The sequence below is a fragment of the Carcharhinus amblyrhynchos genome, chromosome 5 (assembly GCF_965287045.1).
Source record: "Carcharhinus amblyrhynchos chromosome 5, sCarAmb.v2.hapA, whole genome shotgun sequence".
Taxonomy (NCBI): domain Eukaryota; kingdom Metazoa; phylum Chordata; class Chondrichthyes; order Carcharhiniformes; family Carcharhinidae; genus Carcharhinus; species Carcharhinus amblyrhynchos.
Window position 1 is genome coordinate 127043656 of NC_137328.1, and position 288358 is coordinate 127332013.

A 288358-nucleotide genomic window follows, 5' to 3' on the forward strand; every position below is an offset into this window, starting at 1 on the left:
AATGGTAGGAAGGATTATTACTTACGTGGCGAAAAACTGCAGCAGGCGACGGTGCAGAGGGACCTCGGGGTCCTTGTGCATGAGTCGCAAAAACCCAGCCTGCAGGTGCAGCAGGTGGTCAGGAAGGCTAATGGGATGCTGGCCTTCATAGCGAGGGGGATTGAATATAAAAGTAGGGAGGTCTTGCTGCAGCTGTATAGGGCATTGGTGAGGCCGCAGCTGGAGTACTGTGTGCAGTTTTGGTTGCCGCACTTACGCAAGGATATTTTGGCCTTGGAGGGAGTGCAGAGGAGGTTTACTAGGCTGATACCGGAGTTGAGGGGGTTAAGCTATGAGGAGCGGCTGAATAAACTAGGCTTGTACTTGATCGAGTTTAGAAGAATGAGGGGAGATCTCATTGAGACATATAAGATGATGAATGGGATGCATAGGATAGAGGTGGAGAGACTCTTCCCGCTCAGAAAGGACAGTAGGACTAGAGGGCACAGCCTCAAGATAAAGGGGTGGCGGTTTAGAATGGAGTTGAGGAGGAACTTCTTCACTCAAAGGGTGGTGAATCTCTGGAATTCTCTGCCCGTTGAAGTGGTGGAGGCTACCTCGCTAAATATTTTTAAGACGCGGGTTGATGGGTTTTTGATAAGCGAGGGGATTAAGGGTTATGGGGAGAGGGTGGGAATGTGGAACTGAGCCATGACAGATCAGCCATGATCTTATTGAATGGCGGGGCAGGCTCGAAGGGCTAGATGGCCTACTCCTGCTCCTATTTCTTGTGTTCTTATGTTCTTATGGATGGCCATAAAACATTAGACAGGGGTCGTGGGTGGAGAGGGGGACTGGTGGTGTTGAGATGGCGGTGCGGGCTCGTTGGGCCGAAGGGCCTGTTTCCCGGGCTGATTTTGTTCTTTGTTCAGAATCCTTCTTTTCAGCTTTAAATGTGGTGTTACGATCCCAGTGTTAAAACTGGATGGCAAGAACGCAGAATGGAACCCTGGCTCAAAGACTGCAACTTTATTTTAGTCAAATGTGGAGAAAACAGAGTCACAAGACCACTAATGAGTTTTCACCAACTAAATAAAACATTTATTAAACATGAAAGAAACGGATTATAATACAACACTCCTTTACTCACCCCTCAGTTTTATAAATACACACAAGGTTTAAGATTAATATGGATGACCAAGTACATTCGAAGCTATAATGGTCTCAGCGCACAAGTTTGTGGTTTGTGGATTCTTCCTCAGAATTTCCATAATTTGCATAGGGGAGTTTTCACCACTTTAATTCCTGTCAGGATTTTGAACCAACCCCTCCCTCTAGGTTTCCTCTCCCTTGACTCCCTTACTGTTTCTCCTCACTGTCAATTGTTTTAACTTTCAAGTCCCAGCTTTGAAGAATCACTTCAAAACTTTCCACTGCCTCTGAAAGTCTCATCCCAACCATAAATCTAGTTAAATAGAATGGCTTCTTTAACTCAAAGCTCTTGTTTTTGTCTTCCTTGATTTCATCTGGAGCAAATCCTATTTTCTATTCAATTAGCTTCAGTATTCTGAAGTCTATTCTTTATCGCTATTCTGTGGGATTGTTGAGTCGGCTTTCTCACAGTTTACTCCATTTTTAGAGCCTTTCTCAGCATTAAGCAGAGCAACTCCTTTCCCCATTTCTCCCTCACAGCCTTCAAAACACAGCTTCCATACTTTTGCTACACATAAGAGCATAGTGTTCTCTGGCCACACACGATTTATTGAACTTGCTGTTGGGGCAGATGTTTTGCATTTCAACAGGAACTGAAGTTAACCCAAAAATAGCCACACATTTTTCAACATGAGATCTATCCACACAACCCCTTCAGGCACAGAAATATTAAATTAAACCAACCTAAAACTATGCCTTACTTCTGCTGATTTGCCCTGCAGGGGTGTCAGATCAGGAAAAGCCGGGTATATTATGAAGCCAGGCTAGACTCCGATGATTTTCCATTCATAGAATCCCTGCAGTACAAAAGAAGGCCATTTGGCCAACCACAATCCCACCCAGGCTCTATTCCCATAACTCCACACATTTACCCTGCTAATCTCCCTGACACTAAGGTCAATTTAACGTGGCCAATCAACCTAACCTGCACATCTTTTGACTGTAGGAGGAAACTGGAGCACCTGGAAGAAACCCACACAGACTCAGGGAGAATGCAAAAACTCCACACAGTCACCCAAGGCTGGAATTGAACTTGGGGTTCTTGGCGCTGCGAGGCAGTAGTGCCACTATGCCGCCCATTCTGGCATTAGTCTGAGGATAAAGTTTTTCACTCCAGGTACTGACATACAAGTAATAGGCTTTTATCAAAACAAACTTTATTTAACAACATATTTTAATGATAACAAATGAATTAGCTTACCATTTAACAATTGAACAACACTTAATACAACAAGATGCTAGTCTTAACTGCTAATCTATCACATTGAGTTCCATTTGACCAAATTCACCTTATGGACTTAAACCTCTCTTTAAAATTAATTAGCAAAACACAGGCATACTTGGTTCCCAGGCTTAGAGCATTCAGAAAACCTCCAGAGAGATAGAGACAGAAGGAAACCTGTTTCTTCTAGCAGATCTAGGCAACAACTACTTGTATTTTAAAACATGAAAATAAAACTCTCAGGGCCGCATGGTGACTTCACAGTGGCAGGGACTTGGGTTTGATTCCAGTCTTGGGTGACTGTTTGTGTGGGGTTTGCTGAGAAGAATCAGTGGATGTGGTTTCTTTAGATTTTCAGAGGTTATCGACAAGGTCTCACATAGCAGACTACTCTCTGTAAAGTTAAAACTCATGGGATTGCAGGTAATGTCATGAGATGGATAGAAGCCTGATTAGCAGATTGGTAGCAAAGAGTTGGCATAAATGGGTCTTTTTCTGTTTGGCAGGCATTGACTAGTGGGATACAGCAGGGATCTGTGCTAGAACCCCAACTGTTCACATTATATATTAATGATTTGGAAGAGGAAACTGAATTATCTCCAAATCTGCAGATGATACAAAGTTGGGAGGGAGGGTGAGCTGTGAGGAGGATGCAGAGATGCTTCAGCATGATTTGGACAGGTTGAGTGTGTAGGCATCTGCATGGCAGATGCAGTATAATGTGGAGAAATGTGAGATTATTCACTTTGGTAGCAGTATTATGAAGACAGATTATTACTTGGATGGATATAAATTGAGAGAGGTGGATACTCAGCGAGACCTTGGTGTCTTCGTGCATCAGTTGCTGAAAGTAAATACGCAGGTACAGCAGGCAGTAAAGAAGGCAAATGGTATGTTGGCCTTCATAGTGAGAGAATTTGAGTATAAGGATGGGATGTTTTGCTACAATTGTAAAAGATGTTGGTGAGGCCATACCTGGAGTATTGTGAACAGTTTTGGTGTCCTTATCCGAGAAGGATGCTCTTTCTATAGAGGGAGTGCTGTGAAGGTTACCAGGATGATTTCTGAGATGGCAGGTCTGTCATATGAGGAGAAAGACTAAGTCAGTTGCGATTATATTCGCTGGAGTTGAGAAGAATGAGATTTCATAGAAACTTATAAAATTCTAACAGGGTTAGGCAGGGTAGATTCAGAAAAAATGTTCCCGATGGTGGGGGAGTCCATAACTAGGGGTCATGGTTTGAGGATAAGGGATAAACCTTTTAGAACTGAGGCGTGGAGAAATTTCTTCACCCAGGGAATGATGAATGTGGTGAATTCACTACCACAATAAGTAGTTGAGGCCAAAACATTGTCTGATTTCAAGAAGATATTAGAACAAAGAGAACAAAGAAAAGTACAGCACTGGAAAAGTCCTTTTGTCCCTCCAAGTCTGTGCTGATCGTGATGCCCTAATTGAAAAACCCTTCTGCCGTTACTCAGTCCGTATCCCTCTATTCCCTCTCTATTCATGCACCCATCCAGATGCCTCTTAAATGTTGCTAATGGACTCGCCAACTTTAAGGGCATTCAAATGGTCAGTGGATAGGCATATGGATAACATTGGAATAGTTTAGGTTAGAGGGTCATTGGATTGGTTCCACTGGTCGGCGCAACATCGTGGGCTGAAGGGCCTGTACTGTGCTGTAATGTTCTATGTTCTATGTTCTAATGTGTCTGCTTCCACCATATCCTCTGGCAGCGCATTCCAGGCATCCACCGCTCTCTGCATGAAAATCTTCCCTGCACATCTCCCTTAAGCTTTCCTCCTCTCACCTTGATCCTGTGCCCGCTTGTAATTAACACTTCCACCCTGGGAAAAAGCCTCTGACTATCCACCCTATCCACTCATAATTTTGTGGAACTCTATCAGGTCTCCCCTCAGCCTCTGTCTTTCTAGTGAAAACCATTCTAGTTTATGCAACCTCTCCCTTGAGACCAGGCAACATCCTGGTGAACCTTCTTAGCACTCTCTCCAAAGCTTCCACGTCCTTTGGTAGTGTGGTGATCAGAACTGCATACAATGCTCCAAATGCAGTCTAACCAATGTTTTATATAGCTGCAAAATGATTTCCCAACTCTTGTATTCAATGCTGCAGCTGATGAAGGCAATAGCATGCAATGTGCCTTCTTAATCATCTTGGCCACCTGTATGGTCAGTTTGAGAGAACTGTGGACCTGCACATCCAGCTCCCTCTGTATGTTAATGCCATTTACAGTATAATTCACACCTAAATTTGATCCTCCAAAATACATTACCTCACATTTGTCCAGATTAAACTCCATCTACCATTTCTGTGCCCAAGTCTCCAATTTATGTATTTCCTGTTGTATCCTCTGACAATTCCTGGCACTATCAGCAACTCCACCAACCTTTGTGTCATCCACAAACTTACTAATCAAATCCCCCACATTTTCCTCCAGATCATTTATATATCTACAAACAACAAAGGTCCCAGCATTGATCTCTGCAGAGCACCACTCGCTAAAATTTTCCAGTCGGAAAAAAAACCTTCTACTGCTACTCTGTTTTCTATAACCAAGTCAGATCTGTATCTATCTAGACAGCCCACCCACAAATCTCATGTGATTTTAGTTTTTTGCCAGCCTTCCATGTGGGAGCTTGTCAAATGTCATACTAAAGTCCATTCCTGCATCAATTATCTTTGTCACCTCTTCAAAAAACTCAATCAAGTTTTGAGACTTTCCCTGTACAAAACCATGCTGCACTAGATTTAACATAAGAACATAAGAACATAACATAAGAAAATAAGAAATAGGAGCAGGAGTAGGCCATCTAGCCCTTCGAGCCTGCCCCGCCATTCAATAAGATCATGGCTGATCTGTCGTGGCTCAGTTCCACATTCCTGCCCTCTCCCCATAACCCTTAATCCCCTCTCTTATCAAAAACCCATCAACCCGTGTCTTAAAAATATTTAGCGAGGTAGCCTCCACCACTTCAATGGGCAGAGAATTCCAGAGATTCACCACCCTTTGAGTGAAGAAGTTCCTCCTCAACTCCGTTCTAAACCGCCCCCCCTTTATCTTGAGGCTGTGCCCCCTAGTCCTACTGTCCTTTCTGAGCAGGAAGAGTCTCTCCACCTCTATCCTATCCATCCCATTCATCATCTTATACGTCTCAATGAGATCTCCCCTCATTCTTCTAAACTCTAACGAGTACAAGCCTAGTTTATTCAGCCTCTCCTCATAGCTCAACCCCCTCAACTCCGGCATCAGCCTAGTAAACCTCCTCTGCACTCCCTCCAAGGCCAAAATATCCTTGCGTAAGTACAGCGTTAGCTCTTGGGGCTAAAGGATTCAAGTGGTATGGGGGAAGGAGGGATCAGGATATTGAATTTGATGATCAGCCAAGATCACAATGAATGTCAGAGTAGGCTCAACAGGCCGAATAGCCTCCTCCTGTTTCTAGTTTCCATGTTTCCGTATCTGCATGGGTTTCCTCTTGGTGCTCTGGTTTCCTCCCACAGTGCAAAGATGTTTGGGTTAGGTTACATGGCTATTGGTAAATTTCCCCTTAGTGCCAGATGGATTAAGCAGTGTAACTGTGTGGAATTATGTTGGTGCCTGCTTGATGGGCTGAATGGACTCTTTCTGCACTGTAGTGATTCTACAATTCTCTGACATATCTCTTTTCAGCAATATTGAAATTCTGTTTAACCAAAAAACTGTAAATAGCGTATTCATCATGCATTTCTACCATTCCGTGAATTGTGATTTGTTGGAACTTCAGTAACACATTATTGAGATTTATAAACTAAGCCTCAATTTAACCTACAGTGAACAATGACAACTCCAAATGTCATGAACACTCCCAATAAGTTTCTTAGGGAATGAACTGTTATTGCACCACCCCTTCAACAGCACGAAGTGGTCATACACTGCGCATATGCGGGCTACGTGCCCTGGGAGCATGCGCTGACTGCCGGCCCCCGCCTGTCAATAGGAGCATGCGCAAATCTGCGCGCGCCTTCCACTTGGCTATGACATCAATGCGCATGTGCAGGCTGACTTGGCGCCTTTTTTCCAACGGTCGCCCTGTGCAGCGGCTGGGGGGGAGATAATGGAGGGAAAGGAGCTTCTGTGAGAAACTGCTTTCAGCAACACATTTTCAACAAGCCTTACTCTGTCACATTACATCGTTTTAGAAGATTCACCAATTCCAACATGAAATGGCAACATGTGCCAAAGTGCCCAAATCTGAGCACCAAAAATGGTCAATTCTTCAGACCCTGAAGCAGGTGATGTCCCCATGCTGCAAAATTTATGAAACCTCCTGTCAGTACTTCATTGTTGGCTGTCTCTCTGCTCCAGGATCTCCTCAGGGACACAAACTTCTATTTTGGACCTTCCTGTGACTGAACCTGCAGGTCTGTGAGAACATGGGCAGATGGAATGTGGGACTCCCCTCTTTACTGCTGCAGTTCTGGCTCATTATTAAGTCGTTTGGACACAATGTCAGATGTAACTTAGAAACTAGAAGCAGAAGTGGACCATTCAGCCCTTCAAGCCTGCTCTGTCATTCATGTTGATCATGACTGATCATCAAATTCAATATTCTGATCCCCCCCCTTTCTCTCATATCCCTTGATTCCTTTAGCCTCAAGCGGTATAGAAACTTGATGGATAAGTTGTTATTATTTTGAATGATTGGTAGCAAGCTGCTCCCAGTCATTAATATCAGCAATGCGATGCTTCGGGGAGAGGTTCAGGTGGTCTTTGGAGCGTCTTCCAGTGCTACGTAAGTGCCACACAATAGGCATTGATAACAAAATAGGATCTAACCATTTCCACAAAACAGTCAACAACATAAGAACATATGAAATAGGAGCAGGAGTAGGCCATCTAGCCCTTCGAGCCTGCCCCGCCATTCAATAAGATCATGGCTGATCTGAAGTGGATCAGTTCCACTTTCCTGCTTTCTCCCCATAACCCTTGCTTCCCCTGTCTACCAAAAACATATCTACCTGTGACTTAAACATATTTAGCGAGGCAGCCTCCACCACTTCAACGGGCAGAGATTCACCACCCTTTGAGTGAAGAAGTTCCTCCTCAACTCCGATCTAAACTGCCCCTCCTTATTTTGAGGCTGTGCTCTCTAGTTCTGTTTTCCTTTCTAAACGGAAAGAATCTCTCTACCTCTACCCGATCCATCCCCTTTATTATCTTATACGTCTCTATAAGATCCCCCTTCAGCCTTCTAAACTCCAACGAGTACAGGCCCAGTCTATTCAATCTCTCCTCATAAGCTAACCCCCTCATCTCCGGTATCAGCCTGGTGAACCTTCTCTGTATTCCCTCTCAGGTCAACATATCCTTTCACAAATAAGGGGACCAAAACTGCACACAGTACACCAGTTGCGGTCTCACCAGTGCCCTGTACAGTTGCAGCAAGACCTCCTTGCTTTTATATTCTATCCCCCTCACTATAAAGGCCAGCATCCCATTCGCCTTCTTGTTCCCTGCTGCACCTGCAGACTGGGTTTTTGCAATTTGTGCACAAGGACCCCCAGGTCCCTGTACACTGTAGCATGCTGCAACTTTTCCCCATTTAAATAATATTCCATCCTACTATTATTTCTTCCAAAGTGGATAACCTCACATTTGCTAACGTTATACTCCATCTGCCAGGTCCTTGCCCACTCGCTCAGCCTATCCAGATCTCTCTGCAAACTTTCCACACCTTCCATGCAATTCGCTTTTCCACTCATCTTTGTGTCACCAGCAAATTTTGTTACCCTACATTCAGCCCCGTCCTCCAGGTCGTCTATGCAAATGGTAAACAGTTGAGGCCCCAGCACCAATCCCTGTGGCATGCCACTAGTCACCAACTGCCAACCAGAAAAGCACCCATTTATTCCAAATGATTGGAAAATTATTGGAAAAACGTTACAATTGCAGAATCTTCCACTGCCAACATCGTAGAGTTTACCACTGATCAAAAATTGAACTGGACTGGTCATAAAAATATTGCGCCTAAGAGTAGGTGTTATTTGCATATGACATTTTTCAGCTTTACAAGTCTAGGTTCACATTGGACAACCAAGTTTCAGCAATATGTTTGCTTAATTATCTTGAATCCTGCTGCAACTTGAGGATTCAGGGGACTCAACAACAAGAGAAAAAAACAGCAAGGAGCAAGAAACAGCAAGAAAAGTGATAGGCAGAGACATCATGGGCCAGATTCAGATAAGAACGCAGTAAAAATAGTAGGAATGGGACAAGGAATGTTAAGATGATGAACCTTAAAGTTTTGTCCATGAACACTCAGAGTATTCTAAATGAAATGGATGAATTAATTGTGTAGAATTAATTGTATGTTATAATTGGCATTACAGAGACATGGTTCCAAGTTGGACAAGGATGGCCATTGAATATTGAGGGCCATTCAATGTTTAGGAAGAACAGACAGAAAGGAAGAGGTGGTGGAGTTGCATTGCCCATCAAAGAAGATATTGATACAATATTGAGGAAAGATATTAGCACAGACAATGTGGATTCTGTATGGGTCGAGTAAAGAAACACCAAGGAGCAAAAAACATTTGTGGGGGTTGTATACAGATCACCAAACTGGTAATGTTGGGAATAGCATTAGACAGGAAAATCAGGGATGCACGTGTTAAAGGAACATCAGTGATTATGGGTGACTTTAATCTGCATATAGATTGGGTGAGCCAAATTCGTCACAATATAATAGAAGAGGAGTTTCTGGAGTGCTTCCAGGATAGTTTCCTGGATCAATGTGTTGAGGAACCATCAAGGGAACAGGCCATCTTGGACTGGGTATTGTATAGTGAGAAATGATTAGTTGGCAATAGAGTTGTGAGAGAACCCTTGAGGATGAGTGACCACAATATGATAGAATTCTTTATCAAGGTGGATAGGTAGTTGATGCTGAGACTTGGGTCCTAAATCTCAATAAAGGTATGATAGTATGAGGTATGAGTTGATTATGATGGATTGGGGAACATTACTGGAGGGAAGCACAATGGACACGCAGTGGCAGGCATTCAAGAAATTAATAAATCAACTCCAAAAGTTGTTTATTCCAACTTGGCGCAAGAGTGGAAAGGGAACTGTGGCCAAACCATGGCTTACAAGGGAAATTAGACATAGTATTAGATTCCAAGGAAAAACATACAAATAAGCTAGAAAAAGCAATAGGCCTGAGATTTAGGAGCAGTTTGAAATTTAGCAGAGAGGAAAACAAGGGATTGATTAAGAAGGGGAAAATGGAATATGAAAGTAAGGTAGCGGGGAAAATAAGAACTGACTGTAAAAGTTTCTGTTGGTATGTGGAGAGAAAGAGATGGACAAAATCGAATGTAGCCCCTTAGAGTCAGAAATGGGGGAATTCATAACGGGGAATAAAGAAATGGCTGAGGAATTAAATTTGTACTTCAAACATGTCTTCCTTTGTGAAGACAGATACAATGTACCAGAAATTCTGAGAGAAACAAATGTTAGTGAGGGGCTGAAGGGAATCTGGATTAGAAGAGATTTCGGGGAAATTGAAGGTGGATAAATCTCCAGTGTCTGATAATCTTCATCCCAGAGTACTTCCTTTGTCTTGAAGAATTGCACCAATTCTTCACAATTACTTTAATTACTGATTCCCAGAATTTATTAAGATGGCACCTTTTGATTTAGCTCTGAAAGTTGCTTTCCCATTTTAAATCTGGTTACCGTAGCTGTCTTTTTACTCAGCCTTCTCAGCTGTGCCTGTCTTTTCTGAACAGTTCTCTGTTCTACTACCATTAACCGCAGGCCCCTTGGAAACTTCTTTTCGGTTCAATTCCTTACTTTCCTTATCTAACTGGACTTTAAATCTCTGCACTTGTTTTCTTATCCATTATTCCATGCTGTGTTTTCTTTTAGCAAAGCTGAGCGTGATGTTTCCAATCTAGCTCTCTAAATAACTGCCCTGGCTTCCAGTTAAAATAAAAACAAAGTAAATCTCTTCCCACTAGAAAGTGGTGCCTAGTTCCTAGCACAACTTAATTTCTCCAAGTTTTTCTTTACTTTTCAAGTTGTAACCTCTCTAAGCACAATAGAAGCACAGTTTGAATTCAAACCAATACAAGAAGTCTAACAGGTTAGACATGAAATTAGAGCTTAGATGAGGAACTAAGATGTGGTTGCGATCACAGAGACTTGGTTAAGGGAAACACAGGATTGGTAGCTTAATGTGCCAGGATACAGATGTTTCAGGCAGAAGAGAGGGGGATTTAAAAGGGGTCGGGGAGTTGCACTACTGGTTAAGGAGAATATCACAGCTGCACTGCAGGAGGACACCTTGGAGGGCTCATACAGCGAGGTAGTATGGGTAGAGCTCAGGAACAGGAAGGATGTAGTCACAATATTGGAGGCTTACTATAGGCCACCCAACTGGCAGTGGGAGATAGGGGAACAGATATGTAGGCAAATTTTGGCAAGGTGTAAAAGTAACAGGGTTGTTGTGGTGAGAGATTTTAACTTCCCCAGTATTGACTGGGATTCACTTAATGCTTGGGGCATGGATGGGGCAGACTTTGTAAGAAGCATCCAGGAGGCCTTCTTGAAACAGTACGTAGATAGTCCAACTAGGGAAGGGGCCATATTGGACCTGGTATTAGGGAATGAGCCTAACCATGTGGTTGATGTATGAGTACGGGAGAAGTTTGGGAACAGTGACCACAATTCAGTGAGCTTTAAGGTACTGATGGATAAAGATAAGTGTAGTCCTCAAATTGGGGGAAGGCTAATTACAATAATATTAGGCAGGAACTGAAGAATGTAGATTGAGGGCAGATGTTTGAGGGCAAATCAGTACCTGGCATGTGGAAGGCTTTTAAGTGTAGGTTGATAGGGATTCTGGACTGACATATTCCTGTAAGGATGAAAGATAAGAATGGCAAGTTTTGGGAACCTTGGAAACTGAGAGATATTGTGAGCTGAGTCAGTGAGAAAAAGGAAGCATTTATTTGTCAAAGCTAGGAGGCTGGGAACACACAAAGTAAGTGTGAAATACAAGGAAAGTGAAAAGAAATTTTAAGGACTAAGAAAGGCTAAAAAAGGTCACGGCAAAGCATTAGCCAGCATGATTAAGGAAAATCCCAAGGCTTTTTATACATATATAAAGAGACAGGGGTAGCCAGGGAGAGGGTTGGCCCACTCATGGACAAGGGAGGGAGTCTATGCGTGGAGCCAGAGGAATTATGCGAGGTGTTAAATGAGTAGTTTGTGTCAGTATTCACCAAAGAGAAGGACTTGGTGGATGATGAGTCTGGGAAAGGATGTGTAGACAGTTTGAGACATGTTGAGATCAAAAAGGAGGAGGTATTGGGGTTCTTGAGGAACATTAAGGTAGACAAGTCCCCAGGGCCTGATGGGATATACCCCTTAATACTGAGAGAGGCACGAGAGGAAATTGCTGGGGCCTTGTGAGAAATCCTCACAGGCTACAGGGGAGGTCATGATGTGGAGATGTCAGCGTTGGACTGGGGAAAAGCACAGTAAAAAGTCTCATAACACCAGGTGTTAAAGTCCAACAGGTTTATTTGGTAGCACAAGCCACTAGCTTTCGGAGCACTGCCACTTCATCAGGTGAGTCAGTGGTGGTGGTCCCAGAAGACTGGAGAGTAGCCAATATTGTTCCTTTGTTTAAAAAGGTTAACAAAAATAATCCAGGTAATTACAGGCTGTTGATCCTTACATCAGCGGTAGAGAAATTATTCGAAAGGATTCTTTGAGACAAGATTTACTTCCACTTGGAAATAAGTGGATGTATTAGTGAGAGGCAACATGGTTTTGTGAACGGGAGGTCGTGTCTCACTAAGCTGATTTGAGTTTTTCGAGGAAGTGATGAAGATGATTGATGAGGATAGGGCAGTGGATGTTGTTTACATGGACTTCAGTAAGGCCTTTGACAAGGTCCCTCAAGGCAGAAAGGTGCAGAAGGTGAAGTCGCATGGGATCAAGAGGTGAGCTGGCAAGGTAGATACAAAACTGGCTTGGTTAAAGGAGACAAAGGGTAGCATTGGAAGGGTGTGTTTCTGAATGGAGGGCTGTGCCGAGTGGTGTTCCGCAGGGATTAGTCCTGGGACCTTTGCTGTTTGTAATATATATAAATGATTTGGAGAAGAATATAACTGGATTGGTTAGTAAGTTTGCAGATGACACAAAAGTTGGTGGATTTGTGGATAGCAATGATGACCATCAGAGGATAAAGTAGGATGTAGACCAGTTGGAGATTGGGCGGAGTGATGGCAGATGGACATAAATGTGAGGTAATGCATTTTGGAAGGTCTAATAAGGATAGGAAATATGCAGTAAATGGCCTAACCCTTAGGGTATTGATAGACAAAGGGATCTGGGTGTACAGGTACACCGGTCGCTGAAAGTCACAATGCAGGAGGAGAAGGTAGTCAAGAAGGCATACGGCATGCTTGCCTTCATTGGCTGAGGCATTGAGTTTAAAAATTGGCAAGTCATGTGGCAGCTTTATGGAACCTTAGTGAGGCCGCACTTGGAATATAGTGTTCAATTCTGGTCGCCACACTACCAGAAGGATGTGGAGGCTTTGGGTGTTGCTTGGCATGGATGGCATCAGCTATGAGGAGAGATTGGAGAAACTTGGTTTGTTCTCTCTGGATTGACGGGGATTGAGGGGTGACCTGACTGAAGTCTGCAAGATTATGACAGGCATGGATAAAGTAGATAGTCAGAAGCTTTTTACCAAGGTAGAAGAATCAATTACTCGGAGGCACAAGTTTAAGGTGCGAGGGGCAAGGTTTGAAGGAGATGTATGAGGCAGATTTTTTTTCATAGAGGATGGGGGGGTATCTGGAACTCGTTGTCAGTGAGGTAGAGGAAGCAGATACAATAGTGACTTTTAAGGGGGTGTCTTGACAAGTACATGAATAGGATGGGAATAGAGAGATATGGTCCCCAGAAGAGTAGAGGGTTTTAGCTAAGTTGAGCAGCATGGTTGGTGCAGGTTTGGAGGGCTGAAGGGCCTGTGCCTGTGTTATAATTTTCTTTGTTCTTTGCTCAAAACCCCCGCACATACAAATACCTTTGTCCAACAGGAATACTGCTGGATGACAAAAGACAGAGGATGGTTGTAGAGGGTTATTTTTCAAACTGGAGGCCTGTAACCAGTGGTGTGTCTCAGGGATTGGTGCTGGGTTCACTGTTATTTGTCATTTATATGAATGATTTGGATGAGAATTTAGGAGGCCTGGTTAATAAGTTTTCAGCTGACACCAAGATTGGAGTCATCATGGACAAAGAAGATTATCGAGGATTGCAGCGGGATCTTGGTCAATTGGGCCAGTGGGCTTACGAATGGCAGGTGGAGTTTAATTTAGATAAATGCGAGATGATGTATTTTGGTAGATTGAATCAGGGCAGGACTTACTCAGTTAATGGTAGGACGTTGGAGAAGGTTCTGACTTTGAAATAGATTGCCGTTCCTTTATGGTCAACGGATCAAAATCCTGGAACACACTCCCTAGCAGTACTGTATCCATACTACAGGGACTGCAGCTGTTCAAGAAGGCAGCTCACCACTATCTTCTCAAGGGCATAAGGTGATCTCAGTAATTTCTGGCCTAACCAGTGATGCCTTCATGCCATAAATGATTACAAAAAAGTTTGATTTGATTATTGTCATATGTATTTGGGATACAGTGAAATGTATTGTTCTTATTATTAGAACATAGAACATTACAGCGCAGAACAGGCCCTTCGGCCCACGATGTTGCGCCGACCAGTTAAAAAGCAATGACCCTCTAACCTAAACCAAACCCTTTCCATCCATAAACCTATCCACGGATCTCTTAACCGCCCCCAAACTAGGCGCATTTACAACTGCAGCAGGCAGGGCATTCCAATCCCTCACCACCCTCTGGGTAAAGAACCTACCCCTGACATCCGTCCTGTAACTACCACCCCTTAATTTAAAGCTATGCCCCCTCATGCTAGCTTTCTCCATCCGAGGAAAAAGGCTATCACTGTCCACCCTATCTAAACCTCTAATCATCTTATATGTTTCAATAAGGTCCCCTCGTAGCCGCCTTCTTTCTAACGAAAACAACCTCAAATCCCTCAGTCTCTCCTCATAGGACCTCCCCTCCATACCAGGCAACATCCTGGTAAACCTCCTCTGCACCCTCTCCAAAGCCTCCACATCCTTCCTATAATGTGGGGACCAGAACTGCACACAATACTCCAAGTGTGGCCGCACCAGAGTCTTGTACAGTTGCAACTTGACACTGTGGCTCCTAAATTCAATCCCCCTACCAATAAACGCCAAGACCGTATGCCTTCCTAACAACCCTATCTACTTGATTCCCAACTTTCAGGGATCTATGTATACATACACCTAGATTCCTCTGTTCATCCACACTATTCAGAGTCCTACTGTTAGCCCTGTACTCCACACATCTGTTATTCCTGCCAAAATGAATTACCTCACACTTTTCCACATTAAACTCTATCCGCCACTTCTCGGCCCAGCTCTGCAACTTGTCCAAGTCCCCCTGTAAACTAAGACACCCTTCCTCACTATCTACCACACCTCCGACTTTGGTGTCATCAGCAAATTTACTAATCCACCCAACTATACCCTCATCCAGATCATTTATAAAAATTACAAACAGCAGTGGCCCTAAAACAGATCCCTGAGGCACACCACTCGTAACTGAACTCCATGACGAATACTTACCATCAACCACCACCCTCTGTCTCCTGTCCGCCAGCCAATTCCTGATCCAATTACCTAAATCACCCTCAATCCCATATATCTGCATTTTCTGCAGAAGCCTTCATGGTGAACCTTATCAAACGCCTTACTAAAGTCCATATATACCACGTCAACTGCCTTACCCCCATCCACCTCTTTGGTCACTTTCTCAAAAAACTCAATAAGGTTAGTAAGGCACGACCTACCCTCCACAAAACCATGCTGACTATCTCCAATCAATTCATTACTCTCCAAATAACTATAAATCCTATCCCTAATAATTTTTTCTAAAACCTTACCCACAACAGAAGTAAGACTCACCGGTCTATAATTCCCGGGGAAGTCTCTGTTCCCCCTCTTAAACAATGGGACAACATTCGCCACCCTCCAATCCTCCGGCACTATACCTGTGACCAACGACGACCTGAAGATCAGAGCCAGAGGCTCTGCAATTGCCTCTCTTGCCTCTCAGAGAATCCTAGGGTAAATCCCGTCCGGCCCAGGGGACTTATCTATTTTCAAACCCTCAAGAATATCTAGCACATCCTCCTTATCAACTGCAATACTGTCCAGTTTACAACCCTGTAACCCAGTGTTCTCCACAGCTACATTTATGTCCCCCTGTGTGAACACCGAAGAGAAATATTGGTTCAATGCCTCTCCAATCTCTTCCGGCTCCACACACAAATTCCCACTGCTGTCTCTAACTGGCCCCAATCTTGCCCTAACCAACCTTCTGTTCTTAACATATCTATAGAACACCTTAGGATCCTCCTTAATCCTATCAGCCAAAGTCTTCTCATGTCCTCTTTTAGCCCTTCTTAACTCACTCTTTAACTCCCTCCTAGCCAATCTAAAGCTTTCTAGTGCACTACCTGAGCCCTCAAGTCTCATCCGGACATAAGCCTCCTTTTTCTTTTTAACCAGCGAACCAACTTTCTTAGTGCACCACGGTTCCCTAGCTCTACCAATTCCTCCTTGCCTGACAGGGACATACATATCAAGGACTCGCAGTAGCTGCTCCTTGAAAAAACTCCACATTTCGGACGTTCTGAGACCCTGTAGTCTCCTAGTCCAACCAATGCTTCCTAATTCTCTCCTAATAGCCTCATAATTACCCTTCCCCCAGCTAAAACTACTGACCCGAGGTTCATGCCTATCCCTTTCCATCACTAAGGTGAACGTAACCGAATTGTGGTCACTATCACCAAAATGCACACCAACTTCCAAGTCTAGCACCTGGTCTGGCTCATTTCCCAGCACTAAATCCAATATAGCCTCACCTCTAGTTGGCCTATCAACATACTGAGTCAAAAAACCTTCCTGCACACTTTGCACAAAAACTGACCCCTCTAATGAACTAGAGCTATAGCTATTCCAATCAATATTAGTAAAGTTAAAGTCCCCCATAACAATTACCCTATTACTTTCACTCCTATCCAGGATCGTCTCCACAATCCTTTCCTCAACCTCTCTAGAACTTTTAGGAGGTCTATAAAAGACTCCCAACAGGGTGACCTCCCCTCTCCTATTTCTAATCTCAGCCCATACTACCTCAACAGACAAGTCCTCATCAAACTTCCTCTCTGACACCGTGATACAATCCTTGACTAATAATGCTACCCCTCCCCCCCTTCTACCTCCTTCTCTGCTCCGACTGAAGCAGTTGAACCCTGGAACCTGCAACAACCATTCCTGACCCTGCTCTATCCATGTCTCTGAAATGGCCACAACATCAAAGTCATATGTATTTGGGATACAGTGAAATGTATTGTTTCTTGCATGCTACAGACAAACATACCATTCATAGAATACATCGGGGAGAAGGAAAGGAGAAGGTGCAGAATATAATGCTGCAGTTACAGCTCAGTTGAAGAGAAAGATCAGCATAATATGTGATAGGTCCCATCACTGAGTTGGAGGGGAATTTGGCCACACAGTCATAGGTGTACAAGGAGTTTAGTAAGGGGCTGAGTACACAGACTTGTGGGGCACTGATGTCGAGGAAAATCATAGAAGTTGTGTTGCTACCTATCTTTACTGATTGTGGTTCCTAAAGTCTACTATCCAGTTGCAGAAGGAGGAGCTGAGCCCTAGGCCACGAAGCTTGGAGATGAGTTTTGTTGGGATAATGGTGTTGAAGGCTCAGACTTCCCAGCCTCTGAGCTACTCTTGTAGTCACAGACTAATCCAGCGACCCAGGATGATACTTTGACAATGATAGCAAATTATAGCAGATGCTGGAATATGAAATAAAAACTGAAAATTCTGGAACATCTGAGCAGGTGTGACAGAGAGAGAACAGCACTCACATTTCAAGTCTTCCAGTCAATCATCTGCATCTGTCCATGACAGTATCAGTAGGAGTGACCATCACACAGTTCTTAGGGGGATGAAGTCATGTCTTCACATTGAGGATGCCCTCCATTGTATTGCGTGGCACCATGATCTACTAAATGGGTTAGAGTTTACAGAAGATATACAAAAGGGCCCAGACAGGCAATTTTTTCACACACAGGGTGGTGAGTGTCTGGAACAGTCTGCCAGATGTAGTAGTAGAGGCAGGTATAATTTTGTCTTTTAAAAAGCTTTTAGACAGTTACATGAGTAAGATGGGTATAGAGGGATATGGGCTAAATGCAGGCCATTGGAATTAGCTTAGGGCTTTAAAAAAAGGGCAGCATGGACAAGTTGGGCTGAGGGGCCTGTTTCCATGCTGTAAACCTGTATGACTCTATGAGGTTGAACAGATCTAGCAGATTAATACTGGGCATCCATGATGCCGCAGCAGAATTATATTCAGCCATAATCTGTAATCTCATGGCCAGGCATATTTCCCACTCTATCATTACCATCAAGCCAGGAAGTCAATCCTGGTTCAGTGGAAAGTGCATGCCAAAATAAAGCTTACCTTAAAATGAGGTGTCAACCAGGCTGAAGCTACAGCACAGGACTACTTGTGTATCAAACAGCAAAAGCAGCTATTAATAGACAGAGATAAGCAATTCCACAATTATTGGATCAGATCCAAGCTCTGTGGTCCTGCCAAATCCAGCCATGAAAAGTGGTGGACATTAAACAACTCACTGGAAGAGATTGGTCCACAAATAACTCCATCCTCAAATACGGAGGAGCCCAGCACATCAGTGCAAAAGATAAGGCTGAAGCATTTGCAGCAATCTTCAGCCAGAAGTACTGAATGGATGATCCGAGTGGATGCTGCAAAGGCTATGGACCTTTACAATATTCCAGCAATAGTAATGAAGATGTGCTCCAGAACTTGCCGCATCTGTAGCCTAGCAATTCCAGTACAGCTACAACACTGGCATCTATTCAGTAATGTTGAAAATCAGCCAGGTATGTCCTGTACACAAGAAAAAGGACACATCCAACCGGGTCAATAATGCTCCATCAGTCTGCTCTTGATCATCAGTAAAGTGATGGAATGGGTCGTCAACGGCGCTATCAAATAGCACATACTCAGCAATAACCTGCTGACTGGTGCTGAGTTTGGGTTTCGCCAGGGTCATTTAGCTCCAGACCTCATTACAGCATTGGGTCAAACATGGACAAAATGCTCCAAAGGTGAGGTGAGAGTGACTGCTCTTGACCTCAAGGCCACGTTTGACTCAGCATGGCATCAAGGAGCCCTCCCAAAACTGAAGTTAATGGGAATCGGAGGGGTTGGGTGCGGGGGGGGGGGGGGGGGGGGGCGGCGAGGGTGGGTTGTTGGTGGGGGCGGGGTGGGTGGACAGTGGCTGTGTTCCATGTAGGTACCAATGACATAGACAGGAGAAAGAATAAGGTCCTACATAGTCAGTGAGAGGACCTAGACCCAAAATTAAGAAACAGAACCTCAAAAGTCATCTGGATTATTACCTGAGCCATATGCAAATTGGCATCAGACAAATCAGATTACAGAGATGCATGCATGGCTCAAAGACTTTTTTTTGGATAATTTGGAAGAAACAGCTGGAATATGACAAGATTGAAAGTCTTTAAAATATTAAAGAATGGTCTGCTGGAATATAACCCAGCATTTAATGGTCCAGATGTGATAATTTCACCTTTCTGAAAAAACAATTTAAGGGATGCTTCCCGAATAAGCATAGTGACAGTACATATGTTAAGCACTAACATTGTGCATCAGTTTATCAATATATCTGTGACTCCTGATTTAGTCAATATTTATCATGTTTCATTTCTGAAATGTTGGCTCTTTAAGGGCTATGGCCCCATCTTCTGGCATCTCACTGAAGTGACAATATCCATAAACCATGATGTTGGCAAACCACATTTTCGAGGGAATCATTGCAGCTAAACTTAATTATAGAACTACAGTAACATCAGAAATATTTCCAGATTTGTTTTTTATTTCATATTGAGTTCAAATTCTTAAACAGTCATCATGAGATTTAAATTCATTTCCCTTCATCCTTTATTCTAAAGAAAAGTCAACAGATTTCAAGTACCAAATAAAAAAAAGAATTAAATTCAGAAATGATGAAAATGAAAGAATCAAAAGAGGAGGAAAGTTTTCAAAAAAATCTCCTTTGATTACAAGGCACCTTTTGATATGTACAAGGCTGACTAAAGTGCTGCTTGGAAAAGTTAAAACCTCAGATTAAAAAAGAGGCCTTTTGAATAACTGTAACAATGAGAAATTAAAATTTATAACAATCTGAGATCCCTATCTGCTTCAAGAAGATGACCATCATCCCAGTACCTAAGAAAAACCAAGCAGCGTGCCTTAATGACTATTGGCCAGTGGCTCTGACATCCATCATTATAAAATGTTTTGAAAGGTTAGTCATGGCACAAATCAATTCCAGCCTCCCAGACTACCTGGATCCACTACAGTTTGCCTACCGCCGCAACAGGTCCATAGCAGACACCATCTCCCTGGCCCTGCACTCAACCCTGGATCACCTAGATAACAAGTACACCGATGTCAGACTCCTATTTATTGACTACTCAGCCTTCAACACCATTATTCCCACAAAAATCATCTCCAAGCTCCATGGCCTGGGCCTCGGCACTTCCCTCTGCAACTGGATCTTGAACTTCCTAACTCACAGACCACAATCAGTGATGCTGGCATCAGCAACAACACCTCCTCCATGATCATCCTCAAGACTGGTGCCCTACAAGGCTATGTTCTCAGCCCCCTACTATACTCCTTATGCATCTATGATTGCGTGGCCAATTCCCCTCCAACTTGTTGTTGAAGTTTGCTGACGACACCAACATAGTGGGTTGGATCCCAAACAATGACGAGACAGAGTACAGGAATAAGAGAGAATCTGGTGAACTGGTGCAGCAACAATAATCTCTCCCTCAATGTCAACAAAATGAAGGAGATTGTCACCAACTTCAGGAAGTGTATAGGAAAACCATGCCCTGTCTACATCAATGGGGATGAAGTAGAAAGGGTTGAGAACTTCCAAGTTTTTAGGTGTCCAGATCACCAACAATCTGTCCTGGTCCGCCCAATGCCAACACTATAATTAAGAAACTCACCAACATCTCTACTTTCTCAGAAGACTGAGGAAATTTGGCAGATCAGCTACAACTCTCACCAACTTTTACAATACACCATAGATAGCATTCTTTCTGGTTGTAACACAGCTCTTGCTCTGCCCAAGACTGCAAGGAACTATAAAAAGTCGTGAATGTAGCCCAATCCATCATGCAAACCAGCCTCCCATCTATTGACTCTGTCTACACTTCCTGCTGCCCTTGGCAAAGCAGCCAGCATAATTAAGGACCCCATGCACCCCGCACATTCTCTCTTCCACCTTCTTCCGTCGGGAAAAAGATACAAAAGTCTGAGGCCACGTACCAACTGACTCAAGAACATCTTCTTCCCTGCTGCTGTCAGACTTTTGAATGGACCTACCTTGCACTAAGTTGATCTTTCTCTACACCCTAGCTATGACTGTAACACTACATTCTGCACTCTCTCGTTTCCTTCTGTATGAATGGCATGCTTTGTATAGCACGTAAGAAACAATATTTCTCATTTATTTGTTAATGCATGTGACAATAATAAATCAAATCAAAGTCAAATCAAAATAATTTTTAAAAGAACTTCAGCGTTAAAATAGAGAAGTTGTTACTAAGTTATAGGTAAAGTTGATATATCAGTGAATTTAGATTCAGTGAGTTACAATGATTTGACCACAAGAGTTTAAGAGGTTTCTCAGAATTTATCAAAAGCTTTCTGGCTATTCATGGAATGGTTGGTGGACTGCTGAAATGATTTGTAGACAATAACAATAATCGAGAATCATAAACATAGGATACGAGTCCCTATTATAAAGCAATAAGTAAGTAAATTGAAGGGAAAAGGCAGGGTCCAGTAGTTTTATGAGATCAGAGAAAGAAGATGGTGAATGGAACAGGAAACTGCGATTGATTTTAAGTGGTTTTATCTCTCCTGTACATTCATGCGATCTGTAATGATATAAACAGAGATTTTTGGGCTTCTGTGGTTCTTGCATCTTAGATCTGGAACAAGCAACACCTTCTTAAACCTGCAGCATGTTTCATGACAACCCACAAGTATGGCACACCTCATTACTTTTCTCTTGTGGTAGCTACTGGTCAATGCAGAACAGAGGAAATTGGCAGTGAGTTAAGAGAATTTTTTTCCCCAACTAATTGAACGAAAACAAAACCCAGCACTTCTGATTGAAAAATTGATTGAAGGCAAGGAAGTGGAACTTCTGATGCACTATAAAAAGATCATACAATTCCTACTATACAGGAGGAGGCCATTCAGCCCATCGTGCCTGTACTGATCACATCCAATCCAGGCCCTATTCCCATAACCCCACACATTTATTCTCCTCCTGGACACTAGGATCAATTTAGCATGGCCAATCAACTTAATCTGCACATCCTTAGTGGGAGGAAAGTGGAGCACCTGGAGAAAACCCACACAGACACAGGGAGAACGTGCAGACTGCACACAGACAGTAAGTAACCCGAGGCTGGAATTGAACCTGTGTCCCTGGCGCTGTGAAGCAGTAGTGCTAAGCACTGTGGCACCTTGCCGTCTTTAAGTTTAAAGACAAAAGAAATCATGAGCAAGAAAGAAGCAAAGGTTAAACTTACTTCCCGTTCAGCATCGTGGGAAACTTCCAAGCTGTAGAGATTGTGTGTGTGATGAAGCGAATTGGGCTGCATGCAGGGAGACTCAGAAGTCTGTGCGATCCATAGTGAAGCTATTACTTGCAACAGAGGAAGAGTTCCAAGAAAAGGGAAACTGGATTTATAAGCTAAGGGACTCTGTTGTATTGCACGAAGAAGAAGGGGAAAGCTGAAGAAAGTATAAAAGCCAGGAACCAATAACCAAAAGTGTTGTGTAGAGTCATAGAGATTTATAGCATGGAAACAGGCCCTTTGGCCCAACTTCTCCATGACACCCCTTTTTTAACCATTAAGTTAGTCCCAATTGCATGCATTTAGCCCATATCCCTCTATACCTATCTTACCATGTAATTGTCTAAACGTTTTTTTAAAAAACAAAATTGTGCCTGCCTCTACTACTGCCTCTGGCAGCTTGTTCCAGACACTCACCACCCTCTGTGTGAAAAAATTGCCCTCTGGACCCTGTTGTACCTCTTCCCTCTCACTTTAAACTTACGGACTCTAGTTTTAGACTCCCCTACCTTTGGGAAAAGATGTTGACTATCTAGCTGATCTATGCTCCTCATTATTTTATAGACCTCTATAAAATCACCCCTAAGCCTGCTATGCTCCAGAGAAAAATGTCCCAGTCTATCTAGCCTCTCCTTATAACACAAACCTTCAAGTCCCAGTAGCACCCTAGTAAATTTTTTTTGCACTCTTTCCAGTTGAATAATATCCATTCTATCATAGGGTGATCAGAACTGTACACAGTATTCAAGTGTGACCTTACCAATGTCTTGTATAACTTCAACAAGACATCCCAATTCCTGTATTCAGTGTTCTGACCAATGAACCTAAGCATGCTGAATGCCTTCTTCACCTCTCTGTCCATCTGTGACTCCACTTTCAATGAGCTATGAACCTGTAACCCTAGATCTCTTTGTTCCATAACTCTCCCCAACGCCCTCCCATTAAATGACTAAGCCCTGCTCTAGTTCAATCTACCAAAATGCATCACTTCACTCTTATCTAAATTAAACTCCACCTGTTATTCATCAGCCTACTGGCCCAATTGACCAAGATCCCATTGCAACCTTAGATGATCTTTTTCACTGTCCACTATGCCACTAATCTTGGTATCGTCTGCAAACTTAGTAACCATGTCTCTTAAGTGCTCATCCATCTCATTAACATAAATGACAAATAACAGTGGGCCCAGCACCAATCCCCGAGGCACACTGCTGGTCACAGGCCTCCAGTTTGGAAAACAACCCTCTATGACCATTCTCTGTCTTCTGTCATCAAGCCAATTTTGTAGCTATTTGGCTACCTTATGCAACAAACTACCATGCAGCACCTGTCAAAGGCCTTGCTAAAGTCCATGCAGACAACATCAACTGCACTGCCCTCACCTACCTTCTTGATTACCCATTCAAAACTCAGTTTAATTTGTGAGACATGATTTTCCACTTACAAAGCCATGCTGACTGTCCCTAATCAGTCCTTGTGTCTCCAAATGCCTGTAGATCCTGTCCCTCCAAAAACTTTATCATAACTTATCCACTACAGATGTGAGGCTCACCAGCCTGTAGTTCCCAGGTTTTTCCCTGCAGCCCTTTTTAAACAAAGGCTCAACACTTGCCACTCTCCAATCTTCAGGAACCTCACCCATGACTATCGATGATACAGATATCTTGGCTAGAGGACCCACAACTTCCTCCCTAGCCTCTCACAGTGTCCTGGGATATACCTCATTGGTCCTGTGGATTTATCGAACTTAATGCGCTTTAAAACTTCCAGTACCACCTTCTCTGGAATATGTACCCTCCTCAAGACATCATTATTTATTTCTCCCAAATTCTCTAACATCCATGCTTTTCTCAACAATAAATACCAATGAGCTTCATGGATGTATTTGATGAGGATTGTGAGACTTGAAAATCAAAACGAAGAAAATTCCAGAATTATCTTCAGTTACATATCAGATTACCTAAAGGTTGTAACATTTCAGTTTAATTGGATGCAAAGGTTTTTCATTGTGACAAAGCTTATTCCATCCAGCAAAGTTATGCGTTAAATCCTATGACAAATTGATGAAAAGTCTTAGAGATGCATTTCTCATCAAAATTGTTTAGAAACATAGAAAATAGGTGCAGGAGTAGGCCATTTGGCTCTTCGAGCATACACCACCATTCAAAATGATTGTGACTGATCATGCACTTTCAGTATCCCACTCCCACTTTCCATATTCTTTGAACCCTTTTGCCACAAGGGAAATGTCCAACTCCCCCTTGAACATATTTAACAAACTGGCCCCAACAGCTTTCTGTGGTAGAGAATTCCACAGGTTCACAACTCTGAGTGAAGAAGTTCTTCCTCATCTCAGTCCTGAATGGCTCACTCTTTATTCTTAGACTGTGACCCTTAGTTCCGCACTTCTCCAATATTGGGAACATTTTTTCCGCATCTAGCCTACCCAGATCCATCAGGATTTTATATGTTCTTCTAAATTTCACTGAGTACAAGCCCAGTAGATCCAGTCTCTCGTCATATGTCAGTCCTGCCATTCCAGGAATCAGTCTGATGAACCTTCGCTGGACTCCCTTAAAAGTAAAAATGTCCTTCCTCAGGCTAGGAGACCAAAACTGCATACAATACTCAAGGTGTGGCCTCACCAAGGCTTTGCATAACTGGAGCAAGATTTCCCTACTTCTATACTCAAATCCTCTTGCTATGAAGGCCAGCATGCCATTAGCTTACCTCCCTGCTGCTCATTCTGCATGCCAACCTTCAGCGACTTCTCCATCACGACACCCAAGTCACATTGCACTTCCCTTTTTTCTAAACTGTCACCATTCAGATAATAATCTCCCTTCCTGTTTTTGACACCAAATTGGATAACCTCACATTTATCAATATTGCATTTGCCAAATCACATCTTCAAAAAATTCCAGAAAATTTATCGAGCATGAATTTATCGAGTGAATCCAAGCTGACTTGGACCAATCCTGTCACTGCTTTCCAATGCTCAGCTATTGCATCCTTAATAATTGACCCAGCATTTTCCCCACCACCAGTGTCAGGCCAACCGATCTATAATTCCCGCTTTTCTCTTTCTCCTTTTTTAAAAAGTGGCGTTACATTTGCATTGCAAAAAGATTTAGGTTTCACTGGTGAAGCCAGGAAAGCATTTCACAGGTCACAGCAACCTTAAGAGGGCGAGCTAAATATTACAATTTTTTTTCCCCAGGCCAGGAATTGAACCCAGATCTCTGGTGCTGTGAGGTGGCAGTATTAACCATTTGATGTGACACTTGATGATGCTCTTCACAATAGGTTGATATGTGGACTCTAGAATGAAGTTATTCAGAGAGAGCTGCTTACGAAAAGGACACTGATCTTGAAATCAGCAGTAGGAATTGCAGTCTCAATGGGCTGGCTGGAAAGAAACTTTGCAGATAGGAGTCGGGATGAAGATCCACAAAAAGGAGACCCTAATAAATAAGTGTGCAAAACAACATTTATGTCATCGGTGTGCACAAGTTGGACAGTTGGTAGGGAAATGCTGGAGTAAAAACAAAAGTGCAAGAATTGTGGCAAAAGGGGCTATATTGCCAAAGTATGCTGGACATGGTAAACTTCCTCTATCCCTAAAATGCGGAAGAAAATGAAAACATCCAAGTCTACAGAAAATATAACGATATGCCAGGTGAAGAGGAAGACACCTTAGAAGACGTGTCAATGTGCCTTTTTTTTGTCTCTCGCAATGAAACCGACACTGAATTGCCAGTGCAATCAGCCTCACATCCGGGAAGGGCATGAGGCTGATTATAATATTTATAAGTGAATTAAATGTTGAGTCTGGGATGTAATCACCCCTGGCACTGCCCACCGGACACCAGGCAGTACCAAGGAGTGGGGCCTAAAGGGAGGGGTAGGGCCTGAATGGGAGGCAGCATTTGGGGAACTGTGCATCCTGCAATTGGGGATTGCCGGGATAGCGATCGCCCAGGGAGTGTGAACGGGAACAGCAATTGACCAGAGGAGGGGAGAAATGGACGTGGTGATCAGCTGGGAGAGGGAGATGGGTAGACAGAGGAGGCGATCGGCTGGGTATAGCAGAATTGGGGGGACGACTGGGGGGTTCCGTAATTTTGGAGGCACTTGGGGGGGGAGGGTGGTAAGGAGGCAATGTCTGGATGAGTGACTATCTCCCAATGCACTATGTAATATTGTAGGATTAGGGTTAGATATTGTACATAGTGCATTGAGAGATCAGGCGCATGCGCAAAAGCACCCTCTAGCAGTCAGCAGTCAGCTTCCTGGCAAGAATAGGCCCCATCCACTTGGCAAGAATCAGACTTTACCTCTTTTTTTTCTAAATGTGATTAGATTTGAATTTTTCTCTCACCCAGAAAACGTGCCTGAAACTCTCCTGTTTTCATGCTCATTTGGCACTTAGAATTTTAGTGGTAAGATTGCCCCAAATAGTTTTGTTACTACAATGCAATTCACCAAAATATTTTTGGCATTTCCAAACCTTAATGGTAACCAAATCAAAATGGAAGTGGATACAAAGGTTACGGTATCATTAATATTGAGACAATTTACAAGCTGAAATTAAAGCATTTACTGTTGAAACCATCCAATGTTATCCTAAGAACAGAGGAGATCGTACCATTAAAAGGATACATTAGTGGAAAAATTAAAGTGAATAGATAAACAGCGGGGTTAGCACTGCTGCTTCACAGGGCCAGCGACTAAGTTCAGTTCCTGGCTTGGGTCACTGTCTGTGCGGAGTTTGCACATTCTCCCTGTGTCTGCATGGGTTTCCCCCTTGTGCTCCGGTTTCCTCCCATATTATGAACGATATGCTAGTTAAATGCATTGACCTGAACAGGTGCCGGTCTGTGATGACTAGGGGAATTTCACAGTAACTTCACTGCAGTGTTAATGTAAGCCTTACTTGTGACTAATAAACTAACTTTAACCTACCATATATTCAGCTGATCTTTTTCTACATCCTAGGTATGACTGTAACATTATATTCTGCATCCTCTCCATTTCTTCTCCCCTATACATGAACGTTTTTTTGTTTGTATTCCAAATTTAGCAACACTATTGAAGCCATTGCATCGTTTGATAAGGTTCCCCATGGTAGGCTATTGCAGAAAATGCAGATGCGTGGGATTGAGGGTGATTTAGCAGTTTGGATCAGGAATTGGCTAGCTGATAGAAGACAGAGGGTGGTGGTTGATGGGAAATATTCAACCTGGAGTTCAGTTACAAGTGGTGTACCTCAAGGATCTGTTTTGGGGCCACTGCTGTTGTCATTTTTACAAATGACCTAGATGAGGGTGTAGAAGGATGGATTAGTAAATTTGCTGACGACACCAAAGTTGGAGGAGTTGTAGACAGTGGGATGGATGTTACAGTTTGCAGAGGGACATAGATAAGCTGCAGAGCTGGGCCGAGAGGTGGCAGATGGAGTTTAATACGGAAAAGTGTGAGGTGATTCACTTTGATAAGAATAACAGGAGTACAGAATATAGGGCTAATGGAAGGACTCTTAGTAGTGATGATGAGCAGAGAGATCTCGGGGTACATGTGCATAGATCCCTGAAAGTTGGCACCCAGATTGATAAGGTTGTTAAGAAGGTGTATGGTGTGTTAGCTTTTATTGGTAGAGGGATTGAATTTCGGAGCCGTGAGGTCATGTTACAACTGTACAAAACTCTGGTGCGGCCGCACTTGGAGTATTGCGTACAGTTCTGGTCGCCGCATTATAAGAAAGATGTGGAGGCATTGGAAAGGGTGCAGAGGAGGTTTACCAGGATGTTGCCTGGTATGGTGGGAAGGTCTTATGAGGAAAGGCTGAGGGACTTGAGGTTATTTTCATTGGAGACAAGAAGGTTACAAGGTGACCTAATTGAGGCATACAAGATGATCAAAGGATTGGATAGGGTGGACAGTGAGAGCCTTTTACCTCGGATGGTGATGGCTAACACAAGGGGACATAGCTTTAAATTAAGGGGTGGTAATTATAGGACGGATGTCAGAGGTAGGTTCTTTACTCAGAAGGTAGTAAGGTCGTGGAATGCCCTGCCTGCAGCAGTTGTTGACTCGCCAACTTTAAGGGCGTTCAAATGGTCAGTGAATAGGCACATGGATAACATTGGAATAGTTTAGATTAGAGGGTCATTAAATTGGTTCCACTGGTCGGTGCAACATTGAGGGCCGAAGGGCCTGTATTGCGCTGTAATGTTCTATGTTCTATGTATTTTGCTATGTATCAAACAAGCATGGCACTGTGCAGAAGAATGTGAAAAAGTTAACGAACAGATAAAGGAAGCCTTAAGGAAGTCGGAGTTATAGGTCCATTTCAGTCTCAAGCTGAAGTTAGACTTTGGTTGCGATGCATCGCCCTATCGGGTAGGCGCAGTTGACTTGCACATAATGCCCTCGGGAGAAGAATGACAGATAGCCTTCACTTCACAAACACTTACTCACCCAAAAACAAACTATGTTCTGCTAGAAAAGTAAGCTTTGAGCATTATGTCTGGAGTAAAATGATTTTTGTGTTCTGCCTGCTGTGGGAATTGTCATGAGCAGAAGGGGAAATTTAATTTGGCTGATGATTTTAAAGTATGTTGACCTCGAGTAGAATTTCTGATCTCCGGGGAGAGTATGGAAAAATCCTGAACTTGGAGTATAAGTAGGGAGATGGAGGCTGAAGTGAGAATGAATTCTGCTTGGGACTTAATGGGCTGACCATGTGTGATCTCATGCTGCTCAGCCCATTAAAAACACATTTGCAAGCAGCTCACTGAATATTGCATAAAGGTGTGCAGGATGTCAACGCCCCTTCCTCGGGTTCAGCCAGAGCTTCTGGACAGACATTTGAGCATGCAAACTAAGAGTGGCAGCAGGCCACTCCTAGTGAAATCTCTGTCATTTTTTTGTAGCTCCAATTGGATGCAGTATTTGTGGGCAGGGTGGCTGTTTTGCGGGACATTTTGGGAGATTGGGATGGAGTTATAGCAGTGTTTGGGAAAGGATTAGAGGAAGATTTTGGGTAAGTTAGAGGGTTATTTGTGGGATGCTAGAAGGAAGTTTTGGATGGTGATTGTGTTGATTGGAGGGTAGATGGGATGGGGGTGGTCTTGGGGGCGGGCGTTCAGAAGAAGTGTTAGAATGAGATTTGGAGGAGATTTAGGGGATTTCAGGGGAGAATAGAGGGGAGTTTGGAGGTACATTAGAGGGTGTTTGGGGAAAGTTAGAGAAGGATTTAGAGGGGATTTGGGGAGGTTGGAGTGGGGCTTGGTGTTAAGTTAGAAGGAATGCTTGAGGGAGGGGTTGGGAATTTGAAGCAGGGCTAGTGGATAGTTGAAGGGGAAGTTGGGGTTGCATGGGAGATTGGGGAGGTTGGGGAACCTTAGCGTGGTTTAGAAGGGAGGTTAGAGTGGGTTTGTGGGAGGTTAAAAGGGGATTTGGAGGGCATTGGAGTGGAGGATGGGAGTTGGTTAGAGGGTGGGTTTGGGGGATGGGATGGGGGCTGGTAAAGAGTGGGTTTTGGGGAGAGGATTGCTGTTGGGGGAGGTTAGAGGATGGTTTCAGGGTGGTTGGGGTTTGGGGCAACCTTAAATGGAGGTTGCATGGTGATTGGAGGGAAGAAACCTATAAAATATTGCTGGGACTGGAATGTTCCTGATGCTTGGGAAGTCCAGAACTATGAATCACAGTCTAAGAATAAGAGGTAGAAAAATTAAAACTAGAAGCAAGAGGAGGCTATTTGGCCCTTCAAATTTGCTTTGTCATTTATTTTGATCATGGCTGGACATCATATTCAATATCTAAATCCCATCTTCCTCACATATCCCTTGATCCCTTTAGCCCCAGAGTTATATCTAATTTCTTCTTGAAATCAGGCAATATTTTAACCTCAACTACATTTGGTGGTAATGAATTCCACACATTTATCACCCTCTGGATGAAGAAATTTCTCCTCAACTCAGTTCTCAAAGTTTTATCCCTTATGTTCAAAGTATGACCCCTAGTTCTGGACTCCCCCACCAGTGGAAAAATTCTTTCTGAATAAACCCTGTCTAACTGTTTTGAGATTTATAAGTTTCTATGAGATCCCCACTCAATCTCCGAAATTCCAGTGAACATAACAAAGAACAAAGAAAATTACAGCACAGGAACAGGCCTTTGGCTCTCCAAGCCTGCACTGACCATGTTGCCCGACTTAACTAAATCCAAATCAACTTAGTGTCTCCTCATATGACAGACCTGCCATCCCAGGAATTAGCCTGGTAAACTTCACTGTACTCCCTCTACAGCAAGGACATCCTTCCTCAGATAGGGACACCAAAATTGCACACAATATTCCAGCTGTGGCCTCAACAACACTTTATTCAATTGCAGCAAAATATCCCTATCCCTATACTCAAGTCCTTTTGCTATGAAGGCTAACATACCATTTGCCTTCTTTCTGCCGGCTGTACCTGTGCACTTAATTTCAGCGACTGATGCACAAGGTCTCCAAGGTACCTCAATTTACACCCATTCAAATAACAACCTGTCTTCCTATTATTACAACATTGCCATGTTGATGCTCACACACTCAGCCTGTCCAAATCACTCTGAAGCATCTCTGTATCTTCCTTACAATTCTCCCTCCCACCCAACCTTGTATATTCTGCAAATTTGGAGATAATACATTCAGTTCCCTCTTCCAAATCATGAATACATAATGTGAACAGTTGGAGGTCCTAGCACAGATCCCTGTGGAACCCCACTAGTCACTGATGCCAATCAGAAAAAGACCCATTTATGCCAATTCTTTGCTTCTTATCTGCTAACCAGCTTTCTATTCATCTCAAGACATTGCTTGCAATTCCATGTGCTTTAACTTTCCATAGTAGTCTGTTATGTGAGACCTTGTCAAAAACCTTCTGAAAGCCTAAATAAACCACTGGTTCTCCTTGGTCAGTTACAACCTCAAAAAATTCCAATAGATTTGTCAAGCATGATTTCCCTTTTGTAAATCCATGCTGACTTTGTCTGATTATACCACTGTCTTCCAAGTACTGAGTTATGAAATCCTTGATGAGCAACTTCCCCAATGCCAATGTTAGGCTCACTAGTTCATAGTTCCATGTGTTCTCTCTACATCCCTTTTTGAATAGAGGTTTACATTAGCTACCTTCCAATCTGTAGGAACCAGTCCAGAGTCCAAAGAATTTTGGAAAATAACCACGAATGGATCTACTATTTCCAGAGCCACTTCCTTAAGTACTCTGAGTTGAAGATAATCAGGATCTGGAGATTTATTCACCTTCTTAGAAGACTAAGGAAATTTGGCATATCAGCTATGACTCGCACCAACTTTTACAAATGAACCATAGGAAGCATTCTTTCTGGTTATATCACAGCTTGGTATATCTCCTGCTCTGGCCAAGACCACAGGGAACTGCAAAAGGTTGTGAACATAGCCCAATCCAACAAGCAAACCAGCCTCCCAGCCATTGACTTTGTCTACACTTCCCACTGCCTCGGCAAAGCAGCCAGCATAATTAAGAAGCCCATGCACCCCGGACATCCTTTCTTCCACCTTCTTCCTTCAGGAAAAAGATACAAAAGCCTGAGGTCACATACCAACAGACTCAAGAACAGTTTCTTCCCTGCTGCTGTCAGACTTTGAATGGACTTACCTTGCATTAAATTGATCTTTCTCCACACTGTAACACAACATTCTGCACTTTCTTGTTTCTTCCTCTATGAACGGTATGTTTTGTCCGTGTAGCATGCAAGAAACAATACTTTTCACTGTATGTCAATACATGTGACAATAATAAATCAAATCAAATTGATATCTTTAATCCCATCAATTCCTCCAAAACCATTTCTCTACTAATGCTAATTTTCTTCAGCTCCTCATTAAAACATGTCTCTCGCAACACTTCTGATACATTATTCATGTCTTCCTTTGTGAAGACTGAAGCAAAGTACAAATTTAATTCCTCAGCCATTTCTTTATTCCCCATGAGGAATTTTTGCCTTTCTGACTGTAAGGGACCTACATTAATTTTTGTCAACCTTTTGCTATTTACGTATCTATGGAAACTTTTACAATCCGTTTTTATGTTCCCTGCTAGCTTACTTTCAAACTACATTTTTCCCTTCTTAATGAATCCCTTAATCCTCCTTTGCTGAAATTTAAATTTCTCCCAATCCTTAGGCCTATTGCTTTATCTTAACAATTTGTATGCTACTTTCTTGAAGGCATTGGGGAAGAAGCTAGGAGATGTTGGGGGAGGGGGAATTGAATTGTTTTGTAAATGTAGTGATTTATTTGGAGCCTCTTTCTTAACATCTGTTGATTTCTCTGTGATTGATTATCCTTGGAGATGACTTCCAATTTCACTGTTAAAATCAAAGGGTTGTTTAAGCAGTAGGTCAGTGACCATAGGGTTAAAGCTTTTTATTTTTTTTTCTTAATTTTCCTTTCTATTGTATAGCAATTACACAATTACATCAGAAAAATAGATAATTTGGCTGAACATGTTCATGCTAGTGTTTACTGTCCGCATCAGTGAACTCCCTTTCACAATTCTTTATCTAAATCTATCCACACTATTTCTTTCTGAGTCTAAAGCTTGTTTAAATCCAATTTACCATAGGTCTGTCTCCATCTTTCACAAGGTTTCAATTCTTGGTCACAGATTGAAGCCTTTGAGCACAAGATTAATGAAGACCCTGACAATAGAGATTAGCATTGTTACTCCATTATTGAATCAACATTCCATCAATATGTGCTCAGAAATATACAAGTAAAATGCAAAGAATTTAAGGAGAAAGGGAATAATCAGTTTTACGTCATTAGAGCTGAATAGAGTACATCAGAGGAAAATAGAAACAAGTCAACAGCCTAAATGAGGAATGTGTTCAGTACAAACTGTTCCTAAACTGTTGCAAATACACACTGTACTCTTCCAGTTATACTAAAAATTAACCAGGACACCAGCCTATTTTGTACTATTTGCTTGGGATCCTGTGATCACTAAAGAAAGGAGTCATTTTAATGTTTAATTTCTTACTATTGCATTTTATTTTGCTACAGCCGCAAACTCTACTTAAAGCTGCAAATGCTGAAAATCTAAAATAAAGACAAAAAGTATATGAACTGTCAACATGTCAATACCACAGGCCAGGAATGACTTGTTTGGTAATGATCGATATTATTTGGACATTTATATTAATCACTAATATTGTGGCAGACATCAGCATTGATACTCTAGTGGCATTTGTGTCTCCACAATGTTAATGTCAGAACGCACGATGTGCACGGGAGAAGATCTTGAGGCATATTCTCATCTCAGTCACAGCAGTGTTTACATTATTAAGTGATCAAAAGATTTGATGCTTCCACCCCGTTTCCAGATTGAATACACTCACAGGGCACCGCAGACCAAAGCTGAGATCATGTCCTAATGGAGCCAGATGCATGACAGCGGATGCAGAACTCGTTCTCACTGCGATTGGTTGGAGATTCCCTGATATGACAGAGAATGACATTGACAGCTAGGAAAGACATAGCCACATTCCCTCACTTTAGCTTACTCTTCCTGGATCCAACATCATCCACATCTGACTTCCTCCATGGCATCACCATGTTCATACTGACTCTCAGCAGCCTCTTGAGATTCCTAGGTCTCCGGACCTTCATCCTCCAATGAGCTCTCATCCTCCTCCGATTCATCCTCTGACAAGAGATCACCCTTGTAAAGCCATATCATGAAGGGGCAATGCACTGCAATGTGCAGGAGATCACGTCGATTGTAATGAGCTGCCTAAACAGTCCAAGCATCTGAAGTGTTTCTTTAGAAACCCTATGGTCTGCTGTATAAGAGAACTTGTGGATCTGTGAGCCGCAGTGTACCGCTCCTTGGAATAATTCCGAGGTCAACTGGTGTCATCAGCCAGTGTTCCAGTGTATACTTCTTATCCATTCCTGCCATTCTTGCAGACCCACTGGTCTCTTGAAAGTCTCAGGCACCGGGGCATGACTCAATGGAAGAGTCACGGCAATTCCTTGGCTACTGTGAACAAATGTGCAATATGTGCCTCCGATGATCGCACACCAGTTGAATGAAGGCCTTGCAATATAGAAACATTAGGGTCTGCTACTACAGTCGAAATTGTTGCCTTAGCTCAAGTGCTGCAAAATCATATCATGTGTCTGCTAACTTGACTATGCAAGAAGTCACAAAGAATTTGGCCTCTACCTAAATGAGAGCTGCATTTAACGCCATCCTACACGCACCTATTTTGGTGTTAGAACAAAGAACAAAGAAAAATACAACACAGAAACAGGTCCTTCAGCCCTCCAAGCCTGTGCCGATCATGATTCCCTAACTAAACTAAAAAAAAAATTCGGCCCTTATTTGGACCGTATCTCTCTATTCCCTCCTTATTCAGGTACCCATCCAGATGCCTCTCAAATGTTGCTAATGTACCTGCTTCTACCACCCCTTCTGGCAGTGCATTCCAAGCACCCAAGACTTTGCGTGGAAAGCTTCCCCTGCACATCTCCATTAATCTTTCCCCCTTTCGCATTGATCCTGTGCCCCCTAATAATTGACCCTTCTACCCTGGGAGGAAGCCTCTGACTTTCCACCCTGTCTATGTCTCTCATAATTTTGTAGACCTCTATCAGGTCTCCCCTCAGCCTCCGTCTTTCCAGTGAAAACAATCCTACTTTATTCAACCTCTCAACGTCCTCAAAACCTGGCAACATTCTGGTGAACTTTCATTGCACTCTCTCCATAGCTTCGACATCCATCTGGCAGTGTGGTGACCAGAACTGCACGCAATGCTCCAAATGCAGCCTAACCAAGGTTTCATATAACTGCAACAATTTCTCAACTTCTCAATTACTCTATGCCCTGGCCAATGAAGGCAAGCCTGTGTTGCCACTTTTAGGGCACTGTGGACCTGTACACCCAGATTCCTCTGAATATTATTGTTCCCAAGGGTTGTGCCATTTTCAGTTTAATTCACACCTAAATTTGATCCTGCAAAATGCATCACCTCGTATTTGTCCGGATTAAACTCCATCTGCCATTTCTGTGCCCAATCTCCAATTTATCTATATCCTGTTGTATCCTCTGACAATGCCCGGCCCTATCAGCACTATCAGTGTTGTTTTGAACTGCACAATAACCTTCAAGCCAAACCTCCAGTAAGTCTCTGCTAAACTGGAGACAATAAGAATCTCGTTAGCAAGCTGGCAGAAACCTCTTGGGGAGCCAATACCGGGAGTGGGAGTCTCCCAAAAAAATTCTAAGTGTCGAATTCGCGTGAAAACTGGAGTAAATTCCGTTGTTCTTTTTCTGTGGGACTTTCAAAGTGAATCTCCCACATTCTGTGCTCTGGCATGAATCTCATGAAAAATCAGTGGGTGGGGCCAAGTCTCATTGGAGACCTGCCAGTACAGCGCTGAGCGGACCACTGTGCATGCATTGATCTGTCAGCGTCAAGATCGATGCATGAGCAGTGGCCTTGTACTGCCAGCCTCCTGATTGCTGGCCAGCCCCATGACCCATGGAATGTCGGCCGTGTGACCCCATATCACTGCCCTCAGACCTCTGATTGCTGGCCCTCCCAGTCTGTCCGGGTCAGCCTTGCTCCCCGCCTCTTGTCTCCCCTAGCCCACCTCAATTCCTCCCCAAACTTCCCGCCCGGCAGTCCCGATTGCCCTCCTTGCCCCCCTTAGCCCAATCTCCCTCACTCCACAATCGCAATCTGCCCCCCCACCGTCAGCCCTGAACCCTTCCCCCCAGCCCTGACACCCCCACACCCCCCTCCCCACACCAGCAGGCCACACTGCCGCCCCACAAGTCCAGACTGTACCCACCCCGCCCCCCCCTCCCCACACCAGCAGGCCACACTGCCACCCAACAAGTCCAGACTCTACCCACCTCCCCCACCCCCCCCCTCCCCACACCAGCAGGCCACACTGCCACCCAACAAGTCCAGACGCTACCCCCCCCCGCCCCCGCCACCACCCCCGCCCTCCCCCGCAGGCTCTCCCTCTCCAACCCTGATCATTGACTTCCTCCCTATGTCAACATAAAGTGCAGAATGGCAGTGGGACCGCCTCATCCCCACTGATTGCCCCAGAGACCCAGCCCCTCATGAAGGCTCTTCATCCATTAGGCCTCACCACTTCGTACTGCCCAATACCTGGTGGACAGTGTCAAAGTACCCCTGGCATTGCCACTTTGCCCTTTTTGGCAGTGCTGGGGGCCAGATTGGCACTGCCAGGCTGGCAATACCCAGGGGGCACCCCTCCAGCACCTGACCCCCTAGGACAGCTACCCAGTTCCCCCGCCTTCAATCCAATGTGGTCAAGCTGCCAGCGCCCCGCAAGTGGGGAGCTATTGTAAACCCTGCTGGAGTGAAACACTCCCACTGGGGGGGTGCGGTGGTGGGGGGCGGCGGGGAGACGCTAACATGCCTGATGACTTCAGTCCTGGGCCGCTAATCAAGTGCAAAATGTCATTTAAATAAATGTTTACTGCTATGCTGAATGATGTCCTCCAGGACAGTGTTGCTGGAATCAGCCTCAAGTGCAGAGTGGATGGGAAGCTCTTCAACTTGAGGAGACTTCAAGCTATTACCAAAGTGAAGGAGACTGTTCTGAGAGACTTTGTCTTTGCTGATGACTGCGCCCTGTACACTGGCTCACAGTCAGAGATGCAAGTCAGTATGGACAAATTTTCCACAGCTTGTGACAACTTTGGACTCATTATCAACGTTAAAAAGACTGAAGTCATGCACCAGCCTGCTCCTCATGCACCGTACACAGAGCCCATAATCGCAATCAAAGGGCAGAAACTACAGGCAGTGGACCAGTTCACTTATCTTGGCAACACCCTCTCCCAAGCAGTGATTATTGATACAGAAGTTAACTGCAAAATAGCAAAGGCAAGTTTTGCTTTTGGTAGACTGCTTTCCACTGTATGGGAGTGTCGAGGAATCAGCCCAGCAACAAAACTGCAGGTCTACAGGGCAGCGGTACTCACTACCCTCCTGTATGTCTGTGAAATATGGATTATGTGTCGAAGGCATGCAAGACAGCTCAATCATTTCCACATGACTTGTCTTCGCAGAATATTACGCATCCGATGGCAAGACAAAGTACCAGACACTGAAGTTCTCTCTAGAGCAAGTCTACCATCAGTCCACACACTGCTGATGAGAGCACAGACCCGGTGGGCAGGTCATGTCATCCGTATGTCAGACGAGCGCATACCCAAGCAGCTCCTTTTTGGGGAACTCTCTGCTGGAAGATGCTCACATGGAGGGCAGAAGAAACGTTTCAAAGACACACTCAAGGCCTCCCTGAAGTCGCTAGATATAGATACGACCACCTGGGAAACACTGGCACAAAACCGCCCTACCTGGTGCTGCCTCACCCACAAAGGCTGTCAAGCTCATGAAGCAAGGTGTATTGCTGAAGCACAATTTAAGCATGAGCTGCGCAAGTCCAGAGCCACCAGCGCAACAACTACAGTGTCTACACAAGTCTGTCTGTCCAATATGTGCCAGGACATTCTGTGCCCGAATTGGCCTGATCAGTCATCTTCGGACACACCGCAACCAGCCTCAAAATGACTAATGGTGTCGAGGTCCTCATCGATGACGATGGACGAACAACTTGGTCAGGAAACCCTCTGCACACATTGGACGAAAACTGACCCATTTAAAATACTCGAACAATACTTTTCTAGTCAATATTTGTAAAGTTAAAATCCCCCATAACAACTACCCTGTTACTTTCGCTCTATCCAGAATCATCTTTGCAATCCTTTCTTCTACATCTCTGGAACTTTTCAGAGGCCTATCGAAAACTCCCAACAGTGTGACCTCTCCTTTCCTGTTTCTAACCTCAGGCCATAGTACCTCAGTAGATGAGTCCTCATCAAACATCCTTTCTGCCACCGTAATACTGTCCCTGACTAAAAATGCCACCCCACCCCCCCCTTTTACCACCTTCCCTGACCTAGGTAGACAAGTCCCCGGGACAGGAAGGAATGCAACCCAGGGTTCTGAAAGAAATGGCAGAAGTAATAGCAGATGCATTAGTAGTTATTTATCAAAATTCGCTGGACTCTGGGTAAGTGCCAGCGGATTGGAAAACAGCTATTGTTACGCTGCTGTTTAAAAAAGGCAGTAGACAAAAGGCGGGTAACTACAGACCGATTAGCTTCACGTCCATAGTTGGGGAAATGCTAGAATCCATCATTAAAGAAGAAATAGCAGGACACCTGGAAAGGAACAGTTCAATCAAGCAGACGCAGCATGGATTCATGAAGGGAAAGTCCTGTTTAATGAATTTACTGGATTTTTATGGCGATGTGACTAGTGCGGTAGACAGAGGGGAACCGGTGGATGTGGTGTTTTTAGCTTTCCAGAAGGCGTTCGATAAAGTGCCTCACAAAAGGTTGCGGCAGAAGGTTAGAGTACATGGTGTTGGGGGTAAAGTGTTAGCGTGGATTGAGGATTGGTTATCCAACAGGAAGCAGACAGTTGGAATAAATGGGTGCTTTTCTGGTTAGCAGTTGGTGACTAGTGGCGTGCTGCAGGGATCGGTGTTGGGGCCTCAACTGTTTACCATATACATAGACAGTCTGGAGGAGGGGGCTGAGCATAGGGTAACAAAGTTTGCTGATGACACGAAGCTGAATGGGAAAGCGAATTGTGTGGAGGACGCAGATAGTCTACAGTGAGATTTGGATAGGCTGAGTGAATGGGCGAGGACCTGGCAGATGGAGTATAACATTGGCAAATGTGAGGCTATCCACTTTGGAAGAAATAATAGTAGGATGGAATATTATTTAAATGGTGAAAATTTGCAGCATGCTACTGTGCAGAGGGACCTGGGGGTCCTTGTTCATGAATCGCAAAAAGTCAGTCTGCAGGTGCAGCAGGTGATCAAGAAGGCGAATGGAATGTTGGCCTTTGTCGATAAAATATAAAAGCAGGGAAATCTTGTTGCAACTGTACAGAGCACTGGTGAGACCGCAACTGGAGAACTGTGTGCAGTTTTGGTCCCCTCATTTGCGAAAGGATATATTGGCCTTGGAGGGAGTACAGAGAAGGTTCACCAGGCTGATACTGGAGATGAGGGGGTTAGCTTATGAAGAGAGATCAAATAGACTGGGTCTGTACCCGTTAGAGTTTAGAAGGCTGAGGGGGGATCTTATAGAGACGTATAAGATAGTGAAGGGGCTAGATAGGGTAGAGGTAGAGATTCTTCCCGCTTAGAAAGGATAGCAGAACTAGAGGGCACAGTCTCAAAATAAGGGTGGGTGGGGCAGTTTAGAACGGAGTTGAGGAAGAACTCCTTCACTCAAAAGGTGGTGACCCTCTGGAATTCTCTACCCATTAAAGTGGTGGAGGCTACCTTGTTGAATACATTTAAGTCACGGGTAGATAGATTTCTGATAGACGAGGGAATTAAGGGTTATGGGGAGAAAGTGGGAAAATGGAACTGGTCCACTTCAGATCAGCCATGATCTTATTGAATGGCGGGGCAGGCTCGAAGGGCTAGATGGCCTACTCCTGCTCCTATTTCTTATGTTCTTGTATTCTTAGGTCGTCATTGTCTACAGGAATAATGCCAGAAGACTGGAGGATAGCAAAGACTGGAGGTTAGCGTGGATAGAGGATTGGTTGTCAAATAGGAGGCAGAGAGTGGGGGTCAATGGGTGCTATTCGGATTGGCGGTTGGTGACTAGTGGGGTGCCCCAGGGGTCGGTGCTGGGGCCTCAGCTATTTACCATTTATATAGATGATCTGGAGGAGGGAACCGAGTGCAGGGTGTCGAAATTTGCTGATGACACCAAGATTGGGGGAAAGGCAAATTGTGCGGAGGGTGTGGAGAGTCTGCAGAAGGATCTAGATAGGCTGGGCGAATGGGCCAGGAAATGGCAAATGGAATTTAATGTTGGCAAGTGTGAGGTGGTCCACTTTGGTAGGAAGAATGGTAGGAAGGACTATTACTTACGTGGCGAAAAACTGCAGCAGGCGACGGTGCAGAGGGACCTCGGGGTCCTTGTGCATGAGTCGCAAAAACCCAGCTTGCAGGTGCAGCAGGTGGTCAGGAAGGCGAATGGGATGCTGGCCTTCATAGCGAGGGGGATTGAATATAAAAGTAGGGAGGTCTTGCTGCAGCTGTATAGGGCATTGGTGAGGCCGCAGCTGGAGTACTGTGTGCAGTTTTGGGCGCCGCACCTGCGCAAGGATATTTTGGCCCTGGAGGGAGTGCAGAGGAGGTTTACTAGGCTGATACCGGAGTTGAGGGGATTGAGCTATGAGGAGAGGCTGAATAAACTAGGCTTGTACTCGTTAGAGTTTAGAAGAATGAGGGGAGATCTCATTGAGACGTATAAGATGATGAATGGGATGGATAGGATAGAGGTGGAGAGACTCTTCCCGCTCAAAAAAGACAGTAGGACTAGGGGGCACAGCCTCAAGATAAAGGGGAGGCGGTTTAGAACGGAGTTGAGGAGGAACTTCTTCACTCAAAGGGTGGTGAATCTCTGGAATTCTCTGCCCGTTGAAGTGGTGGAGGCTGCCTCGCTAAATATTTTTAAGAAGCGGGTTGATGGGTTCTTGATAAGAGAGGGGATTAAGGGTTATGGGGAGAGGGCGGGAAAGTGGAACTGAGCCACAACAGATCAGCCATGATCTTATTGAATGGCGGGGCAGGCTCGAAGGGCTAGATGGCCTACTCCTGCTCCTATTTCTTATGTTCTTATGTTCTTATGTTCAAATGTTGTCCCCTTGTTCAAGAAGGGGAGTAGAGACAATCCTGGTAATTATAGACCAGTGAGCCTTACTTCTGTTGTGGGCAAAGTTTTGGAAAGGATTATAAGAGATAGGATTTATAATCATCTAGAAAGGAATAGTTTGATTAGGGATAGTCGGCACAGTTTTGTGAAGGGTAGGTCGTGCCTCACAAACCTTATTGAGGAGATGGATGAGGGTAAAGCAGTTGATGTGGTCTACATGGATTTCTCTGAAGCGTTTGAATGCAGAGTTCCCAACTCCAGACAGGGGAAAACCAAGAGACACAGCTTTCTGTCTCAACTCCAGGCAGCTTCTGAGAAACTGAAACTAAAGACTCCAGCTGCTGAGAGAGGGGAAAGGTACTGTTGCTGCTTTGCATTTGAGGCTATCACTGAAAAGCTAAACTAAAAACTTGGACTTTCCTATGTAAAGAAATAGTCCCTAGGAATCATCTGACCTGTCAGTCATGCTCCACCCAGCAATCCCAAGGGATCATTAAAAACCACATATCCTGCATTAGTCCAGATTAAAATCAACATGATATCAATTATATTGCTTTAGTAACAATTGGAGGACTTTGGTTACTGACATTATGGCACCAATAAAATTCCAGGGCCTGCTTGAAATCCAGGGCCTGCAAAGGAATATGATTAAAATACATTTCTTAAAGTCATAGTATTGTCACAGAATGCAGGGGGCGAATTGCTCAATTGGAGGGCTAATGGAAACACAATGGACTAAATCACCTCTTATAACAATTCTGCAATCCAATAGAAGACAGCCTTTATTATGGAGAGGATATGGGAATGGAAAACCAGTTTGGGAACAACAGAGCATTGCAGTTACATATAGCCTGGGGAAGCAAGAAACAGTGACTGGAAGGGTTATAACTTTTACCACTTTACTTGGTTGGTATATGTCGTATAGTTGCTGTGAGTGCCTATATTGTAAGGAAGGGGAAATATACCAGAATTCCTGCTCTAGATTGTATATCAGTGAATCTGGCTGGAAAATGCACACATTCTTTCTGGCTGTATCACAGCTTGGGATGGCTCCTGCTCTGTACAAGACCACCAAAAAACTACAAAGGGTCGTGAATGAAGCCCAGCCATCATGCAAACCAGCCTTCCATCCATTGACTCTGTCTACACTTCCCACTGCCTCAGGAAAAAAGGCTAGCTTAATCAAGGACCCCATGCATCCCGGACATACTCACTTCCACCTTTTTCCATCGGGAAAAAGATACAAAAGTCTGAGGACACGTACCAACTGACTCAAGAACAGTTCCTTCCCTACTGCCATCAGATTTTTGAATGGACCTACCTTGTATTAAGTTGATTGTCCTCTATGCCCTAGATATGACTGTAACACTAAGTTCTGCACCGTCCCCTTTCCTTCTTTGTGAATGGTATGCTTTGTCTGTATAGTGCACAAGAAGCAATACTTTACACTCTATACTAATACATGAGATAATAATACATCAAATCAAATCATGTGGGTGTATGTGAGGACTTGTTTGGCTTAAGCCATGATACTACAGTTAGAAAGTTTGTTCATCCTCAGTGTCAAAGTTCATTAGGAATGATTTATGCATGAGTTACCAGAGTACATCCAACACCAAGACAACTATATCCATAAAGCAGTTCAAATCTTTAACAAGGGCAGGAAATTGGCAAGAGATAAAATAACTAACACTATGTTGTTTCCTAAGCACAAATAGATCTGTTGTATCAGACAATTAAACACAGTGTGCAGTCATAAATAAGTACCACAGCATAGCAGTTGCAACTAACTGTCAAAATTTTCAGACCTGTTCAGAAATACTGTGATGCCTCTGTCTCTGTGATGCCAGCCATGATTGCTAGAAAATAAGATGTTAATAAGCTTTCAGAATGGGTTTGTCTTTGCCAAATTAATTTTAATATAAGTAAGTGTGTGGCAATACACTTTAGTCGGAGAAATAAGGAGGGCATATAGGGTACAAACTTTTGATAATCTGTGCAGTTGGAGGGTGCTAATGATGCTGAATGCCTTCCTGGGTTTATGGGCTGTGTTACCAATTGCTTCCAATGCAGTCAATGCAGCACATCACCTTGAGAAGGGTATGCATTCATTAGAAGTGCCAGAAGCAATTGAATGTGTCTCATCCTGTTGCCACACAGGGCAACTTGGATTGAAATTCTTCCATGCTCTTTAACAGTGATGGCAGCCTATCTATCGATGCACACAGCAAGTTAGTGTGAATGCCCATCCATACTCTCTATGCTACCCCACTGAAGCCTACTTCTACAGTCCTTTGGAGCAGAACTTACCCTCCAATGAATTGATACACAAACAAGCATTACCCCTATCTGGCTGTAGCTGACAACCCCTGGATAACATCCCATGTGCTGATTATAACTTTTTTCTACGCTTTAAGGTACTCAAAAACACAGAAAATAGAAAATATGAGCAAAAATAGGCCATTGACTCTTTGAGCTTGCTCCACTATTCATTATGATCATGGCTGAACATCCAACTCAGTAACCTGTTCCTGCCTTCACCCCATATCCTTTGATCTCTTTGGCCCTCGGAGCTGTTTCTTGGAAACACACAAAGGGCAGGATTTTATGGCCTCGCTCTTCCCCAACTGTAAAATTTGCTCAAGTCAATGTTCCTTCCCATGGTACGCCCTTCGCCAGCTCCAATTCCCATGCGGCCGGAGTGGTAAAATTCTGGCCAATGTTTTGGTCTCAACTGCTTTCTGTGGTTACAAAATCCACAAACTCACCACTCTCTGGATGAAGAAATTTCACCTTATCGCAATTCTAAATGGTTTACCCCATATCCTTAGACTGTGACCCCTGGTTCTAGACTTGCCCACCATTGGGAACATCCTTCATGCATCCATCCTGTCTAGTCCTGTAAAAGCATTTTATGAAATCTCACTTCATCCTAAATTCCAGTGATTATAACCTTACAAAGAACAAAGAAAATTACAGCACAGGACCAGGCCCTTTGGCACTCCAAGCCTGCCCATCTGAACTAAAACCTCCGAACCCTTCCAGGGACTATATCCCTCTGTTGCCATCTATTCATGTATTTGTCCAGATGCACCTTAAAAGTCACTATTGTATCTCCTTCGACTACCTCCCCCAGCAACAAGATCCAGGCACCCACCCCGTCTGTGTAAAAAACTTACCTTGTACATCTGCCTTAAACCATATTAAACCTATGCCTCCTAATAATTTACTCTTTCACCCTGGGAAAAAGCTTCTGACTATCTGTTCTGTCCGTGCCTCTCATAATCTTGTAGACTTCTATCAGGTCGCCTCTCAACTTCCTTCATTCCACTGAGAACAAATCAAGTTTCTCCAACCTCTACTCAGAGCTACTGCCCTCCATACCAAGCAATGCCCTGGTAAATTTTTCTGTACCATCTCCAAAGCCTCCGCATCCTTCTGATAGTGTGGTGGCTAGAATTGAACATTATAGGCCCTATTTCACCATTTTGATTCTAAGTGCTGAGTGGACCTGAAACTGGGAGTGTTTCAGATCTGACTTTTGACTGTTCTCAGGCGCCTCCATATGCACATTGCCTAAAAAAAAATCAGCGATTCCTAATTGTGCTGTACAAGCCTGTGGGTGGGGCTTAACATGCCCAAAGCCCTGCAGCTCTGATCGGTGCCTCCAACTGTGTATGCGCAAGAAAAAACATTGAAAGCTGCTCTCCTGTCACATCCCTGGGCCTGATAATGCCTCCCCCGGCCCCCACAGACATTGCCCCAAACCCTCCAACATTACTGACCTGCTTATCCCCTCGCCCTTTCCCCCATCCACCATCCAGACTGATCGTGGCTTCCTCCCTCCTCTTTACCCTGCTGATCTCAAGCAGAGTGGCAGTGGACCCCCTTCACCACCGCAGCCCCCCCACCACTGATTTCAGGCAGAGTGATCCACCCTTCCACTCGCCCCCACTGATCTCAAGCAGAGTGGCAGTGGACCCCCACTTTCTCTCCCCTCACTGATCTCAGGCAGAGTGGCAGTGGACTCCCCTCCACCGCCCCCCCCCCACCGATCTCAAGCAGAGTGGCAGCAGACAGCGCCCCCCCCCCGCCCCGCCCCCACCCCCCCCACCCAGACCCCCCATGCCACCGATCTCAAGCAGAGAGCATCTGACGCTTGGCACTTACCACCTCACTAACACTCGGTGGAGCGCCCAAATCGGACTTATATGGAGCATGTCTGTTTCATGCCAATTCCAGATGGGTGAATGTGCTGGTAAAGGGGGAAGTGCTGGTAAAGTTGGGTGTGCAGCCCATTAAGTCAATTTAACTACATGCAAAGGACCGTTCCTGGTGTGGTCCTGATTGCAGCCATTTTCAGACTTCAATAAAGGGGGAACCGGTGTGGATCACGCTAATTGCCTCATATCCGACTTTACCAAGTTTTCGTGCCTGAAAATGGGCATAACGCAATAGTAAAATTGGGCCCTATATTCCAAGTGCAGCCTAAGGTTCGATAAAGCTGCAACATGACTTGCTAATTTTTAAACTCAGTGCCTCGGCTGATAAAGGCAAACATGCCGTATGCCTTCTTATACTTTCTCCACCTGCATTGCCACTTTCAGTGACCTGTGTACCAATACATCCAGATCCCTCTGCCTGTCAATACTCAAGGTTTCTGCCAATTACTGTATATTTCCCATCTGTATCAGACCTTCCAAAATCTATTACCTCACATTTGTCTGGACTAAACTCCAACTGCCATTTCTCTGCCCAAATCTCCAACTGATCTATATCCTGCAGTATCCTCTGAAGGTCCTCATCACTATCCACAAATCCACCAACCTTTGTGCTGCTGGGTTTGTGCAGCATTTTCTGTTTTTACTTCAAATATTTGACATTGAACCAAATGGTTTACGACAATGAGGCCCTTGGTGTGCTTTAAGACTTCCAGCACCTCTTTCTCTGTAATATATAATGATGACCTGCTCTGGAGGGTTTATGTACCTCTTTGAGACATCATCGATCGACTTGTTCCTCTCCTTTGTGAATACCGATGCAAAGTATTCATTAAGGATCTCATTTACTTTGTTTGGATCTTCGCATAATTTTCCTCCTTTGTCGCTTAATAGACCAACTCTTTCTCTAGCTTTCTCTCATTCCAAATATATATATAAAATGCCTTTGGATTCTCCCTTAATCCTCCCTGCCAAGGACATTGCGTGACCTATTTTTGCTCTTCTAACTCCCTGTTTTTCTGCTTTTCCTGTATTCTTCAAGTGTTTCATCTGTTTTAGTTGCCAAGACTTCATGCATGCATCCTTTTTCTTTTTGGCTAGACTCACAATTACCCTGGTCATCCATGGTTCCTGAATCCTTCCTTTCCTGTCCTTCCTTTTCACAGGAACATGCCTGTCCTGCACTCCAATCAACTGCTCCTTAAAAGACTCCCACATGCCAGATGTGGATCTACCCTAAACAGTATCTCCCAAGCAACAGCCTCCAAATCCTGCCTAATCTGGTCGTAGTTAGCCTTCCCCCAATTTAGCAACTCAATCCTAGGACAACACATGGCCTTTTCATGCATATCCAAAAATTTATAGAATTGTGGTCACTGTTTTCCATGTGTTTCTCGCTGCAAATTTAATGACCTGACCGGGCTCATCCTGTACTTCCAGGTCCAGTATAGGCCACCTCTCTTGTCAGACTATCCACATACTGTTCCAAGAAACCTTCCTGGACACACTTAACAAATTCCTCATCATCCAAACCCCTGGACCTAAGGGATTTCCAGTCAATATGAGGAAAACTAAAGTCTTCCTCTTGGGTAGCATGTTGGCACAGTGGTTAGCACTGCTGCCTCACAGTGCCAGGGACCTGGGCTCAATTCCAGCTTTAGGTCACTGTGTGGAGTTTGCACATTCTCCCTGTGTCTGTGTAGGTTTCCTCCAGGTGCTCCAGTTTCCTCCCACAATCCAAAGATGTGCAAGTTAGGTTGCTTGGCCATGCTAAATTAACCCTGGAGTCGGGGATTGATAGGGTAAATATATGGGATTGCAGGAGTGGAGTCTGGGTGGGATTGTAGTTGGTGCAGACTCAATGGGCCAAATAGCCTCCTTCTGTATTGTAGGGATTCTATGAACAGTCCTATTATTTTTACATGTGCCAGAACCTGCTTACATGTCCATTCTTCAACTTCCCATGGCCTGTTGGGGGCCGGTAGTAAACCCCCACCATAGTGACTGCTCCCTTCCTGTTTCTGAGCTCTCCCCACAGTATCCGATTATATGATTCTTCCAAGGCATCCCTAACCAGTATTGCAACTCCTGCATCTTTTTTGCTTTCCCCTCTGTAACACCTACATCCCTTCCATCATAAGACCAGAAGTGGGGATGTTTGCTGCTGATGGCACAATATTCAACACCATTTGCAACTCCTCAGTCTATGTTTTAAGAACATAAGAAATAGGAGCAGGAGTAGGCCATCTAGCCCTTCGAGCCTGCCCCGCCATTCAACACAATCATGGCTGATCTGAAGTGGATCAGTTCCACTTTCCTGCTTTCTCCCCATGAACCTTAATTCCCCTGTCTATCAGAAACCTATCTACCTGTGACTTAAATAGATTCAGCGAGGTAGCCTCCACCACTTCAACAGGCAGAGAATTCCAGAGACTCACCATCCTTTGAGTGAAGAAATTCCTCCTCAACTCCGATCTAAACTGCCCCTCCCCCCCCTTATTTTGAGGTTGTGCCCTCTAGTCCTGCTGTCCTTTCTAAGCGGGAAGAATCTCTCTACCTCTACCCGATCTATCCCCTTCATTATCTTATATGTCTCTATAAGATCCCCCCTCAGCCTTCTAAACTCCAACGAGTACAGACCCAGTCTATTCAATCTCTCCTCATAGGCTAACCCCCTCATCTCCGGTATCAGCCTAGTGAACCTTCTCTGCACTCCCTCCAAGGCCAATATATCCTTCGGCAAATGCGGTGACCAAAACTGCACACAGTACTCCAGTTGCGGCCTCACCAGTACCCTGTACAGTTGCAGCAAGACCTCCCTACTTTTATATTCTATCCCCCTCGCTATAAAGGCCAGCATCCCATTCGCCTTCTTGATCACCTGCTGCACCTGCAGACTGGGTTTTTGCGATTTGTGCACAAGGACCCCCAGGTCCCTCTGCACCGTAGCACGCTGCAGCTTTTCGCCTTTTAAATAATAATCCCTCCGACTATTATTTCCACCAACGTGGATAACCTCACATTTGCTAACATTATACTCCATCTGCCAGGCCCTCGCCCACTTGCTCAGCCAGTTTTGATGTGATTTGATTTATTATTGTCACATATATTGGGGTACAGTGAAAAGTATTGTCATATGCATGTTCTACAGACAAAAAACATTCAGTTCATAGAGTACATAAGGGAGAAGGAAAGGAGAGGGTACAGTCATAGCTAGGGCATAGAGAAAGATCAACTTAATATATGGTGGGTCCATTCAAAAATCTGGTGGCAGCGGGGGAGTAGCTGGTCTTGAGTCAACTGGTACATGACCTCAGACTTTTGTATCTTTTTCTTGACAGAAGAAGTGGAAGAGAGAATGTCCAGGGTATGCGGGGTCCTTGATTATTCTTCTTGCTTTTCCCGAGGCAGTGAGAAGTGTAGACAGAATCGATGGATGGGAAGCTGTTTGCATGATCAACTGGGCTACATTCACGACACTTTGTAGCTTCTTACAGTCTTGGTCATGTCCACGTCCAAATGCGACAAGACCTAGACAATAGCCAGGCTTAGGCTGGCAAGAACATAGAACATAGAACATAGAACATAGAACATTACAGCGCAGAACAGGCCCTTCGGCCCACGATGTTGCGCCGACCAGTTACAAAAACAATGACCCACTAGCCTATACCAATCCCTTTTCGTCCATAAACCTATCCAGAGATCTCTTAAACGCCCCCAAACTAGACGCATCTACAACTGCAGCAGGCAGGGCATTCCAATCCCTCACCACCCGCTGGGTAAAGAACCTACCCCTGACATCCGTCCTGTAGCTACCCCCCCTTAATTTAAAGTCATGCCCCCTCGTGCTAGCTTTCTCCATCCGAGGAAAAAGGCTATCACTATCCACCCTATCTAAACCCCTAATCATCTTATATGTTTCAATAAGATCCCCTCTTAGCCGCCTTCTTCCCAACGAAAACAACCCTAGATCCCTCAGTCTCTCCTCATAGGACCTCCCCACCATACCAGGCAACATCCTAGTAAACCTCCTCTGCACCCTCTCCAACGCCTCCACATCCTTCTTGTAATGCGGGGACCAGAACTGCACACAGTACTCCAAGTGCGGCCGCACTAGAGTAGTGTACAGTTGCAACATTACACTGCGACTCCTAAATTCAATCCCCCTACCAATAAACGCCAAGACACCGTACGCCTTCTTGACAACCTTATCTACTTGATTCCCAACTTTCAGGGATCTATGTACACACACACCTAGATCCCTCTGTTCATCCACACTATTCAAAGTCCTCCCGTTAGCCCTATACTCGACACATCTGTTGCTCCTACCAAAGTGAATTACCTCACACTTCTCCGCATTAAATAGAGACGAGTAAACATTCACACCACGGAAGTGCTAGGCAATGGCTAAGTGAAAATCTAACCTTTGTCCCTTGACTTCAAAGACATTTCCATCACTGAATCAACATCCTATCAAGTGTTTAGGAAGGATAGGGACGGGAGGAAAAAGTCAGGGGGGAGTAGCTCTGCTGATTAAGGATAGCATCAGGGTGGTAGTAAGGGAAGATATAGGCGCCAAAGAGCAGAATGTGGAATCGTTGTGGGTGGAGATTAGGAACAGTAAGGGGAGGAAGACGCTGGTGGGTGTCGTCTATAGGCCCCCAAATAATGACCTGGAGGTGGGGCAGGCTATAAACACGCAAATAAATGTGGCGTGCAGGAATGGAATGGCGATAATTATGGGGGATTTCAATCTACATATTGATTGGTCGACCCGTGTTGGATGCGGTGGGCCTGAGGAAGAGTTCTTGGAATGCTGCCGGGATAGTTTCCTTGAACAGTGTGTGTTGGAGCCGACGAGGGAGCGAGCTATCTTGGATCTGGTGTTATGTAATGAGGCAGGTAGAATTAGGGACCTTGTGGTGAAGGATCCTCTTGGGAAGAGTGATCATTGTATGGTGGAGTTTCTGATGCAGATGGAGGAGGAGAAAGTAGGATCCCGGATCTGTGTCCTTTGTTTGAACAGAGGGAAGTACGATAAGATGAGAGAGGAATTGACGAATGTTGATTGGGGGAGCAGATTGGGAGGTAGGTCTGCTGAGGAACAGTGGAGGATCTTTAAGGAGATCTTTCTTGGTGCTCAGCAGAAATTTATTCCAATGGTAAAAAAGGATCGTAGGAGGAGAGATAATCAGCCGTGGATAACGAAGGAGGTAAAGGAGAGTATTAAATTAAAAGCTGATGCATTTAGAGTGGCTAAGAGTAGTGGGCGAGAAGAGGATTGGGAGAGGTTTAAATATCAACAAAGAATGATGAAGAAGTTGATAAAGAAAGGAAGGATAAACTATGAAGCTGGGCTAGCGCTAAATATAAAAAAGGATAGTAAGAGTTTTTATAAATATATAAAAAGGAGAAGGCTGGCTAGGGTGAATGTTGGACCCTTAGAGGATGAGAGGGGGGATTTAGTGGTGGGGGATGAGGAAATGGCTGAGGCCTTGAATAACTTTTTTGCTTCGGTCTTCACGGAGGAGGACGCGAATAGTTTGCCGGGTGTTAACGATGGAAAGATGGTAGGAGTGGAGGGCCTGAATGAGATCATTGTTACTAGAGAGGCAGTGCGCGGCAGACTAGAGGGACTGATGGTGGACAAGTCCCCAGGACCGGATGGAATGCATCCAAGGGTTCTGAAGGAAATGACAGAGGTGATAGTGGATGCCTTGGTGATTATTTTCCAAACCTTGCTGGATTCCGGGGAAGTGCCGGAAGATTGGAAAACGGCTAATGTTACGCCGCTGTTTAAAAAGGGTAGCAGGCAAAAGGCAGGGAATTATAGGCCGGTTAGTTTAACGTCTGTTGTAGGAAAAATGCTTGAATCCGTAATCAAGGAGAAAATAGTGAGGCATCTTGAGAAGAATGTTTGATAGAGCAGACACAGCACGGTTTTGTTAAGGGGAAGTCGTGTCTGACGAATTTATTGGAATTCTACGAGGATGTGTCTAGTGCGATGGATAGAGGGGAACCGGTGGATGTGGTGTTTCTCGATTTTCAGAAGGCGTTTGACAAGGTGCTGCACAAAAGGTTGTTACAGAAGGTTAGGGGGCATGGAGTTGGGGGTAGAGTGTTAGCGTGGATAGGGGATTGGCTGTCAAATAGGAGGCAGAGAGTGGGTATCAATGGGTGCTATTCGGATTGGCGGTTGGCGGTGGAGTGCCCCAGGGATCGGTGCTGGGGCCTCAGCTATTTACCATTTATATAGATGATCTGGAGGAGGGAGCCGAGTGTAAGGTGTCGAAATTTGCTAATGACACAAAGATAGGTGGAACGGCAAATTGTGTGGAGGGCGTAGAAAGTCTGCAGAGGGATCTAGATAGGCTGAGCGAGTGGGCGAGGACCTGGCAGATGGAATACAATGTTGGCAAGTGTGAGGTTATCCACTTTGGTAGGAATAATGGTAGGAAGGACTACTACTTACAGGGCGAGAAGCTGCAGCATGCTACGGTGCAGAGGGACCTGGGGGTCCTTGTGCATGAGTCGCAAAAACCCAGCCTGCAGGTGCAGCAGGTGGTCAGGAAGGCAAATGGGATGCTGGCCTTCATAGCGAGGGGGATTGAATATAAAAGTAGGGAGGTTTGCTGCAACTGTACAGGGCACTGGTGAGGTCACAGCTGGAGTACTGTGTGCAGTTTTGGTCGCCGCACCTGCGCAAGGATATTTTGGCCTTGGAGGGAGTGCAGAGGAAGTTCACTAGGCTGATACCGGAGTTGAGGGGGTTGAGCTATGAAGAGAGGCTGAATAGACTGGGCTTGTACTCGTTAGAGTTTAGAAGGATGAGGGGAGATCTCATTGAGGCGTATAAGGTGATGAAAGGGATGGATAGGGTAGAGGTGGAAAGGTTCTTCCCGCTCAGAAAGGACAGACTGGAGGGGCTGATTGTGGACAAGTCCCCAGGACCGGATGGAATGCATCCGAGGGTCCTGAAAGAAATGGCGAAGGTGATAGTGGATGCCTTGGTGGTTATTTTCCAGACGTCGCTGGATTCCGGGGAAGTGCCGGAAGATTGGAAAACGGCTAATGTTATGCCGTTGTTTAAGAAGGGTGCCAGGCAAAAGGCGGGGAATTATAGGCCTGTTAGTTTAACGTCTGTTGTAGGTAAAATGTTAGAATCCGTCATCAAGGAGGAAATAGCGAGGCATCTTGAGGGGAACTGCTTGATAGAGCAGACGCAGCATGGTTTCCTTAAAGGGAAGTCGTGTCTGACAAATTTACTGGAGTTCTATGAGGATGTGTCTAGGACGGTGGATAGAGGAGAGCCGGTGGATGTGGTCTTTCTTGATTTTCAGAAGGCGCTTGACAAGGTACCTCACAGGAGGTTATTGCAGAAGGTCAGGGGGCATGGAGTTGGGGGTAGGGTGTTAGCGTGGATAGAGGACTGGTTGTCAAATAGGAGGCAGAGAGTGGGGGTCAATGGGTGCTATTCGGATTGGCGGATGGTAACTAGTGGAGTGCCCCAGGGGTCGGTGCTGGGGCCTCAGCTATTTACCATTTATATAGATGATCTGGAGGAGGGAACCGAGTGTAGGGTGTCGAAATTTGCTGATGACACCAAAATTGGTGGAAAGGCAAATTGTGCGGAGGGTGGGGAGAGTCTACAGAAGGATCTAGATAGGCTGGGCGAATGGGCCAGGAAATGGCAAATGGAATTTAATGTTGGTAAGTGCGAGGTGGTCCACTTTGGTAGGAATAATGGTAGGAAGGATAATTACTTACGTGGAGAAAAACTGCAGCAGGCGACGGTGCAGAGGGACCTCGGGGTCCTTGTGCATGAGTCGCAAAAACCCAGCTTGCAGGTGCAGCAGGTGGTCAGGAAGGCGAATGGGATGCTGGCCTTCATCGCGAGGGGGATTGAATATAAAAGTAGGGAGGTCTTGCTGCAGCTGTATAGGGCATTGGTGAGGCCGCAGCTGGAGTACTGTGTGCAGTTTTGGGTGCCGTACTTACGCAAGGATATTTTAGCCTTGGAGGGAGTGCAGAGGAGGTTTACTAGGCTGATGCCGGAGTTGAGGGGGTTGAGCTATGAGGAGAGGCTGAATAGATTAGGCTTGTACTTGTTAGAGTTTAGAAGAATGAGGGGAGATCTCATTGAGACATATAAGATGATGAATGGGATGGACAGGATAGAGGTGGAGAGACTCTTCCCGCTCAGAAAGGATAGTAGGACTAGGGGGCATAGCCTCAAGATAAAGGGGGGGCGGTTTAGAACGGAGTTGAGGAGGAACTTCTTCACTCAAAGGGTGGTGAATCTCTGGAATTCTCTGCCCGTTGAAGTGGTGGAGGCTGCCTCGCTAAATATTTTTAAGACGCGGGTTGATGGGTTTTTGATGAGAGAGGGGATTAAGGGTTATGGGGAGAGGGCGGGAATGTGGAACTGAGCTACAACAGATCAGCCATGATCTTATTGAATGGCGGGGCAGGCTCGAAGGGCTAGTTGGCCTACTCCTGCTCCTATTTCTTATGTTCTTATGTTCTTATTGACAGCAGGACTAGAGGGCACAGCCTCAAGATAAGTGGGGGGGTGGCAGTTTAGAACAGAGCTGAGGAGGAACTTCTTCACTCAAAGGGTGGTGAATCTCTGGAATTCTCTGCCCGTTGAAGTGGTTGAGGCTCCCTCGCTAAATATATTTAAGACGCGGGTAGATAGGTTTTTGGTAGGCAAGGGGATTAAGGGTTATGGGGAGAAAGTGGGAATGTGGAACTGAGCCACTTCAGATCAGCCATGATCTTATTGAATGGCGGGGCACGCTCGAAGGACTAGATGGCCTACTCCTGCTCTTATTTCTTATGTTCTTATGTTCTTATCCTTGGAGTCACTATTGATCAGACACTGATCTAGACTAGCCATATAAATACTTTGGCTACAAGAGCAAGTCAGTGGTCAGTGGCTAGGAATCCTGCGGAGAGTAACTTAACTCCTGACTCTGCAGTGGCTGGGGGAATGGGGGAGGAGATGTGCGTGGGATTGGGTTGGCTTTAATTGATAGGACTGGTATTGTCAAAAACGGAATGCAGATGGTGATGATAAAGACTGAGAATGGTGCTAAGAGTGTCCCTCCATTATTAAGGCAGTGTGCCAATTTAAGGGGTGATGTCTGCATCGGTCATGTGACTCAGTCAATCAATTTGGTTGGAGTACATGATTCTAAGCTATCATGAAAAAGCAGTCATCAGTCTCCCTGCAGCCAAACTGGCCCGTTTCCTGCTTACTTATAGAACAACACCTCATGCCACCAATACACTGTTATGCTCACCAAATTGCTAGTGGACAGACATATTAGAACAAGGTTAGATCTGATATTTCCAAATTTGACGGGGAGGATGGAGGCAAAATAAAATGAATAGAGAAAACTCAGAACTCAAAAAGAGCTGAGCAAGCATTTGAGGTGGACAACTTGAAAGATCTGTAGAATTTTGGTATTGTTCCCAATTGGATCCCTGAAATGGTCATGGCTAGAACAGGTCCAGTGTCATATGAAGTAGATTCCAGGAGAAAAAAATGTGATGAATCACTTGGACCATTTGGGAGGAAAGAGAATGATCCACAGAACCAGTGGGACAGGCCGTGTCCAGTATGCCTTTTAGTGACGCTACAATGGATGAAATAAATGTTGCAACAAACTTTCCCAGGGAAGGGACAAGTAATGCTTCAGTGGAATCTGGAGAGCTTTCTGTACTGAAGCATCTTGTAAGTTGAGAGTCAACTCATTGAGTGAAGTTACCTGTGCTGATGGGGTGCCCATTCGTGAATTATGACATTCCCAAAGGATCAGGAAGTTCCTGGATCGAATTTCCTTATAAGAAACTGTGTTTGTGTTCTAGTTGTTGTATTATATTGCAAGTGGTTCAATTGTTATTGAAATATGCCAGTCTGGAACTTAAAACAGGAGGGATATGGTAGCCTGCGCTCTGTGCATCATGTGATCCAGCTGGGAAGGTGATGGCCTGGTGGTATTAGAGTATGAAGCCAAACTAACTCTAGAGTATGAAGCCAAACTAGCTCTTAGAATATGAAGCCAAACTAGCTCTAAATATAAAAAAGGATAGTAAAAGTTTTTACAAATATATAAAGAAGAAGAGACTGGCTAGAGTGAATGTTGGACCCCGGGAGGACGAGAGGGGGGATTTAGCGGTGGGTAACGGGGAAGTGGCTGAGGCTTTAAATAAGTTTTTTGTGTCGGTCTTCATGGAGGAGGATGCAAATAGCTTGCCGAATATTAAAGATAGAAGGATATTAGGACACGAGGTCCTGAATGCAATTACTGTCACTAGAGAGGTCGTGCTTAACGGACTAATGGGACTGAACATAGAACATAGAACATAGAACATTACAGCGCGGAACAGGCCCTTCGGCCCACAATGTTGCGCCGACCAGTCTTATTTTTAAAAAAAAACATTGACCCACTAATCTAAACCAATCCCTTTTCGTCCATAAACCTATCCACTTCTTGAGAAGGTGAGAGGGCATGGGATCCAAGGGCCTTTGGCCTTGTGGATCCAGAACTGGCTTGCCTGCAGAAGGCAGAGAGTGGTTGTGGATGGGGCTTTTTCTGAATGGAGGTCAGTCACCAGCGGAGTGCCTCAAGGATCTGTTCTGGGACCCTTGTTGTTTGTCATTTTCATAAATGACCTGGATGAGGAAGTGGAGGGATGGGTAAGTAAGTTCGCTGATGACACGAAGGTCGGTGGTGTTGTGGATGATCTGGAAGGATGGCAAAAGTTGCAGCAGGACATAGATAGGACGCAGGACTGGGCGGAGAAGTGGCAGATGGACTTCAATGCGGATAAATGTGTAGTCGTCCATTTTGGCAGAACCAACGGGATGAACGAGTACACTATCAAGGGCAGAAGTCTGAGTAGTGTTGAGGAGCAGAAGGATCTTGGGGTCCGGGTCCACAGGACTCTTAAATCGGCCTCGCAGGTGGAGGAGGTGGTCAAGAAGGCGTATGGTGTACTGGCCTTCATTAATCGAGGGATTGAGTTTAGGAGTCGGGAGGTGATGCTGGAACTTTATAAGACCCTTGTCAGGCCTCATTTGGAGTATTGTGCGCAGTTCTGGTCGCCTCACTATAGGAAAGATGTAGAAGCTATTGAAAGGGTGCAGAGGAGATTTACAAGGATGTTGCCTGGACTGGGAGGCATGCCTTATGAAGTTAGGTTGAGGGAGCTGGGACTCTTTTCCCTGGAGAGACGAAGGTTGAGAGGCGACCTGATAGAAGTTTACAAAATGTTGAGAGGAATAGATAGGGTGGACTCTCAGAGGCTATTTCCCCGGTTTGAAATGGTCGCTACGAGAGGACACAGATTTAAGGTGCGGGGAGGGAGGTTCAGAAGTGATGTTAGGGGTAAGTTTTTCACTCAGAGGGTGGTGAGTGAATGGAATCGGCTGCCGTCAGTGGTGGTGGAGGCGAACTCGCTGGGGTCTTTTAAAAGACTTCTGGATGAGTATATGGGGTTTAATGAGATTGAGGGTTATAGATAGGTTTGTAGGTTGGTAGGTGATGTGATCGGCGCAACTTGTGGGCCGAAGGGCCTGTTTGTGCTGTAGTGTTCTATGTTCTATGTTCTATGTTCAATCTCTTAAACGCCCCCAAACTAGGCGCATTTACAACTGCAGCAGGCAGGGCATTCCAGTCCCTCACCACCCTCTGGGTAAAGAACCTGCCCCTGACATCCGTCCTATAACTACCCCCCCTATTATAACTGCCCCCTCGTGCTAGCTTTCTCCATCCGAGGAAACAGGCTATCACCATCCACCCTATCTAAACCCCTAATCATCTTATATGTTTCTATAAGATCCCCTCTTAGCCGCCTTCTTTCCAGTGAAAACAACCCCAAATCCCTCAGTCTCTCCTCATAGGACCTCCCCTGCACACCAGGCAACATCCTGGTAAACCTCCTCTGCACCCTCTCCAAAGCCTCCACATCCTTCCTGTAATGTGGGGACCAGAACTGCACACAGTACTCCAAGTGCGGCCGCACCAGAGTTGTGTACAGTTGCAACATGACGCTGCGACTCCTAAATTCAATCCCCCTACCAATAAACGCCAAGACACCGTACGCCTTCTTAACAACCTTATCTACTTGATTCCCAACTTTCAGGGATCTATGTACACATACACCTAGATCCCTCTGCTCCTCCACTCTATTCAAAGTCCTCCCGTTAGCCCTATACTCAACACATCTGTTATTCCTACCGAAATGGATTACCTCACACTTCTCCGCATTAAACTCCATCCGCCACCTCGCGGCCCAGCTCTGCAACCTGTCCAAGTCACCCTGCAAACTTCGACACCCTTCCTCACAATCTACCACACCTCCGACTTTGGTGTCATCAGCAAACTTACTAATCCACCCAACTATACCCTCATTCAGATCATTAATAAAGATTACAAACAGCAGTGGCCCCAAAACAGATCCCTGAGGCACACCACTCATAACCGAACTCCATGATGAATAATTACCATCAACCACCACCCTCTGTCTCCTATCTGCTAACCAATTCCTGATCCAAGTACCTAAATTACCACCAATCCCATACATCTGCATTTTCTGCAGAAGCATACCATGGTGAACCTTATCAAACGCCTTACTAAAATCCATATATACCACGTCTACTGCCTTACCCCTATCCACCTCTTTGGTAGACAAGTTCCCCGGGACTGGATGGAATGCATCTAAGGGTTCTGAAAGAAAGGCAGAGGTGGTAGTAGATGCCTCAGTAATTATTTATCAAAATTTGCTAGACTCTGGGGAAGTGCCGGAAGATTGGAAAACGGCTAATGTTACGCCGCTGTTTAAAAAAGGTAGCAGACAAAAGGAATTATAGGCCGGTTAGCTTAACGTCCGTAGTTGGAAAAATGCTAGAATCCATCATCAAAGAGGAAATAGCAAGACACCTAGAAGAGAATGGTTTGATCAAGCAGACGCAGCACGGATTCATGAAGGGGAAGTCGTGTTTAACGAATTTGTTGGATTTCTATGAGGATGTGACCAGTGCGGTAGACAGAGGGGAACGGTGGATGTGGTGTTTTTAGATTTCCAGAAGGCGTTTGATAAGATGCCTCAGAAAAGGTTGCTGCAAAAGGTTAGGGTGCACGGAGTTGGGGGTAAGGTGTTAGCGTGGATTGAGGATTAGTTATCCAACAGGAAGCAGACAGTTGGAATCAATGGGTGCTTTTCTGGTTGGCAGTTGGTGACTAGTGGAGTGCCGCAGGGATTGGTGCTGGGGCCTCAACTGTTTACCATTTACATAGACGATCTGGAGGAGGGGGCTAAGTGTAGGGTAACAAAAGATGAGTGGAAAAGTAAATTGTGTGGAAGGCGTGGAAAGTCTGCAGAGAGATCTGGATAGGCTGAGTGAATGGGCAAGGACCTGGCAGATGGAGTATAACGTTAGTAAATGTGAGGTTATCCACTTTGGCAGAAATAATAGTAGGAAGGATTATTATTTAAAGAGTGAAAAGCTGCAGCATGCTACAGTGCAGAGGGACCTGGGGGTCCTTGTGCACAAATTGCAAAAACCCAGTCTGCAGGTGCAGCAGGGATCAAGAAGGCGAATGGGATGCTGGCCTTTATAGCGAGGGGGATAGAATATAAAAGCAGGGAGGTCTTGCTGCAACTGTACAGGGCACTGGTGAGGCTGCAACTGGCGTGCAGTTTTGGTCCCCTTATTTGAGAAAGGACCTCGGATGGTGATGGGTAACACAAGGGGACATAGCTTTAAATTAAGGGGTGGTAATTATAGGATGGATGTCAGAGGTAGGTTCTTTACTCAGAGGGTAGTAAAATCGTGGAATGCCCTGCCTGCAGCAGTTGTGGACTCGCCAACTTTAAGGGCGTTCAAAAGGTCAGTGGATAGGCATATGGATAACATTGGAATAGTTTAGGTTGGAGGGTCATTAGATTGGTTCCACTGGTCGGCGCAACATCGAGGGCCAAAGGGCTTGTACTGCGCTGTAATGTTCTATGTTCTATGTTCTATATATTGGCCTTGGAGGGAGTACAGAGAAGGTTCACCAGGCTGATACCAGAGATGAGGGAGTTAGCTTCTGAAGAGAGATTGAATAGACTGGGTCTGTACTTGTTAGAGATTAGAAGGCTGAGAGGGGATCTTATAGAGACTTACAAGATAATGAAGGGGCAAGATAGGGTAGAGGTAGAGAGATTCTTCCTCGCTTAGAAAGGATAGCAGAACTAGAGGGCACAGCCTCAAAATAAGTGGTGGAGGGGGGGCAGTTTAGAATAAGAACATAAGAACATAAAAAATAGGAGCAGGAGTAGGCCATCTAGCCCCTCGAGCCTGCCCCACCATTCAATAAGATCATGGCTGATCTGAAGTGGCTCAGTTCCACTTTCCGGCTTTCTCCCCATAACCCTTAATCCCCCTGCTTACCAAAAACCTATCTACCCGCGTCTTAAATATATTTAGCGAGGGAGCCTCAACCACTTCAACGGGCAGAGAATTCCAGAGATTCACCACCCTTTGAGTAAAGAAGTTCCTCCTCAACTCTGTTCTAAACTGCGCGCCCCCTTATCTTGAGGCTGTGCCCTCTAGTCCTGCTGTCCTTTCTGAGCGGGAAGAACCTCTCAACCTCTACCCTATCCGTCCCCTTCATCATCTTATACATCTCAATAAGATCCCCCCTCATCCTTCTAAACTCCAACAAGTACAATCCCAGTCTATTCAGCCTCTCTTCATAGTTCAACCCCCTCAACTCCAGTATCAGCCTAGTGAACTTCCTCTGCACTCCCTCCAAGGCCAAACTATCCTTGCACAAGTGCGGCGACCAAAACTGCACACAGTACTCCAGCTGTGACCTCACCAGTGCCCTGTACAGTTGCAGCAAGACCTCCCTACTTTTATATTCAATCCCCCTCGCTATGAAGGTCAGCATCCCATTTGCCTTCCTGATCACCTGCTCCACCTGTAGGCTGGGTTTTTGCGACTCATACACAAGGACCCCCAGGTCCCTCTGCACCGTAGCGTGCTGCAGCTTTTTGCCCTTTAAATAGTAGTCCCTCCTACTATTATTCCTGCCAAAGTGGATAACCTCACACTTGCCAACATTGTATTCCATCTGCCAGGTCCTCGCCCACTCGCTCAGCCTATCTAGATCCCTCTGCAGACTTTCTACACCCTCCGCACAATTTGCTTTTCCACTTATCTTTGTGTCATCAGCAAATTTCAACACCCTACACTCAGCTCCCTCCTCCAGATCATCTATATAAATGATAAATAGCTGAAGCCCCAGCACCGATCCCTGGGGCACTCCACTAGTCACCAACCTCCAATCCGAATAGCACCCATTGACACCTACTCTCTGCCTCCTATTTGGCAGCCAACCCTCTATCCATGCTAACACCTTACCCCCAACTCCATGCCCCCTAACCTTCTGTAATAACCTTTTGTGCGGCACCTTATCAAACGCCTTCTGAAAATCGAGAAACACTACATCCACCGGTTCCCCTCCATCCACCGCACTAGACACATCCTCATAGAATTCCAATAAGTTCATCAGACACAACTTCCCCTTAACGAATCCATGCTGCGTCTGCCCTATCAAACAATTCTTCTCAAGGTGCCTCGCTATTTCTTCTTTGATGATGGATTCAAGCAGTTTTCCTACAATAGATGTTAAACTAACCGGCCTATAATTCCCTGCCTTTTGCCTGCTACCTTTTTTAAACAGCGGCGTAACATTAACCATTTTCCAATCTTCCGGCACTTCCCTGGAACCCAGCGAGGTTTGGAAAATAATCACCAAGGCATCCACTATCACCTCTGCCATTTCCTTCAGAACCCTTGGATGCATTTCATCCGGTCCTGGGGACTTGTCCACCATCAGTCCACCATCAGTCCCGAATGGAGTTGAGGAGGAACTTTTTCACTCAAAGGGTGGTGAATCTCTGGAATTCTCTGCCCATTGAAGTGGTGGAGGCTCCCTTGTTGAATATATTTAAGTTATGGGTAGATAGATTTCTGATAGACAAGGGAATTAAGGGTTATGGGGAGAAAGCTGGAAAGTGGAACTGATTCACTTCAAATCAGCCATGACCTTATTGAATGGCGGGGCAGGCTCGAAGGGCTAGATGGCCTACTCCTGCTCCTAGTTCTTACATTCTTATGTTCTTATTATGTTCTTATTGCTAGACTATTAATTGAAAAACTCAGCTAATCATAGAATCCATGGAATAATAGAATTCCTACAGTGTAGAAAGAGGCCATTAGGCCCATCGTGTCTGCGCTGACAACAAACCCTCCCAGGCCTAATGTTCAGGGGACCCGGGTTTGAATCCCACAATGGCAGATGGTGGAATTTGAATTCAATAAAAAATGTCTGGGATTAACAATTTCTGATGATTAGGAAACCATTGTTGATTGTCGGAAAAACCCATCTGGTGCACTAATGTCCTTTAGGGAAGGATATCTTCCATTCTTACCTGGTCTGGCCTACATGTGACTCCAGAGTCACAGCAATGTGGTTGACTCTCAACTGTCTTCCAAGGGCAACTAGGGATGGGCAATTATTTCTGGCCAGCCAATGATGCCCATGTCCCATGGACGAACAAAAAAAAATCAAATCAGAATGCATGGTTCCAGTGACAGAGCACTGGTTGTGATGAGTCTGGATTCATGGAGTACAGTCACCTTTTCATCACTCTCTGTAAATAATTATTTATCACAATAAACCATTAATATAATTGGTGACTGCATCTCCATTGAAGAAATTACAGTTGTATATGACATAGATGCGCTTTATAATTTGCATTTTGTGTTTTCTTGATCAATTATCTGCAACTGATCTGCAATTAAATCTGTTTGATAATACACAAGCATTTCAGTGGAAGCTGAAACTTCTTTGACATTTCAATCTTAATAAAGATGGAATACATAATATAGAGGTTCCAAAGTCACTGAAATGTGCTACCACATTTACAAATTATTGTCAGATTTACTGTTAACCTTATATGTGTAAATTCAGCCAGCTTCATCATAACTGACAAGTGGCTGGGAGATACTTGTTCATGGGGACTAGGTATAGATTTGATTAATTGTTGTGTAGATCAGCACATAAAATATTTTCAGAAAGTAGGCGTTAGTGTTGCCCTATCTACGAGTGCTCTGGTGCAGGAGAATCTACTCAGAGATTAAATATAGAACAAAGTGTGCGTGAAAAGGTGAGGGGTTTCTTTTTATTGCTTAATCATGCTTGTGCAAGCTGTCACGGTACATTAACTTCTAAGTAAACCTATTGTTGTGTGCACTGATATGTTTTATTGAACTCCACCAACAGGAAGTCCATCTGAATCAAATGCTTACAAAGATTTGTAACTCAATGCATCCTAGACTGTCTGGCCTGTTAACTGCTTTATTAGATTAAAGTTAACTTTGCACCAATGATTTGAACTGAAGCTTATGTCTACATATTGATTAATAAATAAAGTATGAATGTTGTAAGTGGAAAGAAGCACAAAACAATCTGATGCTCTCTTCTGATTGTACAGAAAAGATGTTTATTCTAAAAGTGATCAGGTTCCATTCTGTCGTGTCATGGGAGATTTTCACTTCTGAAAATGCACCGTCAATTGTCAGTGTTTTTTCATTTCGTCACAGGATGTGGGTGTCACTGGCTATGCCAACATTTATTGCCCTTGAACTGACCTTAATTGCCCTTGAACTGAGTGGCTTGTTAACCATTTCAGAGGGACAGTTAAGAGTCAACCACATTGCTGTGGCTCTGGAGTCACATTTAAGTCAGATCAGATAAGGACAGCAGATATCCTTCCCTGAAGCGTATCAGTCAACCAAATAGGTCTTTTATAACAATCGACAGTGGTTTCATGGTCATCCTGAGACTTCTCCAGATTTAGAAAAAAAGAGTTTTAATTTTCACCATCAAATCCAGGTCCCCAGATATTACAATGGATCTTTGGATTAGCAGTCCAGTGACAATACCACTATGCCACTACCTCCCCCTTTTTAATGTGGGAAGCAAATGTCTCAGGCTTTTCCCCCAAGATTCCTCATTCAAGTGATTACTGAGCACTTACTGCCCATACTAAGTTCTGTTCTGAAATGATGTAGGCCATGGGTGGATGGATAATGCTCCTTAGCTTTGATGGAATACCTTAATGGGTTTGATATAGTCAAACATTCATGGCAATTCTTTTGATTGTATTTTTCAGGATATCTGTGGAATCTGCAAGGAAAGAGGAAACCTGTCCTTTCTGACAGATGCCTGCTGGCAGTTTTGAGAGAGGTGAACCAAAGGAAGGTTTGGCTCCATGAAGTATGTCATCAAATGTCAGCCTGGACCAAGATAATAAAGCCAATTAATGAAATGTCTGAGTTGATGGGTGGGACTTTCCAACTGCACATATCCAGAGACCAGAAATTACTGCCCAAGGTCAATAGACCTTTAAATGGTCCGCTGGAATCTCTGTCCTGCCTGTTACACCTCTCACAGCGGGCAGGACCAGAAAATCTTGCCTTGTATCTTATCTGAGTTATTAAACTGTAGCTCTGTTAGTTCCATCCTCATCTCCAATTTAGGAAATTAAAGTCCTGATTTTCCTGGCAGGGCTGTCCTGAAATCGGGGCGGACGAGGCTCACAGAATGGCATTCTCCATTGGGCCTGGGTGTAATCTTACAAGTCTTGGGCGACAGTGCTGGTAAAATCAAGGCCTACGAGTTCAAATCTGACTTCAAGACTTGAGCACTGCGATCCAGGCTGATACTTCATTGAAGGACTAAATCAATGTTCTCCTGTGAGAAGTGCCATCAATTTTGATTAGGCTTTAATCAAGAACCCGTCTATCCTCTCAGATAGACTTAAAACATCCCATTTCGCAATAGATTCTGGAAAAGTTCCATCAGTCTAGAAAGTAACAAATATAACTGCTCAGTTCCAGAAAGGAGAAAGGCAGAAAACATAAAACTATAGGTCAACATCTGTCATCAGGAAGGTTATTGCATGGCAATTAGAGAAACTCAAGGTAATTTGGAACAATCAGCAAGGTTTTATGAAAGGAAAATCATATTTAATCAATTAATTTGACTTCTTTGAAGGACCAATATGTTCTGTGGATAAAGGGAAGCCTGTACACTTACTGTACTTGGATTTCCAGAGGCATTTGATAAGGTGCCACGAGGGGTCTTGTGTAAAATAAAAGCTCACATTGTAAGAATAATATATTAGCACCGATTGAAGATTGGCTGGCAGAAGACTCAGATTATGCATAAATGTTTATTTTCCTGATTGGTTGGATGTGACAAGTGGAGTCCTGTTGCCGTCGGTGCTGCGGCCTCAACTATTTACAATTGTATTCAATGACTTAGATGAGAGGAATGACAGCATTTTAAATAAATTTGTGCATAATACAAAGATAGGTAGGAAAGTAGGTTGTGAAGAGTCGCTTCATTACAGGAGGGATGTGGAAACCATTGAAAGGATGCAGAGATTTACAAGGATGTTACGTGGATTGGGTGGCATGCCTTCTGAGGATAAGTTGAGAGAGCTCAGTCTTTTCTCCTTAGAGAGACGAAGGATGAGAGGTGACCTGATAGAGATGTTGAGAGGTATTGATCGAGTGGATTCTCAGAGGCTTTTTCCCAGGCTGAAATGGCTGCCACAAGACGACACAGGTTTCGGATGCTGGGGAGTAGGTACAGAGGAGATATCAGGGGTAAGTTTTTCACTCAGAGGGTGGTGGGTGCGTGGAATCGGCTGCCGGCAACAGTCGTGGAGGCGGATTCGATAGGGTCTTTTATGAGACTTTTAGATAAGTACATGGAACTTAGTAAGATAGAGGGTTATAGGTAAGCCTAGTAGGTAGGGTCATGTTCGGCGCAACTTATGGGCCGAAGGGCCTGTTTGTGCTGTAGTTTTTCTATGTTTCTATGTTCTATGTTCTAAGAGGATATACAATTGCAGGCAGGCTGAGTGAGTGGGAATCCAAAGATTCCCTACTGTGTGGAGGTCATTTGGCACATTGGGCCCGATTTTACCATTGCGTCGTGCCTGAAAACGGGTGCAAAAGCTTGGTAACGTCAGGTGTGAGGTGATCAACGCGATTTGTATGCATTTCAATTGAATTAATGGGCTGCCCACCCAAGTTTACCAGCATTTCCCCCTTTACTATCATGTTCACCTGTCTGGATTCGCTGTGAAACTTATATGCTCGGCAAAGGTCTGTTTCGGGCACTCCAAATTCTGAAGAGGTACGTTTAGAGCTTGCAACGGCTCTTTGACTCAGATCGGCGAGGGGATGGGGGTGGATGTGGGAGGTTGGGACAGGTGCTTGGAAGGTGGGGCTAGATCATTCTCTGGTGAGGGGGAGGAGGGAGGGAGGCTAAATGGTTTTCTGGTTAGTGGGGAAGAGGAGAGAGACCAGATGATTCTCTGGTGGGTCGGGGGAGGGTGAGGCAGAGTGAAGCCTGGTCATTCTCTGGTGGGGGAGGATGGAGACGGGCCAGATGGACCTCTGATGGGGAGGAGGGGGCTATTGGTGGGGAAAAAGGGGGCGGGGCTGTGATCAGTGTGGGTAACAGGGGGTGGGTGGATAATGGGGACAGTTATGTTGTGGGGGGTGGGACAATGTCTGTGGAGGCCATTGCTCCCGGGCCACTTTATCTGCTTTTTGCGGCCTGGGAGCGATGCGATAGGGCGCGTTTTTCAATTTTTTTTTCACTGTGCAAGCGCAGTTCAGATCTCCGATCAGAGGAGCAGCCTTTCAGGCTGATAAACCCTGCCCACAGCACAATTCAGACCCGTGATTCTTTTTTCAGGCAAAGTGCGTATGGGGGCGCCTGAGAACAGGTTTCCAAGTTGGATCTGAATTGTGCCCAGATTCAGCACTTAGAATCAAAATGGTAAAATTGGGCCCATCGTGTCTGCACCAACTCTTTGAAAGGTCATTTTATCCAGGTCTACACCATCCACCCTATCTCCTTAACCTTTTGTTCATTCATTTATGGGACATGGGTGTCGCTGGCTGGCCAGCATTTATTGCCCATTCCTAGTTTCCCTTGTGAATTGCCTTCTTGAATTGCTGCAATCCCATATGCTGTGCGCTGATCCACAATGCCATGATGTGGAGGTGCCAGCGTTGGACTGGGGTAGGCACAATAAGAAATTTCACAACACCAGGTTAAATTTCAACAGGTTTATTTGGTAGCACAAGGTTTCGGAGCACTGCCCCTTCATCAGGTGAGTGGAAAAGACAAACGCTGCAACTGCCTCAGTGATCAATGCCGACAACTGCCAATCTCCAGACACAATTCTACAACTTATCCGCTTCATTCTGGACCACAACATCTTCACCTTCAACAACCAGTTCTTCACCCAGACACATAGAGCAGCCATGGGGACAAAATTTGCAACTCAACATGCCAACATATTCATGCACAGATCTCTTCACCACACAGGACCTTCAACCAACGCTATGCAGTAAATACATCGACGACTTTTTCTTCCTTTGGACGCATGGCGAATAATTGCTGAAACAACTACATAATGACATCAACAAGTTCCATCCCACCATCAGACTCACCATGGAATTGGTTGCATTCTTGGACACACGCATCCCCATAAAACACTTCGCTGTACTGCAAGCCCATGTAAACCTCATGATGCTCCACTTCTCCAACTTCTACCCTAAAGGCTCTAAAGAAGCAATCCCTTATGGACAAGCCCTCCTATACACAGGTTCTGCTCAGATGAGGAGGAATGCAACAGACATCTACAGATGCTGAAAGACCTCCTCGTAAGCACAGGATATGGTGCTCTACTTATCAATTGACACAGTGAAAAGCCGCACCAACCTCCTCATAAGACAAACATGGGACACGGCAGGCAGAGTACGCTTCGTCGCCCAGTACTGCTGTGGAGCGGAGATGCTACAACATCTTCTTCAGAGCCTTCAACATGTCATCGATGAAGACGAACATCTCACTGAGGCCATCTCCACACCTCCATTACTTGTCTTCAAACAACTGCACAACCTCAGACCATTGTTCACAGCAAACTACCCAGCCTTCAGGAGAACAGTGACCATGACACCACACAACCCTGCCACAGCAACCTCTGCAAGACATGCCAGTTCTTTGACACAGATACCATTATCTCACGTGAAAACACCATCCACCAGGTACACAGTACATACTCTAGCGACTCATCCAATGTTGTCTACCTGATATGCTGCAGGAAAGGATGCCCTGAGGCATGGTAGATTGGTGATACTATGCTGCAACAATAATGAATGAACACCACTCAACAATCACCAGGCAGGAGTGTTCTTTTCCTGTTGGCGAACACTTCAGCGGTCACAGGCATTCAGCCTCTGATCTTTGGGTAAGCGTCCTCCAAGGCAGCCTTCACGACACACAACAGCGCAGAGTTGCTGAGCAAAGACTGATAGTCAAGTTCCGCACGCATGAGGACAGCCTAAACTGGGATCTTCGGTTCATGTCACACTACCTGTAACCCCCATGACTTGCCTGGGCATGCAAAATCTTACTAACTTGAGACAATTCACATTTCTTTAACCTGTGCTTAACCCTCTCTCCACTCGCATTGTCTGCATCTATAAAGACTTGATTACTTGTTAAGACTCACATTCTAACCATTGTGGAGGGTAGGTCGTGCCTTACTAAACTTATTGAGTTTTTTGAGAAAGTGACTAAAGAGGTGGATGGGGGTAAGGCAGTTGACGTGGTATATATGGACTTTAGTAAGGCGTTTGATAAGGTTCACCATGGAAGGCTTCTGCAGAAAATGCAGATATATGGGATTGAGGGTGATTTAGGAAATTGGATCAGGAATTGGCTGGCGGATAGGAGACAGAGGGTGGTGGTTGATGGTAAGTATTCGTCATGGAGTTCAGTTACGAGTGGTGTGCCTCAGGGATCTGTTTTGGGGCCACTGCTGTTTGTAATTTTTATAAATGATCTGGATGAGGGTATAGTTGGGTGGATTAGTAAATTTGCTGATGACACCAAAGTTGGAGGTGTGGTAGATAGTGAGGAAGGGTGTCTTAGTTTACAGGGAGACTTGGACAAGTTGCAGAGCTGGGCTGAGAGGTGGCGGATGGAGTTTAATGCGGAAAAGTGTGAGGTAATTCACTTTGGCAGGAATAACAGATGTGTAGAGTATAGGGCTAACGGTAGGACTCTGAATAGTGTGGATGAACAGAGGGATCTAGGTGTATGTGTACATAGATCCCTGAAAGTTGGGAATCAAGTAGATAGGGTTGTTAGGAAGGCATACGGTGTCTTGGCGTTTATTGGTAGGGGAATTGAATTTAGGAGCCGCAGCGTCATGTTGCAACTGTACAAGACTCTGGTGCGGCCGCACTTGGAGTATTGTGTGCAGTTCTGGTCCCCAAATTATAGGAAGGATGTGGAGGCTTTGGAGAGGGTGCAGAGGGGGTTTACCAGGATGTTGCCTGGTATGGAGGGGAGGTCCTATGAGGAGAGACTGAGGGATTTGAGGTTGTTTTCGTTAGAAAGAAGGCGGCTACGAGGGGACCTTACTGAAACGTATAAGATGATTAGAGGTTTAGATAGGGTGGACAGTGATAGCCTTTTTCCTTGGATGGAGAAAGCTAGCACGAGGGGGCATAGCTTTAAATTAAGGGGTGGTAGTTATAGGACGGATGTCAGGGGTAGGTTCTTTACCCAGAGGGTGGTGAGGGATTGGAATGCCCTGCCTGCTGCAGTTGTAAGTGCGCCTAGTTTGGGGGCATTTAAGAGATCTGTGGATAGGTTTATGGATGGAAAGGGTTTGGTTTAGGTTAGAGGGTCATTGCTTTTTAACTGGTTGGCGCAACATCATGGGCCGAAGGGCCTGTTCTGCGCTGTAATGTTCTATGTTTTATGTTCTATTATCTTGTAATTGAGTTTGTGTCTATATATGCCCTGTCTGTGATCCCAATTCTCCACTCACCTGAAGGGCAGCGCTCTGAAAGCATGTGCTACCAAATAAATCTGTTAGTCTTTAATCTGATGTTGCGAGACTTCTTACTGGTTGACCCACAATGCCATTAGGGAGGGAATTCCAGGATTTTGATCCAGTGACTGTGAAGGAACAGCAATATATTTCCATGTCAGATAGTGAGGGGCTTGGAGGGGAACATGCAGGTGGTGGTGTTCCTGTGTATCTACTGCCTTTGTCCTTCTGGATGCAAGCAGTTGTAGTTTTGGAAGGTGCTGTCCAAGGATCTTTGGTGAATTTCTGCAGTGCATCTTGTAGTTGGTACACACAGCTATTACTAAGCGTTGGCGTTGGAAGGAGTGGATGTTTGTGGATGTGGCACCAATTGGCTGCTTTGTCCTGGAAGGTGTATTGTTATACTGTGTGCAAATATGGAGTTGAAGAATGTTCAGTATGTGAGGATGGATTTGGAGAACGTTCAGTGTATGAGAAGCTGCATTTATCCAGGCAATGGGGAGTAGCATTCCATCAGACTCCTGACTTGTGCCTTGTAGTTGGTGGACAGAGGTGAGAGGTATTGATCAGGTGGACTCTCAGAGGCTTTTCCCCAGGGCTGAAATAGCTGCTATGAGAGGACACAGGCTTAAGGTGCTGGGGAGGAGGTACAGAGGAGATGTCGGGGTAAGTTTTTCACTCAGAGGGCAGTGGGTGAGTGGAATCGGCTGTTGTTGGTGGTGGTGGAGGCAAATTCGTTCGGGACTTTTAAGGGACTTCTGGATGAATACATGGGACTTAATAGGATTGAGGGTGATCGGTAAGCCTAGTAGGTAGCGATAAGATCAGCGCAACTTGTGGGCCGAAGGGCCTATTTGTGCTGCAGTTTTTCTATGATTCTATGACTGCATGACAGGCTTCGGGAGTCAGGAGGTGAGTTACTTGCCACAGTATTCCTAACCTTTGATCTAATCTTGTAGCCATTATGTTTATGTGGTGAGTCCAGTTGAGTTTCTGGTCAATGGTAACCCTAAGGATATTGACAGTGGGAGATTCAGTGATGGTAACACTATTGAACATCAAACTGAGCTGGGTGGGAAGTGGTGTGGTTAGATTGTCTCCTATTGGTGATGGTAATTCCCTGGCATTTGTGTGGTGTGAATGTTACTTCCCACTCATCAGTCTAAGCCTGGATATTGTCCAGATCTTGTGCTGAATATTATGCAGCCATCAACAAACATCCTCACTTCTGACCTTATGATGGAGGGAACATGAGAACATAAGAACATAAGAAATAGGAACAGGAGTAGCCCATCTAGCCCTTCGAGCCTGCCCCGCCATTCAATAAGATCATGGCTGATCTGTCGTGTCTCAGTTCCATGTTCCCGCCCTCTCCCCATTACCCTTAATCCCCTTGCCTATCAAAAACCTATCAACGCACGTCTTAAAAATATTTAGCGAGGCAGCCTCCACCACTTCAACGGGCGGAGAATTCCAGAGATTCACCACCCTTTGAGTGAAGAAGTTCCTCCTCAACTCCGTTCTAAACCACCCCCCCTTTATCTTGAGGCTGTGCCCTCTAGTCCTACTGTCCTTTCTGAGCGGGAAGAGACTCTCCACCTCTATCCTATCCATCCCATTCATCATCTTATATGTCTCAATGAGATCTCCCCTCATACTTCTAAACTCTAACGAGCACAAGCCTAGTTTATTCAGCCTTTCCTCACAGTTCAACCCCCTCAACTCCGGTATCAGCCTAGTAAACCTCCTCTGCACTCCCTCCAAGGCCAAAATATCCTTGCGTAAGTGCGGCGACCAAAACTGCACACAGTACTCCAGCTGCGGCCTCACCAGTGCCCTATACAGCTGCAGCAAGACTTCCCTACTTTTATATTCAATCCCCCTCGCTATGAAGGCCAGCATCCCATTCGCCTTCCTGACCACCTGCTGCACCTGCAGGCTGGGTTTTTGCGACTCATGCACAAGGACCCCGAGGTCCCTCTGCACCGTCGCATGCTGCAGTTTTTCGCCATGTAAGTAATAATCCTTCCTACCATTATTCCTACCAAAGTGGACAACCTCACATTTGCCAACATTAAATTCCATTTGCCAGTTCCTGGCCCATCGCCCAGCCTATCTAGATCCCTCTGCAGACTTTCCACACCCTCCGCACAATTTGCCGTTCCACCAATCTTGGTGTCATCAGCAAATTTTGACACCATACACTCGGTTCCCTCCTCCAGATCATCTATATAAATGGTAAATAGCTGAGGCCCCAGCACCGACCCCTGGGGCACTCCACTAGCCACCAACCGCCAATCCGAATAGCACCCATTGACCCCCACTCTTTGCCTCCTATTTGACAGCCAATCCTCCCCTCTGCAGACTTTCCACACCCTCCGCACAATTTGCCGTTCCACCAATCTTGGTGTCATCAGCAAATTTTGACACCATACACTCGGTTCCCTCCTCCAGATCATCTATATAAATGATAAATAGCTGAGGCCCCAGCACCAACCCCTGGGGCACTCCACTAGCCACCAACCGCCAATCCGAATAGCACCCATTGACCCCCACTCTTTGCCTCCTATTTGACAGCCAACCCTCTATCCACGCTAACACCCTACCCCCAACTCCATGCCCCCTGACCATCTGTAATAACCGCTTGTGAGGCACCTTGTCAAATGCCTTCTGAAAATCAAGAAACACCACATCCACCAGCTCTCCTCTATCCACTGCCCTAGACACATCCTCATAGAACTCCAATAAATTCGTCAGACACGACTTCCCCTTAATGAAACCGTGCTGCGTCTGCGCTATCAAACAATTCTCCTCAAGATGCCTCGCTATTTTCTCCTTGATCACGGATTCTAACATTTTACCTGCAACAGACATTAAACTAACCGGCCTATAATTCCCTGCCTTTTGCCTGCCACCCTTCTTAAACAACGGCATAACATTAGCCGTTTTCCAATCTTCCAGCACTTCCCCGGAATCCAGCGACGTTTGGAAAATAATCACCAAGGCATCCACCATCACCTCCACCATTTCTTTCGGAACCCTTGGATGCATTCCATCCGGTCCTGGGGACTTGTCCACAATCAGTCCCTCCAGTCTGTCGAGCACTGCCTCTCTAGTAACAATAATGTCATTCAGGCCCTCCACTCCTACCATCTTTCCATCGCTAACACCCGGCAAATTATTCACATCCTCCTCCATGAAGACCGAAACAAAAAAGTTATTCAAGGCCTCAGCCATTTCCCCATCCCCTACCACTAAGACCCCCCTCTTATCCTCTAAGGGTCCAATGTTTATTGATGAAGCAGCCGAAGATCGTTGGATCTAGGATCTTGAGGGACTCTTGAGAAATGTCTTGGAGCTGAGATGACTAACAACACCACCACCACGCACCCCCACACCCCCTCCCCCCCTCCACACACACACACACACACACACACACACAAAACCATCTTCCTATGTGCCAGGTATGAATCCAACCAGCAGAGAGTTGCCCCCCTCATTCCAGTTTTGCTAAGGCTGTTTGATGCCACACTCAATTGAATGCGGCCTTGATGTCAAGGGCTGTCACTCTCACATCATCTCTTGGAATTCAGCTCTTTTGTCCATTTTTGAACCAAGGCTAGAATGAGGTCAGAAGCTGAATGATCCTGGCAAAACCCAAACTGGGCGTCACCGACCAGATTATTGTTGAGTAAGTGTCACTTGATAGTACTGTTGTTGACCCCGTCCATCACTTCACTGATGATCGGATGGAGCGGTAATTGGCTGGATTGGATTTGTCCTGCTTTTCATACATTATACTAGGACAATTTTCTGCATTGTTGGGTAGATGCCAGTGTTGCAACTCCACTGGAAGAGCTTAGCGAGAAGAGCGGCAAGTTCTGAATCACAAGTCTTCAGTACTATTGCCGGAATGTTGTCAGGGTCCATTGTTTTTGCAGTATCCAGTGCCTCCAACTTTTTCTTGACGTCACATGGAACGAATCGATTTGGCTGGAGATTGGCATCTGTGATGTTGGGGACCACTAGAGGAAGCCGAGATGGATCATCAAGTTGAAGGTTATTGTGGATGCTTCAACCTTATCTTTTGCACTGATGTGCTGGACTTCAGCTGGCCCTCTCCTCTAGTGAGTTGTTTAATTGTCGACCACCATTCATGACTGGATGTGGCAGAACTGCAGATTTGGATCTGAACCATTGGTTGTGGTATCACTTAGCTCTATCACTTGCCATTTTTTCCATTTGGCATGCGAGTAATCCTGTTTGCTTGCTTTACCCAGTTGACATCTCATTTGTAGGTATGCCTGGTGTCACTTCTGGCATGCCCTCCTGCACTCTCCGTTGAACCACAGTTGACCCTCATTCGCTGGACATAAGAACATAAGAACATAAGAAATAGGAGCAGGAGTAGGCCATCTAGCCCTTCGAGCCTGCCCCGCCATTCAATAAGATCATGGCTGATCTGAAGTGGATCAGTTCCACTTTCCCGTCTTCTCCCCATAACCCTTAATCCCCTTGCCTATCAAAAACCTATCTACCCGCGTCTTAAATATATTTAGCGAGGCAGCCTCCGCCACTTCAACGGGCAGAGAATTCCAGAGATTCACCACCCTTTGAGTGAAGAAGTTCCTCCTCAACTCCGTTCTAAACCGCACCCCCCCCCCCTTATCTTGAGGCTGTGCCCTCTAGTCCTACTGTCCTTTCTGAGCGGGAAGAGACTCTCCACCTCTATCTTATCCATCCCATTCATCATCTTATATGTCTCAATGAGATCCCCCCTCATTCTTCTAAACTCTAACGAGTACAAGCCAATTTATTCAGCCTCTCCTCATAGTTCAACCCCCTCAACTCCGGTATCAGCCTAGTAAACCTCCTCTGCACTCCCTCCAAGGCCAAAATATCCTTGCGTAAGTGCGGCGACCAAAACTGCACACAGTACTCCAGCTGCGGCCTCACCAGTGCCCTGTACAGTTGCAGCAAGACCTCCCTACTTTTATATTCAATCCCCCTCGCTATGAAGGCCAGCATCCCATTCGCCTTCCTGACTACCTGCTGCACCTGCAGGCTGGGTTTTTGCGACTCCGGCGTAGCTCCCGCAGATTGGAAAACAGCAAATGTGACGCTACTGTTTAAAAAAGGAAGTAAAATGCTTGAATCTATCATCAAGGAAGAAATAGAGATACATCAGAATATAAATTGTCCCACTGGTAATACGCAGCATGGGTTCATGAAGGGCAGGTCATGTTTGACTAATTTGGTGGAATTCATTGAGAACATTACATGCGCAGTGGACAATGGGGAACCTGTGGATGTGGTGTATTTGGATTCTCAAAAGGCATTTAACAAGGTGCCACACCAAAGACGGCTACGTAAGATAAAGATGCACAGTGTTATGGGTAATGTATTAGCGTGGATAGCGGATTGATCAACTAACAGAAAAGCAAAGAGTTGGAGGTAAATGGGAGTTTTTCTGGTTGTTGATCAGTGACTAGTGGTGTGCCTCAGGGATCAGTGTTGGGACCACAATTGTTTACGATTGGCATAGATGATTTGGAATTGGTGACCAAGTGTATGTATCAAAATTCGCAGATGACACTAAGATAGGTGGAAGAGCAAAGTGTGCAGAGGACGCTGAAAGTTGCAAAGGGATATAGATAGTCTAAGTGAGTGGGCGAGGGTCTGGCAGATGGAGTACAATGTTGGTAAATGTGGGTCATCCATTTTGGTTGGAATAACAGCAAAATGGACAATTACTTAAACGGTAAAAAATTGCAGCATGCTGGTGTGCAGAGGGACCTGGGTGCCCTTGTGCAGGAATCCCAAGGAGTTGGTTTACAGGTACAGCAGGTAATTAAGGCAAATGGAATTTTGTCCTTCATTGCTAGACAGATGGAGTTTAAAAACAGCGAGGTTATGTTGCGGCTGTATAAGGTGCTGGCGAGGCCACACCTGGAGTACTGTATACAGTTTTGGTCTCCTTACTTAAGAAAGGATATACTGGCACTGGAGGGGGTGCAGAGGAGATTCACTAGGTTGATTGTGGAGTTGAGAGGGTTGGCTTATGTGGAGAGACTGAGTAGACTGGGGCTATACTCATTGGAATTCAGAAGAATGAGGAGCGATCTTATAGAATCACATAAGATTATGAAGGGAATAGATAAGATAGAAGCAGGGAAGTTGTTTGCACTGGTGGATGAAATTCAAACTGGGGGCATAGCCTCAAAATAAGGAGAAACAGACTTAGGACTGAGCTGAGGACGAACTTCTTCACACAAAGGGTTGTGAATCTGTGGAATTCCCTGCCCAGTGAAACAGTTGAGGCTACCTCATTGAATGTTTTTAAGGCAAGGATAAATAAATCTTTGAATAGTAAAGGAATTAAGGGTTATGGTGAGCAGGCAGGTAAGTGGAGTTGAGTCCACAAAAAGATCAGCATGGTCTTATTGAATGGTGGAGCAGGCTTGAGGGGCCAGGTGGCCTCCCCCTGAACAAAGAACAAAGAAGAACAAAGAACAAAAACAGCCCGGGAAACAGGCCCTTCGGCCCAACGAGCCCACACCGCCATTTTAATATTACCAGTACCCCCCCTCCACCCATGACCCTTATCTATTGTTTTTATGGCAATCCACATTGAGGGAAACTAATTTAGGGACAATTTATTACTTCCAATCAGCCTAATAGCACATCTTTGGGGTGTGGGAGGAAACCAGAGCACCCGGAGAAAACCCACGCGAGCATGGGGAGAATGCTCAAACTCCCACAGACACTGGCCCAAATCCATGTGTCTGCACAGCAAATAGTGATAGTCATTGAGCTGTCATGTTGCCCAGCATCTGGTCCAGTTTAAGCACACAGTAACAACATGAAGCACGAGGCCAATCTCGAACATTCAAGAGCAGCCCAAGTACGACCCATCGCGTGTATGCCCCTTGTTGGAGAACAAGGCGGACCGACTTAAAACCTGCGAATGAAAAGAGAAAAAACATTATTATCATACCATATCCTTTTATATTACCAGGGACGTCCCACTGCTAATGAACTTTATTTAAAACGATCTCCTATATCCTCCCATCTCCAACCCACTCATATGCCTGTCTAAGTTATTCTTAAACAACTCCAGCGTGCCTGCCTCCACCACCTTACTTGGCAGAGCATTCCATACCCCCGCTACCCTCTGTGTGAAAAACCTCCCTCTAATATCTGTGTTATACCTCTCCCCCCTTACCTTAAGCTTGTGGCCCCTCGTACTATGTGTCTCTAACATAGGAAATAGCTTACCTCTGTTACTCTATCTATTCCCTTCATAATCTTATATACCTCTATTAGATCTCCCCTCGGTCGCCGTCTTTCAAGGGAAAACAGCCCCAATTTGCTCAATCTTTCCTCATAACCCAGTCCTTCCATACCAGGCAACATCCTGGTAAACCTCCTCTGCACTCTCTCCAGAGCCTCCATGTCCTTCCGGTAGTAAGACAACCAGAACTGGACACAGTACTCTAAATGCGGCCTAACCAACGTTTTATCCAACTGCAACATTAGCCTCCAGCTCTTATATTCTATACCCCGTCCTATAAAGGCTAACATACCATAGGCTTGCTTCACAACCTTCTCCACTTGTACTGCCACCTTCAAAGACTTGTGCATTTGCACCCCCAGTTCTTATGCTCTCATGCATTTACCATGGCTTATCCGCCTAACCTATGTATCTTTGGACTCTAAGGGGCAATTTGAGCACAGGCAATCCACCTAACCTGCACATCTTTGGAATGTGGGAGGAAACTGGAGCATCTGGAGGAAACCCATGCAGACACAGGGAGAACTTGCAAACTCCACACTGACAATCACCAAAGGCCAGAATCGAACCTGGGTCCTGGCGTTGAGAAGCAGCAGTGTGAACCAATGTGCCACCATGGTAGATGGGGTAAAAGCTGATAGATGGAGTATAATATGGGAAAATGTGAAGTTGTTGGCAGGAAAAATAAAATTGCAAAATATTACTTCAATGGAGAACAGTTGTTGAATTCTGAAATGCGTAAGGATCAAGGTGTTCTAGTACATGTTACAAAAGTTAGTATGCAGATACAGCAAGTAATTAAGGCAGATAAAAGAATGCAATCCTTTAGTTGAAAGCAATTGAACATAAATGTAAGGATGTTATGCTTCAGTTATAGAGAGCATTGGTGAAAGCATTGGTAAGACCATAGGCGCAATTTCCATTTTTGTTTTCAATGTGTTGTCTCTGGTGGGAAAAGCAGAGAGCAGCCAGCCAGCTGCTTTGATGAATTTTAAACACTTGGGAAAAGAAAGTTTAGAGGTAGGTCCCACGACCTCTGAATATACCGACCCCACCAACAATCCCAGTGTCAGGGAAATTGGGGTGCCTGATTTAAAAATAACTTAAATGTGTCCACTGGCAGTGCCTGGGCATGACCCTCATCCCTGGGGACTGAACTAACATGTGCCTCCCTGGCAAACTCTATTCACCAATTCCCCATTTTTCAAAACCTGTTGTAACCTTGTCACCATGGCGCATGCCGTGGGGGGAGGGGGGTGGGAATTCCCTTCATGGGGGGTTGATACAGCGGGGAGGCTTGCTAAGTAGATGTGAATATATTTAAATTGGGTTCCCCATTACTTTACTTGAGGGGGCGGAGACAAATGAATGGGGAAATTTGGGCCGGTGTCTGTGGGAGTTTGCGCATTCTCCCTGTGCTTGCGTGGGTTTTCTCCGGGTGCTCCGGTTTCCTCCCACACCCCAAAGATGTGCTGTTAGGCTGATTGGCAGGAATAAATTGTCCCTAAATCAGTTCCCCTCAATCTGGATGGCCATAAAACATTCGACAGGGGTCATGGGTAGAGAGGTGGACTGGTGGTGTTGGGGTGGCGACGTGGGCTTGTTGGGCCGAAGGGCCTGTTTCCCGGGCTGATTTTGTTCTTTGTTCTTAAATCCCGCTGACATAATAGCTGTTTTGGGGCTCCCACTCGATTTGCCATTCCGTCCATCATTCCCACAGTGGAAAACTGGGGGCGGGGGTGGGGGTGAAAAATCTAAAGTGTCTAAAGCTTTGAAAAATGAACTCCAGTAATTGTGAAGTATCTCCTCACTGAACAAACTGGAAAAAGGCGTCGATTTCCAGGCTATTAATTCTCGTTGCTGCATTTTCTGTCACCTGTGAATTTCTTTCATGCTCAGTGTTTAATAATCCACTGGTGCTGATTTTGTAATTAAACCAGGATCATACCAATCAGTTCTCTTTAATATTCTGCAGATATGATGTGGAGATACCGCTGTAGATACAGTTCTCTTACCTGTAGATATGATATGGTGTTGGACAGGGATGGGCACTGTAAGAAGTATCACAACACAAGGTTAAAGTTCAACAGGTTTATTTGGAATCACGAGCTTTCGGAGCACTGCTCCTTCCTCTGGTGAATGGAGAGCTGGGTCTTTGTTGGAGCTTGTTGGTGAGGAGAAGTCGAAACAAAGACCCAACTTTCCCCTCATCTGAGGAAGGAACAGCGTTCCAAAAGCTTGTGCTACCAAATAAATCTGTTGGTCTTTAAACTGGTATTCTGAGACTTCTATCAGGTAGACATGCCGAGTTAATGAGAAAGCTCTTGATTTGTTGGGCAGTGCAGTAAATGTTGTCTACATAGACTTTAGCAAGGCCCTTGACAAGATACCACATGGTCGGTTGTTACATAGGTTAAATCTCATGGGATCTAGGGTGAGGTAGCTAAATGGTTACAAAATTGACTTGACAACAGAAGCTAGAGGGTGGTTGTAGAGAGTTGTTTTTCAAATTGGAGACCTGTGACAGCGGTGTGTCTCAGAGATCAGTGCTGGATCACTGTTATTTGTCATTTATATTAATGATTTGGATGAGAATATAGGAGGCATGGTTAGTAAGTTTGTAGATGAACATCAAGATTGGTGGCATAGTGGACAGTGAAGAAGGTTATCTCAGACTGCAACGGGATCTTGACCAATTGGGCCAATGGGCTGACGAGTGGCAGATAGAGTTTAATTTAGATAAATGCGAGGTAATGCATTTTGGTAGACTGAACCAGGGCAGGACTTACTCAGTTAATGGTAGGGCGTTGAAGAGAGTTACAGAGCAAAGAGTTCTATGGTACAGGTTCATAGCTTTGAAAGTGGAGTCACAGGTGGACAGAGTGGTGAAGAAGGCATTCGGCGTGCTTGGTTTCATTGGTCAGAACATTGAATACAGGAGTTGGGGCATCTTGTTGAAGTTGTACAAGACATCTGTAAGGCCACACTTGGAATACTGTGTACAGTTCAGCTCCTCCTATTATAGAAAAGATATTATTAAATTAGAAAGAGTGCAGAAAAGATTTATGAGGATCCTACTGGAATTTGATAGTTTGAGTTGTAAGGAGAACTTGGATAGACTGGGACTTTTTTCTCTGGAGTGTAGGAGGCTGAGGGGCGATCTTATAGAGGGCTATAAAATAATGAGGGGCATAGATCAGCTCGATAGTCAATATTTTTTCCCAAAGTAAGAACATAGAACATTACAGCGCAGAACAGGCCCTTCGGCCCACGATGTTGCGCCGACCAGCTTTTTAAAAAAAAAACAACACTAACCCACTAATCTAAACCAATCCCATTTCGTCCATAAACCTATCCACAGATCTCTTAAACGCCCCCAAACTAGGTGCATTTACAACTGCAGCTGGCAGGGCATTCCAGTCCCTCACCACCCTCTGGGTAAAGAACCTACCCCTGACATCAGTCCTATAACTACCCCCCCTTAATTTAAAGTCGTGCCCCCTCGTGCTAGCTTTCTCCATCCTAGGAAAAAGGCTATCACTATCTACCCTGTCTAAACCTCTAATCATCTTATATGTTTCAATAAGGTCCCCTCTTAGCCGCCTTCTTTCCAGCGAAAACAACCCCAAATCTCTCAGTCTCTCCTCATAGGATCTCCCCTCCATACCAGGCAACATCCTGGTAAACCTCCTCTGCACCCTCTCCAAAGCCTCTACATCCTTCCTGTAATGTGGGGACCAGAACTGCACACAATACTCCAAGTGCGGCCGCACCAGAGTTGTGTACAGTTGCATCATGACGCTGCGACCCCTAAATTCAATCCCTCTACCAATAAACGCCAAGACACCGTATGCCTTCTTAACAACCTTATCTACTTGATTCCCAACTTTCAGGGATCTATGTACACATACACCTAGATCCCTCTGCTCCTCCACACTATTCAAAGTCCTCCCGTTAGCCCTATACTCAACACATCTGTTATTCCTACCGAAATGAATTACCTCACACTTCTCCGCATTAAACTCCATCCGCCACCTCGCGGCCCAGCTCTGCAACCTTTCTAAGTCACCCTGCAAACTATGACACCCTTCCTCACAATCTACCACACCTCCGACTTTGGTGTCATCAGCAAACTTACTAATCCACCCAACTATACCCTCATCCAGATCATTAATAAAAATTACAAACAGCAGTGGCCCCAAAACAGATCCCTGAGGCACACCACTCGTAACCGAACTTCATGATGAATATTTACCATCAACCACCACCCTCTGTCTCCTATCCGCTAGCCAATTCCTGATCCAATTACCTAGATCACCCCCAATCCCATACATCTGCATTTTCTGCAGAAGCCTACCATGGTGAACCTTATCAAACGCCTTACTAAAATCCATATACACCACGTCAACTGCCTTACCCCTATCCACCTCTTTGGTCACTTTCTCAAAGAACTCGATAAGGTTAGTAAGGCACGACCTACCCGCTACAAAACCATGCTGACTGTCTCTAATCAATTCATTACTCTCCAAATAACTATAAATCCTGTCTCTAATCATCCTTTCCAAAACCTTACCCACCACAGAAGTAAGACTCACCGGTCTATAATTCCCAGGGAAGTCTCTTCTCCCCTTCTTAAACAGTGGGACAACATTTGCTGTCCTCCAATCTTCCGGTACTATACCAGAGACCAACGACGACCTGAAGATCAGAGCCAGAGGCTCCGCAATCACTTCTCTTGCCTCCCAGAGAATCCTAGGGTAAATCCCATCCGGACCAGGGGACTTATCTATTTTCAAACCCTCTAAAATATCCAGCACATCCCCCGTATCAACTGCAATACTATCTATTTTACACCCCTGCACCCCAGTGTCCTCCTCAGCTACATTCATGTCCCCTTGCGTGAACACCGAAGAGAAATATTGGTTCAACGCCTCTCCAATCTCCTCCGGTTCCACACACAACTTCCCTCTACTGTCTGTAACTGGCCCTAATCTTGCCCTAACCAACCTTCTGTTCTTGACATACCTGTAAAACGCCTTAGGGTTCTCCTTAATCCTATCAGCCAAAGTCATCTCATGTCCTCTTTTAGCCCTTCTTAACTCCCTCTTCAACTCCCTCCTAGCCAATCTAAAACTTTCTAATGCACTACCTGAGCCCTCAAGCCTCATCCGAACATAAGCCTCCTTTTTCTTCCTAACCAACGAATCAACTTTTTTAGTGCACCACGGTTCCCTGGGCCTACCAAATCCTCCTTGCCTGACAGGGATATACCTATCACAGACCCGCAGTAGCTGCTCCTTGAAAAATCTCCACATCTCGGACGTTCCCAGTCCCTGTAATCTTCTAGTCCAACCAATGCTTCCTAATTCTCTCCTAATAGCCTCATAATTACCCTTCCCCCAGCTGAAACTACTGACCCGAGGTTCATGCCTATCCCTTTCCATCACTAAGGTGAACGTAATCGAATTGTGGTCACTACCCCCAAAATGCACACCAACTTCCAAGTCTAGCACCTGGTCTGGCTCATTACCCAGCACCAAATCCAATATAGCCTCACCTCTAGTCGGCCTATCTACATACTGAGTCAAAAAACCTTCCTGCACACTTTGAACAAAAACTGACCCCTCTAACGAGCTAGAGCTATAGCAATTCCAATCAACATGAGTAAAGTTAAAGTCCCCCATAACAATTACCCTATTACTTTCACTCCTAACAAGGATCGTCTCCGCAATCCTTTCCTCAACCTCTCTAGAACTTTTTGGAGGTCTATAAAAGACTCCCAACAGGGTGACCTCTCCTCTCCTATTTCTAATCTCCGCCCATACTACCTCAACAGACAAGTCCTCATCAAAGTTCCTCTCTGACACTGTGATACAGTCCTTGACCAATAATGCTACCCCACCCCCCCTTCTACCTCCTTCTCTACTCCGACTAAAGCATTTGTACCCCGGGACCTGCAACATCCATTCCTGACCCTGCTCTAGCCAAGTCTCTGAAATGGCCACAACATCAAAGTCCCAGGTACTGGTCCACGCTGCAAGTTCATCCACTTTATTGCGAATACTCCTCGCATTAAAGTATACGCATTTCAAACCCTGCTCCGCCCCACCCCCACAATGCCGTGCATTGCAGTCCCCATCTATGCCCCCCTCACTTTCACCCCCTCTACTCAGGATCCCACCTAAGGGAGTCTAAAACTAGAGGGCGAGAGGGGAGAGATACAAAAGGATCCAGAGGGGCAATTTTTTCACACAGAGGGTGGTGAGTGTCTGGAACAAGCTGCCAGAGGTAGTAGGAAAGTCGGGAACAATTTTGTCTTTTACAAAACACTCTGACAGTAAGATGGGTATAGAGGGATATGGGCCAAATGTAGGCAATAGGGACTAGCTTAGTGGTTTAAAAAAAAGGGCGGCATGGACAAGTTGGGCTGAAGAGCCTGTTTCCATGCTGGAAACCTCTATGACTCTATGACCCACAAAAACCTGTGCACAGCATTAGTGGGAGGGTGATCAGCCAGATGTTATGGTACACATCGGTACCAATGACGTAGAAAGGAAGAGTGTGGAGGCCTTGAAGAGTGAGTACAGAGAGCTTGGTAGGAAGTTAAAAAGCAGGACTCCGAGAGTAGTAATCTTAGGATTGCTACCTGTGCCACGTGCCAGTGAGGGTAAGAGTAGGATGCTCAGGCAGATGAACATGTGGATGAGGAAGTGGTGTAGGGGGCAAGGTTTCCAATTTCTAGATCTTTGGGACCTCTTCTGGGGCAGGTGGGACCTGTACAAGAGAGACGGGTTACATCTGAACTACAAGGGGACCAGTATACTTGCAGGGAGGTTTGCTAGTGTTATAGGTGAGGGTTTAAACTGGATTTGCAGGGGGGTGGGAACCACAGTGCCAGAGCAGATAGTGGAGCGGGAGTGAAAATAAATGATGTTAATAGTTCATGCAAAATCACAAATAGAAGGGTTCTGTGTGGTGGTAATAATCTTCTGAGGTGTGTCTATTTCAATGCCAGGAGTATTGTGGGGAAGGCAGACAAGCTGAGGGCATGAATTGACAATTGGAATTATGACATTATAGCCATTGGTGAAACTTGGCTACAGGAGGGGCAGGACTGGCTGCTCAATGTTCCAGGGTTCCAATGTTTCAGATGTGATAGAGGCAGAGGGATGAAGGGTGGGGTGGTGGCATTGCTGGTCAGGGAATATGTTGCAGCAGTGCTCAGGCAGGACAGATTAGAGGGATTGTCTACTGAGGCCATATGGGTGGAGCTGAGAAACAGGAAAGGTATGGCCACATTAATGGGTTGTATTATAGACCACCCAATAGTCAGCGAGAATTGGAGGAGCAAATCTGCAGAGATAGCAGCAACTGCCAGAAACATAAAGTTGTGATAGTAGGGGATTTTAATTTTCCACAGATAGATTGGGACTCCCATACTGTTAAAGGTCTAGACGGGGTGGAGTTTGTAAAATGTGTTCAGGAAAATGTTGCGAATCAACATATAGAGGTACCAACTAGAGAGGATGCAATATTAGATCTCCTATTAGGAAATGAGTTTGGGCAAGTGATGGAAGTGTGTGTAGGGGAACACTTTGGTTCCAGTGATCATAATGCCATTCATTTCAACTTGATCATGGATAAAGATAGATCTGGTCCTCGGGTTGAGGTTCTGAATTGGAAAGGGGCCAAATTTGAAGAAATGAGTAAGGATCTAAAATGTGTGGATTGGAACAGACTGTTACCTGGCAAGGATGTGATTGGTAAGTGGGAGGCCTTCAAAGGAGAAATTTTGAGAGTGCGGAGTTTGTATGTTCCTGTCAGGATTAAAGGCAAAGTGAATAAGAATAAGGAACCTTGGTCCTCGAGGGATATTGCACATCTGATAAAGAGGAAGAGGGAGATGTATGACATGTATAGGCAACAGGGAACAAATAAGATGCTTGAGGAATATAAAAAGTGCAAGAAACTACTTAAGAAGGAAATCGGGAGGGTGAAAAGAAGACATGAAGTTGCTTCAGCAGTCAAGGTAAAGGATAATCCTAAGAGCTTCTACAGGTATATTAAGAGCAAAAGGATAGTAAGGGATAAAATTGGTCCTATTGAAGATCAGAGTGGTCAGCTTTGTATGGAATCAATGAAATGGGGAAGGTATTAAATGGGTTTTGTGCATCCGTATTTACTAAGGAAACTGGCATGGTATCTACGGAAATAAGGCAAACAAAGCAGGGAGATCATGAAACCTGTACAGATTAAAGGGGAGGAGGTGCTTGCTGTCTTGAGGCAAATCAGAGTAGATAAATCCCCAGGACTGGACCGGGTATTCCCTCGGACCTTGAAGGAGACTAGTGTTGAAATTGCAGGGGCCCTGGCAGATATATTTAAAATGTCGGTGTCCATGGGTGAGGTGCCGGATGACTGGAGGATAGCTCATGTTGTTCCGTTGTTTAAAAAAAGCTCAAAAAGTAATCTGGGAAATTATAGGCCAGTAAGCTTGACGTCGGTAGTAGGTAAATTATTGGAAGGAGTACTAAGAGATAGGGTCTACAAATACTTGGATAGTCAAGGACTTATTAGGGAGAGTCAACATGGCTTTGTGCGTGGTAGGTCATGTTTAACCAATCTATTAAAGTTTTTCAAGGAGGTTACCAGGAAAGTGGATGAAGGGAAGGCGGTGGATGTTGTCTACATTGACTTCAGTAAAGCCTTTGACAAGGTCCTGCATGGGAGGTTACTTAGGAAGGTTCAGTCCCTAGGTATACATGGAGAGGTAGTAAATTGGATTAGACATTGGCTCAATGGAAGAAGCCAGAGAGTGGTGGTGGGGGATTGCTTCACTGAGTGAAGGACTGTGACTAGTGGTGTGCCACAGGGATCAGTGCTGGGCCCATTGTTGTTTGTCATCTATATCAATGATCTGGATGATAATGTGGTAAATTGGATCAGCAAATTTGCTGATAGTACAAAGATTGTAGGTGAAGTGGAGAGTGAGGAAGATTTTCAAAGCTTGCAGAGGGATTTGGACCAGTTAGAAAAATGGGCTGAAAAATGGCAGATGGAGTTTAATGCAGACAAGTATGAGGTATTGCACTTTGGAAGGACAAACCAAGGTAGAACATACATGGTAAATGATAGGATACTGAAGAGTGTAGTAGAACAGAGGGATTTGGGAATATAGACACTTAATTCCCTAAAAGTGGCATCACAGGTATATAGGGTTGTAAAGAGTGCTTTTGGAACATTAGCCTTTATAAATCAAAGTATTGAGTATAAGAGTTGGAATGTTATGGTGAGGTTGTATAACACAGTGAAAAGTCTGACAACACCAGGTTTTAGTCCAACCTATTTATTTGATAATATACTCACAAGCTTTCAGGGTTAGCCCCTTCGTCAGGTGAATGGAGAGTTCTGGCCTCAGACAGAGCATATAAAGCACAGACAGTTTAGAGATTACTGATTAGAATGCGAATCCTTACACCTAACCTGCTGTTCAAGACCTGAAGTGGCTGATAATGTGAGTGGAAGGAGCACTGATCACAGTTTAAAGAGATGTGTATTGTCTCCAGACAGTACAGTAAGTGAGGTTTTGCAAACCCATCTTCTACGACATCTTCTCCGGAGTCTTCAACATATCATTGATGAAGACGAACATCTCGCCAGGGCTATCCCCACACCCCCACTTCTTGCTTTCAGACAACCACACAACCTCAAACAGACCATTGTTCGCAGCAAACTACCCAGCCTTCAGGAGAACAGTGACCACAATACCACACAACCCTGCCACCTCTGCAAGACATGCCGGATCATCGACATGGATACCATCATCACACGTGAGAACACCATCCACCAGGTACATGGTAAATACTCTTGCAACTCGGCCAACATTGTCTACCTGATATGTTGCAAGAAAGGATGTCCCGAAGCATGGTACATTGGGGAGACCATGCAGACGCTACGACAACGGATGAATGAACATCGCTCGACAGTCACCAGGCAAGACTGTTCCCTTCCTGTTGGCGAACACTTCAGTGGTCACCGGCGTTCAGCCTCTGACCATTGGGTAAGCATTCTCCAAGGCGGCCTTCACGACACACGACAGCGCAGTCGCTGAACAGAGACTGATAGCCAAGTTCCGCACACATGAGGACGGTCTCAACAGGGATCTTGGGTTCATGTCGCACTATCTGTAATCCCCGTGACTTGCCTGGGTTTGCAAAACCTCACTTACTGTACTGTCTGGAGACAATACACATCTCTTTAAACTGTGATCAGTGCTCCTTCCACTCACATTATCAGCCACTTCAGGTCTTGAACAGCAGGTTAGGTGTAAGGATTCGCATTCTAATCAGTAATCTGTAAACTGTCTGTGCTTTATATGCTCTGTCTGAGGCCAGAACTCTCCATTCACCTGATGAAGGGGCTAACCCTGAAAGCTTGTGAGTATATTATCAAATAAATAGGTTGGACTAAAACCTGGTGTTGTCAGACTTTTCACTGTGTTTACGCCAGTCCAACGCCGGCATACCCACATCATGAGGTTGTATAAGACATTGGTGAGGCAGAAGTTAGAGTATTGTGTGCAGTTTTGATCATCTAGTTACAGGAAGGATATTAACAAGGTTGAAAGAGCGCAGGGGATGTTTACAAGGATGTTGCTGGGACTTGAGAAACTGACTTACAGAGAGAGATTGAATAGGTTAGGACTTTATTCCCTGGAGCGTAGAAGAATGAGGGGAGATTTGATAGAGGTATATAAAATTATGATGGGTATAGATAGAGTGAATGCAAGCAGGCTTTTTCCACTGAGGCTAGGGAAAAAAAAACTGGAGGACATGGGTTAAGGGTGAAGGGGAAAAGTTTAAAGGGAATATTAGGGGGGGCTTCTTTACACCGAGAGTGGTGGGAGTGTGGAATGAGCTGCCAGATGAAGTGGTGAATGCGGGATCACTTTTAACATTTGAGTAAAACTTGGACAGGTACATGGATGAGAAGGGCGTGGAGGGATATGGTCCAGGTGCAGATCAGTGGGACTAGGCAGAAAAATGGTTCGGCACAGCCATATGGTCCTGTGGTCACCAGGAATCCACCCTGCCCACGAACCTCTCTGTCAGAAGACCCCTCTTCCTGGCACAGTCCCTTGCACTGCTCCTTGCTTCCTGGAAGTGACCAGGCACTGCCAGCTACTGCTTGGGCCTGACCCACTCCCCGCTGCAAGCTGTAGTAAACTGTGCACCCTGGTGGGTTCTCTGCACCAGATCCTGTTTGTTGAAAGCTGTTCTTTCCCGTGCTTATATTTCCACACTTGGTGTAGAGTTAATCACAATGCCACAAGTAACTTGTTCCTTGGCAGTGAATTTCATACAACATTCCACAAACATCGATGAATCGCAATAAGTCAGTATGCAGGTGGAACTTATAATAAAAAAGGCAAGTGGGATGTCAATATTTATTGCAAAGAGACTGGACTATAAAAGTAGTTGTTGCAATTGTATTGGGTTTGGTGAGACCACATCTGGAGTATTGTGTTCAGTCTTGGTCTCGTTATTTGAGGAAAGATGTGGTGGCATTGGAGGCAGTTCTGAGGAGATTCACTAGATTGATTCCAGAGATGAAGGACTTGGCGTATGAGGAGAGATTAAACAGTTTGAGCTTATATTTGCTGGAATTTAGAAGGACAACAGTGGATCTGATTGAGGTGTATAACATTTTAGAAGGGATTGTTAAAGTAAATGTAGCCCAAATGTTTCCTGTTATGGGCAATCTAGAACAAGAGGTTACAGGTATAGGTTGAGAAGTGGTAGATTTAAAACTGAAACGAGGAGGAACTATTTTTTGCAGAGGGTGGTGAATTTGTGGAACTGGCTGCACCCATAGCACAGTGGAGTCTGAATCATTGGAATGGTTTCAAGAGGGAGATAGATATATTTCTAATATAAAGGGAAAGAGGAATATAGTGAACAAGTGGGGAGACCACGGAGAGATCAGCCATGATCTGATTCAATGGCGGAGCAGGCTCGGAGGGCTGAGTTTGCAGACTTGTATTCCTAATTCCTATGTCAAAAATGGTGCGCCCCTAGATTTCTTGGGGTGGGGATGTTCCCTGTATCTGTGGGTTGGCAGGAGGAGGGCAGAGCTGGGGGATGGGGAATGTTCATTTTTTTTAAACCTGCCTTTGGTTTGTTTGTGTTCTGTATGCTGGATTATCTGCAGAGAAAACCCAGCCATGTAGCTGGAGATGTGCTTGCGGGTTTTCTCACTTCAGCCTCTCTCTGTCCTAAAACAGTAATCCCTAATTTTGAAGCATTGCCTGGATTCACCAGCAAGAGAAAACATACTTTCCATGTTCACCTTGCCAAGACCATTCAGGACCTTATTTACTTCAATCACATCACTCCTTATTCACTTTGGTAGGAATAACAGATGTGTTGAGTATAGGGCTAACGGGAAGACTTTGAATAGTGTGGAGGAGCAGAGGGATCTAGGGGTATGTGTACATAGATCCCTGAAAGTTGGGAATCAAGTAGATAAGATTGTTAAGAAGGCATACAGTGTCTTGGCGTTTATTGGTAGGGGGATTGAATTTAGGAGTCATAGCGTTATGTTGCAACTGTACACAACTCTGGTGCGGCCGCACTTGGAGTATTGTGTGCAGTTCTGGTCCCCACATTACAGGAAGGATGTGGAGGCTTTGGAGAGGGTGCAGAGGAGGTTTACCAGGATGTTGCCTGGTATGGAGGGGAGATCCTATGAGGAGAGGCTGAGGGATTTGGGGTTGTTTTCGCTGGAAAGAAGGCGGCTAAGAGGGGATCTTATTGAAACATATAAGATGATTAGAGGTTTAGATAGGGTGGATAGTGATAGCCTTTTTCCTCTGATGGAAAAATCTAGCACGAGGGGGCATGGCTTTAAACTAAGGGGGGGTAGTTATAGGACAGATGTCAGGGGTAGGTTCTTTACCCAGAGGGTGGCGAGGGATTGGAATGCCCTGCCTGCTGCAGTTGTAAATGCGCCTAGTTTGGGGGCGTTTAAGAGGTCTGTGGACAGGTTTATGGACAAAAAGGGATTGGTTTAGGTTAGTGGGTCATTGTTGTTTTTTTTTTAACTGGTCGGCGCAACATCGTGGGCCGAAGGGCCTGTTCTGCGCTGTAATGTTCTATGTTCTATGTTCTATGTTCTATTCTTCTAAACTCCACTGGAATAAGTCCAGCCTGTCCATCCTTCCCCCATAAAACAACTCATTCATTCCAGGGGTGGAATTTTCTCATTTTTTGACTATGGGCAGAATCTTAGCATGTTTATTCAAAATGTGCGATTTACCTGAATCGGGACCAAGTGTCCATGCCAGAGAAAAAATCAGAATGTTTCCTGGTAGCGCTGGCAGCATCTGATAGGTGGGATTCACCTACATGAATAATGCAAATGAGCTGTCCCGCTTATTCAGAGATAGAATCATAGATGTTTACAGCATGGAAACAGGCACTTCGGCCCTTGTCCATGCCACCCATTTTTTAACCACCAAGCTAGTCCTCATTGCCCATGTTTAGCCCATATCCCTCTATATCAGTCTTACACATGTAACTGTCTAAACGCTTTTCAAAAAACAAAATTGTACCCAACTCTGCTACTACCTCTGGTAGCTTGTTCCAGACACTCACCACCCTCTGTGTGAAAAAATTGCCCCTCTGGATCCTTTTATATCTCTTCCCTCTCACCTTAAGCCTATGCTCTCTAGTTTTAGACTCCCCTCCCTTTGGGAAAGATGTTGACTGCCTAGCCAATCTATGCCCCTCATTATTTTATAGACCCCTAAGCCTCCTACGTTCCAGGGCAACCCCCACCCCCAACAAACAGAAACAGTGACCCACCTGCTAACCAAGGGAGCACCAGTAACCCCTCAAAAAAGGAGGGTCAACCTCCTCTGTACCACTCAAATAATAACCCCTCCTCCCCCAGCCTCACGCAGACGTGAGGGTGACCCAACCAGGCTCCTACTCAGCACCCCCTCTTCCCACTTCAGGCTCCTCACCCAGTTCCTTTCCACCTCAAACCCTTCCACCTCAGCCCCTTTCCCCTCTCAGACCTCATAAAAGCATGCCTTTAGGCAGATCATTCCTGGCATGTTGATTCCAGGCAGCCCTGTGAACAACATCTTCATTCCTGTTTGTCAGCTGTGGATATTTTGAAGTGGCCGGATCACCTTAATCTCCATGCCCCCTGATCATCTGGCAGGCTTTTAAATCACTTTGGCACTCCAAAGTACAGCTACTTGCAGGAAAATCCACATCAGAGCAATGAGTGTTGTTCTAAAAGGAAATAGAGAGAGTACAAAGGTTTCTGTAAAGGTCAAGGATGGGACCAAAAAGTCAAGAGAACCCTGGATATCAAGGGATATGCATAATGGATAAGGTGAAAAAAAAGGCAGACTTATACCAGATACAGGGGGCTCAAAACAGAGAATGCCCTAGAGAAGTATAGAAAATACAGGAGGGTAATTAAAAATGAAATTAGGACACCAAAGAGGGGGCATAAAAAAAATTGGCGAGCAAAATAAAGGAAAATATCAAGGTGCTTTATAAGTATATTAAAAGCAAGAGGGTAACCAGGGAATGAATGGAGCCCATTTGGCAGTCTGTGTGTGGAGCTGAAAGATGTAGGTGAGGTATTATATGATTCTTTTGCATCTGTGTTCATTGTGGAGAAGGATGGTGTGGGTATAAAAATCAGGGAGTGGGAGTTACACCATGGGCCCCAGCTTCCGGTCACTAAAACAGCCTTCTACCACCGCCCTTTAGGCCATCTGAATAATTAGGCAATCAGGCACTTAACACATCAACAGCAGACCTTCCAATGGAACAGGCTATTATTCGTGGGTCGCCCTACCTGCAAAAAGCTTTAAGTTACCAGGATGGAGGTGACTGCTGCAGGAAATACATCCATCAGATGCCCAAGATCATGTAATGGTCAGACCAGAGGTAAATTATGGTGGAAATCATTTTGTGGAGTTTGGGTGGTGAGGGAGGGATTGTCAGCAGCAAGGGCAATGTTGGGGGGAAGTGGTGGGACAGCGGTAGAGATGGTGGAGTCTGGCTTTCAGCTCTCAATGTCAGGTTCATCAATCAGGCGCTGCGTTCCTTTGAACAATGGACTCCCCACCCATCCCCACATCCACCTCCCCTTGTATGCAAACAGGCTCCTCTGCTGTGGTTTTAGTATTAATGGTACCCCCTGAGGCTCTTAAATAGGCCTCAATTGATGGTGAAGGAGAAGCTGTCCATTGGCCTTCTTGCAGTGGAGTTAATTAGGATCAAGGCAGGAAGGTAACAGGCACCCATCAGCCACCATCTCTAAATGCCCACCGTGCCCCAAACCTCATCAAAGGGCAGGGCATATAATACTGCCGCATGTTTTTGTTGCAAATCACATGAAGTCAAACATTTAGTTTGACTATGTTTTATGACTTTCCTCAACATTTCCACAAATCATGTTAGTCTGTGTATGTAAGCAATGACAGTGTTATGATTGCGGTAATAGAGAATGAATAGAAAAAGACATGAAGAGTAGAACAAAGTTAAGGTTTTATTTTTATATTTTTAAGTTTTATTAAATGCGTTATCTTCTCCTTTTTCTCCATGTGTCTGTTATTGAGGTCAATTGTTTCAGCTCAACTGTGCTCCAACAGACATCAAGCAACTGAGGACCTTACATGGAAATTGATCCTTTCACCCTGAATGGTGGAGTGCTACGTCAGCCAGTAACTCAGTTAAAATTTACACAGGAATACACTTCTACAAAGAGTTTATGTTAATGTAAAATCTAAACTTTGCTTCAAGTCTATAATATGCATTTTACCAAGTTAGGCATTTACTTTTTGATATCCAAAACACGCCCCATCTATCCTGCTGAATTACACAGATATAAAGTTCACATAAGAGATAGAAGAGCTGGATGAGGGAGGGATAGAATGGAATCTTACAAAATTATCCCTCACTTGATTGGACTGAGAATTTCTTCTGGAATCCCTATGATTATTTTATTCATCTCTACTCTCTCCATTCTACCACAGCAACCTCGTGCAGCAGGTAATTGAGTTGTGTTTAATAATAGATACTTTTAAAACTTTTTTCAAAATTTCCAACATGTTCTTGCCAAAAAATCTGTGTTATGTCTGAAGAATTGAACATTGCTTATTTTGTCACTGGGATGCTTTTATTTATGTCCATAGGGCTTTATTTTAGTTTGTTTGCTTTTTTCCTTATTCTTGAAATGGTGATTCTTGTGCATATGTGCAGCAACCTCCAATACTTCACCCTATGGGAATTCTTCATGCATGAACAGGTATTAGCAGGATAATTAACAATATGAAGAAATCATTGCTGAACCATGTGTTTGTAGCTGAAATGTGCAGCTTTGTAGTAGATGAAACCTTGCTGATTTTTCCCATCAATTGCCCAGAGTTATAGCACTTATAATAATTATAGCATCCCTACTGGCAACCTGACTGAAATTAGCTAACACAGCACATTTCAGAAATGGAACCGAGGATCTTACTGATGTGTGGAAATATGTATTACCTTAGAAACACTACAGTGCAGAAAGAGGCCATTCAGCCCATTGAGCCTGCACTGACCACAATCCCACAATCCTACCGCCATATCCCTACATATTTTACCCGCTAATCCCTCTAATCTACGCACCTCAGGACAGTAAGGGGCAATTTTTAGCACGGCCAAACAATCTAACCCGCATGTCTTTGGACTGTGGGAGGAAACCGGAGCACGAGGAGAATGTGCAAACTCCCAAGCCGGGATTCAAACCCAGGTCCCTGGAGCTTGAAGTCGCAGTGCTGACCACTGTGCTACGGTGCTGCCCAATGTATTATGTAGAACAGGGAATTGATTATCCAATTTGCTATCATTATATCCCTGCCTATATATCTGACGGTCGTTTGGACAAGTAGAATAAAAGTTAAAAGGGTTCGAGTAAGATAAAAGCAAAATATTGCAAATGCTAGAGATCTGATATTAAAACAGAAAGTGCCGGAAATACTCACATCTGTCAGAATCTTTGGAGAGAGAAATCGTTGTGAGTCCAATGACTCTTCACTTGGTGTCCCAAAATTTGTAACAAAATAATTAGGAATATCAGACAGAAGAACACTATTTAGCCTATCTAGCCAGCTCTGTAATTCATAGAATCATAGAATCACACAGTGCAGAAGAGGCTCTTCAACCCATCTACTGTGCATAGACGCACAAGAAACACCTGAACTTCCACCTAATTCCATCTACCACACTTGGCCCTTAGCCTTGAATATTATGACATGCCAAATGCTCGTCCAGGTACTTTTAAAGGATGTGAGGCAACCCACCTCTACTGCTCTCCAGACTGCACATTCCAGACCATCACCACCTTCCAGGTAAAAAAGATTTTCCTCACATGCCCCCCAAAACCTCCTGCCCCTCACCGTGAACCTACACTTTATCATAAAATCCGAGAATCCTACCGTGCAAAAGGAGGCCATTTGACCCATTGAATCTACACCAACCATAATCCCACCCAAGCCCTATCCCCATAACCCCAGGCATTTACCTTAGCTAGTCCCCCGACACTAAGCGGCAATTTAGCATGGTCAACCCGTCTAACCTGCACATCTTTGGACTGTGGGAGGAAACTGGAACATCCAGAGGAAACCCACAGGGACATGGGTAGAATATGCAAATTCCACACAGATAGTGACCCAAGGCTGGGAATTGAACCCAGGTGCCTAGTGCTGTGAGGCAGCAGTGCTGACCACTGTGCCACCATCCTGCCCCAACTCCATGGCTGATCTGTGTTCTAATTCCATATACATGCCTTGTCTCATATTCTTAGGGTGGAATTCTCCAATCACCCCAATGATGGGTTTCATGTTGGTAAAAACAGCTCAGCATTGGTAACCAGCAGGACTGTCTGGTCCTGCCAAAGTCAATGGCAATTTACATTTCTCACTCGTGCTGCTAAGAGGAAATCCGCAATGGGGGTCTACTTCAACAGATGCTGTTGGAAGAGCTGAAGAATTCAACCCCTAATTTTGTAAGCTTGCCAACAGAATATTAACAATATTGGGTGGAATTTTCTCAAAAAAATTCCAAGGGACAATCTTACCAAAAAAATTTGAATTCTTTTTAGGGTGGCACAGTGGCACAGTGGTTAGCATTGCTGCCTCACAACTCTAAAGACCTGGGTTCAATTCCCAGCCTCAGATCACTGTGTGAAGCTTGCACGTTCTCCCCGTATCTGTGCAGGTTTCCTCCAGGTGCTCCAAGTTTCCTCTCTCAATTGGCAAGTCATGTTGCAGCTTTATAGAACATTAGTTAGGCCGCACTTGGAATATAGTGTTCAATTCTGGTTGTCACACTACCAGAAGGATGTAGAGGCTTTGGAGAGAGTACAGAAAAGATATACCAGAATGTTGCCTGATATGGAGGACATTAGCTATGAGGAGAGGTTGAAGAAATTTGGTTTGTTCTCACTGGAACGACAGAGGTTGAGGGGAGACCTGATAGAAGTCTTCAAGATTATAAGAGGCATGGACAGAGTGGATAGTCAGAAGCTTTTTCCCAGGGTGGAAGAGCCAATTACGGAGAAGTGAGGGTGTTGTGGGGGTTGGGGGGGGGGGAGGCGGAGGGGGTGGGGGATGGGGGGGCACAGGTTTAAGGTGCAAGGGGCAATGTTTAAAGGAGATGTATGAGGCAGATGTTTTACACAAAGGGTGGTGGGTGCCTGGGACTCATTGCCAGGGAAGGTGGTGGAAGCGGATACGGTAGTGGCTTTTAAGGGGTGTCTTGACAAATACATGAATAGGATGGGAATAGAAGGATATGGTCCCCAGAAGAGTAAGGGTTTTAGTTAAGTTGGGCAGCATGGCTGGTGCAGGCTTGGAGGCTGAAGGGCCTGTTCCTGTGCTGTAATTTTCTTTGTTCTTTAATCTTTGTTATCAGTCCAAAGATGTGCTCATTAGGTTCACTGATCATGCTAAATTGCCCCTTAGTGTCCTAGGATGCGTAAGTTAGAGGGATTAGCAAGATAAATATGTGTGGTTAGGGCCCAGGTGGGATAGTTGTTGGTGCAGACTCTGTTGGTGCTGAATGGCCTCCTTCTTCACTGTAGGGTTTCTATGAAGCTCCAAATGAGCATGAAAATGGGAGAAAATTGCACCCATTTTGATGCACGATCACTGGCCAGACCCGCCATACCTGCAATGCCGGCCCACCACCCCCTCCCCACCCCCACAATCTGATTGCCAGCCGCCTGATCATTCCTGACCCAGCATTGGTACATGCTACCATCCCAACCCGATCTCTCCAGCCCCCTACTCCGACCAGCTCTGACAGTTAACCCACACCCTGCCCCTGCAGTTCCGACCCCCCCCAGCAGGCTGACTCTCTCGCTTCTGCCCACCGGCTGAGCTCCCATCCCCCTCCCAAACTGCCCCGATCCCTGGCCTCCCTTCTTTCCTGACCCATCCCTAGACAGATTAGCAATGAGACCATCTCCCTCACTGATTGCCTGTAGGCCTTGCCCCTTGGCAGTGGGCAGTGCCAAGGTGCCCCGGGTATTGGCACTTTGTCCCTTGGATAGTGCCAGGGGGCACAGTCTGGCTCAGCCGGGGTATCCATTCCCAGGGATCCCCCTCTCACCGCCTGATGCCTGGGGGGCCTGATTGCACGCCCTTCACTTCAGTGGGGTCAGGCCACTAGTTTCCTGAAAGTGGAGAGCTATAGTAATCCCCACTGGAGTGAAACACTGTGGCAGGGTGGTAGAGGTTAGCGGGCCTGGGTCCACTTATTTCATTTAAATTGGAAGAGAATGAACATTTAAATCATGAACATCTGGAAAGAATGGTTTGATCAAGCAGACGCAGCATGGATTCATGAAGGGAAAGTCGTGTTTGACGAACTTACTGGATTTTTATGAAGATGTGACTAGTGCGGTTGACAGAGGGGAACCGGTGGATGTGGTATTTTTAGATTTTCAGGAGGCTTTCGATAAAGTGCCTCACAAAACGTTGCTGCAGAAGATTAGGGTACACAGAGTTGGGGGTAAAGTGTTAACATGGATTGAGGATTGGCTATCTAACAGGAAGCAGAGAGTTGGAATAAATGGGTGCTTTTCTGGTTGGCAGTTGGTGACTAGTGGCGTGCCATAGGGTTCAGTGCTGGGGCCAGAACTGTTTACCATTTACATAGACGATCTAGAGTGCAGGGTAACAAAGTTTGATTAAGTAGATGAGTGGGAAAGCGAATTGCGCCGAGGAAGCGGAAAGTCTGCAGAGAGATTTGGATAGGCTGAGTGAGTGGGCGAGGATCTGGCAGATGGAGTATAACGTTGGCAAATGTGAGGTTATCCACTTTGGAAGAAATAATAGTAAAATGGAACATTATTTAAATGGTGAAAAATTACAACATGCTACTGTGCAGAGGGACCTGGGGGTCCTTGTGCATGAATTGCAAAAGCTCAGTCTGCAAGTTCAGCAGGTGATCAAGAAGGGGAATGGAATGTTGGCCTTTATAGCTAGGGGGATAGAATATAAAAGCAGGGAGGTCTTGCTGCAACTGTACAAAGCGCTGGTGAGGCCGCAACTGGAGTACTGAGTGCAATTTTGGTCCCCTTACTTGCAAAAGGATATATCGGCATTGGAGGGAATACAGAGAAGGTTCACCAGATTGATACTGGAGATGAGGGGGTTAGCTTATGAGGAGAGATTGAGTAGATTGGGCCTGTACTCGTTGGAGTTTAGAAGGCTGAAGGGTGATCTTATAGAGACATATAAGATAATGAAGGGGCTAGATAGGACAGAGGTAGGGAGATTCTTCCACTTAGAAAGGAAACCAGAACTAAAGGGCACAGCCTCAAAATAAGGGGGGGAGGGATGGTCAGTTTAGTGTAGAGTTGAGGAGGAACTTCTTCTTTCAGAGGGTAATGAATCTCTGGAATTCTCTGCCCACTGAAGCAGTGGAGGCTACCTCGTTGAATATGTTTAAGTCACGGGTAGATAGATTTCTGATCAATAAGGGAATCAAGGGTTATGGGGAGCAGGTGGGTCAGTGGAACTGATCCACTTCAGATCAGCCATGATCTTATTGAATGGCAGGGCAGGCTCGAGGGGCTAGATGACCTACTCCTGCTCCTATTTCTTATGTTCTTAACATGTTGGTAGTGTGACACGATGTGACATGAAGTTGTAAAAAGTTTCCCAAATGGAAAAGGTGATAGCATTTTAGAGGACTACTGACTGCAATGATATGAAAAACGCAGAAAAATACAAGAAAGGATGTGATGCCATGGTTGAAAACTAAAAGATGACAAAAATAGATCTGTATCAGTATCTTATAATAAACAATGAAAACTGTGCAAAGTGTAAGATTATCTGTAATACCTCATATTGGGTATTTGAAAACTTTAAAGTTTATTTATTAGTATCACAAGTAGACTTACATTAACATTGCAGTGAAGTTACTGTGAAAATCCCCTAGTTGCCACACTTCAGTGCCTGTTTGGGTACACTGAGGGAGAATTTAGCATGGCCAATGCACCTTAACCAGCATGTCTTTGAATTCTGAGAGGAAACCAGAGTGTCCAGAGGAGACCCACATATATCGACTCCGCGCAAACAGTGACCCAAGCCAGGAATCGAACCCGGGTCCTTAACATTGTGAGGAAGCATTGCTAACCACTGGGCCACCATGAGGCTGGCAGCATGGTGCAGAAGGGAGTGTTTTAGCTTTTTTGGGCATTAGGACCAGTTTAAGAACATAAGAACATAAGAAATAGGAGCAGGAGTAGGCCAACTAGCCCTTCGAGCCTGCCCCGCCATTCAATAAGATCATGGCTGATCTGTCGTGGCTCAGTTCCACATTCCCGCCCTCTCCCCATAACCCTTAATCCCCTCTCTTATCAAAAACCCATCAACCCGCGTCTTAAAAATATTTAGCGAGGCAGCCTCCACCACTTCAACGGGCAGAGAATTCCAGAGATTCACCACCCTTTGAGTGAAGAAATTCCTAAGGTTGCCCCTCAGCTGATTGGGGCTAATGTTCTTGTAGGGAGGTTCACTATTGTGGTTGAGGAAGGTTTAACTTAAATTTGAGGGGTATGGGGACGAGTAATTGAAAGGAGAAAAGAGCAATAAGGTGCATAAAGAAGTGAGATTAGTGTGTAGAATTCAAGAAGACTGTGGTACAATATTAAATTGGAGCAGCCTAGAAAGAACTACAGGGAATGCAAAGACTGGTAAAGAATGTATGTAAACACACAAAATGCGTGAATAATATTGGTGACCAACAAGTATAAATAGCCATGTGGAACTATGATACACTGACAATTATGGAAATATGGCTTAAAAATGTTTAGGACAGGGTGCTTAATATTCAAGGATGAAAAGTGAAGAATTAAAGGGATTGGGGGTGTTAGGGCAATAGCGATTAGGGAAGACATTGTAGTGATGGAAAGAGGCATGTCCTTGTGGGGGCAAGGACAGAATCTGTTTGATTCAAGTTGAAATCCAAAATGTATTTGAAATTGGTTGTATTCAGCGGGCTTCCAGATAATGAGAAATAGAAAGAGAAACAAGTCTGTAAGGAAATCACAGATATATACGAACTATGGAGGGGTAAAATTGGATAAGGTGGGTATGAATTCTTGAATGTGTTTCGGAGAATTTCCTTGAGAAGTGCTTTTAATTCCTTATCTTAGCTGAATTAGGAAGGCGGCAATGCTGGATTTCGTACTGGGGAATAAAGTAGACCAAATGTTTCAGTGACTGTGGAAGATCACTAGCGTTTAGATTAGCAATGGAGAAGAACAAATAATTAGGAAGCAAGTAGTAAGAGATGGAGATGAGGGCTGTTAGGAACAAAAAAGGTGATATATAAATAGAGGCACAAAGCAAGGCTAAAGTATATTTAAAATTTTAAAAATTCATTTGTGAGACATGGGCGCCTCTGGCTGTCCAGCATTATTGCAAATCACTAGTTGCCTGAGGGTTGTTGAGAGTCAATCAAGTTGCTGTGGATTCACATGTAAGGACGGCAGATTTCCTTCTGTAATCAGATGGGTTTTTCCAACAATGGTTTCATGATCATCAGTAGATTCTTAATTCCAGATATTTTTTATTGAATTCAAATTCCACAACCCGTTGTGGCAGGATTCAAACCCAGGTCATAAGAACATAATAAGAACATAAGAACATAAGAAATAGGAGCAGGAGTAGGCCATCTAGCCCTTCGAGCCTGCCCCACCATTCAATAAGATCATGGCTGATCTGAAGTGGCTCAGTTCCACTTTCCCGCTTTCTCCCCATAACCCTTAATCCCCTTGCCTACCAAAAACATATCTACCCGCGTCTTAAATATATTTAGTGAGGAAGCCTCCACCACTTCAATGGGCAGAGAATTCCAGAGATTCACCACCCTTTGAGTGAAGACGTTCCTCCTCAACTCTGTTCTAAACTGCGCCCCCCCTTATCTTGAGGCTGTGCCCTCTAGTCCTGCTGTCCTTTCTGAGCGGGAAGAACCTCTCCACCTCTACCCAATCCATCCCTTTCATCATTTTATACGTCTCAATGAGACCTCCCCTCATCCTTCTAAACTCTAACGAGTACAAGCCCAGTCTATTCAGCCTCTCCTCATAGCTCAACCCCCTCAACTCCGATATCAGCCTAGTGAACCTCCTCTGCACTCCCTCCAAGGCCAATATATCCTTCTGCAAGTGCGGCGACCAAAACTGCACACAGTACTCCAGCTGCGGCCTCACCAGTGCCCTGTACAGTTGCAGCGAGACCTCCCTACTTTTATATTCAATCCCCCTCGCTATGAAGGCCAGCATCCCATTTGCCTTCCTGACCACCTGCTGCACCTGCAAGCTGGGTTTTTGCGACTCATGCACAAGGACCCCGAGGTCCCTCTGCACCGTAGCATGCTGCAGCTTTTCGCCCTGTAAGTAGTAGTCCTTCCTACCATTATTCCTACCAAAGTGGACAACCTCACACTTGCCAACATTGTATTCCATCTGCCAAGTCCTCGCCCACTCGCTCAGCCTATCTAGGTCCCTCTGCAGACTTTCTACACCCTCCGCACAATTTGCTGTTCCACTTATCTTTGTGTCATCAGCAAATTTCGACACCTTACACTCGGCTCCCTCCTCCAGATCATCTACATAAATGGTAAATAGCTGAGGCCCCAGCACCGATCCCTGGGGCACTCCACTAGTCACCAACCGCCAATCCGAATAGCACCCATTGACACCCACTCTCTGCCTCCTATTTGACAGCCAATCCCCTATCCACGCTAACACCCTACCCCCAACACCATGCCCCCTAACCCTCTGTAACAACCTTTTGTGCAGCACCTTATCAAACGCCTTCTGAAAATTGAGAAACACCACATCCACTGGTTCTCCTCTATCCACCGCACTAGACACAACCTCATAGAATTCCAATAAATTCGTCAGACAGTACTTCCCCTTAACGAAACCGTGCTGCGTCTGCTCTATCAAACAATTCTTCTCAAGATGCCTCGCTATTTTCTCTTTGATTACAGATTCAAGCATTTTTCCTACAACAGACGTTAAACTAACCGGCCTATAATTCCCTGCCTTTTGCCTACTAGATATGTACATCTACAATTGAATGTGGCTGCTTCATTAGTCTGTTTAGAAAATGGTGCAGAATGTTTTAAATTTCACATAGAAGTTATCCTCCTTGATTTCTCCCTTGAAATCCCAGCTCTCAATATTCCCTTTTGACCTATTTTCTCCCTTCTTCTCCAAAACACACAAACCTATATGGAGGTACAACTCCACAGGTGCCACCAGAAACCCAGTATTTTACCCAATTGTTTTCTTTTGATATATGACTAATGACTATTGGCAAATGATTCGGCTGATGAATGCTTCAGAGGTGAATTCAATCCTATTTTCTATTATGCTCAAAAGTGTGCTTTCTATCAGCCATCAATAATTGATAAATAAGATCAGAAACCCAACTCATTTCTCCTTCCATCTTAGCCAAAGTGGTACCAAGCTCAAAGTTGCACCCCAACGTGTTGCCCTTGAGGTAAATCAAGGGCACTGACTGAGGACCAAACTAGGGACATCCCTGGCTTGTGCAACTCCACATTTTACAACTAGGTGCTTTTATCCATGAAGGAATCAGAAATGCTCCTTTCTCTATAGCTTCATTTGGAGGTTACAAAGATATTCCTCACAGGTTCAGCATGTTTTAGAAATAAAAAACAAGACACCCACTTTGTTGTTCGATTTACAATTCTCATAATTCTCTCTGGATTTCACGCTAAGATGCTGCCAAGGACTACTGTGTAAAATAATCAAAAATGATATTTGGTAGATTTTCAGAACGAGATTTACTATATTCCAAATACAATACTGGGGCACTATTGTCCAGCCTACAGACCAATTAAAGTTATTTATGATAATTATTGTCTAAGAGTTTTTTAAAAGGTGATTTGATTTAGTAGACAGTTATCTCAAATAGGAATAAAAATTTGATCAATTCATTCTCCTGCAAAGGGTTGTTCCTTTAAAATGTGAAGAACATATGTAACCACTTTATATTTTTAAAAATCCTATTTACAGTTTAAATGCTTAAAATACGCAAGAATCCATTAAGACCAATATTTTCCATTTAACAAGCATATGAAAAAATATGGTACATCAATAAACATATTTTTCAAATAATACATTTAAGATAATTTTCTGCATCCATACATACATTTCATTGACAATTTCACTAAGAATTCAAATATTTCAACAGGTCTTCAAATGGATTAGACAAAAAAAATGCAGCCAAACATACGCAGGAAGTTATTGAGCTGCAATAGTTGGCATTCACTTTGCCAATCCAGTCTTGTGCTACATGCTGAAAGATTTACACACAAGCACCACTTAAGGGGTAGAATACAGGCATTATCCTTCACTTCAACCAATGAAGTGATCTGAGCTGTGTTGATGGGGGCACGAGAGGAAGAAAGAAAGAAAACAAGAAAGAAAGAGAAAAGAAACAATTGAGTTAGCACTTGTTGGACAATGAGAGACACAAGAAGTGGTTAGGTCACCACCTCCAAGTATCAGTCTGACAGTGGCAGCACTCTCAGTCGAGTCAAGTTATTGGTTCTAAGATTTGAGCACATAATTTAAGTGGGCAGTTTCAGAACTGAGTCAATGCTGCTCGAGGAATTGGAGATGATGTCTTCCTGATGAGATGGTAAACTGAGAGATCCTCTGTTCCCTCAGATGGGTCAAAAAGATCATGGCACTACCTGCAAAGCAGCCAGGGAGTTCTCCTGGTATCCAGGCCAAACTGCAAATCTCAATTGACACATCAAAATTGGATTTACTTGTCATTATCTCCATTTGCAAGATCTTGTCAGAGCAGCAGGCGACGGTGCAGAGGGACCTCGGGGTCCTTGTGCATGAGTCGCAAAAACCCAGCTTGCAAGTGCAGCAGGTGGTCAGGAAGGCGAATGGGATGCTGGCCTTCATAGCGAGGAGGATTGAATATAAAAGTAGGGAGGTATTGCTGCAGCTGTATAGGGCATTGGTGAGGCCGCAGCTGGAGTACTGTGTGCAGTTTTGGGCACTGCACCTGCGCAAAGATATTTTGGCCTTGGAGGGAGTGCAGAGGAGGTTTCCTAGGCTGATACCGGAGTTGAGGGGGTTGAGCTATGAGGAGAGGCTGAATAAACTGGGCTTGTACTCGTTAGAGCTTAGAAGAATGAGGGGAGATCTCATTGACACTTATAAGATGATGAATGGGATGGATAGGATAGAGGTGGAGAGACTCTTCCCGCTCAAAAAAGACAGTAGGACTAGGGGGCACAGCCTCAAGATAAAAGGGGGGCGGTTTAGAACGGAGTTGAGGAGGAACTTCTTCACTCAAAGGGTGGTGAATCTCTGGAATTCTCTGCCCATTGAAGTGGTGGAGGCTGCCTCGCTAAATATTTTTAAGACGCGGGTTGATGGGTTTTTGATAAGAGAGGGGATTAAGGGTTATGGGGAGAAAGCGGGAAAGTGGAACTGAGCAGCGACAGATCAGCCATGATCTTATTGAATGGCGGGGCAGGCTCGAAGGGCTGGATGGCCTACTCCTGCTCCTATTACTTATGTTCTTATGTTCTTATGCCTGCTACCCTTTTTAAACAGTGGCGTAACATTAGCCGTTTTCCAATTTTCCGGCACTTCCCCGGAATCCAGCGAGGTTTGGAAAATAATCATCAAGGCATCCACTATCACCTCTGCCATTTCCTTCAAAGCGCTTGAATGCATTCCATCCGGTCCTGGGGACTTGTCCACCATCAGTCCCTCTAGTCTGTCGAGCACCGTCTCTCAAGTAACAATGATCTCATTCAGGCCCTCCACTCCTACCATCTTTCCATCGTTAACACCCGGCAAACTATTTGCATCCTCCTCTGTGAAGACCGAAGCAAAAAAGTTATTCAAGGCCTCAGCCATTTCCTCATCCCCAGAAGATTAGCTGAGTTTCTGGATGAATAATCTAACGATAATAGCACTAGATGATTGCCTGTCCTTAATTGCCATTCTAATTCTCTTACTGTACCCAGTGGTGCACTAAGGCAGACTTTTGTCTGTTTCTGTTGCTGGTAATTCCTTGGACAGGCTGCAAGTTTGTTGCTAGGGTCCGATAACTTGAGGGGTGCAACTCCACAACAAGCATGGCTGACCATGAGTCTCTGCTGCTCTTACCACCAGCTGTTGACATGCTGGTTGATACTCAACCTGTTTGTCTCTGTTATGAACACACCTTCCTTGGCCATCAAGTTCTGGGATTGGCCTCGAACCTGGAACTTCTAGCTTCGAGGCAGGGATGCCTGCTGTTTCACAGTGCTAGGGACAATTCAGGGAACTCAGCACAGAAGCATGTAGACTATCGAATCCCTTCGGTGCAGAAGGAGGCCTTTCGGCCCATTGAGTCTGCACCGACCACAATCCCACCCAGGCCCTATTCCCTTAATCCCACACATTTGTCCTGCTAATCCCCCTGACACAAAGGGTCAATTTAGCATGGCGAATCAACCTTTGCACATCTTTGGACTGTGGGAGGAAACAGGAGCACTTGGGCGAAGCCCATGCAGACAAGGGAAGAATGTGCAAACTTGACACAGGCAGTGACCCAAGCCAGGAATTGAACCCGGGTCTCTGGCACCGTGAGGCAGCAGTGCTAACCACAGTGCTACCATGCTGCCCTATTTTCCAGTTTCACTCCAAGTGCCGGGCAGGAAACAGGTGAGTCTGTGACTCCACCTTGGAAGTAAATCGTATTTTAAACATACCCCCCCCCCCCCCCCCCCGCTCCCCCAACTCCCTACATAGCACAGGCGGAGTTTCTAACTTGTTCTTCCTCAATGTACAATTAATTGAGACTGGACTGGAGATCCACCCCCACTCTCCTCCCCTTCCAGCAACAACCCCAACAAGAATAACAAATGTCATCAGCTTGGAGCATCGGCAGTCTCTTGCTGTTGTATTTTCTTTCCGAAAATAAGGTGTCCTCAGGTTTTAAGAGTGATTGGGGGAGTGTGGGGAGGGAGGAGGAGAAAGGGAAAGAGAGAGGGAGAGAGACATGAAACTAGCTGGATGTTGTTTCTCTCCTAGCTCGAGAAGGCGAATGGAGCAGAGGAGGTCATACGGCAGCCAGGTAGAGAGCCATGTGCAGCACAGCCTATCTGTATCTGTGATAGAAATTTAAATCTTTATTTTATTTCACTATTGTTCACAATTTACATTAATGATATGGAGGAAGGAACAGAATTTGCTGATGATGCAAAGATAGGTGGACAGACATGTTGTGATGAGGATACTGTGATTCTGCAACAGGATATAAATAGATTGGGCAAAAACCTGTGGGGAAGTGTGAGGTCATGCACTTCAGTAGGAGGAATCAAAAGGCAGATTATTATCTAAGTAGAGAGAGACTGCGGGTGAATGGCCATCGCTGGCCAGCATTTATTGCCCATCCCTGGTTGTCCTTGAAGGGCAGTTCAGAGTCAACAACGTTGCTGAGTTTCTGGATTAATATTAGACAACATCAGGTAGAGTAACCACTGCACAGTCCTTGTGGAGGTGAAGTCCAACCTTCATATTGAGAATAAATTCCGTCATGTTATGTGTCACTATCACTGTGCTTAAATGTTTAAACAGTCCTACTACATCCAGTCGTGAATGGTAGTGGAAAATTAAACAACTTACTGGAAGAGGAACTCCATAAACTCCCCATCCTCAATGAAGGAAGAACCCAACAGTGCAAAAGAGAAGTTTGAAGCATTTGCAGCAATCTTCAGCCAGAAGTGCTGAGTGGATTATCCATTTTGGCCTCCTCCAGTGGTACCCAGCAGCTTAGATGCCTGTCTCCAGCCAATTTGATTCACTCCATGTGAATCAGGAAATAGTTGGAGGCACTGAACATTGCAAAGACAATGAGCCCTGACAATATTCTGTCAATGAGGTACTGAAAACTTGTGTTCCAGAACTTGCTGCTCCCCTAGCCAAGCCCTTCCAGTACAATTACAATACTGGCATCTACCTGACAATGTAAAGGGGCGGGGGGATTGATCTCAGCTCCAGGACATCTATGCAGGAGTCCCTCAAGTTTCCTAGGCCCAACTGTCTTCAACTGTTTTATCAATGACCTTCCCTCAATCATAAGGTCAGAAGTGGGGATGGTCACTGATGATGGCACAATGTTCAATGTTCAATCCAATGGACTCCTTGGATACTGAAGCAGTCCATGTTCAAATGCAACAAGAGCTGGAAAATATCCAGGCTTGGGCTGACAAGTGGCAAGTAACATTCATAAAAATTTTTGATTTGATTTGTTATTGTGTTAGAATGCAGTGAAAAGTATTGTTTCTTGCACATTATACACACAAAGCATACTGTTCATAGAGAAGGAAATGAGAGAACGTAAGTACATAAGAGAGTGCAGAATGTTGTGTTACAGCCATAGCTACAGACCCAGACTATTGATAGGACTATCTTTTCATCCCAGGAATTAGCCTGGTGAATCTCCTTTGGACTGCTTCCAATGTTACAATATCCTTTTTTACGTAAGGGGAGCAAAACTATATACAGAATTTCAGGTGAGGCCTCACCAACACCCTGTACAATTGCAACAAAACCTCCCTATTTTTTAACTCCAACTCCTTTGCAATTAAGGCCAAAATGCCATTTGCCTTCTTAACTATTTGTTGGACCTGCCTGCTAGCTTTTAGTGATTCATGGACTAAAACACCTAGACCCCTCTGTACTTCACTCACCTAGTCTCTCTCCATTTAGATAATAATCCCCCCTTCTCCCCAATATCCCTTGATCACTTTAGCCCTAAGAGCTATATGTAATTTCTTCTTGAAATCAGACAACATTTTGGCCTCACAACATTTCATGCCATACAAATGCGAGGCATTGACCATCACCAATAAGAGGCAGTCTAACCACTGCCCTTTGACATTCAATGGTGTTACCATCACTGAAGCCCCCGCTGTCAACATTTTTGGGGTTACCATTGATCAGCAACTCAACTGGACTTGCCACATAAACACAGTGGCTCGAAGATCAAGTCAAAGGCTAGGAATACTGTGGTGAGTAACTCACAAGGCACAAGTCAGAAATGTGATGGAATACTTGTCACTTGCCCGGATGACTGCAACTCCAAGAATATTCAAGAAGCTTGATACCATCCAGGACAAAGCAGCCCACTTGATTGGCACCACATCTACAAAAATTCACTACCTCCACCACCAACGCTCAATAGCAGCAGTATGTATGATCTATAAGATGCCCTGCTGAAATTCACCAAGGATCCTTAAACAGCACCTTCCAAACTCTTGACCACTTCCATCTAGAAGGATAAGGACAGCAGATACATAGGAACACCCCCACCTGCAAGTTCCCCTCTAAGAGACTCACCATCCTGACTTGGAAATATATCACCGTTTCTTCGCAGACGCTGGGTCAAGATCTTGGATTCTCTCCCTGATGGCATTGTGGGTCAACCCACAGAACATGGACTGCAGCAATTCAAGAAGGCAGCTCACTACCGCCTTCTCAAGGGCAACTAGGGATGGGCAATAAATGCCAGCCAGCGATATGCATATTCCACAAATGAATAAAAATAAGTAATATCCCAGAAGCAGCTACAGACGAAGAAATGCAGGGAAAGAAGGAACTCAGAAAAATCAAATCACCAGAGAAATGGTTTTGAGTAAATTGTTGGAACTGTGGGCTGACATGAGCATGTGAAGGGAGATGATGGCCTAGTGGTTTTACCACCAGGCTATTGAACCCTAAAACTGATCTAATGTTTTAGTGATCCAGGTTTGAATCCTACCATAGTAGATGATGGAATTTGAATTCAATAAAAAAATTTGGAATTAAGAATCTACTGATGACCATGAAACTATTATCGATTGTTGTAAAAACCCATGTCCTTGAAGGAAGGAAATCTGCTGTCCTTACCTGGTCTGGCCTACATGTGACTCCAGAGCCACGACAATACGGTTGACTCTCAAATGTCCTTCAATGGCAACTAGGGATGGCCAATAAATGCTGGCCAACTAGTGACACCCATGTTCCATGAATGAATAAAAATAAAAGATCTTCATCATAGGGTCTTTGAAGTATCTATTGAGAATGTTGCTGAATCTGTTTTAATTTTCCAAAACTCCCTAGATTTTGAAAAGTTCCCATTAGATTGGAAGAAAACATATGTAACTCCATTGTTCAAAAAGGAAAAGAGGTAATTCAGACGTAAAGCCCTGAAAATGATATGGAAATCTTGTTCCCAATGTTAAATATTGGGAAATGCATTGCATCACTGGTGGGGGAAGGGCTACAGGGAAAAAGCATGGATATGATGAGCCAAATAGCTGCCTTCTGGGCTGTAACCATTCTATAATTTAATGAAAAATCTTTCCCTTTTCTTACTCTTTATCCCTTTAAGATGCATTAAGATCACTTATTTGATATCTTCAATTTTCATATTGCCTCAGTGAAAATGTTCTGCTTGTTGTTATGTGAAAGAGCAAACATAGTTCATCTGCACAACTCTTTAGGCTTCAATGTTTTCAATAGATATATGAAAAATAAAACTGCTTGTCTCTAAATAAAGCTTATGTTTATTAAGTACAAGCAATTTTTCATTTCATCACAGTAGCATTATGGAAAAAGGATGCAACGGCATATAGTCATAGCAGGCCAAAGCAAGTAACTGACTTATAATGTGGTGGGACCTCCTGTAAATTACATGGATTTTTTTTCATACTATTGTTTCTCTTTTCAAGGGTTCACAAAAGTGAATCATGAAGATCTGAAAACAGACTTGAACATTCGGTAAGGGAATTTTGTTCATCTAACAATAAAGTAGATATTCAGTGCCATTTAATATTGTTAGCAGCATAAATTATGGGGGTGATTCTCCCAGCCTGCTGCGTAGTGGGCAAGGAGACTCAGATGGAGGCTGTTTAATTGGCTTCCAGCTGGATGTCACGGCCTCTGCATGTTTCTGACAGCCAGATTTCTGGCATCATCAGCTCAGTGTCAGAAATCGGCGCAGAGCTGCATAATATATTTAAATAAAAGCAAAGTATTGAGAAAGCTGGAATCTGAAATAAAAAACAGAAAATGTTGGAAAATCTCACCAGGTCTCAAAGCATCTACAGGGAGAGAATAGAGCCAACGTTTCAAATCTAGATGACCTTTTGTCAGAGATAATTTACTTAAATGTTCATTTTAATATATTTTACATATCATTAGCAGGCCTGCGACTGATATCCCCAAGCCCGCTAGTGTATCCCCACCTTCCCTGCCAGAAAGTAACCTGTCAAAGCAGGTGACAAGGAGACTAATGGATTCTATTAAAAACACCATCTTGATCTGGCGAACAGATTTCTGTGTGGGTAAAAACTTTAACAACCGAAATACATCAAAAATCAGTTTGGGTGGGGCAGATGCAAAATCTGCTCCTGTGCAAGGTTGCTTTGCTGATATAATATTCCACTGCTCTGTGAATGGCTGTGTGTTGCCGGAAGGGGACTGAAAAAAGGGAATGTGTGTCTAACACTCCCAGCGTGCTCCCCCAGGAGGGGCAGCCACTGCAGTGCTGAGTGAGGGAGCTGCACACCTGTAGAAAATAAATATCAGTGGAAAAGGTATATCATAGTTTTCTGGGCAGCACAATCATACACACAGCTCATTAGATAACTTTGTAATTCTGCCCTGGACCAAGGCTGCAGCTAAAATTTAAAGACTGTCTTGTCAGTTGGCCTGCTCGCCAACTGTGAAAAAGCAGATAGGTAATGTAAAATCCCAGTCAACCGCTGTTTACTTCATTTAAATTGGCTTCTTGATTGTTGGCGGGCGTGCTTCTAACCTGTGTGCACAACCATTGACCAAACTATCATGCAAGAGCGGGATGACGTTGGGACACATACCTGATGTCTTCTCACATGATTTCATGTACTTATGGGTCAGCATATACCTGAACTTTACATGTAAAATTCTGATCAAAGTCCATTTGGCTCGCCTTTTACCAGCCCAGTAACTGCCTGACATGATAATAGAGTTGTTAACTTATCATGACAAACAATCTTTCTCAATTATTAGATGAGACTCAGATATGAAACAAGGAAAACCACATAGCAAGGAAAGCTTTGGAAACCATAAGACAGGAGTTATTGTCTACCCTTAGTTGCCCTGAGAAAATGTTAGTGGGCTGTATTGTTGAATCACTCATTGTTTGATACAATTGAGCAGCTTTGCTAGTTAAAGATCAACACTATTGTTGGTATAGATAGACATCATTGATAGACTTCCTTCTCTGAAGTATGTTCTTGAACCAGCTGGGCTTTTATGGCACTTCAAAACAGTCTCATGGTCACTTTTACTGACATAAGACTTTTTTAAAAATTAATTCAGCTTTTTAACCTATTGTGGTGGAATTTAGATTCATGCTGGATCACTAGTTCAACCTGATAAATATTACGCTAGCGTAGCAGATGATTCTTTATGTCTTTCAGGGATGAACTCATCTTGAAAAAGCAAGCAGCAGAGGTAAATCCAGAATTCCACAGTTTGCCTGTCAAGTAATTAAATAACCTGGTTTCCATCTTTTCCATTATACTGTAACCATCTTGATTAAAATCACCTTTCTTTGTAACTGTAACAATGATGCGTTGCTTCTCCTTTGTCTTGTTCCCCTCCATACTATTTTTGAAAATGGTTAACCATTCTATCTGCTTCTTCATGGGCATGTTTGTAGCAAGGCACTTCTGATTCTGGGCATTTAATCCAATCATTTCTCTCTATGGCATCTCTCCTTGGGCCTGCATGTTCCAAGGTCCATCCTCAGTAAAACCGTCTTGTAAACATTAGGTGTAATTCTCCAACCTTGCCAGGTGCCGATCGCACCAATCCTGGAGAATAGTGAGTTGGCCAAAAAAATCGGTTTTGCACCTGACGCCAAACATTTTGTAATCCTCTTGGCCCCTTTCTAATGGTGCGAAGCGGATCACACCTAGAAACGACGTGAGGCTGATTAGCATACTTAATGCAGTATTTAAACATGCATAGACCATTCAATGCCTAGCGGACAGGATTCTCGGTCTTTGTGCACGGCACAAGAATGGTGGGAACCATTCCTGGTCTCCACTAGCAGAGACCTAGCACGAGGGCCATGTCAGGCGGTTGGGGACATGTCAGAGCGATGCTCATCAGGCAGTGTCCACCAGGCACACTGGCAGTGCCTGTTGGGCACCACCAGTGTGCCAAGGCAGTGACAAGGTGGTGAAGCCTGAGTGAGGGCTATGGTGGGAGGCAATGATGGGGGGAGGGTACTATGCAGGGCGGCTATGACAGGGAGCGTTAGGCAGGGGTGCATCATGTTGCAGGTCATGTTGGGGGTAGGGGAACATGTCACTGATGGGGCTGGCTCCTGATGCCCGTAGGGGGAGGGAGGGTTTCTCCTAATGCACTGTGAGATTGGGACACTCTTATGAAATGATATCGAAGTGATCTGAGGTCGGGCTCATGGATATGGTTAGGCCTCTTAGTTAAGACTGCCTGGATGGTGGGGACAATATTTCCAGGTGAGGTGAGGCTCGTGATCAGCCATGGGCCCTCACGATAGCTGGGAGGATGGGCCAATGGAGTGGAGCCCCGACCCCTTCTCCTACACGGAGGAACAGTTTCGTCCATTTTTCCGGTGAGTTGACCCATTTTTTAAAAATGACTGCCCCTTGTGACCAGGCAAACAGCAGTACTTCTGCTACAGTACAATCTAAATGGGATTTACTGTACATTTAAAAATATATCTTCTTACCTTTTCCTGTCATAAAGTGCACATGACCCCCATGCGTGGGTCACAAGTCTCACTTTGAAAAACCCTGGTGTAAATGGTGAGAAATTCAAAAGTTCTGAGCTGCAGATGTATCTGAGTACTCTAGTGCATGAATCACAAAAAGCTAGTATACAGGTATAGCAAGTAATTAGGAAAGCTAGTTTATTGTGAGGAGAATTGATTACAAATGTAGGGAGGTTATGCTTCAGTATTCAGACATTGGTGACAGCACATCTGAATTACTATGTACGGTGTTAGTTTCCTTGTTTAAGGAAAGGTGCAAATGCGATGGAAGCAGTTCAGAGAAGGTTTACTAGACTAACACCAGGAATGGGTGAATTGTCTAATGAAGAAAGGTTGGAGAGGTTAAGTTTGTATCCCCTAGACTTTAGAAGAGTAAGAGGACTTGATCAGAACATAAGGAGTATTGACAGAATGGTTGTGGAGTGGACATTTCCTCTTGGTGGAGAACGAAGGGTCACTATTTAAAAATGTGTTCTCTTTTAGGATGAAGATGAGGATAGTTTTTTTTTCTCTCAAAGGTTTATAAATCTTTTGAACACTTTTCTTCAAAAGGCAGTGGAAGCAAAATTTTTGAATATTTGAAAGGTAGAGCTTGATAGATTTTTGATTAAGAAGGGGACAAAAGGATGAAGGGTAGTAGGCAGGAATGTGGAGTTGGTGTTACAATCAGATCAGCCATGATCTTGCTGAATGGCAGCAACAGTGGCACAATGGTTAGCACGGTGTGACAAAATGACACAGTGGTTAGCACTGCTGCCTCACAGCAGCAGGGGCCCGGATTTGATTCCCACCTTGGTTGACTGTCTGTGTAGCGTCTGCGCATTCTCCCCGTGCCTGCGTGGCTTTCCTTAGTCCAAAGATGTGCAGGTTAGGTGGGTTGGTCATGATCACTGCACAGAGTTACGGGGTTAGTGCACACATGGAGTGTCTTTTGGAGGATCAGTGCAGACTTGATGGGCTGCTTGACCTCCTTTTGCACTGTCGGAATGCCATGGTTTTGTGACAGAGCAAGCTTGAGGGGCTTAATGGCATACTCTGCTCCTAATTCATATGTTCATATATTAGGTCATAAATCAATACATTGGTTTTTATTCCCCTGCCTTATCCCAATACTTTTTGAGTTTTTTCTTTCCCACATTTTTATTCACTTCCCTTCAAAAGTTGCTCTAGTACCAAAAGGAATTGACAAAAAAATTTAGGGACTGTTAACTGAATACAGTTAGAGCAAGAAAGAAGAAAGTAGGGATAGTGAGAGAAAGAAGGATGGAGAAAGATGGATGGAAAGTGGATCAGTTAAGTAAGATGGACAGAAGAAAGTGCAAGACTTTGAGGAAAAGGAACAAGCCAGACTGGATAGAGGACTGAGATTTAAGGAGGACCTAAAAGGGGAGAATAGAAATAAGAGAGAGCATTATGAGAAAGCTTGGGATGAACGAGAAAAGCTGGCATGATGGCAGGCAATGAGTAAGAAATTGAATAGGTGGGGATAAGAACAAAATCAGATGGGCTCACATGTGCTCAGTAGAAGCACTTCTTGGAGAGGAGAATAGATAACAGCCTGTGCTCAATGTGGGAAAGCTGTCAGCAGAAGACTTAAAGGCTGGAGGGATAAATTTTCACAACAGAGAAACAAAGGACATAAAGCTAGATTAGGTTCTAAAAAGGGTAGATGCTTTTTTTCTTCAGCAGTTGCTAAGGGTCAAGGATTACTTGCTTCCACTCCAGGGAGGTGGGTTCTGAGGTGGCTGAATAGTCCAACCCGGGAGCTGCAAACTCTGCCACAGGGTTGGCAGGTGGTGTTTGATGAGGTGGGTGAGTGGGACACTTTCTGCTATTTACACTTGGCCTCCGTGTGCTCTACCTGGTGATGCTCGAGATGATTGGCGCCTTCATGGGTGCGGCACAGTGGCACAGTGTTTAGCACTGCTGCCTCACAGCACCAGGCTCAATTCCTGGCTTGGGTCACTGTCTGTGTGGAGTTTGCATGCTCTCCCTGTGTCTGCATGGGTTTCCTCTGGGTACTCCAGTTTCCTTCCACAGTCTCCAAGATGTGCTGGTTAGGTGCAGTGATCCGAACAGGTGCTGGAGTGCAGCTACTATCGGAATTTCACAGTAACTTCATTGCAGTGTTAATGTAAGTCTTACCTGTGACTAACAAATAAAAACATGTCGATGGGGATGCTGTATTTATTTAGGGAGGCTTTCAGAGCATTCTTGTAGTGTTTCTTCTGCCCTCCTAGTGATTACTTGCCATTGCAGAGCTCAGAGTAGAATACTTATGAAAAGGGTAGATGATCTGTTCAGCTGTGTACAGTTCTGGTTACCCTATTATAGAAAGGATGTTATTAAACTAGAAAGAAAAGATTTACTAGGGTGCTACCAGGACTTGATGAGTCTTAAGTGTTAAGTGTTATATAGAGGGGCTGGATTCCCTAGAGCATTGGAGACTTAGGGGTGATCTTATAGAAGTCTAAAAAATAATGAGGGGCATAGATCAGGTAGACAACACCTTTCCCCAAAGGTAGGGGAGTCTAAAACTAAAGGGCATAGGTTTAATGTGTGAGGGAAGAGATATAAAAGGGTTCAGAGTAGCAATTTTTTCACACAGAAGGTGGTGAGTGTCTGGAATGAGCTACCAGAGGCAGTAGTAGAGGTGCATATAATTTTGTCTTCTAAAAAGCATTTAGACAGTTACATGTGTAAGATGTGTATAGTGGGCTAAATGTGGGCAATTGGGACTAGCTTAGTGACTAAAAAAAAGGGGTGGCATGGACAAGTTGGGCCAAAGGACCTGTTCCCATGCTGTAAGCATCTATGACTCTATAACCGATGAACCCGAAAATTACTTCCAATGTGATATAGACAGATACGTTGCTGTTTAATCAAAGACGTAAGAAATTTGAAGAATGGTCGCGTAGATTGAAAATTCCTTTCAATGTAGGTAATTGAGGTAGTGCAGTTTACAAGGAGGAATAAAGAGGCCAAATACTCTTTGGAAAATTAGATACAAGATCAAAGGGGACTAGGATTACCATAAAATGAAGATGATATAGAGACATTGCTGAAGATAGAAAAAAGATTTACAATAATAGTAACAGAACTGAAGTTATAAGAATTAGAAAAGACTGAATAGCCTGGAATTCCTGACAAAAGCAAAGGTTAAAGGTTGATCTAATAGACGTCAATGAATGAGATTAATAGGGTACATGTAGAGAAAATATTATATCGGGGAGTCTAAAACTAGGGACCCGGCGGAGGGGTTTACCGTGAGAAATTTCAGACAGTATAAGACTCATAAAGCCAGTGTCTCTGTTTAAAGGCATAACCTTCATTTTGACCAGCGGTCATGAAGAGAAGTCATCAAAGTCGGGGCAACTCCTGAGATGGAGCAGCTAGACCTCTCTGATGAATTTGAATGTATATAATTCAAAACAGATCCATTATCGATTTTTAAAAATCAATGACGCATGCCTTTTGTTAGCTTTAAAGCAATCATCTTCACTGTATATAAATCAACAATAATACCTGTCATATACCTTAGTTAATCGCATCTTACCCTCTGGCATGATGGCATTTCAATAGTCTTTAAAATCTGGATGCTTCCTCCTCTTTTGGCTAATCTAGCTTCCTTTGTTGCCTTGTAACTTCAGACGCTAACCACGAAGTTCAAAGTGAACATTCCAATAGGTTCCTCTACAGGTCACTGCCAAACCAGATTATCACATGGTTACACATCTGGGCATGTATCCATCTTATCTGGACAGTGAATAAACCCTATTCATGAATTTTGATTACATGTTCGACAGGGTTTAAACTAGTGTGACAGAGGGGTGGGGATCAAAACAGTAGGTCAGTAAGCACTGAGGCTGGGGTTGAGCTGGGGGCCAGGGCAAGGCTAGCTAAGAAGAAGAGCATTCTGGGGGAGGATGACCTCAGCGGGTCTGGAGGTCTGGAGTGCATCTGCTTCAATGCAAGGAGTGTAACAGGTAAGACAGCCAAACTTAGGGCCTTAATGCTTACGCGGAATTTGGATGTGGTTGCAGTGACGGAGACTTGGTTAAAAGAAGGACAGGACTGACAGCTGAATATTCTGGGGTATAAGTGTTTTAGGTGAGACAGAGGAGGGGTGAAAGAGGTGGAGGAGTAGTGATATTAGTTAGGGAGCATATTACAGTGGTGTAGAGGGTGGACAATTTAGAGGGGTCATGTAATGAGTCGCTGTGTGTGGAGCTCAGAAACAGGAAGGGTGCAATCACTATGCTGGGCATGTACTACAGGCAACCCAACAGCCCACAGGAAGTGGAACAACGGATACGTAAGGAGATTCTGGATAGGTGCAAAAAAAATAGGGTTGCTGTAGTGGGATACTTTAATTTCCCTGGTACAGCCTGGAAAGTGCTTAGGACTGGCTGTCTGGATGGGGAGGAATTTGTAAGATGCGCACTGGAAGGATCTTTGGAACAGTATGTAGATAGCCCAACTAGAGAGGGGGCTATACTGGACCTAGTTCTGGGAAATGAGACCAGTCAGGTCGTCAGAGTTTCAGTAGGGGAACATGTGGCAAATAGTGACCACAATTCTGTTAACTTTAGGATAGTAATGGACAAGGATGAGTGTTGTCCTATGGGTAGGGTGCTAAATTGGGGAAGGCTAACTATAGCTGGATTAGGCAGGAGTTGGTGCCGTTGATTGGGAAAGGCTGTTTGAGGGTAAGTCCATGAATGGCATGTGGGAGTCTTTTAAGGAACAGTTGATAAGGCTGCAGGACAGGCATGTGCCTGTAAAAAGGAAGGATAGGAAAGGTAGGATTCGAGAGCCATGGATAACCAGGGAAATTGAGGATCTGATTAAAAAGAAAAGAGAGGCGTATGTTAGGCCCAGGCAACTGAGGACAGATGGAGCTCTGGAGGAATACAGGAAGAGTAGGAAAGAACTCAAATGGGGAGTTAGAAGGGCAAAAAGAGATAACAAAATGTTCTTGGCAGACAGGATTGAGGAGAATCCTAAGGTATTTTATTCGTATGTTAAGAACAAAAGAGTTGTCAGGGAAAAAAATTGGACCTCTCAGGGACAAAGGAGGGGAATTATGCTTAGAACCCAAGGGAATAGGGGAGATCCTAAATAAATACTTTGCATCAGTATTCACAAAGGAGAGGGATGTGTTGACTGGGAGTGCCTCAGAGGGACGTGTTGACCCGTTAGGGAGAATCTCCATTACAATGGAGGAAGTGTTAGGTTTTTTAGGGAACATTAAAACTGACAAATCCCCAGGGCCTGACGGCATCTATCCTGGACTGCTTAGGGAGACAAGAGATGAAATTGCTGGGCCTCTGACGGAAATCTTTGTCTGTTCACTGGACACAGGTGAGGTCCTTGAGGATTGGAGAATAGCAAATGCGGTACCGTTATTTAAGAAGGGTAGTAGGGATAACCCGGGTAATTATAGGCCGGTGAGCTTGACGTCCGTGGTAGGGAAGTTGTTGAAGAGGATTCTTAGAGATAGGATGTGTGCGCATTTAGAGTGGAACAATCTCATTAGTGATAGACAGCATGGCTTTGTAAGAGGGAGGAGTTTTTTAAGGAGGTGACAAAAACGGTTGACAAAGGAAGGGCCGTGGACGTTGTCTACATGGATTTCAGTAAGACGTTTGACAAAGTCCCTCATGGCAGGTTGGTTGAGAAGGTTAAGGCTCATGGGATACAAGGAGAGGTGGCTAGATGGGTAGAGAACTGGCTTGGCCACAGGAGACAGAGGGTAGCAGTCGAAGGGTCTTTTTCCAGCTGGAGGTCTGTGACTAGTGGTGTTCCGCAGGTCTCTGTACTGCGACCTCTGCTATTTGTGATATATATAAATGATCAGGAAGAAGGTGTAACTGGTGTTATCAACAAGTTTGCAGATGGCACGAAGATGGCTGGACTTGCTGATAACGATGAACATTGTCGGACAATACAGCAGGATATAGATAGGCTGCAAAATTGGGTGGAGAAATGGCAGATGGAATTTAATCCAGATAAATGCGAGGTGATGCATTTTGGAAGAACTAATGTAGGGGGGAGCTATACAATAAATGGCAGGGCCATCAAGAGTATAGAAACACAGAGGGACCTGGGTGTGCAAGTCCACAAATCCCTGAAGGTGGCAGCGCAGGTGGAGAAGGTGGTAAAGAAGGCATTTGGTATGCTTGCCTTTATAGGAAGGGGTATAGAGTATAAAAGCTAGCGTCTAATGTTGCAGTTGTATAGAATGTTGGTTAGACCGCATTTGGAGTGCTGTGTCCAGTTTGGTCGCCGCACTACCGGAAGGACATGGAGACCTTGGAGAGGGTGCAGAGGAGGTTTACCAGGATGCTGACTGGTGTGGAAGGTCGTAGCTATGAGGAGAGATTGGGCAAATCCCTGGAAAGACGGAGAATGAAGGGAGACCTAATAGAGGTGTACAAGATTATGAAGGGTATAGATAGAGTGAACAGTGGGAAGCTTTTCCCCTGGTTGGATACGAAAAGCACGAGGGGTCACGGGCTTAGGGTTAGAGGGGCGAGGTATAATTCAGATGTTAGGGGGAGGTTTTTCACACAGAGGGTTGTGGGGGCCTGGAATGCACTGCCAATTAGGGTGGTGGAGGCAAGCATGCTAGAGTTGTTTAAGGCTTACCTAGATAGGCACATGAGCAGAGATGGAGGGATACAAAAGAATGTTCTAGTTAAGGATCAAGAGCCTCAGGACGTTCCTGGGAATCAATAGATTCCTATGGGCCATCCAACATATTTTATGGCTCACCTGTCTCTTACGTTGGAGCTACTGGGGACCTTCCATGCATGTCTGTATAGGCTGTGTATGTTTATTGATGTCTTTTTTTTTACATCCACGGGTGATTCGGTCCGCCTTGTTGGCCAACAAGGGGCATACACACGGTGGGTCGTGCGAGGGCTGCTCTTGGATGTTGCTTCGAGAGTTGCCTAGTGCTTCACGTCGTTAGTGTACGCTTAAACTGGACCAACTGACGGGCAACACGACAGCTCAGTGACTATCACTGTTTGCTGTGCAGATACAGGGACCCGGGTTGGATCTCCGACTTGGGTAGGTGTCTGTGGGAGTTTGCACATTCTCCCCGTGCTTGCGTGGGTTTTCTCCGGGTGCTCTGGTTTCCTCCCACACCCCATAAACATAGGCTGATTGGTGTTAATAAATTGTCCCTAAGTTAAGACCTCCCTTAATCTGGCGCACATTTAATTCTCTAAATTTGCACCCCTTTATTGTGGAGTCCAAGAGGTGTACACAAAAGTCGTAGGTAGAAGGAAGATTGGAATGAGGCACTCACTGAATGTTAAAATGGGTGGCGCGGGTTGTAGGGCTGAAGGGCCTGTTTTCTGTGCTGTGGTGTGTTGTTCTTTGTACTTTGTTGTTCATGGAATCAATGGGTGCTATTCTAGTTGGCAATTGGTGACTAGTGGAGTGCCGCAGGGATCAGTGCTGCGGCCTCAACTGTTTACCATTTACATAGATGATCTGGAGGAGGGGGCTGAGTGTAGGGTAATGAAATTTGCTAGTGACACGAAGATGAGTGGAAAAGCAAATTGCGTGGAGGGTGTGGAAAGTCTGCAGAGAGATCTGGAAAGACTGAGCGAGTGGGCGAGGACCTGGCAGATGAAGTATAATGTTAGCAAGTGTGAGGTTATCCACTTTGGTAGAAATAATAGTAGGAGGGATTATTATTTAAAAGGCGAAAAGCTGCAGCATGCTACGGTGCAGAGGGACCTGGGGGTCCTTGTGCACAAATCGCAAAAACCCAGTCTGCAGGTGCAGCAGGTGATCAAGAAGGTGAATGGGATATTGGCCTTTATAGCGAGGGGGATAGAATATAAAAGTAGGGAGGTCTTGCTGCAACTGTACAGGGCACTGGTGAGGCCGCAGCTGGAGTACTGTGTGCAGTTTTGGTTGCCGCACTTGCGGAAGGATATATTGGCCTTGGAGGGAGTGCAGAGAAGGTTCACCAGGCTGATACCGGAGATGAGGGGGTTAGCCTATGAAGAGAGACTGAATAGACTGGGTCTGTACTCGTTGGAGTTAAGAACATAAGAACATAAGAAATAGGAGCAGGGGTAGGCCATCCATCCCTTCGAGCCTGCCCCGCCATTCAATAAGATCATGGCTGACCTGTCGCTGCTCAGTTCCACTTTCCCGCCCTCTCCCCATAACCCTTAATCCCCTCTCCTATCAAAAACCCATCAACCCGCGTCTTAAAAATATTTAGCGAGGCAGCCTCCACCACTTCAACGGGCAGAGAATTCCAGAGATTCACCACCCTTTGAGTGAAGAAGTTCCTCCTCAACTCCATTCTAAACCGCCCCCCTTTTATCTTGAGGCTGTGCCCCCTAGTCCTACTGTCTTTTTTGAGCGGGAAGAGTCTTTCCACCTCTATCCTATCCATCCCATTCATCATCTTATACGTCTCAATGAGATCTCCCCTCATTCTTCTAAACTCTAACGAGTACAAGCCCAGTTTATTCAGCCTCTCCTCATAGCTCAACCCCCTCAACTCCGGTATCAGCCTAGTAAACCTCCTCTGCACTTCCTCCAAGGCCAAAATATCTTTGCGCAGGTGCGGTGCCCAAAACTGCACACAGTACTCCAGCTGCGGCCTCACCAATGCCCTATACAGCTGCAGCAAGACCTCCCTACTTTTATATTCAATCGTCCTCACTATGAAGGCCAGCATCCCATTCGCCTTCCTGACCACCTGCTGCACCTGCAAGCTGGGTTTTTGCGACTCATGCACAAGGACCCCGAGGTCCCTCTGCACCGTCGCCTGCTGCAGTTTTTCGCCCCGTAAGTAATAGTCCTTCCTACCATTCTTTGAGGGGGGATCTTATAGAGACTTACAAGATAATGAAGGGGATGGATAGGCTAGAGGTAGAGAGACTCTTCCCACTTAGAAAGGATAGCAGGACTAGAGGGCACAGCCTCAAAATAAGGGGAGGGCAGTTTAGATCAGAGTTGAGGGGGAACTTCTTCACTCAAAGCGTGGTGAATCTCTGGAATTCTCTGCCCGTTGAAGTGGTGGAGGCTACCTCGCTAAATATATTTAAGTCACGGGTAGATAGATTTCTGATAGACGAGGGAATTAAGGGTTATGAGGAGAAAGCGGGAAGGTGGAACTGATCCACTTCAGATCAGCCATGATCTTGGTGGGGCAGGCTCGAAGGGCTAGATGGCCTACTCCTGCTCCTATTTCTTATGTTCTTATGTTCTTAGCAGCACATGTAAATCCTGGGAGCCTGTCAGTATTAGCTAGCTCAGCAGGGGTTGGCACATGGTGCAGAGACATCTGAGAAAACAGTGCGGAGAGGGTAAACAAATAAGTATTTCTCTATCCATATGAGGCTTTGACTTGTGTGATTTCTTTTGCAGGACAAAATAAATAAAGCTGATCCAACGAAGAAAGCAAACAAGCAAAATGAAGATGCAAATTGGGGTGAAGGTAAACAACATTTCTTTAACAGAGCACCAAAACACAAATCAAAAGAAGTATATTATGACGAAGGCAAAATACTGCGGATGCTGGAATCTGAAACAAAAACAGAAAATGCTGAAAAATCTCAGCAGGCCTGACAGTGAGAACAGAGTCAATGTTTCGAGTCTGGATGACCCTTCGTCAGAATGTATATTTTAATTCTGGCTTTCTCTCAATATATTTTTTCTGTTCAAACCACAAAGACATTTTCTGCAGCTAGATTAAGAGAATTAGGTAAATGTCCCACTGCATTGCCACATCAAACACTCCCTGGGCAGGTACAGCACGTGTTAAATACATAGGCCATGATGTTGTACCTGCAGGGCACAAACATCAACATCGGTGCAAAATTCTTTGAGGGTCAGAAAATGAGAATCTCATCAGCAAGATCTTATTTTCTGATTTTCTCATCCCCACCAATAATATAACAGCAAGTACAACACCAGGTTAATGTTCAACAGGTTTATTTGGAGTCAAGAGCTTTTGGAACACCTCCCTTTCATCAGGGGATTCATCATTTACCTGCTGGGGAGGGTTTAATGTGGCAAGGGGATGTGAACCGATGCCTGAAGTCAAAGTGAATTAAAGTGGAGACAGGAACAAAAGGTGGTAAGGGGAAAAGTGGAAGGCAGAGAAATCAAAGAAACCAAAGACAAACAAAAAGGAGTGGCACGGCAGCACAGTGAGTCATAGAATCCCTACAGTGCAGAAGAAGGCCATTTGATCCATTGAGTCTTCACCGATAAAATCTCACCCAGGCCCTAACTCGGCAATCCCATGTATTTACCATGCTATTCCCTCCAACCTACGCATTCCGGGACAAAAAGGGGCAAATTAGTATAGACAATGCACCTAACCTGCACACAGAAGAAACCCACGCAAACACGCAGAGAACGAGCAGACTCCGCACAGTCAGTGACCCAAGCCGGGAATTGAGCTCAGGTTCCTGGAGCTGTGAGGCAGCTGTGCTAACCATTGTGCCAGCATGCCACCCAGCACGCCACCTGGTGCCTCACAGCACCAGGGACCCTGTTTGGATTTGCAGCTTGGGTCACTGCCTGTGTAGGGTCTGCACATTCTCCCCGTGTCTGCTTAGGTTTCCTCCGGGTGCTCCAGTTTCCTCCCACAGTCTGAGAGATGTGCTGGTAACATGCATGGACCCAAACAGGTGCTGGATTGTGGCAACGAGGGGAATTTCACAGTAACTTCATTGCAGTGTTAATGTAAGCCTACTTGTGACTAATAATAATAAATAAATGTCTGTGCTCTATTTTCACAGATGAAAAGGTAGTTCACTGTTTAGCAACTGGCTTCGGAAATACATATATTTCCACATTCAGTGAAAGCCAATTTGAGTTTCGTGGACACTGCTTGTATGTTCTGCTCAGGGATGATAGTGATCCTCATGCCTTCAGTGTTGTGGTAAGTGAAGTAAAAGCAAACTTTTTATGCTTTAAGGAGTTGGACTGTGGCAATGGAAATCATTTGTGTGTATCAAATAATAATTGAATAGAATCAGAGAGAGGTTGCAACACCGAAAAAGTCTTTTGACCCGGTGAATCTGCACTTTTAAATCTCTGTTCATGGATCACTGGCTAGGCCACTGGCTGTCTTGGAGCAGAACTCCTTGGTGGTAGTGTTCCCATATATGTTTGTACTTGTCCTTCAAGATTGTAACAGTCATGGGTTTAGAAGTTGCTGTCTAATGAGACTTGTTATGTTTCCACAGTGTTTGTTGTTGATGGTTCACATGGCTGCCATTGTGCATGGTAGAGAATGAGTGGATGGAGGGTCAGAAAGGCATGCTGCTTTGTCCTGGATGGTGTCAACCTTCTTGAGTGGTGTTGAAGCTATACTCATCCATTGGAGAAACTTCTGAAGGAGAGCATTTATCTCCACTTGGAGAGGCAAAGCTTGATCAGGGAGAGTCAGCATGGCTTTGTCAGAGGGAGGTCACTCCTAACAAATTTGATTGAATTTTTTGAGGAGGTAACCAGGTGTGTAGATGAGAGTAATGCAGACAATGTAGTTTATATGGATTTCAGCAAAGTCTTTGACAAGATCCCAAATGGGAGACTTGTAAAGAAAGTTATTTCACACAGATACAGGATAATTCAAAGAACAAAGAACAAAGAACAACCCAGCACGGGAAACAGGCCCTTCGGCCCAACGAGCCCGTGCCGCCGCATCACCCTACACCTATTCTACCCTGCATGTCTACGAATGGGACCCTACTCAGTCAGATTCAGGGAAGAAATAGTGTCAATTTGGTGGAAACCGATTAGCCTAAGAGCACATCTTTGGGGTGTGGGAGGAAACCGGAGCGCCCGGAGGAAACCCACGCAACCACAGGGAGAATGCGCAAACTCCCACAGACACAGGCCCAAATCCATGTATCTGCACAGCTAGCAGTGCTAGTCACTGAGCTGTTGTGGAGCCCATCTATTGGTCCAGGATCAAGCACACACACCGACATGAAGTACTAGGCCACTCCTGGACTTCCAAGAGCAGCCCACGCATGACCCGCCGTGTGCATGCCCCTCGCTTGACACGAGGTGGACCTCCACCTGTGGAATAAAGACAAAAAATATTAATCATACAGCCTGCCCTTCCGGTGTCTCCCGAGGTTAAACCCTATTTAATAGCCCCTACCATATCCCTCCATTCTCGTTTCACTCATGTGCCTATCTAACTGCATCTTAAACGAGTCCAACGTTCCTGCCTCCACCACCCTACTCGGTAGCGCATTCCAGACCCCCACAACTCTCTGCGTAAAGAACCTTCCTCTTACCTCCAAATTATACCTCCCCCCCCTCACCCTTAAGTGATGACCTCTCGTGTTTGTACCCAGTCTAGGGAGCAGTCTCTCACTATTAACTCTATCTATTCCCTTCAGTATCTTATATACCTCTATCATGTCCCCTCTCAATCTCCGTCTTTCCAAGGAGAATAGCCCCAGTCTCTTCAATCTCTCCTCGTAACTCAGTCCCCCCATGCCAGGCAACATCCTGGTAAACCTCCTCTGCACCCTTTCCAGAGACTCCACGTCCTTCCGGTAATAAGGTGACCAGAACTGAACGCAGTACTCCAAATGCGGTCTAACCAACGTTCTGTATAACTGAAGCATTAGACGGCAGCTTTTATACTCTAAGCCCCTTCCTATAAAGGCTAACATCCCATAAGCCTTCCTAACAACGTTCTCCACTTGTGACGCAACCTTCATGGATTTGTGAACCTGCACTCCCAGGTCCCTCTGTACGTCTATACTCCTAATCGGCCTACCTTTTATCACATAGCTCCTCTCTGCATTATTCCTTCCAAAATGCATCACCTCGCATTTGTCAGGATTAAATGCCATCTGCCACCTATCTGCCCACTGCACCAACCTATCTATATCCTGTTGTATCACCTGACAATCCAGTTCTGTACCCGCCAACCCTGCCATCTTGGTGTCATCAGCAAACTTGCTGATCACACCACCTACGCCCTCTTCTAAGTCATTTATGTAGACTACAAAGAGGAGAGGTCCCAGTACCGAGCCCTGCGGCACACCACTGGTCACTGGCCTCCAGCCCGACAAGGTACCCTCCACAACTACCCTCTGTCTCCTATTTCCCAATCAGTTCTCAATCCACCTAGCTACCTGGCCTCGTATCCCATGCGCCTTAACCTTTTCTACCAGCCTACCGTGAGGGACTTTGTCAAACGCCTTACTGAAATCCATATAGATGACATCAACGGCTCTCCCATCGTCAACCGTTTTTGTCACCTCCTCAAAGAATTCCACCAGATTCGTAAGGCAAGACCTCTCTCTAACAAAGCCATGTTGCGTAACCCTAATCAGATCGCAACGCTCCAAATGCTCATACATCCTACCCCTAAGTATTTTTTCCATTAACTTCCCTACCACCGACGTCAAACTCACCGGCCTATAATTCCCAGGGTTATCCCTACTACCTTTTTTGAACAACGGGACCACATTTGCTACCCTCCAGTCTTCTGGGACCTCACCTGTGTCCAAAGAAGAGACAAAGATGTGCGCCAGAGGCCCAGCAATTTCATCTTTCGCCTCCCTAAGCAGCCTGGGATAAATACCATCAGGCCCCGGAGCTTTATCCGTCCTTACGCTATCTAAAAGCCCTAGCACTTCCTCTCTCGTAATAACTATATCCTGCAAATGAACCTCCGCTCCCTCCAAGAGACCGCACGATTCCGAACCCTTCTCCTTCGTGAATACCGACGCAAAGTATTCATTCAGGAGCTCCCCCATTCCCTCCGACTCAATACACAACTCTCCACTCTTGTCCCTAAGAGGACCAATTTTCCCTTTAACTACTCTCTTGCCTCTAATATAGGAATAAAATGCCTTAGGATTTTCCTTAATCCTACCAGCCAAAGCCATCTCATGCCCTCTCTTCGCCCTTCTAATTCCCCTTTTTAGCTCCCTCCTACTCTCTCTATATTCCTCCAGCGCACACTCCGTACCCATTTGTTTTGACCTAACATATGCCTCCCTCTTCTTCCTAACCAAGTCTTCAATATCCCCCGTAATCCACGGCTCTCTAATCCTACCTTTCCCATCCTTTCGCTTAACCGGAACAAACCTCCCCTGCAACCATTTCATTTTGTCCCTAAAAGCCTCCCACTTGCCAACTGTGGATTTGCCAGCTAACAGTCCCTCCCAGTCAGTTTGCTGCAGCTCCCTCCTAATCCTGCCATAGCTCGCCTTTCCCCAGTTCAGCACACTCCCGCTTGGACGGCACTCGTCCCTTTCCATTTTTATCCTAAAGTAGACGGACTTGTGGTCACTGTTCGCCACATGTTCGCCTACCTCTACCTCACCCACCTGCCCTGGCTCGTTTCCCAACACTAAATCCAGTATTCGATAAAGTGGATTCAAAATTGGCTCAGCTGGAGGAGACAGAGGGTGATCACAGAAGGCTGATTTAATGACTGGAAGCCAGTGTCCAGTGGCTTTCCACAGGGAGCTGTGTTAGGTCCCATGTTATTCATCATCTATGTAATTGACATTGTTGACTATGGGATAGGATTGGTAAGTTTGTGGATGACACAAAAACTGGCCGGGTGGTTAAAGAAGCTTTAAGCAGAATGGTCAAATGGGCGGATAAGTGGCAGATGGAATTTAACCCTGAAAAATGCGAAGTGATGCACTTTGGAAGGAGTAATTTGACAAGGAAGTACTCAACGAATAGTAAGATACTAGGAAGTTCTATGGAACTAAGGGACTTTGTGCTTGTCCACAGATTGCTGAAGGCAGAAAGGCAAGTTAGCTGGATGGTGAAAAAGGCACATGGGACACTTACTTGCCTTTATCAATCGAGGTATAGATTACAAAAGCAGGGAAGTCATGTTGGAGTTGCATAGAACTTTGCTGAGGTCACAGCTAGAGTACTGTGTGGAGTTCTGGTCGCCACATTATAGGGGCTGTGAGATGTCAGGGTCAAGGCTTTTTCTGCATATATTAGGAGCAAGATGGTAGCAAAAAAAAGAGGTGAAGGATCCCACCATGTCAAATAGTGGACTTTGAATTCAATTTAAAAAGTCTGGAGTAAAGAGTATACTGATGTCTAGGAAGTCATTGTTGATTGTCAGAAAACCCATTAGTTCACTCGTGTCCTTGGGGAAGGAAATCTGCTATTCTTACCTGATCTGGCCTACATGTGATTCCAGAGCCACACAACAATTATGGCTGACTCTCAACTGCCCTCTGAACCAGCCTAGCAGGCCACTCAGTTGTAAAAGTCTCAACAAAGAAATGAAACTGGACGGACAACCTGGCATTGACCTAGGCACCAGAAAAGACAACGGTAAAACAAACAGCCCTGTCAATGCTGCAAAGTCCTCCTTACTAACATCTGGGATCTAGTGCCAAAATTTGGAGAGCTGTCTCACAGACTGTTCAAGCATCGTCATTCTCACGGAATCATACCTGACAGATAACACCTCAGACACCACTAGTACCGTGGATATATCCTGTCCCACCGGCAGGGCAGACCAGCAGAAGTGGCAGCACAGTAGTATACAGTCAGGACGGACTTGCCGTGGGAGTCCTTAACATAGACTCTGGACCTCATGAAGTTTGGTTAAACATGGGCAAGGAAACCTCTTACGGGGGGTTATTATGTACCGTCCTCCTTCAGCTGATGAATCAATACTCCTCCATGTTGAACAACACTTGGAGGAAGCACTGAGGATGGGAAAGGTGCAAAATGTACTCTGGGATTTCAATATCCACCACCAAGTATGGTTTGGCAGCAGCACTACTGATCGAACTGGCTGGGTCCTAAAGGATATAACTGCTAGACTGGATCTGCAGCAGTTGGTGAAGGAACCAACAAGAGGGAAAAACATACTTGACCTCATCCTTATCAATCTGCTGGCTGCAGATGCATTCGTCCATGATAGTATCGGTAAGAGTGACCACCGCACAGTCTTTGTGGAGATGAAGTCCTGCCTTCGCACTGAGGATAATTTCCATCATGTTGTGTGGCACTGTCACTGTGCTAAATGGAACAGACTTCAAACAGATCTTGCAACTCAAGACTGGGCATCCATGAGGTGCTGTGGGCCACCAACAGCAGCGGAATTGCACTCCAACTCAATCTGCAATTTTACGGCTTGGCACATCCCGTACTCAACCATTACCATCAAGCCAGGAGATCAGCTTTGGTTCAATGGAGAGTGCAGGAGGGCATGTCAGGAGCAGCACCAGGCAGACCTAAACAAGAGGTGTCAACCTGGTGAAGCTTCCAAACAGGGTTACTTGCATGCCAAACAACATAAATAGCAAGTGATAGACAGAGCTAAGCGATCCCACAACCAATGGCCTGCCATATCCGGTCGTGAGCAGTGGTCGGCAATTAAACAACTCACTGGAGGAAGCTCCACAAATATCCCCATCCTCAATGATGGAGGAGCTCAGCACATCAGTGTAAAAGATGAGGCTGAAGCATTCGCAGCAATATTCAGCCAGAAATGCCGAGCGGATGATCCATCTCGGCCTCCTCCTGTGGTCCCCAGCATCTCAGGTGCCAGCCTCCAGCCAATTCGATTCACTCCACGTGATTTCAAGAAAGTGGAGGCACTGGATGCTGCAAAGGCAATGGACCCTGATAACATTCTGGCAATAGTACTGAAGACTTGTGCTTTAGAACTTGCCGCTCCCTAACCAAGCTCTTCCAGTACAGTTACAACACTGGCATCTACCTGACAATGTGGAAAATTGCCCAGGTATATCCTGTACACAAAAAGCAGGACAAATCCAAACCGGCCAATCAGCCTACTCTCAATCATCAGTAAAGTGATGGAAGAGGTCATCAACAGTGCTATCAAGCAGCACCTGCTCAGCAATAACCTGCTCAGTGACACCTAGTTTGGGTTTTGCCAGGGTCACTCAACTCCTGACTTCATTGGTTCAAACGTGGACAAAAGAGTTGAATTCCAGAGGTGATGTGGAAGTGACAGCCTTTGACATCAAGGCTGCATTCAACTGAGTGTGGCATCAAGGAGCTTTAGCAAAGCTGGAATCAATGGATATTAGGGAGCAAACTTTCCACTGGTTGAAGTCATACCTGGTACATAGGAAGATGGTCGTGGTTATGGAGGGTCAGTCATCTCAACTCCAGGACATCTTTGCAGGAGTCCTCAGGGTTTTGTTTTATTCATTCATGGGACATGGGCCTCCCTGGCCAGGATTTAATTGGCAATGGTATGTCAATGAAAGATGTGAACAAAGTACTCATTCCTGATTTGCTGTAATTGACAATAACTGCTGAATTGTTTCTCTGTAACGTCAGAACCACTCCAGCCGTTTCAATAGAGGGTGGGGCGTTCTCCTTGTGCACAAGTAATTAAAGACCTTGCATGGGATGCATGGTGCCAGTGCTGTATGTATTAAGAGTCGACTAAGTGTGTCCAAGGTTGCTGGTACCCAAGGATCTGTGACAGTGGAAGCAGATTCCATAAGAATGTTCAAGAGACATCTGGATAGATACATAAATAGGCAGGGAATAGAGGGATATGGATCACATGAGGCAAGAAAATATTAGAATAGAGAGGCATTTGTGTCGGCACAGACTTGGTGAGCTGAAGGACTGTTCCTGTGTTGTTCTTTGTTCTTTGATTCCCATGGCGGGTGGGATGGAATGGGAAAATTCCATACAAGGTATTCAGCTCCTTCGCACTTTGGACAGTCTTGGGACAGAGATTCCCAACTCTCGTCAGGAAGGTTTCAAAGGCGCTTTGAAGTGTTTCGTCTGCCCTCTAGGAGTTCACTTACTGTGTTGAAGCTCTGAGTAGCACGCTATTGAGAGCCTCAGTTCAGGCTTGTGGTTCGCCAGTGAAGCTGGTTGAGCGTGATCGATGCTTCAATACTGGGTATATTAGGCTGAGTGAGAGCGCTGACATTGGTGTGCCTTCCTTGCCAGTGGATTTGCAGGATCTTGCAGAGGCAGCACTGGTGATACTTCTCCAGGCTTTTAGTGCCTGCTGTGCATTTATCATGTCTCTAAATCATATAGCAGGATGGGGATCACTACTGCTCCATAGGTAATGAGCTTGGTGCCAAGCCTGAGATCCTGGTCTTCAAACAGTCACTTCCTCAGGTGACCAAGGGCTGTGCTGACACATTGAGGCGATGTTGAACCTCATCATCCATTTCTGCCCTTGTTGACAGTAGGCTCTCAAACAATGGAAAGTGGTCCTCATAGTCCAAGGCCTCGGCATGAATTCTGATAACTGGGAATTCTGATAAATAAACTAGGCTGAATAAACTAGGCTTGTACTCGTTATAGTTTAGAAGAATGAGGGGAGATCTCATTGAGACATATAAGATGATGAATGGGATGGATAGGATAGAGGTGGAGAGGCCCTTCCCGCTCAGAAAGGACAGTAGGACTAGAGGGCACAGCCTCAAGATAAAGGGGGGGGCGGTTTAGAATGGAGTTGAGGAGGAACTTCTTCACTCAAAGGGTGGTGAATCTCTGGAATTCTCTGCCCATTGAGGTGGTGGAGGCTGCCTCGCTAAATATATTTAAGACGCGGGTTGATAGGTTTTTGATAGGCAAGGGGATTACGGGTTATGGGGAGAGGGCGGGAGAGTGGAACTGATCCACGACAGGTCAGCCATGATCTTGTTGAATGGCGGAGCAGGCTCGACAGGCTAGATGGCCTACTCCTGCTCCTATTTCTTATGTTATTGCTTCTTCTTCTTATGGGAGTAGTGCAGTGTGGCCTGGACAGATTGGCAGAAGACCTTTGTCTTACGGATGTCTTACTGGATGGCACGGTAGCACAGTGGTTAGCACTGCTGCTTCACAGCTCCAGGGACCTGGGATCGATTCCTGGCTCGGGTCACTATCTGTGTGGAGTTTACACATTCTCCTCGTGTCTGCGTGGGTTTCCTCCGGGTACTCCAGTTTCCCCCCACAGTCCAAAGATGTGCGGGTTAGGTTGATTGGTCATTCTAAAAAATTGTTCCTTAGTGTCCTGAGATGCGTAGGTTAGAGGGATTAGTGGGTAAAGTATGTAGGGAGATGGGGGTAGGACCTGAGTGGGATTGTGCTCGGTGCAGACTTGATGGGCCGAAGGGCCTCTTTCTGCACAGTAGCGTTCTATGATTGCTTCTATGTTTAGTGTGAGGCCCATATTTTCGTGTGTCCGCACCCATAGTATCCCCTGAATTGCTCTGTGATTAAAAAAAGGTCGACATTTCCACCTGTCTGGGTAAGGATGTTTTTCTTCTAAATTCCACATTTGATTTCTTGTTAAATATCTTATATTGATAGCTTCCACTTCTTCACAAAACTGATCTCTGTCTACTTTATGAAAATATCTCAAAATTTTAAAGACCTCTAATAGATTAGCACTCAGCCTGCTCTTTTCAAGAGAAAACAGGCCGAGCTGTTTCTGATAATTTTGCAGTTTGGCATCATCTAACTTAAAATAGTTAATCATAGCCTGCTGAAGAGTTAACCTAATCCTGGATGTGTTTCATGCAACTCATTACCTATTTTCTTTGAATTACAGTTGGACCAAAAAAAGGATTGTCTCAAAGGGAAATGCACCCGTAAGGTCATCATCAGCAAAGGCACAATGCCAGTGCTCGAACTACCTAACATTACGCTCTTCTTCCAACAGCATGGGTGAGGACCAGACACATAATTGGGACGTAGGAACAGGAGGTGGTCATTTAGCCCTTGTTATCTCCGAAGGGTTTTACACAAAAAGAGAAAGAGATGGCTTGCACACCTAGATTCAATCTAACAACACAGGTTTATCCTAGGTTTGGCAAACCTGCTAGAGTTCTTTGAGGATTTAACCAGTAAGGGATCCTGTGGATGTGATCTATCTGGACTTCCAGAAGACTTTTGATAAGTGCCACACAAGAGACTAATCTAGGAGGTTAGATCCAACGAGTTGAGAGTAGAATTGAGGGTAGAGCAATGGCTTGGATTGAGGATTGGCTGACTGATAGAAAGCAGAGGGTTAAGATAAAACAAATTACTGCAGATGCTGGAATCTGGAACCAGAAGAGAAAATGCTGGAAAATCTCAGCAGGTCTGGCAGCATCTGTAAGGAGAGAAAAGAGCTGACGTTTCGAGCCCAGATGACCCTTTGTCAAAGCGGTCATCATAGCCTACAGAAAAATTAACCTAATCCTGGATGTGTTTCATGCAACTCATTACCTATTTTCTTTGGATTACAGTTGGACCAAAAGAAGGATTGTCTCAAAGGGAAATGCATCCCTATTACTATTTTAACCTAGATAATGCCACAACTGCAAAATTATCAGAAAAAACTTTGACAAAGGGTCATCTGGATTTGAAACGTCAGCTCTTTTCTCTCCTTACAGAGGGTTGAGATAAATGGGTCCTTCTTCAGTTGGCGATCTATAACTAGTGGAGTCCCACAAGATTCAGTTCTTGGACCACAACTATTTACAATCTATTTTAATTATCTACAAGCAGGGACAGAATGTAACAAAGCAAAATTTGCTGATGACATGGAAATAGGTGGGAAAACAGGCTCTGATGAGGAGATAAAAAGTTTACAAATGGATATTGCCAGGCGAAGGGAATGGGCAAGAATTTGGCAGATGGAGTTTAATGTGGATAAATGCAGGGGTTATCCATTTTGGCTGGAAAAATAAAAGGGCAAATTACTATTTAAATGGGAAACAGGTTCAAAAAGTGTCTGTGAGGGATTTGGGTGTCCTCATGCATGAACCTCAGAGAGTGGGGATGCGGGTGCATTATGTTATAAGGAAGACCAGTGGAACCTTAGCATTTATTGCAAAGGGTCGAGAATATAAGAATAGAGAAGTGTTGTTACAAGTGTATAAAGCATTGGTGAGACCACACTTAGAGTATTGTGTTCAGTTTTGAGGAAGGGTGCAGTGGCACTGGCGGCAGTTCAGAAAAGGTTCACTAGATTGATTGAAGGGGCTGTCATATGAGGAGCATTGAGTAACTTGGGCTTGTACTTGCTGGAGCACAGAAGAATGAGGGGGGATTTTATTGAGGTGTATAAAATACTCAACGGAGTTGATAAAATAAATGTTAACCAAATGTTCCCCCTTATGGAACTGTCTAAAACAAGAAATCATAGTTGTAGAGTAAGAGGGGGCAGGTTCAAGACAAAGATAAGGAGAGGCTACTTCCCCTTACAGAGGGTTGTGAATCAATGGAACTCACTTCCCCAGAGGCAGAGGATGCAGAATCAATCAATGGATTCAAGAAAGAGATAGACAAGTATTTGATCAAAAGCAGGATAAAGGGCAATGGGGAAAAGGCAGGGAAGTGGAGTTAGGATGAGATGGAGATCAGGCATGAATATATAGAATGGTGGAATGAGCTCGAAGGGCTGAATTACTGACTGTTGCTCCTAATGCTTATGTTCCGAGGAGCTGTAGCCTGTGCAGAGCAGAAAATGAAACAAAACAGGAGCCTACGAAACACCCCAATGATATTACCATCAAACCATGTGTCTTAAAACAATCATGCAGCCACTTAAATATGTAACATCTCTCTCTTTTTACCTCTGTGGTCATGACAAAGAATTACTACAATGTTATACATATAAAACATAGAACATTACAGTGCAGTACAGACCCTTCAGCCCTCGATGTTGCGCCGACCAGTGGAACCAATCTAATGACCCTCTAACCTAAACTATTCCAATATTATCCATATGTCTATCCAATGACCATTTGAATGCCCTTAAAGTTGGCGAGTCCACAACTGCTGCAGGCAAGGCATTCCACGCTTTTAGTACCCTCTGAGTAAAGAACCTACCTCTGACATCCATCCTATAATTACCACCCCTCAATTTAAAGCTATGTCCCCTCGTGTTAGCCACCACCATCTGAGGAAAAAGACTCTCACTGTCCACCCTATCTAACCCTCTGATCATCTTGTATGCCTATCTGGATTGCTACTGTCCCTCCACCATCCTTCTGACCTTCACTCATTGATGTGGAGATGTCACCGTTGGACTGGGGTAAACACAGTAAGGAGTCTCACAACACCAGGTTAAAGTCCTGTTGGAAAGTCCTGCTGGAGTTTAACCTGGTGTTGTGAGACTTCTTACTGCAGTCTTTGGACAGCCTGCAACACTTCCTGGCTTTCCGCTGGCATCTGCCGGAGGGCGGGCGGGGGGGGCGGGTGGTGCTCAGATGGATCTCTGGTTAGGGGAGGGGTGGTGGGGGCTGGGGGGAGGATGAACTTGGGAGAATCTCCACCACCCTCCCCAACCAGAGATCCATCTGAGGACAACCCCCCCACTCCGGCAGATGCCAATGGAAAGCCAGAAAGGTGCTGCAGGCTGTCCAACAACTGCAGTAAAAAGTCTCACAACACCAGGTTAAACTCCAATAGGATTTTCCAACAGGACTTTAACCTGGTGTTGTGAGACTCCTTACTGTGCTCACCCCAGTTCAACGCCGACATCTCCATATCAACGAGTGCAGGTTAGAAGGATGGCGAAGGGACAGCAGCAATCCAGGTAGGTTGGGAGTGTGCTCTGCTGAGGGTGGGCCTGACCCCTGGGGGGTCTGACCGTGGTGGTGGGGGGGGTGCTGCCTGCCGGAGGGGCCTGCCTCTTGGGGGTGTCTGATTGGGGGGGGGAGGTGGCTGCCTCTCAGGAGGGATCTGACCATGGGGGGTGATAGGGGACCTGTCAGAGGGGCTTGCCTCCCATGGGGGTCAGATCACGGCTCAACCTCCCCCCCCCGGCTCTCTCTGTTTTTGTCTTTCGTGCCCGGGCGCGCTGTTTCAGTTTTTCTCAAACTGCGCACGCGCAATTCAGAGCTCCGAACTTTCCGACAGCGCTAAGCTCCACCCACAGCGTGGACTGGAGCGGAGCCGGCAAAAAAGTATGGGCGCGCTGGAACGGGAATTCTGGGCTCGAATCCGTCTTACGTCTGGATCTGGCCCTTAGCCTCCAATTGGTAAGATCTGGCCCTCAGTCTCCTTGTTGAAATGAGCTTCGTTTTGCTCTTGCTTTGTTCCAGCAACTTGAGATTGTTGTTGATGTTCCACTACCTGTGAAGATTCTGGAGGTAACAACAAATAAAATGTAATTCTCAACTTTCTCCTTAAGAGTAGTAATGCAGATGAACATTTGTTCCATTGGTTGATGGATGGTAAGATGCGGATTTTATAATTATTTATTTTATTATTTATTATTATTTATTTTATTATTACACATTGGAACATTTATCAAATGGTTCAATGTTTTATTCGGGTATAATAGATCTTTTTATATTGTGTTAGGCAATGTAAGATAAGAGATAAAGTTCTTAAGGAGGTGCAGGGGCAGAGGGATTTGGATGTTTATGTGCATAGATCATTGAAAGAGGCAGGACCGAAATGGTGATATGTTGGGGAGTGTAGAAGTACAAAAGGATCTGAGTGTCCTTGTATGCAAGCCAATGAAAGTGGAGAGGCAGGTGCAGCAAACAATTAGGAAGGTAAAAGGTAAGGTAACCTTCATTGCAAGAGGATTTGAGTTCAGAAGTAGAGATCTTACTGCAGTTATAAGGGCATTGATGAGTCCACACCTGGAGTATTGTTTGCAGTTTTGGTCTCCTTACCTAAGAAGGATGTACTTGCCATAAAGGGACAGCAGCAGAGGTTCACCAGATTGGCAGGTCTTCCGAAAGGAGAGATTGGCTGAACTGGGCTTGTATTCATTAGAATTAGAAGGATGAAAGGAAATCTGATTGAAATATTTAAATTCTAACAGGGCTGGCCAGGGAGGATGTCTTCTTTTGTTAGGGAACGCATAGAATTCATAGAATTCCTACAGTACGGAAGGAAGCCATTCAGTCCATTGAGCCTATACCAACCACAATCCCACTCAGGCCCTATTCCCATAACCTCACATGCTTGCCCTGCTTATCCACCTTACACTCGAGTCAATTTTGCATGGCCAATCAACCTAACCCACACATCTTTGGACTGTGGGAGGAAATCGGAGAATCTGGAGGAAACCCATGCAGACACGGGGAGAATAAGCAACTTCCACACAGATAGTAATCTGAGGCCAGAATTGAATGGTTTTAAAGTTTAAGGTTCATTTTTTAAATTTAAAATTTATTTATTAGTGCCACAAGTAGGCTTACATTAACATTGCAATGAAGTTACTGTGAAAATCTCCTAGTTGCCATACTCAGGTGCCTGTTTGGCTACACTGAAGGAGAATTTAGCATGGCCAATGCACCTAACCATCCCATCTTTTGAACTGTGGGAGGAAATTGGAGCATCCAGAGGAAACCCCTGCAGACACAGAAAGAATGTGCAGACTCCGCAAAGGCAGTGACCCAAGCTGGAATTGAATCCAGGTTCCTGGAACTGTGAGGCAGTAATGCTAACATAAGAACATAAGAACATAAGAAATAGGAGCAGGAGTAGGCCATCTAGCCCTTCGAGCCTGCCCCGCCATTCAATAAGATCATGGCTGATCTGTTGTGGCTCAGTTCCACTTTCCCGCCCTCTCCCCATAACCCTTAATCCCCTCTCTTATCAAGAACCCATCAACCCGCTTCTTAAAAATATTTAGCGAGGCAGCCTCCACCACTTCAACGGGCAGAGAATTCCAGAGATTCACCACCCTTTGAGTGAAGAAGTTCCTCCTCAACTCCATTCTAAACCGCCTCCCCTTTATCTTGAGGCTGTGCCCCCTAGTCCTACTGTCTTTTTTGAGCGGGAAGAGTCTCTCCACCTCTATCCTATCCATCCCATTCATCATCTTATACGTCTCAATGAGATCTCCCCTCATTCTTCTAAACTCTAACGAGTACAAGCCTAGTTTATTCAGCCTCTCCTCATAGCTCAATCCCCTCAACTCCGGTATCAGCCTAGTAAACCTCCTCTGCACTCCCTCCAGGGCCAAAATATCCTTGCGCAGGTGCGGCGCCCAAAACTGCACACAGTACTCCAGCTGCGGCCTCACCAATGCCCTATACAGCTGCAGCAAGACCTCCCTACTTTTATATTCAATCCCCCTCGCTATGAAGGCCAGCATCCCATTCGCCTTCCTGACCACCTGCTGCACCTGCAAGCTGGGTTTTTGCGACTCATGCACAAGGACCCCGAGGTCCCTCTGCACCGTCGCCTGCTGCAGTTTTTCGCCACGTAAGTAATAGTCCTTCCTACCATTCTTCCTACCAAAGTGGACCACCTCACACTTGCCAACATTAAATTCCATTTGCCATTTCCTGGCCCATTCGCCCAGCCTATCTAGATCCTTCTGCAGACTCTCCACACCCTCCGCACAATTTGCCTTTCCCCCAATCTTGGTGTCATCAGCAAATTTCGACACCCTGCACTCGGTTCCCTCCTCCAGATCATCTATATAAATGGTAAATAGCTGAGGCCCCAGCACCGACCCCTGGGGCACCCCACTAGTCACCAACCGCCAATCCGAATAGCACCCATTGACCCCCACTCTCTGCCTCCTATTTGACAACCAATCCTCTATCCACGCTAACACCCTACCCCCAACTCCATGTCCCCTGACCTTCTGCAATAACCTCTTGTGAGGTACCTTGTCAAACGCCTTCTGAAAATACCATGAATGGTATACTCCTGATCCTAATTTCTATGATAGGTGGAAAGAGCAGTTAATATAAAATTTAGTATTCTTGAATTTTATTAATAGGGGCATAGCGTAACGAGCAAGGAGGTTATGCTGAACTTATACAAGATACTATTTCGACCTTAGCTGGAACATTGTGTACAGTTCTGGGTATCACATTATAGAAAGGATGTGAACACATTGAAGAGAGTGTAGAAGGTGTTCACATGAATAGTTCCAGGAATGAGAAACTTCAGTTATGATAATAGATTCAAGCGATTGGGACTATTCTCCTTCGAGAGAAGAAGGCTAAGAGGAAATTTGATAGGAATGTTCAAAATCATGAGGATTTGGATAGAACTAATAGGGAGAAACTGTTCCTACTCATAAAAAGGATCAAGAATGAGAGAACACAATTTAAAGTGATTTGCAAAAAAAGCAAATGTAATATGAGAACAATTTTTTTCACTCAGCGTGTGGTTGGGTTTGGAATGTATTGTTTAAGAGTGTAGTGGGGGAAGGTTCAATTGAGACATTCAAGAGGGAATTAGATGATTATTTGAATAGAAACAATTTGCTGGGGTATGGGGGAAAGGAAGAAGAATGGCTCTGAGTCATAATGCTCATTTAGAGAACTGGTGCTGATATGGTGGGCCGAATGGCATGCTTCTGAGCTGTAACATTTCTGTCACATGCAATGCCTGTCTTAAATAAGAGAGAATCTAACCTTGTCTGCTTGAATCCATGATTGTTGTATACTTAAATGGTTACATGATAACTTTAAGAGCTGGTAACATAGATTTGATGGTGATGTCATTGGGGTGTTTGGCAAGCTCCCATCTTCGTTTAATTTTCTACTCTGTACAGACAAGAACACCTCCAATAAACGTGTTGTTGCTATCTTGAATCCCTACATGTGCAGATGGTGAAATTTGAAACCAGTAAAAATCTGGAATTAACAGTCTACTGATGACCATGAAACCATTGTAGATTATTGTAAAAACCCATCTGGTTCACTAATGTCCTTTAGGGAAGGGAATTGTTGACCTTACCTGGTCTGGCCTACATGTGATTTCAGACCCACAGCAATGTGGTTGACTCTTTATTGATCTTAGCAATAGGCAATAAATGCTGGCTCAGCCAGTGACGCCCACATCCCATGAATGAATAAAAAAGAAGTCACACACCATCTTGACTTGGAACTATGTCTGTCGCTGGGCCAAAATTGTGTATCTTCCTTCCTAACAGCACTTTGGATGTACTTATACCATAGCAACTGCAGCAGTCTAAGAAGGTCACTTACCACCATCTTCTCAAGGACAATAAATGCTAGCCGAGCCAATAAAGCCCACAACACATGAATGAAGAAAAAATTGTTTTATTTTGGTTAAAAAGATGAGATTCAAAACGGATTTTCACTCCTATTCTTATTGAAAGCATGTTTGAAAGACAATGGGTAATGAGAAAATTAAACTTAGCTCTGATGCCCCATGCTTCAATGCTGTGCATTCATTTACTTTTAATGTGCACTCCTGAATAATGGCTGCTCCAGTGAAACACATCTGGATGACTCATGCATGGTTCATAGTTGAAGGTCAGGGAAAAGAATTGGTAGCAAAGAAAAACATTTTGTTCACTAATAAATGTATTATTTAATCAACAGGGCATCTCTCCCAATCTTCTACAGTGGAATGTATATTTATGGCACTCAGGAGGAATTATTTATCAAAATAAACGAAGGGTTGACCGTCCTCTGGGATGGGAAAGGATCAGTTACTGTTTCTATGAAAAAGCCAATCAATGTCACTGGACTTTGCAGTCATTCTGGCGGTAAGGAATGGTGTATGAGAAAGTTCATATTAGTTACCCGGGTGACACATGGGATTAAGGGACTGATCTGTGAGAAAAGACTGGTTAAATTTGGGTTATAATCTCTAATGATGACAAGGTTAAGAGATGAACTGGCTTTCATAGAACAAAGGGTATTGAAATCCTCGATAGTGTTCAATGAGAGCTAGATGTTTAGAAAAGCTGACAATACATTTTCCACAGTAAATGAAGACTGGGTTGGGGTGGGCAGGCGGTGGGGTGGGATTCTCTCATGAAAAACTAAGCGCCTAATGGGCAGGAAAACGCAAGATTCCCCTGCCTGTTTTTGAGTGTACTTAGTTGAATGAATCTCTTGTACTCTGTGTATGCCGCAGGGAGATTCACGCTGGGAAGGGGGAGAGCGGAGCTGTGCGGGCTACTGCACATGCACTGATCTGTCAGTGGGGAGAGATTGGTGCATGCGCACCTTCCCAGTACCTCCCATTCCTGATCACAGGCTTTCCAAACACTCCCTCCCCTGATTGTCAGCCTCCATAACACCCCCATCTTCCATGTCCAGTTGAATCTTCCCCCCATAGCCAGCCCAATTTCTCCCCCCCTCCCCATGTCCAAGGGGCACTGCTCAAGGGGCTTCCCCCCTGCTCCCAAGCTCCCGGTGTTGGGATCTCAATGGCCTCAGTCCCCACCAGCGGGATGATCACGACAGTCCCTGTTGCTGGGGACCAGCTTTAATCCCTGCTGGTGAGAACATCTCCTGATGGAATGGGAGACTTTAGCAAGCCCACAGAATACCATCCTGAGTTCACTAATCATATTGAAATGTGAATTTCAAAACGATAAGCAGCCTCATGCTGATTTTTAAAAAATGGTCTGGGAGATTGGCTGGATGCCGGTCACGAGTCATACTACAGGCCTCCTGCTGATATCTCCAAACCTGCTGCGTTACTTGAACAATGCAGCAGGCTGGGAGAATCACCCCTCATCTTTGAGAGATTATTGGGGATCACCTTAATATCGTAGAGGTGGTTAGTGCTAATAAAGAAAAACAGTATTTGATTTGATTTGATAAACTATTGTCACATGTATTAGCATACAGTGAAAAGTATTGTTTCTTGTGGACTGCACAGACAAAGCATACTGTTCATAGAGAAGGAAATGATGATGATAAGATGATGAATGGGATGGATAGGATAGAGGTGGAAAGACTCTTCCCGCTCAAAAAAGACAGTAGGACTAGGGGGCACAGCCTCAAGATAAAGGGGGGGCGGTTCAGAACGGAGTTGAGGAGGAACTTCTTCACTCAAAGGGTGGTGAATCTCTGGAATTCTCTGCCCGTTGAAGTGGTGGAGGCTGCCTCGCTAAATATTTTTAAGAAGCGGGTTGATGGGTTTTTGATAAGAGAAGGGATTAAGGGTTATGGGGAGAGGGCGGGAAAGTGGAACTGAGCCACGACAGATCAGCCATGATCTTATTGAATGGCGGGGCAGGCTCGAAGGGCCAGATGGCCTACTTCTGCTCCTATTTCTTATGTTCTTATGTTCTTATGTTCTTATGAAATGAGAGAGTGCAGAATATAGTGTTATAATCAAAGCTAGGGTGTAGAGAAAGATCAACTTAACGCAAGATAAGTCCAGTTAAAATTCTGACAGCAGCAGGGAAGAAGTTGTTCTTGGAACGTGACCTCAGACTTTTGTACCTTTTTCCTGAGGAAGAAGGTGGAAGGGAGAATGTCCGGGGTGCTTGGGATCCTTGATTATGCTGGCTGCTTTGCCGAGGCAGCAGGAAGTGTAGGCAGAATCAATGGTTTGGGATGGATTGGGCTATATTCATTACTTTTTGTAGTTCCTTGCAGTCTTGGGCAGAGCAGGAGTCATACCAAACTGTGATGCAATCAGAAAGAGTGCTTTCTTTGGTGTATCTGTAAAAATTGGTGAGAGTCATAGCTGACATGCAAAATTTCCTTAGTCTTCTGAGAAAGAAGAACTATAGTGTCGGCATGGGTTGTTGGTGATCTGGATACCTAAAAACTTGAAGCTCTCGATGCTTTCGACTTCGTCCCCAATGTTCTCCTTTTTGCTTCCTGAAGTCGATGACAATCTCCTTCATTTTGTTGACATTGAGTTAAAGATTATTGTTGCTGCACCAGTTCACCAGATTCTCTATCTCATTCCTGTACTCTGTCTTGTCATTGTTTGAGATCCGACCCACTCTGGTGGTGTAGTCAGCAAACTTGAAAATCGAATTTGAGGGGAATTTGGCCACACAGTCATAGGTGTATAAGGAGTATAGTAAGGGGTGCGAGCACAGCCTTGTGGGGCACCGGTGTTGAGGATGATCATGGAGGAGGTGTTGTTGCCTATCCTTACTGATTGTGGTCTGTGAGTTAGGAAGTTCAGGATCCAGTCACAGAGGGAGGTGCCGAGGCCCAGACCACGGATTTGAAGATGAGTTTCTTTGGAGCAATGGTGTTGAAGGCTGAGCTGTAGTCAGTGAATAGGAGTCTGATTTGGGTGTCTTTGTTATCTAGGTGTTGCAAGGTTGAGTGCAGGACCAGGGAGATGGCATCTACTGTGGATCTGCTGCAGCAGTAGGCAAACTGTAGTGGATCCAGGTAGTCCGGGAGGCTGGAATTGATTTGTGCCATCACTAGCCTTTTGAAGCACTTCATAATGATGGATGTCAGAGCCACCGGCCGATAGTCATTAAAGCATGTTGCTTGGTTTTCCTGAGGTACCGGGATGATTGTCGCCTTCTTGAAGCAGATAGGGACCTCAGATTGTTGTAAAGAGAGATTGAAGATGTCTGTGAATACCCTCACCAGCAGATCCATGCAGGATCTGAGTGCACGTCTGGGTATCCCATCCGTGCCAGTATTGGTGCAATGGATCATTTGGCTGTGCATAGAAGGAAACTAAATCAGAAAATTACACACTTGTAAAGGATCCTAACTAATTTTAGTAGATGGAAAATTTGGAGTGACTTCTTGCTGCTACATGATTCTAATTATGTAGTTTTTTTCCTATACTCTGTGCCCAAGGGATTCAACATTCCCAGGTATGACCTGGAGAATCCTTTGCATCCTTTTAAACTAACCAGTGCTTGATCTCCTGAGATGATGATCACTGCTGCAATGACCAATTTCCAGATTATCTCCAAGCGTTAGTTAGCAGAGAGAAATCTTGTTCTTTGTTCCCCTTAGAAGCATTTCCACCGTAACATTGATATATTGTTTGATGACGAATTTCACAGTGGCACAGTGGTTAGCGCTGCTGTCTCACAGCACCAGGGACCAGGATTCGATTCCCAGCCTGGGTCAATGTCTGTGTGGAGTTTGAAAGTTCTCTCTGTGTCTGCATGGGTTTCCTCCGGGTGGTCTTGTTTTCTCCCACAGTCAGAAAGACGTGTTGGTTAGGGTGCATTGGTAATTTCTCCTTCGTGTGCCCTAACAGGTGCCGGAATGTGGTGACTCGGGGGTTCTCACAGTAATTTCATTGTTGTGTAAGCCTACTTGTGACACTAATAAATAAACTTTGAACTTTAAGAATTTGGGGCTGAAATGCAGCTGCAGTAAAAAGATTAGGATTTCAGAATATTGCATAGATTGGGAAAAGTAGACCATGTTCTGAAGCTATTCAAAAGATTATGGGATTGATTTTTAAATTCCACTTCTGTTGTGTGGCTCACAGGCAGAGTGAGCCTGCTTTCTGTCCAATGGAAATGGTTCCAATTATTCCATGATTCATCCTGATTTGAATTACGTTGGTGAGCAGCTCATTACTGGAGACTGGATGAAAAATTAGAGGATACTCTGCAAGTCCAAGCCAGTCCACAGTGGTGAGGATGGGACTGTGCTTTCCATCGAATATTTCAGTCATAACGAATGTTTTATATCTTATGGAAGCTCTGGCCCAGTAGAGGGAGAGTAAGGTATTGTGTTCACAGCATAGAGTTGGTATGCTGTTACCAGTAAAAGGTAAGGCCTTACATTTCTCGCTTCATTGTACGCTGAGTTCAAAAGTTCACGAGTAATGTTCTTGACTTCAGTCAATTGGTAGTATAACAGTACATTCAGCCAATGTCAAAACTCACATTTACATCACTTTGAGACCTATTCAGCGCTAAGATAACCCTTACTTTGTGGTTTGCACCTCTAGATTTTAATGCTCTGCAGATGAGAGAAGGCACATTGGAAGTCATTTCTCACCTGCCAACAGGATGTGATAGTTGGCACTGGCTGATAAAAAGTCATTAACCTGAAATGTTAACTCTTTCTTTCCCACACTTGCTGCCAGTTCTGCTGAGTATTTCCAACATTTTCATCTGTATTTTGATGGAATCAACTGCTATACAAATGAGAGAAAAATGTCTATTTCAATAGCTTCTTTTTACATCTTACATAGAACATAAGAACATAAGAAATAGGAGCAGGAGTAGGCCATCTAGCCCTTCAAGCCTGCCCCGCCATTCAATAAGATCATGGCTGATCTGAAGTGGATCAGTTCCACTTTCCTGCTTTTTCCCCATAACCTTTAATTCCCCTGTCTATCAGAAACCTATCTACCCATGACTTAAATATATTTAGTGAGGTAGCCTCCGCCACTTCAACAGGCAGAGAATTCCAGAGATTCACCACCCTTTGAGTGAAGAAGTGCCTCCTCAACTCTGATCTAAACTGCCCCTTCCCTTATCTTGAGGCTGTGTCCTCTAGTCCTGCTATCCTTTCTAAGCGGGAAAAATCTCTCTACCTCTACCCTACCCACCCCCTTCATTATCTTATACGTCTCTATAAGATCCCCCCTCATCGTTCTAAACTCCAACGAGTACAGACCCAGTCTATTTAGACTATTTGGCCTTCATAGGCCAACCCCCTCATCTCCGGTATCAGCCTAGTGAACGTCCTCTGCACTCCCTCCAATGCCAATAAATCCTTCCGCAAGTGCGGAGACCAAAACTACACACAGTACTCCAGCTGTGGCCTCACCAGTACCCTGTACAGTTGCAGCAAGACCTCCCTACTTTTATATTCTATCCCCCTCGCTATAAAGGCCATCATTCCATTCTCCTTCTTGATCACCTGCTGCACCTGCAGACGAGCATCTATGACAAATTATATGGGATTAACAGAAAATCTTAAATAAGGTGCTTGTCTGTTCCTTACTTGCTTGGTGTTGTGCACTAACGCTATATGGATAAGGAAAGTGCTGCGGATGCTGGAATCTGAAATGAGAACAAAGGAAGCTGAAAAAATTCAACCGGTCTGCCAGCATCTATTAGGAGAGAAACAGAGTTAACATTTTGAGTCCTTTGTCATTTTGTCAGAACTGAAGGGAGGAGAATGTGTTAGAACTGTAGAAACTGCAGCAAAAGTAGCAAATTTCAAAACAAAAAACAGGTAGTCTGAGGGGAGGGAAAACTGGTATTGAACATTTTTATTCAATTGAACATTTTTAAACTACTATGTGGGATTTTAATCCAATTTTCTAGATTACTCATCCAATACAATAACCACTATGATACAATATCCTCATCTACAGGATTTAAGACCCAAGAATTGATCATTCATTACCTTGCTGAAAGGTTGTAATGAAATATTAATGTTTCCATTTCAGACGCTGGCAAGTCTTTTGCAAATCTCCAGCATTTTATGTTTTTATTTCAGGATAAGAAATTTCAATGTTTATGCTGTTTCTCTTTCCAGCTTTGATGCTATCTTACACACGCAACTTTAATTTTTTCAATGCCTGCACAGCGAAATATTGGAAATTTTGCAGAAAATCTATTTTCCAACCTTTTGTTATGCCATAGGTATCCTCTTAGTTTATTTGGGTAAATCAAACTGAGTGGTGTTTTCATTGGCAATTGGAACGTATGACGTACCCAGTAACAGCTACATAGATTTATACAGCCGCAAACGTCTGGGTCTTCCTCTCCTAAACACAAATGTTGGGAATACTGGCAACAGTGTAAACGACAGTGAGCCAGAACCCAACACTTCCAGTTTCGAGTTTCAAAGAGAAAGCAGCAAATTGGCACAGAAGGAGGCAAAGTTCTCCCACATGCTTAATTCTAATTAAGAGGTCAATGAGATCCTGGGTAGATCTGATATTTTACCATATTAGTCATGCCATATTAAACAGAAATCATACAGGTGCCGTCCAGTGTTGCAATGGATTAATAATCAGTTGGTGATTAATTCAGGATTGTCCCTTGTCAAAGCAGAAGGATGAAAAGTAACAGAATACGATTATACAGCATTATTGAATCACTGTGCCTACTGTTGTGCGACTCCTTATCATGAAAGCCCAACCCTAAAATGATAATGGCCCTTTCCCAAGAATTGAGATGCTTCATCAAGCATCTTTGAAGATCCACATACGTAGTCAGTACACTTTATCATTTCCTCAAAAAACTCTTTAATTGTTGAACTCGATTTGTCTTTTACAAATTCTTGCTGAATGTCCTTCATCAATGCCATTCATAAAACATAGAACACAGAACCCTACAGTGCAGAAAGAGGCCTTTCGGCCCATCGAGTCTGCACCGAACACAATCCCACCCAGGCCCTACCCCCATATCCCTACATATTATACCCACTAATCCCTCTAACCTATGCATCCCTTGTCACTAAGGGGCAATTTCTTAGCATGGCCTATCAACCTAACCCGCACATCTTTGGACTGTGGGAGGAAACCAGAGTACCCGGAGGAAACCCACACAGACACGAGCAAAATGTGCAAACTCCGTACAGACAGTTACCCAAGCCGGGAATCGAACCCAGGACCCTGGAGCTGTGAAGCTCCAGGAGATCTTAATTTTTTTTGAATTTTAGAACCTCTAGAAGAATATTCATGACTGATGTTAAGCTACTGCTTTGTAGTTTTTCCTTTCACCCTACTGAACAGAGGGGTTAGTTTGCTAACACTTCAGTCCTCTAATACAAATAACTGTCATGTCCAAATGTCAAAGCCTCTGCTATTTCCTCTCAAACTTCTATCTATAACTTAGGATGCATGATATTCAAAATTCTTTTATCCATTTTGAGTTATATTAGTTTTATTTAAGGTCTCACAAGCCTCTTTTACAAGTTTCATTTACTTTTTATTTCTCTACTGATAATAGGAATTCACCAGCAATAGAATTATCGAATCCTACAGTGCAGATAGAGGCCATTTGTCCTGTTGAGCCTGCACCAACAACAATCCATCCAGGCCCGATTCCTGTAGCCCCATATATTAACCCTGCTAATACCCCTGACAGTAAGGGGCAATTTCGCATGGCCAATTAACCTAACTTGGGCATCTTGTGTGAATATGTCTAGTTTGCACTCTAAGTTAGGGCTGGATTTTCCAATCCTGGCAGCAGTCATCTTCCTGCCCAGGTCATATAGGGCACAATTTGATTGAACGAAAAGGTCCTTCCTTTCTGTCCTAACAACTAGTGTGGACCACAGTGATAACTTCTCACTTCCCAAACCTGAAATCTTGTATTTTCTTTGAATGACTTTGTAACTCTGTACTGGTTACTGTCAAATTGGTAACAACAATTGTGTGGGCCTGAACTCAAAAACTAAATGGAGATTATCAAACAAATTTGTAACCAGAAATAGTTTTTCTTCTGTCAGCCCATGCAAAATTCAACTACAGATTCCAAAGGTAAAATGTGTACTAATCCGTTGGATCCGCTAAGTGCTTTATGGCATAGCAGGTTTAGTTTTGATGGCTATGTCACAATTATCCTCACTTTCAAGCTGAATTGTTAATCATTGCTATTTCATAGCTATAATGAAGGCAAATTACCAGAGAGATGATTCCGAGAAAAGCAGCGTGTTTCTCTCCAGCTCTTACCACATTCTGTCAAAAAACAACTGAGTGAGTTTCACGCCGCCATGCAGAGAGGCAGGGCTTAAACAAACTGGCAAAGCTCAGCTGCTTTCTCTCCCCCCATCCACGCTGCACTGATGAGAGTCAGCACTTACCTCCCAACAGAATATGAATGATCTGCCCCCCTCCCCACACTGCTCAGAGGCAGCAACTCTTTTCCCCTATCCCCAGTGCACTGCTCAGAGTCGGCACTTTTCTCCAATACCCCCCACCCACCCCTCCCTGCATTGATCAGAGGTGGCACTCCTCTCCCCTGCCCCTGCTGCACTGATCAGTGTCGGCACTTCCCCAGCCAACAGTCAGTGCTGGCAACCACCTCCCCAACCCCGACCACCACCGAACATCAGACCTCTTCATCCTGACCCTCCACCCCCTCAATCAGTGCCAGCGCCCAAACACACAGAGCACGCAGCCCCACCCCAACTCCACTATTCCAAACAGCCATCACTGGCAGCTTTAGCTCCCATGTCTGCTTCAGGTCACCACCACACAAACAAATCCCCCACCTCATGATGCTCCCACTAGGGTTTGCCCCGGCACTGGCCTGACACAGAGCAGTGCCAACCTGTACTGGGGGCTCTTCCAGAGCATTGCCTGGCTATGTCCTTCTTCCCCAGGGGCTATACTCACTGTTACGCCCGGGGGGGACCTCCCACAACAGGTTCACATCAGGGTGAACGTGTTGTAAATTGCACCGACATGATGTCATGTCGACGGGGTGTGAATGTATGGCAGGAGTTCAATACCTGGTGGAGGGGCAGATTAATCATATTGAAATATATTTAAATGAATTTGAACTTGATTATCTTGCTGATGAGAGGTGGTGAAAATTGGGAAATTATGATCTTGTCGGTGAACTTTGCAACTTCTGGGTTTCACTGCATCTTCAGCCTACGCCAGCAATCTCATGTACCGCGAGAGTGGGCTCAAGATCTTGCCCAGCATTCTCAACTTTAAATTTACATGTCATTTGATACATATACTAATTAGATTATTCTTTTTTCATTTTAAAGATGTAGTTGGCCATACAGTTGCAGCAACATGGGAGTTAAAAGATACTGAGATGTCTTGCAGTACCCACCCTGCTGAGGATTTTCAGAGCTGTCAGGTATGAAGGTATTAATGTCTGTCATTACTCTTTTTAGTAGTTGGCTGGCAGTATGGTAAGTTTAATCTCAAACTTTGAAAATCTCTAGTAATTGTCTCACTAAAAATCAGCTCTTCAAAACCACTGGAAAATTATTCCAGTAACAAAATGGGAAATAAGGTACTCAGACCATCCATTGGAGGAACCCACAACGAGTGATATTTGAATGACCAAGTCCTGGACTCGCAGATAATATAGACTATGGAGGCGTTGTGGTCAGTTTCTGTGTCTGACAGGAGGTATTGCTCAATCTCACAGGAATGACAGAAGATTTGGTGACGTATCCACAAATAGGCTGCAGTTGTGGTGCCTCTAGGTCTGCAAGATGACAGGAATGGAGAACAGATGCTGCAGAGAGGAGTTGCTCTGCTGATGCCCTGTGCCAATTTGAAGCCAAATTCCCCCATTCATCTTTACAGTGATAGGAGGCTATCTCGCAGGCCAACAAATGCACCCAGCAGTTTGGTGTGCATCCTTCTCCATGCTATGTTGTATGCTGCCTCATCAAAATCTCATATAAGTTCCTGGATTGGATGTGGCATTCATCAGTTCAGGGAAATGTTGCGTCATCGGAGCAGATGCAGTAGAACAAAGAAACCGGAAGAATGAAATGGAGTTCTGACAGGAAGTAGGATGTGAAGAAGTCTGGTTGAGGCAGCTGTGAGAGTTGGTGGACTTTTAGTAAATACTAAGACACAGCCTATCTCTGGAAATGGAGACAGAGAAGTAAAGGAAAGGGAGGGAAGTGTCAGAGATGAACCATGTAAAGCTGAGAGAAGGGTGGAATTTAGAAATAAAATCGCTGGATTTTTTCGTGTCTTGAAGAGGACATAAAACTGCACCAATATAGTCTTCGATGTAAGGGAATAAAACTGTGGAAGGAGTCCTGAGTGGGACTCGAAAAGAACTGTTCCACATAGCCCACAAAAAGGCAGGCATAACTTGGGCCCATGTGGCTACCTATTGCCACACTTTTTATTTCAAGGGACTGACTCAAGTTAATGTAGTAATTGTTTAGTGAGAGGACAAATTCAGTCAGGCAGAAGAGAGTGGTGGTGAATGGGGATTGTTTGGACTTCCATTTATGGAAAAAGTTGAGAGCTCAGTTTGTCCTCATGATGGACGGAGATGAAGAGGAACTCAGCATCCATAGTAGGTGTTGGGGCTAGGAAACTAAATTATTGAAATGATGTAAGGTGTCAAAAGAATCATAAAGGTAAATGGAAGAAGCTGAACAAAGGCAGAAAAAATAGTCAAGATAAGAAGAAATAAGTTCTTTATTATTAATAAGATATTATTAATATCAATTATATGTTAAATTATCCCTCTGATTCTCCGAACCTACACACCTTTGAACTGTGGGAGGAAACTGGAGTACCCAGAGAAACCCACGCAGACACGGGAAGAATGTTCAAACTCCACACAGTCTGTCACCCAAGGCCATAATCAAGCCCAGGTCCTTGGTGCTGTGAGGTAGCAGTGATAATCACTGCACCACCATGCCTTCCTTTATTGATCCTATGAATGAGTAATGAAAAGGCTGCAAGGTGGCTGGTCAGGGGAGCATTAGAATAGACATGTCTGGAGGAAATATAGGTACGGATAACAAATATTAAAATCTTAACAGCTCATTCAAGATAATTTAACAGAACCATTGGTGAAGTGCTTGATGGCCAAATTACTCCATAAGTCTTTTTGTCATAGCAATGTGAACTAAGATGGCTAAAATAGAAAAATGAATTCCTTAAAACTGATATCAATGTATTTTTCTTTGACAAACAAATGGATTATTTTCCCCTCAATATTTTATTCATTAATATGAAACTGTTGACACTTTTCAATATTTTAGGAAGTTAAAGTGGAGGGTCTATTCTGCTTAAATCAGGCTTGCTACTTGAAGCACATCTCCTATTTTAGAGTTGTAAAATTACATTGTTTAACTCTGCAAATAGAAGTTTAATATTTAAGAATCCTAACATTTTCATCTCAGCCTGCAAAGGATTGCATAGACAAAGGGAAACATCTTGGTTGTTCTTCGAAAATATTGAACATTCTTCAAAGAGCCTGCAGGAATGATGTTTGCTGGTGAGTTTGGAAATTTCAATCGGGGTGATAAATGAATTGTATATACCTAATATAGCAAACTTTTGAAAAAAACTCACATTTAGAATTCCACCTTTCACAACTTCAGGACATCCCAAAATGCTATACAAAAAAATCACTTTTGAAATGTTGGCACTGTTGGAATGTAAGGAAAGACGTTAGCCAAATTTGCACACAGCAAAGTTCCATAAATAGAACTGAGACAATTAACCAGATAATCTGCTGCAGTGATGGCAGTAAGGAGGGAAAGTTTGCTAAAACACCAGGTAGCGCACCCTACTTTTCTTCAAATAATGCTGTGGGGTCTTTTATATCCAGCTGAGCATGTAAATGGACCTCAATTCAATGGCTTATCTGAAAGGCAGTATGTCCTCATTACTGTTCTGGAATGGGTCAACAACCAATAACCTTCTGACTGAGGGGTAAAAGTGCTACAACTTATCTCAACACAATATGTTGTTAAATCCAACATAATTATATTAGGAGCATCCTGGTACCAATGGCAACGTGTTCATATTAATAACCACTGATAATATTGATTATTTGTTTTGATTTATCATTGTCACATGTATTAGTGCACAGTGAAAAGAGAATAACTAAATTTTGGCCCTTTAGAGGATGATACTGATGAGGTATTAATGGGGAACACAGAGATGCCAAGGCACAAAGCCAATATTTTGTCTCTGTCTTCATAGTAGAGAATAATGATTTTTCAAAATCTGCCATTATTGTAGAGGTACTAGGTGCAATAACTATCACTTGGGAGAAGGCATTGAATAAATTAATGGGATTAAAGACAGATAAGTTTCTGGGAGCTGGCCTGCACCCTAGGGTATTAAAGAAGGTGGAAGCAGAGATAGTGGATGCATTCATTGTGATATTTCAAAATTCTTTGGATCCTAGTAAGGTTCCGATGGATTGGAAACTCGCTGATGTGTTGCCCCTATTTAAACAGAGAGAAAGGCTCAAAGTAGGAAACAATAGGCCGGTTAACTTGACCTCTGTGGCGGGTTAGTTGCTGGAAACAATCATTAAGGAGGAGATGACTGAGTATTTGGAAAGACAAAGCTCAATCCACCATTGTCAGCACAGTTTTAAGGGAATGTCAGGCTTGACAAACTTGCTTCAGTTCTTTGAGGACATAACTAGCAAGGTGGAAAGTGGGGAACCTATGGATGTGGCATATTGGACTTCCAGAAGGCATTTGACAGGTGCCGTATAAAAGACTGATCCAGAACATAAGATTGCAGGGGATTAGGGGTAGAGTACAAGATTGGATTGAAGATTGGCTGACTGAAGAATGTGGAGATTCCGGCGTTGGACTGGGGTAAGCACAGTAAGAAGTCTCACGACACCACTTTAAAAATCAACAGGTTCATTTGGCAGCACAAGCTTTCGGAGCACTGCCCCTTCATCAGGTGAGTGGGAATTGTGAACACTGGGGATGAAGGGATTGACATAAGGGGAAAGATTAAACAGTTTGGACTCATACTCGCTGGAGTATAGAAAGATGAGAGGGGACCCGATCGAGGTATATAAAATTTTAAAAGAGATTGATAAAGTAAATGTAGACCAAATGTTTCCTCTTGTGGGCAAGAGGTCACAAGTATAGGTTGAGAGGCAGTAGATTTAAAACCGAGACGAGGAGGAATTACTTCTCACAGAGAATTTGTGGAATTCTCTTCCCCATAGCGCGGTGGAATCTGAATCATTAAATGGTTTCAAGAAGGAGATAGATATATTTGTAATAAAAAAAGGGATAAGGGGCTATGAGGAACAGCTGGGGAGGTGGATTTGAGACCAGGGAGATCAGGGAGAGATCAGCCATGATCTGCTTAAATGGCAGAGCAGGTTTGAAGTGCTTCTGCTCCTAATTCCTATGTAAAATATCATTTCTTGCATGCTATACAGATTCTATGTTGGTTCCAAATATCATGTGATAGGTCTTTATGATACAGAATTAATTGAAATATATTTATACAAAATTCAGTAGATTTCATTTCATATTAGAACATAGAACACCACAGCACAAACAGACCCTTCGGCCCACAAGTTGCGCCAGTCCTATCCATACCTACCAGGCCTATCTATAACTTTCAATCCCATTAAATCCCATGTACCCATCCAGAAGTCTCCTAAAAGACCCCAGTGAGTTCGCCTCTACCACCACCGACGGCAGCCAATTCCACTCATTCACCACCCTCTGAGTGAAAAACTTACCCCTGACATCTCCTGTGTACCTGCTCCCCAGCACCTTAAACCTGTGTCCTCTCGTAGCGACCATTTCAGCCCTGGGAAATAGCCTCCGAGGATCCGCTCTATCTATACCTCTCAACATCTTATAAACCTCTATCAGGTCACCTCTCCATATTGGTTAATGTGTTCGCCTAATATCAATGGGTTAACAAATAGATCAGATTCCTCAGAGGAATTTTAAATTGCTGTATAAGCAAAATGTGGAGCTAGAATTCTGTGAAGGGGAGATTAAATGCAGTCTGAGTGATCACTTTGCAGAACTACCTTCGCTCCGTCAGCAAGCATAACCCCGACCTTCTTGTTGCTTGCCATTTTAACTGAGCATCTTGCTCTCATTTATTTTATTTGTTAGTCACAAGTAAGACTTACATTAACAGGGCAATGAACATACTGTGAAATTCCCCTAGTTGCCACACTCCAGCGCCTGTTTGGGTCAATGCACCTAACCAGCACGTCTTTCAGATTGTGGGAAGAAATCAGACCAAACCCACGCAGACACAGGGAGAATGTGCAGACTCAAGCCGGGAACTGAACCTGGATCCCTGGCGCTGTGAGGCAGCAGTGCTAACCGTTGTGCTACTCCAATGTTCCAGTGAAGCTCGGCACAAGCTGGAGGAACAACACCTCATCTGCTTGTTGGGCACGTTGCAGCCCTCGGACTCAACACTGAGTTTAACAGCTTGAGATTGAAACCTTTTCCCTCTTATATCCCTTTTTCTAAATGTACCAGATAAACCAAATAAATATAACAAATATATCAATTGCATCATTGCAAAACCCTCCTCCTTTTCCCATACCAGGTCATCTTTTGTTCTTAAAGTTGCTACTTTTTGTTACAATCTCACATATCTGTAACATATTCTACAAATGTATAAAGGGCAAAAGAGTAACTAGGGAGAGAGTAGGGCTTCTTAAGGATCAACACGGTCATCTATGTGCAGATCCACAAGAGATGGGTGAGATCCTAAATTAATATTTCTCCTCAGTATTCACTGTTGAGAAAAGCATGGATGTTATGGAATTTGGGGAAATAAATAGTGGTGTCTTGAGGAGTGCACATATAACAGAGAAGTCTTAAAGCACAACAAGGGGTCTGAGGAAATGTATCCTAGGACACTGTGGGAGGCTAGAGAGAAAATTGCAGGTCTCCTAGCAGAGATATTTGTATGACCAATAGTCATGGATGAGATGCCTGAAGATTGGAGGGTGACAAATGTTGTGCCTTTGTTTCAAAAGAGCTGCAGGGAAAAGCCTGAGAACTACAGGCCAGTGAGCCTCACATCTGTGGTGGGGAAGTTGTAGGAAGGTATTTTGAGAGACAGAATCTACAGGCATTTAGAGACACAAGGGCTGATTATGGACAGTCAGCATGGCTTTGTGAGTGGAAAATCGTGTCTCACAAATTTGATTGAGTTTTTTGAAGGGGTAACCAAGAAGGTAGAAGAGGGCAGTGCAATTGATGTTGTCTACATGGATTTTAGCATGGCCTTTGACAAGCAACCGCATGGTAGGCTACTGAATAAGGTTAAATCTCACATGATCCAGGGTGAAATAGCTAAGTGGATACAAAACTTGCTTGATGGCAGGAGCCAGAGGGTAGTCGTAGAGGGTTATTTTTCAAACTGGAGGCTTGTGATCAGTGGTGTGCCTCAGGGATCAGTACTGGGTCCACTGTTGTTTGTCACTTATATTAATGATTTGGATGAGAATACAGGAGGCATGGTTAATAAGTTTGCAGATGATGCCAAGATTGGTGGCATAGTGGACAGTGAAGTAAGTTATCTCAGATGGCAATGGGATCTTGATCAATTAGACTAGTGGGCTGAAGAATGACAGATGGAGTTTAATTTAGATAAATGCGTGGTGATGCATTTTGGTAGATTGAACCAGGACAGGACCTACTCAGTTAATGTTAGGGCGTTGGGGAGAGTTGCACAACGGAGATCTAGGAAAGTAGAGTCACACGTGACAGAGTGATGAAAAAGACATTCAGTATGCTTTGTTTCATTGGTCAGAACATTGAATAAGGAGTTGGGACGTCTTGTTGAAGTTGTACAAGACATCGGTAAGGATACACTTGGAATACTGCGTACAGTTCTGGTCACCCTATTATAGAAAGGATATTATTAAATAGAAAGAGTGCAGAAAAGATTTACTAGAATGCTACCGGGACTTGATGGTTTGCATTATAATGAGAGGCTGGATAGACTGGGAACTTTTTCCTCTGGAACGCAGGAGGCTAAGGGGTGATCTTACAGAGGTTTATAAATAATGAGGGGCATAAATCAGCTGGATGTTCAATATCGTTTTCCAAAGGGAAGGGAGTTTAAAACTAGAGGGCATCAGTTTAAGGTGAGAAGGGAGAGATACAAAAGGGTCCAGAGGGACAATTTTTTCACACAGAGGGTGGTGAGTGTCTGGAACAAGCTGCCAGAGGTAGCATTAGAGATGGGTACAATTTTGCCATTTAAAAAGCATTTAGACAATTACATGGATAAGATGGCTACAGAGGGATATGAGCCAAATACGGGCAATTGGGACTAGTTTAGTGGTTTAGTAAAAAGGATGGTGTGGACAAGTTGGGCTAAAGGGCCTGTTTCCATGCTGTAAACCTCTATGATGCTATTCTCGCTCTCTCAGTCCTGACAAAGAATTAAAAGACTCAAAACATTAACTCTGCTTTCCCTCCTTACAAATGCTGCCACATCTGCTGTGTTTTTCATAGAAATCATAGTTTCTGTACTTTTTGATTACAGTACAGAAAGAGGCCATTCAGCCCATCGAGTCTGCACCGACCACAATCCCACCCAGGCCCTACCCCCATATCTCTACATATTTTACCTACTAATCCCTCTAACCTACACATCTCAGGACACTAAGAGGCAACATAAGCATAGCCAATCAGCCTAACCCACACATCTTTGGGAGGAAACCAGAGCACCCAGAGGAAACCCATGCAGACACAAGGAAAACATGCAAACTCCACACAGACAGTGGCCCAAGCTGGGAATCGAACCCAGATCCCTGGAACTGTGAAGTAGTAGTGCTAACACGGGGCTACCCTGCCACCGAGCATTTCTTTTAAAGTTTCCCCATCTCATTTTCCAGCACCTTCTCTTGTTTCAGATTTCAGTGCCTGCAGTATTTTATGTTGTTGAATAACAAACCGGTTAACCTCCCATCAATGGGAGGGAAAATGCTGGAATCTATTACAAAGATGTGACTGACAAAATGACACTTGGACTGCCATGATCTGATTGGTATTGTCAGCATGGATTTACAAATAGGAAATCACATTTGATGAACCTGTTGGGAGTTTTTTGGAAATGTTACTAACAAAATTGATAAAGGAGAGTCAATGGAGGCAGAATATTTCGACTTTAGAAGGCTTTTGATAAAGTCCCCCACAAGAAATTAATCAGCACGTGGAGGCAACATACTGTCATGGATTCAGGATTGGCTAACAAAGAAACTGGAAGCAGGAGTAGGCCATTTGGCCCTTTGAGCCTGCTCCACCATTCATTATAATCATAGCTGATCATCAAATTCAAACCTCCTCAAGGGCAACTAGGGATAGGCAATAAATGCTGGCCAGCCAGTGATGCCTATGTCCTACAAATGAATTAAAAAAAACACTTATCTATCCCCCTTACAATTGAATCCCCTGTAACTATTGCTTTCTCACACATTTTATTCCTGCCCTCTGCAGCAGAACCAACCATGATGTAAGAGATTTGGCTGTTCCCCTCAAAGAATAAAGAACAGTACAACACAGGAACCGACCCTTTGGCCCACCATGTCTGTGCCGACACAGATACCTCTCTAATATTTTCTTGCCTCTATGTGGTCCATATTCTCTATTCCCTGCCAATCTATATATCTATCCAGATGGTTCTTGAACGTTGTTGTAGAATTTGCTTCCACCACTTCCTCCAGCAGTGCGTTCTAGGCATTCACCACCTTCTGGGTGAAAAAATTGCTTCTTACATTTCTTTTAAAGTTTCCCCATCTCACTTTCAACCTAAGCCCCTGAGTAATTTACTTTTCAATCCTGAGAGAAAAAATCTGACTATCCATTTTGTCCAAACTTTTCAACCTCTTTCAGGTACCACCACCACCACCACCACCCCCCCCCCCCCCCCAACCCCCGACACTTCAATGAAAACAGCAGTGTCAAGATCATATCAATTTAACTCTATTTGTGTCAACAGTTCATTTACCTTGCTTTTTATTGTATGTGCATCAAGATACACAATTTTTAATAGTGTTTTTCTACCATTTCTCCTTACACAAAGCCCATTTATAGGGACAATGGATCCACTGTTTGATTTTGCCTTTTATACCCATGCCTTTCTCTTTTCCATTCACTTTTCCTGCCTTTGTTTCAAACCCAGGTCCCAGCTCCTCTAATGCCCTCCTCAAGTACCCATCCCCTTGCCATTACCAGTTTAAAGTTTCCCCAACAGCATGAACAAACGCCCCGCAAGGATATTGGTCTCAGTCCTGTTCGTGTACTTCATCCAGTTTGTACAGTTTCTACCTTCTCCACAATCTGTCCCAATGGCTCAGGAATCTGAAACCAATCCTCCTACATCACCTCTCTCGCTAGGCGTTCATCCTACCTATCATCCTATTACTCCTCTCACGCGCATGTGGCATTGGGAGTAATTCTGAGATTACGACCTTGGACGTTTTGGTTCTTTATCATTTAACTTCCTGTATTCAACTTTTAGGACCCCATCCTTCTTTTACCTATGTCATTGGTACCATTGTATACCATGACCACTGGCTCTTTGCCCTCCCCCTCCAAAATATTCTGCAGCCGCTCAGTGACATCCTGGACATTAGCACGAGGGAGTCATTTCACCACCCTGAAATCACTTTTGCAGCCACAGAAACACATTTCTATTCCCTTTACAAATTGAATTCCCTATCACTTATCCTTACCCCTCTTTTTCTTCCCTATCTATGCAGTTGAGTCACCCAATGTGCATGGGCTTGGCTTTCACTCCATTTCCCTGTGTTCCCCAACAGTATCTAAAGCAGAATATCTGAGATGGGTATGATCCTAGAGCATCCCTGTGTGACCTGGCCATCATTAGTCTGCCAGGCAGTCACCCATTCCCTTTCCGCCTTTGCAGACTTCATCTGGGGTCTGACCACCTGTTTAAACATGCTATCCATGATAATTTCAACCTCACGGGTATTCCAGAGTGATCTCTATTACTGCTCCACATCCAATACATGTATTTCCAGGAGCTGCAGCTGCACATCCTGCACACATGTACATCATAGAGTCATAGAGGTTTACAGCATGGGAAGCAGGCCCTTCAGTCCAACTTGTCCATGCCAATCTTCTTTTTAAATTCCTAAGCTAACCCCAATTGCCTGCATTTGGTCCTTATCCCTCGATACCCAACGTACCCATGTAACTATCTAAATGCTTTTTAAAAGACAAAATTGTACCTACCTCGACTACTAACTCTGGCAGCTTGTTCCAGACACTCGCCACCCTCTGTGTGAAAAAATTGCTCCTCTGGACACTTTTGTATCTCTCCCCTCTCTATGCCCGCTAGTTTTAGACTCTCCTAACTTTGGGAAAATATATTGGCTATCTACCTTGTCTATACCCCTCGTTATTTTGTAGGCCTCTTTAAGATCACCCCTCAGCCTCCTACGCTCCAGAGAAAAAAGTCCCAGTCCATCCAGCCTCTCCTTATAAGTCAAACCATCAAGTCCCGGTAGCATCTTAGTCAGTCTCTTCTGCACTCTTTCTAGTTTAATAATTTCTATAACAGGGTGACCAGAACTGCACACAGTACTCCAAGTGTGGCCTTACCAATGTCTTGTACAACTTCAACAAGATGTCCCAACTCCTGTATTCAATGTTCTGACCAATGAAACCAAGCATATCGAATGCCTTCTTCACCACTCTCTCCACCTGTGACTCCACTTTCAAGGAGCTATGAATTATATACCCCTGGGTCTCTTTGTTCTGTAACTCTCCCCGATGCCCTACCACTAACCAAATAAGTCCTGCCCTGGTTCAATCTACCAAAATGCATTTGTCTAAATTAAACTCCATCTGTCATTCGTGAGATCACTGGCCCAATTGACCAAGATCCCATTGCAATCAGAGATAACTTTCTTCACTGTCCACTATGTCACCAATCTTGGTGTCATCTGCAACTTACCATGCCTCCTATATTCTCATCCAAATCAGTAATGTAAATGACAAATAACAGTGGACTCAGCACTGATCCCTGAGGCACACCGCTGGTCACAGGCCTCCTATTTGAAAAACAACCCTCTACAACTACCCTCAAAGCCAATTTTGTATCCATTTAGGTACTTCTCCTGTGAGATTTAACCTTATGCAACAACCTACCATGTGGTACCTTGTCAAAGGCTTTGCTAAAGTCCATGTCAACAACATCAACTGCACTGCCTTTATCTACTTTCTTGGTCACCCCTTCAAAAAACTCAATCAAATTTGTGAGACATGATTTTCCACTCACAAAGGCATGTTGACTGTCCCTAATCAGTCCTTGCATCTTTAAATGCTTGTAGATCCTGTCTCTCAAAATACCTTTCAACAATTTATCCACCATAGATGTGAGGCTCACTGGCCTGTAGCTCCCAGACTTTTCCCTGCAGCCCTTTTTGAACAAAGGCACAACATTTGCCACCCTCCAATCTTCAGGCATCTCACCCATGACTATTGATGATTCAAATATCTTGGCTAGGGGACCTGCAATTTCCTCCCTGGCCTCCCACAATGTCCTGGGATACACTTCATCAAGTCCCAGGGATTTATCTACCTTGATGTGCTTTAAGACTTCCAGCACCTTCTTCTCTGAAATATGTACACTCCTCAAAACATCACTATTTATTTCCCAAGTTCCCTAACATCCATGTTTTTCGCAGCAATAAATACTGATGAGTAATATTCATTTAGGATCTCACCCATCTCTTGCTACTCTTTTGCCTTTATGTACTTGTAGACACTGGAAGTGCCCCTGATTTCCCACGTATCACAAGAAGATCATTCCACATGGCTGGGCTTTGTGGCCAAGTCTGGCTCTTAGATCACTCCCTTTACTACTTCCAAGTTTGCGATTAATAACGCTGAGTACATGAATGAATTTCAGAAAAATTATAAAAGTGATGTTTTAATACTTCTGATTTGTTGTAGGGGTAACGACATTTGTCCAGCACGTTTATTGCTACTGAGACATTGCGCGAGTGATGAAGTTGATGGACATTTATCTCCAATATTGAAGAGTTGTGTGCCAGGTAACTACAAAACATAAGAAAGAACTGAGACAAGACCATTCTCCTATGAAACTCATCCTGTGAATTGCAATCTTGATCATTAAAATAGTATTCTCTCCATAAAGAAGTACTTCACAAGTATCTGGCTGTTGAGACAGAAACTAAAGGACGTAACTTTAAGATTACCTCCAAAAGATCGAAAGATGAGTTTAGGATAACTAATTTTACAAAGATAGGAAATGAAATATCTGAAAATACACTGGTTCAGATTGGTTCAACAATGGAAACAGAATTAATAATAGCTTTTAATAGTGGGATGGTTAATAATTTGAAAAAAGAAAAAATAAACAAGTCTGGGGAAAGGGCAGGAAATTGGGACATAATGGATATCTCTTTCATAGATGGGTCATATAACATAGAACATAGAACATTACAGCGCAGAACAGGCCCTTCGGCCTACGATGTTGCGCCGACCAGTTAAAAAACAATGACCCACTAACCTAAACCAATCCCTTTTCGTCCATAAACCTATCCACGGATCTCTTAAACGCCCCCAAACTAGGCGCATTTACAACCGCAGCAGGCAGGGCATTCCAATCCCTCACCACCCTCTGGGTAAAGAACCTACCCCTGACATCCATCCTATAACTACCCCCCCTTAATTTAAAGCCATGCCCCCTCGTGCTAGCTTTCTCCATCCGAGGAAAAAGGCTATCACTATCCACCCTATCTAAACCTCTAATCATCTTATATGTTTCTATAAGATCCCCTCTTAGCCGCCTTCTTTCCAGCGAAAACAACCCCAAATCCCTCAGTCTCTCCTCATAGGACCTCCCCTCCATACCAGGCAACATCCTGGTAAACCTCCTCTGCACCCTCTCCAAAGCCTCCACATCCTTCCTATAATGTGGGGACCAGAACTGCACACAGTACTCCAAGTGCGGCCGCACCAGAGTTGTGTACAGTTGCAACATGACGCTGCGACTCCTAAATTCAATCCCCCTACCAATAAACGCCAAGACACCGTATGCCTTCTTAACAACCCTATCTACTTGATTCCCAACTTTCGGGATCTATGTACACATACACCTAGATCCCTCTGTTCATCCACACTATTCAAAGTCCTCCCGTTAGCCCTATACTCAACACATCTGTTATTCCTACCAAAGTGAATTACCTCACACTTCTCCACATTAAACTCCATCCGCCACCTCTCGGCTCAGCTCTGCAACCTGTCCAAGTCTTCCTGCAAACTATGACACCCTTCCTCACAATCTACCACACCTCCAACTTTGGTGTCATCAGCAAATTTACTAATCCACCCAACTATACCCTCATCCAGATCATTAATAAAAATTACAAACAGCAGTGGCCCCAAAACAGATCCCTGAGGCACACCACTCGAAACCGAACTCCATGACGAATATTTACCGTCAACCACCACCCTCTGTCTCCTATCTGATAGCCAATTCCTGATCCAATTTCCTAGATTACCCTCAATCCCATACATCTGCATTTTCTGCAGAAGCCTACCATGGTGAACCTTATCAAACGCCTTACTAAGGCGTCAGTCAATGGCCTCCAGACATTGAAATTGGGGAAACAAGGGTACAACAGATTTCAATTTGTGTCCAAGTAGAAGACACAAAAGCCATGATTTTCTGGCTGCGTTGCGCCTGGCTTAGATTGAATTGGAGAGGTGCAAGGTGGTACAATCCCAGCAGGAACCCCCATTCGGATTCTCCCAGCCACTGTGCCTGATGTAATTTGGTTCCTGCCCAGTGAGGGTGGGAATTAGGTTAGAATATTTAAATAAGCATTTTGATATACTTAAAGTCAAGCTGGGGTGAATCGCCTGACATGCGATGGCCAATCACATTGGTTTTCTGGCCCAAAATGACAATATTTTAGGAAAATTCCGCTCAAAATGTACCCCAAAATAGCATAAAATCAGGAGGAAAAATGGAGAAAGGAACTTTAAAGGAACACCAACTCTGGAGAAAATGTATTAGGGAAACTAATGGAACTAAAGATTCCATCTATCTGGTGGCCTAGCTGCATCCTCAAGTCTAAAGGGAAGTGGCTGCAGAGACAGTGGAGGCAATGGTTTTAATCTTCCAACATTCCCTATATTTTGGAAATATCCCAGTAGATTGGACAACTGCAAATGTAACACTACTATTCCAGAAAGGAGGGCATCAGAAAGTAGGAAATTATAAGCCAGTTAGACTATCAGTGGAAAAATACTAGAATCCATTGTTACAGAAATAGTTGCAGGACATTTAGAAAATCATAGTAGTACAGGGCAGAGTCAACATGGTTTTGTGAAAGGGAAAGATGTTTGACAAATGTATTTGAGTTATTTGAATATTTAAAAGGAAACAGTTTATGTAGTACATTTTTACTTTCAATAGGTATTCAATAAAGTGCCACTCAAAATAAAAGCTCATTGTGTTTGGGTGCTACATTAGCATGAGCAGAGGATTGGTAAAGGCTTAAGGTGCTAATAGAAAAGGATAACAGACAAACCAGATTAAAAATAATTAACTGGAGGAGACCCAACTTTAATAGGCTAAGAACAGACTAGGTCAGATAGACTGGGACAAAATGTTGGCAGGGAAAGCTGAGAAACAAAACAGAAATGGTCCTGACACAATCAAGCTATATTCCCCTGAAAAGAAAATGTAGGAAAAACAAAAGAGCTCCCTGATAAAGGAGATAGAAATTTAAGAAAGAAAATTATGGAAGAAAAAGTGTCAGGTAGAAAATACAGCTGAGAACCAAGAGAATACAGAAGGTTCAGAAGGGAGCTTAAAAATATCCATTAGATAAGCAAAGAGGCATTGTGAGAAAAGACTAGCAGCCAACATAAAGGGAATTGCAAGGTCTTTCATAGGCATATAAATAGTAAAAATGTGGTCAACCAGGGCTGATTAGGGACCTTAAAAGGAATTTACACATGGAGGCTGGAGTCAAGGCTGAGGTATTAAATAAATACTTTGCATCTGTCTTTACCAAGGATGTAGATACTATCCAAGACATTATGGCAGACAAGGAAACTGTCGCTAGAAGCATTCAAAATTGATAAAGAGGGAGTGTTGAATAGACTGTCAATACCTAAAGTTGACAAGGCACCAGAATTGGATGCCAATCTCTCCTTAGCTCTGACCTATTACTGACTTTGCATTCTGCCCCACCCCCTCTAAAGTATATAATTCATCACATTTCTCCCTCACTTCAGGTCTGTAGAAGTGTCAATAGACTCGAAATGTAGAAGTATCAGTAGACTGGAAATGTTAAATGTATTTCTCTCTCCACAGATGCTGCCAGAGCTGCTGAGTTTATCTAGCATTTTCTATTTTAATTTCAGATTTACACCATCCTTAATATTTTGCTTTTATTTGTGAAGTTAAGGATTGTATAAGATTAAAAGAGAAGACACATAAAGTTGCCAGAATAATAGTAAACTTGAGGGTTGGGAGGATTTTAGAAGACAACAGAGGATCAAGAAACTGAAATAGAATTGAATATGAATGTGAACTAGTGAAAAACATAAAAACGGAGCTAAAATCTTCTTTGGCATCTAAAAAGTAAACTGTTGACTAAGACAAATGTGGGTCCATTGCAGGCAGAGTCAGGAAAATTTATAAAGGGGAATAGAGAAATGGCAGACAAGCTAAATGATTACTTTATATCTGTCTTCACTGAGGAAGATGCCAGAAATGTCCTAGAATGAGAGATCCAAGGGATTGAGGAGAATGAAAATGGGCAGCATGGTGGCACAGTGGTTAGCACTGCTGCCTCACACTGCCAGAGATCCGGGTTTGATTTTCATGTTCTTCCCGTGTCTGCGTGGGTTTCCTCCGGGTGCCCCAGTTTCCTCTCACAGTCCAAAGATGTGCGGGTTAGGTGCACTGCCACGCTAAATTCTCCCTTAATGTCAGGAAGACAAGCTAGGATAAATACATGGGGTTATGGGGATAGGGCCTGGGTGGGATTGTGGTCAGTGCAGACTTGATGGGTTGAATGGCCTCCTTCTGCACTGTAGGATTCTTTGAAGTAAATTTATATTGGTAAGAAGGTTGTACTAGAGAAATTAATGGGACTGAAATTTGCTAATTTCTTGGGACCTGATGACTGTAAGAACCATGGAGTATGGAGATAATGCATGCATTGATTTTGATTTGATTTATTATTGTCACATGCATTGGTATACAATGAAAAGTATTGTTTCCTGTGTGCTATTCAGACAAGGCATACCATACATAGAGTACATAGGGGAGAAGGAAAGGAGGGGCTGCAGAATATAATGTTATAGTCATAGCTAGGGTGCAAAGAAAGATCAAGGTAGATCCATTCAAAAGTCTGACGGCAGCAGGGAATAAGCTGTTCTTGAATCGATTGGTATGTGATCTCAGCCGTTTGCATCTTTTGCCTGATGGAAGAAGGTGACTGAGAAAGTAGGGCATTATTGGGTTTTCTTAACTATAGCATCAGCATCAAGAGACCAGGGGGGGTTATTGGTGATCTGGACACATAGAAACTTGAAGCTCTTGACCATTTCCACTTCATTCCCATTGATGTAAACAGAGGCATGTCCTCCTCTATACTTCCTGAAGTCAATGACTATCTCCTTTGTTTTACAGACATTCAAGGAGAGATTATTGTCTTCACACCATTTAACCAAATTCTCCATCTCTTTCACGCATTCTGTATCATCATTGTCTGAATCCAGTCCACTATTGTGGCGTCATCAGTAAACCTGAAAATAAAGTTGGAGCAGAATCCGGCCATACAGTGATTAGTATATAAGGAGTATCGTAAGGAGCTGAAGTCACAGCCTTACAAGGCACCGGTCTTGGGGATAATTGTGGAGGAGGTGTTGTTGCCTGTTCTTACTGATTGCGATTTGTGGGTTAGGAAATTCAGGACAGGAAGTTCACAGAGGAAGGAGCCAAACCCTTGGCCATGGAGTTTGGAGATGAGTTCTGTAGAAATAATGGTGTTGAAAGTTGAGCTGTAGTCAATAAATAGGGGTCTGACCTAGGTATCTTTGTTATCAGGTGTTCCAGAGTTGAGTGTAGGGCCAGGGAGATGGTGTCTGCTGTAGACCTGTTATTGTGATAGTGGACTATAGTGGATCCAGGCAATCTGAGAGGCTGGAGTTGATCTGTGCCATGACTAATCTTTTGAAGCACTTCACAATGATGGACATCAACATCACAGGGTGATAGTCATTAAGGCACACTGCCTGGCTTTTCTTTGACACAGGGATGATGGTCATCTTCTTGAAGCAGGTAGAGACTTCATATCAGTGTAAGGAGAGGTTAAAAATGCCTGTGAATACCCCTGGAGCTTCTTCTTGAGGCCATGTATCTGCTCAGACTTAAGCTAAATACAAAGTCTCAAAATGCGGTGTACTGATGTTGAAAATGTGACTTTATTTAACCAAACGATCAAATGGGAGAATGATATGAGGAAACCTTGAACTCAAGGTAAAGAATCCGGGCAGCTGGATATCAGTCTGAAGAACAATGCCCCTGTGAAGGCAATTATATATTCCCAAAATCATATTTCTCACCTTTCCGGTAGGCATTATCTACTAAATATTCATTCAATTGAGTCAGTAACCATCCTGTCGTTAACTCCAGCCAATACACATCCTGGTGTCATGGGATTTCATTTGTCATTGATAACTGATGTTATCTAGCATATGGACACTGGACAGTGAAATGGGAGAATGATTCCCACCAAATTGAACCTATGTGACTCTTCTCTGACCCTGAGAAATTCTTCATGTCTGCTCCCCACCTGTGTTATCTCTGTGAATTGTATGACTCTATTCATAAGCCTAGCATTGGTAGCCACCTTGTTACCGAGCACTGCTGATAGCATTACTGATTTCAGTAGATGTATTGTCTTTTACCTCTCCTACCAAGGCCTGTTGTATTTTGTAACTGACTGAAATTTTACAAAATGTAACCAAAAGCAAAACACATAGAACATAGAACTTAGAACATTACAGCACGGTACAGGCCCTTCGGCCCTCAATGCTGTGCGAAGCTATGTCCAATCCCAAGATCAAGATATCCCACTCCCTATAATTCTGGTGTGCTCCATGTGCCTGTCCAATAACCACTTGAAAGTTCCTAAAGTGTCTGACTCCAACATCACAGCAGGCAGTCTATTCCACACCCCAACCACTCTCTGAGTGAAGAATCTACTTCGGACATCCTCTGATATCTCCCATCATGAACCTTATAGTTATGACCCCTACTAATAGCTACATCCACCTGAGGAGATAGTCTCTGCACGTCCACTCTATCAATCCCCCTCATCACCTCTATTAAGTCGCCTCTCATCCTCCTCCACTCCAAAGAGAAAAGCCCCAGCTCCCTCAACCTTTCCTCATAAGACCTACCCTCCAAACTAGGCAGCATTCTGGTAAATCCCCTCTGCACTCTCTCCAATGCTTCCACATCCTTCTTATAGTGAGGTGACCAGAACTGAACACAATACTTCAAATGTGGTCTCACCAACATCCTGTATAGCTGCAGCATAACCCCACAGCTCTTAAACTCAAACCCCCTGTTAATAAACGCTAACACACTATAAGCCTTCTTCACGGCTCTATCCACTTGAGCAGCAACCTTCAGAGATCTGTGGATATGAACCCCAAGATCTCTCTGTTCCTCCACATTCCTCAGAACCCTGCCGTTGCAAATTCAAATTCTTCAAATTCACATTCTTGCAAATTCAAAATACATGTTTTAAATGAAAAATATGTGTTAATCGTATAGAGCTGTCTTCTATGGCAACATCCCTGGCTGGCTTACATTCCCAAAGTCCAAGATCATTCATTCTAAAGTTAATATTCCTAAATCTATGGCTATAGAACATAGAACATTACAGCGCAGTACAGGCCCTTCAGCCCTCAATGTTGCGCCGACCAGTGGAACCAATCTAATGACCCTCTAACCTAAACTATTCCAATATTATCCATATGCCTATCCAATGACTATTTGAATGCCCTTAAAGTTGGCGAGTTCACTACTGCTGCAGGCTATGTATTTATTAGCCTAGTCATCCCCATTACATCAGTCCCCCATTTTCACTGTTGGCCAAGAACCAACTAAGGTCACTAAATTAATGTACCTAAGTAACTAATCTTAGTCCTTACTAAGTATTTCAACTTTCAGATTCTCTTCTTCCTGACCCTACCTACCATCACTGATGCTATTCCTCCTGTGAACTTAGAAAGTCTTGCACTTTCCATATTTGATCAGGTATACAATTACTATTAACACTAGGATCACAATGAAAATAATATAATCCTTTCCAGGGCTGATGTTCCCAGAGAGCCATATCCAGCCTGAGAGCCAACCACCCAAGGTAAATGGTTCAGGGGCTTTGAGTTTCTCCACCTTCTTCTTGATGTGCAGAACTAAATTAGTTATGCTTACTGAACTGTAAGTGCAGCACACAATTATTGCACATTTCCCTCCCCTGCTGCCAAGATGCAATCCAATGCCACTATAGTCCCTCTATATGCATAGCAACCATCTCATAGTTGATGTTCGCGAGAGCAGCTTCTATTTTGGCAACTTGTTCCCAATGGAGCGCACAATTATCTCTCACATTGTTTTAACCACTCCGTATTGGGTAATATTCTGCCAAAAACTATCCTCCTTCTTCAGTAGCTCACCAGCATCTTGGTAGCTGAGGGAAGTTTATATATGTATGGGAATTTCTTTAGGGTAACAAGATCCCTTCCATCCAACAGGGAGCCAAGCATAGGCTATGTCTTCATAAATTCTCTGTACCATTTTTAAGTTGGATATTATGGTTCACTGAAGCAATACGATGTATTACGTGACTGGTCATGACTGGGTGGGTTCAGGCATAGCATACTCCTTGGCTTACTGTATAATCACTTTCGCTTACCCCTAACTTCCCAACTTTTCTGTCAATAGATTTTTCTCGGTGTAGGTGCTGCTTTAAATCTAGCCTAGGAGCTGATCCGATTAAATTATAAACAAGTGCGTATAGAACATAGAACATAGAAAAACTACAGCACAAACAGGCCCTTCGGCCCACAAGTTGCACCGATCATATCCCTACCTACCAGGCCCATCTATAACTCTCAATCCCATTAAATCCCATGTACTCATCCAGAAGTCTCTTAAAAGACCCCAACAAGTTTGCCTCTACCACGACCAACAGCAGCCGATTCCACTCACTCACCACCCTCTGAGTGAAAAACTTATCCCTGACATCTCCTCTGTACCTGTTTCCCAGCACCTTAAACATGTGTCCTCTCGTAGCGACCATTTCAACCCTGGGAAATAGCCTCCGAGAATCCACCCTATCTATACATACAGTCACATCTCTACGTACTATGTCTACATACAATTAGTCTTCCTGCACAGATCTCACTGTTGTGAAACTACTCCCTTACCTCCTATATTAAAAATCCTAATATGTAAGGTCCTCACATGTGTGCCAAATATAAGAATTAACCTGTGTTTTCTGAGGAAGATGCTGAATGATCTTAGGTGTTGGTCCCATTTAAGCCACTATCTGCATATTCAGTACTGGAAAAAAATGGAAACACATACATTCATTAGAAAAATTGCCATGATTGTCCCTGTACACAAGTTTTGACTGTTAATTAATGTTAAACATGCAAATTTTAATTATATCCCACATTACATCACAGTATACTTATCACCAGGCTGATACCGGAGATGAGGGGGTTAGCTTATGAGGAGAGATTAAATAGACTGGGCCTGTACTCGTTGGAGTTTAGAAGGCTGAGGGGGGATCTTATAGAGACTTACAAGATAATGAAGGGGGTAGATAAGGTAGAGGTAGGGAGATTCTTTCCACTTAGAAAGAAAACCAGAACTAGAGGGCACAGCCTCAAAATAAGGGGGGGACAGTTTAGAACAGAGTTGAGGAGGAATTTCTTCTCTCAGAGGGTGGTGAATCTCTGGAATTCTCTGCCCGTTGAAGTGGTGGAGGCTACCTCATTGAATATGTTTAAGTTCCGGGTAGATAGATTTCTGATCGATAAGGGAATTAAGGGTTATGGGGAGCAGGTGGGAAAGTGGAACAGATCCACTTCAGATCAGCCGTGATCTTATTGAATGGCGGCGCAGGCTCGAAGGGCTAGATGGCCTACTCCTGCTCCTATTTCTTATGTTCTTATGTGGTCTTTTTCTCATCAATGTTGGGTGTAGCCCCGTTGTCCTGCTGCTGGCGGATGTGGACTTGGGTTTGGTTTGTCTTCTTTTTTCAAGAGCTCTCAAAACTCTGTAAAACATAAGTCTAATGCCTTGCAGCATTAAGTTAATCCTTATCAATCCAATCTTTAACCTAATTGCTAATCTACACATTCAAATTATTCCATAAGATGATAAGACGTAGAAGCAGAATTAAGCCACTCATCCTATCGAGTCTGCTCTGCTATTCTATCATGGCTGATATTTTTCTCATCCCCATTCTCATGCCTGATCACCTCATTAATCAAGAACTTATCTATCTCTGTCTTAAAGACATGCAATGACCTGGCCTCCACAGCCTTTTGCAGGAAAGAATTCCACAGATTCACCACTCTCTGGCTGAAGAAATTCCTCCTCATCTCTGTTTTAAAGGATCATCCCTTTAGCCTGACGTTACATAAGAACATAAGAACATAAGAAATAGGAGCAGGAGTAGGCCATCTAGCCCTTCGAGCCTGCCCCACCATTCAATAAGATCATGGCTGATCTGTTGTGGCTCAGTTCCACTTTCCCGCCCTCTCCCCATAACCCTTAATCCCCTCTCTTATCAAGAACCCATCAACCCGCTTCTTAAAAATATTTAGCGAGGCAGCCTCCACCACTTCAACGGGCAGAGAATTCCAGAGATTCACCACCCTTTGAGTGAAGAAGTTCCTCCTCAACTCCGTTCTAAACCGCCTCCCCTTTATCTTGAGGCTGTGCCCCCTAGTCCTACTGTCTTTTTTGAGCGGGAAGAGTCTCTCCACCTCTATCCTATCCATCCCATTCATCATCTTATACGTCTCAATGAGATCTCCCCTCATTCTTCTAAACTCTAACGAGTACAAGCCTAGTTTATTAAGAACATAAGAACATAAAAAATAGGAGCAGGAGTAGGCCATCTAGCCCGTCGAGCCTGCCCCGCCATTCAATAAGATCATGGCTGATCTGTGGTGGCTCAGTTCCACTTTCCCGCCCTCTCCCCATAACCCTTAATCCCCTCTCTTATCAAGAACCCATCAACCCGCTTCTTAAAAATATTTAGCGAGGCAGCCTCCACCACTTCAACGGGCAGAGAATTCCAGAGATTCACCACCCTTTGAGTGAAGAAGTTCCTCCTCAACTCCATTCTAAACCGCCTCCCCTTTATCTTGAGGCTGTGCCCCCTAGTCCTACTGTCTTTTTTGAGCGGGAAGAGTCTCTCCACCTCTATCCTATCCATCCCATTCATCATCTTATACGTCTCAATGAGATCTCCCCTCATTCTTCTAAACTCTAACGAGTACAAGCCTAGTTTATTCAGCCTCTCCTCATAGCTCAATCCCCTCAACTCCGGTATCAGCCTAGTAAACCTCCTCTGCACTCCCTCCAGGGCCAAAATATCCTTGCGCAGGTGCGGCGCCCAAAACTGCACACAGTACTCCAGCTGCGGCCTCACCAATGCCCTATACAGCTGCAGCAAGACCTTTCTACTTTTATATTCAAATGACGTTGTGTCTCTGGTTCTAGTTTTTCCTACTAATGGAAACATCCTCTCCATGTTCACTCGATACAGGCCTTATCTTATTCTGTAAGTTTCAATAAGATACCTCCTCATCTTTCTAAACTCCACCAAGTACAGACCAAAGCCTCAACCGTTCCTCATATGACAAGCTCTTCATTCCAGGGATCATTCTTGTGAACCTCCTGTGGTCCCTTTCCAATGCCAGCACATCCTTCTTTAGTTATGGGGCCCAAAATTGCTCACAATACTCCAAATGGGTCCGGGGAAGTGCCGGAGGATTGGAAAACGGCTAATGTTACGCCGTTGTTTAAGAAGGGTGCCAGGCAAAAGGCGGGGAATTACAGGCCGGTTAGTTTAACGTCTGTGGTAGGTAAAATGTTAGAATCCGTCATTAAGGAGGAAATTGCGAGGCATCTTGAAGGGAATTGCTTGATAGGGCAGACGCAACACGGTTTCATTAAAGGGAAGTCGTGTCTGACAAATTTACTGGAGTTCTATGAGGATGTGTCTAGGGCGGTGGATAGAGGAGAGCCGGTGGATGTGGTCTTTCTGGATTTTCAGAAGGCGTTTGATAAGGTACCTCACAAGAGGTTACTGCAGAAGGTCAGAGGACATGGAGTTGGGGGTAGGGTGTTAGCGTGGATAGAGGATTGGTTGTCAAATAGGAGGCAGAGAGTGGGGGTCAATGGGTGCTATTCGGATTGGCGGTTGGTGACTAGTGGGGTGCCCCAGGGGTCGGTGCTGGGGCCTCAGCTATTTACCATTTATATAGATGATCTGGAGGAGGGAACCGAGTGTAGGGTGTCGAAATTTGCTGATGACACCAAGATTGGGGGAAAGGCAAATTGTGCGGAGGGTGTGGAGAGTCTGCAGAAGGATCTAGATAGGCTGGGCGAATGGGCCAGGAAATGGCAAATGGAATTTAATGTTGGCAAGTGTGAGGTGGTCCACTTTGGTAGGAAGAATGGTAGGAAGGACTATTACTTACGTGGCGAAAAATTGCAGCAGGCGACGGTGCAGAGGGACCTCGGGGTCCTTGTGCATGAGTCGCAAAAACCCAGCCTGCAGGTGCAGCAGGTGGTCAGGAAGGCGAATGGGATGCTGGCCTTCATAGTGAGGGGGATTGAATATAAAAGTAGGGAGGTCTTGCTGCAGCTGTATAGGGCATTGGTGAGGCCGCAGCTGGAGTACTGTGTGCAGTTTTGGGCGCCGCACCTGCGCAAGGATATTTTGGCCTTGGAGGGAGTGCAGAGGAGGTTTACTAGGCTGATACCGGAGTTGAGGGGGTTGAGCTATGAGGAGAGGCTGAATAAACTAGGCTTGTACTCGTTAGAGTTTAGAAGAATGAGGGGAGATCTCATTGAGACGTATAAGATGATGAATGGGATGGATAGGATAGAGGTGGAAAGACTCTTCCCGCTCAAAAAAGACAGTAGGACTAGGGGGCACAGCCTCAAGATAAAGGGGGGGCAGTTCAGAACGGAGTTGAGGAGGAACTTCTTCACTCAAAGGGTGGTGAATCTCTGGAATTCTCTGCCCGTTGAAGTGGTGGAGGCTGCCTCGCTAAATATTTTTAAGAAGCGGGTTGATGGGTTTTTGATAAGAGAGGGGATTAAGGGTTATGGGGAGAGGGCGGGAAAGTGGAACTGAGCCACGACAGATCAGCCATGATCTTATTGAATGGCGGGGCAGGCTCGAAGGGCCAGATGGCCTACTCCTGCTCCTATTTCTTATGTTCTTATGTTCTTATACACCCTCAGAAGTACATCCTTGTTCTTGTATTCCAAATCTCTTGACATGAACGCTAACATTGCATTTATCTTCCTAACTGCTGACTGAACTGCATGTTAACTTGCAGAGAATCTTGAACAAGGACTCCCAAGTCCCTTTGTATTTCTGATTTCCTAAGCATTTTCTCATTTAGAAAATAGTCTATGCCTTTATTCCCCCTCTTCCACATTGCATTCTATCCACCACTTCTTTGCCCACTCTCCTTACCTGTCCAAGTCCTTCTAGGAACCTGAATTGTAGCTCCAATGTACAGGAGGATGAGAATAGGGAGGTCATGGATAAGGTTTCTAGGTCACAGCAGTGTATTGGCAGGCTGAAGGGTGGTTTGAAGTGTGTATACTTTAATGCGAGGAGCATACGCAACAAGGTGGACGAACTTGCAGCCTGGATTGGTGCCTGGGACTTCGATGTTGTGGCCATTTCAGAGACATGGATAGAGCAGGGACAGGAATGGTTGTTGCAGGTTCCGGGGTTCAGATGTTTCAGTCAGAGCAGAGAAGGTGGTAGAAGAGGGGGAGGCGTGGCATTGTTAGTCAAGGACAGTATTACGGTGGCAGAAAGGACGTTTGATGTGGACCTGTTTACTGAGGTAGTATGGGCTGAGATTAGAAACAGGAAAGGAGAGGCCGCCCTGTTGGGCGTTTTTTATAGGCCTCCAAGAAGTTCCAGAGATGTAGAGGAAAGGATTAGAAAGATGATCCTGGATAGGAGCAAAAGTAACAGGGTAGTTGTTATGGGGGACTTTAACTTTACAAATATCGATGGGAAAAGCTATAGTTCAAGCATGTTAGAGGGGTTAGTTTTTGTCCAATGTGTGCAGGAAGGTTTCATGACACAGTATGTAGATAGGCCAACAAGAGGTGAGGCTACATTGGATTTGGTACTGGGTAATGAACCAGACCAGGTGTTAGACTTGGAGGTAGGTGAGCACTTTGGTGATAGTGACCACAATTCAGTTACATTTACCTTAGTGATAGAAAGGGATAGGCATTTACCGAAGGGCAGAAGTTATAGCTGGGGAAAAGGTAATTATGAGGCTATTCGGCGAGATTTAAGACACATAGGTTGGAGTAGGAAACTGCAGGGGCTGGGAACAACTGAAATATGGACCTTATTCAAGGAGCAACTACTGCGAGTCCTTGATAAATATGTACCTGTCAGGCCGGGAGGAAGTGGTCGAGCGAGGGAACCGTGGTGTACTAAGGAAGTTGAATCTCTGGTGAAGAGGAAGAAGGAGGCTTATGTAAAGATGAGATGTGAAGGCTCAGTTAGGGCACTGGAGAGTTACAAATTAGCCAGGAAGGTACAAAAGAGAAAGTTAAGAAGAGCTAGAAGAGGACATGAGAAGACTTTGGCAGATAGGATCAAAGAGAACCCTAAAGCTTTCCATAGGTATGTCAAGAATAAAAGATTGGTTAGGGCAAGATTAGGGCTAGTCAGAGACAGTAGTGGGAAGTTGTGCGTGGAGCCTAAAGAGTTAGGAGAGGCACTGAATGAGTATTTTTTGTCAGTATTCATGCAGGAAAAAGTCAGTGTAGTTGAGGAGAATACTGTGATACAGGGTTGTAGATTAGATGAAATTGAAGTGCATAAGGAGGAGGTGTTAGCAATTCTTGAGAGTATGAAAATAGATAAGTCCCCTGGGCCGGATGGGATTTACCCTAGGATTCTCTGGGAGGCTAGGGAGGAGATTGCAGAGCCTTTGGCTTTGATCTTCATGTCATCATTGGCTACAGGTATAGTGCTGGAAGACTGGAGGATAGCAAATGTTGTCCCCTTGTTCAAGAAGGGGATTAGAGACCATCCTGGGAATTATAGACCAATGAGCCTTACTACTGTTGTGGGCAAAGTATTGGAAAGAATTATAAGGGATAGGATTTATAATCATCTAGAGAGAAATAAATTGATTAGGGATAGTCAACACGGTTTTGTGAAGGGTAGGTCGTGCTTCACAAACCTTATCGAGTTTTTTGAAAAGGTGACCAAAAAGGTGGATAAGGGTAAGGCAGTTGATGTGGTGTATATGGATTTTACTAAAGCGTTTGATAAAGATCCCCATGGTAGGCTACTGCAGAAAATGTAGATGCGTGGGATTGAGGGTGATTTAGCAGTTTGGATCAGGAATTGGCGACCCGACAGAAGACAGAGGGTGGTGGTTGATGGGAAATATTCAACCTGGAGTTCAGTTACAAGTGGTGTACATCAGGGATCTGCTTTGGGGCCACTGCTGTTTGTCATTTTTACAAATGACCAAGATGAGGGTGTAGAAGGATGGGTTAGTAAATTTGCTGACGACACCAAAGTTGGAGGAGCTGTAGACAGTGAGGATGGATGTTACAGTTTGCAGAGGGACATAGGTAAGCTGCAGAGCTGGGCTGAGAGGTGGCAAATGGAGTTTAATACGGAAAAGTATGAGGTGATTCACTTTGGTAAGAGTAACAGGAGTACAGAATATAGGGCTAATAGAAGGATTCTTGGTAGTGTTGACGAGCAGAGAGATCTTGGTGTATATGCGCATAGCTCCCTGAAAGTTGGCACCCAGGTTGATAAGGTTGTTAAGAAGGCGTACGGTGTGTTAGCTTTTATTGGTAGAGGGATTGAATTTCGGAGCTGTGAGGTCATGTTGCAACTTTACAAAACTTTGGTGCGGCCGCACTTGGAGTATTGTGTACAGTTCTGGTCGCCACATTATAAGAAAGATGTGGAGGCGTTGGAAAGGGTGCAGAGGAGGTTTACCAGGATGTTGCCTGGTATGGTGGGAAGGTCTTATGAGGAAAGGCTGAGGGACTTGAGATTATTTTCATTAGAAAGAAGAAGGTTACGAGGTGACCTAATTGAGGCATACAAGATGATCAAAGGATTGGATAGGGTGGACAGTGAGAGCCTTTTTCCTCGGATGGTGATGGCTAACACGAGGGGACATAGCTTTAAATTAAGGGGTGGTAGTTATAGGACAGATGTCAGAGGTAGGTTCTTTACTCAGAGTGTAGTAAAGGCGTGGAATGCTCTGCCTGCAGCAGTTGTGGACTCGCCAACTTTAAAGGTGTTCAAATGGTCAGTGGATAGGCATATGGATAACATTGGAGTAGTTTAGGTTAGAGGGTCATTAGATTGGTTCCACTGGTCGGCGCAACATCGAGGGCTGAAGGGCCTGTACTGTGCTGTAATGTTCTATGTTCTATGTTCTGCAGCCTCCCTTACTTACTACCAGTCCCTCTACATATCTTTGTATCACCTGCAAACTTACATCTAGAAAGTGAAACCTGTGGATGTGATGTATCTAGATTTCCAGGATGCATTTGACAAGATCCAAAGGGTTGTGAATATGTGAAATTCCTTACCCAGTGAAGCAGCTGAGGCTACCTCATTGAATGTTTTTAAGGCAAGGATAGATAGATAGATAGATTGAACAGTAAAGGAATTAATGGTTATGGTGAGCGGGTGGGTAAGTGGAGATAAGTGCACGAAAAGATCAGCCATGATCTTATTGAATGGTGGAGTGGGCTCGAGAGGTCAGATGGCCTACTCCTGCTCCTAGTTCTTATGTTCTTATTCTTATCGTCAAGTATGCAGCTTGGTAGGGTGGGTCCTTTCTTCTTGGCCACTCTGTGCCCATGGAGGGATCTGTCTACAACAAGGGAGACATCCAAGGGGAAATATATCCCTGCCCTTTGCACTGATCCCTCTTCTTTCCCCTCACTGGGGCTGCCCTGATTGGCCCTGGCTATCCCGACGACTCACTTGCAATCCAGAGTTCGAACAATGATCTTCATTTTTTGACTTTTTGTAGTATCAGCAGGAGCCACTGCTCCTGATGGTGTTCCTGGTCTGAGAGTTGCCAGTCTCTGATTGGCCAACAAGTCTTGAAGACAAGACAATGGCCTTTAGGAAAAAATTCAATGGGAAATTTCCCCTGCTGGAGCTGTGAATCCCAAGACACACTATCGCATGTCACACTATCAGTAACCCCCATGACGTACCTGGACTTGCAAAATCTCACTAACTGTCCTGTCTGGTGACAATACATACCTCTTTAACCTGTGCTTAACCCTCTCTCCACTCACAATGTCTGTACCTGTAAAGACCTGATTACCTGTAAAGCCTTGCATTCCAACCGTTATCTTGTAAACTGAGTTTGTGCCTATCTATGCCCTGTTTTTGAGCACAACTCCCACTCACCTGATGAAGGGGCAGTGCTCCAAAAGCTTGTGCTATCAAATAAACTGTTGGACTTTAACCTGCTGTTCTGAGACTTCTTACGGAGCTGGGAAACCCAGCTGCAGCCAATAGGTTGCACATTCAGATTTCATTCCGACAGAGCTCCCAGAATTGGCCACAGTGTTGGTGCCATTGAATCTCCAGCCAACGGACAGGTCTGCTGCCACAGCCACTTTAAGAAATTTAGTCAGACCCAAGCTGGAGTACTGCATTCAACTTTGGGCATTGCACCTGAGGAAAGGTACAGGCCTTTGAATGGTTTTGGCTTCGATTTGCTAAGAGTTATTGTTAAATTGTGAGGAAAGATTTTATATATTTGAATTGTATTGCTAGAACTTAGAAAGTTGAAAGGTGAATTAGTTGAGATCTTTAAACGGATCACATGATTTGAAAGGGTACACACAGAGAAATTATTTCTTTGTGATGGGAGCATCCAGTATAAGGGACTAAGTTATAGAGTGAGAGCTAAGCTGTTTTGGGGTGAAATTTGAAGAATTTTTTCATACTAAGGAGTTGAAAATATAGAACTCTCTCCTCAAAAGGTTATGAATTCTGAGTCAATTAAAATATTCAAGACTGAAATTGACAGATTTTCATTAGCTGTGATCTAATTGAATAAAGGAACAGACTTAATGGCCTTTCTGAAAGACATTATCCTGTTCCCGTGGTTCCAATTAGGAAAGGTTAATTGGGAATACTATTTTCATTGAAGCTTGACTGAATGTTGCATAGGCATATGGTTGTAAAAGGCAACATCCAACTGATGTTAAAAACCATTTCAGTAAAAATAATAAGTCTTTTGGATCGAGGTGAATGCTCTATTGCAGGTTTATCAATGAAGAGGAGGCAGGTTGATGAACTAAATTCCCCCTCACCTTTATTTTCCTTTGTGATCTGAGATTTTTAAAAAAATTATCTTGGGCGTGTATTTGTGGAAAGGACTATTGGAAGTATCTCTTTGCTGTTTAAATCTTTACATCCTTGTTTTTCTGTTTGTCTCTTAGAATGCCAAGCAACTTACTACTTCAGTACCAATGCCAGCCTGTGTCCCAACACATGTCTGAATTACCAGAACAAAGTGCAGTGCACAGGACCAAGTCTCTTGGGATGCGTATGTCCTGATGGTAAGAATATCAAATTATAAAAGATCATTTTTCAGGGATTTTCTGTTTCTTCGAGTGTGACTCGATGTGAGTGTGAGCCAGAATTAGGGCTGAGTTATTTTGTTTCACTTTTCCTTTTCCAGTCAAAAGAGTTAGGAATTGATATTGATACTCTTGTTATTGTTTCTTATATTCCATTGTGGAAGTTAGCAGTTCAAAACATCCCTTGCCTAAGTAAACATGGTGGTTTGTGTTGATAGTTAAACATGTGAATGCTTGGCTTAGTATCAAAAGCTTTGAAAAATAAATCTCAGCAGCTGGATATGTTCATTCACAAACTACTCCTTGGTTCTGTGCTCCTATGTTCCTATGTACACAATCCTCCAGATGCGGTCTCACTTGAAGCAACTGTATAACTGTAGCAAGATTACTTTGTTATTATACACCATTCCTCTTACAATAAAGGTGAACATATCACTTGCTATCCTACTTGCTTGCTGCACCTGCTTGCTAACTTTCTGCACTTCTTCAATCAGCATACCCATGATGTTTTCTTTGAACTTCCAAGGTTCACACCTTATAAAAAATTTTGCTTTTTATTCTTGCAAACAAAGTGAATAACTTCACAGTTCCCTATATGATACCCTATCTGTCATCTTCTAGCCTATCATCTCACCTGTCTATATATCGTTATATCATCCCCACAGCTTATTTTCCACCTAATTTGGTATCATCAGCATAATTAGATATGTTACTTTCTGGCTCTTTATCTAGATCATTAATATAGATTGTAAATAGCTGGGGCCCCAACACTGACCATACAATCAGAGAATCATACAATCCCTACAGTTCAGAAGAGGCCATTCGGGCCATCGAATTGGCACCAACTCGATCACACGGAATCTTACCCAGGCCTTCTCCCCTGCTCTATCCTCATGACCCCATGCATTTATCATAGCTAATCCATCTAACCTAGACATCTTTGCACACTAAGGGGTAACTTAGAATAGCCAGTCCACCTAAGCTGCACATCTTTGGAGTGTGAGTGGAAACCGGAGCACCCAGAGGAAACCCACACTGACACTGGGAGAATGTGCAAACTCCACACAGACAGTCATCTAAGGCCAGAATTGAACTCGAGTCCCTGGAGCGTGAGGCAGCAGTGCAAACCATTGTGCCACCATGCCACCCAATTCTTGCGACATTCCTCTCATTAGTGCCTGTCAATTTGGAAAACCCTGTTTATGTAGTCATCTTGCAACCTGCACTCAGTTTCGCAGCAATGCAAACAGCAAAGCTGCTGAAGTGTTGTCCTGTTCTGCAGATGATGATGTTCTACCAGATGCAGAAGAAGGTCTCATGTCTCCAAGAAATCGTCCCTGAGCACCAGAATGCTGAGAGAGATTGAATCCCTCAGGACTGTGATTTGGGGAGGCAAGGCTAAGAGTTGGGGTTCGGTAGAATCTGTCGTTGTAAAATATAAGTTACAGGGATGCAGTCTAAACAGTTATAAAGACCTAGTTTCATATTGTTATTGAAAGTAGGATAGAATACTTGGGGGTGTTGTAGTCTACAGGATTATCAGATGGCATCTACTAACATATGATGTAGATGATCATGTACCACTGACATCATTCAGTATGTTAGACCCTTGAGAGAGAGATAGAAGTTAGAATCTGCACAGGAGCAATATGTCTACTCTGTAACCAGTTAGGTGCAGTTCTAATAAACAGGTTTTAAGCAAGTACCAGTGTATGTCTACAGTGTGTTTACGGACAAAGTCCCACACCTAGAGTCCAAGATAGCAGGACACATCTCAGACTACCAGAAAGTGTGCATTACCTCTCATGTGGCCTTATGGCTACTTTGAGTGTGTTTAGTCTGTTGGTCTGCTGAAGTTTTGCCTGCGTTAATCAGCAAGAAGTCTGACAACACCAGGTTTAAATCCAACCGATTTATTTGATAGTAAACTCACAAACTTTCAAGGTTTACCTCTTCGTCAGGTGAATGAAGAGTTCTAGCCTCAGACAGTGCATATAAAGCACAGACAGTTTACAGATTACTGATTAGAACGCGAATCTTTACACCTAACCAGCTACTCAAGTCTTAAAGTGGCCAACAATGTGTGTGGAAGGAGCACTGATCACAGGTTAAAGAGATGTGTATTGTCTCCAGACAGCACAGTAAGTGAGGTCTTGCAAACCCAGGCAAGTCATGGGGGTTACAGATAGTGCGACATGGACCCAAGATCCCTGTTGAGACCGTCCTCATGTGTGCGGAACTTGGCTATCAGTCTCTGCTCAGCGACTCTGTGCTGTCGTGTGTAGTGAAGGCCGCCTTGGAGTATGCTTACCCGAAGGGCAGAGGCCGAATGCCCGTGACCACTGAAGTGTTCGCCAACAGGATATGTTGATGTGTTGCAAGAAAGGATGTCCCGAAGCATGGTACATTGGGGAGACCATGCAGACGCTACAACAACGGATGAATGAACATCGCTGGACAATCACCAAGCAAGACTGTTCCCTTCCTGTCGGCGAACACTTCAGTGGTCACGGGCATTCGGCCTCTGACCTTCGGGTAAGCATTCTCCAAGGCGGCCTTCACTACACACGACAGCGCAGAGTCGCTGAGCAGAGACTGATAGCCAAGTTCCGCACACATGGGGACGGTCTCAACAGGGATCTTGGGTTCATGTCGCACAATCTGTAACCCCCGTGACTTGCCTGGGTTTGCAAGACCTCACTTACTGTACTGTCTGGAGACAATACACATCTCTTTAACCTGTGATCAGTGCTCCTTCCACTCACATTGTTGGCCACTTTAAGACTTGAATAGCAGGTTAGGTGTAAAGATTCGCATTCTAATCAGTAATCTGTAAACTGTCTGTGCTTTATATGCTCTGTCTGAGGCCAGAACTCTTCATTCACCTGACGAAGAGGTAAACCTTGAAAGCTTGTGAGTTTACTATCAAATAAATCGGTTGGACTTAAACCTGGTGTTGTCAGACGTCTTACTGTGTTTACCCCAGCCCAACGCCAGCATATCCGCATCTTAATCAGCAAGGCAGCAGCAGGCCCAAGTTACTTAATTACTCACAGAAATTTAAATCTGCTAAAAGCTCATGGCTCCTATTTTGCTCAGTCCCATTAATTGCACACCAATCTCAGTTCTGGTCCAATTAGGATATTTACATTTCAAACTAGCATCTTGTGAGTATCTGAATTCCAGCACTGATTTGGGACCTGGAAATTGTCCAGTGAAATTCCTGACTCCACTTTGAAAATCCAGCACTATGATTCTATAACTCATTTATCATATACTGCACTTGATTTTTCAGTGTAATTTAGGAGCAGCGCATGAGACATTTGCAAATTTTTCTGCATTTATACTCCCTTTGCTCTTCTACCAAATTTAAAGTTTTATATTTATATATTAAAGTAATACATAAATTCTTAATTTTCCTTAATGTAATTCGATTTGATTTATTATTGTCACATGTATTAGTGTACAATGAAAAGTATTGCTTCTTGCACACTATGTAGACAAAGCATACCATTCATAGAGAAGGAAATAAGAGAATGCAGAATGTAGTGTTACAGTCATAGCTTGGGTATAGAGAAAGATCAATTTAATACAAGATAAGTCCATTCAAAAGTCTGATGGCAGCAGGGAAGACGCTGTTCTTGAGTCTTTTGGTACATAACCTCAGAATTTTGCATCTTTTTCTTGACGGAAGAAGGTGGAAGACAGACTGTCCGGGGCGCGGGGGTCCTTGATTATGCTTCCTGCCAGCTGCAGTTGTAAATGCGCCTAGTTTGGGGGCGTTTAAGAGATTTGTGGATAGGTTTATGGACGAAATGGGATTGGTTTAGATTAGTGGGTTAGTGTTGTTTTTCTTTTAAAAGCTGGTCGGCGCAACATCGTGGGCCGAAGGGCCTGTTCTGCGCTGTAATGTTCTATGTTCTATGTTCTATGCTGGCTGCTTTTCTGAGGCAGTAGGAAGTGTAGACAGTTAGTGGATGGGATGTTGGTTCGCATGATGGACACAATCCTTTGTAGATTTTTTTGTGGTCTTGGACAGAGCAGGAGCCATATCAAGCTATGATACAACCAGAAAGAATGCTTTCTGTGATGCATCTGTAAAAGTTGGTGAGAATCGTAACTGACATGCCAAATTTCCTTAGCCTCCTGAGAAAGTAGAGACATTGGTCACATTTATATATATTTCAATTCATTTGCCAATTTATATGTTCATACTGCTGTAACTTGTTGCATTCCTGTTCACTGTTGATTTTCCCTTCCAATTTAGTGCCGTCTGCCATTTAGAAATTGTATTTCTCATTCTAAATGTTTTAAATTATTAATGATTTGTTAAAAGTTTTTGGTTGAAACTGCACAATGGCTTGAGTTTTATCGCTCTGCCCGCCATGGTAATCGGAGCAGGTGAGGGTGAAGATCCACTGACCTCGCATGGGATTTTACGGTTTCATGACAAGTGAGGCCGTAAAATCTTGACCATAAAGTCTATTGGAAGTCAGAAGAGTAGTGAACAGTATTCTGTTCCTTGGTTGATAACCACAAATCCAAGTCTAAAGTGAAATGTATTTCCATAAGTTGATGAAAAAAGGTAGATCAAATCAATGCAGGACTTAATCAGTTAATGGTCGTGCATTGGCGAGAGTTATAGAACAAAGAGATCTAGGAATACAAGTTCATAGGTCCTTGAAAGTGGAGTCACAGGTGGGTAGAGTGGTGAAGAAGGCATAAGGCATGGTTGGCTTCATTGATCAGAACATTGAATACAAGAGTTGGGGCGTCTTGTTGAAGTTGTACAAGACATTAGTTAGGCCACACTTGGAATACTAGGTACAGTTCTGGTCACCCTGTTATAGAAAGGTTATGATTAAACTGGAAAGAGTGCAGAGAAGATTTACGAAGATGCGACTGGGACTTGATGGTTTGGTTTAAAAGGAGAGGCTGGCTAGACTGGGACTCTTTTCCCCTGGAGCGCAGGAGGCTTAGGGGTGATCTTATAGAGATCCATAAAATAATGAGGGGCAGAGATCAGCTTGATAGTGAACTTCTTTTCCCAAAGATAATGGAGTCTAAAATAGAGGTTTAAGGTGAGAGTGGAGAGATACAAAAGGGTCCAGAAGGAAATTTTTTCACACAGAGAGTGGTGAGTGTCAGGAACAAGCTGCCAGAGGCCGTAGTAGAGGCAGGTACCGTTTTGTCTTTTAAAAAGTGTTTATACAGTTACATGGATAAGATGAGTATAGGGGGATATGGGCCAAATGAGGGCAATTGGGACAAGTTGGGCTAGAGGGCCTGTTTCCATGCTGTAAACCTCTATGATTCGACAGAGGAACTCTTAAACAGGTTCTTCTCTCTCTCTCTCAACCAATATTGAGAAGCCAAAACTTGTCACAAATTTTACAGCTACCAGCTCTCCTTAGAATCATGGCAATTTTTCCATAGATCTGTTTCCAGTGCAAAATGCTTCAGCATTTTATAACCACATCTATTGTGACTGTCTTCCATCTGTCTTTAAATATTGCGTTACTTTTTCATCCTGTTCTCCACTCCCTTTTTCAGAGTTTACAGGTCTTTCAGGTTGGGTTGTGGCAACTGCTTTTTAGGTGCAAGTAAACTTACCACTCCTCTCCACCCATTTACAGACTGTCCATCATACTTGTTGCTTTTAAAATACAATTGTCAATTTCAGGTCACTTCTCTTATCTTCCTCATGTAAATTTCCACTCATGTTGCCCACAGGTATTCCATCTCAGCTCTGCTTATCCACTTCAAACTACTTACCTTCACACCTAGACCTCCTTTGATAGGAGCATAGGAACACAGGAACGAGGAGCAAAAATAAACAAATTCAGCCTTTTGACCCTGTTCTGCCTTTCAGTCAGATCACGGCTGATATGTCCCCCCCACCACTACCAACCGCCTCCCCCCACTTCCAGCAGTACTGGTCTCAACTTTCCACACTCTGCAAGTTACTGTCTCCAGTTTAATTAAGTTATTCGCGCCCATATTCATACTTATAAGCCTGTTGCTCAGTATTCCACACAGACTCATGTTTTCCATTTCTGACTGTTCATGTTCAGGTCTTGTTTCGTACCATGGAAAGTGCATCCAACCTCAGGACTGTCCATGTTCATACAATGGAAAAGAATTTGAAAGTGGGCAGAGTATCCAGTTGTTTTGCTTGAAATGGTATGAATATTGGGCGTTTGATTTCAATTCTTTTACAGTCATGTTGAATTATATAATCACAGATTATTAAAATACTGGCATAGCCCGTCAAGTCACTACCATGGGGGCAATTCTCCCAAAAAAATTCTAAGTGCTGAATTGGCGGGAAAAATGGTATAATTCACAATTGTTTTTTCAGTGGGAGTTCAGACCCTCCCACACTCTGTGTAATGCAGAGGTCGCAATCGTGAATATCATTAAAATTTTGGGGGGGCGGAACATATTCACAGTGGAGTCTGACAGTTCTGGAACTCTGCGCACTGGCCCTGATCTGTTAGCCTGCACTTTGCTGGCCAGTTCAATCGCTGGCCAACCCAGGAGCCCCACAACTCTGCTCCTCCAGTCCCCTCCACAGCCCAATTGCGCACGCCTACAACAATTCCTGGGCCAGTCCCAACCCCCTCATCCAGGAGAGCACCCTGATCTCCAGCCCCTACCCCCCACCAGCAGTGCTGATCCTCCTACCACGCCACCCTGGCCAACCCCCCCTCACCCCTACAGGAGGCATATCCCCCTGGTGAATCCCCCTGCCTGCCCCGATCACTGGCCTCCCTCCTGTCATTTGGATTGGATCCAAATTGCAGAGTTGCAGCAGTACCCCCTTCACCCCCACCGATCATCCCTAGGCCCCACCCACAGTAGTCCCCGCCCCTTGGCACTGCCCAATACTGTGTGAACAGTGTCAAGGTGTTCCCTGGGCATGGGCACTTTGCCCCCTTGGGCTTTGCTAGGATGTCCATGCTGAGGGGGCACCATCCCCCTCCACCGACCCCCGGAGGGGGCCACAATTGTCCACCCTTCACTCCAGCAGGGTCACCCCGTTAGTTCCCTGAAAGTGGGGAGCTCCTCTAAACTCCTCTGGAGCGAAATTGTCCTGGTGGAATGGGAGATGCTAAGGGGCCTGGAAGCTTCAGTCCTGTGCCTAATAATCACATGCAAATAACATTAAAAAAAAATTTAAAGTATTTACCTGGTCTTCCTGCTGGTTTCCTGCGTTGTGATGACTGCGCCTGATTTCCAGAGGTAGGAGATGTGCACACATCTGGAATGCGTGTGCAAATCCCACGAATCGGCGCACGCACATGTCCCCTGGCCAAACCCTCCAAAATATTAGCAGGTCGGAATGGAAGAATACTCGTGCTACCCCCCTCCCGCCAGGTGTTTCTCTTCATGTGCAATAACGATGTAATCTTCTAAATTACCATTTTTTAACATCCCTTCTTCTTCAGTACTTCCCCAGGATTGAGGATGATTTGCTTCCAGTAAGATTCACTGGGTTCTGAGATGGCTAATAAGTCCAATGAGATATCTTTAGACTCTGAGGTGCAGAGCAAGAGGTGCCGAAGAGTTGACTGGGGTTCCCTCTGCACAAAGGCCTCTGGGCTGCTGGGGCTGTTTTTATGTTTATAGGTTTCAAAAATGTTCAGAAGACACCTCAATATCCTTTCATACCTGCAGTTGCAGACTGCAGCTCTCTCAGTGGGGAGCAACTTACTGACCCTCCAGCATCAGGGACCTACCCATCATCTTTAATCCTATCAACAGACTAGGGTTACCATTGACCACTGGATACTCAGAAGGATTTGGGCCCTGACAGCATTCCAGCCAATAGTACCAAAAACTTGTGCTCCAGAACTAGTTGCCAAATTGTTCTAGTACAACTACCACACTGGCATTTACCCAGAAATATAGAAAATTGCAGAGGAATGTCCTGTCCACAGAACAACAGGAAAACTCAGCTCACTTTTCATTCCACAAGGATCGCTCAGCTCTTGACCTCATTACACCTTCGTCCAAACATGGAAAAAAAATGAGGTGAAGTGAGAGTGACTGCCTTTGACATCAAGGCAGCATTTGGCCAAATGTAGCATTAAGAAGTCATAGCAAAACCTAAGTCAATGGGAGTCAGAGAAAATTTTTCACTTTTTGGAATCATACCTAACACAGGAGGAGGTGGTTGTGTTTACTGCAGGTCAATCTCAGCTCCAGGACATCACTGCAGCAATTCCTTAGTGTCCTAGGTCCAATCATTTTCAGCTGCTTCATCAATGACCTTCACTCCAACACAAGGTTAGAAGTGGGGATGTTTGCAGATGACTGCACAATGTTGACCACCATTCATGACTCCTCAGAAATGAAGTAGTTCTCATCCAAATGCGGCCAGATCTGGACAACTTTCGGGCTTGGGCTGACAAATGACAAGTAACATTCATGCCAAACATATGCCAGACAATAATCTACTGAAACAAGGGAGAATCTAATCATCTCCCCATAACACAGTGGTTACAACGTGTTATAAGATCAAAGCTGAGAACTTTGTAGCTAAATCCTCAGAGTATTCAAAACAAAATGGTTGAATTAGTTGCAAAGATAGATATAAAAGGGTATGATATAATTGACATTAGAGAGACATGGCTCCAAGGTGACCAAGGATGGGAAGTAAGCAAGGGTTTTCAAGGATGGGAAGTAAGCAAGGGAAGGACAGACAGAAAGAAAAAGGTGATGAAGTTGCATTGTTGATTAAGGATGATATTGAGGAATGATATTAGCATAGATGATATGGAATCTCTATAGGTCGAGCTAAGAAACAACAAGGGGCAAACAACATTAATGGGTGTGGTATACAGAACACCAAACGTTGGTGAGTGGTAATGTTGGGAAAAGCAATAGACAGGAAATGTATGTGTTAAAGGAACATCTGTAATAATGGGTGACTTTAATCTGCATATAGATTGGGAGAATCAAATTAGTCACAGTGCAATGGAGGAGGAATTTCTGGAGTGTATACGGAATGGTTTTCTGGAGAAATACGCTGAGAACCAACTGGGTGTTTTGCAGTGAGAAAGGATAGTAGTCTAGTTGTGAGAGAACCCTTGGGGGGGAGGGGTGAGCGACCATAATATGATAGAATTTTTTGCCAAGGTGGATAGTGATGTAGCTGATTCTGAGACCAGGGTCCTGAATCTCAGTAAAGGGAACTATGATGGTGTGAGGCATGAATTGGCCATGATGACTGGGAAACATTACTGAAAGGAAAGACAGTGGACAGGCAATGGCAGGCATTTAAAGAACAGAACTCCAGAAGTTGTTTATTCCTGTTTGGCGCAAGAGTGGTAAGGGAAATATGGCCAAACCATGGCTTACAAGGGAATTTAGAGATAGATTCAAGGAAGAAGCAAACAAATTGGCACGAAAAAGCAATAGGCCTGAGGATTGGGAGCAGTTTAATATTCAGCAAAGAAGGACCAAGGGATTGATAAAGAACGGGAAATAGAGTATGAAAGTAAGCTAGCGGGAAACTAAAAACTTTTACTGTCAGTTTTTATTAGATATGTAAAGAGAAAAAGATAGACAAAAACACATGTTGGTCCCTTACAGTCAGAAATGGGGGATTACATAATGACAGGGAATTACAGAATATTACAATGCAGAGGAAGACCTTTGGCCCATCGAATCCGCATCGATTTGTGAAGGCCCTGACCTGCTCTCCTAATCCCACTTGTCAGTACTTGGCCCATAGACTTGAATGTTATGATGTGCCAAGTGCTCATCCAGGTACTTTTTAAAGGATGTGAGGCATCCTGCCTCCACCACCCTCCCAGATAGTGCATTCCAGACCATCACCACCCTCTAGATGATCAAAGGATTGGGTAGGGTGGACAGTGAGAGCCTTTTGCCTCGGATGGTGATGGCTAACACAAGGGGACATAGCTTTAAATTAAGGGGTGGTAATTATAGGATCGATGTCAGAGGTAGGTTCTTTACTCAGAGGGTAGTAAGGTCTTGGAATGCCCTGCCTGCAGCAGTTGTGGACTCGCCAACTTTAAGGGCGTTCAAATGGTCAGTGGATAGGCATATGGATAACATTGGAATAGTTTAGGTTAGAGGGTCATTAGATTGGTTCCACTGGTCGGCGCAACATCGAGGTCCGAAGGGCCTGTACTGCACTGTAATGTTCTATGTTCTATTCTATGTTCTATGTTCTAGGTAAAACAATTTTCCTAAAATACCCTCTAAACACCCCACCCCTCACTTTTAACTTGTGTCCCCTCGTGACTGACCCTTCAACTAAGGGAAACAACTGCTCCCTATCCATCCTGTTCAGGCTGCTCATAATCTTGAACATCTCGATCAGGTTGCCCCCTCAGACTTCTCTGCTCCAGAGAAAACAATCCAAGCTTATCCAACCTTTCCTAATAACTTAAATGTTCCATCCCAGGCAGCGTCCTGGAGAATCTCCTCTGCACCCTTTCCAGTGTGATCACATCCTTCCTGAAATGTGGTGACCCGAACTGCACACAGTAGGTAGTAAGGACGTGGAATGCCCTGCCTGCAGCAGTTGTGGACTCGCCAACTTTAAGGGCGTTCAAATGGTCAGTGGACAGGCAGTGGAGAGACTCTTCCCGCTCAGAAAGGACAGTAGGACTAGGGGGCACAGCCTCAAGATAAAGGGGGGGGCTGTTTAGAATGGAGTTGAGGAAGAACTTCTTCACTCAAAGGGTGGTGAATCTCTGGAATTCTCTGCCTGTTGAAGTGGTGGAGGCTACTTCGCTAAATATTTTTAAGACGCGTGTTGGTGGGTTTTTGATAAGAGAGGGGATTAAAGGTTATGGGGAGAGGGCAGGAATGTGGAACTGAGCCACGACAGATCAGCCATGATCTTATTGAATGGCGGGGCAGGCTCGAAGGGCTAGATGGCCTACTCCTGCTCCTATTTCTTATGTTCTTATGTTCTTATATGGATCACATTGGATTAGTTTAGGTTAGAGGGTCATTAGATTGGTTCCACTGGTCGGCGCAACATCGAGGGCTGAAGGGCCTGTACTGCGCTGTAATGTTCTCTGTTTTATGTTCAGTACTCCAGCTGTGGCCTCACCAAAGTTGTATACAACTCCTTCATGACCTTTCTGCTTTTGTAATCTATACCCAGATTGATAAAGGTGAGTGTGCCATATGCCTTTTTCACTACCCTCTTTACCTGCCTTTCCGCCTTCAGAGATCTATGGACAAAACATGCCAAGGTCCCTTTGTTCCTCGGAACTCCCTAGTGTCAGACCTTTCGTAGTATACTTCCTTGTCAAATTACTCCTTAAAGTGCATCACCTCACACTTTTCAGGGTTAAATTCCATCTGCCACTTATCTGCCCAATTGACCATCTCATCTATATCACCCTGTAACCCAAGCCACTCACCCTCACTGTTAACCACCTGGCCAATCTTTGTGTCATCAGCAAACTTATTGATCCTACGTAGTCATTTATGTCATTTATATAAATGACGAACAAAAGGGGGTCCAGCACATTCCCTTGCAGTACACTGTTCGTCACTCCAGTCACTGAAGCAGCCATCTGTCATCACCCTCTGCCTCCTACCACTAAGCTAAATATAAATCCACCTCAGCAGATCACCCTTTATCCCATGTGCATTCGCCTTCTTAATAAGTCTCCCATATGGGACTTTGTCAAAGGCTTTGCTGAAATTGATGTAAACTACATCAACTGCATTCCTTCATCCACACAGTTGGTTACGAGTTCAAAAAATTCAATCAAATTTGTAATGCAAGACTTCCCAGTGACAAAACCATGCTGACTATTCCTGATCAAACCTTACCTCTCCAAATGGAGATAGAGTCTCTCTTTCATAATCTTCTTTAGTAGTTTCCCAGCCACAGATGTGAGACTCACTGGTCTGTGGTTCCCTGGCTTGTCTCTACAACCCTTCTTAAATAGTGGAGTCACATTAGTTGTTCACCAGTCCACTGGCATCTTCCTGGTGCACAGTAAGAAGTCTCACAACACCAGGTTAAAGTCCAACAGGTTTATTTAGTAACACAAGCCACAAGCCTTCAGAATACTACCCCAAGGGTGTTGTGAGATTTCTTACTGTGTTTACCCCCATCCAACACCAGCATCTCCACATCTACACTTCCCCGGTGGCCAGGAAGGAATTACAATTTGGGTCAGAACCCCTGCAATTTCCTCCCTTGCCTCCTACAACAGACTGGGATACAGTTCATCTGGACCTGGAGATCTGTCCACTTTTAAGCCTGCCAATACTTCCAATACCTTGTCATTCCCTCTGACAATTTGTTCCAGGACCTCACAGTCTGTCTCCTTGAGTTCCATAACTACCTTCTGATTCTCATGAGTGAAGACAGATGTGAAATATTTGTTTAATACCCTATCAATGTCCCCTGCCTCCACCCACAGATTTCCCCTGATGGACCCTACTCTTTCGCTGGTTATCCTCTTCCCATTGATATAGAATATCTTAGAATTTTCCCTACTTTTATCAGCCAGAGCTTTCTCGTATCCCCTCTTTGCCCTCCAAATTGATTTCTCAAGCTCCTTCATGCACTTTCTGTACTCCACTAATGCCTCCGCAGACTTACTCCCCTTATGCTTGTTAAAAGCCTCTCTCTTCCTTCTTATTGTATCCTGAATATATATAATGGGGAATAAAGAAGTGGCTGAAGAGTTAAATTGATACTTTGATTCAGTCTTCACAAAGGAGGTCCTGAATAACGTACCAGAAGCTCTGATCGAAAGTTTCAGTAAGGAGCTGAAGGAAATCTGCATTCATCGAGAAATGGTTTTGGGGAAATTGATGGGATTGAAGGTGGATAAATTTCCAGGTCCTGATAATCTTCATCCCAGAGTACTGAAGGAAGTAGCCCTTGAAATAGTAGACCCATTGGTGGATATTTTCCAAAATTCTTTGGACTCTGGATTATTTTCTATTGATTTGTGGGTAGCTAATATCAGCCTGTTATTCAAAAAAGGAGATAGAGACAAAACAGGGAACAATAAACCAGTGAGCCTAACGTGATCCTGGGGAAATTACCAGAGTCATTTGTCAAGGATTTCATAATTCAGTATTTGGAACGCAGTGGTATAATCAGACAAAGTCAGCATGGAATTACAAAGGGGAAATCATGCTTGACAAATCCATTGGCATTCTTTGAGAATTTTACATAGAAACATAGAAGATAGGGGAAGCCATTCGACCCTTCGTGTCTACTCTGTCATTCATCACGATCATGGCTGATCATCCAACTCAATAGTCTAATCCTACCCTTTTCCCCTTAACTTTTGATCCCATTCGCCCCAAGTGCTAATCCAGAATCTCAGCTAATGTTCTGGGGACCCAAGTTTGAATCCCACCATAGTGGGTGGTGGAATTTGAATTCAATAAAAAAAGTCTGGAATTAAGAGTCTACTTATAACCATGAAACCATTATTGCTTGTTGGAAAACCCATCTGGTTCACTAATGTCCTTTAGGGAAGAAAATCTGCCATCCTTATCTGGTCTAGCCTACATGTGACTCCACAGCCACCACAATTGCCCTTCAAGGGCAACTAGGGATGGGCAATAAATGCTGGCCAGCCAGCGATGTCCATATCCCATGAATGAATAATGAATAATAACAATTTAATTCCAGACTCCAAGGGGTGATCTTACCAGCTTGTCATGCTGGTTAATTGGCATGTCGAGCCAGTAAGATGGGCTGAGAGGCAGAAAACTGGGTTAGCAGGGCCTAAGGGGAGGGCTGGGGCTTGAAGGGACCGGCCCCTTAAATGGAGGCAGGCCAGGGCAGGGAGGTGGAAGGGTGTACTGTCCATCAGGTATAGGCTGAACGGTGCTGGGCGAAGTGGAGCCGGTGATCAAGGTGGGGAGGGGTTGAGGCCAGTGATCAGTTGGGGATGGATCAGGACCAGTGATCAGTCGGGGTGGGGGGACTGGGCCAATGATGGAGAGGAAATCAGAACAAAGGAGTGTTGTTTAGGGGGTACAATATCCGGGAGGGGCATGTGGAAGGCGATGTCAGAGGGAGCGGAGTGGAGTGACAATACACTGCACTAGGAGATCGAGACATGTGCAATATTACCCCTAGAGTCAGCAGCTGGCTTCCCAGCGTGAATAGCCTCCACCCACCTACCAGCAAGAATCACGTTTTGCTCCATTTTTTTCTAATGCCATACAAATTTGTTGGGAGCTCTCCCAAAAATGTTCATTCAGCACTCAGAATTTTTCTGATAAGATCGCCCGCCAGAACATGAGCTCTCTTCTTTCTCCACAGATGCTGTGAGACCTGTTGAGATTTTCCAGCATTTTCTGTTTAGTTTCAGGCTTCAGCATCCACATTAGTTTGCTTTTATTTTATGTTGCCAATCCAATCAGAGATCAGATTTTAGATCTGATAATGTGTAATGAGTCAAGTTCAATGAATAACTTCAGAGTAAAAGATACCCAACAAGCAGTGACCGCAACATGGTAGAATTTAGCATTCAGGTTGAAAGTGAGAAACTTAGGTCAGAAACAACTCAATTTAAATAAGGGTAATTAGAAAGGAAAATTGGAAAACTTCCAACTCCCTTATTCAAAAAGGGAGGGAGACAAACAGTTAGCTTAATCTCTGTCACCGGGAAAATGTTATGAGTTCATTACAGAGGCTGGAATAGCATAGCATTTATAAGTGCATTATAGAATCAAGCAGAGTCAGCATGGCTTCATGATGGGGAATTTATGAGAATTCTTTGAGGTGGTAATAAAGGGGAACCAGTAGATGTAGTACAAAATTATAGAATGCCTGCAGTGCAGAAGGGGGCCATTCAACCCATCAAGTTTGCGCTAACTCTTCAACAGAGCACCTTACCCATACCTTATCCCCACATATTTATGCTGCTAAATTCCCGAACCTACACATCTTGGGATACTAAGGGGCAATTTATATTGACGAACCCACCTGACCTGCACATCTTTAGACTGAGGGACAAAACTGGAGCACCCTGAGGAAACCCAAACAGACACAGAGAGAATGTGCAAACTCCACCCTGCGAGTCACCCAAACTCAGGATCTCTTAGACTGTAATGAATCTGTGGGATTCTTTACCGCAGAGGGCTGTAGAAGCTTGGCCATTAAGTATGTTCAAGGCTGAGATAGACAGCTTTTAAACAGTAACGGAATTGAGGGTTATGGGGATAAGGTGGGAGAGTGGATTGAGGATTATCCTTTCAGATCCGTCATGATCTCATTGGCCTACTTCTGCTCAGACATCTTATGGTCTTATGACCCTATTATCACTGATTCTTCCACTATCAACATCCAGAAGGTAAATGGTGGAGCAGACTCGATGGGCCAAATGGCCTACTTCTGCTCAGACATCTTATGGTCTTATGACCCTATCATCACTGATTCTTCCACTATCAACATCCAGAAGGTAAATAATGACTAGAAATTGAACATAGGATAAATAACATGACTACAAGAGCAGGTCAGAGACTGGGAATTCTGCAGAGAGGAACTCACTTTTCGATTCCCCAAAGCCTGACCTCCATTTAGGCAGCACAAGGCAGAAGTGTAATACAATAATCTCTACTTGCCTGGATGAGTGCAGCTCCAACAACATTAAAGAAGCTTGACAAAGCAGCCCACTTGATTTGCACGCTACCCATTATTTCAACATTACATCCTTCCACCATTGATGCAGTAGCAGCCCTGTGTACCATCTAAAAGTTGCACTGTCACAACTTTCCAAGACTCCATTGATGGCACCTTCCAATACTGCAACTTCTATCGTCTAGAAGGAGAAGGGTGGCAGACACCTGGGAACACCAACAGCTCCAGTTCCGCACTGTCACACAATATCTTGACTTGGAACTATATCGCCGCTCATTCACTAATGCTGGTTCAAAATCCAAGAACTCCATCCTTAAGACTACAGAAGATATATCTATACCAGATGGACTGTAGTATTACAGCAATTCAGTAAGATAGTTCACCACCACCTTCTCAAGGGAAATTAGGGATAGGCAATAAATGTTAGACTAGCCAATGATGTCCACATCCCATAAATGAACAATTGACAAAAATAGGAGAACAGAAAACAAAACACCAGCAAGTACGTTTAAACGTCAAGGCAATGCAGCATTTTGTTTAGAATGAAACAATGCAACATTTTGATTGCAAGAAACATATTTTTGATTTTTTTCTAACATGGTGTTCTTATGTTGATTTCTTTATTGCAGTAAATGCCAAGATGGACAGATGGATTGTAATGAGTTGAAATGCCCAGGTAGGGCTTATGCCATCTTCAAAACCTGTTATGCAAAATAACTATTATTCAGAACAATTTAAAAGTGTAATTGATTGGAAAGTAGAGGGAAAGCAGAAGTATATGAGGATTTTTCAAAGATACTTGATAAGATGGCTACAACTGAGAAAATCTACAGGAAGACGACTGCCCAAGCAGAGTCTAAGTTCTCCAGGAATTCCAATTCTTGTCATTTCCTCCTTTTTTCTGGATGTGTGGACGAGGGTGGGGTGGGGTGTGTGGGAAGGGTGGATGCAAAGGGAGGGGGTTGGCAGGCAGAGAGATGCATAGCTTCCACTCAACCCAGCAGAATGAGGCATGGATCTCCCAGAAACAGCTGCTGTCAGTCTAGGACATCTCTATTTTTTGAAGTATTTTGCCATAACAGCAGTGATCCAATATAGCATGAACTGTTGGACACTGTCGCCTCAAGACATTAAAGGTGAGTTCATAGAATCATAGAGGTTTACAGCATGGAAACAGGTCCTTTGGTCCAACTTGTCCATGCTGCCCTTTTGTTTTAAAAACCCTAAGCTAATTCCAATTGTCCACATTTGGCTGATATCCCATCGTACCCATGTAACTAAATGCTTTTTAAAAGACAAAATTGTTCCCTTCTCTTCTACTACCTCTGGCAGCTTGTTCCAGTCATTCACCACCCTCTGTGTGAAAAAATTGCCCCTCTGGACACTTGTATCTCTCCCCTCTCACCTTAAGCCTACGCCTTCTAGTTTTAGACTCCCCTATCTTTGGGAAAGATATTGACTATCTAGCTGATCTGTGCCCCTCATTATTTTATAGGCCTCTATAAACTCACCTCTCAGCCTCCTATGCTCCAGAGAAAAAAGTCCCAGTGTATCCAGCCTCTCCTTATATCTCAATCCATCAAGTCCCGGTAGCATCCTTGTAAGTCTCTTCTGCGCTCTTTCTAGTTTAATAATATCCTTTCTATAATAAGGTGACCACAATTGCACACAGTATTCCAAGTGTGACCTTACCAATGTCTGGTACAACTTCAACAAGACGTCCCAACTCCTGTATTCAATGTTCTGACCAATGAAACCAAGCATGCCGAATGCCTTCTTCGCCACTCTGTCCACCTGTGACTCCTCTTTCAAGGAGCTATGAACATGTATCCCTAGATCTCTCTGTTCTGTAACTCTCCCCAATGCCCTACTATTAACTGAGTAAGTCCTGCCCTGGTTCAATCTACTAAAATGCATCATCTTGCATTTGTCTAAATTAAATTCCATCTGCCATTCGTCATCCCACTGGCCCAATTGATCAAGATCCCGTTGCAATTGGAGATAACTTTCTTCATTGTACCCTATGCCACCAATCTTAGTGTCATCTGCAAACTTACTAACCAAGACTCCTACACTCTCATCCAAATCATTAATATAAATGACAAATAACAGTGGACCCAGCACTGATCCCTGAAGCACACCGCTGGTCACAAGCCTCCAGTTTGAAAAACAACTCTCTACAACCACCCTCTGGCTTCTGTCAAGAAGCCAATTTTGTATCCATTTAGGCATCTCACCCTGGATCCCATGAGACTTAACCTTATTCAGCAAACTACCATGCAGTACCTTGTCAAACGCCTTGCTAAAATCCATATAGACAACATCAACTGCACAGCCCTTATCTACCTTCTTGGTTACCCCTTCAAAAAACTCAATCAGATTTGTAAGACATGATTTTCCATGAGTTGGATTAAGTTTCTTGATGTACACTGCCAGGAAGCCCTTGTGATTCCCTCCAAATTAAGATCCCTTGAAGAATATAGGAAGTGTTGGAGTTGAGTTAAGAGAGAAATCAAGAGGGCAAAAAGGGGAAATGAGATTGCTTTTGCAGATAAAGCAAAAGAGAATCCAAAGGGCTTCCAGAAGTACGTAGAGGACAAAAGAATAACTAGGGAGAGAATAGGGCCTCTTAAGGACCAACAAGATCAATTGTGTGCAGATCCATGAGATGGGTGAGATCCTAAATGAATATTCCTCGCCAATATTCACTGTTGAGAAAAGCATGGACGTTAGGGTACTTGGGAAGATAAATAGTGATGTCCTGAGGAGTGTACATGTTACAGAGTAGGAGGTGCTGGAAGTCTTAAAGCGCATCAAGATAGATAATCCCTGGGATCTGATAAAGCATATACCAGGAGGTTGTAGGAGGCTGGGAGGAAATTGTGCGTCCCCCAGCAGATATATTTGAATCATTGACAGCCACAGGTAAGGTGCCTGAAGATTGGAGGGTGGCAAAATTCTCCCTCAGTGTACCTGAACAGGCACCAGATTATGGTGATTCAAGGATTTTCACAATAACTTCATTGTAGTGTTAATGTAAGCCAACTTTTGATACTAAGAAATAAACCTAGAATATATTTATAAGTATTGAAACTATATACAATGATTGTATATCCATGCCACCTGTGTCTTTCAATACTTTGTGATATTTCTTTGCCTCTTGCTACGTCTAGCTGCAGCCCTCACTTGGGTAGAGGCAGCCTGCTAACTGCTATGCCTTGATAGTGGTAAGGATTTTGGCTGGTGTTCTCTGGTGGTTTGAGGCCTAGAAAGCCTCAGCTTGTTACGCATCTCCTGCTCAGGGCAGGTGTGAGCTCCTTGGCCTGGCCTGATGGAGGCAATAGGGTCATTGGCAGAGTGACAGCTTGCAATGAAACATAGAAACATAATAAATAGGTGCAGGAGTAGGCCTTCGAGCCAACATTACCATTCAATATGACTATGGTTGATCACGCACTTTCATATCCCACACCCTATTTCCATACCTCTTGATCCCTTTAGCTGCAAGGGCCACACCCAGCTCCCTCTTTACTTCCATAGGCAAATCCTCTTGCTATGCAGGTCAGCATGCCATTAGCTTTCTTCACTGCCTACTCATTCTGCATGCCAACCTTCAGCAACTGTTCCACCATGACACCCAGGTCACATTGCACTTCCCCTTTTACTAACCTATCACCATTCAAATAATAATCTTCCTTCCTGTTTTTGCCACCAAAATGGATAACCTCACATTTATCACATTATGTTGCATTTTCCAAGTATTTGCCACACAGCTAGCCTGTCCAAGTCACCCTGAAACCTCTTAGCATCCTCTTCACAGCAGACACTGCCACCCAGCTTAGTGTTATCTGCAAATTTGGAGAAATTGCATTCAATTCCGCGCTGTGGTGTTCTATGTTCTATGTTCTATGTTCTAGTCTCTTCAGTGATGTAACAATTCTGTGATTCTGTTAGGAAAACAAAGGTAGTGTTAACGAGACCTTCAAGTTTCTAGGTGTCCAAATCACCAACAACCTATCCTAGTCCCTCTGCGCTGACGCTATCGTTAAGAAAACCCACCAATGCCTCTACTTTTTCAAGAGATTAAGCAAATTGGCATGTCTGCTACGACTCTCATCAACGTTTACAGATGCACCGTAGAAAGCATCCTTTCTGGATGAATCACAGCTTGGTATGGGCTCCTGCTCTGTCCGCAAGAAAGTACAAAATATTGTGAATATAGCCCAGTCCATCACGCAAACCAGTGACTCTGTCTACACTTCCTGCTGCCTCAGCAAAGCAGCCAGCATAATTAAGAACCCCATGTACCCTGGACATTCTCTCTTCCACCTTCTTCCATCAGGGAGAAGATACAAAACTCTGAGGACACGTATCAACCGACTCAAAAACAACTTCTTCCCTACTGCTGTCAGACTTTTGGATAGACCTACCTCATATTGAGTTGATCTTTCTCTACATCCTAGCTATGACTGTAACACTACATTCTGTACTCTCTCCTTTCCTTTTCCCCTGTGTACCCTATGTATGGCATGCTTTGTCTGTAGGGCTTGCATGAAACAATATTTTTCACTGGGAGGGGACAGCTTGACCTTGGGATCGGACATAGCTCAGCACAATATTGAGGGCCGAAGGGCCTGTACTGTGCTCTATTGTTCTACATTTCTACATTCCTTCATCCAAATCATTAATGTGTATTGTGAATAGCTGAGGTCCTAGCACTGAACCCTGCGGTACCCCACTACCCACCGCCTCACTACTCACGTTTATTTCTACTCTCTGCTTCTTGTCTGTCAACCAGTCTTTATCCACGTCAATAAATTACACCCAACACCACGAGCTTTAATTTTGTTTACTAATCATTTGTGTAGCACCTTGTCAAAAGCCTTTTGAAAGTCCAGATACACAACATCCACTGGTTCACCCTTACCCACTCTACTGTCTCATCCTCAAAAATTCCAGAAGATTTGTCAAGCACAATTTTCCTTTAGTGAATCCACGCTGACTTGAACCATCCTATCATTGTTTTCCAAATACTCAGTTATTACATCCTTAATAATTGACCCAGCATTTTTCCCACCACTGATGTCAGGCTAACTGATCTATAATTCCTGGTTTGCTCTCTCCTTCCTTTTTTAAAAGTGGGGTTACATTCGCTATCCTCTAGTCCACTGGAATCCACTAGAGTCATAGTCATAGAGTCATAGAGTTTACAGCATGGAAACAGGCCCTTCGGCCCAACTTGTCCATGCCACCCTTTTTTTAAACCCCTAAGCTAGTCCCAATTGCCCGCATTTGGCCCATATCCCTCGATACCCAACGTACCCATGTACCTATCTAAACACTTTTTAAAAGTCAAAATTGTATCCACCTCTACTACTACCTCTGGCAGCTTGTTCTAGAAACTCACCATCATCTGTGTGAAAAATTGGCCCTCTGGATCCTTTTGTATCTCTATCCTCTCACCTTAAACCTATGCCTTCTAGTTTTAGACTCCCCTAGCTTGGGAAAAGATATTGACTATCTAGCTGATCTATGCCCTCGTTATTTTATAGGCCTCTATAAGTTCACCCCTCAGCTTTCTGTGTTCCAGAGGAAAAAGTCCCAGTTTATCAAGCCTCTCCTTATAGCTTAAACCATCAAGTTCCGGTAGCATCCTAGTAAATCTCTTCTGCACTCTTTCTAATTTAATAATATCCTTTCTATAACAGGATGACCAGAACTGTACACATATTCCAAGTGTGGCCTTACCAATGTCTCGTACAACTTCAACAAGACATCCCAAATCCTGTATTCAATGCTGTGACCAATAACCCCTAGATCTCTTTGTTCCATAACACTCCTCAATGCCCGAGCATTAATTGAGTAAGTCCTGCCCTGGTTCAATCTACCAAAATGCATCACCTCGCATTTATCTAAATTAAACTCCATCTGCCATTCGTCAGTCCACTGGCCTAATTGATCAAGATCCCATTGCAATGGAGATTTACTAGAATGCTACTGGGATTTGATGGATTGAATTATAAGGAGTGGCAGAATAGACTGGGACATTTTTCTCTGGAGCGTAGGAGGCTGAGGGGTGACCTTATAGAGGTCTATAAAATAATGAGGGGCATTGACAAGGTAGATAGTCAATATCTTTTCCCAAAGGTAGGGGAGTCTAAAACTAGAGGACATAGGTTTAAGGTGAGACGGGAGAGATACAAAAGTGCCCAGAGGGGCAATTTTTTCACACAGAGGGTCGTGAATGTCTGGAACAAGCTGTCAGAGTGAGAAGTAGAGGCAGGTATAATTTTATCTTTTAAAAAGCATTTAGATAGTTACATAGGTATAGAGGGATATGGGCCAAATGCGGCAATTGGGATTAGTTTCATGATTTTAAAGAAAAAGGATGGCATGAACAATTTGGGCCGAAGGGCCTGTTTTCATGCTGTAAACCTCTATGACTCTATTACTCTATAACCTCTTTCAGTGTCCACTATGTCATCAACCTTGGTGTCATCTGCAAACATACTCACCATGTCTCCTATATTCTCATCCAAATCATCAATATAAATGACAAATAACGGTGGACCCAGCAACGACCCCTGATGCACATTGCTGGTCACATCGCTGAAAAACAATTCTCTACAACAACCCTTTGGCTTCTGTCATCAAGCCAGTTTTGTATCCATTTAGATACATTACCCTGGGATCCCGTGAGATTTAACCTTATACAGCATCCTACTATGCGGTACCTTGCTAAAGGCCTTGCGAAAGTCCACGTAGACAACATCAACTGCACTGCCCTCATCTACTTCTTGGTTACCCCTTACGGCTTACAGGGTTAAGCCACAATGACCAGATCACTGGCACAGAGTCTGGCTCTGTGGCCCAGAAGGGAAAGAGGAGGGTTAAGAAAGCAATAGTGGTGGGGGATGCGATGGTTAGAGGCACGGACAGGCGGTTCTGTGGGCGCGATCGAGACTCCAGGATGGTAGTCTACCTCCCCGGTGCCGAGGTACTGGTTGTCTCTGAGCGGATAGGAAGCATATTAAAAAGGGAAGGTAATCAAACAGATGTCATTGTACACATTGGTGAAAATGACATAGGTAGAAAGAGCAGGGGGATCCTAAGAGAGCAATTCAGGGAGTTGGGTGCTAGGCTAAAAAGTAGGGCCTCTGGGGTAGCAATGTCTGGACTGCTCCCAGTGCCTAGTGCTAGTGAGGCTAGTAACAGGGAAATTGTACAATTGAATGCGTGGCCAAAGGACTGGTGCAGGAGGGAGGGTTTCAAATTCATGGATCACTGGGAAGTCTTCAAGAGAGGATGGCACCTGGACAAGAAGGACGGGTTACACCCGAACTGGAAGGGCACCAATGTTCTGGCTGGGAGTTTTGCTCGAGTGTTTTGGGAGGGTTTAAACTCATGTGGCGGGGGCTTGGGGATCAAAACAGTAGGTCAGTAAGCACAGAGGCTGGGGACGAGCTTGGGGCCAGGACAAGGCTAGCTAAGAAGAAGAGCATTCTGGAGGAGGATGACATAAGTGGGCCTGGAGGTCTGGAGTGCATCTGCTTCAATGCAAGGAGCGTAACAGGTAGGACAGACAAACTTAGGGCTGTAATGATTACACGAAATTTGGATGGGTTTGCGGAGACGGAGACTTGGTTAAAAGAAGGACAGGACTGGCAGCTGAATATTCCGGGGTGTAAGTGTTTTAGGCGAGATGGAGGAGGGGCTAGAAGAGGTGGGGGAGTCGCAATATTAGTTAGGGAGCATATTACAGCAGTGCAGAGGGTGGACAGTTTAGAGGGGTCATGTAACGAGTCATTGTGGGTGGAGCTCAGAAATAGAAAGGCACAGTCACTATGCTGGGGGTATAGTATAGGCCACCCAACAGCCCACGGGAAGTGGAGGAACGGATATGTAAGCAGATTCTGGATAGGTGCAGAAAAAATAGGGTTGTTGTAGTGGGAGACTTTAATTTCCCTGGAAGTGCTTAGGGCCGCGGGTCTGGATTTTTAAAATGCATACTGGAAGGTTCTTTAGAACAGTATGTAGATAGCCCAACTAGAGAGGGGGCTATACTGGATCTCGTACTGGGTAATGAGCCCAGTCAGGTCGTCAAAGTTTCATGAGGGGAACATGTGGCAAATAGTGACCACAATTCTGTTAACTTTGGGATAGTAATGAAAAAGGATGAGTGTTGTCCTACAGGTAAGGTGCTGAATTGGGGGAAAGCTAACTATAGCCGGATTAGGCAGGAGTTGGTGGCCATTGATTGGGAGAGGCTGTTCGAGGGTAAATCTACATCTGACATGTGGGAGTCTTTTAAGGAGCAGTTGATGGGGCTGCAGGACAGGCATGTGCCTGTAAAAAGGAAGGATAGGAAAGGTAGGATTCGAGAGCTGTGGATAACCAGGGAAATTGAGGATCTGATCAAAAAGCAAAGAGAGGCATACGTTAGGTCCAGGCAGCTAAAAACAGATGGAACACTGGAGGAATACAGAGAAAGTAGGAAAGACCTCAAACGGGCAAAAAGGGGTCATGAAATGTCCTTGGCAGACAGGATTAAGGAGAATCAAAGGCATTTTATTCATACGTTAGGAACAAAAGAGTTGTCAGGGAAAAAATCGGACCTCTCAGGGACAAAGGAGGGGAATTATGCTTAGAACCCAAGGAAGTGGGGGAGATCCTAAATGAATACTTTGCATCAGTGTTCACAAAGAATATAAGAACATAAGAAATAGGAGCAGGAGTAGGCCATCTAGCCCTTCGAGCCTGCCCCGCCATTCAACAAGATCTCTAAGAATCCTCTCCAATAATTTCCCTACAACGGACATCAAGCTCTCCGGCCTATAATTACCCGGGTTATCCCTGCTACCCTTCTTAAATAATGGTACCACATTCGCTATCCTCCAATCCTCAGGGGCCTCACCTGTGTCCAAACTATCTACCCGTGACTTAAATATATTCAGCGAGGTGGCCTCGATCACTTCAATGGGCAGAGAATTCCAGAGAGTCACCACCCTTTGAGTGAAAAAGTTCCTCCTCAACTCAGATCTAAACTGCACCCCCCTCCCCCCCCACTTATTTTGAAGCTGTGCCCTCTAGTTCTGAGAGGGACGTGTTGACTGGGAGTGTCTCAGAGGGAGGTGTTGACCCATTAGAGAAAATCTCCATTACAAGGGAGGAAGTGTTAGGTCTTTTAGGGAACATTAAAACTGACAAATCCTCAGGGTCTGATGGCGTCTATCCTAGACTGCTCAGGGAGACAAGAGATGAAATTGTTAGGCCTCTGACAGAGATCTTTGTCTCTTCATTGGACACAGGTGAGGCCCCTGAGGATTGGAGGATAGCGAATGTGGTACCGTTATTTAAGAAGGGTAGCAGGGATAACCCGGGTAATTTTAGGCCGGAGAGCTTGATGTCCGTTGTAGGGAAATTATTGGAGAGGATTCTTAGAGATAGGATGTATGCACATTTAGAACGGACTAATCTCTTTGGTGATAGACAGCATGATTTTGTAAGAGGGAGGTCATGCCTCACAAATTTGGTGGAGTTTTTTGAGGAGGTGATAAAAACGGTTGACGAGGGTAGAGCCGGGGATTTCATCTATATGAATTTTAGTAAAGCATTTGACAAAGTCCCTCATGGCAGGCTGGTACAAAAGGTTAAATCTCATGGGATAAAAGGAGAGGTGGCTAGATGGGTAGAGAACTGGCTTGGCCACAGAAGACAGAGGGTAGCAGTGGAAGGGTCTTTTTCTAGCTAGAGGTCTGTGACCAGTGGTGTTCCACAGGGCTCTGTACTGGGACCTTTGCTATTTGTGATATATATAAATGATTTGGAAGAAGGTGTAACTGGTGTGATCAGTAAGTTTGCAGATGATACGAAGATGGCTGGACTTGCGGATAGTGATGAACATTGTTGGAGAATACAGCAGGATATAGATAGGCTGGAAAATTGGGCGGAGAAATGGCAGATGGAATTTAATCCAGATAAATGCGAAGTGATACATTTTGGTAGGACTAAGGTAGGGGGGAGCTATACAATAAATGGCACAAACATCAAGAGTATAGACGCACAGAGTGACCTGGGTGTGCAAGTCCACAGATCCTTGAAGGTGGCAGCACAGGTGGAGAAGGTGGTGAAGAAGGCATATGGCATGCTTGCCTTAATAGGACGGGATATAGAGTATAAAAATTGGCGTCTGATGTTACAGCTGCATAGAACATTGGTTAGGCCACATTTGGAGTACTGCGTCCAGTTCTGGTCACCGCACTACCAGAAGGACGTGGAGGATTTGGAAAGAGTGCAGAGAAGGTTTACCAGGATGTTGCCTGGTATGATGGCTCTTAGCTATGAGGAGAGTTTGGGTAAACTGAGGTTGTTCTCCCTGGAAAGATGGAGAATGAGGGGAGACCTAATAGAGGTATATAAAATTATGAGGGATATGGATAGGGTGAACAGTGGGAAGCTTTTTCCCAGGTTGGAGGTGACAAACACGAGGGGTCACAGGTTCAAGGTGAGGGGGGCGAGGTTTAACTCCGATATCAGAGGGAAGTATTTTACACAGAGGGTGGTGTGGGCCTGGAATGCACTGCCAAGCAGCATGGTGGAGGCGGGCACGCTGGGATTGTTTAAGACTTATCTGGATAGTCACATGAACAGACTGGGAATGGAGGGATACAAACGGATGGTCTAGTTGGACCAATGAGCGGCGCAGGCTTGGAGGGCCAATGGGCCTGTTTCCTGTGCTGTACTGTTCTTTGTAGCCTCAACCTCCTGGCCTGTAGTAAGTGAATGGCTGTTTGGTTGCCCTTTAAATTTGGCACCTGGACTTTTGAGGTGAGGGGGATGATTTCCTGTCTGCCCCTGTTATGAAACTCACCATTCTTTGCACAGGTGCACAATGAGCTAAGCAGCACAAAATCATATATGTTGAACTGTCCTGTCCTCTAATGGAAATCACACCTGCCACAAAACCTATACTTCACAATGAAATATCCTGCCCAGTTACTATATTCTATAACATATCTCTTTTAGAAGACAGAGCTGTGAATTTCCAGGAATTTCTGTTTTAATTCAGATATCAGGCTTTGCAGTTTTCAAATTGCTTTATATTTGATATCAGTCACAATGTATTTGTTCTCTCTCCATTCAGTGATTTGCTCAGTCAGTGGGAATCAATATATTACGACCTTTGATGGAACTCGTTATTTTTTCAATGGAGGATGCATTAATATCTTAGTGACAACTAATATATTCACTGTCTACCTTGGCACAAACACGTGTGAAGAGGTAAGAGCAGTGACTTTGCTGATAAGTAAATTCTGCAGGGTTGAAGCAATAGGAAAATGGTACGCTGAATTTCGTAGTTCCTGATCTTAGGTCTCTCTGCAAAAAGACACAAGAATTTTACAGAGCAGAGAAAGATAATAAGGCTAAACAAGCCCATTCATTAAAAGAGGTCTATCTTCCCCAAATCTTTTGGTTTTAGAAGTGCATTCAGTTGTTCCTTGAACCTATTTAATTTTTATTCATGGGATTGCTGTATCATTTGCATAGCCAGCATTTATTTCCCACACCTATTTACTTCTGTGAAGTGGTATTGAAGCACCTCATGAACTGCTGCAGTCAAAGAACAAAGAACAAAGAACAAAGAAAATGACAGCATAGGAACAGGACCTTCGGCCTTCCAAGCCCACACCGACCTTGCTGCCCGACTGAACTAAAACCCCGTACCCTTCCAAGGACCATATCCCTCTATTCCCGTCCTATACGTGAATTTGTCAAGACGCCCCTTAAAAGTCACTACTGTATCTGCTTCCACTATCTGCCTGGCAGCGAGTTCCAGGCATCCACTACCCTCTGCGTAAAAAATCTGCCTCACACATCTCCTTTAAACCTTGCCCTTCGCACCTTAAACCTATGTTCACTAGTAATTGACTCTTCCACCCTGGGAAAAAGCTTCTGACTATCCACTCTGTCTATGCCTCTCATAATCTTGTAGATTTCTATCAGGTCACCCCTCAACCTCCATCATTCCAGTGAGAACAAACCAAGTTTCTCCAACCTCTACTCATAGCTAATGCCCTCCATACCAGGCAACATCCTGGTAAATCTTTTCGGTACCCTCCCCAAAGCCTCCACATCCTTCTGGTAATGTGGTGACCAGAATTGAATGCTATATTCCAAGTGCGGCCTAACTAAGGTTCTATAAAGCTGCAACATGACTCGCCAACTTTTAAACTCAATGCTCCGGTCGATGAAGGCAAGCATGCCGTATGCCTTCTTAACTACCTTCTCCACCTGCGTTGCCACTTTCAGTGACCTGTGTACCTGTACACCCACATCCCTTTGCCAATCAATGCTAAGGGTTCTGCCATTTACTGTATATTTCCTATCTGAATAAGACCTTCCAAAATGCATTACCTCACATTTGTCCGTGGGCACAGCCCCAGTACTGTTGGGGAGGAATCCCAGCATTTTGACCCAGTGACAGTGAATGAATGGCATTATTCAGTTTGTAGTCAGGATGGTGTCTGGCTTTTAGGGGAATCTGAAGATGGCAGTGTTCCTCTGTATCTGGCCCATCGAATCTGCACCGACCACAATCCCACCCAGGCCTTAGCCCCATATCCCTACACGTTTACCCATCAATCCCTGTAACCTACGCATTTCAGGACACTAAGAAACAATTTTAGCATGGCCAATCGACCTAACCCGCACATCTTTGGACTGTGGGAGGAAACTGGAGTACCTGGAGGAAACCCACACAGACATGGGGAGAACATGCAAACTCCACACAGACAGTGACCCACGCTGAGAATTGAGCCCAGGTCCCTGGCGCTGTGAAGCAGCAGTGCTAACCACTGTGCTACTACGCCGCCAATGATCCCTTAAGCTTGACAACTTCACTATGGTAAACAGTTTGGCTTGATTAGATCTGTCAATTGTTTCACGAGTTTGAGAATTTCAATTATATTATTATGAAGCCTCGATTGTGCTGCACTGAGAGGTGCCAAATGGAGACAAGGCATTTTCCCCACAGGAGAATTGGAAGATGAACCATCATTGTGCTGCTGAATTTCACTGTCTGGTAACCACTTCATTTCAGCATTAGTGCAGGTCTCTTGGAAGAAAAAAACAAAATATCCCTGATAATTAACAAGAAAACAGGCTACATTTTTCTTAATTTATCCAGAGGATATAAAATTCCCTACCTTTAATGCCCCTGAGAAGTGTTATTCGGCTTTTAATTTAAACATCTTGCAAGCATTCCAGTTTTATGAGAGAAACAAGAACAGTAATCAACTCTTTAATTCATTCAACAATTCCTCCCTTTATTTAACACTTCAGGTACCGACTCAAACAAACAGTTGCAACTCATTAACCCTTACTGAGCTTTAACTGAATATCAACTCTCAACTGAACATTAACTCTTATCTGCACATTAATTTTAACTTTTTATTACTTAACTGAAAATAGTTACTACCAAGTTTAGGAAAAACCTTGGCCGAGAAATATCTCAGCTGTAGAATACATCTCCTCTGAAGTATCCTTTAGGTTTCATATCTTAAGATGGTTAGTCTCTAAAGAGTTGCTGCTGGCAAACAAAGGATTGCAATGTTTTTTATCCACAAATCCTCCACTTGCTTCCAGAAGATTCTCTGTCATCCAGCCATCTGTGTAACCAGAAGTCAATCATATGGGCGAACATTCAATTAAATTATTTGCAAACAACGCCATTACACTTACTTCACATGACATGTACCACACATAATGGCAATAAAAGTCGAGGCCATGATGTCTGAGTCAATGTAAACAACTTCCCTTATTTAGTCAATACAGGAAGCTTCAGGTCATATTTCCCAGAGCAGATAACTGACTCAGAGCAACGTTATGACCTGCATCTGGTTTTAGATATAAGTTGACCAAAATTCCCAGCGTGCATAATTCTCAGCCAGAATAGCCATTTTAAAGCCACTATTGCCATTATTGTTGTTAAATCATTGTTGTAGCTGTTCTTTCTTCATCCATAGAAGGTAGTGGTGAAACCTCCTTCTTGAATCACTGTAGTCCATGTGGTTAGATACACCACTGTGTTGTTTGGGGGGGAGTGGGCGAGCAGGAATGTTTCAGGATTTCAACCCAATGAAAGTGAAAGAATGGTGATATGGTTCCAAGTGAGGCTTGAAGGAAATCTTCCAGATGGTGGTGATCCCATGTGTCTGCTACCTTTGTCCTTTGAGGTGATATAGTTCATGAGTTTGAACATACTTTCTAAGGACCTTTGATGACTTCCTGCAGTGCACCTTGTAGATAGAACATAGAACATTACAGCGCAGAACAGGCCCTTCGGCCCACGATGTTGCGCCGACCAGTTAAAAAACAATGACTCTCTAACCTAGACCAAACCCTTACCATCCATAAACCTATCCACGGATCTCTTAAACGTCCCCAAACTAGGCGCATTTACAACTTCAGCAGGCAGGGCATTCCAATCCCTCACCACCCTCTGGGTAAAGAACCTACCCCTGACATCTGTCCTTTAACTACCACCCCTTAATTTAAAGCTATGCCCCCTCATGCTAGCTTTCTCCATCCGAGGAAAAAGGCTATCACTGTCCACCCTATCTAAACCTCTAATCATCTTATATGTTTCAATAAGGTCCCCTCGTAGCCGCCTTCTTTCTAACGAAAACAACCTCAAATTCCTCAGTCTCTCCTCATAGGACCTCCCCTCCATACCAGGCAACATCCTGGTAAACCTCCTCTGCACCCTCTCCAAAGCCTCCACATCCTTCCTATAATGTGGGGACCAGAACTGCACACAATACTCCAAGTGCGGCCGCACCAGAGTTTTGTACAGTTGCAACATGACGCTGCGGCTCCTAAATTCAATCCCCCTACCAATAAACGCCAAGATACCGTATGCCTTCTTAACAACCCTATCTACTTGATTCCCAACTTTCAGGGATCTATGTACACATACACCTAGATCCCTCTGTTCATCCACACTATTCAGAGTCCTGCTGTTAGCCCTATACTCTACACATCCGTTATTCCTGCCAAAGTGAATCACCTTACACTTTTCCGTATTAAACTCCATCCTCCACCTCTCGGCCCAGCTCTGCAACTTGTCCAAGTCTCCCTGTAGACTAAGACACCCTTCCTCACTATCTACCACACCTCCGACTTTGGTGTCATCAGCAAATTTACTAATCCACCCAACTATACCCTCATCCAGATCATTTATAAAAATTACAAACAGCAGTGGCCCCAAATCAGATCCCTGAGGCACACCACTCATAACTGAACTCCATGTCGAATACTTACCATCAACCACCACCCTCTGTCTCCTATCCGCCAGCCAATTCCTAATCCAATTTCCGAGATCACCCTCAATCCCATACATCTACAATTTCTGCAGAAGCCTTCCATGGTGAACCTTATCAAACGCCTTACTAAAATCCATATATACCACGTCAACTGCCTTACCCCCATTCACCTCTTTAGTCACTTTCTCAAAAAACTCAATAAGGTTAGTAAGGCACGACCTACCCTCCACAAAACCATGCTGACTATCTCTAATCAATTCATTACTCTCCAAATAACTATAAATCCTATCCCTAATAATTTTTTCTAAAACCTTGCCCACAACAGAAGTAAGACTCACCGGTCTATAATTCCCGGGGAAGTCTCTGTTCCCCTTCTTAAACAATGGGACAACATTCGCTAACCTCCAGTCTTCTGGCACTATACCGGTGACCAACGACGACCTGAAGATCAGAGCCAGAGGCTCTGCAATCGCCTCCCTTGCCTCCCAGAGAATCCTAGGATAATTCCCGTCCGGCCCAGGGGACTTATCTATTTTCAAACCCTCAAGACTATCTAGCACATCCTCCCTATCAACTGCAATACTGTCCAGTTTACAACCCTGTAACCCAGTGTTCTCCTCAGCTACATTTATGTCCCCCTGCATGAACACCGAAGAGAAATATTGGTTCAATGCCTCTCCAATCTCTTCCGGTTCCACACATAAATTCCCACTGCTATCTCTAACTGGCCCTAATCTTGCCCTAACCAACCTTTTGTTCTTAACATATCTATAGAATGCCTTAGGGTTCTCCTTAATCCTATCAGCCAAAGCCTTCTCATGTCCTCTTTTAGCCCTTCTTAACTCTCTCTTTAACTCCCTCCTAGCCAATCTAAATTGGTACACATTGCGACCAACCTACTTAATGGGACTTAATAAGATTGAGGGTTATAGGTAAGCCTAGTAGGTAGCGATATGATTGTTGCAACTTGTGGGCCAAAGGGCCTGTTTGTGCTGTGGTTTTTCTATGTTCTATGTTCTACTTTGGTGATGGAAGGGGTGGATGTTTATGGGTGGGGTGCCAAACAAACGGGCTGCTTTGTCCTTAATTGTATTGAACTTCTTGAACGTTTTTGGAGCTACATTTATCTTAGCAAGTGGAAAGTATTCTGTCACATTCCTGTCTTGTAGATTGTGGACAGGCTTTGGGGAGTCAGGAGTGAGTGACTTGCTCTTGTTGTGATGCTGTATGCATGCCAATCCAGTCAATGACATGTATCTTTAAGAAGTTGCACAGTCATATCACAATCATATCATGTTTAAGGCTGGAGGATAAAAAGCACAACCTTCATGTTAGATGTTCACTATTGCCTGTGATCTCTACTGCTGATGTTCACAGCTACCTCTGACTTTGTATCAGTAAGACTTCACGTATTCCTTATGAGTCAGGCATATTCAAGTAATCAGGCTAAGTAGCTACAAAATCCTGTAAATATGCTGGCAGGATAGGCATACCAACAAAAGTATCTTTCAGGCCAACACCCCCACCACTGAGGCACTTTTCACACTCAACCAGCTGCTATGGGCAGTGTAGCGTCCATTCATTCCTCAGAATAGACATAGATGGTACTGATACAAGGTTGAACTTCTTTTATTGAGCAGGATTTAAAATCAACACATTACAAAAAACTAAACAAGGATTCCTGGAGAAGAGAGAGAGAGAGAGAAAGACGAGAGATAGAGATAGAGATACCAGCAAAAGCTAGTACTGACACAGATTCGATCCAAACTTTACACTGCCCACCTATAGCTACAGAGAGCATTAGTGCATTTCAGTTATCTGTGTTATGAAATTACTTGATACAATTAGTGTCTAACTTTCATAAACAATGTGCAGCCGTAGCCATGAAGGTGTTTGTTTTAGCTTATGAAAAAGCCTTGCTTGCATTGCACTTTCAATGTATGCAGTCAATTTCTAAGCAAACCCTAGCATCCCAGCTGAGTTTTAAAATGTGGCCAAGTTAGCTTTGAAGTTTAGCAGTTAGTTACAGCGGCAAAAATATCTTAAAATGAAGTTTTTTGCATAACTAAAGCAAGCAATACAAAAGATCCTACAGGCAGGTCACATTGTCTGTATGCCCAACACAAGTGCTCTATTCCGTGCTCTGCAGTGACAAGCGATCACTAGGAGGACAGATGAAATGCCAACCTAGAATGAGAGAGCTGTTGCACAGTAAACCCCAAGATGTCTTGGTGGGGAATTGCCTACTTCTAATGATCAGGCAATTTTGTACAATTGAGGGCAACACTCTTCTTCACAATCATCTGCTGATTAACCATTGAAGTATTTTGTCATGTTTAGACTTTTTGAATTGTGGCCCTTGTTTATGTAATGTCACAGCGTGCTGTAAAGTAGGTTATGTAGATGCGTCTCCTTGATCTCCAGATTAAGGGATTAAGCTGGATGGTTACTTGTTGGCTGGCTTGGGTCTAATTGACCGCTTTCTGTAATTCTGTGGGTTAGATTTTACATCTACAAATCAGACACACCGTAATTTTTCTACATTTCAATGTTTCTAATGCCACAGATTAATAGCTGAACCCAGTTAAAACATTGCTCATCTTTTTTCTAGGCTGAAAATGGTAACTGTATTGAATATATCACTCTGAGAATCAAGACAATTGGAATAATAATAACATTGACTAAAACTGGCCAAGCCTTTCTTGGAAAAAATGAAACTGAGCTTCCCTTTGTCTATGGGTCAGGTAAGCACCACAGCTTCAGAGTTCAGGCTGTGTGTTTGTTTTAATTTTTCTTTATTGCTCTTACTATCTCTCCTGGTCTGTTATATGAAGCCCATTTGATGCAGGAATGCACTCTTGAAGTGAGTTTGAATTCTTTTTGATTTTCTTGCTACATTGCTAGTATAGTAAAAGTGAACTAGTAATGCTTAGGTCTTGATGAATGATCCAGGAATTATTGTTCCAAAACAACTGCAACAACTGGTGAATTTAAATTCATTTTTATTAAAAAAAAATTGGGGATTTAACAAAACTTGGTTGGGTAGGTAAAGAGGAATCAATCAAGGTAATGCTCTTGGATTTCAAAAGACATTTGATAAGGTGTCACACTAAAGGTTAATAATAGGATAAGGGCTCATGGAGATGAGAAAGTTCTGTCAAATATCCCAGATAGTTACGTTCTCACCAAATAATGTTCTGATTGTATCTTGAGCCTATTTGTATTGTCTTCCTTGATAACTTAAATGGATGGAAAAATTCCACCTGACTCACTTTTTTCCTCATATCTTCTTAATTTCTTCTAGCCCCTACCCTTAGTGTTCACCAGGCATCCTCGGTATTCTTGGAGATAACGAGTACCATTGGTGTTCACATCCAGTATGATTTCAAGGGAGGTAGAATCTATGTAATTCTCCCGCCAAATATGACAGAAACTCGAGGGCTCTGTGGAACGTACAATAGGAGTCATTTGGATGATTTCATGTAAGTAAACACTTCTCTGATTCTAGATTGGTAACATCAAGAGCAACAACTTATTTTTTTGCATTGCTTTTCACATTATAAAATTTACCAAGGTGCTTTATAGGAGCATTATAAAGCAAAATATAAAACAAAATCCCAAGATATTCCGTAAGTCTATCAATGGGAAAAGGATAACCAGGGAGAGTAGAACCCATTAGAGACCACGAGGGCAGTCTGTGGGTGGAGCCAGAGGACATTGGTAGAGTACTGAATAAATACTTCACATCTGTCTTCACCCAAGTCATAGAGTCATAGAGATTTATAGCATGGAAACAGGCCCTTCGGCCCAACTTGTCCATGCCGCCTTTTTTTTAAAACCCCTAAGCTAATCCCAATTGCCCTCATTTGGCCCATGTCCCTCTATATCTATTGTACCCATGTAACTATCTAAATGCTTTTTAAAAGACAAAATTGTACCCGCCTCTGTTACTACCTCTGGCAGACAACACCCTCTGTGTGAAAAAATTGCCCTTCTGGACACTTTTGTATCTCTGCCCTCTCATGTTAAACCTATCCCTCTAGTTTTAGGCTCCCCCACTTTTGGGAAAAGATATTGACTATCCAGCTGATCTGTGCCCCTCATTATTTTGTAGACCTCTATAAGATCACCCCTCAGCTTCCTACGCTCCAGAGAAAAAAGTCCCAGTCTATCCAGCCTCTCTTTGAGGCTGGATAGACAGGGACTGGATAGTGAATGAGGATGAAGCTATGAATTTCAGGGAGAGAGACTGCAAGTTAGCAAATTGACATCAGGAAGGACAAGGTATTGGAGGTGATCACTCGTTTAAAGTGAACAAATCTAGTTTAGATAAATTGTGCCCCAGGCTGCGGTGGGAGGCAAAGGAGGAGATTTCAAGGGATCTGACCAAATTTTTAATTTCTCCCTGGCCTTGGGAGAGATGCCAGAGGACTAGAGAACAGATAATGTGGCTCCACTATTTAAGAAGGGTTGTAGAGATGATTTGATTTATTGTTGTCACATGTATTAACATACAGTGAAAAGTATTCTTTCTTGTGTACTATACAGACAAAGCATACCTTAGAGAAGGAAATGAGAGAGTGCAGACTGTTGTGTTAAAGTCATAGCTAGGGTGTAGAGAAAGGTCAACTTAATGCAAGGTAAGTCCATTCAAAAGTCCGAAAGCAGAAGCTATTCTTGAGTCAGTTGGTACGTGACCTCAGACTTTTGTATCTTTTTTATGAAGGAAGAAGGTGGAAGAGAGAATGTCCAGGGCGCATGGAGTCCTTGATTATACTGGCTGTTTTGCCGAAGCAGCGGGAAGTGTAGACAGTGTCAAAGGATGGGAGGCTGGTTTGCGTGATGGACTGGGCTACATTCATGACCTTTTGTATTTCTTGTGGTCTTGGACAAAGCAGGAACCATACCAAGCTGTGATACAACCAGAAAAAATGCTTTCTATGGTGCATGTGTAAAAGTTAGTGCGAGTCGTAGCTGACATGCCAAATTTCCTTAGCCTTCTGAAAAAGTAGAGGCATTGGTGGTCTTTCTTAACTATAGTGTCGGCATGGGGAGGTCAAGGACAGGTTGTTGGTGATTTGGGCACCTAAAAACTTGAAGCTCTCGATCCTTTCTACTTCATCCCCATTGATGTAGACAGGGGCATGTTCTCCTTTACGCTTTCTGAAGTTGATGACAATCTCCTTTATTTTGTTGACATTGAGGGAGAGATTATTGTTGTCGTACCAGTTTACCAGCTTCTCTATCTCATTCGTGTACTCTGTCTCATCATTGTTTGAGATCCAACCCACTATGGTGGTATTATCAGCAAATCTGAAAATTGAATTGGAGGGGAATTTGGCCACACAGTCATAAGTGCATAAGGAGTATAGTAGAGGGCTGAGAACACAGCCTTGTGGGGCACCAGTGTTGAGGATGATCGTGGAGGAGGTGTTGTTGCCTATCCTTACTGATTGTGGTCTGTGAGTTAGGAAGTTCAGGATCCAATCACAGAGGGAGGTGCCAAGGCCCAGACCATGGAATTTGGAGATGAATTTTGTGGGAATAATAGTGTTGAAGGCTGAGCTGTAGTCAATAAATAGGAGTCTGACATAGGTGTCCTTGTTATTGAGGTGTTCCAGGTTGAGTGCAGGGCCAGGGAAATGGCATCTGCTGTGGACCTGTTGCGGCGGTAGGCAAACTGTAGTGGATCCAGGTGATCTGGGAGGCTGGAACTGATTCATGTAATGACTAGCCTTTCAAAGCACTTCATAATAATGGATGTCAGAGCCATCGGCTGATAGTCATTAAGACACGCTGCTTGGTTTTTCTTAAGTGCCGGAATGATGGTTGTCTTCTTGAAGCAGATAGGGATCTCAGATTGTTGTAAAGAGAGGTCAAAGATATCTGTGAATACTCCTACCAACTATAGGGTAGAGGTAGAGAGATTTTTCCTACTTAGAAAGGATAGCAGAACTAGAGGGCACAGCCTCAAGATAAGGGGGCGGGGGGGCGCAATTTAGATCAGAGTTGAGGAGGAACTTCTTCACTCAAAGGGTGGTGAATCTCTGGAATTCTCTGCCTGTTGAAGTGGTGGAGGCTACCTCGCTAAATATATTTAAGTCACGGGTGGATAGGTTTTTGACAGACAAGGAAATTAAGGGTTATGGGGAGAAAGCGGGAAAGTGGAACTGATCCACTTCAGAGCAGCCATGATCTTATTGAATGGCAGAACAGGCTCGAAGGGCTAGATGGCCTACTCCTGCTCCTATTTCTTATGTTCTTATGTTCTTAGCTGATCCACACAGGATCTGAGTGCCCATCTGGGTATCCCATCTGGGCCAGTCGCTTTCCGTGGGTTAATAAGCCAGTGAACTACAGATCAGTGAGTCTCATGTCAGTGGTAGGGAAGCTGTGGGAGAAAGCTCTGCATCTGAGGGAGGTCTTGCCTAACAAATTTGATTAAATTTTTTGAGACTGTAGCCAAACAGGCCATCTAAAATGGCATTTTGTAAAGCACTCTGGGACAACTGGGCAAGAAACTAAACTGACAGGCTGCAGTTTAGAGACAGACAAACAGGCTGCAACCCTGATGAGTGAATACACAGGATATGGGCCATCTCCAGGATGAAAGAGACTTTCTGATCACACTGGGTTGTGTGCCAGACGTAAAGGCACCGTGAATCCTTATTTAGGAGGAAGGTATGTGACCTATGTGCCTACAACACCTACAGGCATGGCCGCCAGGGACACACCCGGAGATCGGTGTGGTAGCACCTGATTGGACTCTTATCGATCAGGGCGATCAAGTCCTGATCGATTGATTGGCAATGGCCAAAAAAAGGGCGTGAAACCAAACGGGGTATAAAGGATGCTGCACAACCAGGAATCTCTCTCTCTCTGACCCCACGAACAAGCTACAACGACGGAGAGCCACCACACCTGAAAAGGGAGGAAAGAAAGAAGATCAGAGCCAGGGTACCACACCAGACTAAAGGACCAGACTACGCAGACAACTACCGAGACCAGTGCAGAGATAAAGGCCAGTATCTGTTTGGGTATTTGTCAGTCACACAAAGTTAAGTCAAGGTCTTGTATTGTACTTGAATTCTAGCATTTCTGTAAGATAACTTATTGTTGGTCGGATGGGTGATTATTGATTGTGTGGGTTTAATTAAATATTGTTTGTACTAATAAGACGTCTACTCAAAGTTATTTGTCCATCGTATAAGTGTTAAAACAGGCTGATTTTTACAACATTTGGCGTCCCTGGGTGGGCATCGATAAGAAGTAATTTTGTTGCTCTGATATCGAACCCCACAGACTTTATATTGAATGGTTATTTAAAACTCAGAGCCAACAGGTGTGAACTCCTTATTGGACAAATAACTGCTTTCGGGAAATTGTTTATTGTGCATGTATTGTTACTAACAAGGAGGATAGGGTAAACTCTGTAGGTTTGTATTAGAACCCAGAGGGATTAGGACCGGAACATAGCATAAAGCCGTACCCGCAGTTCGATCGCCTCCCTACCCCTTGTCATTAAATATAGAATGGCAGGAAACAGTATGGAGGCAGAGAAGTGTCCCATATGGGAAAAAAAAATCAGGGAATATATTAAGAAGAAAGGGTGGCCCCTATGGGCAGAATCTTGTGCCAATACTGAGACGGGACCGGGATCCCTAGGGCAGACGTATTGGGATGCGCTAAGGAAAGTTCAGGGAAAACGGGCAAACAAATATGAGAAACAGATTGCTATTGTGAGCTGCTTCGGACAGCTGCTAGGTACAGAAAAGGAGTTAAACACAGGTCGTAAGGAATTGGAGGAGATTAAGAAACTAAACTAACTCAGTTACGAGTGGTGTGCCTCAGGGATCTGTTTTGGGGCCACTGCTGTTTGTAATTTTTATTAATGATCTGGATGAGGGTATAGTTGGGTGGATTAGTAAATTTGCTGATGACACCAAAGTCGGAGGTGTGGTAGATTGTGAGGAAGGGTGTCATAGTTTGTAGGAAGACTTGGACAGGTTGCAGAGCTGGGCCGAGAGGTGGCGGATGGAGTTTAATGCGGAGAAGTGTGAGGTAATTCACTTTGGTAGGAATAACAGATGTGTTGAGTATAGGGCTAACGGGAGGACTTTGAATAGTGTGGATGAACAGAGGGATCTAGGTGTATGTGTACATAGATCCCTGAAGGTTGGGAATCAAGTAGATAGGGTTGTTAAGAAGGCATACGGTGTCTTGGCGTTTATTGGTAGGGGGATTGAATTTAGGAGTCGCAGTGTCATGTTGCAACTGTACACAACTCTGGTGCGGCCGCACTTGGAGTACTGTGTGCAGTTCTGGTCCCCACATTACAGGAAGGATGTGGAGGCTTTGGAGAGGGTGCAGAGGAGGTTTACCAGGATGTTGCCTGGTATGGAGGGGAGGTCCTATGAGGAGAGACTGAGGGATTTGGGGTTGTTTTCGCTGGAAAGAAGGCGGCTAAGAGGGGATCTTATTGAAATATATAAGATGATTAGAGGTTTAGATAGGGTGGACAGTGATAGCCTTTTTCCTCGGATGGAGAAAGCTAGCACGAGGGGGCATGGCTTTAAATTAAGGGGGGGTAGTTATAGGACGGATGTCAGGGGTAGGTTCTTTACCCAGAGGGTGGTGAGGGATTGGAATGCCCTGCCTGCTGCAGTTGTAAATGCGCCTAGTTTGGGGGCGTTTAAGAGGTCCGTGGATAGGTTTATGGACGAAAAGGGATTGGTTTAGGTTAGAGGGTCATTGTTTTTTTTTAACTGGTCGGCGCAACATCGTGGGCCGAAGGGCCTGTTCTGCGCTGTAATGTTCTATGTTCTAAAGGAACAGCAGCAGGAGAGGATAGAACAGATAAAAGCCGAAAAGGACAGAGAGATAGATGAATTAAGGCGAACTAACCAGGCAAATTTATTGCATCTGGGCAATTTCCAAACCCAGTATGAGAGAGCCTACCAAGATGCCCAGTGTGCTGTCTTGGCCAGAGATGAAGCTGAGCAGGCAGTAGCACGATTGGAAGCTAACTGCACTGATCTGCAGGCTGCTATAAAAGCTCTACATCAAGCCAGTAAAGAACAGAGACAGGCAACTGCTGACCACTCAAAATGCCAACGAGAAATCTCAAGGCTGGAATCCCTATTATCAGTTCAAAATGGATTTATCTGTGCCTTCGGGACAGAAGAGGAAAAGGGGATAGAGAGTGCAGACTGGGGAGAGTTAAAGGAGAATGCTAGACTTTATGTTATGCAAACCGAGGGTTGGGGTCCACCACCATCTTTCCCAGGGGAGGTCATACCCACGGCACCCCCAGATTTACCTCCAGTACCGGTGTACCCTGTGATGACTGAACGTCGGACAGGAGGGGGTCAGGACTCAGCTGTTACATACACGACTCCATTTACAGTGGCACAATTGGCTGAGATTGCAAATAAAATCACAACTTTTGAGCCATCGGCTGACCCATACAGTTTCTTTGAGGATGTTAGGCAGCAAAAGGTAATGCATGGGCTGGATGAGAGAGAGGAGGTGAAGCTGATAGTCATGTGCTTAAGCAAGTCTGTACGGTCTGCCCTGCCAGCCCCTCAAAATGTTGGGGAAGGAACATTAAACGAAATTAAGGAAGCGATATTGACTGCAATAGGATTTAATAAAGGGGATCCTGTAGATGGGTTAAATAAATGCAGACAGAGGAAAGGGGAACATCCGACAGCCTTTGCCCGTCGTTTGTGGATCCACTTCACAGGAGTATATGGGGAATTAGATCGGGCTAGATTAAATGAAGCTGATTCATCCAAATGGGCTAGGACATTAGTGTCGTATGCTACAGAGGAAGGCAAGAAAGCCTGTGCTAATTTTGACCCTGCAGAAACCACACACAATGAAGCGTGGGTTCTCCGACGCTTAGCTCGAATCTGGGAACAGGAAGCTCAGGGAGCCCCAACGTCACGGTCAGAAAAGGAGGCAAAAATGCTTCCGATGAGGGCTAGTCAGGGTCCAGTATGGAGAAACGAAGGTAGAGGGGATCACCAAGACCAGAGAAGTACAGGTCTACCTTACACAGCAGCCCCAGGGAGAGATAGAGGGACATGTTTTAATAGTGGGCAGTCGGGACACTTTGCCCGAGATTGTAGGAGACCCCCGCCACCATATACATTGTCCCCGAGACTATCAGGACCACCGGCTCCACCAGTTAGGGCAGCCCCTAGGTACGAGAGGGAACATCGCCCACTACCGGTGGAAGGTCCTGGTCAGGCCATGCATATCATAAGTGCAAGCCCATCACTGTACCCAACTGTTCCCGCCTGTGGAACTCTAGATTGACGGTGTCTGGCCTCTCCAACCTGGATCTGTAGCACCGGGTGGGATAGTGTAGGGAGACCCCTAGTTAATGGCGAGGTAAGAGGCCACCTTGTAGAATTCCTTTGGGACACTGGAGTCTCCCGAACTATCCTGAATGTATCAAAGTTAAAAACAGACATCCCTTGGATAACTACAGGCACAATTGCACTTAGTGGATTTACAGGACACATGCAGCAGGGATGCATCACAGCCCCTGTACAGGTCCTTTTGGGTAACATGGTCTGTGACCATCCAGTAGTGTTAGTCGACCTTCCCCCAAGTGCTGAACACATCCTTGGGGCCGATTATATGAATAAATATAATCTTTCATTTGATCCGGCTAATCAATGTATTTGGCAGATGGCTACGATTAGTAGAGCACCATCAATCATTCCAGTCGGAACATATACTAATAGGATTAGCACAATAGGGGAATTCTGGTTTGATCCCTTAATGATTAGCAATGATCCAGCCGTCAGGGAGGTGCTTCAAAGACACAATGGGGTGTTTGCACGGCATAAACATGACTGTGGCCGGATACCTGGGGAGGTGTTAATCGAAGGACCAGGTCCAAAACCACAGAGACAATATGGTTTCCCCAAAGAGGCAGAGGGGGTGGTGGCCAGGGTAATTGATAGTCTATTACAGCAGGGGGTGTTGAGACAAGTGGCATCCACAAATAATGCACCAATATGGCCCGTGAAGAAAGTGGATGGATCATGGAGGTTAACAATAGACTACCGGGAATTAAATAAGGTTACCCCACTCACGGCCCCCACAGTAGCCACAAACCCCCATGATGAAACAGGGACCCCAGGCAAAGTTTTTCACAGTATTAGATATCAGTAACGGCTTTTGGGCCATCCCTTTAAATCGGTCTTGCCAGTACAAGTTTGCTTTTACCTTTCAGGGACAGCAATACACTTGGACTTGCCTACCACAGGGTTTTCATAATTCCCCATCCATCTTTCACAGACGACTAGCTACCAGACTAGAAAAGTTTTCACAACCCGAGTGCTTGGTCCAGTATGTAGATGATTTATTGTTACAGACCAACACCAAAGAGGAACATATAACATTGCTGGATGAATTACTCGCACTGCTCCACTCATTAGGCTGCAAAGTCAACCCGAAAAAGACCCAACTTTTGCAACCCAAGGTTATATACCTAGGTACAGTGATTACCTATGGGAAGAGGGAGATCGACCAGAAAAGGATAGATTCTATAGTGCATCTTCCACTGCCCCGAGATGTGAGTGCCCTCCGATCTTTCCTAGGTCTAGTAGGGTACTGTCGAAACCTTATAGATGGCTTCGCCACCAAGGCAGCCCCACTTGCTGAATTGCTAAAGAAAAACGCAACCTGGAAGTGGACTGAGCAGCACACAGCTGCAGTAACCGATTTAAAGCATGCCCTTGCCACAGCACCAGCCTTACTAGTCCCTGACCCAGATCTACCATATGCCTTAGAAGTTGCAGCCACTGACCACACACTGTCAGCCATATTATTACAAGGAAGACATGGTAGACTAGGCCCAGTAGCTTACGCCTCACGAGTATTGAACCCAGTTGAACAGGGTTTCTCTGGGTGTGAACGACACTTGCTTGCGGTATTTTGGGCTGTGCAGCATTTCGCTTATATCACTGGACTGAACCCAATAACTGTTCTTACTGAACACACCCCAACCCAGCTTCTGCTAGATGGCCACCTTAAAGATGGCTCAGTAAGTCAGGTCCGTGCTGCCCATTGGGCACGACTACTGCAGGGACAGTGACCAGGTGTGTAGATGAGAGCAGTGCAGTTGATGTAGTTTATATGGATTTCAGGTTTATATGGGCCTTTGACAAAGTCCCATATGTGAGAATTATAAAGAAGATAAATGCACTTGGGATACAGGATAATTTAATAAAATAGACTCAAAATTGGCTCAGTGTTAGGGGACCGAGGGTGATGACAAAAGGTTGCATTAGTGGCTGGAAGCCGTGTCCAGTGCCATACCACAGGGATCTGTGTTGGACCCCCTATTTTTTATAATTTGTATAAACAACATAGATGACCATGTGGGGGGTAGCATTAGTAAGTTTGTGGATGCACAAAGATTGGCCAAGTGGTTAACAGTGAGGTGGAGTGTCTTGGGCTACCGGAAGATATATACGGAATGGTCAAATGGGCGGATAAGTGGCAGATGGAATTTATCCCTGAAAAGTGTGAGATGATACACTTTGGAAGGAGTAATTTGACAAGGAAATATTCAATGAATGATAGGATAATAGGAAGTTTTGTAGAACAAAGGAACCTTGGCGTGTTTGACCACAGACCTCTGAAGATGAAAGGGCATGCTAGTAGGGTGGTGAAAAAGGCAAATGGGACACTTGCCTTTATCAATCAAGATATTGATTACAAAAGCAGCAAAATCATGTTGGGGTTGTATAGAACTTTGGTGAGGTCACAGCTAGAGCACTGTGTGCAGTTTTGGTCGCCACATTATAGGAAGGATGTTATTACATTGGAGGGAACGCAGGGGAGATTCACCAGGATGCTGCCTGGGATGGAACATTTAAGTTATAAAGAGAGGTTGGATAGGCTTGAGTTGTTTTTGTTAGAGCAGAGGAGACTGAGGGGTGACCTGATCAAGGTGTACAAGATTGTGAGGGACATGGACAGAGTGGATAAGGAGCAGCTGTTCCCCTTAGCAAGCGGGTTACAAGGGGATACAAGTTAAAAGTGAGGGGCAGGAAGTTTAGGGGGGATTTTACAGAAAGATTTTTTTACCCAGAGGGTTGTGAGGGTCTGGAATGCACTGCCTGGGAGGGTGGTGGAAATGGGATGCCTCACATCTTTAAAAAGTACCTGGATGAGCACTTGGCACATCATAACACTCAGGGCTATGGGCCAAATGCTGTCAAGTGGGGTTAGGTGTGAGGTGAGGTGTTTCTTGCATGTCGGTGCAGATTCGATGGGCCGAAGGGTCTCTTCTGCACTGTATGATTCTATGAAAATCTGACTCTGAGCCACTTGAGCAAATATTAGGTCTGATTACCAAAAGCTACCAAAGTGGCTGTTTTTAAGGAGTGCGTTAAAGGAGGAAATGAATAGTGTACGATGGGTATTTTGGAGATTAAGACACAGGCAACAATTCCTATTTGTTTTAGGGTTTGTTCCACTTGTAATTTAGAACATTAATGGTTAATTTTAACCCCACAAGAGAAGTGAGTTTGGGTTAGGTGGGATGTGAAAATGTTAAAAATTTCAAATCAGCATTTGAGTGTTGTCAAATCTGCACATGCCCAATTTTAATGGAGATAGGACAGAGATGGGTGACAGGAACTGCTTGTAGGAGGAGATCCTTAATTAGCTAGATTCCTGTATTTAACTCAATTTGTTTTGATTTTCTTGGCCTCTGGAAACCTGGCCAATAAACATATTTATTGCACAATTTTTGGCCCAGAAGGAGTGCTTCCTCCAACCCCAGAAAGCAAACCTATAAACCACCTCCCTGCCTCAACATTATCTGCACTGCAATCTGTCCAGTGTGGGTTGGTTAGCTCAGTTGGCTGGACAGCTGGCTATTGATGCAGAGCAATGCCAACAGTGTATGTTCAATTTCCATACCAGCCTGCCCCTTGCCTAAAGTGTGCTAATCCTCAGATTAAATCACCACCAGTCAGCTCTCCCCCTCAAACTAGAGACCAGTTTACGGTCATCTGGGACTATGGCATCTTTACCTTAACTTTACTGTGATCTATCCAAATCCTTGCCTCCATGATCATCAATCCAGCCCAAATATCGATTACTCACATTTGCTGACATCCCATCAAACAATATTCCATCCACTGCCTCCTGGATCTGTCCATTTCCATTGCCATTATTTTCTTCTAACTCTGCCTTACTAATTCTCCTCCAGTAATCATTAAGCCTCCGATTTACTGACCTATCTCAGGATTATTGATATAATTAAATGATGAACCATTCAGCCCTTCAAGCCCGCTCCGCCATTCACTTTGATCATGGCTGATCATCAAATTCAATCTCCTGATCCTCCCTTCCCATCATTTCTCTTCATCCCTTTAGCCCCAAGAGCTGTGTCTAATTTCTTCTTTAAATCAGACATTTTGGCCTCAACTACTTTCAGTGGTAGTAAATTCCATACGTTTACCACCTGCTGGGTAAAGAAATTTCTCCTCACCTCAGCTCCAAAAGGTTTACCCCTTATCCTCAAATTATGACCCCTAGTCCTGGACTCCCCGACCATTGGGAACATTCTTTCTGAATCTACCCTGTCTAACCCTGTTAGAATTTTATAAGATTCTATGAGATCTCCTCTCACTCTTCTAAACTCCACATGATAGACCTGCCATCCCAGGAATCAGCCTGGTAAACCTTTGCTGTATTCCCTCCATAGCAAGGACAGCCTTCCTCAGATAAGGACTTCAAAACTGCACACTCCACATGTGGCCTCCCCAACGCCGTATACAATTGCAGCAAAACAGTCCTAATCTTATACTCGAATCCTCTCGCTATGAAGGCTAACATACCATTTGCCTTTTTTACTGCCTGTTGTACCTGCGCACTTACTTTCAGTGACTGATGAACAAGGACACCAGTCTCACTGAGTATCCACCTCTCTCAATTTACACCCATTCAAGTAATAATCCGTCTTCCTGTTATTGCTACCAAGGTGGATAACCTCACATTTATCCACATTTTACCGCATCTGTCATGCAGATGCCCACTTACCCAGTCTGTCCAAATCACATTGAAGCATCTCTGCATCCTCCTCACAGCTCATCCTCGCACCAACTTTGTATCATCTGCAGATTTGGAGATAATACATTCAGTTCCCTTTTCCAAATCATTAATATATAATATGAACAGTTGAGGTCCTAGTACAGAGCCCTGCGGAACCCCACTAGTCACTGACTACCAATCAGAAAAAGATCCATTTATGCCAATTCTTTGCTTCCTATCTGCTAACCAGCTTTCTATCCATTGCAAGACATTACCAGCAATCCCACGTGCTTTAACTTTACAAGCCTTTTCTTCATTCATTCTGTGTATTCATTTGTGGGACATGGGCGTCGCTGGCTGGCCAAAATTTATTATCCATCCCTAGTTGCCCTTGAGAAGGTAGTAGTGAGCTGCCTTATTGAATTGCTGCAGTCCATGTTCTGTGGGTTGACCCACAATGCCGTTAGGGAGGGAATTCCAGGATTTTGATCCAGTAACTGCAAAGGAAGGCAATATATTTCAAGTCAGGATGGTGAGTGGCTTGGAGGGGAACTTGCAGGTGGTGGTGTTCCTATTTATCTGCTGCCCTTGTCCTTCCAGCTGGAAGTGGTCATGGGTTTGGAAGGTGCTGCCTAAAGATCTTTGGTGAATTTCTGCAGTGCATCTTTTAGATAGCGTATCCTGCTGCTATTGAGTGTCAGTGGTGAAGGGAGCGAATGTTTGTAGATGTGGCGCCAATCAAGCGGGCTGTAATGTGAGATCTTGTTGAAAGTCTTCTGAAAGTCTAATTAAACCATTGCTTTCCTGGGTCAACTCTACTCATTGCATCCTCAAAAAATTCCAATAGATTCATCAAGCATGGTGCCCTCATCTGAGGAAAGATGTCCTTTCTTTAGTAGGAGAAAAACATAGAACATAGAACACTACAGCACAAACAGGCCCTTCGGCCCACAAGTTGCGCCGATCACATCAATACCTACCAATCCATAGACCTATCTATAACCCCCAATCCCATTAAATCCCATATACTCATCCAGAAGTCTTTTAAAAGACCCAGCAAGTTTGCCTCCACCACCACTGACGGCAGCCGATTCCATTCACTCACCACCCTCTGAGTGAAAAACTTACCCCTAACATCACCTCTGTACTTGCTTCCCTGCACCTTAAATCTGTGTCCTCTCGTAGCTACCATTTCAACCCGGGGAAATAGCCTCTGAGAATCCACCCTATCTATTCCTCGCAACATTTTATAAACCTCTATCAGGTCGCCTCTCAACCTATGCCTCTCCAGGGAGAAGAGTCCCAGCTCCCTCAACCTATCTTCATAAGGCATGCCTCCCAATCCAGGCAACATCCTTGTAAATCTCCTCTGTACCCTTTTAATAGCTTCCACGTCCTTCCTATAGTGAGGCGACCAGAACTGCGCACAGTACTCCAAGTGGGGCCTGACAAGGGACTTATAAAGTTGCAGCATTACCTCCCGATTCCTAAACTCAATCCCTCAATTAATGAAGGCCAGTACACCATACGCCTTCTTGACCACATCCTCCACCTGCGAGGCCGATTTAAGAGTCCTGTGGACCCGGACCCCAAGATCCTTCTGCTCTTCAACACTGCTAAGACTCCTGCCCTTGATAGTGTACTCGTTCATCCCGTTGGTCCTGCCAAAATGGACCACTACACATTTATCCGCGTTGAAGTCCATCTGCCACTTCTCCGCCCAGTCTTGCATCCTATTTATGTCCTGCTGCAACTTCTGACATCCTTCCAGACCATCCACAACACCACCGACCTTCGTGTCATCGGCGAACTTACTAACCCATCCCTCCACTTCCTCATCTAGGTCATTTATGAAAATGACAAACAGCAAGGGTCCTAGAACAGATCCCTGGGGCACTCCACTGGTGACCGACCTCCATGCAGAAAAAGACCCATCCACAACCACTCTCTGCCTTCTGCAGGCAAGCCAGTTCTGGATCCACAAGGCCAAAGCCCCTTGGATCCCATGCCCTCTCACCTTCTCAAGAAGTCTTGCATGGGGGACCTTATCAAACGCCTTGCTGAAGTCCAGGTACACCACATCCACTGCTCTTCCTTCATCAATGTGTTCAGTCACATTTTCGAAGAATTCAACTAGGCTCGTAAGGCACAACCTGCCCTTGACAAAACCGTGCTGACTATTTCTGATCATGCTAAACCTCTCCAAATGCTCATAAATCTTGTCCCTCAGAAGCCTCTCCATCAGCTTACCAACCACTGAGGTCAGACTCACCGGTCGGTAATTTCCCAGGCTATCCCTGTTCCCTTTCTTGAAAATAGGAACTACATCCGCAATCCTCCAATCCTCCGGAACCTCTCCCGCCTCCATCGACGACGCAAAAAGTGAAGGTTTACCACGCTGATTCCTGGGATGCAAGGTCTTTCAAATGAAGAGACACTAAGTCGGTTAGGATTATATTCACTGCAGTTTAGAAGAATGAAATGGGATCTCATAGAAACTTATAAAATTCTAACAGGATTAGACAGGATAGATTCAGAAAGAATGTTCCCAGTGGTGGAGGAGTCCAGAATCAGGGGTCATAGCTTGAGGATAAGGGATAAACCTTTTAGAGCTGAGGTGAGGAGAAATTTTTTCACCCAGAGGATGGTGAATATGTGGAATTCACTACCACCAAACATGTCTGTTTTCACAAAGAAATTAGATATAGCTCTTCGGGCCAAAAGGGATCAAAGGATATAGGAGGAAGGAGGGATCAGGATGTTGAACTTGATGATCTACTCAAAGGGGCCAAATGGCCTACTCCTGCTTTTAGTTTCTACGTTTGTATGTTTCTATATGGTAGGCCCATTCAAAAGTCTAATGGCAGTAGGGAAGAAGCTGTTGTTGAGTCGGTTGGAAGTTTTCAAACTTTTGTATTTTTTTCATGACGGAAGAAGGTGAAAAGGAGCATGTTAGGAATGTGTGGGGTCCTTGATTATGCTGGTCGCTTTTCCGAGGCAGTAAGAAATGTGGACGGAATCAATGGATGGGAGGCTGGCTTGTGTGATGGATTGGGCTATATTCACAACTCTTTGTAGTTTCTTGCTGTCATGGTCAGAACAGGAGCCCATACCAAGCTGTGATACAACTGGAAAGGATGCTTTCTGTTGCACCTGCCAAAATTGATGAGAGTTGAAGTGGACATGCTGAATTTCCTTGGCCTCCTGAGAAAGTAGAAGCATTGGTGGGCTTTCTTGACTATAGTGTCAGCACAGGGGGATCAAGATGATGGAAATAGCCCCAGCAGAGCTATTGATGGGCAGATGCTTTTGGACTTGGCTTAGCCTGACTTTCCCAAATCAGGCCAGCAATGTCGAGTTTGAACACGAGCCCCACAAAAGTGCATGATGATCAGAGACAGGATAGAGACTTCAAACTAGGAGATATTGTCCGTGTGAGGAACTTTGTGGATTCTGGGATTTTTTGTTTGATTTATTATTCTCATATATATTAGTATAGCGTAAAAAACAACAAAGAATGACTAAGAAAGCGATAAAGAAAGGAAAGATAGAGTATGAAGCTAAACTAGCTCTAAATATAAAAAATGATAGTAAAAGTTTTTACAAATATATAAAGAAGAAGAGACTGGCGAGAGTGAATGTTGGACCCTTGGAGGACAAGAGGGGGAATTTAGCGGTGAGTAACGAGGCTTTAAAGCTGAGGCTTTAAATAAGTTTTTTGTGTCGGTCTTCATGGAGGAGGACACAAATAGCTTACCGAATGTTAAAGTTAGAGGGACGGTAGGAGATGAGGTCCTTAATGCAATTACTGTCACTAGAGAGGTAGTGCTTGGTAGACTAACGGGACTGAAGGTAGACAAGTCCCCGGGACCAGATGGAATGAATCCCATGGCTCTGAAAGAAATGGCAGAAGTAATAGTGGATGCCTTAGTAATTATTTATCAAAATTCGCTGGACTCTGGGGAAGTGCCGGAGGATTGGAAAACGGCTAATGTTACGCCGCTGTTTAAAAAAGGTAGCAGACAAAAGGCAGGGAATTATAGGCCGGTTAGCTTAACGTCCGTAGTTGGAAAAAAGCTCGAATCCATCATCAAAGAAGAAATAGCAAGACACCTGAGAACGGTTTGATCAAGCAGACGCAGCACAGATTCATGAAGGGGAAGTCATGTTTAACGAATTTATTGGATTTCTATGAGGATGTGACTAGTGCGGTAGACAGAGGGGAACCTGTGATGTGGTGTTTTTAGATTTCCACAGGGCGTATGATAAGATGCCTCACAAAAGGTTGTTGCAGAAGGTTAGGGTACATGGAATTGGGGATAAAGTGTTCGCTTGGATTGAGGAAAGGTTATCTAACAGGAAGCAGAGAGTTGGAATCAATGGGTGCTTTTCTGGTTGGCAGCTGGTGACTAGTGGAGTGCCGCAGGGATCGGTGCTGGGGCCTCAACTGTTTACCATTTACATAGACGATCTGGAGGAGGGGGCTGAGTGTAGGGTAACAAAACTTGCTGATGACACGAAGATGAGTGGAAAAGCAAATTGCATGGAGGGAGCGGAAAGTCTGCAGAGAGATCTGGATAGACTGAACGAGTGGGCGAGGAATTGGCAGATGGAGTATAACGTTAGCAAATGTGAGGTTATCCACTTTGGTAGAAATAATAGTAGGAGGGATTATTATTTAAATGGTGAAAAGCTGCAGCATGCTACTGTGCAGAGGGACCTGGGGGTCCTTGTGCACGAATTGCAAAAACCCAGTCTGCAGGTGCAGCAGGTGATCAAGAAGGCGAATGGGATGCTGGCCTTTATAGCGAGGGGGATAGAATATAAAAGTAGGGAGGTCTTGCTGCAACAGTACAGGGCACTGGTGAGGCCGCAGCTGGAGTACTGTGTGCAGTTTTGGTCCCCTTATTTGCAGAAGGATATATTGGCCTTGGAGAGAGAAGGTTCACCAGGCTGATACCGGAGATGAGGGGGTTAGCTTATGAAGAGAGATTGAATAGACTGGGCCTGTACTCTTTAGAGTCTAGAAGGCTGAGGGGGGATCTTATAGAGACATATAAGATAATGAAGGGGCTAGATAGGGTAGAGGTAGAGAGATTCATTAAAGAGAAGTCGTGTCTGACAAATTTACTGGAGTTCTATGAGGATGTGTCTAGGGCGGTGGATAGAGGAGAGCCGGTGGATGTGGTCTTTCTAGATTTTCAGAAGGCGTTTGACAAAGTACCTCACAAGAGGTTATTACAGAAGGTCGAGGGACAGGGAGTTGGGGGTAGGGTGTTAGCGATCATGCTCCTATTTCTTATGTTCTTATGTTCTTATTCTTCCCGCTTAGAAAGGAAAACAGAACTAGAGGGCACAGTCTCAAAATAAGGGGGGGGCACTTTAAAATGGAGTTGAGGAGGAACTTCTTCACTCACAAGGTGGTGAATCTCTGGAATTCTCTGCCCATTGAAGTGGTGGAGGCTACCTAGTTGAATATATTTAAGTCACGGGTAGATAGGTTTCTGATAGACAAGGGAATTAAGGGTTATGGGGAGAAAGCGGGAAAGTGGAACTGATCCGCTTCAGATCAGCCATGATCTTATTGGATGGCAGGGCAGGCTTGAAGGGCTAGTTGGCCTACTCCTGCTCCTATTTCTTATGTAAAAGTATTGTTTCCTGCATGCTATACAGATAAAGGGTGTATGGAGTGTCAGGGAGGGGTAGTACCTCTGGTGGGGGAACCCTTTTGCGTCCCTTTCAGGGCGGCTTGTTCACCGTTTGTCCCCACTGGCACTCAGCTCTCATCTGTGGCTCCCCGTAGCTGTTTGCATGTGACAGCGGCCACACCCCGGGCAACGGCTTCGACAAGCCGGCTAAACCAGGTGAGTTAGCTGACAGGTCTCAGCCCTCGGTGAGATAGGGAGATGTTTATCCCAGCATATAAAGACAGACTCTGGCGGATTGAGCTGACAAGACCAACGCAAGACCCATCGGTCAAGAAGACGGTCTCTGCAAGCCTCGTGGAATGCCAAGATACAGAAGATGTCCTGGTCATCCACTGCACCTAATCCCATCTCCAGTGTCTTGTCTCTTGTCTTGCCACTGGATCTAGATGGGAATTGGGAAGAGAAAGTGAGGCTGATGCGGCGCAACTCTCCCTCCCTTTAATCCAAATCAAGCACTAGTCTCGACATCATCATCATCATCAGTATCCTGTTCAACCCTTGACGTCCTGTGGTGATGGGCGAGCAATGAAGCAGCAGGTGCAGATACACTGGGAGCTGTAGTCACGGACTTGCACACAGGCGGCTCAGGTCTAATGGTCGTTTTCTGCTGACCGAAGCTGCAGTGATACTTGGCGCCTACCTGGGCAACAAAACTGAAGGTCTACAGCGCCGTGGTACTCACTACCCTCCTGTATGCCTGTGAAACATGGACTGTGTATCAAAGGTATGCAAGATAGCTCAATCATTTCCACTTAACTTGTCTTCACAGAATATTACACATCAGTTGACAAGACAAAGTACCAGACACTGAAGTTCTCTCTAGAGCAAGTCTACCATCAGTCCACACGCTGCTGATGAGAGCGCAGACCCGTTGGGCAGGTCATGTCATCCGTATGGCAGACAAGCGCATATCCAAGCAGCTCCTTTTTGGGGAATTCTCTGCTGGAAGATGCTCGTAAGGAGGGCAAAAGAAACGTTTCAAAGACACACTCAAGGCCTTCCTGAAGTCACTTGACATAGACATGACCACCTGGGAAATGCTGCCACAAAACCGCCCTACCTGGCACTGCCACATCCACAAGGGCTGTCAAGCTTACAAAGCAAGGTGCATTGCTGAAGCACAACTTAAGCGCGAGCTGCACAAGTCCAGAGCCACCGGTGCAACAACTACAGTGCCTACTATCCAATATGTGCCAGGGCATTCCATGCCCGAATTGGCCTGATCAGTCATATTCGAACACACTACATCCAGCCTCAAAATGACTAATGGTGTTGAGGTCCTCATTGATGACAATGGATGAACAAAAACAACAGACAAAGCATACTATTCAGAGAGAAGGAAAAGAGAGGATGCAGAATGTAGTGTTGCAGTCATAGCTAGGGTATAGAGAAAGATTAATTTAGTGCGAGGTAGGTCTACTCAAAAGTCTGATGGCAGCAGGGAAGAAGCTGTTTGTGAGTTGGTTGGTACGTGACCTCAGACTTTTGTATTGTTTTCGCAATGGAAGAAGGTGGAAGAGAGAATGTCCAGGGTGTGTGGGATCCTTAATTATGCTGGCTGCTTTTCCAAGGCAGCGGGAAATGCAGACTCAAGAAAACAGGACTTACATGGTTAAAAACCATGAAGAAGATCTTAAAGAAGCATGTACATCATTTCTGTCACAGGCAACCCTCCACAGAGCAACTGTTTTCTAAAATGCAAGAGTCAGCCATCTCGCAATGGACATTTTGGCTTGGACATGGAGGCAGAGGCTGTGGGCACCCAGTCAGAGGGCACCACTGAGGATGAGCCCCCTGTAGTGGCTCTTTGACACTTTCACAGAAGAGGCTTATCTGTGATGCACCCAACCAGACCCTACAAGCAATGAAGATGAGGCCATGGGCAAAGAGACAGGGAAGGCCCCATCACCATGGAAACAAAGTGGGGGTGGGTAGGAGAGGTGGAAAGGTGTGATAACCCCCACGAGGTCCATGGGAATCATCGATTGTTCTCCCTGTGATGCTCACTGAGCACAAGTTCCCCTGGTAACAGGCAGTGGCCTGCCCAACTGAAATTCACTACTTGGACTTTTGTAAGGCAGGCCTGCTGAACTGTAATCCCAGGCAGGGACTCGTGTTTGTACACCATGGTAGTCATTTTTCTTTGCATTCTATAATAAACTATGCCCCTTTCCAATCAATTTTCCTGCGTCATTACATTAATATTTCCCTTTTTTGGGCATCTTCTTTTGTATCGCTGTTAAAACTAGTCATTCAGTGGGATACATCTGATTTACTAATATCGTTGAAGAAAATAATTCTGCCATCCTAACCTACTCTGACGTACATGTGTCTCCAGACCCACAGTTGTTGTCTTTTGATTGCCCGCTGAGCAGTGTGACAATACTGTGCCTTAAAGAAATGTAAATATGTCATGTTTCTTGTGGGGAGATTGTTTTATACTTCAGCATGATTACAGTGTTGGTTGTGTATAACCGGCAGCTCATATGCCAAGCGTGCAGAAGAATAATTGCTCTTAGTTATTGGAGTGTTTGTTTTAATTTGAGTTAATGCAGTGCTTTTTTTTTGAGTTGTCTCCTGGGATTTCAATGTAGGGTTTAATGAGGTTGATTGACAGGAGAAAGTCACACGACCAGGCAGAGCTGGACTAACAAAGAGAGACAAGCAGGCAGTTGCTGTTATAATTTGAAAGGAGCAGCTCTCTCTCTTTCTCTCTCTGGAAATTGAAGTCGAGAGCCTGCTAGAAAATAGGTATATCTCTCTCGAGATCTGCAAAAGACAAAAGTTGTTTTCTCTCTTTCTGTGGTGTTCTGCTGTGATTTTGAAGACACGTTTTTGGAGGCTGCTGTCTTGAGACTTGAAGGCAGGTATCATAGATCCCTACAGTGCAGAAAGAGGCCCTTCGAGTCTGTACCAAACACAATCCCACCCAGGCCCTACCCCCATAAACCCTACATATTAAACCCACTAATCCCTCTAACCTTGACACTAAGGGGCAATTTCTTAGCATGGCAAATCAATCTAACCCACAGATCTCTGGACTGTGGGAGGAAGCCAGAGCACCCAGAGGACACCCACGCAGACACAGGAAGAACATGCAAACTCCACACAGACAGTGACCCGAGCCGGGAATCAAACCCAGGACCCTGGAGCTGTGAAGCAGCAGTGCTAACTACTGTGCTACCATGCCGCCCATGGTATCTCTGTTTCTCTGTCCAGAGGTGTTAAAAGATTGGAAGACTGTTATCGAAGTAAACCTGTGCGTTTTTGCCAACTGAACCTGAAGAGGAATTTGTGTCTATTCGGAGATAGATGAGGACAATGTTGTAGATGTTGTCTGCATGGATCTCAGCAAGGCCTTTGACAAGGTATCGCATGGGAGACTGGTCAATAAGGTTAGGTCACATGGGATCCAGGGAGAACTAGCCAATTAGATACAACATTGTCTTGTCAGCCACTTCAGTTCTTGAACAGCAGGTTAGGTGTAAGGATTCGCATTTTAATCAGTAATCTCTAAACTGTCTGTGCTTTATATGCTCTGTCTGAGGCCAGAACTCTCCATTCACCTGACGAAGAGGGTAACCCCTCGAAAGCTTGTGAGAATATTATCAAATAAATAGGTTGGACTAAAACCTGGTGTTGTCAGACTTTTTACTGTGTTTTTGCCAGTAGGAAACAGAGCGTGTGCTTGTTTTTTAGACTGGAAGCTTGTGACTAGCGGTATGCTACAGGGATCAGTGTTGGGTCCACTGTTGTTTATGATTTATTCATTGGATGAAAATATAGGAGGCATGGTCAGTAAGTTTGTGGATAACACGATGGTGTAGTGAATAGTGAAGAAGGTCATGTAAGACTACCACAGGATGTTGATCAATAGGGCCAGTGGGTCGAAGAATGGAAGATGGAGTTTAATTCAGATGAATGCGAGGTGTTGTATTTTGGTAAAATAATCCAGGGCAGGATTTACACAATTAATGGTGGGCCCTGGAAAGTGCTGTCAAACAGAGAGACCGAAGGGTAGAGAAACATAGTTCCTTGAAAATGGTGTCACAGGTAGACAGAGTGGTGAAGAAGGCGTTTGGCACATTTGCTTCATTGGTCAGAGCACTGAGGCAGGTACAATAATGTATTTTTTGCTTGACAGTAGCTTCATGTTAGTGGCAAATACTACGTGTAGCAACATGTAGCTTCATCTGCTGCTCAGACTCTGAGATTCCTTGCCCTTCCAGGGTAATCTAAGATACACTGGACACTTCACAGGGTCAAGAGTGATAGCCTTAGGTCTGCTTATGAGTTTGTGTGATGAACAATGTGAAATGATCCGATCAGGGTAGCCATTATCCCACAGGATTGCTGTGATGCACCCTATTTTAGCATCAAGCTTGCATAGTGAGCAAATGTCTGGGGTGCTCTTTATGAGGCTGCCAATAAGACTACTCTTATAAAGCAGGGATATATTGAACAGTGAAGGTGAGCTTGTGACAGACCATGGTAGAGAACATCCCCCCACACCCAACCCCCGGGCAGATTTCTCAATGGTACATCAAGGAAAGGGAGTTAATTTGACTGCTGTGTTTCAAAGGTGGATTTCAGCACAGGATGAAGCCCATTAAGAAATGTGAGGAAATTATTACATTATCCCACGGATTTAAGTATAGCAAACATAGTAACCACACTTTGGAAATATACAAGGGTTAGGAGGTCAGGTGTCATTCATTGAAGACAAGTTTTTCATGGAATCCAATGAAGATGTTCGTGAGAATTAGACCTAGTGGATATCCTATGGCAACACCAGTCCAAAGACGTGCGGGTTAGGTTGATTGGCTACACTAAGAAATTGCCCCTTAGTGTCCAGGGATGAGTAGGTTAGAGGGATTAGTGGGTATAATATGTAGGGATATGGGGGTAGGGCCTGGTTGGCGCTGACTCGATGGGCCGAAGGGCCTCTCTCTGCACTGTAGGGTTCTATGATCTGTGATCTATGACCATCCATTTGAGCAGACTTGGTATCATAAAAACTGAGCTCAAATGCGTGTGTTGCCAAGTTCATAAGCTTAATGAATATTGATTCATGCAATGATAGTCTGTCTGACAATGTGCTGTAGCACAAATATCTGCATGTAATTATTTCCTTTGGGATTCTTACAGTTTAACATGCTGTAAAATTGGTCTTATCAGCAATCTTGTTTTGCTTTTGCCTTTGCCCCTGAGAAGTGTCTAGTTTATGTATAGTATGTATGTATAGTGTGTAGACAAAGGTCATAGGTAGAAGAAGGATTGGAATGAGGCACTCACTGAATGTCAAAATAGCAGCGTGGGCTTGTAGAGCTGAAGGGCCTGTTTCCTGTGCTGTGTTGTTCTTTATTCTTTATCTCAAATTACTCTGGGAGGGCAAGATACCTCAACATTTGGCTAGCAGGTGAAGCTGGTTGTATCCTGCAGCTGTTATGCAGTAGGAACACAAGTGGCATTTACCACTAACAGAATGCTGCCATCAAGCCAAAAACATGTTCGACCTACCACACAAATGAGCAATTTGGTGTATGAGTTTCAGTATGATGTTACGTGTGTAGGCTATATGTCCCAAAGAGTGGTGAATGGGCAAAGTTCAGGCTGTATCCAATCAATCTGTGCTTGGAAAACTCAAAACAGTATCCAACATTTGATGTGATTCTGCAGTTGGACAACATTTGCTAAATAATCCTCAGTGTGCTAAGATTGTCAACTGGGTGCAGAGTGAGGCATATATTAATACACAGACAGAAAGAACATGTATGCCAATTGCATCTGCTTCTGCTAAACAAAATAAGGGACAACCATTTGCTTGTTCATACCTCAGGGAAATGTCTTAACAATCAAAGTCAAGCTTTCTGGTTTAAGTCTCAAACAATGCTTGACAGCTCACTGTCAGTCACTGGTGCATTCTCCATGGCAACACCTCTACCAATCAGAGTCCATTTGCCAACCAATCATCACTGTCTTCTCTCCCAATTCTATTTGTTGTCTCCCTTGGATTTGTATTCTTGCGAAATGTCCTGAAGAGTACAAAATGAAAAATTTTGACAAAAAAGTCTCTTTTTTTCTGCAAAACTTAATGAGTTATGTTGCATACTCTTGACTATGCATTTCCACATTTAAAGAATATTCCATTGTGTGAAAGCCTGAATACAGAATAATTTCAGAACTGTATTTTTTCAAAAAGAATACAATTTGGAAAAAGAGAGAATAAGAGGCACTGTGGTCAATTTAAAGTACAGGAGAAAGAGGATGTTATTCCTTTCTTTAATTCTGCAACTTAACATACCTTTTTTATAACATAGGTCCATGAGTAACCAAGTTGAATCTGTCCCAATAGCGTTTGTGAACTCCTGGAAAGCAAGTGCACAGTGTACAGATTCACCTTTGATTCCAGTGCGTGAACCTTGTGAAGTCAACCGTCAAAAAGGTAAAAATTGGTCAGAATTTTTATTCTAAGTTGAGGAGAGCACTCAGTGGTCTTATCAAGGCAGATTTGAAGTTCGGGTCAGATGCTGAGTTCATAATTTCAGCCATGTACTTTGTTACAACATGGAGGTTAATCCTCTTTACCTTGCTTTGTAATCTGTTAAAGTGTTTGGGAAAGTGTAAGTTGTTCTATCTTAACATTTAGAGGTTCATTAATATAAAGATCTGACACTTGCTTTCAGAGAATAATTAACAAGTTATTTCATTTTTAACCAAACAGGAACTTTAACTAAACCAGAAACATTTTAATTAAAGAAAAGTTCGACTGAAATGCTGTTCAAATAAACACAAGGAACATTCATTACCAAAAGAGTAATAACAGAATTTTAATCACTCTCGGAAGAAAATATACAACCAGGTCTGATAGCGTTCGGAAGTTTTTGAGTTCTTTGGTAGTTGTCCATTGTTTGTAAGCGCTATCTGAGTTGGTACTTTTCGCTGGTTAGATGATTTATTTTATGCCCTGTCTGAAGCTGGCAGAGTTAAGAACTAACTGCTCCAGCTGATCTAACTGCCCTGCTTCTGGTTGAACTCCTGGCTCAGGAATTCCTTTTTCATATTCCTGATGACCTATGCATTAGAACATAGAACATAGAAAAACTACAGCACAAACAGGCCCTTTGGCCCACTAGTTGCGCTGATCATATCCCTACCTACTAGGCCTATCTATAACCCTCAATCCCATTAAATCCCATGTACTCATCCAGAAGTCTCTTAAAAGACCCCAACGCGTTTGCCTTCACCACCACCACCGGCAGCCAATTCCACTCACCCACCACCCTCTGAGTGAAAAACTTACCCCTGACAACTCCTCTGTACGTACTCCCCAGCACCTTAAACCTGTGTCCTCTTGTAGCGACCATTTCAGCCCTGGGAAAAAGCCTCTGAGAATTCACCTGATTATACCTCTCAACGTCTTATAAACCTCTATGAGGTCACCTCTTATCCTTCATCTCTCCAGGGAGAAAAGACCAAGTTCCGTCAACCTATCCTCATAAGGCATGCCGCCCAATCCAGGCAACATCCTTGTAAATCTCCTCTGCACCCTTTCAATAGCTTCCACATCTTTCCTGTAGTGAGGCGACCAGAACTGCGCACAGTACTCCAAATGGGGTCTGACTAGGGTCTTATTCTCTACATCAGGATTGGTTTGATGTTTGTTGCTGACAACAACAGCAAATTCAAATCTGATGGATTCCCTGCAGCTGAAACTAACTAATAGGCTAACAAAATAGAAAAGCCTCTGGACCGGTTACCAAGGCAACCCTGAGGCTTAGTACCCAAAACAGATGTTAGTGCCCAAAACGTTTGATAAGGTTCCCCATGGTAGGCTCAAGAAGAAGATAAGGAGGTGTGCAATAGAAGGAAATTTGGCCAATTGGATAAGTAACTGGCTGCATCATAGAAGACAGAGGGTGGTGGTGGAAGGAAAATTTTCAGATTGGAGGCCAGTTACCAGCGGTGTACCACAGGGATCAGTGCTGGGTCCTCTGCTATTAGTGATTTTTATCAATGACTGGGAAGAGGGGGCTGAAGGATGGATTAGTAAATTTGCTGATGACACCAAGATTGGTGGAGTAGTGGATGAGGAGTAGGGCTCTTGCAGGCTGCAAAGAGACATTGATAGGATGCAGAGCTGGGCCGAAAAGTGGCAGATGGAGTTTAACCCTGATAAGTGTGAGGTGATTCATTTTGGTAGGACAAACTTGAATGCGGATTACAGGGTCAACGGCAGGGTTCTGAGGAATGTGAAGGAACAGAGAGACCTTGGGGTTCATATCCACAGATCTCTGAAGGTTGCCAGTCAGGTGGATAGAGCCAAGAAGAAGGCTTATTGTGTGTTAGCGCTTATTAACAGGGGATTTGAGTTTAAGAGCCGTGGGGTTATGCTGCAACTATACTGGACATTGGTGAGACTATATTTGGAATATTGTATTCAGTTCTGGTTATCTCATTATAAGAAGGATGTGGAAGCATTAGAAGAATGCAGAGGAAATTTACCAGGATGCTGCCTGGTTTGGAGGGTAGGTCTTATGAGGAAAGGCTGAGGGAGCTGGGGCTTTTCTCTTTGGAGCAGAGGAGGATGAGAGGTTTATAAGATAATGAGAGGGATTGATAGAGTGGACATGCAGAGACTATTTCCTCGGGTGGATGTAGCTGTTACTAGGGGGCATAACTATAAGGTTCATGGTGTGAGATATAGATATAGATGGAGGGATGTCTAAGGTAGATTCTTCACTCAGAGAGTGGTTGGGGTGTGGAATACACTGCCTGCTGTGATAATAGAGTCAGATACTTTAGGAACTTTCAAGCGGTTATCGGATAGGCACATGGAACACTCCAGAATTATAGGGAGGGGATACCTTGATCTTGGGGTTGGACATAGCTCGGCGCAACATTGAGGGCCGAAGGGCCTGTACTGTGCTGTAATGTTCTATGTTCTAGATGTTGCAACTTCGGGTCTGTGTGTACTCTGCCTTTTAAACATCTCAGCGTTGAACACAACCAGCTTTTAAAGGCACTGATACAAAACTACTTTGAAAGGGACCATACACTGTTGTTTCCCCTCTAGTATTTTACTTCCTTTACGGACAAAGAACAAAGAACAAAATCAGCCTGGGAAACAGGCCCTTCGGCCCAACGAGCCCGCGCCGCCATCTCAACACCACCGGTCCCCCTCTCCACCCACGACCCCTGTCTAATGTTTTATGGCCATCCAGATTGAGGGAAACTGATTTAGGGACAATTTATTCCTGCCAATCAGCCTAACAGCACATCTTTGGGGTGTGGGAGGAAACCGGAGCACCCGGAGAAAACCCACGCAAGCACGGGGAGAATGCGCAAACTCCCACAGACACCGGCCCAAATCCATGTGTCTGCACAGCAATCAGCGATAGTCACTGAGCTGTCGTCTTGCCCAGTATCTTGTCCAGTTTAGGCACACACTAACGACATGAAGCACTAGGCCAATCTCAAACAACCAAGAGCAGCCCCAGTACGACCCATCGCGTGTATGCCCCTGTTGGACACGAGGTGGACCGACTTAAAACCTGTAAATGAAAAGAGAAAAAACATTATTATCATACCATACCCATTTACATTACCAGGGACGCCCCAATGCTAATGACCCTTATTTAAAACAATCTCCTATATCCACCCATCTCCAACCCAGTCATGTGCCTGTCTAAGTTACTCTTAAATGACTCTAGCGTGTTTGCCTCCACCACCTTACTTGGCAGAGCAGTCCATACCCCCACTACCTCCCTCTAAAACCTCCCTCTAATATCTGTGTTGTACCTCTCCCCCCTCACCTTAAGTCCATGGCCCCTTGTCCTACATGTCTCTATCATAGGAAATAGCTTCCCTCTGTTTATTCTATCTATACCCTTCATAATCTTATATACCTCTATTAGATCCCCCCTCAGTCGGCGTCTTTCAAGGGAAAAGAGCCCCAATTTCTTCAATCTTTCCTCATACCCCAGTCCTTCCATACCAGGCAACATCCTGGTAAACCTCCTCTGCACTCTCTCCAGAGTCTCCACGTCCTTCCGGTAGTAAGGCGACCAGAACTGGACGCAGTACTCCAAATGCGGCCTAACCAACGTTCTGTACAACTGCAACATTAGACTCTAGCTCTTATATTCTATACCCTTTCCTATAAAGGCTAACATACCATAGGCTTTCTTCACCACACTCTCCTCTTGCACTGCCACCTTCAAAGACTTGTGCACTTGCACCCCCAGGTCTCGCTGCGATTCTACACTCCTTACGGGCTTACCCTTTACCATATAACTCCCCCCTACATTATTCCGGCCAAAATGCATCACCTCACATTTATCCGGATTAAACTCCATTTGCCATGTATCTGCCCAATCAACATTCTGTACATCTTTATAAACTCAATTTCACGGCAACTTACACGGAAGTATTATGCACCGGTCATCTCGATAAGGAATGGAAGATCAGAAACACAGTAGCTGCTGGACTTGCTGTTCTGAATTAATCAGCCAACATGTTCAGAAGAGCTTTAATGACATTGGCAGAAATAAAGTCACTCATGGTCTAGTTCAGGAGTGATTTGTGGTGAAATAAGATATTTAAAAAATGAATTATTTCAAGAAGGAGTAAATTGATAGTAAGAGTGAGACAATTTATCATTCAAGTTTCATTTAGAGTCATACAGGTTTACAGCGTGGAAACAGGCTCTTCGGCCCAACTTGTCCATGTCGCCTTTTTTTTTAAAAAAGCCCAAACTAATCTCATTGGCCCATATCCCTCTATACCCATTGTACCCATGCAACTATCTAAATGCTTTTTAAAACATAAAATTGTACCCGCCTCCACTACTACCTGTGGCAGCTTGTTCCAGACACTCACCACCCTCTGTATGAAAAAATTGCCCCTTTGGACACTTTTGTATCTCTCCCCTCTCACCTTAAACCTATGCCCTCTAGTTTTAGACTCCCTACCTTTGGGAAAAGATCTTGACTATCTACCTTGTCTGTGCCCCTCATTATTTTATAGATCTCTATAAGGTCACCCCTCAGCCTCCTACGCTCCAGAGGAAAAGTCCCACTGTATTTATCCTCTCCTTGTAACTCAATCACCAAGTCCCAACACCATCCTAGTAAATCTTTTCTGCACTCTTTCTAGTTTAATAATATCCTTCCTATAATAATTAGTCAAAGGAATGCTGATAGGAAGCTATCACACAGCAAAACATTTGGTCTTCTGGAATTTTGATATTGAAATTTGAGACAATTACTTGAAAAGGAAATTAAATTTTTTGTAAGATTTCTACAGAATAAAAATTTATGGATGACAGTTTTGTTCCTCATTACTGTGAGCCTTGGTGGTATGATAGACTCTGTGGCCGCAGAAGAGACGCCACGATGTTGCCTTGCCTCCTGGGAGCCAGGGTTAAGGATGTCTCTGAGCAGTTGCAGAACATTCTGAAGGGGGTGAACAGCCAAAGGTCATTGTACACACTAGTACAAATGACGTAGGTAGAAGAAGGAATGAAGTTCTCTGGAATGAATATAGGGAGTTAGGTAGGAAGGTAAAAAGCAGGGTCCCAAGGATAGCGATCTCTGGATTGCTCCCAGTACTACATGCCAGTGAGAACAAAAATAGAAAGGTAGGCCAGATGAATGAGTGGCTGAGGAGTGGTTTTGGGCACCAACCCTCAGGGCTGCCTTGGTAACCGGCTCTACAGCCTTATTTATTTTGTTAGCCTAATAGTTTAAAGAAACTCCTCAGCTAAAGGAAATCTATCAGATTTGAATTTGCTGTTGTTGTCAGCAACAAACATCAAACCAATCCTGATGTAGAGAATGTCATCAGGAATATAAAAAAGGAATTTAACTGCCTTCAGTTCAGTTCCAGCCGCCCCTAACCAGGGTAGGACTAATACAGTGAATGCTTGGGCCCTGGGGAGTGTTGAGGAATAGAGGAACCTGGGGTACAAGTACATAGATTGTTGAAAGTGGCGTCGTAGGTAGAGAGGGTGGTGAAGAAGGCGTTTAGCACACTGGCCTTCATCAGTCAGGGCATTGAGTATAGGAGTTGGGACATTATGTTAAAGTTGCTTAAGTTGTTGGGGAGGCCACACTTGGAATATCGTATACAGTGTTGATCTCCCTGTTAAAGGAAAGACATTGATAATTTGGAAAGAGTGCAAAGAAGATATACAAGGTTGTTGACAGAACTAGTGGGCTGAGTTAGAGGGAGGGATTGACCAGGTTAGGGCTTTATTCTTTGGAATGAAGAATAATGAGGGGCAATCTTATTGACGTGTATAAAATCATGAGGGGCACAGATAGTATGAATGCATTGAGTCTTTTCCAGGAAAGGGGAATTGAAAGCTAGAGGGCATTGGTTTAAGGTGAGAGGAGAAAGATGTAAAAGGGACCTGAGGGGCAACTTCTTCTCACAGAGGGTAGTGCATATATGGAATGAGCTGCTAGAGAAAGTAGTTGAGGCAGGTTCAATAGCAACACTTAAAAAGCATTTGGATAAGTACATGGATGGGAAAGGATTCAATGGATATGGGCCAAATGCGAGCAACTGGGACGAACTGGGAGGAAAGCATGAACAAAGAACAAAAAAAAACCAAAAACAGCCCAGGGAACAGGCCCTTTGGCCCAACAAGCCCGCGCCACCATTTTAACATTACCAGTCCCCCCCTTCCACCCATGACCCTTATCTATTGTTTATGGCGTTCCACATTGAGGGAAACTAATTTAGGGAAAATTTATTACCTCCAATCAGCCTAATAGCACACCTTTGGGGTGTGGGAGGAAACCGGAGCACCCAGAGAAAACCCACGCAAACATGGGGAGAATGCGCAAACTCCCACAGACACCGGCCCAAATCCATGTGTCTGCACAGCAAACAGTGATAGTCACTGAACTGTCGTGTTGCCCAGTATCTGGTGCAGTTTAAGCACACACTAACGACATGAAGCACTAGGCTACTCTCGAACATTCAAGAGCAGCCCAAGTACGACCCATCGCGTGTATGCCCCACGTCGGACAACAAGGCGGACTGACTTAAAACCTGCGAATTAAAAGAGAAAAACATTATTATCATACCACATCCTTTTACATTACCAGGGATGTCCCAATGCTAATGAACCATATTTAAAACAAACTCCTCTATCCTCCCATCTCCAACCCACTCATATGCCTGTCTAAGTTACTCTTAAACAACCCCAGCATGCCTGCCTCCACCACCTTACTTGGCAGAGCATTCCATACCCCCACTACCCTCTGTGTGAAAAACCTCCCTCTAATATCCGTGTTATACCTCTCCCCCCTCACCTTAAGCCCGTGGCCCCTCGTAATGTGCGTCTCTAACATAGGAAATAGCTTACCTCTGTTTACTCTATCTATACCCTTCATAATCTTATATACCTCTATTAGATCCCCCCTCAGTCGCCGTCTTTCAAGGGAAAACAGCCCCAATTTGCTCAATCTTTCCTCATAACTCAGTCCTTCCATACCAGGCAACATTCTGGTAAACCTCCTCTGCACTCTCTCCAGAGTCTCCACGTCCTTCTGGTAGTAAGACGACCAGAACTGGATGCTGTGCTCTAAATGCGGCCTAACCAATGTTCTATACAACTGCAACATTAGACTCCAGGTCTTATATTCTATTCCCCTTCCTATAAAGGCTAACATACCATAGGCTTTCTTCACAACCTTCTCCACTTGTACTGCCACCTTCAAAGACTTGTGCACTTGCACCCCCAGGTCTCACTGCGTTTCTATACTCTTTATGGGCTTACCCTTTATCATATAACTCCCCCCCAAATTATTCCGGCCAAAATGCATCACCTCACATTTATCCGGATTAAACTCCATTTGCCATATGTCTGCCCAGCATACCAGCCTATCAATATCCCGTTGTATTGCCAGACACTGCTCCTCACTGCCCGCCAATCCAGCCATCTTGCTGTCATCTGCAAATTTGCTGATCACACCACTTACTTCCTCTTCCAAGTCATTTATATATACTACAAAGAGAAGAGGAACCAGTACTGAGCCCTGCAGCACACCACAAGTGACAGACCTCCAGCTAGAAAAGGACCCCTCCACTACTACTCTCTGTCTCCTCAAGCCAGTTCTCAACCCATCTAGATACCTGGCCTTGTATCCCATGAGCCTTAATCTTTTCTACCAACCTACCATGAGGGACTTTGTCAAACGCCTTACTGAAATCCATATAGACGACATCAACAGCTCGTCCTTCATCGACCGTTTTCGTCACCTCCTCAAAAAATTCTACCAGATTCGTAAGGCAAGACTTCCCCTTTACAAAGCCATGTTGCGTATCCTTAATCAGATCGCAATGCTCTAAGTGCTCATACATCCTATCCCTAAGAATCCTCTCCATCAACTTGCCTACCACTGACGTCAAACTCACCGGCCTATAGTTACCCGGTTTATTCTTCCTACCCTTTTTAAACAATGAACTAGTTGGGCTGAAGGGCCTGTTTCCATGCTGTACTGCTCGATGACTCTATGGCTGCTTATTATGCATTCTGAAATTAGTGCATGACTAGTAAACCACACGTGTGCTTTTGTTTTTTGTCAGAGTCATATGCAAAAGAGAAATGCAGTGTCATCAAAAGTCACATATTTAAGAATTGCCATTTCATCAATCCAGAACCATATTATGATCAATGCAGACAAAATGTTTGCAACTGTTCCGACTCTGAAACCTGCCTTTGCACAGCTCTAGCTCACTATGCTCATGTTTGTCTCCTGTACGGCGCTTTTATTGACTTCCGATCTGCAGTTCCAGAATGCAGTAAGTATCTTGTTTGCCATTTGCTTGTACAGAACTTGAGCCTGGCTGATAAAAGAGACATATTGAAGCTTTTCATCTTGCAATCATCAGGGGTCTTCTCAGGAATACTGACATAAGAGGAAAACAACAATTTATACGAGAGTGCTGATTAGTTGGTAAGAGGACTCTGATTAGTAGAGGAGTTGCCATATCAAATGTACTCCTACACACATTGTCCCTGTTTCAGCTAAACAAAACAATTAACAGCCATTCATTGATTCATTCCTGAGGGCAATGACATGACCAATCAGGGTCAAGCTGCCTAGTTTAAATTTCAAAACATGTTTGGCAGTTAACTGTAAGGTACCATCATCTGGTGCAATCACCATAGCAAGAACTTCACGAATTAGAATCCACTTGGCAAGCAATCAGTACTCTCTTTATACAGTATAAATTGTTGGTTTCCCTTTGTATTTGTGTTCTTGTGAAGTGTCCTGATGAGGTCAAGGTGAAAAGCTTCAACATGTCTCTTTTTTCCAGAGATATTGTTTGTATTGATATTGTCTGACTAGTAAACAAGCTCAGAAATAATCATCTAGTTTGTTTCCCCTTCCAAGATTTATTTCTGTTGTAGCTGTGGAATTCATTTAAGTTTAAATTATTAACCTATTCATTTTGATACTTACATCTTTATCTTTATTTAATGTTATTTTGTTGTAGATGAATTCAATCTGGATAGCATGTTATATCCTTGATAATAATTTATTTAACATGGGTGATTTCTTAGCAGACACCTGAAGTACCCTAGTTAACTGCTGAGGTTTAGCAATGAGCAATATATGATCGAAATGCCCAGATCCTGAGAAATAATGGTTAAAAACCAATTTTGCTTGTTTTCCCACAATACATTGGCAAAATATCGTGAGGTTCACCAACTGGATAAAGTATTAAGAACATAAGAAATAGGAGCAGGAGTAGGCCATCTAGCCCTTCGAGCTTGCCCTGCCATTCAATAAGATCATGGCTGATCTGAAGTGGATCAGTTCCACTTTCCCGCTTTCTCCCCATAACCCTTAGTTCCCCTGTCTGTCAGAAACCCATCTACCCGTGATTTAAATATATTCAGCGAGGTAGCCTCCACCACTTCAACGGGCAGAGAATTCCAGAGATTCACCACCCTTTGAGTGAAGAAGTTCCTCCTCAACTCTGATCTAAACTGCCCCCCCTTATCTTGAGGCTGTGCCCTCTAGTCCTGCTATCCTTTCTAAGCAGGAAGAATCTCTCTACCTCTAACCTATCTATCCCCTTCATTATCTTATACGTCTCTATAAGATCCCCCCTCAGCCTTCTAAACTCCAACAAGTACAGACTCAGTCTATTCAGTCTCTCTTCATAGGCTAACCCCCTCATCTCCGGTATCAGCCTAGTGAACCTTCTCTGCACTCCCTCCAAGGCCAATATATCCTTGTGCAAGTACAGCGACTGAAACTGCACACCGTACTCCAGCTGCGGCCTCACCAGTACCCTGTACAGTTGCAGCAAGACCTCCCTACTTTTATATTCTATCCTCCTCGCTATAAAGGCCCACATTCCATTTGCCTTCTTGATCACCTGCTGCACCTGTAGGCTGGGTTTTTGAGACTCGTGCACAAGAACTCCCAGGTCCCGCTGCACCGTAGCATGCTGCAGCTTTTCGCCTTTTAAATAATAATCCCTCCTACTACTATTTCTACCAAAGTGGATTATTTCTACCAAAGTGGATTAAAAACAAGTTGCTGGCTAATTAGTGGCTTAATTGTGTAACAATAATGTTCCTTTAAGAAATGTATTTGGGTCATGTTTCTTGTGCAGAATCTGTTTAGCAGTTTGTTTTATTATCAGTGATATATTGTTGTTACTCTAGTCCTGTTGTTACTGCAGCAGCATAATTGATCTTAATTGCTGCAATGTTTGTTTTCATCTGAATGAATGCAAGGTTGTTATTTTAGCATTTTTTCCGGAGGGTTTTTAGAGTGGGGCTTGGTTAGGTTGATTATTAGGTAGGATCATATGATTGGGCAAAAGTAGGCTCACACAGAGAAATCAAGTCAGTTACTTTTTGGGATTTGTGAAGAGTAAAAATAGCTCTGTGTCTCTCTGATGTCTGGAGACTGACTTCTGCCAGAACCTAGGTTTATTTCACTGAAGTTCCACTGTTTGAGGATATATCCTTCTCTGAAAACTGCTGAGGGTGTCAGAAAGTAGGTGTCTTTCTGTATCTGTCCAGAGGGGTTAAAATCTAGCATCCACATGAGCATATCTGTTTTTGTTTCGAATTTGTTCTGAAAAAGGATGTACGTTTATGAGGAAATTGCTTAAATTGGAACTCTAGAGATGGACAGCTGTTAAGAATTGTACTTTTGTCATGTTTAAATATTTTAATTGGTGAATGTTATACTAATTCTTTTTGTTATATTTTAACTGTATTCTTCATAAAGCATTAATAAATGCTTCCTAGTGGGTCAATCGAATCATACCTGGAGTAGAGCAGCTAATGCTTGCCGTAATGCAAAAATCAGAAAAGTTGATGTCTGGGCTAACTTTGTAATATACTTTGGAGGTTCCGATCTGGTCTCTAACAATTGGGTAACCTCAAATATCCACTACCAAGTTTTAATGATGAGAATGTCATAATCTGATTGCTCTATATGGGCAACATGGTGGCACAGTGGCTAGCACTGCTGCTTCACTGTGGCAGGAACCCAGATTCAATTCCAGCCTTGGGTGACTGTGTAGAGTTTGCAAATTCTCCCCATGTCTGCATGCGTTTCCTTTCACAGTCCAAAGATGTCCAGTTTAGGTTGATTGACCATGTTAAATTGTCTCTTAGTGTCAGGGGGATTGGCAGGGTAAATGCATGAGGTTATGGAGATCAGGCCTCGGTGGGATTGTTGACTCGATGGGCCAAATGGCCTCCTTATGCACTTAGGAAATCTATGATTCCATGTGGTGTCAGTTGATCTCAGCTGGAAAAGCAGTTGGAATGTCACATTTGGTCTTAGTGTCCATAAACTAATAGAAGGAACTGCTCCTGATCACTATCCAGAAACTCATAGGTGAGTGCAACTCTCGATGAGAACAAATAAGGATTATCCATATTATCTATAACTAAATAGTCTGCTAGTACTCACTAATTGGGCTCAGGCATAAATAATAAAAACTTGATCGATTATCGATGTTTTGACAGTAGCCAGGATTTGTTTCACCATTGATGCTGTGTTCCCATATATGACCATTCATTGTTTTTATTTTGAAGACGTTAGGTTGAAAGCATAATCTATTCAATCATACATAAAGAAATGGAAATCTTGCCTCTTTCATTCTATGAATGTTCTATCAAATTGTCTAAAAATAGCACATCATGAGAGTTAGCAAGATATGATAATTTGTTGATATGATAATTTGTCTTATTGATATGATAATTTGTCTTATTTTAGCAGGATGAAAAATGGCGCTGCTTTAGAGAGCATTGCTTATGTGTTATCCGTTTTTGACTTTCCGTGCACTTCTTTAAAAAGCATTCAAACAAAATGGCAGATTCAGTAATCGACTCAAATCAGTACCAGAGCACTGCTGATAATTGACGAGCTATGAACACGACTTGGTGAGCTGGATTTTGATTCCCTGCTGTGCAGGGGATGATGTGCAGTGGTCCCAGCTGAACAAGAATGATAAATGCTAGCCAGCTGTGCTGTTTTAGCAAGCTTTCTTAGTTTGATTTGATTTATTATTGTCACATATATTAGTATAGTGAAAAGTATTTTTTGCACGCTATAGAGACAAAACATGCCATTCATAGGAAAGGAAAGAAGAGAGTGCAGAACGTAGTGTTACAGTCATAGGGTGTAGCGAAAGATCAAATTAATATGAGGTACATCCATTCAAAAGTCTGATGGCAGCTGGGAAGAAACTGTTCTTATGTTGGTTGGTACATGTCCTCAGACTTCTGTGTCATTTTCCTGACGGAAGAAGGTGGAAGAGAGAATGTCTGGCTGCAAGGATTGATTATGCTGGCTGCTTCTCCAAGGCAGCAGGAAGTGTAGATAGAGTCAATGGATGGGAGGCTGGTTTGTGTGGTAGACTGGTCTTTGTTCATGATCCTTTGTAATTTCTTGCAATCTTGGACAGAGCAGGAGCCATACCAAACTGTGATACAACCAGAAAAAATGCTTTCTATGGTATACCTATAAATGTTGGTGAGCATCGTAGTGGATATGTCGAATTTCCTTAGCCTCCTGAGAAAGTAAAGACATTGGTGGGCTTTCTTAACTATAGAGTTGGCACGGAGGGACCAAGACAGGTTGTTGGTGATCTGGGCACCTAAAAACTTGAAGCTCTCGACCATTTCCATTTCATTCCTGTTAGAACATAGAACATTACAGCGCAGAACAGGCCCTTCGGCCCACAATGTTGCGCCGACCAGTTAAAAAACAATGACCCTCTAACCTAAACCAAACCCTTTCCATCCATAAACCTATCCCCGGATCTCTTAAACGCCCCCAAACTAGGCGCATTTACAACTGCAGCAGGCAGGGCATTCCAATCTCTCACCACCCTCTGGGTAAAGAACCTACCCCTGACATCCATCCTATAACTACCACCCCTTAATTTAAAGCTATGCCCCCTCGTGCTAGCTTTCTCCATCCGGGGAAAAAGGCTATCACTGTCCACCCTATCTAAACCTCTAATCATCTTATATGTTTCAATAAGGTCCCCTCGTAGCCGCCTTCTTTCTAACGAAAACAACCTCAAATCCCTCAGTCTCTCCTCATAGGACCTCCCCTCCATACCAGGCAACATCCTGGTAAACCTCCCCTGCACCCTCTCCAAAGCCTCCACATCCTTCCTATAATGTGGGGACCAGAACTGCACACAATACTCCAAGTGCGGCCGCACCAGAGTTTTGTACAGTTGCAACATGACGCTGCGGCTCCTAAATTCAATCCCCCTACCAATAAACACCAAGATACCGTATGCCTTCCTAACAACCCTATCTACTTGATTCCCAACTTTCAGGGATCTATGTACACATACACCTAGATCCCTCTGTTCATCCACACTATTCAGAGTCCTGCTGTTAGCCCTATACTCTACACATCCGTTATTCCTGCCAAAGTGAATTACCTCACACTTTTCCGCATTAAACTCCATCCTCCACCTCTCGGCCCAGCTGTTGATGTAGACAGGGGCATGTCCTCCACAACGCTTCCTGAAGTTGATGACAATCTCTTTCATTTTGTTGACATTGAGGGAGAGATTATTGTTGCTGTACCAGTTCACCAGATTCGCTATCTCTTTTGTGTACTCTGTTTCATCATTGTTTGAGATCCAACCCACTATGGTGATGGTGTTGGCAAACTTGAAAATCGAGTTGGAGGGGAATTTGGCCACACAGTCATCGGTGTGTAAGAAATATGGTAAAGGGCTGAGAACACAGCCTTGTGGGGCACCAGTGTTGAGGATTATTGTGGAGGAGGTGTTGTAGCCTGTCCTTACTGACTGCGGTCTGTGGGTTAGAACATGGATTGGGTAGAGTTTGTAAGAAGCATCCAGGAAGGCTTCTTGAAATAGTATGTAGATAGTATAACTGGGGAAGAGGCCATACTGGATCTGGTACTGGAGAATGAGTCCAGTTTCAGTAGGGGATCAGTTCAGGAACTGTGACCACGATTCAGTAAGCTTTAAGGCACTGATAGATAAAGATAATGTAGTCCTCAAGTTAAGGTGCTAAACTGGGGAAAGCTATTATAACAATATTAGGCAGGAACTGAAGAATATAGATTGGGGACAGATGTTTGAGGACAAATCAACATCTGGCATGTAGAAAGATTTCATGAGTAAGTTGATAGGGATTCAGGACCAGCGTATTCCTGTAAGGATGAAGGATAAGAATGGCAAGTTTTGGGAACCTTGGATAACGAGAGATATTGTGAGCCTAAGTCAAAGAGAAAAAGGAAGCATTTGTCAAGGGTGGGAGGCTGGGAACACACGAAGCAAGTGTAGAATTCAAGGAAAGTAGAAAGAAACTTAAGCAAGGAGTAAGGAGGGCTAAAAGGGTCACAAAAATATCATTGGCTTGCAGGATTAAGGAAAATCCCAAGACTTTTTATACATATGTGAAGAGCAAGAGGGTAGCCAGGGAGAGGGTTGGCCCACTCAAGGATAGGGGAGGAACCTATGCATGGAGCCAGAGGAAATGGGTGAGGTATTAAGTGAGTGCTTTGTATCAGTATTCACCAAAGAGAAGATTTGGTGAATACTGATGTATTCAACCAAAGTGAATATCCCAAAACACTGAGAGAGGTAAGGGAGCAAATTGCTGGGGCCTTGAGAGAAATCTTTGTATCCTCACTGGCTACAGGGGAGGTATACACAGTAAAAAGTCTGACAGGTCCCAAAGGATTGGAGAATAGCTAATGTTGTTCCTTTGTTTAAGAAAGATAGCAAGAAAAATCCAGATAATTACAAGCTGGTGAGCCTTACATCAGTGGTAGGGAAATTATTGGAGAGGATTTTTCGAGACAAAATTTATTCCCACTTGGAAATAAGTGGACATATTAGCGAAAGGCAACATGGTTTTGTGAAGGGGAGGTCATGTCTCATCAACTTGATCAAGTTTTTCAAGGAGGTGACAAAGATGATTGATGAGGGTAGGGCAGTGGATGTTATCTACATGGACTTCAGTAAGGACTTTGACAAGGTCCGTCATGGCAGACTGGTGCAGAAGGTGAAGTTGCATGGGATCAGAGATGAACTGGCAAGGTGGATACAGAACTGGCTCAGTCATAGAAGACAGAGAGTAGCAGTGAAAGGGTATGTTCCTGAATGGAGGGCTGTGACAAGTGATGTTCCTCAGGGATCAGTGCTGGGAACTTTGCTGTTTGTAATATATATAATTTGGAAGTAATATATATGATTTGGAGGAAAGTGTAACTGGATTGATTAGTAAGTTTGCAGATGACACAAAGGTTGGTAGATTTGTGGATAATGATGAGGACCATCCCAGGATGCAAAAGGATATAGATCAGTTGGAGACTTGGGCGAAGAAATGGCAGCTGGAGTTTAATCTGGACAAATCTGGGGCAGCATGGTACCACAGAACATAAGAACATAAGAAATAGGAGCAGGAGTAGGCCATCTGGCCCTTCGAGCCTGCCCCGCCATTCAATAAGATCATGGCTGATCTGTCGTGGCTCAGTTCCACATTCCCGCCCTCTCCCCATAACCCTTAATCCCCTCTCTTATCAAAAACAGTGGTTAGCACTGCTGCTTCACAGCTCCAGGGACCTGGGTTCGATTCCTGGCTCAGGTCACTGTCTGTGTGGAGTTTGCACATTCTCCTCATGTCCAAAACTCAGAGGGTAGTAAGGGCGTGGAGTGCCCTGCCTGCAGCAGTTGTGGACTCGCCAACTTTAAGGGCGTTCAAATGGTCAGTGGATAGGCATATGGATAACATTGGAATAGTTTAGGTTAGAGGGTCATTAGATTGGTTCCACTGGTTGGTGCAACATCGAGGGCCGAAGGGCCTGTACTGCGCTGTAATGTTCTATGTTCTATGTTCTAAAAGGCGATTGATAAGGTGCCTCATAAAAGGTTGCTACAGAAGATTAGGGTGCACGGAGTTGGGGGTAAAGTGTTAGCGAGGATAGAGGATTGGCTGTCTAATAGGAAGTAGAGAGTTGGTATCAATGGGTGCTATTCTGGTTGGCAGTTGGTAACTAGTGGAGTGCCGCAGGGATCGGTGCTGGAGCCTCAACTGTTTACCATTTATATAGATGATCTGGAGGAGGGGGCTGAGTGTAGGGTGATGAAATTTGCTGATGACACGAAGATGAGTGGAAAAGCAAATTGCGTGGAGGGTGTGGAAAGTCTGCAGAGGGATCTGGATAGGCTGAGCGAGTGGGCGAGGACCTGGCAGATGGAGTATAATGTTAGCAAGTGTGAGGTTATCCACTTTGGCAGAAATAATAGTAGGAGGGATTATTATTTAAAAGGCGAAAAGCTGCAGCATGCTACGGTGCAGAGGGACCTGGGGGTCCTTGTGCACAAATCGCAAAAACCCAGTCTGCGGGTGCAGCAGGTGATCAAGAAGGTGAATGGGATGCTGGCCTTTATAGCGAGGAGGATAGAATATAAATGTAGGGAGGTCTTGCTGCAACTGTACAGGGTACTGGTGAGGCCGCAGCTGGAGTACTGTATGCAGTTTTGGTCGCTGCACTTGTGGAAGGATATATTGGCCTTGGAGGGAGTGCAGAGGAGGTTCACTAGGCTGATACCGGAGATGAGGGGTTTGGACTATAAAGAGAGACTAAATAGACTGGGTCTGTGCTCGTTGGAGTTTAGAAGTATGAGGGGGGATCTTATAGATACGTACAAGATAATGAAGGGGATGGATAGGGTACAGGTAGAGAGATTCTTCCCGCTTAGAAAGGATAGCAGGACTAGAGGACACAGCCTCAAGATAAGGGCGGGGCAGTTTAGAACGGAATTGAGGAGGAACTTCTTCACTCAAAGGGTGGTGAATCTCTGGAATTCTCTGTCCATTGAAGTGGTGGAGGCTACCTCACTAAATATATTTAAGTCACGGGTAGATAGGTTTTTGATAGACAGGAAATTTAGTGTTACAGGGAGAAAGCGAGAAAGTGAAATTGATCCACTTCAAATCAGCCATGATCTTATTGAATGGCGGGGCAGGCTCGAAGGGCTAGATGGCCTACTCCTGCTCCTATTTCTTATGTTCTTGTGTTCTTATGTCTGTGTCGGTTTCCTCTGGGTGCTCCGGTTTCCTCCCACGGTCCAAAAGATGTGCGGGTTAGGTTGATTGACCATGCTAAAATTGTCCCTTAGTGTACTAGGATGCTTAGGTTAGCAGGATTTTGCAGGCAAAATATGTAGGGATATGGGGTAGGGCCTGCGTGGGATTGTGATCGGTGCAGACTTGATGGGCCTAAGGGCCTCCTTCTGCACTGTAGGGTTCTATGATTCTATGATTCAATTGTGAGGTAATGCATTTTCGAAGGTCTAGTACAGATAGGAAATATACAGTAAATGGCAGAACCCTTAAGAGTATTGCTAGGCAAAGGGATCTGGGTGTATAGGTACACAGGTCACTGAAAGTGGCAATGCAGGTGGAGAAGGTAGTCAAGAAGGCATACGGCATGCTTGCCTTCATCAGGGCATTGAGTTTAAAAATTGGCAAGTCATGTTGCAGCTTTATAGAACCTTAGTTAGGCCACACTTGAATATAGTGTTCAATTCTGGTCGCCAACGATCAGAAGATGTGGAGACTTTGGAGAGGGTACAGAAAAGATTTACCAGGATGTTCCTGATACGGAGGGCATTAGCTATGAGGAGAGGTTGGAGAAACTTGGTTTGTTCTCATTGGAACGGAGGAGGTTGAGGAACGACCTGATAGAAGTCTACAAAATTATGAGAGGAATGGACAGACTGGATAGTCAGAAGCTTTTTCCCAGGTGGAAGAGTCAATTACCAGGGAGCATACGTTTAAGGTGCGAGGGGCAAGGTTTCAAGGGGATGTTTGAGGCAAGTTTTTTACACGGAGGGCAGTGGGTGCCTGGAACTCTATTCCTGGCGAGGTAGTGGAAGCGGATACAATAGTGAGTTTTAAGGGGCTTCTGGACAAATACATGAATAAGATGGGAATAGGGGGATATGGTCCCCGGAAGGTAGAGGGTTTTAGTTCATTCGTGCAGCACACGGTTGGTGCAGGCTTGGAGGGCTGAAGGGCCTGTTCCTGTGCTGTAATTTTCTTTGTCCTTTGTTCTATAATCCCTACAATGCAGAAGGAGGCCATTCGGACCATCTAGTCTGCACCAATGACTATCCTACACAGGCCACATCCCCTTAACCCCGAGTATGTATCCCACTAATCCCTTGACACTAAGGAGCAATTTAGTATTGCCAATTACACATCTGTGGGAGGAAACTGGAGCAACCAGAGGAAACACATGCAGTCACAGGGAGAACATGCAAACTCCACACAGATAGTGACCCAAGGCTGAAATTGAACCCAGGCCCCTGGCACTGTGAGGAAGCAGTGCTAATCACTGTGCCACCGTGCCACCCTTTAGGTTGAGGCTGGATGTCACCTATGCCATGTAAGAATGCAAACATTGTGCTAAAGGAACAATGTAGGGCTCTCATCCGAAACTGCATGTCTCAGTTTGGGACATTATTGGTTAAGAAATCCAGATTACATCGAGAATCATATAGCTAATGAGTCCTGGATGCCAGAGGGCCTCAGCACAAATCCTGGAGGTGATGGGGCAGCTGGAGGGAGATCAAAGTATGTGGCCCCGTATGCTCTACATCCTACTGGTGCCCAACAGAGCGTCTGCAGTAGAATACATGGCCGATCACAAATCCAGCAACATCTCCTGGACTAAGGCCTCCATGGTAATTGCCAATCTTCTCATGATAGCTTCAAGGTGCTGGTATGTTGGAGCCACAACATCAAATAGAATACAGAAGGACTATTTCATCGTATGCTCTATTCTGACAAGTGAATGTTGAAGCTCTGCCCATGTTCTGCTGCCTGCTGTTGCATTTCCGCCAGTGTGTTGGTAGCCATTTCTAGAGACTCACCATCTGACTGGGATTGTGCAGGTGGCTGGTCTCCAGCACCCAGAAGCTGCCCCTGCCTCGGACCACTGTGAGGATATGTTTGTAAGGTATCCTCCAGAAAGTAACCCTAATTCTAACCTTGAACTACACGCACTGAGATGAGTATCGCTACACATTTGGATGATGTGGATGGGCATTGTGATAGTTCTCCCTGAGACATGCTTCTGGACTTCAGAGGGCTGAAGAACTGGCTAGCTGTTCTCCTTTGCTTGTGCTTACAAAAGACAAAAATACAGTTTCAGTGAATAAGCTGAGACCAATTCAGAGCACATTTTCATTTACTTTAAGTTGCAGGGCTGTGTGATGGAGCTGGGATCTACACTAGGTTTTTGCAGGGGAGGGGGCTAGCTGGCAAGCTCTGTGATGCATAGGAGCAATCCAGGTCCTTGCTGCCAACTCTGCAGCAGCTTCCTTGAATTTGGTGAGTTGGATTTAGTATGTCAGCCGTCCCCATCCTGGTATGGGCTCACTCTCGCTTATTATGTGCACGTTTGGTCTGTATGGGGGTCAAAAGAAAAAGCTGTGATGACAGCAGGTGGAGCAGAGGAGACATGTACTTCACCCAATCAATGTGTGGTATGCCCTACCCAGAAGGGACAGAGATTGGGGTTTGAACAACAAAACAGATGGGATGGGGGTGTTGTAAAAGTCTTGTTGAGACAGTGAGTGTTGAAATGTATCCCCTGCTAATGGATGAGAACATAAGAACAAAGAGCAGGAGTAGGCCATCTGGCCCCTTGAGCCTGCTCCGCCATTCAATAAGGTCAAGGCTGATCTTTTTGTGGACTGAGCTCCGCTTATCCGTCCACTCACCATAACCTTTAATTCCTTTACTGTTCATAAATTTATCTGTCCTTGCCTTAAAAAATGATCATAGAAATTCTACAGTGCAGAAAGAGGCCATTCGGCCCATTGAGTCTGCACTGACTACAATCCCACACAGGCCCTACCCCATATCCCTACATATTTACCCGCTAACCCCTCTAACCTACACATCTCAGGACTCTAAGGGGCAATTTTTAACATGGCCAATCAACCTAACCTGCACATCTTTGGACTATGGGAGGAAATTGGAGCACACGGTGGAAACCCACACAGACATGAGGAAAATGTGCAAACTCCACACAGACAGTGACCCAAGTCAGAAATCAAACTCAGATCCCTGGAGCTGTTAAGCAACAGTGCTAACCCTGTGCTACTGTGCCCCCGTGATGCGTGAGATCTGTAAAGAGAGTCACCACTAAAGTACATGATGCCATATTGAGAGTTTGATAGTGGAGGAAGCTGGCAGAGGACATGATCATTCATTCACTTCCTACACTGGATGGCACTTTGTAGGTTGCTGACAGCCACACTGACCTCCTGGGCAATGGCCTCTCAGGCCAGTGAGATGAAGTCAATATGCTCCTTTGAGCCCTCTTTGTGTAGAGGGCATGTCAGTGAGCCAGGACTCCTCAATAAGGGCCCCAAGGAGCCAGGCTTTGAAAGCCAACGCTGCCTTCTTCTCAAGAATTCTAGCCTTTTCCTTTTGAGTTCTGAATATCCTGTTCTGAATAGTCTGCTGAAGACAGGTAGGTTAGAGAAGCTGTTACAAGTGTACTGCACTTGTGTTTAAATATTGTGCCAGGACTTTCATATCCACCAGCTGAGGGCAGGTGGATGAATCAACTGTTTGCCATCAAGAGATTTGGAGAGGAAGTCACCTGTGCATAATTAATGAGGTCCCAAGTGCTGATGGGATCCTGGCATTCTGGTCAGCAAGACAGATGCTGCCAGCACCACCCACCGCCACTCTTAATCTCAAAATGGGAGAACTTTACCCAATTTCTGCTTTATGTAGTATGAAAGAATCTGTCTGCTTCGGGATATCCCCTACTTATATTTTCTATGCTCTTGAAATAGTATGAATCCCTAAGTTTAAAATTTCTACTTGACTTTCAGCTTGCTAAAGTTCAACAGTGTACCACTATCGAACATTTATAAATTCCCCATCTCTGTTTGGCTAGGACCTCACATTGCCTCCACCACCGTGTCCCTGTTATGTTTATGGTCCTGTAGGTATGAATTCAAATTCTCAATTCTCCACCTTGAAGATAATTAGGTCATAAAACCTTACTATTTTCAATCCAAGTTGGTTTCTAAGTTCCCAACTGAAAAAGGCTATAAAGTAAGTAATTAGGGCAGGAGTATTCACTCCAGTGATGAAGACTACCAGTGATTAATATACAATGCATTTCTGATTCAGGACGTTTCAAAAATAATTTATGAATGTTGCGCAAGAGAGGATAAAAGTTGCAAAGAGTAGAGGATTTAGCGAAATTGTTAATAGACATTGTGAGATTTTAAAAATCTTGGACTCCATAAGAAGGGAAGAACAAGAACTCCCACAGTGGGAGCTCCTCAAACCAACGATTGGAGGTAGAATTGGCACAATAAATCGGGAAAAGAGGTAAAATCCCAATATTGCTTGACTAATAAAATGTTTTCAGTCCAGTTTACATGAACGAAACTCAAGAAAGATTGTCCATCCTGTCTCTAATTCCTCTTTCTTTTTTCATCTGTCATACAGCAATGGATTGCACTGGGACCATGGTGTATACTTTAACCAAATATTCATGCAAACGGAATTGTTACTACCTCAGTACAGGAAGTACCTGTCTCCATCTACCATCATCAGGCTACCTGGAAGGATGCAGTTGTCCTGAGGACATGTACTTCAACCCACACATGAAAAATTGTGTTGCCAACATGTAAGAAAACTTTCATACCTTTAGGAAGGATCAAAGCCACAGGAAATCCACATTCTTTGAAGTATTTCTGATCCATACATCCTTTCTTTTTCTTGATTTGAGATGGGATTTTCCAGCTGTGCTCAGCCCAAAGCCAGAAAATCCCACCTGAAGTCAACAGACCTTAGCATATTTCGTGTCCAGCCCATTACGATTTCCATGGTGGGTGGGATGGGAAGATTCCATTGTTGTTGTTTCTCAAAGTAAGGAAGGGAAACATTATCATTTCTCAACTTGGGGATAGTGTGGGAGAATGCCATTCAGTATTGCTCACGGTTCATCTTGGGCTGCAAATCCATTTTCATGTCCACTCACCATATCCCTTATTTCTCAAGTGACCAAAAATCTCCCTGGGGTGGGGGGAGTTGGGGGGGTCCTCAATTGCTTCTGGTTCGACCGGTGAGCCCATCACAATTGGTTCAGGTTGCTAGGGACCAGCTGTAATTCTTGCCGGAGAGAAACTATCCCCGTGAGGCAACAGAGGCAAGTGAGCCTGGACAATAGAGTACCAGGTTCACTAATTCCATTCAGCTTATATTCAAATTGAATTTGAATAATTTATTCAGCCTCTCACCAGAAATGGGCAGAAGGCTGAATGCGCCGGATATCTGGTGCTGGTATGATCACGAGAGGCGAGAAATTGGACGAGCCTGATTTCTCAGCTCTCATGTGATCCTACTGGCTTGCCCCACCCATTGGCCAGTGGGGCACAATGATAAGGTCACCCCCAATCTCTCTAACAAGCCTCTTCAGAATTTTGTAGGTTTCAATGAGCTGGAAAAAAGGCAATTATTGAGTTGAATGGCTGAGTAGGCTTGAGGGGCTAAAAGGCCTGCTCCTCTTATTCCTATGTCCCTATGTTGTCAGCAGTTTTAAGGTTATTAAGATACAAAAAATGTTTGGTACACTGTAAACTTTTCTTATTCTTCACAAATTTGTTGCACATAGTTATTAATATTCCTCTTTTCCAATGAATTCAGAACATTCTGGACCATGAAATCACTCAGCATAATCAATGACAGTCATCATCATTTGGGTGAGAATGTTGGTGCCATATTTAAAAACCCAATTCTTACACTTTCAGGTGACAATAAATTGGGGAATTATCAATACTGAGGAGGACGGTCACAAATTGCAGAACGAAATAAATGAAGTGGCAGAAGGGGCAAATAATTGGCAAATGCAGTGCAACACAGATAAATGGAAGAATAAATTTTTTGAGAGGACAAACATAGAGGTCACTAACTGCAAGAGGATGCAAGTCTAGATGGAGTAGAGGAGCAAATACACCAATCATGAAAAGTTGCACCCCAGGTTAGCAGACCCATAAAAAGTAAACCAAAACAAATTATTTCAAGACACATTTCTAGATGGCTGCTTTGACTAGAATTGTGAAGTAAGGAACTTGTGCTAAACATACATCAAACTGTGATCTAGCTGCCATTATAAGAAGAATATAGAAATAGTGGGAAAGGAGGAGAGAAGATTTACAAGACAATGACAGAAATGTATGTATACCAGGAAAGTTTGACACCTCGTCATCTATTATGAAAAAAAGGCTGAGGTCTGACTTCATTAGGGTATTTAAAATATGAAATATTGAGATAGAGTGGATGCAGAGGAAATGTTTTCTCTTGTGGGGAGGAGCATACTAGACACCGATAAATTCAATAAGGAATTCAGGAGAAATTTGTTTAACTAAAGGGTGGTGAGAATGTGAAACTTAATATCACAGGGAATGGTTGAAGCAATTAGCACAGTTTCATTTAACAGGGAGGCTAGACAAGCAAATGAGGGAGAAGGGAATAGAGTGCTTTGTTGATAGATCTAGATGCGGAAAGATGGGCACAGGCTCAAGTGAAGCACAAATATCAGCGTGGACTGGTTGGTTGGTTTCAGTATTAAATATGCTATGCAATCCCGCTACACTGTGCATTGAATGCAGGACAGTTAGTCCAACCAGGCTGTCCCACAAATAGCACTTGTCATAATCTTAGGATATTTCAAGATGCTTTACAGCTTATTAAATACTTCTGAAGTGTAATCGCTATTGTAATGTAGGGGACATATTTTAGGGAACATAATGTAGGGAACATGTAAGTCATATTGTATGACTTGGGGTGGCATTGTGGCACAGTGGTTGGCACTGCTGCCTCATAGCACCAGGGACCAGGTTCAATTCTGGCTTCAGGTCACTGTTTGCGTGGAGTTTGCACGTTCTCCCCATGTCTGCAAGGGTTTCCTCCAGGTGCTCCAGTTTCCTCTCACAATGCAAAGATCTACAGGTTAGGTTGATTGGCCATGCTGAATTGCTCCTTAGTGTCAGGGGGATTAGGAGGATAAATATGTGGGGTAATGGGGATGGGATATGGGTGGAATTGCTGTTGGTGTAGGTTCGATGGGCCAAATTGTCTCTTTCTGCACTGTAGTGTTTCTATGATTTTATGAACTCTAGCAGCCGATCTGCATACTGTAAGCTTCCAAAAGCAGCAATCTGTTTCAGTGATGAAATCTGAGGGATTGATACTGGACAGGAAATTGGGGAGGAATCAACTGCTCTTGAGAGTTATCTAACCCAGGCCAGGCAGAAGATCTTTTCTCAGTCTGTATTTCATATATTCCTAAACTGACGCACATAGTAACAGTGTCTGTGCATTACAATACATGACATGTGAAGCTCTTCCGGGTAAGACTGTCAAGAGGTAAAAAGAATTATATAACTGTGTTACAATCCTAGTTGATGTTATAACCTGGTGGGAAGATTTACTTTTTTTAAATCAAATGTGAAGGAACAGAGTCACGGGACCACTAATTAGTTTTAACAACAAAAGGTTACTGGCTTACTTAAACATTTTTTTTGTATGACTTTTCTTCTCACAAAGAGAGTCACCAACTGATCTGGCTTTCAGCTAAAAAGAACAAAGAAAACTCTGTCTCAAACTCTCTCTCTGCAAGGGCCTCTAGTTGCTAAGCAATGTCTACCTTTCATGCCACAGTTCTCTATAAGCACAATAGAATCCCAGCTGAAACTGACACAAACCCCCACACATACAAACACCATTGTCCAACATGAAATCTAACTAAAGGTTCCTTCCGGGCACAGAAACATTAAATTAAACCCTCCTATAACTAAATCTTATTTCCAATGTTAACCCATAGAACATGTACTGTGGGCAGCACATTGGTTAGCTTGCTGCCCGACAGTGCCGGAGCCTGGGTTCAATTCCAGCCTATGTGAAGTTTGCATGTTCTCTCTGTGTCTGTGTGGGTGTCCTCCAGGTTTCTGGCTTCCTTCCACAGTCCAAAGATGCACAAGTTAGGTGGATTGGTCATGCTAAATTGCCCCTTGGTGCCAATGGGATTAGTGGGGCAAATACATGGGGTTACAGGGATAAGACCTGGTTGGGATTGTTGTCGGTGCAGACTTGATGGGCCAAATGGTCTCCTTCTGCACTGTAGAGGTTCTATGCTATGAAATACAAATCCCTAAAAACTACCTTTGGTTTAGTAACAACTGTAAGTTCTGAACTGGTCCCTATTTGTACTGACTATTGCCCTTCTTGCAGATTAGAGTTTAAATTCTTTTCTTTTATTGTTTGTTGAAGTGTGGAGTGTCCATGCTATATGAATGGATCGGTGTACAAACCTGGTGACAAGACACCATCACCTTTACCAGCAAAATACCAAGAATGGTAAGTACATATAGTAAGTGAAGCCTTTAACATCTTATCATTTCCTGTCTCTAAGTGGCTTTGTTGTCACTTCTGAATAATATTTAAAAATCGTCAGAGATTTTTGGAATATTTTCAATATAGAAAGGCAACCGGTTTGCCCAAAGTAGAGTTCTTTAATCATTAAAATCTCCCTAAATGTATAACTGCCTCAGAAAATTGAGCTACTTTAATGTTTTAGGTAGATTTTAGGTCATGGCTTTAGATCATTTAAGGTCAGTTTCATTTGATTTTGATAATTCTTTTAATTAAATGTGAATTTTTTTTTGGTTTGCAATAATATTTTCCCCATTTTAGTTGACAATAATAAACATAATAGGGAGGTTATGCTTCAGTCGTATAGGTCAGTCGTGAGACCACACCTGGAGTGCGCAGCATTGATCACCTTATTGAAGGAAAGATGTAAATGCATTATAAGCAGTTGAAAGAAAGTTTACTGGACTAATGTCAGGAATGATCTCATGAGGAATGGTTGGAGAGGTTAGATTTGTATCCACTAGAGTTTAGAAGAGTAAGAGGTGAATTGATTAAAATCTATATTCTGCACCCTCCCCTTCTCGGTATGCTTTGTCTGTACACTATGCAAGAAATAATACTTTTCACTGTATACCAATAAATGTGACAATAATAAATAAATCAAATCCTTAAGATCCTGAGGGGGATGGACAGTGGCTGTCTGCTCTTACCAGAGAATGTAGAATATATGGATCGCTCATTTAGGATAGAAATGAGGAGAAATTGTTTCTCTCATCAGGTCATGTGACTCTGGATCGCTCTTCCTCAAAAGGCAGTGGAAGCCGAGATTTTGAATATTTTTCAAGGTTGAGTCAATGAATTATTAGAACAAAGAACAATACAGCACAGGAAACAGGCCCTTCGGCCCTCCAAGCCCACGCCGCTCATTGGTCCAACTAGACCATTCTTCTGTATCCCTCCAATCCCAGTCTGTTCATGTGACTATCCAGATAAGTCTTAAACGATCTCAGCATGTCCACCTCCACCACCCTGCTTGGCAGCGCATTCCAGTCTCCCACCACAATCTTTGTAAAATACGTCCCTCTGATATCTGAGTTAAACCTTGCCCCTCTCACCTTGAGCCTGTGATCCCTCGTGTTTGTCACCTCCAACCTGGGAAAAAGCTTCCCACTGTTCACCCTATCCATACCCCTCATAATTTTATACACCACTATTAGATCTCCCCTCATTCTCTGTCTTTCCAGGGAGAACAACCCCAGTTTACCCAATTTCTCATCATAGCTAAGGCCCACCATACTAGGCAACATCCTGGTAAACCTTCTCTGCACTCTTTCCAATGCCTCCACGTCCTTCTGGTAGTGCGGTGACCAGAACTGGACGCAGTACTCCAAATGTGGCCTAACCAACGTTCTATGCAGCTGTAACATCAGATGCCAATTTTTATACTCTATATCCCGTCCTATTAAGGCAAGCATGCCATATGTCTTCTTCACCACCTTCTCCACCTGTGCTGCCACCATCAAGGTTCTGTGGACTTGCACACCCAGGTTCCTCTGTGCGTCTATACTCTTGATGGTTGTGCCATTTATTGTCTCGCTCCCCCCTACATTAGTCCTACCAAAATGTATCACTTCACATTTATCTGGATTAAATTCCATCTGCCATTTCTCCGCCCAATTTTCCAGCCTATCTATATCCTGCTGTATTCTTCGACAATGTTCATCGCTATCCGCAAGTCCAGCCATCTTCGTGTCATCCGCAAACTTATTGATCACACCAGTTACACCTTCTTCCAAATCATTTATATATATCACAAATAGCAGAGGTCCCAGTACAGAGCCCTGCAGAACACCACTGGTCACAGACCTCCAGTCGGAAAAAGACCCTTCCACTACTACCCTCTGTCTTCTGTGGCCAAGCCAGTTCTCTACCCATGTAGCCACCTCTCCTTTTATCCCACCCATCTACCCACGTCTCCTTTTATCCCTGTTGATTAACAGAAGGATGAAAGGTTATTGGGGTAGGCAGTAATGAGGAATTAAGGGTACTATCAGATCAGTCTTGATCTGATTGAATGGTGGAACAGGCTCAAGGGGTCAAGTGGCCAATTCCTAATTAGTATGTTTCTATATCCTTCCAACAGCTTTACTTCCACAGGCAACGAGATATTTGCATATTTATTTGCATATAAAGAACATAAGAACTAGGAGCTGGAGTAGGCCATCTAGCCTCTCAAACCTGCTCCGCCATTCAGTAAGATCATGGCCGATCTTTTTGTGGACTCAGTTATCACTTACCTGCCCGCTCACCATAATCCTTAATTCCTTTACTGTTCAAAAATGAATCTATCCTTACCTTTAAAGCATTCAATGAGGTAGCCTGAACTGCTTCACTGTGGAGGGAATTCCACAGATTCACCACCCTTTGTGTGAAAACATTCCTCCTCAACTCCGTTCTAAATGTGTTTCCCCTTATTTTGAGGCCATGCCCCCTAGTTCTAGTTTCACCTGCCAGTGGAAACAACTTCCCTGCTTCTGTCTTATCTATTCCCTTCATAATCTTATATGTTTCTATCAGATCTCCCCTCATTCTTATGAATTCCAATGAGTATAGCCCCAGTCTACTCAGTCTGTCCTCATAATAAGACCATGGAGTGGATTTTCATTATTGACTTAGGAATTGAGAGTCAGGCCATTTGCCAATGTTGTGTTCTGAAGCTCTGAATGAACCTTCACACACATGAAATCTCCACTCTGGGGAATTGGGGCTCACAGTATAAACTTTTAAGGAGCAGATCAGAAACTCCAAGGTATGTTGTGAAGTTAGACTAGACTCCAACTAATTTTTAGATTTTGGCATTAGTGTGAGCATAAGGTGTTTCACTGCAAGTCTGTTTCTATTGACAAACTCAGAAGCTTTTATTAAAACTAACTTTATTTAACAACACCGTTTAATTATGACAAAAAGAATTAGCAAAGCTTTTACTAGCTGAAATATCTAAACGTGATAAGATATAATTCTTAATTGCTAGCTATCTCTATAAGTTCCAAATTAAGCAATATTCCCATTGATATAAATTCCCCTTCTGAATCAGCTAACAAATACACACAGGTTGTGTGGGCTGCTAGGTCTTAAGCCTCTTAACACCTATGGACAGAGATACAGACAGAAACCTGTCTTCTGCTTTTCACACAGCAGCCTCCAGAGAAAGACCTGTCTTCAAACAGCAGAACTTCAGAGAAACTATAATCCAGCCAGTATAATTAAGGACCCCACACACCCTAGAGATTCTCTCTTCCACCTTCTTCCACCGGGAAAAGATATAAAAGTCTGAGCACACATAGAGATCGATTCAAAACAGCTTTTTCCCTGTCGCCATCAGACTTTTGAATGGACCTACCTTGCATTAAATTGATCCCTGTCTACGTCCAAGCTATGACTGTAATATTACATTCTGCACTCTCTCCTTTCCTTCTCTATGAATGGTATGCTTTGTATAATGCACAAGAAACAATACTTTTCACTGTATGTTAATACATGTGACAATAATAAATCAAATCAAAATCAAAAGAGAGAGGAAGAAAACACCTTTTGCTTTTTGCAGACTTAGAGTCATAGGGGTTTATAGCTCTTCGGCCCAACTTCTCCATACCGCCTTTTTTTTAAACCCCTAAGCTAGACATAATTGCCCACATTTGGCCCACATCCCTCTATAGCCATCTTACCCATGTAAACATCTAAATGCTTTTTAAAAGACAAAATTATACCCGCCTCTACTACTACCACTGACAGCTTGTTCCAGACACTCACCACCCTCTGTGTGAAAAAATTGCCCCTCTGGACCCTTTTGTATCTCTCCCCTCTCACTTTAAACCTATGCCCTCTAGTTTTAGATTCCCCTACCTTTGGGAAAAGATATTGACTATCTAGCTGATCTATGCCTCTTATTATCTTTAAGATCACCCATCAGCCTCCTACGCTCCAGAGAAAAAAGTCCCAGTCTATCCAGCCTCTCCTTATAACTCAATCCATCAAGACCCGGTAGCATCCTAGTAAATCTCTTCTGCACTCTTTCTAGTTTAATAATACTCTTTCTATAATAGGGTGACCAGAACTGTATGCAGTCTTCCAAGTGTGGCCTTATCAATGTCTTGTACAACTTCAACAAGACGTCTGAACTCCTGTATTCAATGTTCTGAACAATGAAACCAGGCATGCTGAATGTCTTCTGCACCACTCTGTCCACCTGAAACTCCAGTTTCAAGGAGTTGTGAACCTGTACCCCTGGATCTCTTTGTTCTGTAACTCTCTCCAGTGCACTACCATTAACTGAGTAAGTCCTGCCCTGGTTCAATCTATCAAAATGCATCACCTCGCATTTGTCTAAATTAAACTCCATTGCCATTCATTAGCCCACTGACACAATTGATCAAGATTCAGTTACAATATGAGATAACCTTCTTCATTGTCCACTATGCCACCAATCTTGGTGTCATCTGCAAACTTACTAACCAGGCCTTCTATATTCTCATCCAAATCATTAATATAAATGACAAATAACAGTGGACCCCGCACTGATCCCTGAGGCACACCACTAGTCACAGGCCTCCAGTTTGAAAAACAAACCTCTACAACCACCCTCTGGCTTCTGTCATCAAGCTAATTTTGTACCCATTTAGCTACCTCACCCTTGATCCCATGAGATTTAACCTTATGCAATAACTTACCATATGGTACCTTGTCAAAAGCCTTGCTAAAGTCCATGTAGACAACATCAGCTGCAATGCCCTCATCTACCTTCTTGGCTCCCCCTTCAAAAAACTTAATAAAATTTGTGAGACATGATTTTCCATTCACAAAGCCATGCTGACTATCCCCAATCAGTCCTTGTGTTTCTAAATGCCTATAGATCCTGTCTCTCAAAATACTTTCCAACAACTTACCCACCACAGATGTGAGACTCATGGGGAGACTTATTTTCAAGGAGGTTCCAGACTACAATTCCCAGAAAGGGAAATTCAAACAGACTCAAATAGTTTTTCTATTTTGGCATAAATATGAGTTTTCAGAGAGATATAGAGTTTTTAAAACCCTCCTAACTTCAACCAGACCAGCCAAACTCCAAGTCCATTCCTGCAAAATTTTGTTTCTTTCTCTACAGACCCCAAGACTGCACATAAAGCACAACATCACAAGACTCCGTCAATCATTCTAATCTGAAATCCCAGGGCAACTTAAGTAAAGTCCATTAACTTTACATAACTGCTAGCAAGGTTGAAATGAATAACTGTTCTGCATTTAAGCTGTATTCCTTCCAGACATAATGACTACCAGTAGAAAAACGTTTAAAACATTCTCCTGAAACATGAAAATTCACACAATATGAATACATATTATTTGCACACTTTCATCAGAAGAATTAGGGTCAAACGGCTCTAATTTGTCATAAAGTGGCATTTTGGTGACTCCCTGATCATAAACTAAGTTAGATTAAATTGTTTAACACAAGGTCTGATCACATTCTGGTTCTTTGTCTCATTGACTTCAATTTTCCTGGGCCACCTCTCTTCATTCCCTAGATCCTCAAACTTTCTGTTCTGTGTGTGTGATTTGTGCCCTGCTCCCTTCCCCTTGCCAGCAACAATGGGATCTGCTGGAAATGAGGGCAGAAGGGGGGAAAATCCATAATTGACTTTTGCCTGCCGTTTCTAAAGGCTTCCCAACTCTTGTCTCCTTACTTGAGGTTAACTCCATTAAAATCTAACCTATGGAGTACAATTTCAAGGTAGTTTTTGAGAACCCTTATAAAACATTAGTCTGGCCTTAATGAGAGGATTTTGTGCAATTCTCAACACCACGCTTCAGGAAGGATAAGAACATAAGAGCTAGGAGTGGGAATAGGCCATCTGGCCCCTCAAGCCTGCTCTGCCATTCAGTAAGATCATGGCTGATCTTTTTGTGGACTTAGCTCCACTTACCTGCCCACTCACCATAATCCTTAATTTCTTTACTGTTCAAAAATGTATCTATGTTTGCCTTAAAAGCATTCAATGAGGGAACCTCAACTGCTTCACTGGGCAGGGAATTCCACAAATTCACCACCCTTTGTGTGAAGTAGTTCCTCCTCAACTCAATCCTAAATCTGCTTCCCTCTATTTTGAGGCTATGCTCCCTAGTTGTAGTTTCACCCACGAGTGGAAACAACTTCTCTGCTTCTATCTTATCTATTCCCTTCATAATTTTATATGTTTCTATAAGATCTCCTCTCATTCATCTGAATTCCAATGAGTATAGCCCCAGTCTACTCAGTCTCTCCTCATAAGCCAACCCTCTCAACTCCGGAATCAACCTAGTGAATCTCCTCTGCACCCACTCCAGTGCCAGTATATCCTTTCTCAAGTAAGGAGACCAAAATGTACACAGTACTCCAGGTGTGCCTCACTAGCACCTTATACAGCTGCAATACGCTGTTTTTAAGCTGCATCCCTCTCACAATAAAGGACAAAATTCCATTTGCCATCTTAATTACCTCCTGCACCTGCAAACCAACTGCTTGAGATTCCTGCACAAGAACACTCAGGTCCCTCTGTACAGGCGCATGCTGCAATTTTTTATCATTGAGATAATAGTCCATTTTGCTATTATTCCAACCAAAATGGATGCACTCATATTTACCAACATTGTACTCCATCTCCCAGACCCTCGCCACTCACTTAGACTATCTATATGCCTTTTCAGACTTTCAGCTTCCTCTGTACACTTTGCTCTACCACCCATCTTAGTGTCATCTGTGAATTTTGACACACTACACTTAGCCCCCAACTCCAAATCATCAGTGTAAATTGTAAACAATTGCAGTCCCAACACTGATCCCTGAGGCACACCACTAGTCACTGATTGCCAACCAGAAAAACACCCATTTACCCTCACTCTTTTTTCTTTTTGTTAGTTAACCAATACTCTCTCCATGGTATTGCATTACCCGTAACACCATACTCCTTTATCTTATGTAGCAGTCTTTGGTGCGGCACCTTGTCAAATGCCTTCTGGAAATCCAGGTACACCACATCCACAGGTTCCTCACTGCCCACTGCACATGAATGTTCTCAAAGAATTCCACCAAATTAGTCAAACATGATTCTCCCTTCATGAACCCATACTGCGTATTACCAATGGGACAATTTATATCCAGATGTCTCGCTATTTCTTTCTTGATGATAGATCCAAGCATTTTCCCTACTATAGAAGTTAAGCTAAGTTACTCTTATTGTCTACCTCCTTTTTTGAACAGTAGCGTCACATTTGCTGTTTTCCAATCTGCGGGAACCACCCCAGAGTCCAGCGAATTTTGGTAAATTACCACCAGTGTATTTGCTATTTCTCCTGCCATCTCTTTTATTACCCTGGGATGTATTCCATCAGGACCAGGAGACTTGTCTACCTTTAAACCCATTAACTTGCCCAACAGTTTTGTGATAATGATAGTTTCTAGGCTCTAACCTGCCATAGCCTTCCTGTCACCAATTTTTGGCATGTTATTTGTGTTTCCCACTGTGAAGAAGGCGTTTGACAAGGTACCTCACAAGAGGTTATTGCAGAAGGTAAGGGGGCATGGAGTTGGGGGTAGGGTGTTAGCGTGGATAGCAGATTGGTGGTCAAATAGGAGGCAGAGAGTGGGGGTTAATGGGTGCTATTTGGATTGGCGGTTGGTGACTAGTGGAGTGCCCCAGGGGTCGGTGCTGGGGCCTCAGCTATTTACCATTTATATAGATGATCTGGAGGAGGGAACCGAGTGTAGGGTGTCGAAATTTGCTGATGACACCAAGATTGGTGGAACGGCAAATTGCGTGGAGGGTGTGGAGAGTCTGCCGAAGGATCTAGATAGGCTGGGCGAATGGGCCAGGAACTGGCAAATGGAATTTAATGTTGGCAAGTGCGAGGTGGTCCACTTTGGTAGGAATAATGGTAGGACGGACTATTACTTACGTGGCGAAAAACTGCAGCAGGCGACGGTGCAGAGGGACCTCGGGGTCCTTGTGCATGAGTCGCAAAAACCCAGCCTGCAGGTGCAGCAGGTGATCAGGAAGACTAATGGGATGCTGGCCTTCATAGCGAGGGGGATTGAATATAAAAGTAGGGAGGTCTTGCTGCAGCTGTATAGGGCATTGATGAGGCCGCAGCTGGAGTACTGTGTGCAGTTTTGGTCACCGCACTTACGCAAGGATATTTTGGTCTTGGAGGGAGTGCAGAAGAGGTTTACTAGGCTGATACTGGAGTTGAGGGGGTTGAGCTATGAGGAGCGGCTGAATAAACTAGGCTTGTACTTGTTAGAGTTTAGAAGAATGAGGGGAGATCTCATTGAGACATATAAGATGATGAATGGGATGGATAGGATAGAGGTGGAGAGACTCTTCCCGCTCAGAAAGGACAGTAGGACTAGAGGGCACAGCCTCAAGATAAAGGGGGGCCGGTTTAGAATGGAGTTGAGGAGGTACTTCTTCACTCAAAGGGTGGTGAATCTCTGGAATTCTCTGCCCGTTGAAGTGGTGGAGGCTGCCTCGCTAAATATTTTTAAGACGTGGGTTGATGGGTTTTTGATAAGTGAAGGGATTAAGGTTTATGGGGAGAGGGCGGGAATGTGGAACTGAGCCACGACAGATCAGCCATGATCTTATTGAATGGCGGGGCAGGCTCGAAGGGCTGGATGGCCTACTCCTGCTCCTATTTCTTATGTTCTTAAGATCAGCACAAAATACCGGTTCAATGCCTCAGCCGTTTTCTCATTTCCAGTTATTACATCCCCCCTTCTCATCCTCTAAAGAACCAATGTTTACTTTTGCCACTCTAGTTTGTTTTATATATTTGGAGAAACTTTTGCTATCTGTTTTTTATTCTGAGTTAGTTTACTCTCATAATCCATTTTACTTTTCTTTATAGTTTTTTTCATGGCTTTCTGCTGATCTTTAAAGGTTTACCAATCCTCTAGGTTCCCACTAATCTTTGCCACTTTGTGTGCATTTTCTTTCAATTTGATACCCTCTTTTATTCCCTTAGATATCCATGGCTGATTATCTCTTTCTCTATAGTCCTTCCTTTTCACTGGCATATACTTTTGCTGAACACTATGAAAGATCACTTTGAAAGTCCTCCACTATTCCTCAATTGTTCCATCATAAAGTTTTTGCTCCCAGTCTACTTTAGCCAACGCCTCCCTCATCCTTTGTTTAAGCACAAGACACTTGTATTGGATTTTACCTTCTCAAGTTCCATCTGTATTTTAAGGATGCCATAAAGATTGATTGGAATGATTCTGAGGATGAGAAACTTTAGGTATGAGGGCAGATTGGCAAAGTTGGGGGTGTAGTGACAGACAAGAACAGGTTAAAAGATTGTTAAACATGTTCAAACTCATAAGAGTTCTGTTAAGAGCTGATAGAGGGAAACTTCCTGTTAGAAGAAGGGTCAAGAATGAAAGAGCACCAATTCAAAGTGATTGGCAAAAGAACTGGAAACGGCATGAGGAAAATCCTTGTTACACAATGAACGGCTAGGATCTGGATCTGAGAATATGATGGAAGCAGTTACAATTGTGAATTTCAAAAGGAAATTGGAGAATTTCCTGGAAAGTAGAATTGACAGTAAGCGCGTAGGCAGTAAAGAAGGCAAAAGGAATGCTGGCCTTCATAGTGAGAGGATTTCAGTACAGAGATAGAGATGTTTTGCTGCAATTGTATATGACACTGGTGAGGCCACACCTGGAACATTGTGTGCAGTTTTGGTGTCCTTATCTGAGGAAAGATATCCTTGCTATATTGGGAAGACAGTGAAGGTTTACCAGGCTGATTCCTGAGATGGCAGGTCTGTCATATCAGGAAAGATTGTCAGTTAGGATGATATTCACTGGAGTTTAGGACAGTAAGAGGGGATCTCATAGAAACTGATAAAATTCTAACAGAGTTACATAGAGTAGATTCAGAAAGAATGTTCCCAATGATGGGGGAGTCCAGAACTAGGGGTCGTAGTTTGAGGCTAAGGGACAAACCTTTTAGAACTGAGGTGAGGACAAATTTCTTCACACACAGGGTGGTGAATGTGTGGAATTCACTACCACAGAAAGTAGTTGAGGCCAAAACATTATCTGCTTTCAAGAAGAAATTAGATTTCGCTCTTGGGGCTAAAGGGATCAAGGGATATGGAGGTAGGGGTATCAGGATATTGAACTCGATGATTAACCATGATCCAGATGAATGGTAGAGCAGGCTTGAAGGCTGAATGTCCTACTCCTGCTCCTAGTTTCTGTGTTTCTATGACAGGGTTATTTTATGATTCTAAGAAGTCTTGTTACTATTTGATAGCCGCTAAATCTTTCATTACAGAATACCCAGTTCTCACCTAATCTCAGTGCCACTGTGTAGATATGACTAGTTGAGTTCAGTTTCTGGCCAATGATGGCCTCCCAGGTTTTTTTTTAATATTCTTTCATGAAATGTAGGTGTTACTATCAAAGCCAGCAATGGTTATCCATTCCTGCTTTTAATTGAGAAGGTGGTAGAGACCTGCCTTCTTGTACTGCTACAATCCATTTGGTTTGACTTTTCTATAGTCTTATTTGGTACAATTGAGTGTGGTTAACATCCTTTCAGAGTCAACCACATTGCTCTGGATCTGAAGGCACATGGAGGCCAGGCAATGTAGGATGGCAGATTTTCTTCCCCGAAAGACATTCATTAACCAAGTGGGTTTTTAATGACAATCATTGTCTCTTCTGACTCTAGCATTCAATACCAGATTTATTAATTAATTGAATTCAAATTCTACCAGCTGACATGATGGAATATGAAGCAAAGTTCTTCCAGCATTAGCCTGGGTCTGTGGATTACCACCCCAGTACTATTACCATTACCACGACACCATTGTCTCTTCCATATGTTTAAGAAGTTGGAGTTGGTGATGCAGATTAAAGACAGATTGAAGTTATAGAATCATAGAGTCATTGAGGTTTACAGCATGGAAATAGATTCTTTCACCCAACTTGTCCATGCCACCCAGTTTTTATCATTAAACTAATCCCAATTAAGAGCATAAGAACAGAAGAACTTGGAGCAGGAGTAGGCCATCTGGCCCCTCGAGCCTGCTCCGCCATTCAATAAGATCATGGCTGATCTTTTTGTGGACTCAGTTCCACTTACCCACCCGCTCACCATAACACTTAATTCCTTTACAGTTCAAAAATTTATCTATCCTTGCCTTAAAAATAGATAGGGTGGATGAGGAATAGATAGGGTGGATTCTCAGAGGCTATTTCCCAGGGCTGAAATGGTCGCTACGAGAGGACACAGATTTAAGGTACGGGGAAGCAAGTACAGAGGGGATGTTAGGGGTAAGTTTTTCACTCAGAGGGTGGTGAGCGAGTGGAATCGGCTGCCGTCGGTGGTGGTGGAGGCGAACTCGCTGGGGTCTTTTAAAAGACTTCTGGATGAGTATATGGGATCTAATAGGATTGGGGGTTATAGATAGGTCTATGGCTTAGTAGGAATAGAAGTGATCGGCGCAACTAGTGGGCCGAAGGGCCTGTTTGTGCTGTGTTCTATGAGGTAGCCTCAACTGCTTCACTGGGCGGGGAATTCCACAGATTCACAACCCTTTGTGTGAAGAAGTTCCTCCTCAACTCAGTCCTAAATCTGCTTTCCCTTATTTTGAGGCTATGCTCCCTAGTTGTAGTTTCACCCACGAGTGGAAACAACTTCTCTGCTTCTATCTTATCTATTCCCTTCATAATTTTATATGTTTCTATCAGATCTCCCCTCATTCTCCTGAATTCCAAAGAGTATAGCCCCAGTTTACTCAGTCTCTCCTCATAAGCCAACCCTCTCAACTCCAGAATCAACCTAGTGAATCTCCTCTGAATCCCCTCCAGCGCCAGTATATCCTTTCTCAAATAAGGAGACTAAAACTGCGCACAGTTCTCCAGGTGTGGCCTCACCAGCACCTTATACAGCTGCAACATAACCTCGCTGTTTTTAAACTCCATCCCTCTAGCAATGAAGGACAAAATTCCATTTGCCTTCTTAATTACCTGCTGTACCTGCAAACCGACTCCTTGAGATTCCTGCACGAGGCCAAGGGCAAGGACTCAATTGCCCACATTTGGCCCATATCCCTCTATACCCATCTTCTCCATGTAACTTTCTAAACGCTTTTTAAAAGACAAAATTCAACCCGCCTGTGCTACTACCTCTAGCAGCTTGTTCCAAATACTTACCATCCTCTGTGTCAAAGAATTATCCCTCTGGACCCTTTTGTATCTTTCATCCTAAACCTATGCCCTCTATCTTCCTACCTTTGAGAAAAGATATTTACTATCTCCCTTACCTATGCCCCTCATTATTTTATAGATCTCTACAAGATCATCCCTAAGCCTCCTATGCTTCAGGGAAAAAAATCCAAGTCTGTTGAGCCTCTCCTTATAACTCAAACCATCAAGTCCCGGTAGCATTCTAGTAAGTCTTTTCTGCACTTTTTCTGGTTTATTAATATTCTTTCTACAATAGGGTGACCAGAATTGTTCACATATTCCAAGTGTGGCCTTATCAATGTCTTGTACAACTTCAACAAGACATCCCAACTCCTGTATTCAATGTTCTGACCAATGAAACCAAGTATGCTGAATGCCTTCTTCACCACTCTGTCCACCTATGACTCCATTTTCAATGAGCTATGAACCTCTACCCCTAGATCTCCTTATTCTATTACTCTCTCCAGTGCCGCACCATTAACTGAGTAAATCCTGCCCAGGTTCAATCTATCAAAATGCATCACCTCGCATTTGTCTAAATTAAACTCCGTCTGCCATTCATCAGTCCACTGGCCCAATTGATCAAGATCCTGTTGCAATCTGAGTTAACCTTCTTCACTGTCCACTATGCCACCAATCTTGATGTCATCTGCAAACTTACTAACCATGCCTACTAAATTTTCATCCAAATCATTAGTATAAATGACAAATAACAGTGGGCCCAGCATTGATTCCTGAGGCACACTGCTGATCACAGGTCTCCACTTTAAAAAAAACCCTCTACAACCACCCTCTGTCTTCTGTCATCAAGCTAATTTTGTATCCAATTGGCTACCTCACCCTGGATTCCGTGAGATTTAATCTCATGCAACAATCCACTATGTGGTACCTTATCAAAGGTCTAGCTAAAGTCCATGTAGACAATGGCGACTTCACTGTCCTCATCTACCTTCTTCATTACCCATTCAAAAAACTCAATCAAATTTGTGGGACATGAAGTTGTTTGGCTATTTCTTCTTAGCCACTCAAGGAAGATTTAAGCGCTGAAGTTCTGATGACCATTCAAAATGCATTTGTTTAATTTGATAAGCAATAACATGTGGACGAATTATATTGTTATTCTTTTGTTTGCTAAATGTAGTGTGTGCAGTGGAGCTGAGGTCAAGTGTTCAGAAACTCAAATTTATCCAAGAGGTAAGAAAATATGTTCATACATATACAAATCTATTGAACTCATCGTGAATGTCACTGTTAATTTACACTGGAAGAGTAAATTGCTCATCTGCCATAACAAAATGTGCATTTCCTGTACCTTATTTACATAAAATGCTCAAAGAAGCTATAAATAGTGCTGCATGTACTTTTCCTATTATTAAAGAACACAAATCACTGTTCTCTGGCAGGAGAAAACACATTTTCAGCACAGAATGGTTTATTTGCATGAGAATATGAACTCATTTTGGGTGTCAATTGCACACGACACCATTGTCAGGCAAACTGTGCCATCTGGCATATTGGCACAGCTATTAGCATGGGTACGCTAAATATTAGCTGATTGTATGCAAGGCAGGCATATTATCTGAAGCTAGTGTTGCCATTTTAGAGCTCAAAGTTCCTCACAATGGTCTCGTACAGCTGAACATATCATGGCAGGAAGGATTCTACCCCATCCCTCCAAGCCCTTCTAGAACTGCTTATAGAGACCATCAACAAGTATTTGGTTTTCATATAGGTCTGAGGGACTTAAACCAGCTGCTCCCATTCATGGGTGCACTGGTAGGCATTCACTTTGGAATGCAGTACTTGGAATGTGAACAGAAACTGTAATGGGAGAATCCGATAAAGGAAGTCATATAGTATTTGTCTGAGGAACTGGATGATCTCCTATACGACTGCTTTGAGTCAGTGAGCTGGTCAATATTTAAGAACTCAGTGGCCAACCTGAATGAGTACACCACTACTGGAACTGGCTTCATTAGTAAGTGTGTGGAAGACTGTATGCCAAAGAAGCAAATCCGTGTGTTTTCCAACCAGAAACCATGGGCGAACAGGGATATCCACTCACTGCTGAAGTCCAGATCTGAGGTGTTCAAGTCAGGCGGCCCTGATCTATACAAGAAATACAGAAACGATCTACGGAAATCCATCAAAGTAGACAAAAAACAGTACCAGACCAAGCTAGTGTCCCAGGCTAGCCACACAGACTCCCACCGACTATGGCAAGGTCTGCAAGACATAACAGGCTACAAGATGGCTTTTGAAGATGTAACAAGTAAGAGTTGACTGAGGAGAACCAGTGGACGTGGTTTATTTAGACTTTCAGAAGGCTTTTGACAAGGTTTCAGATAACAGAGTACTATGTAAAGTTAAAACACATGGGATTGCAGGCAATGTCTTGAACATAGAGCATTATAGCGCAGTACAGGCCCTTTGGCCCTCGATGTTGTGCCAGCCTGTGAAACCATTCTGAAGCCCATCTAACCTACACTATTCCAATATCATCCGTATGTTTATCCAATGACCATTTAAATGTCCTTAATGTTGGCGAGTCCACAACTGCTGCAGGCAGGGCATTCCACACCCTTACTACTCTGAGTAAAGAACCTACCTCTGTCATCTGTCCCATATCTATCACCCCTCAACTTAAAGCTATGTCCCCTCGTGCTAGCCATCTCCATCCGAGGAAAGAGGCACTCACTGTCCACCGTATCTAATCCTCTGATCATTTTATATGCCTCTATTAAGTCACCTCTTAACCTCCTTCTCTCTAATGAAAACAGCCTCAAGTTCCTCAGCCTTTCCTAGTAAGATCTTCCCACCATACCAAGCAACATTCTGGTAAATCTCTCTGCACCCTTTCCAATGCTTCCACATCCTTCCTATAATGTGGTGATCAGAACTGTACGCAATACTCCAAGTGCAGCCGCACAGAGTTTTGTATAGCTGCAACATGACCTCGTGGCTCCAAATTCAATCCCTCTATCAATAAAAGCTAACACACTGTACACCTTCTTAACAACCTTATCAATCTGGATGCCAACTTTCAGGGATCTATGCACATGGACACTGAGATCTCTCTGCTCATCCGCACTACCAAGAATCTTACCATTAGCTCAGTACTCCTGTTACTCCTTCCAAAGTGAATTACTTCACACTTTTCCACATTAACCTCCATTTGCCACCTCTCAGCCCAGCTCTGCAGCTTATCTATGTCTCTCTGTAACCTGCAACATCCTTCCACACTGTCCACAACTCCACTGACTTTAGTGTCATCTGCAAATTTACTAACTCATCCTTCTCTGCCCTCATCCAGGTCATTTATAAAAATGACAAACAGCAGTGGCCCCAAAACAGATCTTTGCGGTATACCACCAGTAACTGAACTCCAGGATGAACATTTCCCATCAACCACTACCCTCTGTCTTCTTACAGCTAGCCAATTTCTGATCCAAAATCACCCTCAGTCCCTTGCCTCTGTACCTTCTGCAATTGTTACCGTAGGGAAGCTTATCAAAAGCTTTACTGAAATCCATGTACACCATATCAACTGCTTTACCCTCATGTGCCTCTTTGGTCACCTTCTCTAAGAACTCAATAAGGTTTGTGAGGCATGACCTACCCTTCACAAAACCATGTTGACTATCCCTAATCAAATTATTCCTTTCTAGATGATTATAAATCTTATCTCTTGTAATCCTTTCCAAAACTTTGCCCACAACAGAAGTAAGGCTCACTGGTCTATAATTACCAGTGTCGTCTCTACTCCCCTTCTTGAACAAGGGGACAACATTTGCTATCCGCTAGTCATGTGACACTATTCCTGTAAACAATAACGACCTAAAGATCAAAGCCAAAGGCTCTGCAATCTCCTTCTTAGCCTCCCAAAGAATCCTAAGGTAAATCCCATCCAGCCCACAGGACTTATCTATTTTCATACTTTCCAGAATTGCTAACGCCTCCTCCTTATGAACCGCAATCCCATCTAGTCTAATAGCCTGTATCTCAGTATTCCCCTGACAACATTGTCTTTTTCCTGTGTGAATACTGACGAAAAATATCCATTTAACACATCTCCTATCTCTTCGGGCTCCACGCACAACTTCTTACTACTGCCCTTTTCAGGTTCTAAACTTACCCTAGTCATTCTTTTATTCCTGACATACCCATAGAAAGCTTTAGGGCTTTCCTTGATCCTACCTGCCAAAGACTTCTCATGTCCCCTCCTGGCTCTTCTTAACTCTCTTTTTAGATTCTTCCTGGCTAACTGTAACTCTTAAGTGCCCTAACTGAGCCTTCATGTCTCATCTTGACATAAGTCTCCTTCCTCCTCTTCACAAGAGATTCAACTTCTTTAGTAAACCACGATCCCCCCGCTTGACCACTTCCTCCCTGCCTGGCAGGTACATACTTATCAAGGACACACAGTAGCTGTTCCTTGAACAAACCCCACATTTCAATTGTGCCCATCCCCTGCAGTTTCCTTCAACATCCTATGCATCCTAAGTCTTGTCTAATCGCATCATAATTTTTTTTCCCCAAGCTATAATTCATGCCCTGCGGTATATACCTATCCCTTTCCATCATTAATGTAACCGTAACCAAATTGTGGTCACGATCACCAAAGTGTTCACCTACCTCCAAATCTAACACCTGGTCTGGTTCATTACCCAGTACCAAATCCAATGTGGCCTCCTCTCTTGTTGGCCTATCTACATACTGTGTCAGGAAACCTTCCTGCACACATTGGACAAAAACTGACCCATCCAAAGGACTCAAGCTATAGGTTTTCCAGTCAATATTTGTAAAGTTAAAGCCCCCATAACAACTACCCTGTTACTTTCGCTCCTGTCCAGAATCATCTTTGCAATCCTTTCCTCTACATCTCTGGACCTTTTCGGAGGCCTATAGAAAACTCCCAACAGGGTTACCTCTCCTTTCCTGTTTCTAACCTCAGCCTACACTACCTCAATAAATGAGTCCTCATCAAATAAGAACATAAGAACATAAGAAGTAGGAGCAGGAGTAGGCTATCTAGCCCTTCGAGCCTGCCCCGCCATTCAATAAGATCATGGCTGATCTGAAGTGGCTCAGTTCCACTTTCCAGCTTTCTCCCCATAACCCTTAATTCCCTTGTCTATCAAAAACCTAATTACCCGTGTCTCAAATATATTTAGCGAGGTAGCCTCCACCACTTCAATGGGCAGAGAATTCTAGAGATTTACCACCCTTTAAGTGAAGAAGTTCCTCCTCAACTCCGTTCTAAACTGCCCCCCCCCTTATCTTGAGGCTGTGCCCTCTAGTCCTGCTGTCCTTTCTGAGCGGGAAGAATCTCTCTGCCTCTACCCTATCCATCCTTTCTGTCCTTTCATCCTAAGCAAGACTTTTTTACCACCTTCCCTGATCTTACTGAAACACTTGCATTAACTATTCCTGTCCCTGCTCTAACCATGTCTCTGAAATGGCAACAACATCAAAGTCCCAGGCACCAACCCATGCTGCAAGTTCACCCACTTTATTCCCTGAGATGGATAAAAAGCTGGTTAGCAGATAGAAAACAAAAAATTGGCATAAATAGGTCTTTTTCTGATTAGCAGTCAGTGACTAGTGGGGTTCCGCAGGGATCTGTGCTGGGACCCCAACTGTTCACATTATATATTAATGATTTGGAAGAGACAACTGAATATATTTTCTCCAAATTTTCAGATGATACAAAGTTGGGTGGGAGGATGAGCTGTGAGGAGGATGCAGAGATGCTTCAGCATGATTTGGACAGGCTAAGTGTGTGAGCATCTGCATGGCAGATGAAGTATAATGTGGATAAATATGAGGTTATCCACTTTGGTAGCAACAACAGAAAGCCAGATTATTATTTGAATGGGTGTAAATTGAGAGGGGTAGATACTCAGCAAGACCTTGGAGTCCTCATGCATCAATCACTGAAAGTAAACCTGCAAGTTCAACAGGCAGTAAAGAAGGCAAATGGTATGTTGACCTTCATAACGAAAGGATTTGAGTTCAGGAATAGGGATATTTTGCTACAATCGTACAGGGTGTTGGTGAGGCTACTCCTGGAGTATTATGAGCTGTTTTGGTGTCTTTATCTGAGGAAGGATGTCCTTGCCATAAAGGGAATACAGCAAAGGTTTACCAGCCAGATTCCTGGGATGGCAGGTCTGTCATATGAGAAGAGATTAAGTTGGCTAGGATTATATTAACTGAAATTTAGAAGAGTGAGACGGGATCTTGTAGAAACTTCTAAAATTCTAACAGGGTTAGAATGGGTAGATTCAGAAAGAATGTTCCCGATGGTAGGGGAGTCCAGAACTAGGGGTCATAGTTTGAGGATAGGGGATAATCTTTTAGAATTGAGGTGAGGAGAAATTTCTTCATCCAGAGGGTGAGAGTGTGAATGCGTGGAATTCATGACCACAGAATGTAGTTGAGGCCAAAACGTTTCCGCTTTCAAGAAGAAACTAGATTTAGCTGTTGGGGCAAAAGGGATCAAAGGATATGGGAGGAAGGTGGGATCAGTATATTGAATTCAATGATCAGCCATGATCAAAATGAATGACGGAGCAGGCTAAAAGGGTCGAATGCCTACCTCTGCTTCTAGTTTCTATGTTAAGATGAAGGCAGGTAGAATCACCGGCACCAGTACACTCCTCACAGTGAGATCAACACATTAGAACATAGAACATAGAACATTACAGCGCCGTACAGGCCCTTCGGCCCTCAATGTTGCGACGACCCGTGGAACCAATCTAATGATCCTCTAATCTAAACTATTCCAATGTTATCCATATGCCTATCCACTGACCATTTGAGCGCCCTTAAAGTTGGCGAGTCCACAACTGCTGCGGGCAGGGCATTCCACACCTTTACTACCCTCTGAGTAAAGAACCTACCTCTGACATCCATCCTGTAATTACCACCCCTTAATTTAAAGCTATGTCCCCTTGTATTAGTCGTCACCATCCGAGGAAAAAGGCTCTCACTATCCACCCTTTCTAATCTTCTGATTATCTTGTATGCCTCAATTAGGTCAACTCTCAGCCTTCTTCTTTCTAACGAAAACAACCTCAAGTCCCTCAGCCTTTCCTCATAAGACCTCCCCACCATACCAGGCAACATCCTGGTAAACCTCCTCTGTGCCTTTTCCAATGCCTCCACATCCTTCTCATAATGCAGCGACCAGAACTATACGCAATACTCCAAGTGCGGTCGCACCAGAGTTTTGTACAGTTGCAACATGACCTCACGGATCCGAAATTCAATCGCTCTACCAATAAAAGCTAACACACCGTATGCCTTCTTAACAACCTTATCAGCCTGGGTGCCAACTTTCAGGGATCTATGCACATGTACCCCGAGATCTCTCTGCTTGTTGACACTACTAAGAGTCCTTCCATTAGCCCTATATTCTGTACTCCTGTTACTCTTACCAAAGTGAATCACCTCACACTTTTCCGTATTAAACTCCATTTGCCACCTCTCAGCCCAGCTCTGCAGCTTATCTATGCCTGGTTTGAGCAAGAGGTCAGCGAGAGCACACCTTCTGTCCCAGAAGCCTCATCCAAACTATTATGCAAGCTCACCATTGCAGATACAAGATCAGCCTTCTCAAAAGTCAACCCACGGAAAGTGACTGGCCTAGACAAGGTACCCAGATGAGCACTCAGGTTCTGCACAGACCAGCTGGTGAGAGTATTTGCAGGATCTTTAACCTCTCTTTACACCAATTTGAGGTCTTTACACCAGTCTGCTTCAAGAAAACAACCATCATCTTTGTACCAAAGAAAAACCAAGCAGCATGCCTTAATGACTATCACCCGGTGGTTCTGACATCCATCATTGTGAAATGCTTCAAAAAGTTAGTCATGGCATGAGTCAGTTCTGGCCTCCAGGATTGCCTGGATCACTATTGCCGCAACAGGTCCACAGCAGATGCCATCTCCCTGGAAGATCTGAATAACCAAGACACTTACGTCAGACTCCTATTTATCGACTACAGCTCAGCCTTCAACCATTTTTCTGACAAGACTCAACTCCAAGCTCCATGGTCTAGTGCTCAGCTCCTATCTCTGCGATTGGATCCTGGACTTCCTAACTCACAAATCACAGTCAGTGTCAGTAAGAATATACAACAACACCTCCTCCACGATCATCTTCAACACCGGTGTCCCAGAGTTTGGTATGGCTCCTACTCTGTCCAAGACTGCAAGAAACTATGTCAGATGAAGGAAGGTAGAAAGGGCCTTGAGTGAAGCAGGATGCATCATGCAAACCAGCTTCCCATCCATTGACTCTATCAAAACTTCCCCCTGCCTCGTAAGAGCAGCCAGCATAATCAAGGACCCCATGCATACTCTCTTCCACCTTCTTCTGTCAGGAAAAAGATACAAAAGCCTGAGGTCACTTACCAACTGATTCAAGAGCAGCTTCTTCCCTGCAGCCAATTAACTTTTGAATGGACCTACCTCGCATTAAGTTGATCTTTCTCTACACCCGAGCTAACACGACATTCTGCAATCTCTCATTTCCTTCTCTATGAATGGTATGCTTTGTCTGTATCACATGCAAGAAACAACATTTTTCATTGTGTACTAACATATGTGACAATAAATCAAATCAAATATTGAAGTGCTGGGTTCGCCAACAAAACAAGGATTTGTAGCACACATTACTTTCCATGCTTGTGCACTTCTTGCCATCCAGGGAGAGCTCCCATCACATGATTCTTTTTGTAATTATGTCATCATGTAACCACTCATTTCCCCATTTAAATTGGGACAACTGGGGGTGTCTTGAGATGTAACAGTGTGTACAACCAGTAACTGTGCATGAACCCTTATATCATATACAGATTAATCAGACAAACATATGGTGAGATATGGATTGAGTTGACACATTACCCATTGTTTTCGTTGTGTAAAGATGAGATTTGAAGGCCAGTTACAGACCAGACAGTGACATAAACCTCAGACCTTTTGTTCGGTTAGATCACATGCTCTGAGTGTGTTATTACAGTAAGAAGTCTCACAACATCAGGTTAAAGTCCAACCAATTTATTTGATAGTAATCCCACAAGCTTTCAGAAATGGTGCTCCTTCATCAGGTGTGTGGAAGGTGTGGAAGAGAACTTTCCACGCACCTGACGAAGGAACACCGTTTCCAAAAGTTTGTGGGATTACTATCAAATAAAGTGCTTGGACTTAAACCTGATGTTGTGAGACTTCTTACTGTGTTTACCCCAGTCCAACGCCGGCATCTCCACATCATGTGTTATTATGCCAGTTGGTTGTTCTCAGGCTAATTTCATTTGTATGGGTGACCTGTGTCAGTGTGCTCAGCAGGGCTCACTGCATGGGGGGCTTCTGGTAGAGTCTGCATCTTCCGTGGTATATGGGGTGTGTGTTGTAGGCCAGAAAACTGGAGTTCTGTGGCATCAGTTGGTGTTGGTTCCGATACCTGTAGGAGGTGAGGGCAGTCTGAGGCTACCACATAACTGTTTGGTTGGGCATAGCTATAGATCATCACCAATTTATTATGGTTGCGTGTGATATGGATCCTGGCCGTTTGACCAGCTGTTAGAAGGCTGAGTCTGTGGGCATTTCAATCACAGTGCGCTTTGCTTCTCAATCTGCACCGCATGAGGGTATCGTTCATATTGGTTTCAGGTTTAGCCTGCAGCAGAGCATTGGCTGTAAGAGTTGTGGTCCTGGTGCACCTGGAAAGGAGTTATTGTGCTGTCAAGGGCAGGCCTTGTCATGGTAGATTTTGCAGGTTGAGATTGCAGCATAATTATGTGATCCCGGGCAACATACTTAGCTGAAAAAAACACTCATTCCACCAGGCCATTGGTCTGTGGGTATAGGGGGCTGCCCGTGATATACTCGAAGCCCCAAGTGTGTGCACAGTTTCACAATTCAGTGGAGATGAATTGGTGAGCATCGTCTGTCATGAATCTCTGAGGAATGCCGTGTGAGGCAAAGTTCCTCTTTACATTGATGATGACTGTGTTACTTGTCATGTCTGGCAGGTAGTTGAGTTCAAAATACCCAGAATACAAATTGACTCAGATTAAATGTTGCCGTCATTAAGGAGGAAATTGCGAGGCATCTTGAAGGGAATTGCTTGATAGGGCAGACGCAACACGGTTTCATTAAAGGGAAGTCGTGTCTGACAAATTTACTGGAGTTCTATGAGGATGTGTCTAGGGCAGTGGATAGAGGAGAGCCGGTGGATGTGGTCTTTCTGGATTTTCAGAAGGCGTTTGACAAGGTACCTCACAAGAGGTTATTGCAGAAGGTCAGGGGACATGGAGTTGGGGGTAGGGTGTTAGCGTGGATAGAGGATTGGTTGTCAAATAGGAGGCAGAGAGTGGGGGTCAATGGGTGCTATTCGGATTGGCGGTTGGTGACTAGTGGGGTGCCCCAGGGGTCGGTGCTGGGGCCTCAGCTATTTACCATTTATATAGATGATCTGGAGGAGGGAACCGAGTGCAGGGTGTCGAAATTTGCTGATGACACCAAGATTGGGGGAAAGGCAAATTGTGCGGAGGGTGTGGAGAGTCTGCAGAAGGATCTAGATAGGCTGGGCGAATGGGCCAGGAAATGGCAAATGGAATTTAATGTTGGCAAGTGTGAGGTGGTCCACTTTGGTAGGAAGAATGGTAGGAAGGACTATTACTTACGTGGCGAAAAACTGCAGCAGGCGACGGTGCAGAGGGACCTCGGGGTCCTTGTGCATGAGTCGCAAAAACCCAGCTTGCAGGTGCAGCAGGTGGTCAGGAAGGCGAATGGGATGCTGGCCTTCATAGCGAGGGGGATTGAATATAAAAGTAGGGAGGTCTTGCTGCAGCTGTATAGGGCATTGGTGAGGCCGCAGCTGGAGTACTGTGTGCAGTTTTGGGCGCCGTACTTACGCAAGGATATTTTGGCCCTGGAGGGAGTGCAAAGGAGGTTTACTAGGCTGATACCGGAGTTGAGGGGATTGAGCTATGAGGAGAGGCTGAATAAACTAGGCTTGTACTCGTTAGAGTTTAGAAGAATGAGGGGAGATCTCATTGAGACGTATAAGATGATGAATGGGATGGATAGGATAGAGGTGGAGAGACTCTTCCCGCTCAAAAAAGACAGTAGGACTAGGGGGCACAGCCTCAAGATAAAGGGGAGGCGGTTTAGAACGGAGTTGAGGAGGAACTTCTTCACTCAAAGGGTGGTGAATCTCTGGAATTCTCTGCCCGTTGAAGTGGTGGAGGCTGCCTCGCTAAATATTTTTAAGAAGCAGGTTGATGGGTTCTTGATAAGAGAGGGGATTAAGGGTTATGGGGAGAGGGCGGGAAAGTGGAACTGAGCCACGACAGATCAGCCATGATCTTATTGAATGGCGGGGCAGGCTCGAAGGGCTAGATGGCCTACTCCTGCTCCTATTTCTTATGTTCTTATGTTCTTATGTTCTTACCATTCTACTCAAATGACAATGAGAAGGCCGGGTCCTTATCTATGCGCAGCAGTTCTTTGGCTTGACGCAGTTTGAGTGCATTTCATGGTGCGCATCTGGAGATTTCCCTCTCCATGTCGACACATGGAGAGCTAATATATTGATTCCTTGTCCCTGTATCTTGGTGCTTCAAACCAAGTGCCCCTGGTGCCCCTGATGATAAAAGTAAAATACTGTGGATGCTGGAATCTGAAACAAAAACAGAAAATGCTAGAAGATCTCCCCTAGTGAAGTTGTTGGTATCTCTAAAGAGGAGTAGGGGTAATGAATTGCTGGCCATGCAGGATCAGTCCATCCTACACAGTTGGTTCATCTCTGATGGTGATGTATGTGTGGAGCTTGTGGGGAAGCCCCATTGAAGACTCTGGCTGGCCTCTCATCATAATGTTTTTAAGTTGTCTGCATGTAGTATCCACCGGTAAGGCATCTTTGAGTCCCTGGATTCTATGAGAGGACAACACCTCTATTGTCATGCTGTCTGTGTATTCATCGCAACCTCATAGAATCATCATAGAACCCTACAGTGCAGAAAGAGGCCCTTCGGCCCATCGAGTCTGCACCGAACACAATCCCACTCAAGTCCTACTCCATATCCCTACATATTTTACCACTAATCCCTCTAACCTAAGCATCCGAGTACACTAAGGGGCAATTTTAGCATGGCCAATCAACCTAATCTGCACACCTTTGGACGGTGGGAGGAAACCGGAGCACCCGGAGGAAACCCACGCAGACGCGAGGAGAATGTGCAAACTCCACACAGACAGTGACCCGAGCCAGGAATCAAACCCAGGTCCCTGAAGCTGTGAAGCAGCAGTGCTAACCACTGTGCTACCATGCCGCCCTGTCTGGTCTGTAGTTGGTAGGGGGCTCTGGAGGGGACATCAGCCAAGCACAACTCCTTACAACATTTGTAGATGATGCTGAGGTTGCAGAGTTGCAATTTTAGCATCGTGCACTACACTCCTGCAGGCCAAGCGAGGAAAGGTTTCTTTAAGATAGTTATGAGTGTCTGGTGATCTGTTTCAAAGTTGCTGGTTGAGCAGATATGAAGTCATGAAAGTTCTGACAGGTGAAGTCCAGAGTGAGGATAGTAGGAGGAGAGGTAATAAGCCGTGGATAACGAAGGAGGTGAAGGAAAGTGTTAAACTAAAAGCGGAGGAATTTAGAGTAGCTAAGAGTAGTGGGCGAGAAGAGGATTGGGAGAGGTTTAAATGTCAACAAAGATTGACAAAGAAGTTGATAAGGAAGGGTAGGAGAAACTATGAAGCTGGGCTAGCGCTTAATATAAAAAAGGATAGCAAGAGTTTTTATAAATATATAAAAAGGAAGAGGCTGGCTAGGGTGAATGTTGGTCCTTTAGAGGATGAGAAAGGGGACCTAGTGGTAGGGGATGGGGATATGGCTAAGGTATTGAATAACTTTTTTGTTTCTGTCTTCACGGAGGAGGACGTGAATAATTTGCCGGGTGTTAGCGATGGAAAGGTGGTAGGACTGGAGGGTCTTAATGACATTACTGTTACTAGAAAGGCGGTGCTCGACAGACTGGAGGGGCTGATTGTGGACAAGTCCCCAGGACCGGATGGAATGCATCCGAGGGTTCTGAAAGAAATGGCGGAGGTGATAGTGGATGCCTTGGTGGTTATTTTCCAAACGTCGCTGGATTCCGGGGAAGTGCCGGATGATGGAAAACGGCTAATGTTACGCCGTTGTTTAAGAAGGGTGCCAGGCAAAAGGCGGGGAATTATAGGCCGGTTAGTTTAACGTCTGTGGTAGGTAAAATGTTAGAATCTGTCATTAAGGAGGAAATTGCGAGGCATCTTGAAGGGAATTGCTTGATAGAGCAGACGCAGCACGGTTTCATTAAAGGGAAGTCGTGTCTGACAAATTTACTGGAGTTCTATGAGGATGTGTCTAGGGCGGTGGATAGAGGAGAGCCGGTGGATGTGGTCTTTCTAGATTTTCAGAAGGCGTTTGACAAAGTGCCTCACAAGAGGTTATTGCAGAAGGTCGAGGGACATGGAGTTGGGGGTAGGGTGTTAGCGTGGATAGAGGATTGGTTGTCAAATAGGAGGCAGAGAGTGGGGGTCAACGGGTGCTATTCGGATTGGCGGATGGTGACTAGTGGAGTGCCCCAGGGGTCGGTGCTGGGGCCTCAGCTTTTTACCATTTATATAGATGATCTGGAGGAGGGAACCGAGTGTAGGGTGTCGAAATTTGCCGATGACACCAAGATTGGTGGAACGGCAAATTGTGCGGAGGGTGTGGAGAGTCTGCAGAAGGATCTAGATAGGCTGGGCGAATGGGCCAGGAAATGGCAAATGGAATTTAATGTTGGCAAGTGTGAGGTGGTCCACTTTGGTAGGAAGAATGGTAGGAAGGACTATTACTTACGGGGCGAAAAACTGCAGCAGGTGACGGTGCAGAGGGACCTCGGGGTCCTTGTGCATGAGTCGCAAAAACCCAGCTTGCAGGTGCAGCAGGTGGTCAGGAAGGCGAATGGGATGCTGGCCTTCATAACGAAGGGGATTGAATATAAAAGTAGGGAGGTCTTGCTGCAGCTGTATAGGGCATTGGTGAGGCCGCAACTGGAGTACTGTGTGCATTTTTGGGCGCCGCACCTGCGCAAAGATATTTTGGCCTTGGAGGGAGTGCAGAGGAGGTTTACTAGGCTGATACCGGAGTTGAGGGGGTTGAG